The sequence below is a fragment of the Macaca mulatta genome, chromosome 6, assembly GCF_049350105.2.
Source record: "Macaca mulatta isolate MMU2019108-1 chromosome 6, T2T-MMU8v2.0, whole genome shotgun sequence".
In the NCBI taxonomy this organism is placed as follows: domain Eukaryota; kingdom Metazoa; phylum Chordata; class Mammalia; order Primates; family Cercopithecidae; genus Macaca; species Macaca mulatta.
The window spans coordinates 141,419,036-141,707,393 of record NC_133411.1 but is presented as its reverse complement, the minus strand read 5'-3'; the positions used below and the strand labels follow the sequence as shown (position 1 = coordinate 141,707,393).

At 42.4% G+C, this 288,358-nt stretch overlaps 7 protein-coding genes and 3 long non-coding RNA genes across 32 annotated transcripts; 5 read left to right on the top strand and 5 right to left on the bottom strand.

The window, feature by feature from the left end:
- Window positions 1–26,553: 26,553 nt before the first annotated feature.
- On the top strand, window positions 26,554–53,340 carry SEPTIN8 (septin 8). 15 transcript variants are annotated; one of them, XM_028849720.2, is made up of 10 exons: window positions 26,554–26,685; window positions 38,069–38,189; window positions 39,180–39,375; window positions 39,714–39,894; window positions 40,951–41,112; window positions 41,700–41,796; window positions 41,975–42,143; window positions 42,332–42,464; window positions 42,608–42,798; window positions 51,980–53,340. In XM_028849720.2, exons 1-10 carry the CDS (start codon window positions 26,656–26,658, stop codon window positions 52,140–52,142), a joined length of 1,443 nt encoding a protein of 480 aa, XP_028705553.1. In that variant the 5' UTR covers window positions 26,554–26,655; the 3' UTR covers window positions 52,143–53,340. The 15 variants fall into 15 exon arrangements, with proteins under 15 accessions (XP_028705553.1, XP_014996244.2, XP_014996243.2 ...); XM_015140758.3 differs by having other exon boundaries at window positions 51,977–53,340; XM_015140757.3 differs by having other exon boundaries at window positions 39,708–39,894.
- CCNI2 (cyclin I family member 2) lies at window positions 50,001–57,228 on the bottom strand. Its single transcript, XM_015140763.3, has 5 exons — window positions 56,245–57,228; window positions 55,697–55,828; window positions 54,739–54,813; window positions 53,167–53,307; window positions 50,001–51,295 (listed from the first exon to the last, which is right to left on the bottom strand). Exons 1-5 carry the CDS (start codon window positions 56,671–56,673, stop codon window positions 51,155–51,157), a joined length of 918 nt encoding a protein of 305 aa, XP_014996249.3. The 5' UTR covers window positions 56,674–57,228; the 3' UTR covers window positions 50,001–51,154.
- Window positions 57,229–66,810: 9,582 nt separating this feature from the next.
- KIF3A (kinesin family member 3A) lies at window positions 66,811–115,814 on the top strand. 4 transcript variants are annotated; one of them, XM_015140751.3, is made up of 19 exons: window positions 66,811–66,933; window positions 69,853–70,126; window positions 78,295–78,439; window positions 78,587–78,671; window positions 82,484–82,589; window positions 86,302–86,441; window positions 86,837–87,034; window positions 87,352–87,526; window positions 92,179–92,277; window positions 94,251–94,322; window positions 96,748–96,756; window positions 99,877–100,033; window positions 100,435–100,615; window positions 100,831–100,941; window positions 101,286–101,411; window positions 103,151–103,204; window positions 103,557–103,625; window positions 104,518–104,642; window positions 107,126–108,255. In XM_015140751.3, exons 1-19 carry the CDS (start codon window positions 66,928–66,930, stop codon window positions 107,172–107,174), a joined length of 2,181 nt encoding a protein of 726 aa, XP_014996237.1. In that variant the 5' UTR covers window positions 66,811–66,927; the 3' UTR covers window positions 107,175–108,255. The 4 variants fall into 4 exon arrangements, with proteins under 4 accessions (XP_014996237.1, XP_077861303.1, XP_014996241.1 ...); XM_078005177.1 differs by lacking the exons at window positions 94,251–94,322; window positions 96,748–96,756; window positions 107,126–108,255 and adding an exon at window positions 114,900–115,814; XM_015140755.3 differs by lacking the exons at window positions 94,251–94,322; window positions 96,748–96,756 and having other exon boundaries at window positions 107,126–111,210.
- A 4,279-nt stretch (window positions 115,815–120,093) lies between these two features.
- On the bottom strand, window positions 120,094–128,431 carry IL4 (interleukin 4). Its single transcript, NM_001032904.1, is given in 4 exon segments — window positions 120,094–120,195; window positions 122,637–122,813; window positions 127,977–128,024; window positions 128,297–128,431. Coding segments are annotated over 4 exon segments (462 nt in total).
- A 6,825-nt stretch (window positions 128,432–135,256) lies between these two features.
- LOC114678713 (uncharacterized) lies at window positions 135,257–139,857 on the bottom strand. The gene is made up of 3 exons (XR_003730177.2): window positions 139,628–139,857; window positions 136,161–136,335; window positions 135,257–135,879 (listed from the first exon to the last, which is right to left on the bottom strand). It is a non-coding gene; the product is annotated as an uncharacterized LOC114678713 (long non-coding RNA).
- A 2,713-nt stretch (window positions 139,858–142,570) lies between these two features.
- IL13 (interleukin 13) lies at window positions 142,571–144,625 on the bottom strand. Its single transcript, NM_001032929.1, is given in 4 exon segments — window positions 142,571–142,678; window positions 143,026–143,130; window positions 143,379–143,432; window positions 144,494–144,625. Coding segments are annotated over 4 exon segments (399 nt in total).
- A 2,376-nt stretch (window positions 144,626–147,001) lies between these two features.
- On the top strand, window positions 147,002–162,923 carry LOC144341533 (uncharacterized). Its single transcript, XR_013418520.1, has 4 exons — window positions 147,002–147,128; window positions 158,947–159,065; window positions 159,414–159,564; window positions 162,821–162,923. It is a non-coding gene; the product is annotated as an uncharacterized LOC144341533 (long non-coding RNA).
- Window positions 161,127–248,820, bottom strand: RAD50 (RAD50 double strand break repair protein). Of its 6 annotated transcripts, none has more exons than XM_078005161.1 (27): window positions 248,334–248,820; window positions 246,443–246,526; window positions 234,369–234,483; window positions 229,845–229,965; window positions 227,931–228,082; window positions 224,603–224,788; window positions 224,042–224,246; window positions 217,327–217,455; window positions 216,932–217,097; window positions 216,136–216,329; window positions 215,172–215,378; window positions 213,605–213,787; window positions 212,982–213,139; window positions 209,978–210,153; window positions 209,216–209,453; window positions 200,963–201,152; window positions 200,432–200,558; window positions 199,482–199,675; window positions 195,782–195,892; window positions 195,296–195,388; window positions 195,108–195,221; window positions 188,257–188,384; window positions 186,084–186,308; window positions 168,145–168,230; window positions 167,144–167,286; window positions 164,263–164,396; window positions 161,127–162,925 (listed from the first exon to the last, which is right to left on the bottom strand). In XM_078005161.1, the coding sequence occupies exons 5-27, from the start codon at window positions 227,996–227,998 to the stop codon at window positions 162,739–162,741; spliced, it is 3,642 nt and encodes a 1,213-aa protein (XP_077861287.1). In that variant the 5' UTR covers window positions 227,999–228,082; window positions 229,845–229,965; window positions 234,369–234,483; window positions 246,443–246,526; window positions 248,334–248,820; the 3' UTR covers window positions 161,127–162,738. The 6 variants fall into 6 exon arrangements, with proteins under 6 accessions (XP_077861287.1, XP_077861289.1, XP_014996222.1 ...); XM_078005163.1 differs by having other exon boundaries at window positions 227,996–228,082; XM_078005160.1 differs by lacking the exons at window positions 229,845–229,965; window positions 234,369–234,483 and having other exon boundaries at window positions 162,282–162,516; window positions 162,694–162,925.
- On the top strand, window positions 163,992–167,321 carry LOC114678902 (uncharacterized). The gene is made up of 2 exons (XR_013418524.1): window positions 163,992–164,131; window positions 167,102–167,321. It is a non-coding gene; the product is annotated as an uncharacterized LOC114678902 (long non-coding RNA).
- Window positions 248,821–262,342: 13,522 nt separating the features above from the next.
- IL5 (interleukin 5) lies at window positions 262,343–264,296 on the top strand. The gene is given in 4 exon segments (NM_001361250.1): window positions 262,343–262,485; window positions 262,694–262,726; window positions 263,677–263,805; window positions 263,911–264,296. Coding segments are annotated over 4 exon segments (399 nt in total). The 5' UTR covers window positions 262,343–262,347; the 3' UTR covers window positions 264,010–264,296.
- Window positions 264,297–288,358: the final 24,062 nt, after the last annotated feature.

Below are 288,358 nucleotides of genomic sequence, written 5' to 3'. Positions count from 1 at the left end.
TGAAACCAATGAGAACAAAGACACAATGTACCAGAATCTCTGGGACACATTTAAAGCAGTGTGTATAGGGAAATTTATAGCACTAAATGCCCACAAGAGAAAGCAGGAAAGATCTAAAATCGACACCCTAACATCACAATTGGAAGAACTAGAGAAGCAAGAGCAAACAAATTCGAAAGCTAGCAGAAGGCAAGAAATAACTAAGATCAGAGCAGAACTGAAGAAGAGACACGAAAAACCCTTCAAAAAGTCAATGAATCCAGGAGCTGGTTTTTTGAAAAAATCAACAAAATTGATAGACTGCTAGCAAGACTAATAAAGAAGAAAAGACAGAAGAATCAAATAGATGCAGTAAAAAATGATAAAAGGGATATCACCACCGATCCCACAGAAATCAAAGTGCTGTTTTAACCATTTCTTTAGTTATGAAATGGAGTCCCTGCTTGGTCAAGGTGGATGAATCAGCATCTCAGAGGTCAGACTTCTATTCCATGCAGTTTCCCATTGTATTAGTCTGTTGTCACTCTGCTGATAAATACATGCCCAAGACTGGATAATTTTAAAGAAAAAGAGGTTTAGTGGACTTACAGTTCCACATGGTTAGGGAGGCCTCACAATCCTGGTGGAAGGTAAAAGGCATGTCTCACCTGGAGGCAGGCAAGAGGAAACTTGTGCAAGGAAACACCCCTTTATAAAACTATCAGATCTCGTGAAACTAATTCAAAATCACGAAAACAGCACAGGAAAGACCCATCCCCGTGATTGAATTACCTCCCACGAGGTCCCTCCCATGATATGTGGAAATTTTGGGAGCTACAATTTAAGAAGAGATTTGGGTGGGGACACAGCCAAACCATATCACCCATGCAGATGGGCTTGGAGATTACAGCACCAAATGTCTGGGAATGTGAAATCCACCAACAACATTCCTCACTGCAACAACATTGTCCTGGCTTTAGAGATGACAGGTAGAAATAACGCAATTATCCCCTCAACTCTTGTTGTACTAGTGTACCAGGTTTGCTTGTTTTTAGAGATGGAATCTTACTATGTTGCCCAGGCTGGGTTTGGAACTCCTGGACTCAAATGATCCTCTGGCCTCAACCTCTCAAGTAGCTGGCACTACAAGCATGTGTCACTGCACCAGGCTGAGGATACCATGCTTAATTTGCCCTCTATTTAGCAACTTGGTTAAAGGTAGGAAAAAATCATTAAACATCAGCTTATCAGGTTTCCTGTTCAATGCTTCTAAGAGCTAATTCGCAGAGAGCTTAAAATAATTTGAAGTAAGCTGTAGTAAAAGACTGAATGTCAGGTGTTGATTGAGAATCTCCTTTCTAGAGAGGAGGTGTTTTGGGGAGGAGTCAAGCTAGGTCTGTGTGGTAGAGGCAGCAGGACATGAGGTGGGCAGCAGGATGGGTAGGCAGCCAGAAGGTCTAGAGATTCTCAGAAGATCTGCTTGCTTGCCACTTTGAGACCATCAGCTACGTAAATATTGGAGAGTTTTATTTACAGCCTTCAGAGGAATAATTTGTGACACTGAACAATGAGCAAGAAACAGGAAGGTGAACTCTACCTTTGAGGGTGTGTGGTCTGGGGAAGAAGTCATTGATAGTACTGATTTTACTTACCTAACTAAGCGTCAATGAAATATTGGCAATGCTAAATGAAAACAGGAATGAATACAGGTCTCTTTTCAGCTACCTATTCCCAGGTGGCCCAAGTTCCAAGGAGTAAGATTCTGTGTCCTCATCAGTTGGGGTATAGCTCTAAATATTTGATAAATATTTATAATGATTAAATGGCAACAGTTTGTCATGTAGTAGTGACTGTGGTCACTTTGAGGTTTTTTGTTTGTTTGTTTGTTTTCAGAATGGGGTCCCAGGTTACTGTCTATATACCTTATGTTCTATAACTATTGATAATGATAAAACAGTAACAATTCATCACATGGCAGATATTCTCATCATATCAGAAGGCAGCTAGGCACACCACTATAACCACTATAACCATTATGCCACCAACACCATTCTCATCACTTGGATTTTTCCTTTTCAAAATGGAACCAAAGGTTACTGTCTACATACCTGACTCTCATCCTAGGGTGACAGTGAACACCTTGGATATGTTACAGTAGGTTGAAGTGGTTTGAGTCTCATGATTTCAGGAGCTAGAAGTGGGGCCGTGGAGACAGATGTTTTTCTGGAACTTTTCAGATTGTAAACTCCTGGTTACCTGTTACCTTCCCAGATGTTGGTGAATGGAAGTGAGCATAGCACAGTTAGCAGCACAAACATTTCCACCACTAACCTTTAGGCAGGGAAGGATTCTCCCCTAGAGCGCTCAGAGGGAGTGGGACCCTGCTGACACCTTGATTGGGGACCTCTGGTCTCCGTAACTGTAACAGAGTAAGTTGCTGTTGTTTTAAGCCACTCGGTTTGCAGGAATTTATTATGGCAGCTACAGGACTTCAGTTCCAGATAAAAATGACTGGAGCAAGAGCAAGGAACAGCAACAACAGCAAAACACAGATTACGCTGGGGGCACTTAGCAGGAGGAAAGCCTCTGTTTCCCCCAGAATAAGTTTCTGTCTCTAAAACAGAAACTCGAGCATTTGTTTCTTAGTGGTAAGAGGCTAGAGGCTGAGGCTTGGTTATTTATGCATGGCACTGTGTTTCTTCCTCTTTTCTTCCTTCTCCAATCTTTGTCTTCATTAGCGATGATGATAGAATTTCCTGGGCAAAATAATCCTCTATTTTTTAACTGGAAAATTTTGGCAAAATGTCACAATGTTCTAGTGTCCTAAAAGCTCAACATGCTGGGGCTTAGGAACTTTCCAGGGGAGAGACAATAAGACCACAGTCTGCACAGAGCCTTCTGTGTGGCTGTGACAGCGAGGACAAAAACAATCACATTCATGTTGTTCATTAGGATGGGGCTTTTTTGCTGCTGCTTTTTTGTGGTAGTTTTTCACTATTCAGTCTAAATTTGTAAAGACCATTGTTTGTTTCCATTAAGGGAAACTGTTTATGTCTCAAAGTTAACCCATCTTAGGCCCTATTTGTTATTTTCCTTTCAGAAGATGTAGTGAGTTAGATGGTAGCCCCCTAAAGATATGTCTATGTCTTAGAACCAGTTAATGTGACCTTATTTGGAGAAAGGATCTTTGTAGATGTAATTAAATTAAGGATCTCGAGATAAGAACATTCTAGGTATCCAGGCAGGCCCTAAATCCAATGACAAGTGTCTTATAAGAGACAGAAGAGGAGGGCCAGGCACGGTGGCTCACACCTGTAATCCTAGCACTTTGGGAGGCTGAGGTAGGCAGATTATTTGAGGCAGACCAGTCTGGCCCACATGGTGGAACCCCATCTCTACTAAAAATACAATAATTAGCCAGGTGGTAGTGGTGCACGCCTGTAATCTCAGCTACTCAGGAGGCTGAGGCAGGAGAATCGCTTGAGCCTGGGAGGTGGAGGTTGCAGTGAGCTGAGATTGCACCACTGCACTCCAGTCTGGGTGACAGAGTGAGACCCTGTCTCAAAACAAAAACAAAAATAAAAACAAAACAAAACAAAAAAACAAAAAGAAAGAGAGGAGAAGACGCAGTGGGAGAAATGGAGAAGGCCATATGAAGATGGAGGCAGAGATGGGAGCGATGCTGCCAAGAAAGCCCAGGAACATCTGCAGCCACCTAAAGCCGGAAGAATTGAGGAAGGATTCTCCCCTAGAGCCTTCTGAGGGACCAAGACCCTGCTGATACCTTGACCTCCTGGCCCCAGAACTGTGAGAGAATAATTTTCTGTTGTATTAAGTTATCCAGTTTGCAGTATTTTGTTATGGCAGCTACAGAAAACAAATACCGAAGGTTAGAAGGAAATGGTGGGTTTACTCAAATCTTGCTGGAATGGAAGATTCTATCCTGAAATATGAGTGGCATTCCTCAGGCCTTTGAACTCAGATGACCTGAGGCTGTGAGGAGATCTGGCCCAGGCATGTCTCAACTAAAGCTATGACTTTGGCTGCATTTTGGAGAGTCTTGATGTGTGGATCACATTTTAGGAGCAAAACTTCCCTATAGCATAAAGGTATTCAGACTCCAAGGAAGGCTCCTTATTCTACATGGTGTTTTATGTGATAAGACAGGCCAGCAGTCATCTTTTTTTTTTTTTTTTTTTTTTTGAGACAGAGTTTAACTTTTGTTGCCCAGGCTGGAGTGCAATGGCATGATCTGGGTTCACTGCAACCTCCGCCTCCCGGGTTCAAGTGATTCTCCCGGCTCAGCCTCCTGAGTTGCTGGGACTACAAGTGCCCGCCACCACGCCCGGCTAACTTTTTGTGTTTTTAGTAGAGATGGGGTTTCGCCATATTGGTCAGGCTGGTCTCAAACTCCTGACCTCAGGTGATCCACCCACCTCAGCCTCCCAGAGTTCTGGGGTTACAGGCGTGAGCCATCACACCCAGCCCAGCAGTTGCTTTTTATAGCCCTTGGGAGGGGTGTTTCTTATTAGTTCCTTTGAAAAACTCCTGGTCCCTGCCTCCTCCTCCACCCATGCACTTTCTGGCACCCCACCACCACCCTGCACGGCCTGCATCTTTCTGGAATCATCTTCCATGTGGTATTCCAGGTAGCCATCACCAAGCTGATAGAGCTGACAAACTAGATGAAACACCTTAGTACTTCCAGTTCAGAACTCAAAATATAAAGGATAATAGGTGGCAGCTCTTGTCTTCTGTGAAACCATTTCCTGGTGGAGAAGATACGTATATAAACAGAGATCTGTGGGAAGATGTGCTCATGGAGAGACAGTGGGGTTGGTGGGGGTGCAGTGGCTCACTCCTGTAATCCTGGCACTTTGGGAGGCTGAGGCAGGTGGATCACTTGAGGACAAGAGTTCGAGACCAGCCTGGCCAACATGGTGAAACTTTGTCTCTATTAAAAATACAACACTTAGCTTGGCGTAGTGGTATGCACCCGTAATCCCAGCTACTTGGGAGACTGAGACAGGAGAATCGCTTGAACCTGGGAGGAGGAGGTTGCAGTGAGCCGAGATTGCACCACTGTACTCTAGCCTGGGTGAGAGAGCAAGACACTGTCTCAAAAAAAAAAAAAAAAGAAAGAAAGAAAGAAAGAAAGGATAGATTGGGGATCTTTTAGCTGTCTGGGACACCCAGAGGAGGAGCACTTTTCCTTGGGAGAGTCTGAAAGCATTTTGAGAAGACATGACCTTGAAGCTGAGACCAGGAGCTCTGCAAGCTGAGATGGGGGAGGAAATCATTTCTGGCAGAGGAGCATAAGCAAAGGCATATAGTGTGTTTGTGGAACAGCGAGAAGTACAGGGTAACAGATCAGGGATGAGGATGGGGCATGAGTGAGTGCAGAAACAGGTTGAAGAGGGTGGTTGGTGCCAGACCATTAAGGGCCTTACACATCCTTGATGACTCAAGCTGAACATGTCCCAACTGAACTGGTTATCTTCTTCCCTAACCCTCCTTCCCCTCCCCCAGGGTTCTGCAGCTCAAAAAAGGCACCATCACCCACCCAATCTGGGTCTGGCAGAGACCTGGGCATCCATTGTGATTATTCTTCCCCTTCTTTAGTACCTCCTGAATCCCTCCTGCTCTCTCCATTCTTATGCCAGACCATCATCACCTCAGCCTGGACATCTGCTGCAGTCCTCCCTCCCGTCTCCCCATTGTACCCAATCTCCTTGCTCCCAGTCTGGCTTGCCTCCACACTCTGTTTTCTACTTACAGCCGGAGCATTCCATTTAGAAAACAGATTTAACCATATCACTTGGCTGTCTGTGTAAAACTCCGTGAGCTCCGTAAACTCCAATGGCTCACAAAGCCCTCTATGATATAGCTTCTGATCAAAACAATGCATGCACAGAGGAGCTTGGAATGGAAAGTGGTAGTGTCCTGACACTGGGATCCCCACTCCCAGGCTTCCTCCCCATAGGACTTCTTTTGGCCAGTTCTGGGTTTTAGTACTCCTGGTGATGATCTCCATATCCCCTAATAGTATACTTATGTACTTATACTGATGTTTGTTGATTTATCAATCATAAAGTAGTTGATTTAGCCTACTCTAACAAATAAGGGTTTTTGTTTTGTTTTGTTTTGTTTTGTTTTTTGGGAAGGGTCTCCCTCTGTCATCCACGCTGGAGTGCAGTGGTGCAATCAAGGCTCGCTGCAACTTCAAACTCCTGAGCTCAAGTGCTTCTTCCCTGCCTCAGCCTCCCAAGTAGCTGGTACAGGCACACACAATGACGGCTGGCTAATTTTTAAATTTTTTTAAGAGATGCTGTCTTGCTATGTTGTCCAGGCTGGTCTTGTCTGGCCTCAAGTGACCTTCCCACTTTCGGCTTCCCAAAGTGTTGGGATTACAGGCATGAGCCATCGTGCTTGGCTTTGTCTCTCCAGAGGATTCCTGGTTCCTCCTCCGGTCTCTTCTCAAATTTCAAAAAATATACTTAAACCTCAATGTCTGTCTTCATCAGTCTTGAACTTTTGACTTGCCACTTAGTAAGATGGAAACTTTAGAGCTCCTACCCTCCCATCCACCTTCTGTGACCCAACCGTTCCTTGACTCTATCTTGGCATACATCATGGAGTTTGGTAACATTTACACTTTGTTTAGCTATAGTAAAATCCTCTAAGTTCTTCCGAAGAAAAAAAGTCAACTTTGCAATAACCATGAAAAATGGTGTTGGTTGGGTGTGGTGGCTCACGCCTGTGATCCCAGCACTTTGGGAGGCCGAGGCAGGTGGATCACTTGAGGTCAAGAGTTCGAGACTAGCCTGGCCACCATGGTGAAACCCCTTCTCTACTAAAAATACAAAAATTAGCAGGGTGTGGCAGTGCATGCCTGCAGTCCCAGCTACTTGGGAGGCTGAGGCAGGAGAATCACTTGGACCCAGGAGACTGAGGTTGCAGTGAGCTGAGATGGCACCACTGCACTCCAGCCTGGGCAACGGAGCGAGACTCTAATCTAAAAAAAAAAAAAAACAAAGAAAAGAAAATTGGTGTTTACTGCAGCCACCTCTGTGATGTGTTTCAGTTTGCTTCATATTTGGGTTTGGCCTTTCTTGTCTATTTTGTTTTTCTGGGTATGCAATTAATTGCCTTTCTTCTTTTTTGCATTCTATAAATTTGCCAGGCCATCAGTTGTACTATCTATTCTATTGAATGCTCTGCCCCAACTCCTCACCTCTCTCCAAGAGCTTTGGAGACAGTCTAGGCTGGCTGCTCTCTTGACTTGCTGCACAGCTCTCAGCTCTCCTCCTGGGATTTCCTATAACTGCTCTCCTGGGTTGGATGCACTGTTTCTGAATCATGTGTCTTTTTCTTTTTCTTTGGTAACTTTAAAGCATATTATCAAGTAACTTCCTAAGAAAAGGTCCTTATGGAATTTTTTTTTTAACCTTTTTGTTATAGAAAACTTCAGGCCAGGCACATCCCAGCACTTTGGGAGGCCACTTGAGCCCAGGAGTTTTTTTTAAAATTTTTAGACGGAGTTTCGCTCTTGTTGCCCAGGCTGGAATGCAATGGCGCGATCTTGGCTCACCGCAACCTCTGCCTCCCACGTTCAAGCAATTCTCCCACCTCAGCCTCCCGAGTAGCTGGGATTACAGGCATGCATCAACACATCCGACTAATTTTGTATTTTTAGTAGAGATGGGGTTTCCCCATGTTGGTCAGGCTGGTCTTCAGCTCCCGACCTCAAGTGATCTGCCCGCCTCAGCCTCCCAAAGTGCTGGGATTACAGGTGTGAGCCACTGCACCTGGCCGAGCCCAGAAGTTTGAGACCAGCCTGGGCAACATAGTGAGACCTCATCTTTACAGATAATTAAAAAATTAGCTGGGCGTGGTGGCACGTACCTGTGGTCCCAGCTACTCAGGAGGCTGAGATGGAAGGATGGCTTGAGCCTGGGGAGTGGAGGCTGCAGTGAGTTGTGATCGGCCACTGCACTCCAGCCTGAGCAACAGAGTGAGACCCTATCTTGAAAAAAAAAAAAAGAAAAAAAAAGAGAATTTCAAACATCTATAAAAGGAGATAAAATAACACCATAATGAACCCTTATATATCTATCCACTACTCCAATAATTATCAACTCTCAGCCAACCTTATTTCACCCACATTCCTAGCCACTGCTCACCTCTCCCAGATTATTTTTCCCCCAGATATCATATCACCAGAAAATATTTAAATATATGTCCCAGAAAGATACAGACTCTTATAAAAAACATAATCAATATACCATTAACATACCTAAAAATTCTCAGTGATTTCTTAATGTCATCAAATAACTGATCAGTGCTCAAATTTCCATGATATATGTAAACATTTGCTTGTGTTAATTGGAGCCAATTGCAATTGTTCGATATATCTCTTGAGTCTGTTTTAAATTTATGGTTTCTTCATCTTATTTTTTCCCTTGCAGTTTATCTGTTGAAAGAAATTGGGTTTTTTTGTTTCGTCTTGTAAAGTTTCCCAGAGTCTGGGTTTTGCTGACTGCATTCCTGCTGTGACATGTGGCATAGTCCTTTATCCCCTATATTCCTGTGAGTTAATGAAATCTAGAGTATTGATCAGATTACATTATATTATTTTAGGGGTACCTTCATAGGTAGTATTGTGTGCTCCCAAAAGGAGGCACATCATGTCTGCTTCTCTCTTTTTTATGATGTGAGCAGCCATTGATGGTCCTTTAATAGATTCATTATTTTATTAGGGATTATGACATGGTGATATTCTAGTTATATTATCACTCATTTATTAGCTGCAGGATTCCTATGTTAGAGAGAAATTTCCCCTTATTTACTATTTAGTTATCCCGAAGTCCCTATGGGAAAGGTAGGATAAATTCTTGATTCTTTCCCTTTATTTACCATTTTAAAATATAATAAGTCCCTAGCATCTTCCAAAGGTAACCTGTGAGTTTTAAATTTTTTTTCTCAATATTTATCTCTTGTTTTGCCAGTGGAAACATCTTTTAGTTGACTCCAAGCCTCCTGCCTCAACTCTTCCTTGATATGTGAAACTTTAAGATGTCCCACTTCTATTTTTTGTATTTTCCACTGTAGACCTGGAATAGTCATTGCTCTCATTTGTTTCTCATTGTTACTGGGTCGATCATTTTTCTAGGCCTTTTCAGTAGATTGAGCTAGAAATGCATTTCTTTAAAGATAAGATATATCATTAACTCCTACAAAACTTCTAAATCAAATTGAAAACTAAGGATTTTTACTTAACCTTATGGATCTTATTTTTCTTTTCTCCCACACTCAAACATGAGGTAAGCTTTATACCTTTTAAAATGTCTGAGCAGGCCGGGTGCGGTGGCTCACACCTGTAATCCCAGCACTTTGGGAGGCCGAGCTGGGCGGATCAGGTCAGGGGTTTGAGACCAGCCTGGTCAACATGGTAAAATTCCATCTCTACTAAAAACACAAAAATTAGCTGGGTGTGGTGGCAGGTGCCTATAGTCCCAGCTACTTGGGAGGCTGAGGTGGGAGAATCGCTTGAACCCAGGAGGCAGAGGTTGCAGTGAGCCAAGATCACCCCATTGCATACTCAACCTGGTAGACAGAGCGAGACCTTGTCTCAAAAAAAAAAAAAAAAAAGATAATAAAATAAAATGTCCAAACATTTCATTATTCTACCTTATGAATTGTTAGCTTGTGTTGAAAATAGTTTTCTCTGGGAACTTTTAAACCATTGCTCCATTTTCTTCTAAGTAACCAATGTTACTAATGAGAAGTCTAATGCCATTCCGAGTTTTGTTTTTCTTGTATGTGGCCTCCCTTTTTTTGTTTTGTTTGTTTCCATTTGAGGAAGCTTTTAGGATCTTCTATTTATCTTGCAGTTCTGAAATTTCACCATGGCATGTTTAGGTGTGGGTTTCTTAAAAATAACTGTGAGGCCAGTCTGGATGCAGTGGTTCATACCTATAATCCTAGCACTTTGGAGGCTGAGGTGGGAAGATTGCTTGTGCCTGGGAGCAGTGGTTGCAGTGAGCTGAGATTGCACCACTACACTCCAGCCTGGGTGACAGAGAGAGACTCTGTCTCAAAATAAATACAAATAAATAAATTAAAGAACATTAACCTGGATCTACTCTTGGTTGGGGAGATATGAGGGGGATTATTCAATATGTGGGCAGTCAATTCACCTCTTTCTGTTCAGTCCCTTTCTGCTGCTGGGTCTCCATGGCATCTGTGGTCTCTGCGTGCAGAGGGAGGGGTGTCTGAACGGGTGGATACAGACCCTCTGTGAGGGTTCTGAGCTCCATCCAATCTGCTTTAACCATGAATAGTCACCTTTCCACTTTCTGTCTCCTAGAAACCTGTTGTAATCCTTTATCTTCAGATCTCTTCTCTTCTTTTCTGCGCTATTGCAAAAAGGAATATACTTTAGAAGTTTTCCTAGCAATGTCTGTCATGGCATCTTGGAAAGACAGGAGATGATCCTGAGCTGGGAGGCCCTGGCCTGTCTCTCAGCACTCATCCTCTACCCTTAGCTCTTCTCATTTCCTGAAATGGGTCTCCTTTTCTCTTACATTGGGATCTTCTCAAATTCTGTTCCTTCATCTTGAAATAGTTCTCCTTTCCCACCTCCCATTCCATACAGACTTTGTGCCTGGTTAATGCCTGCTGCAGTCTGTGCTCCTTCTTCAAGGGGTCTCCTATGAGCCTCCACTAGATCAAGTCCCCCCTTATGTGTGCTTCCATCACATTCTTTACTTTCCACATCACTATGTCTCCAACTATTGCAGCTACTTGCTCAGTGCCTCTCTGCAGACTTTCAGCGCCTTGAAGGCAGAATCTCACCTGCCTTGTGCGGGGCTATACTCCTGATTTGAAGGAGCTCTGTGTAGTCAGCCAGAAGTCAATGTGTGGCTGACTCAGCTTCTAGGAAGCTCCTGGTGGCAATGTGGGTGACGAAAAGGAGAGATCCATGTCAGGGAGACCGATGAGGAAGTATTGCTGGAGTCCACAGGAGATGAAAAAGCCCTGGATGAGGGCAGTGCGGGGAGGGGTGGGGAGAGAAGAGAGCCTGGCTCAGGAGATGTTTCCAAGAGCACAATCAGGAGTTGGTGACCCTTCACAGATGGGTGAGGGAAAGAGTATTCAGAGATGACTGCATAGTTTTTGTCTTGTGAGAAGAGGAAAACTGTTTCTGTTTGTCAAGATAGGAAAGATAAAAGGAGAAGGTACAAGCTGAGTTTGGACGAGTTGAAGTTTCTAAGGTAAGAGGTATTTATGGATCACCTGAAAGGAAGCTGCCCATGAGGGGCTGGAGCTCAAGAGAGACATCTGGGCTTGAGCCAGGGGGAGTCCTGAGCTTTCAGTTGGTGGCCCATCTAGGGGAAAGGTGTAGCAAGGGCAAGAAGGGACAGGAAGAACCCTGAGGAATCCCGGTCCCAAAAAGGCAGGCGAAGGAATAGCCGTTAAATGGAAGAGGAAGGAATGGGCCTCTGGAGAGGCAGGAAAGCCAAGGGAGGAAAGAATTTCAAGATCTAAGGAAGGGCTAAACTATGCTATGGCCACCCCTATGGGACACATGAGGAAGAGCTGTATGTACTGACAAGGAGGAAAGTCCATGCATGAGGTTTTCTAAATAAACCCAGCAACTTCATTCATTTACCTTATGTTTACCAAGGGTCTGCTAGTGCTGGGCACTGTTCTAGGCCCTGGGGATTTATTAGTGAGCAAAACAGCAAAATCCCTGTCCTCATGGAGCTGGTAATATAGTAGAGAGGACAGAAATAAGATAAATAAATGAAATACACAGTACATTAGAAGGTGACAAGTGGTGGCTGGGCACGGTGGCTCACACCTGTAATCCCAGCACTTTGGGAGGTCAAGGCGGGCAGATCACCTGAGGTCAGGAGTTCGAGACCAGCGTGGCCAACATGGCAAAACCCCGTCTCTACTATAAATACCCAAATTAGCTGGGCATGGTGGCGCATGCCTGTAATCCCAGCTACTCAGGAGGCTGAGGCAGGAGAATCACTTGAACCTGGGAGGCGGAGGCTGCAGTGAGCCGAGATTGTACCATTGCACTCCAGAGCAAGACTCTGTTAAAAAGAAGAAGAAGAAGAAGAAGAAGAGGAAGAAGAGGAAGAAGAAGAAGAAGAAGAAGAAGAAGAAGAAGAAGAAGAAGAAGAAGAAGAAGGAGAAGAAGAAGAAGAAGAAGAAGAAGAAGAAGACGACGACAAGTGGTAAGGAGAAAAAAATAAAGCAAAGAAAAAGGCTATGAAATGCAGGGAGGGTTGAGATTTCACATAGGGTGGCAGGGAAGGCCTCACTGAGAAGGTGACTTTTGTTTTTGTTTTTGAGACAGGGTCTTGCTCTGTTGCCCAGGCTGGAGTGCGGTGGTGCAATTCTAGCTCACTGCAACCTCAGCCTCCTGGGTTCAAGCAATCCTCCCACCTCAGCCTCCGGAGTAGCTGGGACTACAGGTACGTGCCACCACGCCTGGCTAATTTTTCTGTTTTTCTTTCTTTTTTTTTTTTAGAGAGGTGGAGTCTTGCTGTGTTGCCCAGGCTGGTCTCAAACTCCTGGGCTCAAGGGATCACCCACCTTGGCCATCCAAAGTGCTAGGATTATAGATGTGAGCCACTGTGCCTGGCCTATAAAATCTTTTTAAAAATTAGCTGAATGTGGTGGCGTGCACTTGTGGTCCCAGCTACTCAAAAGGCTGAGGTAGGAGGATTGCTTGAGCCTAGGAGGTCAGGAGATTGAGGCTGAGGCTGCAGTGAGCTATGATTGCCCCACTAAACTATAGGCTGGGTGACAGAGTGAGACCCTGTCTCAAAAAAACAAAAAAAAAAGAAAAAAAGAAAAGAAAAAAGCCATGATGAAGAGGTCATTGGTGGCCTCAACAAAAACAGTTTCCTTGGAGTTGTGGAGACAAAAGACGACTGTCAACTGATAACTGACAAGCATCTTACATGAGTGAGTTGAAAGTAGGTAACTGTTTCGATTAGGACAGGAAAGGGAAGGAGACATAAGGAGGGCCTGTCAAGGGAGGAGGCCTCCAGACTTTTTTAGATGGAGGATACTTGATGGTGTTGGCCAGATAAGAGGGTAACTGAAGGAGGAGAGAGAGATATTTAAGATGTGGAAAAAAGAAAAAAAAAAATCACTGAGACTATTAAAGGGAATGCCCAGGGGCAGAGTTGGGCACTTCTTGGAGCCCAGAGGGAAAGGTTGTCCAGGCAGCGCTGCTGGCACTTGGCTGGGTGAGGGCTGGGGGAAGGGCTTCGGAGGCTGGCCAGTGCCCAGCGCCTTCAGTTACAGAGTAGCCAGCTTGCCCTGGTATCATGACCATCTGTGCTTTTCTGAATTCCCACCATACTATGAGGGCAAGAACCACACCCGATTTATCCCCCTGGTGCTAGCACACAGTAGGTCTTTATTTAATGTTTTTTGACCCAATGAATAGGTTTTCTTTGTAATAAAAGAGATCAAGGCCAGGTGCAGTGACTCATACCTCTAATCCCAGCATTTGGGGAGGCTGAGGCAGGAGGATCATTTGAGATCGGGGTTTGAGACCAGTCTGGCCAACATGGCAAAATAGCGTCTCTACTAAAAATGAGCTAGGCATGATGGCAGGTGCCTTTAATCCCAGCTACTCAGGAGGCTGAGGCAGAAAAATTGCTTCAACCCAGGAGGCAGAGGGTGCAGTGAGGTGAGATCGTGTCACTGCCCTCCAGCTTGGGCGACAGAGTGAGACCCTGTCTCAGGAAAAAAAAAAGAAAAAAGTCAAAGCTTCAGCTGAATGTGAAGGGGGCTGGAGTCAGGGAGAGTGGTTAATATTTGGGGCTACTGCCATGGAAAAGGGACAGGATGGTGGCCAGGAACAAGTGCAGGATTTCCAGGCAGCTCTAGGAGGCCTGCTGAGCAGGGAAGCATCAGGATGTAGTGCTGTTAGGCATCAGGGCTGGTGACACTTTTTTTTTCTCATGAAACTCTGTGCAGCTCAGGAGCATGCCGAGAAAGCAGATGAGTTTCGTGTAATGTGAGGTGACCTGCTGTCGTTCTCTCAGTGGTGGCCTGGAAGAGCTCATGTAGCTCCCCAGGGCCCTGGCTTCATTCCTGGAGACTGTCTTTGTCTTGGGTGGGCTCATCTTTTGTGTTTGAAACTGCTGCTGACCAGACCAAATTAGTATTTAAGCCTCAGCCCAAATGTCATCTCCAGGGAAGATCTCCCTCCTCTCATTCTCCCCTGGATCCCTGGCAGGGGGTACCAGGCCAGTGTCCTTCCTGATTTGTGATGGTCTGGGTCCCACCAAGACAGCCTGGGCTGGGGGCAAAGTATTTGCTGGGACAGCGCACACATTGGGAGGGTGAGAGCCAGGTTGAGCCATCAGGTATCCACCAGTATGCTTTCAGTAGGATTGCTGAGGCAAGGAGAGCAAGAACAAAGGGGATGGCCAGGACACAGGGTTCTGGAGGCCAGCAGAAAACGAAAGGAATGTCACTCTGGGCAGGCAAGTTGAGTTTGGTGACAACAAGGGAGAACTAGGTAAAAGTTGGCAGTGAGAAACGAGTGGGCTGCTGGTACCAGGTGGCTCAGGATTTGGGCTTTGTAACGCTGGTATTTTGCCCTTTTATCTTATTCTTAGCATATTTTGCTTGACTGAGGGCAGATTTCTTAAAGGGGTGGTAAGTTGGTCTGTGTATTTTTATAATTAACACTTTTTATGTGTGCTTGCCTGTTGAACTCTGAACTCTGGCAGGCAGCATCTATGCCTTCTTTACCTTCATGCCCATGGCACACTGTAAGTGCTCAGTAAATCTTTGTTGTGTAAATGACCCCAATGTTCAATTGTTGAGGAACTTCTATAGTCATAACCTGGGCCAGCAGGATCCTGAGAAGTGAACCAGCCCTTCCCCTCCCCTCCAAGCGGGACTTCACAGATAAGAACAAATTCTACAGGCCCCAAATCCATAATTCATCAGAAAAACAGACACTTTCCTTTATCTAAAATGAACTCAGCGTGCCTGACCTGGAGTCAGAAGGCCAGACTAAGTGAACTCTTGTGCCTTCAGGCACCTACCCAACAGCCATTCTCTCTTTTTCTTTTCTAACAGACTCCAGTTTTTTCAGATAGCAATGTGTCCAGCCCTAGAGGCAAATCTTGTTTTGTCATGTGGGAAATTATCTTTATGCAATGTAGCTTCCAAGTACCCTATCAGGCAAGCTGTCTGGAGATCATGAACAGAAAGACTCACAGACCAATTTAAGATGCTTAAGTCACCCTGCTTATTGATCCAATTTAAAGCGTACAGTGAGAAGCTAGGGGAAAGAGGTGGGGTAGGTTAACCCAGTTAGGGTATGGGGTAAGCAAAGTGAAGAGAGCACACTGCCTGAATCCTGTGTTCCAGGGTTCACATACTATCCCTTTCTATCCCCCCCCCACCCACTCTCTTTCTCTCTCTCTCTCTCTCTCTCTCCCCCCTCCCACCATGGGAGCCATGTGGCACATTATCTCTCCACACTGACTGTGTGATTATGAAAACAAGAAAATAAGAGTTAGCTGGGCGCAGTGGCTCACACCTGTTATCCCAGCACTTTGGCAGGCCAGGTGGGAGGACTGCTTGGGCCCAGGAATTAGAGACTACCCTGGGCAACATGGTGAAACTCTGTCTCTACCAAAAAGATATAAATTAGCTAGGCCTGGTCCACACACCTGTAGTCCCAGCTACTTGGGAGGCTGAGATGGGAGGATTGATTGAGCCCAGGAGGTCGAGGCTGCAGCAGTGAGCTGTGATCACATCACTGCACCCCAGCCTGGGCGACTGATAGAGACCCTGCCTGAAAAAAATAAATAAATAAGTAAAGTGAGAAAGATAAAAGAAAACAAGAGTTAAGGTTGAACAAAGGGGCTCAGCAAACAAGGTGCCTAGAGCTAACACACTTTATCAAAGAAGCCTAGGGGCAAATACATCAGGCTAGACTCATAGCATATAATTTACCTACCAAGCAGCTGGGAAAGAGTACAGGAGGGACCAGAATGGGATCCAAGTGGAGGTCTCTAAGGGGACCAGTTTGAGGATGACAGTTGTCCATCTGAAATTAGCATGATCCCTGCCTTATAACTGGGGGTTTCTGTCCCTTTCTATCTCCAGTTAATACTCTTATGTGTTCTATCCTTTTAAATCTAAGCCTGACACCCTTATGTTTCCTGTATTCTATGTCTAGCATGTCTCTCAAGTTACCAACTTACTATCTATTCTAACACAGTTTTTTGAATTTTGCCTATTTTTTTTTTTTGCCTGCTACAGTAAATTTAAATATTCTCAATAATACAGCCAACACACATTCCATTAGTCCAGGCCAACCTTTGGCAATCCTTTATCTTCTGTGTGGTCAAATGACTCGGTTCTGGTCACTGAGATCTCAGGGAGCGTTTTTAGTGGGGCATCTGGAAATATTTTCTTCCTTGATGAAAGGAAGAGCAATGCCGGGAAGAAGCCCTTTGTCCCCTTTCCTCTCTTCCTATGTCTTCCGCATCTGAACCAGTGGCTGGCACATAATAGACATTCAACAAATACTTTGTTGAGAGAGTGAATGATGGATACTGGTGCCTAGTCTTAACAGCTGTGACATTGAACTTGTGCTTCATCTTCTGATCAAGCTTCATTTCTGAATCCAGGGTTGAGAAGGTAAAAGCAGGGTGGTGGAAATAAATCTTGTGATGTTAATTTATAATAATAATAATATTAGCAGCAGTTAACATTTATTGAAAAGCTTCCTTTGTGTCAGAAATAGTTTTAAGCACTTCACATGTAATCCTCACAATAACCATATGAGGTAGAAATTATTATTATCCTAATTTTGCACATGAGGAAACTGAGCACAGAATGTAAGTTTACTTACCTGAGGTCCCTCAGCTGGCAAGTGATGGCCCTGGAATTAGAATCCAGATAGCTGTGTTCAGAGAGCACACCCTTAGACACAGTGCCATTTGTATTAGGGTTCTATTGCTGCCACAAACATTGTGGCTTAAAACAGCACAAATTCATTGTCTTACAGTTCTGGAGGTCAGCAGTCCCACAGTCTTCCTGGGCTGAGATCAGGCTATTGGCGGGACTATGCTTCTTCTAGAGGCTGTAGGGTAGAATCTGTTTCCTTGCCATTTTCAGTTCTAGAAGCTGCCCAAATTCCTTGGCTTGTGTCTGCATCACTCTGATCTCTACTTCTGTCATCACATCTCCTTCTCTGACTCTTCTGCTTCCCTCTATTATAACACAGCCCTATTCAAGGGCCCTTGGGATTTCACTGGGCCCACATGAATAATCAGGGATAATCTCTCCATTTTAAAATCCTTAATTCAACCATATTTGCAAAGTGCCCTTTGCCATGTAAGGTAAGATATTCACAGGCTGTGGGGATTAGGAAGTGGATGTCTTGTGGCGGGGGCACTATTCTGACCACCATACCATCTTGCCTGTGGGGTCCCAGAACCCATACCACACTAGGTCCTGGATCAACAAGTCCCAAGTCCTGCAGCAGAAGTTCTGCCATGAACGGAGGAGTATTCCCTTGAACATTCTTCCACTTCCCCAAAGGCTTCTGCCTGGTTACCACTCCTTCACAATCTAGCCCCACTGCTCCCCATCCCAGCAGGCGAGGAACATTTAGTAAACCGGTGATATGAACCAAGCAGATGAGGGCTGGGCCTTGGCCTCTTGTTCATGAGTTCATCTGGACTGGATTCTGTATGTTAATCAGGTCCTTAGCTTTCTCCATTTTCATTCCCCAGTCAGATGGCCTCAGCCTTGTGGTGTGTGTTTTCTTTATTGTGAATTTACCATCATTTCTACTTCTAATTCAACTTGGAGTAACTTCTCTTAGCTCCCTTGAATCCTTTCTTCCAATCTCCCTGGCCAACCGCTTGGTTCTAGGTGAAACTCTACCTCTCAGCTGTCTGAACTTGGACTCAGTGGTTTCCCTGGATTCCTCCCAGCAGCAGCCTTTTCCAGACCCATTTTGTCTGTCTGAATACATTTCCCCCAGAGAGGTGGTTTTTCAGACTTATTTTTAGCTGCAGAAAAACCCTTTGTAGAAATGAAAGCCCTATATATAAAGCAGGCAGAATGGCACTGTTTGGGGAGGTTGTAGAGCCCCACCAGATGAGTCTTTGTCCCCCGTGGCCCCTTTGGACCCTGTTTGAAAAGCATTGCTCTGCAGACCCCTCTCATTTTAAGTCTTGCCTTGCTGATTTGCCTGTCCTTAGTTAACTGTCTCCTTTCCTGATGGCTTCCTCTAGCGCCTTAAACAGCATGAACCATTCTTTCTCTCTCTCCACTTCCCTCATGCCCTTTGAAGGTCACATTTTTCCAAAAAAGCAAAACACTTTAACTTCCTCATCTCTGCCTAGTGGTGTCACCATGTGGGGCTTCCTCTCACCTGCTTGTGTCCCACCTATTCATGGCTGCAGAGATGGAGACCATGCTGATATGAGCTGGGTGGCCTCTCTGTAATGGGAGCATCTTAAAGTCCTCCACTTCTATAGACTGTAGCTGTTTGGTTACTGGACAGTTGATATATTTTTTTTCCAGAGAATTTTTTTTTTTTTTTTTTTTTTTTTTTTTTTTTAGACGGAGTCTCGCTCTGTCACCAGGCTGGAATGCAGTGGCTTGATCATAACTCACTTCCGTTTCAACCTCTCAGGCTCAAGTGATTCTCCTGCCTCAGCTTCTTGAGTAGCTGTGACTATAGGAGTGCACCACTACACCCAGCTAATTTTTAAAATTTTTAGTAGAGATGCAATCTCTTTATGTTTTCTGGGCCGGTCTAGAACTCCTGGGCTCAAGCCGTCTTTCTGCCTTGGCCTCTGAAAGTGCTAGGATTACAGGTATGAGCCACTGCACCTGGCCCAGAGAATTCTTTTTGGCCACAGCTATGTTAAAAGAGCAGAATGCTTCTACCTGGGAGAGGCCCAGGGTTCTGGGAGAGGCCCAGAGTTCTAGAAGAGGCCATGGGCAGAATCTTTGAATAAGTTTCATGGAGCTCCTTGTAAAGGTGCTGTCAATGCCTTGTCCTTAGGCCCTCCAGTCCAGGCTTGGAGTGGGGTCTGCTCCCCTGCTGGCAGCTCCGGACCATAGAATTGCTGCAGGGATCCCTGTGGACTCAGGGACCGGAGACATGTGGGTATCCATGGCCCATTCCCTGAGGGCATCCTGGACCTCATGGAACTTGAGTCTTGCATTTCCAGGTCACTCACTTGCTTGTGTCCCTTCTAAGTCCTGTTCTTTTTTCATTCTAAATAAGTAATTACTTCCATATCTAATTTTGTCTTTATAACAGTGTATTCTTTTAAATTAAACAAATTTTTTTTTGAGACAGGGTCTCACTTTGCCACCCTGGCTGGAGTGCAGTGGCGAAATCTCAGCTTGCTGCAGCCTAGACCTCCTGGGCTCAAGTGATCTTCCCACCTCAGCCTCCTAAGTAGCTGTGGCTACAGGCCTGTGCCACCACACCTGGCTAAATTTTTAATTTTTCATAGAGATGGGGGTCTCACTATGTTGCCCGGGCTGGTCTCAAACTCCTGGGCTCAAGCAATCCTCCCACCATGGCATCCCAAAGTGCTGGGATTACACATGTGAGTCACCATGCCCTGCCAGTGTATTCTTTTCCTAAAAGAAAGCTTTCCAAATCTCACAAGCTTCAGGCTCCACAAAACCCTGGCTGCATCCCTGAGAACCCTGGACCCAGGACTGTCTCAGGGAACCCAGGCACTCATGGGCTAGGCATGCCTCTTCTATGAAAAAAGGCAGAGATTCTTATCTCCAGGGCTTTCCAAGGTGTCCCTGGTGCTCCGTCCCCAGGACATCCATGCTAAATGCTTTGGTGGAAGGCAGGGAGGAATCCTGTCCCCATCTGCAGCATGAGGGTCCACCGTGGAATTCCGAGGCACATGACAGCCAGAAACCCAAGAGGCCGGGGAAGGGCTGCTTTCTGCTGGCTGTTCCTTCTGTGCCACATGGCTCCTGGTACCCAGCCTCAGTGCAAACTCGTCAATCTTTCTGGCAGGCATAAGAACATGGTTCCTTCTCTCTAGGCTAACTTTTCCATCAGGCCAGGACTCCTGATCTAGGCCTCAACCTGGCAACACTACCATGAGACTGTAATTCCTCAATCTGGCTTTTAAGAATTCTGGTTTTCAAAATGGGAGAGTTTGCCTGCCAGCTGAGACATCTCGGGACTTTGGAGTTCAGTAGACTCTTCGAGTCTGTTCTTGTTTTGTATTGTTTCGGCAGTCATTGGGACAAGTCAGACCTCAAAGCCAGAGGTAACATGTGCTGCTTTAAAAATGTGCAGAAAGCCAGGCGTGGTGGCTCACGCCTGTAATCCCAGCACTTTGGGAGGCTTAGGCAGGCAGATCACTTGAGATCAGGAGCTCGAGACCAGCCTGGCCAACGTGGTAAAACCCCATCTCTACTAAAAATACAAAAATTAGCTGGGCATGGTGGTGGGTATCAGTAATCCCAGCTACTTGGGAGGCTGAGGCAGAAGAATTGCTTGAATCTGGGAGGCGGAGGTTGCAGTGAGCCAAGCTCGAGCCACTGCACTCCAGCCTGGGCAACAGAGCAAGACTCTGTCTCAATAAATAAATACATAAGTAAATAAATTAAAAATAAAAATGTGTAGGGACACTGCTGCTTACAGATTATGGATGAATGCTTCCCCTCAGAACTTCTCTTTCTCAATGCCTAACAAAATCAAAGAAAGTAAATAAAACAAGGGACTAAAATCTATTATCAGCAACCAATACAATAAACTTCCAAACTGACATCTAAAGAAAGATGTAGAGGATTCTGGAGTGGCAAGGAATGGCACCACACGTCTCTGCTCCCTACCCTGTCCCGAGTGCCCAGAAATGGACCAAAACCTGAACATTCTTCCTATGGCTCCTGAATCTGAAAGGAAGCAGATGTGAGTCATGCCCTGTCTTCTTCCTCTTCTGAATGAGCTGTATTAAAAAGCATGCTGGGGGGACATGGGAAAGCAGGGAGCACGAGCCACTGAGCTGACTCGGCTGATGGAAATAAAGTCTCCAGAACAACACTCCCCATGGAGAAACTGACCCTGAGTTCTGCCCCTTCCTTGGAAAAGGTGTATAGCGTCCTGCTTTCCAGCCCCAATTAGGTGGTATGAGCCTGTACAGGACATTAAACAGGCTCTCAGGACAGGAGCATGCTGAGGCATTCCAACAAAGACCGCAGGCTGCTTCAGCTCAGCTCTCCCCTCCAGACTACCACAAAGTATAGAGAACCCAAATACCCAGCCTTTTGCTTAGCTCAGAGGGAAAAATAGGGTCTTAAACAGTGGGGAGACATCAGTAAATCCTTCTTCCTGCTGCTGTGTTACAGTGGCGTAAAGAAGGTCTGGACAGAGCCACCAAACCAGAAAGAAAAGAAATGGATGCAAACACATGGCAGCAAGACATTAACGATAAATAAGGGGGAAAACAGAGAGTGAAAGATGAGGGCTCCTCCCCATCCCTAAAAAAATCTTAAGGAATTTCTTGCAACTGCTTCACATTATGGAATGACTTAAGAATATGAATTTATTAAAGTGGGGGCTCAACAATAGGATGCTAGAACACAAGAATGGGATGGAAAGACCACAAGTTGAGGACAAAAAACATATTATTATAGACAAATTAGAACTAACAAGAAAGAGAATGGACCCTATTGAAACTCAAATTACTGAATTAGGGCAACTAAACTAGGCAAAGAGATTAAAGCAATTAGAATTAGTAGAAATGAAAGACAGATAAAGCTGATCTGATACAAAAATTAATTAAGATCCCTGAAAAAGAAAAACCAGAAACAGAACCAAGAGAGAATTCTTTTAATGGAGAAACAAACAAGTACATTTCAAAACTAAAGCTGTAGATTGAAAGAACACACTATATTCCAGAAAAGCTTGATTTGAAATGTTTACTACTAAGACGTCTTAGTTAAGTTATTGAACTAAAAAAAAATGATGAAGAGTGATTTCTTTAGGCATTCAAGCAGAAAAAAAAATCTCCTATAAAAGAAAATTCAGGCTGTCCTTAGGCTTCTTCCAAGAAGAAAAAGAGGCAAAACCTACCACATTCAGTGGGAAAGATGAGACTCAAGGATATTACACCCAGCCAAGATATGGTTCCAGTATCAAGGCACAGACAGATACTCTTAAACGTCAAAAATACTTCCTGGAAAAACAGCTTAACTATTAAATTTAGTACATTAAGAGATGAACAAACATAAAGAACTTGCAAATGGAAAAAAAGCCTTGGTAAAAAGACTAGCGATGACCATTGAATTCATTTTAATTAAGAATATTTATCAACTAACTATGAAGTTATGTTTATAGAACAGAATATGAGTGTTATAAACATGGATAATGTAACAATAATATGTAACTAAACTTAGGAAGCAGGTCAGAAATGGACAGAATCATGAGAGCTAATTTTTCAAAGCAATGAACACACTGAACACACACACACACACACACACTCATATGTCACTGAAATGTGCATTTTAAGAAAATAACTCTAACCTCAGTGTTTTTTACAATTTTTGTTTAGCCTCAGAGGTATCTTTTAAAAAGTAATATCTCTTGTGGTCAAGAAACATTCTTTGAAGTTCAACTCTTTCTTCAGTTTCAACTTCTTTTTCTTCTTTTAAATTCAAGTAAAATTAAATACTTTTAATTTAAATAGCATCTGTATTATGGCCCAGATTCCTATAAAGTATCTCTATTATCTTTCCTCCTATCAGTAAATATACATAGAAAGTTTTCTGGAATGATATAAATATAGTGCTCATGATGGTGATTTCTGGGTGGTGGGATTGGGATAATTTAAACTTCTCTGTATTGTTCAAATTATTTAAAATGTACATATATCACTTAAAAACATGCAATTTTTCTTTAAAAGGGGTGGAAGGCTAAGAAGTTATCTGTGGCTGATTCTGGTGGTGTATGGCTGATTATTTTCTTGCTTGTCTTTTTTTTTTTTTTTTTTTGAGATGGAGTCTTGCTCTGTAGCCCGGGCTGGAATGCAGTGGGGCAATCTCAGCTCACTGCAAGCTCCGCCTCCCGGGTTCACACCATTCTCCTGCCTCAAACTCCTGAGTAGCTGGGACTACAGGCGCCCGCCACCACTCCCGGCTGATATTTTGTATTTTTAGTAGAGACGGGGTTTCACCGTGTTAGCCAGGATGATCTCGATATCCTGACCTGGTGATCCGCCCGCCTCGGCCTCCCAAAGTGCTGGGATTACAGGCGTGAGCCACTGCACCCGGCCACTTGTCATTTTTTATATTTTAATTTTCTAATAAACAAAAAATTCAAAGTATTAGAAAAAAAGATTTTCAGGCATCTCACTGGAATGGATAGTCCAGAAACAGATTTGGCAGAGATGGCTGCAGCCTCCCAACATCTGCTCTCGTCTAACATTTTATAGACCTTTTTTTTTTTTTTTTTTTTGAGACAGAGTCTCGCTCTGTTGCCCAGGCTGGAGTGCAGTGGCACGATCCATTTTATAGACTTTTTAGCTGTGCACATGATAGCCAGAATAAAGAGCCAATTTCCCAGCTCTGGCCAATAGCATGTAAGCAGAAGTGCCACATGGCAGCTTCTGGAATCCTCTGAGAGTTGGCTCATTTGCACTGTATTACTATCATTGCCTCTTGCTGCCTGAAATGCAGATATCACCATATTGGACCATGAGAGCAAGACCACATAAGGCCAAGCAACAAGAAGAAAGTGTGTGTAGAGAGTCGCATAAGCCCTAGACTACCTACCTGGACAATGTAAGAAAGGAAGACATTTCTATCTTGTTGAAGCAGCTGAATGTCATCCTAACTGATGCACGACCTGCACACACATACAGAAATGTCGTCTGTGATACCATTTGCATTGTACATCAGAGGGGAAAGATGAAACAACTGGTTTGGCATACACATACACAAATCGCCTAGACGTGAAGGAGTTAAAAAAAAAGTTTTACAAGAAAAATTATTCTCTTCTCACAAACACTATATCTTTGTGAAGTTAGGGAAGGGTCTTTATTTTTAGAAGCCAAAGTAAAAACAATAAATAAAATAACAAATACATTTGACAACATCAAAAATTTAAACTTCTACATGACAAAAGAAAGTATAAACAAAAGTAACAAAAGTAAAAGACAAGCAAGAGGCCTGGAGGGCAGCATTTCCTGAAGCAAAGTCTTGTCATGTTCAAGTTCAGTGTGGTGCTGGGTATGTATGCAGGGTAGAGACGGGGGGCAACAAAGTGTGGGGAGAGCTGTATATTCCCCTTTCTTTTGCACAGAAAATGCATATTAGCTTATCAAAAGCTCTGAGGACTTCTACAGAACTCTGTCTGTGTGTGGAACTCAGCATTCCCCAGTTATTTGGCGTTGGGGCCAATCTTTTTGTGGTAAAAATCTATGAACTAACCTCTAGGTATATATGAAACACTCAGAAATGCTGCCATAAGAAATAACACTTTGCCATTTGAGAAACGATCATTATATTCACCTTTTGAACCCTCATAGATAATTCTCACTCTTTTATAAGTTCTGACCAGCAGCAGCAAAAAATGAGAAAGAAATTTCAGCATTGTGGAATAGGAGGAAATTCTCCTGTTTACTCCTACAGAGTACAGTGAATATATTCCAAGAGAAGGAAGTCATCTGTAGTCTGAGCTTTTCCTTCTCATAGCCACTGGCCAGGACTGTGAGAAGTACATGTTTTGAAATATTCCCAATTAGAGATAAAAGACCATTTTAAAGATAATTTAGGGCTAGTCCCAGAGTGTTGTAATGCAGAACTGCCATACAGATGGCAGTTGGTCGTGATTTCTTGTTAGTTATAGGAAAAGAAAAAGGCAACAGTAGAAACATCTAGGATGATCAATTCAGTATTGACAACACGCTCTCTGGGCTCTGACATTAAGGCCCTTATAGTCTAGAGAGGGAGATTTTATTTAACACTATATTTTAAGTACAACTTAAAGCCCTTTACTTACGTTATTTAATCCTGTAACATAGGTGCTAAACTTGTTCTCTTTTTAGGACCAGGGAAGGGAGCCATAGTTAAGTAACTTGCCTAGCTAAGGTTAAAAAGCTAGCAGGATTCCAACCAGGAAGATTTGCCATAGATCCGGCTTCCCTAACCACTGCTCTGCCCTATTCCTTGTAGATAACTTTAATACAGCGTGGAAAACAGCAGCATAGAGGGAGGAGCAAAATGAAAACATTGTCAGGAAGGTCCAGCGGGAAGCCAGTTCACGTTGGGGACAAGCTACACTTTGCCTGGGAGGGTGAGGAGGGGAAAGCCAAATCAGGGTGACAAGGTCAAACAGCAGAGCGGGGGCTCCTCTTAAGCCAGGTGTGCCAAGTCAAACGTGGTCTTTAGGCACCTCCAGCCAGCATAAGTTTCTGAGTCGGAGAAACAGGTCAGGTTGCTTCTCAGCATACTGGGGTGAGAGGTGTGTGTGGAGGGTGGACCAACCTGGGATGAGGCCAGTGGGGGGTAGGGGGTACACCTTGCCATATTCCCAGAGAGAGCAGAGAGAAAGGCAGAGGGAAGAGAAAGAAACGGGATTTCAGAAGATTTGGGAGCTGCTTTTGTATGGATTGTCAGTAAGAAGGATACAGAACCCCCTGAGGTCTCCGACCCTGGCATTAAGTGTTAATTTTCTGAACGTTTTGAGCAGTGACATTAACGGAGAGAACGTGCACCCATTGGGAGCGGTCGGCCTCTTCGCACAATGGTGGGACTCCATTAAGACGTTGGCCCAAGCCCTTGGGACAGGCAGGGTGATGGACACTTGTAATCTGATGCCTTGACCGTCGAGCTCCGCTTTTCTATTGCACGAATCCCAGCCTAAACTGCGCATCCTGCTCGTTGGTTGCACAAGCAGCCGAAGGCTAGTGCCTTGCCCGGGAAGGCCGCCTGGCCGGACGCGCGGGTCCCGCCCGGGTCCCCGCCGTAGCTCCGGCCGGAGCATCAGGTGGGGCCCAAGACACCCACAGACTAGGCTGCTGCGGCCTCTCCCGGATCCGACGGGCGGCCCGCAGCTCGTCCACACTCTGGCTGGTGGTCCCAGCACATTTGCAGGCTCCAGCGGGTGGAGACGGCTTGGTGGGGGAGACCTCTAGGGCGCACGCCGTGCCCCACTTCCCCCTCACGGGAAAAGCTTCTCAGCGCGCGGACCCAGGAGACTCCCACTCCGGCTCTGCCCCAGGCTCCCAGGGACACGCAGCGGACCGCCGGGCCCCGGCCCTGAGCCCCCCGACACTGCCGTCCCGGTTCCCCAACGCGCGGACTACAAGTCCCAGCAGTCCCCGCAGCTGGCACCTCCCGCCTCGCCGCGGAGACCCCCGGCCGTCCAAGCGGCGGGGCTCCGGCTGCGCTCGTGGCCGGGCCGGGCGGGGAGGCCGGTCCCGCGGGCGGGGGCAGGGGCGGCTCCGCGGCTTCTCCCGCCGCCGCCGCCAAGGGGAGTTTCCAGGAAGTGGCCATATTGGATCCATTCAGCCGCAGCCGCCCGGGCGGAGCGCGTCCCGCAGCCGGCTGGTCCCCGTCGCGGCCCCTGCGCTGGTCCCAGCCCGCCCGCCCGGTGCGGAGCTCGCCATGGCGGCCACCGACCTGGAGCGCTTCTCGGTGAGGGCCCCGCTGGGCCGCGGTGCGCGCGGGAGGCGCGGGGCTCAGGAGGGGCCGCCCTGCAGCTGGCGGGGGGCGCGAAGCGGGCTGTCAGCGCCGCACTGCTGGGCCTCGACGCCGGGCCAGCTCGAGGACCCTGGCGCGGGCTCTCGGTCGCGCTAGCGGGGGGTCCCGGAGCGTCGGGCGGCCTGCCTTGCCGGGCGGCTGGTCGGGGTCGCTTCCTGGGGCGCAGGCAAGGCAAACCCCTTTTGCGGGAAGGAGCAAAGACCCGCCTGGCTCCGGGCAGGTGCGAAGACAGAGTGGCGCCCGCGGGGCCCGCAGGGGAGGTCCGAGACACTCCGGACCCTGTCGCCCAGGGTGTTTCTTTCTGCACACTTGGGGAGAGTCCTAGCCGCACAGGTGCTGCGGGATAGGTACAGCCGGGGAGGATGTAGCCCCCCACAAGAGCTCAGGACAGTTGCAGACTTGAGTCCTGAAGACCCTTGGCCTGCTTTTCCTTCCTCCCTAGCTCCCCTCTGCCCCGGCTCCCCACGCCGGAACCCTGGGTGCGACTCCAGGCAGGTCAGGCCTCAGTGGTCGGGTCTGCGGCAGCCATTCGCCAGGAGCTGGAGGGATTCCAGACTCAGCCCAGTGGGCGTTTATCTGGGCCCCAGTCCAGGTCCTCAGAAGGTTGACGTCCCTGGTGGTCCCTGCAGGGGTCTCACTGGGCCCGAACCTGCCGATAGCCAACTTACTCAAGATTTCATAATTCACTCGGGGGAGGGAGGCCTTTGGGGGATTGTGTCTGGACGTCCCCTGCTGTTTAAGGCTGGATCTGGGTGTGTCTGGAAGGCTAGGCTGTGACAGTGAAGGAAGCTGTGTCCTCTTGCCAGCATGTGAGGCCCTGGTCGGCTGGAAGGGGGAGGAGGGGGAGAAGGAGGAGGAGGAGAAGGGAGGCCCAGGGCTGTTGGAGGGAGGGGGGAACTCTGAATATGTGAACGATAACGAATTGGTTCTGGGGCTAAATAAGGGAGCCAGAACTTATGTAATTAATGCTATAAATACTGTCATCCGAATTTATATATGTAAATTTTCCCTTTAATCTGAAAATACATTTCTTGGTCTACTTTGGAAATGTGCATGACTAAAGCAGGAGCTCTTGGTTTCATAATTTCTAGACTTGGGTGTTTTATTCCCATTGGGGAGGGGGGCCATATGTCAGTTAAGTAAGTTTAAATACATGAAGAACAGATTCAGAGGCTGGGCTACTCAGAGATTCACTTCGCCCCGTACTATAAATTGGAATTTATGTACCGGAGGAGGGCAGTGCCTGAATCCTAACAGACCTGCTGATTAACTGGAGGCCAAGAGACCCGTGAGTGCCTGGGCGTCTCTGCTTGTGTGTCTGTGTGCATTTTCTGTGCCCAGCTGACCAGAAAGTTATGTCTGGGTCTTGTCCGTGGCCGGAGGTTTAACAGTTGATCTTGCAGGTGGGAGAGGTATGTAGAGAAACCAGAATCAGACAGCCTGATAGGAATCCTAGACACTCCTTGTTGGCCATGTGACCTTGGGCAGGTTATTTAACCCCTTGGTGCTCTCATGTGTATAATGGGATAGAAATATTACCTCCCTCATAGGGGTACCGTGAGGATTCAACAAGAGAATCCGGGGGAGGTACTCAGAGCTGTGTCTGGCACATGATAAGGACACAATGAATAATATATGCTACCTATTGTCCACGTGGATGTGAGGACTGACGCCCTATGTAAGAAGGGAGCAGAGGATGCATCTGCCCTGTTCATGGAACTCTCTGTAGGGCTTCCATCCCTGCTCATCCAGAGATGGTCCTCAGAAGGTTAGCTGAGAGGCCAGGCTGTGGGCTGGACAAGCCTTCCCCTGGGGTCCTGTGTTTGCTCTCGGACCATTCCTGTGAGGAGTTTGGGTATTAGCTGCGGGGTGGCCAGGGCACAGAGAGGGTACTGACTCAGGCACAGGCGTAGAGCCTGAGCGCAGGGCCTTGGTTGCTATGCTAGCTTCAGCTGGAGGGATGGACTCCTTCCACACCCTCTGCACTTTGGGCTGTCAGCCTGCTGGGAGGACTTGGATAGGGTTGGATTTGGGTGGAGACCTTGGGTGGAGTTTGGCCTGAATTTTAAGTCCGGACTCCATTCACCCCTCCTGGCTTGTCATCTTGGGAAAATCATTTCTGCCTTTATCTTGCTGTAAAATGGGCAGAGCCACACTGGTTCCTCAAAGAGTTTATGGAGGGTTAATTGCAGTCCGTGGCATGTTTGGAAATATGCTGAGGTGTCTTGCAAGCCCCAGGATGTGATGGAGCCGTGACAGGTCTACACTATCCCTCTGGCCAGCTCCGTGGTCAGACTAGCCCTGCAGTCCTGAGAATTGTCCTGACCTGGAGCTTAGACAGCATACAGAGTTGTACTTTGAGATGGATGTGTGCTGGGTTCCTATGTCCTCACATAGCATGGTGTACACACCACAGGCTAACAGCCTTGGCATCCTGACTGGGCTCTGCTCCACCCTAGATCAGTATTGGGGTGAGGGTGGGCATCCCCTGTGTGTGGGTGTGTGGAGCAGCCCTCTGGGGAGGGTGTGTTGCCCCTTGCCCTCCTTGGGCAGCCAGACTCCTGTCTACTCTTGCTGTGCCCCTCCTCCTAACTGGAATCTTGACTCTGGGGCTCAGCCCTTCCTTCCCCGAGGGCCAGCTCCGGTATTTTCTCCTGCCAGAATCTCATAGGTTCAGACCCCGTGGTGAGTAACCCTTTAGGGCTTGGGGAAAGTGAAGCTGAGTGGGAGAGGAAGAAACGTGCAGCACGCAGCCTCACATTGGCGTTCTTCCCAGCCAGTCACTTACCCCCATCTCTGCTTTATCCCCAGCACCATCTGTCACTTCCGTTGTCACCCCCTCAATCTTGATACTTCCCCAAGAAGCGGGCTCTCCAGGGAGTACCTAGTCCCTCCTGAAGCAGGAATTGAGAGCCCTCACCCAAGTGGGGCTCAAGGTCTCTGTCAGAGTGGTATCTCCCCGTCTTGTAAAAACGGCCAGTAGCCTCCTTGCTGAGCCATGCCGAAGAGAAACGGGAGCTGAGCAAGAGATGCCCGTGCAGCTCTCAGGGCACATGTGAGCACCACCTGCAGAGCCGCAGCTCTGCCCTCTCCCCCAGGAGGTGAGTCTGCCTGCCCGCCCTCCATCTTGGGCATCAGACCATGCTATGTGTGCCCACCTTGGGAAGGTCTGCTGGGGTCTTGACTGCAATGGGTCACAACTGCAGGGCTGATGGGAAGCATTGGCAGCCCAGGGAGCACATGCTAAAAGACTGACCATGATAGGAACAGAGAGGATGGCAATCAGGAGATGAGCTCAGGGCCAAGGAGGAGGGAGACTGGATGGAGCCTGGGAACCCAGGGTCTGACTTGTGTCAAAAACCTTGGATGGCAGGGAGGGCAGTGGGTGCTTTGAGCGCATTATCTTGTTGATGCTAACAGCCCAAGGTTGGGTGAGGATGCAGACTTTGGTCATTGGCCAGTAAAGGTAGGGGGAACAAGATCCAAATTCCAACACCAGTGATGACAGAGAGGGTGAATATCTTTGCGTTTTGAGCCCTCGGATGGGCTAGGTGGAAGCGTATATTATATTTGGGGCAGTAACTACCACGAATGTCTCTGTGGCTCAAGTCCAGCTACCAGAGGCACGCAGCTGCAGGATGATAGAGCAAAGGGCCTGAGGGCCAGCTGGCCTCTGTGTGTCCCTTGCAGCCTCCCCAGTCTTCCTGCCTCTGTGCTGCCAGCTTGAGTGTCAGGATCCCCAGGCATGGCCCCCAAGGCAAAAGCTTTGCCAGACAACCAGATGCGAAGCTATGCAGGCAGGAGGGAGACACATCTGACTGGGGAAGAGACACCCTCCCAGGGTCTCCATGCCCTCATGGTAGAGCTGGGGCACTCTGTTGGCTTCTTTTGGAGCCATTTGAACCTTCAGAGCTCCTATAAGAACTGGGCCTGGGAAGAGGCAGTGGAGGACAGGGCAGGGGGCATCTTGGCTCTGCGTGCAGTTGCCCTACATGTTCTTGGGGCAAATTAGATATTCTCCTCAGGACACATGGCTTTCAGGTGTTCCCTATCCTAGAGGTCAAATTAGAGGGACAGAACCAGCAGAGGAAGGTACAGGGGCCCATGTCTACTGGCAGGTGGCTGGCTGTTTTCTGAGGGGGCTCCAGGGCTTGGGCTGCCTGATGCCTGGGGTTCAGGAGGGGCTGTGGGTTTGGACCCAAGCCCACTTGTCAGACCTGGCTCTTGGGCCTGGGTACAAACCTGACATTCTGCCTGGTGTTGGAATGAATGGACAAGCAGCAGAGAAGTATAGCAGTGCCACCCCCATACCTCCGCCAACCCATGTTGGTGCCCATGCATTCCTCTGTCCCTTTCCAGCACTGGTATCCATCCTGGGGTTGGACGGAAGGCGGGGCACCTTTGCTGCCCACTTCCTCCCTCCAAGGGGTTTCATTTGCTGTGAAACAGAGACTGCCTTCTCCTGCCATTGATATCCAGACCACTCGTGGCTTTCCCTGTTACAAGGCAGTGGTGGCTGCTGCTGGAGTCCCTGAGCTAAGTAAGAAAATATGAATGCCTGGAGTTCTAGTACATTCAGCAGCCCAGAGCGCCTTCCCCATCTCTGTGGTGGGATAGACCATTCCCTCTCAGGCAGCACAATGAAGGCCAAGAATGTGTCTGTCCTAGGCCTGGGGGTTGGGGTGGCGAGTACTGGCCCAGCTACCAGTAACTGTGCTCTTAGTTTCCTGGAAATCTGATTTTGATGGCAAAAGTGTGAAACATACTATCCCAAATTAATAAGCTGCAGCCTGGCTGGCTGTATGCAGAAAGGGAAGACAGTGCCTCTTAGTGAGAGAGAAAAGCAGAGAGAATGGAGTATTAGGGTCAGGGGATGGTTTTGCTCCCAAAGTTCCTTCTCTTCCCAGGATGGGTGCAGTAGGACTGGCCTTGTGAGGATGATTGGCAGCCCAGCTGCCATCTCCCTGTTACCTTGACTGCCATCATGTTGGGACCATGGAGGGTGATCCTTGCTTGAATCTTCTCTCAAGTTTTCGGTTGCCACTGTAGGAGAAAGATGCTTTGGCTCCCAGGTGTCCTCTTGATTTGGGACAGGTATATCCTGCCTCTATTCTTCCTTCCTGGCCCGGGGTAGCAGCATCCCACCCCTACCCTCCCACATATGTCTCCTTGGTTATTTCCCGTAACCTCTGACCTGGGCTTAGAGGCTTGCTGTGGAATCCTGGGACCAGAGCCGAAGCCTTTCCTGGGAAAATTCCTAGGATTCCTCTCAGGCTCAAGGACAGTTGTGCTTATGACCGCGACCATGGGTTCTGGCTAGAGGCCTCTGCTCTGGCTATTTAAGGCCCAGGCTGCTGGGAGGAGCTGGAGCTGGGGCTAGCATAGTTTGTGCCAGGAACATGGGTGGAGAAGGCTCCCAGTGGTCCATTGACTCCTGGGGCCATTGCTCAGTTACTTAATAGGGCCATCCTCAGGGCTGGAGCTCCCCTGGGGAGTGGGCTTCCTGACTGCCTGACTGGGTACACTGGTGAGTGGGTGCTAGGCATGGGAACCCAGAGGAAGAAAAGCATCCAAAGTCCAAAGCACTGGAGAACTCTGGAAAGCCTGGGGTCTAGGGGCTGCTCTTTGTTCATTATTCAGTAGCTAATCCACCTATGGTGGGGTATTCTTTCTACTCCCACTGCAACAATCAGCCTAGTTTGGGGGTTGGGATCACAGGCGTCTCTATTCACCCACAGCTTCCCTGGCTCTGTTGGTTTAGACATTCAATAGATTTCTAGTTCCTTCTGGATAAAAAACCTGTTTTTGTGTGTGGGCAACCATGAGATGCAGTTTCTTCCCAGATCCCACCTTGTTTCTTGGTAAAAGGGGCAGTTCCTCTTGGCTGGTGATGAGGGCTGCTCTAGGAGGCTCAGACAGAGCATTTCCTGATCAGGAAAAGGGCGTCCTAGTTATCCACTGGGCTGCATAACAAAATGCTGTTCTCCACTTTGTCTTGGACGGCTGGGCATGGAGGCACGCAGCCGGCCTGAGAAGTTATTATTTTGGTTGTCGTCTTTGATGTGCCAAAGAAATGATGACACAGAAGCCTGGGGCCTGGCTTAGGAGCCAAAAGCTTGTTAGTGATTAGAGAGGGGATAATGGCCCCATGGAGTTTCTCATTGCATATGTAGAGCTCAGAGCTCTACAGAGAGCCAACTCTCTCTATCCTGGGACTTTGAAGACGTGTAGAACGCTCACCCGTGTGAGCACCTCAGGGAGCTAGGTGTGTGGAATGAGCCAGAGGCTTTGGGTCCCCTTCTCTCTGGGGTCCAAGTTAAGTTGTCCTGCCTGAAGACTCCTCCCCACAGAGCAGTCTGCCATGGGGCTTCCTGACCTGAGAATGGAGCCCGGCTGCAGGGTCCTTCCAGCTCACTCCCACCAGAGCCGGCTTACAGACCGGCAGGCCTTTGGCCCACACTAGCCCACTGACGTGTTGTATTGGACCCTCATGGTATTCTCAGTTTGTATTGGTTGTCAATCTTTAAAAATTACAGAATTTCACATAAAAATATAGATTTCTGGGCCAGGCATAGTGGCTCACACCTGTAATCCCAGCACTTTGGGAAGCCAAGGTGGGTGGATCACCTGAGGTCAGGAGTTCAAGACCGACCTGGCCAACATAGTGAAACCCCGTCTCTGCTAAAAATACAAAAATCAGCCGGGCGTGGTGGCTGCGTGCCTATAATCCCAGCTACTGGGGAGTCTGAGGCATGAGAATTGCTTGCACCTGGGAGGCGGAGGTTACAGTGAGCTGAGATCACACCACTCCAGCCTGGGTGACAGAGCCAGACTCTGTCTCAAAAAATACATATATATATATATATATATATATATATATATATGTATATATATAGAGAGATTTTTGGGTTCCCTTTAAAAATGGGAAGATTTGGCAACACTAGACCTGCTTTCCCACAGTTGGCTCGAGTTGTGGAACTGCGGCCACCATGGATTGAGCATAAGCACAGGCTCTCCAGTTCTCCGTCATTCTCACCTCTCCTCGGGAGCCCCCACACTTGGCTGAATTAGCTGCTGTCTTTCATCCAGCAGGCAGAGAGTGATGTGACTAGAAGCATGGGTTTCACAGTCATGTTGTCTCCATTCAGATCCTGGCTTTGCTCTCCTGAGCAGTGTGGTCTTGGGCAAATTACACAATCTCTTGATGCCTCTATTGTCTCATCTGGACAATGGGGAGGCTTCTGTGGCCTATGTCATAGGGCCGAAGTGTGGACTAAATGAGATTAAATTAGGGTTGCGCATAGCAAGCATGCAATACATGTTAGTTATGTCTGTTGTTGTTGCCATTGTTATTAGGGTGGTGCTGCCCTTCACCTATATATGTTACCTGCCTGGCTTCTAAAGGCATTTGAGCTTAGGCTTAGCCCTCTGAGGTCAAGGATCTGATGTCCTCATCTTTTCATTGGCAGCCATCCCAGTTCCTGGCACACAGCAGACATGTCCAGTGAGTGTGTGTTGAGTGACTGAATGAATGAATTAGGAGCCTGCTAAGAACAGGGGAGGCAATGTAGCAGAGTGGTTTGGGACAAGAGCTTGGTCTACTATTAGGTCCCTGCTCTGCCCTGGTTAGTTCCCTAGCTTCTGTGTGCTTCAGTTTCCTCCCCTGTAACATGGGGGTAATTGTGGAGTCTGTCATCCACAGTGAGGAAGGACTAAATGAGAGCCTGGGTGTAAATCACTCGGCTTAGTTCACATAAGGTGGTCCTCAGTGAGGTGTTGGTATCATCTCAGACATCCATTCCTTCCTTTGGTTGTGAACACTGAGCTGTTTTACCTTCCACACTGTCCCTCCTTTCTTGGCTCTCCTTGCTTTCTCCCTGTTCCTCTGCATCCAAAGAGTTTTACTTTGGATCCTATGGCACTGAAGATGTTTCAGTTGCAAGTAATAGATAATACCAGTCAACTAGCCTCAGTGATAAAGAGGATATGGCCAGGGGTAAGGAGAAAAGCCCAGAGATAGGGCAGACACTGGCTTCCTCTCTTCTTTGTGATTTTCTTGGCTCTGCCATCCTGTGAGTGGACTGAAGCCTTAGGCTAGCTCCCCTAATGGTTTCAAGATGGTCATAAAGGCTCAACCTGTGTCACTTGCCTGTACCTGCACCAATCATGGGATCATGCTGATGGGCTCCCACCCCAGGAGTTGGAGCTGTGGTCTTACCCACCAAATTGCAGTTCTGGTAGCCACTGGGAGACCTGACTATTTCTGAGTCATGGTAGCTGAGATGTGCAGGAGGTCCTTCAGAGGCTGCTGGTTCCTCCTAGGTTGTAACCCCACTCAGGTTGGTAGAGATGCCTGGGGCAGGCACCCTGGAGCAAGTAATGCAACTTAGATCACGTGTTGATGCCAAATCTATGATCAGGGAGTTGGCATTAGTGAGAGTTACCCCTTGGTAAAGCCTGGAGGTCAGATCAGTCTCCTGGGACAAGGTAACAACACTGTCTCCATCAGGGTCAGTGGCCATTCTGTGTGTGTACGTGTGTGTACATGCATGCTCCATAGACTCATACCCCTGACTGTTCCCTGGGGCTCCTAAACAGATATTGCCCCAGATGTGTGGCCCTTGCAATAACAGAGTGTAGTCTGGGCAGCAACTTAGGGATGATGACCTCCTTGTACCCCACACTTCCACAGAAAGAGTCGAGCTGTGTGAGGGGAGGCCGCTCTGCAGTTGCTGTGCGTGGACAGGTGGTTTATGTGAGACCCGCCCCAACAATCCCCAGTGCTACACTTAGCCTCTGGAGCCTAGACCTGTAAGAAAGTGGGGGAAAACAGGAATGGAATGGCCTCTGCTTCTCAGTAAGTGCTCTGCATCCGTGTGTGTGTGTGTGTGTGTGTGTGTGTGTGTGGTTTCCAGACACAGCTGACTTGGTGGGGTTTGGCGGCAGACTACAGGATGTTGGATTGCATCCTGATTGTGTCACCCCTTGGAAGAAGAGGATGAATAAACACATAGCCTTCTCTGCAAGCACAGCACGCCTTAAATTTTGGAGATTTTCAGTCTTGCCTGAAAAGAAAAAAGCTCTAGACTAACTGTTGTGTCCTCCATTTGATCCTCAAGCTGCCATAAGGAGGTGGAACAGAGACTAAATAATGAAGCCCTGTGTAAGGTGGGCAGGTGCCCCGATGCCGTAGCAGTTGGAGGCCGTGTTCAGTAACTTGTAAATGGTAGCATTGTCCAGCATGTTGGGCATAATAATGGGAGGGAGGGAAGAAAAGAAAACCTGACCTCCCCAACCAGCAGCCAACATCGAGAAGCTTATAGAATAGGTAGAGAATCAAGATGCATTAAAAAAGGATAACCAGTAGTACTAGGAAACAGGATAACTGGCAAGTGAGGGGTCTGGAGTGTAAGTGCTTGGGGGCCAGGTGAGAGTGGGTGCCAAGGAAAAGGTAGAGTAAGCTGTAGAGCCCAGGGGAGGGGTAGAGTTTGAAAGGGGAGCTCAGAGTTACCAGCTAGGCTGGAAGTGAGGAAGGCCTGGAACGCCATGCTAAGGGGTTTGGACCTGACCCAGCACCTCCTAGGCTTCATTAACTACTTTTATGTGGGCACCAATGAGAAGAAGCTACCTTTGGGACCTCCTTGTCCAATTATGTTTGCAGCCCTAAGGAGACCTGGGCTTGAGTGGGGAGATTGGGACATGATGCTTTGGGGCTAGGTGATGGGGAGAAAGGGTCAGCTATAAGAAAAGAGGCTCCGTTGAATGGGAGAGAGCAGGTTTAGGGTTAGCCCTGACTTGTTTGAGGGGATGGTACAACTGCCCAGAGGAGCCATGTGGGGTCTAGGTTGCCAGCACCCACACTTGGGAGTCACTGATGCAAGGCTGCTGTGGGGAGGTAGACATCAATTGTGGAGAAGTTTGGCTTTGAGTGCCAAGGTTCTATGGTTGGGAGGGAAGGATGGCCAGAGGGGTTCAGGCCAAGGCAGTGGGCTGCAGCGAAGGTCAGCTGCTCGGGTGCTGAAGAGATGCCTTTGCAGGGCAGGAGCCAGGGCCACCCATCCATTCCTGACCCTGAGCCTGTATCCACATCTGCCACCGGCCCTATCTCCTGGGCTGTCCTCAGCTGGACCTGCTCCCCGCCCCGTGGCTATGGGCAGGAGAAACTCTGAATCCGCTGCCCTTTCCTCTCCTTCTCTCCTTCCTTTCCTCTCCTTCCTCTTTCTAGCTGTCTCAGGGCAGTGGGGCTCAGGAATGGAGGAGGCAGGATTCTGCACAACATGGAGCTACCTAAGGTCTGCCCTCCAGAGGGGCTGAGCCTGGGAACCTTCCCTCGGGCAGCATTTTACCCCATTCCAGGGAGTCAGAGAAACCAGCCACACAAGATGGAGTGTGACCATGACCCTCTGCTTCAGGTCCTTGTGGTTTCCTTTTATAGAGCGCTGGGCCGGCTCCAGTGGCCCCAGCTCACTCAGGGCCTGCCGCCCAGCTCTCTGCTAAGGCCAGGCCTCCACATTCTCACCTGGAACCTTCTGTCTAGACAACCAGGACTGAGATAGGGGTGGGACGGTGGCAGGAGTCAGGAGCCAGGAGCTGGGGATCTCTAGAGAACACCACTGAGGCAGAAGGGAGGAGGTCTCAGAGTCTCGATCCCTTTGGAACCCACCCCTGAGCCCCAGTGGGGGGTTGTCTGAGTGAGGGCCGGCTCCTTTAGCAGGGTCCATGCATGAGTCCCACACGTGGGTGTGTGAGGAGCAGTGGTGAGCATGGAGGGCCATGAGCCCAGCTGATACAGGAGGCCCCTCTGAGGGAGCACGCGTGTGAGGGGGTCAGACCAGACCTGCCCCTGCTTGAGTCCTGCCTCAGTGGGAGGGCCTAGGAGGACTAGGCAGGGGCAGCATCCCCCGTCTCCTCAGAGCGGGCTGCAGGAACAGATGCACTTTGTAATCTGGGCCTCTGGGAGCATCTGGGGCCTCCTGCTGAGTAGGAAAACAGGTGGGCCCTTATGGGTAGCAGCCACAGCCCCAGGAGAGATGGAGCCCTCAGGCCAGGCATCCCTGGCCATCCCAGGGGAAGCAAAGTCACAGAGTGGAAGGGCCTTTCCCCCTGGGGGCATCGGGCTCCCTCTGGGGAAACTTGGCCTGGAGTTGGCTTGGGAAACTTGGCTTGGGTGTACTCAGGGTGTGACTGAGATTTGTTGAGAATTCAGACATCGGGCGGGGCTGCTTCGCTGTTTTAACTCAGAATTAGCGCCCGCCCCCGCAGCCTTGACCTTTCTTCTCCAGTGGCCTTATGTCTTGTTTTATTTCTCTCTTGGCAGAATGCAGAGCCAGAGCCCCGGAGCCTCTCCCTGGGCGGCCATGTGGGTTTTGACAGCCTCCCCGACCAGCTGGTCAGCAAGTCGGTCACTCAGGGCTTCAGCTTCAACATCCTCTGTGTGGGTGAGTGTCAGGGCCTGGCCTTAGACAGAGGGTGGGTGAGAACCTCCTGGGAGAGGGGGTGCTTCTGGCCCCCTGTTGGGCTACGAGGGGGCTTCCCAGGCAGAGTGAAACTTTGGGGGTGTCAGGATGAGGATTTGGTTGGTGTCTCTGCCAAGGTCAAGGATGGAGTTAGAGCCAGGGCCTGGCACAGCGTTGTCAGGAAGAGTAAACTGGATCGGGCACATGAAAGTGGTTTGTAAACTGTGGGTGTTTATCACAGAGATTTAGGTTCATTTATTCATTTGTTTGTTCATTTAAAAAACATGTATTCATTTACTGCTTCCTACCCTGTGTCAAGGACGTTATGGTAAACAGCTCTGCCCCTCATCACCATATCCTGTGGTAAGTGCTCCGGCACGCATATGAACAAATACAGCCCCAAGCAGAGAGGCTCTCAGAGGTTCCCTGGGAGTCCCAGAAGGGCACAAAGTGCTCTGCTGGTCCCTCTGCAGGTGCCCTTCGGGAAGCAGCCCATCCTGGGTTCCCCCAGCTAAAGCCATGTGGAGCTAGGGCTGTCCAGGGCGCATGGGTTGAGCCACTGGTGGCTTTAGACCCTGGCCCTCCTGGTCCCGTGACCACCCTGGTCCTGGGAAGGGTGTTGTGTACAGCAGGTTATGTGTGAGGTGACTGGGTCTGCAGTGGTGTCTACCCAGCCGCACGGCTCTGCCTCTTCCCTGCTCCTTGAGGGAACACATCACACATCACACACAGCTATGTCTTCTGTCCAAGTCCACCTTTTGGCTCTTCCTTCCACAGGTTATTTCTGAGGCCACAGGGAAAGATAGTTCCTGGGGAATGGGGGTGATGAGGGATGGGGGTGGGCGGCCTGCCCCTTTCTCTTGTCCAGGGGCCATGGATGCCTGAGCCCTGCCTGGCCTGGCCACCAGCCAAAGACAGCCCCAGTTCCAGCCTGTGACACCCACTTGTTCCCCTCCTGTGCTCACTGCCCAGGGGAGACTGGCATTGGCAAATCCACACTGATGAACACGCTCTTCAACACGACCTTCGAGACTGAGGAAGCCAGTCACCATGAGGCATGCGTGCGCCTGCGGCCCCAGACCTACGACCTCCAGGAGAGCAACGTGCAGCTCAAGCTGACCATTGTGGATGCCGTGGGCTTTGGGGATCAGATCAATAAGGATGAGAGGCAAGAGGCGGGAAGGGCGGCCCCACCCAGCCTCTTCCCACCCCACCGACATTGGTCCCCATACCAGTAGCCCAGCCCTCACACTGCAGGGGACCAGGGAGTGCCTCTTGGGGAGTATCTGAGGCTCTGTGGTCACCAACAGACCAGTTACTCCTTTAGGTGTCTGGAGAAGGGGTCAGCTGCCTGTATCCAGTCAGGGATCCTCGGGCAGAAGCTGTTCCCAGAAAGAAAAGGCCAGGGGGCAGCCTGGCTTGGCCCCGAGCCCTGAGTCCCCCAAGCCCCAAGCCCCTGATCTCAGCTGGCAGCCTCCTGGGTGATGGAGCTGTCTGTAGTTACAGGCCCATAGTTGACTACATCGATGCGCAGTTTGAAAATTATCTGCAGGAGGAGCTGAAGATCCGCCGCTCGCTCTTCGACTACCATGACACAAGGATCCACGTTTGCCTCTACTTCATCACGCCCACGGGGCACTCCCTGAAGTCCCTGGATCTGGTGACCATGAAGAAACTAGATAGCAAGGTATCCCTGTCCCCACCCGCTGTCACAGGCTCCACAGTCTTCTGCTGCGATACGATGTGGTGGCTGCCTCATGCCTGTCCACCATGGTCCTCAGGGATCTAGTCGGTGGCTTGTGGATGGCCCCCTATTGGCTTGGTCCTCTCTCTGTCTTGCGTCTGTCCCTCCTGCTCCAGTGGCCCCCATTGCTCTGGGCTCTTTCTCCGGAGTCCTGTGCCCTGGGTCTGACCCTGAGCCCCTTGCTTGCAGCTGAATTATTGTCATTCTCAGCCCTGCTGCCTCTCCCGCTCCCAATAATGTTTGTTGCCCTTCACCCCAGGGAACCTCCCTTCCCATCTCAGCCTCTTCTCTGCTCATTTTCTGTCTCTCAATTCCTAATTTCTAGCTCCTCCCTTCACTTCCCCCTTCCTCCCTGATATAAGTGTCCTTTAGTTCCTTCTGAGCCCATCAGGGAGAGGAGAGTTAAGGCCCAGAATTGCGATGTGAACGAGGGCTGGGTATTGTAGGGGTAGAGAAGAGAGGCAGCTTTATGGGAAGGGCTAGAAGAGCTGTGCATTTTGAAGGGCATGTGGCCCCACATCCCTTGTCAGCTCTCACGTGACTGCCTTCCCGTCTCAGGAGTTCATTTTTATTGTGAAAAACGGGATAGCCTGGGTGTGGGAGATTTGGGGATCTTCTTATGGCTACTGCTGATGGGTCCTTTTACCTGCTTAGTGGGGAGCACAGCCCCCAACCACTCCTTCTGTCAGGCCCCAGGCCAATTAGGACCTTCAGAGGATTCTGGATCAAAGCTGGGTATGCCTAGGGAGACCAGTTTTGGGGCTGGATGGTGATTTGGGGGAACCAGGGCTGTAAGAAGCACTGCAGACAATTGTTGAAACCCATCAGAATGGCCACAGGTGGCTGGGTTTGCACCATGGCTGCCTGTGGGAGTGGCTCCATCTCTCTGGCCTCCTTCCCCCTGCCCAGGGATATGGCCTGGGCATGGCTAGCCATGGCATGGGAACCATTGCTCAAAAGAGCCAACCAGCCTGCTGTCCTCTCCCCTGATCCTGGCAGGTGAACATTATTCCCATCATCGCCAAGGCTGATACCATCTCCAAGAGCGAGCTCCACAAGTTCAAGATCAAGATCATGGGCGAGCTGGTCAGCAACGGGGTCCAGATCTACCAGTTTCCCACGGATGACGAGGCTGTTGCAGAGATTAACGCAGTCATGAATGTGAGCGTTGGGCGAGGGCCTCAGGGCCCTGGGGCCAGAGGGCGAGGAGCCGGCACAGATCTGACACAGCCCCAGGAGACTCTTGTTCCCCAGGATTCCAGCCTTAGCTTCTCCAGGACAGAAGGGTGGGCATCTGGAGCTGGCCAGTCCTACATCTGTGGGCAGGGGACAGGAGGAATCTGATAGTGGGCCTACACTGAGGACCCCAGGTTTGGGTGTCATAAGATCTGGACTCATGGAGGAGCCTGGAAACGGAAGGAGTTGAGCAGGCTTAAGGGTTTGGGAACTTGGAAGAGAGCCAGGCTCACAGGTCCTTTCAGGGAGCTCTAATGGTCCCTGGGAGGCCTGAGGGCTGAAAGAACAGCCTGGAGAATCAGGAGCACCAGGGAGGGGGTTGAGGGTTCAGCCCACTCCCCTGTTTGGAGTTCTGGGACATTTCTCAAGAAGAGAGCCAGGAAGCAAGCATCTGGCCCTGGAGCCTTTGTTCAGGTCTGGCTGCCCCTCCCTAGGACCCAAGGGCAGGGAGGGAGAGTCTGCCATTAGCCTGTGTCAACTCCGGGCTTACGCATACCTGGGCCCCTTTCCAGGCACATCTGCCCTTCGCCGTAGTGGGCAGCACCGAGGAGGTGAAGGTGGGGAACAAGCTGGTCCGAGCACGGCAGTACCCCTGGGGAGTGGTGCAGGGTGAGTGTGGATGGGAAGTACATCCCCAGCTGGGGGTAGAACTGTGTCCCCTGGCCTGCCCTGCTGCCTGTAGTACCCTGTGCTGTTTCCTCCTCATGCGCACCTGTGTGCCCACCCTGACTCTGGAGTCTGCCCGCCTGCATGCCTGCCTAATACCCCACTGGCCCTCTGCTTTCAGTGGAGAATGAGAATCACTGCGACTTCGTGAAGCTGCGGGAAATGTTGATCCGGGTGAACATGGAAGACCTCCGCGAGCAGACCCACAGCCGGCACTACGAGCTCTACCGGCGCTGCAAGTTGGAGGAGATGGGCTTCCAGGACAGTGATGGTGACAGCCAGCCCTTCAGGTGACAGCCTGAGCCAGAGTGAGCCTGTCTTCACAGCTGTGGCCAGACACACTATCCTGGCATCTGTTCCCTGGGGGACCCCACCATCCTCTTACCCCTTGTGCCCATGTGATTCTATTTCTCTGGCTCTGCCCTACCCCATTCCTCCATAATCCCATCCTTGGCCTCTTTTCTGTGGGTCTCCACAGCCTACAAGAGACATATGAGGCCAAGAGGAAGGAATTCCTGAGTGAGCTGCAGAGGAAGGAGGAAGAGATGAGGCAGATGTTTGTCAACAAAGTGAAGGAGACAGAGCTGGAGCTGAAGGAGAAGGAAAGGGAGGTATGTGCCAGGCTGGGGGCTGGGGTGGGGATGCTGAGGGAGGGAAGGCCTGGCTGAGGGTAGAGGTGGGGGTGCCTTCCTGGCCCGGGCTCAAGCCCTCCTCTTCTTGCTCCGCCCATCTTCTGTCCCCTTTCTGCTGCCAGCTCCATGAGAAGTTTGAGCACCTGAAGCGGGTCCACCAGGAGGAGAAGCGCAAGGTGGAGGAAAAACGCCGGGAACTGGAGGAGGAGACCAACGCCTTCAATCGCCGGAAGGCTGCGGTGGAGGCCCTGCAGTCGCAGGCCTTGCACGCCACCTCGCAGCAGCCCCTGAGGAAGGACAAGGACAAGAAGAAGTAGGTGGCAGGCCACGGCTCTTCCTTTCGTTCTTGTCCCTCACCTCCCTTCTCGCTCTTCTCCCGCCCTCTCTTGCCCCTTTCCTGTTTCGTTTTCCCTCATCTTCAGTGGCTCTCTCCCCAGCTTTCTTGGTTGCCTTTCTTTTTCCTTCACTAGTGATCCAGTGTCTCGCGGTCTGGATCGCTCTCATAGTCATGCACTCTTGCTTGCACAGGCAATCTTGTGCTACCCCTCCCTCTCCCTTTTTCTCTCCTCCTCTTCCCCCTTCCTCCTCTTCCCCCCCACCCCGCCACCATTTCTTGCTCACCCATTCGCTCTCCTGTAGCCCCCTTGGCAGCTGTGGCCCTGCCGCTGCGTGGTGAAGGTGGGGCTGCACGGGCGAGGAGCAGCCTGGAAAGGGCAGAGCTGCAGGGCTCTGGGAATGCTGGGAATGGTCTTTCAGGCCAGAGGAGGGACAGGACCTGGCAATGTCAGCATCTCCAGCTGACCAGATTCCAAAAGCCGCAGTGGTTTCTGCTTGGACAGCTGTGGCGCATCCCTCCTCAGTCTGTGGGGCAGTGGTGTGGGGCCCGTATTGGCTGGCAGGTGGTGACGGAGAACCGTGGGCACTCGCGCCAGCCAACACCAGGCTCCTGGACACTGTGGTCACCACACTGCTGTTCTGAAGGGTCCGCAGCGCTAAAGGGAGGAAAGCAGCTTCCCACAGGGCCTCTGTGGTTTCTTCTGGGGGGAGGAGCTGCCCCTCAAGTAGAGGCTGGAGTTGTTCCTGCAGAGGGCAGAGAGGAGAGAAAGACTGGATGGCAGGGAGGCCTTTCTCAGCACCAGGAGTGCAGTCAACGGAGTGGCCAGGTGGGGACAACTCTGAGTCACTTCTCCCTGGCAATCCATAACCTGTTTCCACACACTTAGCTGGAGTCCAGATGTTCTGGCTTCTGGGGCTCTCCCTCGCCCACCCATCTCATTCACAGCCATGCCACATCACACTATGGGGATTTCATACATCCCTCCTTCTCCCTGCCCTGGCCTATCTTGGGTGCCATCTTTCTCTTGCCAACCTAGGAACTAAGCAGGTGAACCCATTCTGGCCCTCATTCTTGGGATCCATTTCCTCCTGGGATATTTGGGGATGTATATGCGCAGGCCCTTCCTTCCTTGGTGGCAATGAAGCCTAGCCATTAGGGCCATGAAGTGCATAGTTAGCTGTGGCCCTGGGCTGTTGCTTTTGGTGTTAGCCCTGCCCCTGCACCACCCCCGCCCCACCCCCAATATGGCATTTCCTAACCACATGTGCATACACATGTGCACACACACTGTCTTTCTCTCCTGTCCCATCTCACATACACAGTCTCAGGCACATATCTACCAGCACACAGTACACACATGCACAGAGGCACACAAACACATACCAAGGAAAAAAAACTCAAAGGACTTCTTGCTGGAGGAAATGGGGACAGAACCAGGCATTTCAGAACTGGTTGCCAATTCTCACTCCTAAGGTCTGTCCTCTGCTTCAGGACAGACCCTCTTCCTTTTTGTAGTCTCCCTCATCCCGATGCCTGGTGGCCCTACCCCAGCTGACAGTGCTGGGACAGATGTGCCCCTACCTGTCCCCAGGGAGGACCCCAGCCCCACACTCCCCTCAGCCGTGAATTTCCCCTCTGCTCTGCATTTGCTTCCAGCCCCACTCCCACGCCCATCTTTCGGCTTGGTGAGCGTTGGGGCTCTGCGAGTTGGAACCTGTGTAGATTTCAAGCTGGCAGCTTAGAAATCAGGATTTTCCTGGGAGGGGGTGGAAGTCTATGACCCAGATGCTGGCACCCAAAGTGACTTTGCTCTGCTTCCTGCCATCTTGTTAAAGAAAAGATAGCCAGGATTCCCTAGGAAAAAAGCTGTGGAGAAACCACTCAGAAACTGCAGACAAGGGTCTGTGGCCAGCTCAGGGTGTGAGGGCCAGTGAAGGTGGGTGCAGGCAGGCTGAAAGGACACCAGCACAGCCCTCGGGGTGGGGGCTTGTCACTAGTGTCTGGTCTCCCTGCTTTTCCTATGTGGCCAGGGCTCCATGATATGTTCTCTAGGCCTGGGCCTGGAAAACAGGTCTTTCCTGTTTTCTGGACCTGCTAGAAAGCTTCAGTCAGTTTGGTCCCTGGGAGAGAAAACTCTCTTCCCATGACGGCCCTGTGGAGGCCAGGAGTGGGGTAGGTGGGGTGACTGGGAATACTCCTTCCTGCCGCCCTGGTCAAGGGACTAGTGTGAGTCGGGAGTGCATTTTTGGAATGGGGGCAGGGGTGTTTTTCATGACCATTTATTTGAGTGGTTTTGATTGGTTATACTTACTCTTTAAATTTGAATCCAATTTTTTTGCAAAATTACTTCCGAATCAGATCTTGACCCTCAGCCTGGGACGCCACAAACGGAAGTGAATTCTCTGCTTTGCTCGTCACAAATGCCAAACTGACTGCCCTTTCGCAGTGTCCATCTTGCTGTCTTTTGCTTCTGTTTGATTTGGTCTGCATATCTTTTAATGTGTCTATTTTTGTTTTGTTTGTTTTATTTTTATTTTTCAGTTAATGCACGCACAGACTTACATGTCAAGAGTGGACTTTAGACTTTCATGTGTTAAGTTGCTTGAGTTACACCTTGTGACCCTTCTCCCATAACATGGTGTGAGGACGGACTGGGAGCTGGTACAGACTCCAGTGTTTACAGCCTTGCTTTCCCCTACCCGACCCTGGCCCCAGGCTGCCCCAGGCCTGGCGGGCCACCCCTCTCTATGCAAACACGTAAAAGCCAGGAATGCTGGAATCCAAAACTGACGAGGTTTATTTTTTTCAGAGCCAGTGGCTGGTCTTCCATTTACAGTGTCACTATTCCCTGATGGAGCTGTTATGTGCCGCTCCAGTGAAGGCCCCAGCCGGGATGCTAGGCCTAATAGTTCAGCGTGGAGATGGCAACTCACGTGGTGCCCTAGGTGCAGCTGCGTGGTCTGGTATACATGCTGCAAAATTCACCCAGTTCCCCTCATTTTAATTTTTCTAACCTAGAGCTTAATTTTAATAACTTTAAAACACTTCTAAATATTTATTTTGGCACCAGCATCAAGACAAATAATATCCTCTCCCATTATTTTCATAAGTAACACAGATTTCCTGATTTTTAAAAACTAAAAAATACCGCTAAACCTTTCTTATGTATAAAGTATGCCTATCATATACAGGGAGAGGTGGGTAATAAACTTCCTGTAATGACAGTGTTTGGCATTTCTTTGTGGATGGAATTGGAACATGAACAAGACCATGTCCAGCGTTTTTACTGTGAATGTAAATGGAACAGCAGCCTAAAGCAGTTGTCTGTGCCCCAGAGGTGCTACCTGTAAACAGGGACCAACTCCGTGTGTGTGTTAAGTGTTTGACTCCAATTAAGACTCCCAAGCAAATCCTGCATATTCCAAATGCAAAAAGTACTCAGTGGGAAAAGGTTGTTACCTCAAAGTCATTGCTTCTTTCCTGGCTGGGTGAAGAGATGAAGGTGTCTGATATATACAGACAATGAGGGAAAAATGAGCAGCAAAGGAGCTTTCCCCTTCAACTGCACTCTAAAGGGGAACATTTTAAGGAAGTACTAGCAGCTTTGATTCTTCTATGCTCCTGTTGGTTTACAAGCCACCGAGAATGTCAGTGTTGAGAATATGGCCTGGTAAAATGGGAGATGGAAAATGACTAGACGAAAGGAAGGGTAGTTTTAATGTTGAAGCACTGTGCTGGGCACTGGAGCTACCCAGAGGAATGCACAACGCTCCCCTCAAGGAGCTCACAGTCTAGCACACTCCCTGGCTGGAAGCCTCAGGAAGCCGTGCTAATTTATTATGGAGTTGGTAGTTTGCTTTTCATGCCCCCGTCTTCTTTCTCATGACCATTTCCCACTTTCTGCCTGGCTTGCATTGGTGATATCCAGAACCAAGTCGTGGCTTCCTCCTGCCTTCCTGAGATGATGTTCTGCTCAGGGGGAGGCGGAGGGGCGAGCTGTGTGCGTCCACTGAGGCACGGCCAGGAAGAGGCAGCGTTTACCTGTGAGGGGCTCCATGCTCCAGCAGCGGAGCAGGTTCTAGTGACAATTCTCCAAGTTTTTATGCTATGACCGGGGTGGATCTAAATTTTGTGGGGCTGAAAGCTTGAATTATTTAGACAGACTTCTTTAAGAAAAACAATGTTAATATAAAATTAGGTACAGGGTCTTAGAAGGGGCCCTGAAGATTAAGGTTCATTAGCTTCACAATAAGTCCACATCTGGTTGCAACTGAAAACTGATGCTTCAGTGAGGGTATCTAAAAAGGTAAACTGGCATATATCCATGGCAAGTGTGGGCTGCCAGTGGCTCATCTCTAGGGTAATTTTATGTCTGAAAGTGTATGCAGTTGGGTCAGAGCATGACCTTTAAGATAGCCTCTTTCAGCTAACATATTTCTGAAGATGAGGCCTGGTGACCCAGCAGGTTCATTGGATACATAAGAAATGAGAATTCCTGGTTCATGGGCCAACCTGGGACTCTGGAGTGTGCAGATTTGGCCATTCGTCCATTGTGGCCTGCGGGTTGCACCCCGGGTATACTGAAAGGCCATACTCGTGGCTGGCTGCCTGCCTGTGGGCCTAAGCCTTCCCAGTATCTTCAGGGACACTTGACAGACGCGTTTTCTCAAGTCTGAGCTGCCTCCACAGGTCCCTCTAGCAAGCCTCACTGCACCTCTCCCCCTGCTGTTTGTGTTTGGAATTTTGTCATTTTTAGCTGAGACCAAATTAAACCTTGGTGCATAAAGTGAGCTTAAAACTTGCCACTGTTTAATAAGTTAGCTCTCATAGAATGTGACCCTGTCTGCAGGGTCTCATTTACCCTTCTTTTTCTCATTGTCATTTGTTGGTGTTAATAGGGCTGTCTTACAGGATCATGTTGGCATTTACTATCATGTCTTTCATAAACCATGTTTGTTTGGGGTAGAAGAATCACCGTATAATTTGTTGTCCAAACTGGGACTATTAAGAAAGAAAGGGGATGCTATTACACCAGATCAACAGGCATAAACCAGACCTGTCCCAGGCCAATGGGGATATATGGTCTTTCTAGTTGTGGGTAACCTGATCTAGGTGGTTTGTAATTGTGCATACTGACTGCATATATGTTTGTGTATGTCTAAATGTGGGCTCCCTGTTAAGTGGGGCTCATGGATACGAGGCCCGCGTGTGGCTTGCTAGTCTGTTAACATGCTTTTCTAAAATTGCTTCACGTGTTAATTCATTTACTCCTGCATTCATTGACTGTTTTTGTTCTTTTCCATTCACTTTGTACTCATTTTTTTCCATTAAATTTTGCATTTATTTTGAGTTTTTGTGGTGTCTTTTTTGGGCAGTAGCTTTTCTGATTTAACAAGTTTCCTAAGCCCATTAATCTGCTACAACTGTGGTAAAATACAGCTTGTCTGTTCTTTGAATTTTGTGGAGGTTGATCTACTTCCGCAGGAATCGTTTTAATAGGAAACCCTGCTACAGGCATCTGTGAAAAGCTCTTGGATAGGTGGGGGATGGAGGGAAGAGTCACAGGAAAGTCACAGAAAGGTAAAGGTGCAGTCTGTGGTCCACGAATCTTTATTGGACAACTGGGGGCAGGACATGAGAAAAGGGGCTCCTGCCCTCAAGGAGCATTCCTCCTTAGCAAAAAGGCTTCCCATGGGACTGCTAATATTTGAGTGTCAGAACTGCTTGGAACCACATTACATGCATTAACTCCTCTAATCCTCATCCTAATCCTATGATTAGGGACCATTCATCCCCATTTTATAGCTGAAACACAGAGGTTTAAGTAATTACCCAAGGTTACACGGCAAGTAACTGGAGAAGTTGAGATTTGAACGCTGGTAATCTGTACCCTTAATTCCTGAGCCTACAGCTGCTCCTTGGCATCTCAATGGAATGATGGAAGAGTAGTGGAAGTGTGGCCAGGTTAAAGTACACAGCCTGATGATGTGGGCTGGTGGACCTGAGACTGTTTTTTAGAGGTAGATAGCCCTAGAGGACAGGCAAAAGTTTGGCTGAGGAAGAGCAGACTGGTGGTTGAAAGGTGGTAAAAAGTACGTGGGTTTCTTTTTAAAGGAGCTTTCTCCATTGAGCACCAGGTAGATTTGGGAAGACCAAAATGAGAAAATGGGGATCCCTGCAGGAAGAGTGGTATGAACACATCCCTAATGCAGGCATAGCTCAGCTCTACTTGTGGGAAGGCAGGCAGCAAAGAGGCAAAGTATTCACCAACTTTTGAAGGACAGAGACTTTCCAGGAAGCCAGGGGGAGGAGGGTCTCCTAGGTGGTGGAAACATCATCAAATGACTTGGCTCCTTCCTTTCAGGGACGTACTGTTTGGACAAGTTTAAGACAGGTCTATGATGCTCCCTCCCTGCCCTGTTCCTCCCTGAGCCCACCTACCTTTCTTTCTGCCATAGCATCTGCCTCTGAGCTTTTTCCATCTCCATTTTCTTCACCAATCCCTGCCTTTCTATAGGTGGGGTCAAAAGGAAAATGGATTGTATCCATACTTCTCCCTGAGAAGTATTTCCCAATCTCTGAGTTGAGGTGGGATAGGAGTTCCTAATGTCAGAAAAGAATATTAGAGGGAAATAGGATGGGATCTGGGGCCTCAAGGCAAGCTTGAAAAGCACATAACACTTTTTAAAATCCACAAGTGGGACTTTGGCAATACAAAAGTGAGCTTCCCTATAGAAGAGTTCTATCATTTACAGAAAGCCAGAGCAGAAGGTTGTCTCTTATCCCAGTCCTGGGACTCACAGGTCTACCCTCTGCTTTCTCCAAGAGGTTGAGTTGGATCAGCTTTTGGAATCTAGCTCACATCCAGAGCCACCTGGTTAAGCAGCAGATGTCTTCTAGCAGTTCCCCAAAGCCTGGGACACCCAAGCTGGTATGGGCCCTCGGGATGTCCTCCTGCCTTATGCACTGTGGTCCCACTTACACTGGAAGGAAGGAGGCAGAGGGCACTCACGGCCACCACTGGAAGCTGTGAGCAGCATGGCCTCAGCATCTCCATCTGTAAAATGGGTTCTGGAGTAGAGGAGAGTTCTTGATATGACCTAGGAGATAGTGTTCCAAATATATCTGACTCTCGCAAGCCTAAATGCATGGTAGCTCAAAATAAGATTCATACAGGATTGGAAGCAATTAAAGTTTAATTTTAACAAAAGCTCCAGCAAGCAAAAGTGTGTCAAGAAAAAATAGAGATGTATACTAACTCTATAATATAGACAATTATGGTATATCTAGCCCTTGACCACTTTGCACCTAGTAAATCATTCCCTTCCCACACCATGGCTTAGCACATTTACACACACACACACACACACACACACACAAAGCCACCATAGTTCAGAGTGGAAGACTTCATAAACCACCTCTGAATGTGTAGCTCAGTCATTCATGTCCCCAACACAACTTACACAGCCCAGCTGGCATCTGTGTCAGCTGCACTCCCCTGCTCAGAGAATGGCTCTGTAGTAGCACAGCTTGAAAGAAGCAGCTGGCTCCTCCTCCTGGCAGCACTGTGGTTGGAGCAGGCTTGGCCTCAGAACCTGCTCATCCCAACAAAGCACTCAGAGCTGTGCCTTCCATCACAGGTGTTAGCCTATAATACCCATTCATTAGCACAAAATCCCTCTAGTTAAACTAATAACTGAAAACACTTTGCTTAAGAGTAACAAAGGAAAGATATGCTTAAAGCTTGCTCAAGTTACATTAAACAAAGCATACTTTATAATCCAGTCCTTGTAAAAAGAAGACATAAGTCATGGCCATGGTCGGGTAAATGTGTCTGCAGAGACTGTCCCATGTTAGGAGTTGCAGGCAGGGTAGTTGGGACTGGAAGCACCACATATATGTTTGGGATAAGCCTGGGAAGTTGGAAGGACTTGGCCAGCTCTGGCAGGTAGAGCAGCAAGAACTGGTCAGAACTAGCCCCAACCCTTCAGCCCTGAGCCAGGCCTGCCTCTTGGTCTCATATTCCAGCGCTCTCAGGGGCCCATGCCAACCCTTGCTGTAGAAGGAAGGAAAAACAAGCTGCCATTTGAACGTTCATTCATACTCCCTGGCTTCAGGCCCAGAGGAGAAAAAGGGAAGGCAGGGTCATGGTCTATCAGACCACCCTGATCTCTACTGACCCCAGCCTGCCTTTCCCCTCCCCACTTTATTTTTTTTCCAAGGGCTTAGTTGGGAACTTTTTCTCAGTTGCTCTTCCAGAGCCACCTTCCCTTTTTACAGGATTAATAACAAGCCAAAGAACTCATGGTAGTCCAAGCAAGGAGGTTTCACATTAGGCTCTGAAGGCCCCAGGGTGGAGGCAGAGCGGCTGGTTGGCAGGTGACATAAAGTTGTCTGTACAGGATGATGACTGAAAACTTCTCAGTTGCTGCATTACAAGTTCCTTGCAGCAGCTGTACTGCATATCACCAACCTGTATTAGAATAGAGTGGCCATCTTCAAGCAGAACCATCATACATTCTAAGAAATTGGCAATTGAGTGCCAAAATGTTAGCATGAAGCAAGTTCAGGAAGGTCCAACCACCCAACTAAGGACCACTAATCCTACCATCTCAGGGACATCCATTTCCAACCTCAGTAAAGTTGTCATTAGTTTAACCATGCATTCCATCCTAACCTATCTGTTCTGAGGGATTCCGACACACCCCCCTCCTCCTCGTGCCCCGACAATGCTTGCCTTATGGTACCCTGTACCTGGTACCACACACTTGTACAAAGGAGAGGTGAAGGAGTTTAAAATGTATGCTCCCCAGTATTAAGCTCAGGGTTGCTTCCTCCTAAGCCAGACATCCCCCTGACCCCCCAGTCCTCTTGACTACAAGGGCTCCCATTGAGATAAAGATTCTCGCACTCTCAGAGACAACCCCCATTGGTCCAGTGAAGAGAACACATGTCCCATCTCAAGTGCATAGGGCATGGCCAAGTGTGGAAAGCCTAGCCTTTGGGCAGACTCTTTCCAGGGTTATGGCCAGAACATTTTCCAGAGGCCACAAGGGGAAAGGGTACCCCTTTGGGGTCAGAGTGCATCAGCTAAAGGGGCAAAACACAGAGCCTGGTCTGGGGCAAAGTTGATGTCTACCTGTGCTTTCTTTAGCAGATCAGATATAGGAGCACACCAACCGGGCATGAGCCTCTCCAGCTCTAAGGTGATGATGACCAAGGCCAGTGTGGAGCCCTTGAACTGCAGCAGCTGGTGGCCCGCCATACAGTGCTGCAGCTGCCTGGTCAGGGATGCGACGTGGAGGGAAGGATTCCTCTGAGGCAGCAGCTCCAACACATGGGGCCAGCTCAGGACCACCAGGGCATGGAACTGGAGACCATGGTTTTTAATGTTAGAACAGAAAACCCCATACTTTTCATATATCAATGACCAGAAGCGCAAACAATTTGAATTTCCATCAGGGAACATCAAATGTTGCCCAACCCTTTTCATTCCTATCCATGGCTCCATAAGGGGCTTGAGGCTTAATGCCCACTCTGTGGCCAAGCTGAGCTTCCACCCCAGAGACCAAAAAAAAAAAAAAAAAAAAAGAGTCTGCTTTGTGACATCATCGTTATGAGTGGAAAGTACCTAGATGACAATGTTTCCATTCTGAAAAATAGAAACATACTATTCAAGACCAAGGTAGCAGAAAAGTTACTTGTATCTGCTTATCATAAGAAACTCTGCAACTTGGCAACAGTGGCCAGTTTTCATAATGAAACAGCCCTTAGTAATTTAATCTTCATGCCTCATAACAAACCAAAACCCCATGAGATTTCCACATTGCATAATTTGCCTTACTAACAGAATCATATCCTTAAGGATGACCATCATTCCCCCAACTAAAACAAATACAAACTAATGTATGATATTTTTTTAAGTGCCAGATCAATATGGTCTAAAGCCTCAATAAGGATTGTGTGTAGGTGAATAAAGACAGCTAAGTGAATGTGTGTAAAGTGTAGCAAAAGCAGACAGATATTTATGTACAGTATTCATAGAATGGAAAGTTAAATATTTTTGCAGTGTGTATTTAAAAGAGAAACTCACCATAATAGTGCCGTCTAAAAATCTTTGTAAAGTTAATTTAATGTCCTTTAGAAGTGGGAGTCTGGTGGAACTGTGTTGGATTTAAGATACCTTTTCACTCTCCCGTACGTCGTGAGCCTTGTGGGTCACCTCACTGTGGTGCATGTGCAAGGGCGTGTGCACGCCTGTGCTTTGCCGTCCTATGTTGTAAACAGCTGTTCCAAAGGCACAAATGAGTTTAGGGTAGACTCTGTAAACGCCTCCTTACTCACTATAGTCAAGAAGTCCAGCGGCGTCCCAATATAGAGGTCCCAGTGCAGTCTGTCCAGAATAGCCAGCTCCATCCTTAGCAGCTCATTCGGGGAATAGTCAGAGCCATAGTGCTTTATGAAGTCTTTTACTTGTGGAATAAACTGTAAAAAGAAAATAAAGAGGCCAAAGCCCTACATCATGTCATAGTAGCTTTTGTTTTCTTATCCATGGGGACTGGGCATTCATGACCTTAGTGGAGTTGTCTTCCTGTGGCCTGCCACAGAAAATGCTTCTGAAAGAAATACTAAACCAGATCTTGGCTATCTGTCAAATCCTCAGGTAGTTATGTAGTGAACATTACATGGTCCCCCTCTGAAACCAGGTCTTGATCCCCCAACTGCATACTAGCTCATACCCAACGGTGCTTTGGAGGCTGGGGCTGTGCCATCTCCCCTGTTCAGCTGCAAGAACTCACCCAAAGCTTTCCAGGAGCCATGGGTTCTGGTTCTGCCTATCCCTATTCCTGATCCCTACCATGGGTACTGGGCATACAGAAAAAACTATGCTTTTGAGCTTCCTAGTCTGTACCAGACAGACACATTGATAAAACCTCCTATGGGTTTTTCAGCATCACAACTGCAAACTTCCTTCAACCTTGATTGAAGGTGGTTCAGTTCTGGAAAATCTATGGCTTTTCCCACAGAGGGACTAATGAGACTTGTCTATGAGTAAACATTCAAGTACTAAGTATATTAAAGGCTTGATCCTATGTTTTTAGATAGACAGAAGTATTACTATAACATCCAGAAAAAGGGTCACTTGATTTTTAAAAGCAACTTGGGCATTAATTCTATTCTAATAAATAGGAGTTTAAAACATTTTTCTTGAAGGTTTGGAACTGGACACACAACTTCTTCCCTGCCTCATCAGACCCAGAGATCAGCTAAGGGTGACCCCTGTGGCAATGGCAGTGATTTCACCATCCCCAAAATGAGAAAAGTTGGAGGGAGGTAGGAAAGTTTGGAAAGGGTATTAGGAGATGATCTCCTCCTGAACATATGGCACAGTGAAATTCAGCCATTCAGGCATGCCTGAAGCACTCATGGGCCCTTGTACTTTACCCCCAGCACATGGCCCTCCTGTCCCTCTCAGGGGTCCCAGAGTTCCCAAAGACCAGCTTCATTGACACAGCCAAGTCCTCAAGTCTCAGGCAGCTTTCTTAGACATAATTGCTTGGGGTGGATGTTAAGTCACATGGTTTGGGAGGCCTTTTTCCTTGCTCAACAGCAGATGCCCCTGTTGAGAGAGAGGTAGCATCTGGCATCAACCAGTGAGGCCATATGTATCTGTCAAGAGTTCAGGTCTCTAGGTTTGGTGGGCCAGGACAGTTCAGCTGTTCTACTTGTTCATTTGTGGGGTCTCAAAGTCTGACAAGCCAATGGAAGGGACAGCAGAGATGCTGGCAAGTTGGTGACTTTTCCAGAACATCCACCATACGTGAAGGGCACAGACCTATCATGAAACTGGAGTCCTCCAATGTTACACCCCTATACCTGAAGTGCAGCCCAGTGTGGACTTCCAAGAATGCATACCTCCTGTTCTTCATTAACTTTTGCAGCAAGCCTCAAGGAAGTAATTGTGGCGCAATGTAGGTATTTCTCTTTTACCTGCGGTATGGAACAAACACATTTGAGCAGAATATGAATGCCAGAAACAAACTGAAAAGCATCTGTGTTTGTTTTTTTTTTTAATATACTTTTTTGAGACGGAGTCTCACTCTGTTGCTCAGACTGGAGTGCAGTAGCATGATCTTGGCTCACTGCAAACTCCACCTCCTGATTTTGAGTGATTCTCCTGCCACAGCCTCCTGAGTAGCTAGGACTACAGGCACGGGCCACCACGCCTGGCTAATTTTTGTATTTTTAGTAGAGACAGGGTTTCACCATATTGGCCAGGCTGGTCTCGAACTCCTGACTTCAGGTGATCCACCCCCCCACCCCACCCTTTGACCTCCCAAAGTGCTGGAATTACAGGCATGAGCCATTGCCCCCAGCTATTTGTTTTAATAAGCTTTTTTCCATTTTTAAAAGGCTCCATTTCTCCACAAGACAGAATGTTAGTGCCATTTTTAGATCTGACCAATGAGGATGCTCCTGATTTCAGAACTGCAGATGACTGGGCAGTATTCCTTCATTTCGGGACTGACTGGAGGTGGGAAATACGGCACCTTCTCAGGGAACTCAGTCTCATCCTAGCCTCAAGCTGCCCTCGACAGGTCGAGACAAGCACATCCTACCTCATTACACAGGAAGCCCTTTCCCAGCTACTTCCTCTCACGCTCCCCGAGCCCTGACCCTGATGACCACATGACCCTGAGACAGCCAGTGTAGGATGTGGAGAGGTTCCAAAACCAGTTCTACCACTCGAAGCAAGTTAGTTTATACACCTTGGTTTGAGCCTCTGGAACCCCTCACCTCTCAAGCAGGAATGGGTAACAAAGGTTAGTTTCTTCTTTCACCATCTGCCACCGTCCCTCAGAGGCCTCCCTACCTTCACTGATATCAGGAGGCGGCTGAAGATGGTGAGGGCCAGGTTAAAAGTGGATTGGGAGAAGTAAAAGATGTTCTGAAGCCGCAGGAGCCACAGCACGACTCCCTCGAAGGCATTGCAGATTTCATCCCGCTAGGAAGAAGAGCAGGTGGGGCGAGGAAGGTCGTTAGCGGCCACTCCTGGTCCCCCAGGAGCAGGAGCCTCCTACTTAAGGTGCCGGGGGGCAGTGAGAAGTCCCTTCCCCTGCAGGCCCGCTGGGAGTAAGCGCCCAGCTGGCGCAGCGGCTCACCCATCACCCCCACCCCGTGCGCCCGCTTTTCGTCGTAGGCCGAGTTCCTTGATTCAAACAGGCCCTCTTCCGAAGGCCCTGCTATCAAGACGCCCTCTTAGAGAGAAGCTGGTGGGTCCAGCCTCGTGCCTCTCGTGAGGGGCCACACCTGGGGAAGCGCCTGGCCTCCAGGTGCAGAACATCGGACCGCTGGTGCAGGTGGAGGCCACATCCACCTGCCGTGTGCGCGCAAGGAGGGCCACGCTGCGGGGACGGGTACCTGGGGTTTGCCGCCCCGCCACAGGCGCGCCTCGCGGTCCTGGGCCAGCTGCAAGTGGCAGAGCAGCCGGCGCTCGTCGAGGACGCCTTCCAGGTTGCGCGGCTTGGGGGACTGTGGAGCGGGCCGCGGAGCTTGCTCTGGGGCGGCTGCGGGCACCGGGTCTGTGGTTCTCCCGGCCGGGGCCGTATTACGCCGGGGCCGCAGGCGGACTGTCGCGGACGCAGCGTGGAGGGAAGCCGCTCCGGGCTGGCTGGTCCCAGGGCACCTGCTCCGGGTGCTCGGGGGCAGAGGGGCCTCCCCCGGAGACCGCGGGAGAGGAACGCCCAGGGCTGCTTCCTCCAGATGGGCGCCTGGACGCCCGCCTGGGCTCTGGACTGCGCTGACTTCTGAGCTCGACGGTTGCGGCGGGAACCGATCGCCCGAGGCCATGTCGTGAGCGGGATCCTAAGTCTGAGTCGCTGCTTAACCCGGCATTTTATAACCCAGCGCCCACAACACTGCAGCCTGGGGCGCCGCCGGGGGAGGCGGGGAGGCGGGCTCGGCGAGCCCCACCCACAACGCTCCCGGGGGAGCTACCCCTCGCGCACCCGGCCGCGCTTCCTGGGCACTCGCCCCGCAGGTGCGCGGCGCGCACCCAGGACACGGTAGGACTGGGCGCGCACAGGCGGGTGGCGAACCCCGACCCTTCCCTCCATCCCGGCTGCTGCCTACCGCACGCCTCTTCCCCCCTGCCGGCCGTGCTCCCTGCGCAGAGCCCCCAGCCGCGGGTGGGGCGGCTGGAGACTGCGCTCGCCTTAGGCCGGGACTCCCGGCCGCAGACCCTGGGTCTTACCTCATATTACACACCTGGGGACATAAGACCAGGCAAAGGAACAGCGAGAGCGCCCTCCTCAGACAGGCTTGAAATGGAATTCCAGACACGCTGTGTGACCTCATGCGTGTGTCGTGACCTCTCAGAGCCTTGGCTACCTCTTCTCCAAAAAAAAAAAAGTGATAATACTTCTCTCACAAGGTGATTAATTCATTCATATATATATATATATATATATATTTGTTTATGTATCTATACATACATATATAGCTATAAACGTATAATAAGGAAAATCATACAAATCATATATATGTATATATACACACACATAAATTTTAGGGGTGGGTCTTGCTCTGTTGCCCAGGCTGGAGTGCCGTGGCTATTCTCAGGTGTCATCACAGCACACTACAACCTCAAACTCCTGGGCTCAAGCTACCCTCAACTTCAGCCTCCCAAGTAGCTGAGACAGGTGCACACCACCATGCCTGGGTCCTAAGTTATATTTTGTTTAAAAAAATTCATTACATTAAATGCATATTAAAAATATATGGGAATACCAGAAGGACAAGAAAGAGAGGAACAGAAGAAATATGTGGAACAATAACGACTGAGAATGAATATTCCCAAATTAATGCCAAACACCAAACCACAATCTAGGAAGCTCTGAGAACATTAAGAAAGATAAATGCCAAGAACTACACCTAGACATTCCTATTTAAACTGTAGAAAATCAAAAGAAACTATCAACAGAGTCAGCAGACAACCTACAAAATGGGAGAAAAGTATTAGCAAATTACGCATTTGACAAAGGTCATAATATCCAGAATCTGTAAGGAACTTAATTAAACAAGCAAAAAACAACCCCATCAAAAAACAGGCAAAAAGATATGAACAGACTTCTCAAAGGAAGATATACAAGCGGTCAACAAACATGAAAAAATGCTCCACATCACTAATAATCAGAGTAATGCATCTCACACCAATCAGAATGGCTACTATTAAAAAGTTAAAAAACAACAGATGCTGGTGAGGCTGCAGAGAAGAAAAGGGAATGCTCATACACTGCTGGTGGTAATGCAAATTAATTCAGTCACTGTGGAAAGCAGTTTAGAGATTTCTCAAACAACTTAAAACAGTACTATTCAACCCAGCAGTCCCTTTACTGGGTATATACCCAAAAGGAAAATAAATTGTTCTACCATAAAGACACATATATTTGCATGTTCATCACAGTACTTGTCACAGTAGCAAAGACACGGAGTCAACCTAGGTGCCCTTCAGTGGTGGACTGGATAAAGAAAAGGTGGTACACATACAACATGGAATACTATGTAGCCATCAAAAAGAATGAAATCATGTCCTTTGCAGCAAACATGGATGTAGTTGGAAGCTATTATCCCAAGCAAATTAACACAGGAACAGAAAATCATATACTACATGTTCTTACTTATAAGTGAGCATTGAGTACACATGAATGTAAAGATGGCAATAGTAGACACTGGAGGCTACCAGAGCAGGGAGGGAGGGAGGGGACAAGGGTTGAATAACTATGGGGTACCGTGCTCAGTACCTGGGTAACAGGATCATTCATACCTCGTCTCAGCATCACGCAATATGCCAGAATCTAAAATAAAATTTGAAAAAAACCTGCAGAAAATCAAGATTAAAAAAAAAATCTCAAAAGAAGCTGGCCTGTAATCTCAGCACTTTGGGAGGCTGAGGTGGGAGGATCACTTGAGGTCAGGAGTTCAAGACCAGCCTGGCCAACATGGTGAAACCCCGTCTCTACTAAAAGTACAAAATTAGCCAGGTGTGGCATAGTCCCAGCTATTCAGGAGGCTGAGGCACAAGAATCACTTGAATCCAAGAGGTGGAGATTGCAGTAAACTGAGATCATGCCACTGCACTCCAGCCTGGGTGACAGAGGGAGACTCCATCTCAAAAAAAAGAAAAGGAAGGAAAGAAAGAAAGAGCGAGCAAAGCCAGGAGCAGGAGCAGGGTAGGGTGAGGTGGGAATAAGATAAGGTGGGATAAGGATAAGAATCACATTGGACTTGTCTTCGGAAATCATACAAGCAAGAAGAGTGGAGTGAAGTATTTAAAGTTTTGAGAGAAAACCCCACCAGCCTAGAATTCTGTATTCAACAAAATTATCCTTCAGAAGTGAAAGAGAAATAGTTTCACAAACAAAACTGAAGGAATTTCTCACCAGTAGACCTGCTTTGCAAGAAATGTTAAAAGAAATTTTTCAGAGAGAAGGAAAATGATGTAGGTCATAAATTTCGAGCTACATGAAGAACGAATGTTAAGGAATAATTGAAAGTAAAATAAAACTTTTGTTTTTCTTATTCCTAATTGGTCTAATAATCATTTATTCAAAATCAATAATGTATTTGATGATTATAGGTTATGGATAAGTTAAATGAATGACAACAATGATACCAGGCATGGGAGGGAAGAATTAAGAATACTTTGTTGTAAGGTACCTGTGCTGCCTGGAAAACAGTATAATGTTACTTGAAAGTGGACTTGAATTAGTTATAAATGTATATTGCAAACTGTAGGACAACCAGCAAAAAAAGTTTTAAAAAAAGTATGATTCATATGCACTAAGAAAGGAGAGAAAACGGAATCATATAAAATGCTAGTAACACCAATGGTAGCTTGAATCCACAGGAAACAAGGAAGAACAAGAAATAGTCAATAAGAAGATTAATATTACAAACTCTATAAATACAAACTTGGCTCTATTTTCTTCTCTCGGCTACTTTAGAAGATTTAAAATACTTAAAATTTTATAACAAAGTTATAACAAAGTATTGTTTGGTTTATAACATATGTAAGTATAATCTGTATAATAATAGCACAAAAAGAGGAGGAGGGAACAGAAGTAAATGGGAGTTACCTTTTTTTTTCTTTTCTTTTTTTTTCTTTTTTTTTTTGAGATGGAGTTTCACTCTTGTTGCCTAGGCTGGAGTGCAATGGCGCGATCTCGGCTCACCGCAACCTCCGCCTCCCAGGTTCAAGCGATTCTCCTGCCTCAGTCTCCCTAGTAGCTGGGATTACAGGCATGTGCCACCACGCCCAGCTAATTTTGTATTTTTTAATAGAGATGGGGTTTCTCCACGTTGGTCAGGCTGGTCTCGAACTCCCGACCTCAGGTGATCTGCCCGCCTTGGCCTCCTAAAGTGCTAGGATTACAGGTGTGAGCCACTGGGCCTGGCCAGGAGTTACATTTATATATGTCACTGGAATTCAATTATTATAAATCAGAAGTATTATAGATTCTGATAAGATCTATATCGGAAGCCTTAGAGGTTTTTGTTGTTTTTTTTTTTTTTTTTTTTTTGAGACGGAGTCTCGCTCTGTCACCCAGGCTGGAGTGCAGTCATTGCAACCTCTGCCTCCCGGGTTCAAGCAATTCTCCTGCCTCAGCCTCCCAAGTAGCTGGGACTACAGGTGCCTGTCACCATGCCCAGCTAATATTTGTATTTTTGATAGGGACAGGGTTTCACCATATTGGCCAAGCTCGTCTCAGACTCCTGACTTTGTGATACGCCTGCCTTGGCCTCCCAAAGTGTTGGGATTACAGGTGTGATCCACCGTGCCCAGCCTTTTTTGTTTGTTTGTTTATTTGAGACAAAGTCTTGCTCTGTTGCCCAGGCTGGAGTTCTATGGTGCGATCTTGGATCACTGCAACCTCTGCCTCCTGGGTTCAAGCGATTCTCCTGCTGCAGCCTCCTGAGTAGCTGGGATTACAGGTGTACGCCACTGTGTCCAGCTAATTTTTCTATTATTCATAGAAACGGGGTTTTCCCATGTTGGTCAGGCTGGTCTCGAACTCCTGACCTCAAGTGATTCGCCTGCGTCAGCCTCCCAAAGTGCTGGGATTACAGGCATGAGCCACTGGGCCCACCAAGGAAATAACTTTAAAAAATAGTAAACCAGGCCGGGCGCGGTGGCTGAAGCCTGTAATCCCAGCACTTTGGGAGGCCGAGACGGGCGGATCATGAGGTCAGGAGATCGAGACGATCCTGGCTAACACGGTGAAACCCCGTCTCTACTAAAAAATACAAAAAACTAGCCGGGCGAGGTGGCGGGCGCCTGTAGTCCCAGCTACTCGGGAGGCTGAGGCAGGAGAATGGCGTAAACCCGGAAGGCGGAGCTTGCAGTGAGCTGAGATCACGCCACTGCACTCCAGCCTGGGCGACGGAGCGAGACTCTGTCTCAGAAAAAAAAAAAAAAAAAGTAAACCAATAATTAAAGAAATTCAAATGTTAAACTATAAAAGATTCACGTAACGAAAAACCAGTGAAGGAGGAACAGAAGAACAGAAAGACAATACGACATATCAAAAAACAAAAAGCAGGCTGGGCATGGTGGCTCACGCCTGCAATCCTAGCACTTTGGGAGGCTGAGGAGGGAGAACTGCTTGAGCCCAGGTGTTTGATACCAGCCTGGGCAGCATAGAGAGATCCTGTCTCTATCAAAAAAAAAAAAAAAAAAAAAAAGCCGGGCATGATGGTGCATGCCTGTGGGCCCAGCCACTCAGGAGGCTGAGGCAGGAGGATGGCTTGAGCCCATGAAGTTGAGGCTGCAGTGAGCCACGTTTGTATCATTGCATTCCAGCCTGGGTGACAGAGTGAGACCCCATCTCAAAAAAGGAAGGAAGAAAGGAGGGAAGGAGGGAGGGAGGGAGGGAGGCAGGGAGGGAAGGAAGGAAGGAGGGGAGGAAAGAAGGGAGGGAGGGAGGGAGGGAAAGGGGCAGGGAGGAAGGAAGGGAAAACAAAAAGAAAAATGGGATACTTACATCTAATATTATCAATAATAACGTTAAATGTGAATGGGCTAAACAATTGTATTAAGTCTGCTAGGGCTGCGTAATGGACTGAATGTTTATGTCCCTCCCAAATTCGTATTTTTTTTTCTTGTTTGTTTTTTGTTTTTGAGATGGAGTCTCGTTCTGTCGTCCAAGCTGGAGTACAGTGATGCCATCTCGGCTCACTGAAAGCTCTGCTTCTTGGCTTCAAGAGAGTCTCCTGCCTCAGCCTCTCGAGTAGTTGGGTCTACAGGCACGTGCCGCCACGACTGGCTAATTTTTGTATTTTTAGTAGAGACAGGGTTTAGCCATGTTGGCCAGGCTGGTCTTGAACTCCTAACCTCAAGTGTTCCTCCTGTCTTAGCCTCCCAAAGTGCTGGGATTACAGTACTGAACTATCACACCCTGTTGCAAATTCATATTTTGAAACCCTAACCTGCAATGTGATGGTATTTGGAGATGAGACCTTTGGGAGGAAGTTGGGGCTCTCAGACGTCATGAAGGTGGGACCTTTGTGATGAAATTAGTGCCCTTCTAAGAAGAACTTGCTCCCTATCCTCAGCTTATTCTGTGAGGCAAGTATCACCCTGATGCTCTAACCGAGAGAGAGAGAGAGAGAGAGAAACAGAAAAGAAAACAAGGTTGGTTTTAACATCTAAAAATCAATATGTATCTGATAAAGGACATAAACACATTTTATCAGAAAAAGCATTTGACAAAATCACACACTTTTTCATAATAAAAAACACTCCACAAACTAGAAAATTTTCCAGTGTAAAGCGCATTTATGAAAAACCTGCAGATAACATCAGACTTAATAGTAAATGATCAAATGCTTTCCACCTGAAATCATCAATAAGACAAGAATGTCTGTGTTCACCAGTTCTGTTCAACAATGTACAGGAGAGTCTAGCCAGGGCAATTAGGCGAGAAAAAGAAAGAAAAAGCATCCAGGTTGGAAAGAAATCATATCGTCTTTATTTGCAGATGATATGATTTTGTATATAGAAAATCTTTAGGAATCCACTAAAAAAAAAGTTTAGGAAAGTTGCAGAGTACAAGATCACTGTACTATAAAAGTCAATTTTATTTCTGTACACTATAATGAATAATCTGAAAATGAAATTTAAAAAACAGTTTCATTTACAACAGCATAAAAATAATAAAATATTTGTTACAAAAATTAGCCGGATATGGTGGCACGTGCCTGTAATCCCAGCTACTCGGGAGGATGAGGCAGGAGAATCCCTTGAACTCGGCGGGGAGGTGGAGGTTACAGTGAGCCGAGACTGTGCCATTGCACTCCAGCCTGGGCCACAGATTGAGACTCCATCTCAAAAAACAAACAAAAAATAAAATATTTGGGAAAAATATTAATATAATAAAAAAATGTAAAATGTATACATTGAAACTACAAAACATCACTAAAAGAAATTAAAGAAAACCTAAATAAATGGAAAGACATTCTGTGTTCATGGGTAGGAAGACTTAAATTGTTAAAATGGCAATACTCTCCAATTTAATCTATATATTTTGCATAATCCCTGTTAAAATTCCAGCTGTCTTTTTGCAGATATTGACAAAGTGTTCCTGAAATTCTTAAAGAAATTCAAGGGATTCAAAATGGCCAAAACAATCTTGAAAAAGAAGAAAGTTGGAGGCCCCACCCTATCTAATTTCAAAACTTACTACTAACATAAAGTAGTCAAGACAGTGTGGTATTGGTATTAGGATGGACTATACATCAGTGGACTAGAATCGAGGGTCTATCTTGTTAAAATGATCAGTTTAACAAAGGTGCCAGTTCAATGGGGTAAAGAATAGTTTTTTCAGACAAGATCAGGCTCATTCAGGGTGGTATGGCTATAGACAAGAATAGTCTTTTCAGCAAATGGTTCTGGGACAGCTGGATATTCACATACAGAAGAATGAATTTGAATCCCTCCATCACACTGTATACAAAAAGTAACTCAAAATAGGGCCAGGCACGGTGGCTCATGCCTGTAATCCCAGCACTTTGGGAGGCTGAGGTGGGTGGATCACCTGTGGTCGGGAGTTTGAGACCAGACTGACCAACATGGAGAAACCACCTCTACAAAAATACAAAATTAGCCTGCTGTGGTGGCTCATGCCTGTAATCCCAGCTACTCAGGAGGCTGAGGCAGGAGAATCGCTTGACCCCAGGAGGCAGAGGTTGCCGTGAGCTGAGATCGCGCCACTGCTCTCCAGCTTGGGTGACAGAACGAGACTCTGTCTCATAAACAAAAAACAAACAAACAACAACAAAAAAACCCCCACAAAATAGATTATATACCTGAATGTGACAGCTAAAACTATAAAACTCTAGGTAAATCTTCATGATCTTGGGTTAGGAAATGGTTTCTTACATATGTACCAAAAGCATAGTGACAAAAGAAAAAATACGTAAATTGGACTTGATCAAAATTTAAAACTCTTGTGCTTCAAAGGACGATACCAATAAAGTAAAAAGAAAACCCACAGAATGAGGGAAAATATTTGCATGTCATATACTTGAAAAGGGCTTTGCATTCAGAATATATAGAGAACTCTTACAACTTAATAATGAAAAGACAAATAAAATGGTCAAAGGATTTGAATGAACATTTCTCCAAAGAAGTTATACAAATTGCAAAAGCACATGAAAAAAATGCTCAACATCATTATGATCAGGGAAATGAAAATAAAAACTCCAGCAAGATACTACTTTACACAAAAGTGAGTGTTGGCAAGGATGTGGAGAAATTGTAAACCTTACATGTTACTGGTGGGAATTTAAAATGGTGCACTACTGTGGAAAACAACTTGGCAGTTCCTCGAAATGTTAAACATTAGCATTACCAAACGATCCAGCAATCCTACTTCTAGATGTGTAACCAAGAGGAAGGAAAACAGGTTCATACAAAAACTTGTAGCAGCATTATTCATGATAGGCAAAAGGTAGAAACAAACCAAATATCCTTCAATGACAAATAGGTAAAAAACATGTGATAGCCATACAATGGAATATTATTCGGCCATAAAAAGTAACAAATTGCTGATATATGCTACTATAGGGATAAAGTTTGAAAACATTGTAAGTGAAAGAAGTTACTCACAAAAGGTTGCATATTGTGTAATTTCATTTATATGAAATGTCCAGAATAGGCAAATCCATAGAGATAGAAAGTAGATTGGTGGTTGTCTAGGTCTGGGATGTTGGCAGTGGGGTGGGAGGAGGGTTGCAGAGAGCAAGGGGGAGTGGCTTATGAGTGTAGAGTGTCTTTTTGAAATGATAAAAATGTTCTAGGTTATGGATGCACAACTCCATATATAGTAGGAACTATTGACTTGTACAATTTAAATTGGTGAATTGTATGTTATGGTGTGTAAATTATATCTCAGTAAAGCTTGTATGTGTGTACATATATAAAATATTGAATGGTGATAGGTACTATGGAGAAATATAAAGTAGGCAGGGAAAAAAAGAAGAGTTGGGGCTGAAGGTTGGAGTTTTAAATAAGGAAATCATATTTGGATTCACTGGGATTATGTGAACAAAGACTTTCTGGAGGAGGTGAGTGGGTCAGGTGGTTATTTAGGGAAAGAACTTTCTAGGCTGCCTGGGTTTGGACCTGGGCTCTGTCATTGTTTGAATGTATGACCTTGGAAAAGTTATTTAATGGTCCTGTGCCGCCATTACTTTATCTGTAAAATAATAATAAATAGTATCTATTTCAAAAGGTTATTGTGTGGATTAAATGAATTTAAAAAAGAAAGCATGTAGAACAGTACACTGGCACTATGTAAAATGCCTTATCATTATTTTCCTCAGTTCCTACTGCAAGCTCACAGCCCTTGCATGCTAAGATGGAAGCACGACGGGAATGTTGGATGATACAAGGAGGCCAGGTGGGGCTGGTGCAGAAGAAGCAAGAGGGAGGATTGTAGGGCTTGTGGCTTTAGCTTTGTAAGATGGGAAATCAATGGAGGGTTTTGAGCAGAGAAAAGAGAAGATCTGATTCATGTTTTAGCACCAGCACTCTGGCTCTTGTCCAGCACACTGAAAGGGGACAAGGACACAATCAAGGAAACCAGTTCTAAGCGACTGTAGTAATGCATGTGAGAGACGATGGTGGTGGGAGAAGTGGCCAAATGGTTCCACTACGAAGACAGATACAACAGGCTGTATTTAAAGATACACTATTCATACACATGAAAGAGCTTGCAGTTTTGACCTGAGCAGTTGTCGGAATTAAGCTCCCACATATTGAGACGAAGGAAGTCTGGGAAGAATGAGAGGGAGCCCTTTTTAATTTTTTAATGGGGGTGGAGTGGGGTAGTGGGGCGACTGATGGGGGATCAAGATTTCAATTCTGGACATGAATAACTTGAAATACCCATTACACATTCAAGTGGACTGGAAAGAGGATGGACGGATCATTGGTTCTTTGACCAACACGTATAAAAATCCCACTCTGTGCCAGGCTCTGTGTAGGCTCTGGAGATACGTGTGAAAATACTAAACCACCTCCTTAAGAGCTCACTTTCTAATGGTAAGACCGGTCTTGAGGAAGTTAGCAATCAAGCGAGGTCAGGTAGGTGAGGTCTTTAACTCTTCGGATGAGAGAAAATGTGCAATTGCTATTACTGATTTTAACATTCCGGGTATTGCAAGGACCAGCAGACGGGCCTAAGAGCTGCTACTCCTCCCAACCCGGGGCTGCCAGGTTATCTCCGCCTCAGTGCGGGCCACATTTCTAGCGCAGCAGAATGGCAGCATTGCGCACGCGCGGCCTCTGTCTGGAGTCCTAGGAGATGGACTCGGAAAGCCTCCGCGCAGGCGTAATTCAAGGGCCATGAGAGTCTGAGACTGGGCTTGGGGCGGGGCGAGCTCGGAATGCGGCTGCGCACTGGGCGCTCTCGCCCGGGAAGCCGCAGTCTCGAGAGCGCTAACGAGGTGCTTCGATAGTCTCTGGCCAGCCTTTCTGCGCACCCGGTGTCGTTTCGCTGGACCCCGGGCGGGGACGTCCGCCGGGCACGGGAGGGAGCCAAGATGCCGGTGAGGAGAGTCGCTTCGCCTCTGGGGTTTCTTCTCATCCTCGCGGCCTGGCCCGGGGGCGCGGCCGTTGCCATGGAGGCGCGGAGCAGGCTGACTGCCTGGGTGGGGCGGGGCAGGCTCGGTCGTGCGGCGGAGGTGGTTGGAGAGCCTGGCTAGTCAGCCCCGGGGCCGCGGACGTCCGGCCGGCCTCGAGAGGGGCCTGGGGGCAGGCCCTGCTGCCCTCGTCGCTGCTGCGTCCCGTGGGGCCTGCGCCGCTTATCAAAAAGGCGCTGGGCTGGAGGTTGCTCTCTGGCTCGCAGCCCTGCCTGCTGAGCGGGGCGTCTGGGGGTGGCCACGGAGGGTCTCTTTGGATGCTCCACACCTCGTTAGGCCTTTGCGCCTCGGAGCAAGCTCAGGGAGGCAGCGGAGCGAAGGCTGCCTGCCCCTATTCCGAGCCCCAGACTCCGACTCTCCTAGCCTGGAGCTGTCATTTCTCTTGTGGCGCTTTAGCTTATGATGCAGAATGAAACCTGTAGGTGTCTTTGTGTGTGTGGCGGTGTTATGTTTATCTTCCAGGATTTCACAGATTGTTATCGTGAACTTAATAATGGGGCCTTGTAAGACCCCTTGTTAGGGGTCATGGAGGAAAATTGAGCCATGGCCGCTTATTTAGTGGTTGTGAAGCCTGGCATAATTATTTAATCTGTCTGGGTCCTTAGTGCCCAAGTAAACTTTACCTCATGGGGTTGTTATCCGCGTGAAATAATGCACAGGAGACTAGAAGGACAGTGCTTGACATTTAAGATTAAACGCTCTATATTTGTACCTGTTCACTGCTTTCAAGTTTTTAATTCAATAAATATTGGGCGCCAACCACGTGCTAGGCCTTGAAGATACAACATTGAGCAAAACCAGTCAGGTTCTTGAACCTGGAAAGAGAGAGGCTTGCCTTCTTGGGCAGAGGTGAAAATCATACGTATTTGCAGAAATAAGACACAAAACCTTAATGAATGAAGTGAGTGGGTGTCCTACAATAGAGAGAAGTGGATTCTGGTGAATTGGAAAGTATTGCCATGTAAGATTGATGGTCTGCAGATGATAACAGGTCATTTTTTTTTCCTCCCAAGAAGAGACTTTAGAAATCATTTTTGTGAAATTTCTTAATTTTAGCAACTAATTCAGAAGCTCTTTAAATACTATGAACCAAACAAAAGAAATTTGTGGGCTGAATTCAGCCTCTTGACTACCTGTTTGCAACCTCCAGTGTAGACAGAAAGACGTTAATCAAATAAGGAACAAGCAAAAGTAAAATTCGTGTCCAGGAAGGGGAGAGCAGGTGCTTTCTGAGCCTATAAGAGTATTTGACCTAGTCAGGAAGTCTTCCCAGGTGAAGTGGCTGTTGAGTTCTGAAGGATAAGTAGATGTTAGCTAAATGAAGAGGCCACTGAAGATGGTTCTAGGTAGAAGAAACAGCACCTGGAAAGGCCAGTGGTGAGGAGCCTGGTGACAAGAAAAGGCCAAGAAGCTCAGTGTGGCTGTGGCATGGATGAGTCAGGCAGAATATCTTGTGAAATAAGCCCAGAGAAGCAGACATGGGTGGAAGCCAGACCTTACAGTCCACCTTAAGGATTCTGGTTTTTGTCCTGAGATCTATGGGAAACCACTGAAGAATTTTTAAGTAGGAGAGTGACATGATTAGATTTGTGTTGACACTGACTGCTATTTGGAGAATAGGCAGTAGGGCAATCTAATTAGATTCAGGAATATAGTTAGGAGGCAGTAATCCAGGGCCAAGATGATGGTAATTTAGACTAGTGTGATGAAGGCAGAGATAGATAGAAGTGTATTGTACTGATATAATCTGTTACTTGTCAGTGACAATGTCAAAGTCAATGACAATGGCTTATATTTGTTTCTCTTTAATGCTTAGAAGAGAATCTGAAACAGTAGGAATTTAACAAGTATCTGTTCAACTAAACTGTCCTTTTCACTTCAATAATAGGATTGTGTTTCATTATATTTTCTTAATCATAAAATTTCAGAAATAGCTGGGTGCGGTGGGTCACGCCTGTAATCTCAGCACTTTGGGAGGCCGAGATGGGTGGATCACTTGAGGTCAGGAGTTTGAGACCAGCCTGGCCAACAAAATGAAACCTCATCTCTACTAACTAAAAATACAAAAATTAGCTGGGCATGGTGATGGACGCCTGTAATCCCAGCTACTGGGAAGGCTGAGGCAGCAGAATCGCTTGAGCCTGGGAGGCAGAGGTTGCAGTGAGCCGAGATCATGCCACTGCACTCCAGCCTGGGTGACAGAGTGAGACTCTGTCTCAAAAATAAGAAAAAAACATTCAGAAATGGAAACTTTACATGCACTAATGCTCATAAGGTTAGGTAATATAAGGCATTTTTCTTTGCCATTAGACTTTCATTTCTGTCTTTATCTTATTGTTGTCTTCTGTAGAGAAGGCATATATGGATATATTACATAATAAAAACCATTTTACAGATGCATGATAGGGGATAAAACTAAAGTCTCAGGGGGAAACAGAGGTCCTACTATATTCTTGAGTTAAAGTTGTTAACCATAGTCACATGTGTTTTTCTATAGGCAGGAAACGCTGGGTCAGAGACTTTTGTGCAGAAAGACAATCTAGAATATATTGGTTCAGTTTCTGCTTGTACAGCCTTTGCCACAAATGTAAACTAGATTTTCTCTCCCTTTTATGTTTTAAAAGAAACTATTTTCCTTTTTATATCTTTTAATAAACTTTTCACTTATATGTAAGATCTTTAATTGCATTTAACAAATACTTACGAAGTGTTTAATGTGTGCGAGGCACTGAGGTGGCAAAGTAGCCTTTTAAAATTTATACATTTAATCTGTTGAGGGTAAAAATAAATGTTCTTTTCGTTATTTGTAAATATTATCTCCAACAGATCAATAAATCAGAGAAGCCAGAAAGCTGCGATAATGTGAAGGTTGTTGTTAGGTGCCGGCCCCTCAATGAGAGAGAGAAATCAATGTGCTACAAGCAGGCTGTCAGTGTGGATGAGATGAGGGGAACTATCACTGTACATAAGACTGATTCTTCCAATGAACCTCCGAAGACATTTACTTTTGATACTGTTTTTGGACCAGAGAGTAAACAACTTGATGTTTATAACTTAACTGCAAGACCTATTATTGATTCTGTACTTGAAGGCTACAATGGTAAGTGAATATTTACTTTTTAAAAAAACACCCTTATTGAGACATAATTAACGTGCCGTAAATTCACCTATTGCAACTGTACAGTTTGATGAGTGTAGTAAATGTATACAGTTATGAAACCATCATCACAATCCAGCTTTAGAACACCATTGTCATCCCCAAAAGTTCCTTTATGTCCGTTTGCAGACCCACCCCCAAGCAACCATTGATCTGCTTTCTGTCACTGTAATTTTGCCTTTTCTTGAAATGTCATATAATATGTCACCTTGTTTATCTGTTTTCTTTCACATCAAATAATGTTTTTGAAGTTTATCCTACTAGGATTTTCATAGGGATTGTGTTGAATTGTCATTCTGACAATATTGAGTCTTCCAGTCCATGAACATGATACTTCTCTCCATTTAAAACGTTGAAACATTAATTAATTATGGACAGGGTCTTGCTCTGTTGCCCAGGCTGGAGTGCAGTGGTGCGGTCATAGCTTACTGCAGCCTTGAACTCCTGGGCTGAAGCTATCTTCTCCCTTCTGCCTCCTAAGTAACGAGAACTACAGCTGTGCACCACCACACCTGGCTAATTTTTTTGTTTTTGTAAAAACTAAGTCTTGCTGTGTTGCTCACTCAGGTCTCGAACTCCTAGGCTCAAGGAATCTCCTGCTGAGGACTTTCAAAGCACTGTGATTTCCCATGTCAGCTAACATGTCCAGCTTCTCTCCATTTATTTATGTCTTAATTTCTCTAATCTGTATTTTGTAGCTTTTAGTGTATAAGTCTTGTACTTGTTTTGATTAATTTATTCCTAAGTATTTTTTTGATGTTATTGTGAATAGGATTGCTTTCATAATTTCAATTTTGGATTGTACGTTACTAATATATAGAGATGAACTTGATTTCTTTAGGTAGCTTTTGTGATAAAATTCAAATATCAAATTTATGATTTTACGGTTCATAGTTTTTAGTTCATTTACAATGTTGTGCAGCTGTCACCACTGTCTGTTTCCAGAACATTTCTATCACTCCAAAAAGAAACCCTGTATCCATTAGCAGTCACTCCCAATCCATTACCACCTCCCTTCCCCCAACCCAGCAACTACTAATTTGCTGTCTATATCTATTCTATGAGTTTGCCTGTTCTAGACATTTTCTGTAAATGGAGTTATATGCTATGTGGCCTTTTGTGAATAACTTATTTCACTTACAGTGTTTTCAAGCTTCATCTGTATTGTAACATATAAACGTATATCAGCAATTCCTTCTTTTTTTTTTTTTTGAAACAAGTCTCACTCTGTCGAAAGGCTGGAGTACAGTGGCGCAATCTCCGCCTCCTGGGCTCACGCCATTCTCCTGCGTCAGCCTCCCAAGTAGCTGGGACTACAGGCGCCCGCCAATACACCCGGCTAATTTTTTGTGTTTTTAGTAGAGACGGGGTTTCACAGTGTTAGCCAGAATGGTCTTGATCTCCTGACCTCGTGATCTGCCCACCTTGGCCTCCCAAAGTGCTGGGATTATAGGCGTGAGCCACCGCACCTGGTCTTTTTTTTTTTTTTTTTCTTGCGACGGAGTCTTGCTCTGTCACCCAAGCTGGATTGCAGTGGTGTGATCTTGGCTCACTGCAACCTCTGCCTCCTGGGTTCAAGTGATTCTCCTGCCTCAGCCTCCCGAGTAGCTGGGGCTACAGGTGCCCGCCACCATGCCCAGCTAATTTTTTTATTTTAGTAGAGATGGGGGTTTCACTATATTGGCCAGGCTGGTCTCGAACTCCTGACCTTGTGATCCACCCGCCTCGGCCTCCCAAAGTGCTGGAATTACAGGTGTGAGCCACTGCACATGGCCAGCAATTCATTACTTTTTATGTCTGAATAATATTGTATAGATATATCATATTTTGTTTATCCATTTATTAGTTGATGAACATTTGTTGTTTCTGCTTTTTAGCTATTACAGATAACGTTACTTTGAACATTCTTTTACAGATTTTTGTGTGAAAATATGTTTAGTTTCTCTTGGTATATACCTAAGAGTGGAATTACTGGGTCACATGGTAACTCTTTAACGTTTTGAGGAGCTGCCAAACTTTTCTACAGTAGCTACACCATTTTCTCTTCCCATCAGCAATGTGTGAGGTTTCTGATTTCTTCACATCTTTGCCAGCACTTGTTATTATCTTTTTGATAACTGCCCTCTTAGTACCCACAATTGATTTTTGTATATTGACCTTGTATCCTGCAACTTTGCTAAACTTGCTTATTAATTCTAGTACTTTTTTTATGTTTTGGATTTTTTGTAAATTTTGTAGGATTTTCTCCATGTAAGAATATGTTGGCCAGGCACAGTGGCTCACGCCTGTAATCCCAGCACATTGGAGGCCAAGTCAGGTGGATCACGAGGTCAGGAGTTCAAGACCAGCCTGACCAACATGGTGAAACCCTGTCTCTACTAAAAATAAAAAAAATTAGCCAGGCATGGTGGCACATGCCTGTAATCCCAGCTACTTGGGAGGCTGGGACAGGAAAATCACTTGAACCCTGGAGGCGGAGGTTGCAGTAAGCCAAGATCACGCTACTGCACTCCAGCCTGGGTGACAGGGTGAGACTCTCTCAAAACAAACAAACAAAAATGGGCCGGGTGCGGTGGCTCACGCCTGTAATCCCAGCACTTTGGGAGGCCGAGGCAGGAGGATCACGAGGTCAGGAGATCGAGACCATCCTGGCTAACACGGTAAAACCCCATCTCTACTAAACAAAATACAAAAAATTAGCCGGGTGTGGTGGCGGGCGCCTGTAGTCCCAGCTACTCGGGAGGCTGAGGCAGGAGAATGGTGTGAGCCCAGGAGGCGGAGCTTGCAGTGAGCCGAGATCGCGCCACTGCACTCCAGCCTGGGCAACAGAGCAAACCTGTCTCAAAAAAAAAAAAAAAATGTCGTTTGCAAGTAAAGACAGTTTTTACTTTGTCCTTTCCAGTTTCCTTAAATTTATTTTTGTTACCTGATAGCACCTGGAGACTAGAACCTCCAGTAAATGTTGACTAGAAATGGTGAGAGTGGACATTTTGGTCTTGTTCCTGACCTTAGGGAAACTGCATTCATTCTTTCACCAGTATGATGATGTCTGTAGATTTTAACAGATATCCTTTGTAAGTTTGAGGAAGTTCCCTTCTGTTCTTAGTTTGCTGAGAGTTTTTGGATTGTATATTGGATTTTGTCAAATATCATTTTTTTCTGCACCTATTGAAATAATCTTTTTTTTAAAGGTTTGTTAATATGGTAAATGACATTGATTGATTTTTGAATGTGAAACTAGCTTTGCTACTTGGTCATGATGCATTGTTCTGTTCATATATTGTTAGATTTATTTGCTAAATTAAAAAAAATTTGGCATCCATGTTCATGAGGGATGCAAGTATGTAGTTTCCTTCTAATGCCTTTTTCTGGTTTGGGTATTGTGATAATGCTAGTTTCATAGAATGAGTTAGAAAGTATCCCCTTCTTTTCAGTTTTCTAGAAGAATTTGTTTAGAAGTGGTATTATTTCTTAAATGTTTGGTAGAATTCATCAGTAAAGCCATCTGGGCTTGAAGTTTTCTTTGTGGGAAGGTTTTCGACTATTGATTCAATTTCTTTAATAGACATAAGACTATTCAGATTATGTATTTTTTCTTTTCCTTTTTTAGTCAGGGTCTCACTCTGTTACCCAGGCTGGAGTACAGTGGCACAATCACAGCTCCCTGCAACCTCCACTTCCTGGGCTTAAGCAATCCTCCCACCTCAGCCTCCCCAATAACTGAGACTACAGGTGTGTGCTACCATGCCTGGCTAATTTTTTTCTATTATTATTATTTTTTTCTTGAAACAGGGTCTCTATCGCCCAGGCTGGAGTGCAGTGGTGTGATTGTGGCTCCCTGTAGCCTCTACCTCCCGGGCTCAAGCAATTCTCCCACTTCAGCCCCCTGAGTAGGTGGGACTATATGTGTGTGCCACCACACCATGCCCAGCTAATTTTATTTTTATTTTTTATTTTTTTGGTAGAGATAAGAAACTATGTTTCCTAAGCTGGTCTTGAACTCCTGGACTCAACCAGTCCTCCCATCTCAGTCTTGCAAGTCACTGGGATTACAGGCGTGAGCTACCATGCCTGGCCAGGTTATCTATTTTTTCTTTTTCTTTTTTTTTTTTTTTTGAGACGGAGTCTTGCTCTGTTGCCCAGGCTGGAGTGCAGTGGCGCAGTCTCGCCTCACTGCAGCCTCTCCTTCCCCGGGTTCCAGCGATTCTCCTGCCTCAGCCACCTGGGTAGCTGGGATTACAGGCACACGCCACCATGCCTGGCTAATTTTTGTATTTTTAGTAGGGACAGGTTTCACCATATTGGTCAGGCTGGTCTCAAACTACTGACCTCAGGTGATCCGCCTGCCTTGGCCTCCCAGAGTGCTGGGATTATAGGCGTGAGCCACTGTGCCTGGTCAGTTTTTTCTTAAGTGAGGTTTGGTAGCTTGTCTTTCACAGAATTAGTCTGTTTCATCTAAGTTGTCAAATTCATTGGCAAAAAGTTGTTTATACTATTCCCTTATTATTCTTTTAGTATGTTGAACGTACTGGTATAACTTTTCTCATTCTTGATATTGGTAACTTAGTATTTTCTTTTTTTCCTGATTAGTCTGACTAGAGGTTTATCAATCTTATCAGTCTTCTCAGAGAACCAGCCTTTGGTTTTATTAATTTTCTTTCTGTTTTTATGTTTCCTATTTCATCTATTTCTGCTCTGATCTTTTTTTTTTTTTTTTCTCTTACTTTGGGCTTACTTTCCTCTTTTCTTTCTACTTAAAGTGGAAGCTGAGGCCATTGTTTTGAGACCTTTTTTCCTAATATGGGAGTTTAATGCTATAGATTGCCACTGAGTGCTGTTTTAGTGTCATCCTACAGATTTTGACATACTGTGTTTTCATTTTCATGTAGTTCAAAATATTATTTTACCTCCTGATTTCTTCTTTGATCCTAGGTTATTTAGAAATGTGTTAGTTTCCAAATATTTTTAGATTCTCTAGAGATTTTCGGTTATTGATTTCTAACTTAATCTCAGTTTAGTTAGAGAACAACTTTATGTGCCTTGAACCTTTTTAAATTTATTAGGACTTGTTTTATGACCCAGAATATAGTTTTTCTTTTAGTTGTTGTTTTTTGTTTGTTTTTGTTTTTTTCAAGACAAGGTCTCACCCTGTCACCCAGGCTGGAGTGCAGTGGCACTGTCACGGCTCATTGCAGCCTCAACCTCCTGGGCTCAAGTGATTCTCTGGCTTCAGCCTTCCCAGTAGCTGAGACTATAGGTGCATCCTACCTTGCCTGGCTAATTTTTTTTTTTAAATTTAGTTTTAATTTCAATTAAGTTTTTGGGAACAGGGGGTGTTTAGTTACATGAATAAGTTCTTTAGTGGTTGTTTCTGAGATTTTGGTGCACCCATCACCCAAGCAGTGTACACTGTACCCAGTGTGTAGTCTTTTATCTCTCACCCCCCTCCCACTCTTTCCCCTGAGTTCCTAAAGTCCATTGTATCATTCTTACGCCTTTGCATCCTCCTAGCTTAGCTCCCACTTGTAAGTGAGAATATACGATGTCTGGTTTTCCATTCCTGAGTTACTTCACTTAGAATAATAGTTTCTAGTCCCAGCTGGGTTGCTGCCAGTGCCATTATTTCGTTCCTTTTTATGCACACCTGGCTAATTTTTAAAATTTTTTGTAGAGATGGGGTCTCACTGGGTTGCCTAGGCTGGGCTCAGGTAATTCTCTTACCTCAGCCTCTCAAAGTGCTGGGACTGTAGCATGAGCCACGGCACCCAGCCCAGAATATAGTTTATTGTTTTTATTTATTTATTTACTGTATTTTTTGAGACAGAGTCTCACTCTGTCGCCCTGACTAGAGTGCAGTGGTACTGGCTAGAGTGCAATGGTGCAATCTTGGCTCACTGCAGCCTTTGCCTCCCAGGTTCAAGCAATTCTTGTGTTTCACCTTCCCAAGTAGCTGGGACTACAGGCGTGCGCCACCACACCCGGCTAATTTTTGTATTTTTAGTAGAGGTGGGGATTCACCGTGTTGGCCAGGCTGGTCTCAAACTCCTGACCTCAAGTGATCCGCCCTCCTTGGCCTCCCAAAATTCTGGGATTATAGGCATGAGCCACCCCGCCTGGCCATTGTTTATTATTTTTAAATAATATTAATAATAATAAATAGTGCCTATCTCTTAGGATTGGGATGGAAGTTAAATAAGAATGCAAACATAACTGGGAGGTACAGCTGTAATCCCAGCTACTCAGGAGGCTGAGGCAGGAGGATTCTCTTGAGCCCAGGAGTTTGAGGTTGCAGTGAGCTATGATCATGCCACTGCACTCTAGTCTGAGTGACAGGGCAAGACCTCATCTCTTAAAAAAAAAAAAAAAGTAAAGTACATGGCCTAGCACATAGCAAATTATCAGTAAGTGACAGCTGTTGTCCTTACTCAATAGACACATTAAATTATTAAATAAAAAATAAGCTTTATTTTTTATTTAATAATTTAATGTGTCTATTCTGAAATGCAGTCTATGAGTTCATATTTTCCACTTCTTTGAGTGTAGTGTTATATTCCTAATAGCAGAGTTTGAAATATTTAGTCAGTTTGAAAAAATTGAGACTTTTTTATTCCCGTGTGTAAAAAATGGCTTCTGGTATGATTCATTTATTTTCACAGAAAAGTCTGAAAAGTATGTTATGATTATTTCCACAAAAAAAAGTCTGAGAAAAGTTGAGGTTAACTGAATAGAGTAGTAATAGTTGAGGAACCATTTTCATATATGCCATCACATCCAAGGCTATCTTCTCTTACTATACTGTGTCCTGGCCAACTACTCCAGCCCTCTGTTTCCCCACATCTACCCTTGCTTTTCTCCAATTCTTCATCCACAATATAGCCATAGTGATCATGATGTCACTCCTTTGATTGAAAAATCATTCTATGGCTTCATGTTGCTTTTAGGATAAGGTCTAAAAAGTTTAATATGGTCCTTATTACACTGTGTGATTATGGCATTGTCAGTTTCTCTAGCTCTGCCTGTATCCACCTTCCCTTTCTATCTCTGTTTCTTCCATTCTTGTCTCATTTCAGTCCTCAAAATTTCCATTCTTTTTCTTGCCTCTTACTGTCCACACTGTTCCTATCTGATTCTTACTTGTATTTCAGATCTAAACCTTACCTCTTCTGGAAAGTCTTCCCTGACCCTCTCTCCCTTTTTCCCACTACAATTCCTCTGCCCAGTTGATGTCCCTGACTCCCATCTTGAACTCCGTGTTTCTCATTCTGAATACTCATTATCATGATAAACCCAAGAGTATACACATCATAAGATTAAGGATTGCATTTGTCTTGTCATTCTGTCTCTAGTGCCTAGCACAATGCCAAACTCAGGTATGGTAAATATTTGTTGAATGAATGAATTTAGGTATTTAGAAAGTTGAGATTTTATCTGTAATTACCTGTAATAATTGTATTGTCATCTTTTTGTTAACTCTGTTTCTTACAGTTGTTACTTTAAAACAATTGTTTAAAAATACACTTATTTTAGGACTAAGAAAAAAAGCTATCATTTTACTGATACTTTCTATGAGATGTTGTGTTGGTTACTTGAAGGAAATTGTCTCATTTGGTTCTTACTATCAGTGGCGAGTTTTCTTATCCCCATTTTACCGTTGAGGAGACAGTCTCTGGGTAGATAACTTGTCCAAGGTCAGTGGCTAAAAAGTGGCAGATGTGATTTGAGACAGGTCTTTCCACTCTAGAGCCTGTATTCTTTTGCTGTGCTTATAATACCTTCTCCAGTTTAATGTCCACAATAAGTACTTTATATACACATGATAAGAAATGTCTCATAACTAGATATATTGGAAGATTTTTGCATTTAGGACTTGGGATGCTTTTTATTAATTATTAGGGATATCTCTCATTGACTCTGGTGCTGTAACAGTGCTTTGTGCATGTGGTACAGACTACACAGTGTAATTGTTGATAATAAAGGTGAAACTTGTGTGAGAATAAATTTTGAATCCAGGGAAGAAATTACATCACAGTGTCAAAGGAATTAATTTTAAGAGCTATTGTTCTGTAGCATTAGACTTTTAAGAAGTAACTGATTCTCTTCATCATTTTCAGGGACTATTTTTGCATATGGACAAACTGGAACAGGCAAAACTTTTACCATGGAAGGTGTTCGAGCTGTTCCTGAACTTAGAGGAATAATTCCCAATTCATTTGCTCACATATTTGGTCATATTGCAAAAGCAGAGGGTGATACAAGGTAAAAGGAAATTCTTTTATTTTCTAGTATTGAGAAGTACAAACACAGAAAAGGCACATAGGTATAAATTTTATAAACATGTTTTAAAACGGCTCTTACAAATATTCCACTCTCCTCGACTTTTTAAAAATGATGTTTTATTTATAGATTTTTGGTTCGAGTGTCTTATTTGGAAATATATAATGAAGAAGTTCGTGACCTTTTGGGCAAGGATCAGACACAAAGGTTAGAGGTAAGGATAATTGAAATTGGTGGAGTACTTTTTCCAAAGCAGTAGAATGTTTACTAAATTAAGGTCCCCCTTCTTTTTTTACACAGAAGTTGCTTTTTATATTTTAAATAACCTAGTACATATATAATGTCGTACATCTGCAGACATATCTGGGGATAAATTACTGAAGCAGGATTGCTGAGTCAGGTGGTAAATGATTGGTAAATTTGATATTGCTGCATACTTTAGTATTTTAAGATGTGAGACATACAGCAAGGAAAAGGTTAATCCTGGAATTTTAGTTGGATTGCATCACCAGTAAAATAGAGGAGAATAACGTATGTAGAGTAACATGTAGAACAGCAGTAGCTGCCATTGTAGGATAGTATAGAGCATGTGTAGAACAGCAGCCAGCGTTGCTGAGCTCTTGTAATATGATATAGGCATCCAGTGCAGTAATTGATAGTTGTTGGTAGTAGTAAATAATTAATTTCATTTAATCTTCCCAGCAGTTCGATTTTAGTGATGTGGAAACTGAAATTTAGAGGGGTTTCTTGACTTGCTCAAGGTCACATAGCAAGTGAATGGCAGTATCATCTAGGATTAAGAAGGTGATTCTAGCAGTCTACCATCTTAGCTTGAATTCTGGCTCTGATCTTGAGCAAGTTACTTAATATCTGTGAGCCTTGGTTTGGCCATAAAAATGGAAATAATAATGGTATCTACTTCATAGGATTATTACCAACATTAACAGATCAAAGTGTTTAAATCAATGCCTGACATAAAATAATAAATATTAGCTTTTTTTTTCTTTTTGAGTTTACTGCATAAACGGAGTTTTTGGAGCAATGTAATTAAGGATTGTTTGTGCTTGTTGGACCTTCATGAAGCCTTATTCTCTGATACCATTTATATAGCAAATATAGAAACAAATTTCTTTGTTGCTAGTTTTCAACTTTAGTTCTGATTAATTCTGTGCTTTCATGTCCTAAAAAATTTGTTGTCTTATGCAAATTCTAGGAAAAAATCATTTGGAAAGAACATTTCCATTTTTGTACCAGTAATTATAGATCAGATTTATTCTCAGGAAGATTCTTGTCAATGGTTCTCAACTCTGTTAGACCCAGTGCTCCTTTCTAAATAACGTACATTTTGTAATGCTCTTTTGACTGTCCTGAAATAAAATTCATAAGTGACATTAATAAAATCTACCTATACACATACTTTAAAAAAATTCATATACTACCCTACCGTAATATAAAGGAGAATACAAGTAATTAAAAATAAATTTAGGTATGTAAATGCTTAGATGTGACCACACTTGATGACATAATAAAATAGAGGCATATAGAATCAAAATTGTAACAGCTTCAAATGCAGTGTCAACAGGTATGTTGTATTGTTGATCTAAACCCCTTGATTGGTGTTATTGTCAATGACATGGTCTTTTAAAATAGTGACTAGCTCTTGGTAGAGTTTGGAGCAAAATAAAGTACAATTCCTTTTTTTTTTTTTTTTTTTTTTTTTTGAGACGGAGTCTCGCTTTGTCGCCCAGGCTGGAGTGCAGTGGCCGGATCTCAGCTCACTGCAAGCTCCGCCTCCCGGGTTTACGCCATTCTCCTGCCTCAGCCTCCCGAGTAGCTGGGACTACAGGCGCCCACCACCTCGCCCGGCTAGTTTTTTGTATTTTTAGTAGAGACGGGGTTTCACCATATTAGCCAGGATGGTCTCGATCTCCTGACCTCGTGATCCGCCCGTCTCGGCCTCCCAAAGTGCTGGGATTACAGGCTTGAGCCACCGCGCCCGGCCTAAAGTACAATTCTTTCCTCAGTTTTTCTGTGTTCTCCTATTATTGCTATATGGAAAAGCACTTTGTCTTTATATGTGAAATAAAGTTACATATGACAGACTCAGATATAATTATCTGGGTCTAGACTCAAATAATTATAAGTAGTTTTTTTTTACCATGTGAATATCTGGTAGGACATTCAAAATTGTGTGGGACAGTTCTTCATTGGGTGAGACTGTCCCACTTATTTCAGGATATTTAGTATCCCTGATCCCTGCCTGTCAATACTACAGTGTCCTCAAGTGAACCAGAAACTCTTGTGCAAATTCCTAAAACATTCTAGGACAAGAGGGTAACTGTTTCCATTGAGATCCATTGTTATAAACTGTGTTTGTCATAGATATTGAATTCCTATGTTTTTTATGATAAAAATTCTTTGGTAGCATTTCTATCCAGTTTTTTAACTTTCACAGATTTGGAATTATATTTTCTTTCTTCATCTTTCATATTTAATCAGTTATTAGTTGAATATACTTATTAATCGAATTTTGAATTAGTATCATATAGTGACTGGAAAAGACCACGAGTCTGCAGACAGATATCAGTTTGAAGAATGTCCGTTTTCAGTCTGCAGTGAGAATGAATACAAAAACTGAGAGTAGTTGCTTAAAAGCTTTCATAGCAATTTGACATTGGCCATGGCATCCAAGTGCATGATTTTTGTATTTTACAAAATTATCGTATTACAAATATATACATCCCTTACCACAGATTTTTTGAGAAGTATTGATATAGACCAATAGTTTTCAAACCTTTTAAAAGGTGTAAAGCATTTAAACACTTTCATCAAACTAGACCTTATGTGGAAGCTCAATGTGTAAAATTCATGAAAGCGCCCTTCTCTTTAGAACTTCTCTGGGCCTGAAGACCCCTGAACTCCTACAGTGGCCCCTTCAGTGCCACCATGGACCCTCTAGGGCTTTTCAGAGCAAGGTCTAAAATCCACTGGTTTATAGAGATCATCACACTTTTTTTTTTTACTACTAATAAAATTAGGGCTTAATTTATATCCCATGACAGATAAAGGATTTTTCCTAATTTCTAAATTTATCTTATCAATTGTTATAAAAGGTGCGCTTACACACACACACAACATTGAAAATCAACAACTGGAATGTTGAGTGTCTGCGCTTATAACTTTTTCTCCTGGAATTGTTTATCACATTTTCGTTTGTCTTTGATGTCTATGAGGTTTTCCTACCCGTGGAATGATTTTTCCCACTGGCAGCCACAGACTTCTGCCCCAGTTTCACTTTTCATTCTGTTGGTTTGTAGAGGTGACTCTGAACCTTCAAAGTGAATTTTGTTTATACAGCGCTACTTGTAATTTAGGTAAATCCATCCTAAATACCTTTTTCAAATTTGGTTAAAAATTCTCGTAAGGTAATTCACAGAAAGATCATATTTTAACATTGATACCATAGATCTGATTATTTCCCTCAGTTGCTTGAAATTCTCCAAATTATTCTTACCATAAAGACCAAAAACTATTCTAAACTTGTCTCTGCCTTCCTATATAACCAGATGTCTCACCTGTTTTTCCCTGTTTCCTGCTCTCTCCAACCACATTGTCTTTTTCGGTTTGTTGTTAAGTGCCTAGTTTTTTCTTATTTCAGGGTTCTTGCACATTTTCTTCTTCTCCTACCTCAATTGACTGTCTACCTCCTTTTTATTTAAAGAAATTTTAGCTTAAACATCATCTTGGGGAATTTTATCCTATCTCCTTAACTAGCTTAGTGTTCTGTACTTTTTCTGTATTTTTCTTCATGTCATCACAATTGAAATAAAATAATTTTTGTGTATACTTCTTCATTTGTATGTTCTTCCTATAGACTGACATCTCCATGCATGTAGGAACAGTGTCTGTCTTACTCATCACTATATCCCCCCTGTCTAGTAGAGTGTCCAACACATAGGAGATCCTCAATAAATAACTGTGGGAGAGTTATTGATATAGTATGAAGTCTTAATTTTTTTTTTTTAGGTTAAAGAAAGACCTGATGTGGGAGTTTATATCAAAGATTTATCAGCTTATGTGGTAAATAATGCTGATGATATGGATAGAATTATGACACTAGGCCACAAAAATCGTAAGTATAGTATACGTGTAATTGTGATTAAGCCTCTGTGTGTTGAGTATGCTGGTTTAGAAGCAAATTTGGTATGGCACTTTGCCCTGTAGAGACTGAAATTTTTAGGTTTCTTGAAAACCATTCCACTTTGATTATTTACCGTGTAGGGAGCATATATGAATGAAAGATAGCACAAATAATTTTCCATGCCAAGCAAAATTTTGTTTCTTTTTAGTAGTGCCAATCTATGCAACTCTTATACAGCTGTCTCTTGGTAGCTATAATACTAAAATTGGTAATGTTTATTGAGCTCTTAGTGGAGAGTGTTGTGCTAAGTGCTTTATAAGAATGCTCTCTCAGTCCTCACAGGAGACTATGAAGATATTAAATTCTTACTTTATGAATGAAGAAAGTGAGACTTAGTTTAAGTAACTTGTCTAAGTACTATAACTACTAAGTGATAGAGTGAGTGATCACACCTAAGCTATAGCCATGCACGGTGGCTCATGCCTGTAATTCCAGCAACTCGGGAGGCTGAACTGGGAGGATCATTTGAGGTCAGGAGTTTGAGACCAGCCTGGGCAATAGGGAGCCTCTGTCCTAAAGAAACACACCTGGAAGAAACCCAAAAAACCTAGGCCAGTAGTCTGCATTAAGTGGGCACTATAATGCTTCCCTTTTGTTGACAAGAAAAACAAAATTTAAATTAAAAAATTACGTTCTTTTTAGTAATTGTGTCAAGTTTTTAGTCTAAAGAGTAAGAAGCTTCAGCGATGTTATACAGATGCCTCAAACCTAGTACTGGTGATGCAGCTAATAGCAATTAGAAATTAGAGGTGAAAAGGCCGGGCGCGGTGGCTTACGCCTGTAATCCCAGCACTTTGGGAGGCTGACGTGGGTGGATCACTTGTTTAAGACCAGCCTGGCCAACATGGTGAAACGTCTCTACCAAAAATACAAAAATTAGCTGGGAGTGGTGGTGGGTGCCTGTAATCCCACTTACTCAGGAGGCTGTGGCAGGAGAATCGTTTTAACCAGGGAGGCAGAGGTTGCAGTGAGCCAAGATCGCGCCACTGCACTCCAACTTGGGCAACACAGCAACCAAAAGAAAAAAGAAAAAAAAAGATTAGAGGTAAAAGATGAGAAATAGGAAATGAAAAAATGAAAAATTTTTATAAGTTTCTACGACTTGACCATAGATCTATCAAACCCAAGGAAATCAAACAAAAAAACTTCAAAAATTGATTATATTCTTGTGAACCAATTAATAGAAAAAGACCAAATCTTAATAGAAAAATTAGCGAAAAATATGTATTTTATTTGTAGAAGAACTAAACACAGCAATAAGTATGTGAAAGGCTCTTTAACTTCACAAGTAATCAGGAAAATGCTAAAATGAGAGAGAGAGAGATGTTTCACCCATCAGATTGGATGAAGGATATGTAGGTTGGTGAGACTTTGAAGAAATGGGCACTGAGGATGGAATATAAATTGGCGCAGCCTGTTTGAAGGGCAATGTAAACAGTATCTGTTGACATTTTAAAATACATTCCTTTTGACTCTGTGTTTCTAATTTTAGACATATTCTGGAAGATATTTTCAGATGTAACAATCTAAATAACCGTCAACAAAACACTGATTATGTAAATGATGGCACAAAAATACCATAGACTGTAATAAAGCTGTTAAAAACAATGAGTTAGGCTGAGTGAGGTGGCTCATGCCTGTAATCCCAGCACTCTGGGAGGCCAAGGTGGGCAGATTTCCTGAGCTCAGGAGTTTGAGACCAGCCTGGGCAACATGGAGAAACCCCGTCTCTACTAAAAATACAAAAAAATCAGCCAGACGTGGTGGCTTATGCCTGTAATCCAAGCTACTTGGGATGCTGAGGCAGGAGAATCACTTGAACCTGGGAGGCAGAGGTTGCAGTGAGCCAAGATAGCACCACTGAACTCCAGCCTGGGCAACAGAGGAAGACTCTGCCTCAAAAAAAAACAAGAAAAAAAACAGGCTGGGCATGGTGGCTCATGCCTATAATCCTAGCACTGTGCGTGGCCGAGGTGGGTGGATCACTTGAGGCCAGGAGTTTGAGACCAGACTGGCCAACCTGGTGAAACCCTGTCCTACTAAAAATACAAAAATTAACTGGGCGTGGTGGTGTGTGCCTGAAATCTCAGCTACTCAGGAGATTGAGGCTGGAGGATCACTTGAACCTGAGAGGTGGAGGTTGCAGTGAGCCGAGATCGCGCCACTGCACTCCAACCTAGGCGACAGAGTGAAACCCTGTCTCAAACAAAACAACAAAAAAAACCCAATCAGTTAAATGTGCCTGTACAGACCTGGAAGAATTTCAAAGTAGTTTGTCAGTGGGGGAAAAAAGCAAATTGTAGAACAGTGTGTATGTACTGCCTTACCCCATTTATTTATATGTGAAAAATTGTTAAACCGTATATTTATTTGGGCACTGTGTGTGCGTTTGTGTCTACATGTGTGTATATAAAATACAAAATGAAAGGACAGATAGTAGTGGTTACCCTTAGGGAAGGAGAAATAAAATTGGGGAAAAGGAATGTCAGGAGTTTTCACTTTATACTTTCTGTATGCTTTTATTAAAAAAAATTTAAATACCAGAAATATGTTAATTATTGGTTATTTAATTAAAAATTGTTAACACAATATTTCATTCATAGAATGAAATTAATTTAATTCTCAGGTAGTTAGTGGGAACTTTTGGTCTCTTCATTAAAGACTACCGCTTTAATGTTTCAATTCTAAAATCAAAGCTTGCGTAGAAAAGTTCTGCATGAATGTATAGTAGGAAGATAATTTTGGCACTGAGTAAAATTAACAATGCTTTTAAAATACTTTGGAATTTAAGAAAAAAGCTAATACAGGTCTATTGTAAAAAAACGTTTTTTGTTTACACAATGTGTTCATATATTTACACATATGCAAATACTTTGCATATTTTGAATGGATTTTTTTTTTTTTTTTACAGAAGTAGGATTATGTATTCTTTTCTAACTTGCTTTTATTTTTAATTTATATGTTATGGACATTTTTCCATGTCTTTAGATCTACCTTTTTTTTAATGCTGCACTGAATATTGTTGTATTATCTAACATATACACGCAAGTGTTCCTGTGGTTTATATGCCCAGAACATAATTCTTTTTTTTTTTTTTTTTTTTTTTGAGACAAAGTCTTACTCTATCACCCAAGCTGGAGTGCAGTGGCGCAATCTCAGCTTACTGCAACCTCCACCTCTTGGATTCAAGTGATTCTTGTGCCTCAGCCTCCCAAGTAGCTAAAATTCTCGCCCAGCTATTATTTATTTATTATTATTATTATTATTTTTTACTTCCTACAGTACACCAGCTTGCATAATTCTCTTTAGACAGCTAAATCAGCAATACTTTTTCCAATTACTTAATGTGTTTTTTTTGGGTGTAAGTTAGTTACTTTTTAGGCAGTATTACTTGGGATTGAAATTATTTTTTGCTAAAGTTACGTCTTTAGTATGAGAAACCTTACAAATTCATTTGTTATCAACAAAGTATAAGATAAATTTCATGTAATGGCTAAGTACACACTCATGCCTTTATGGTTTAGCCATGCTCTCTGGCTTTTGATTGTGATAAAATTAAGTATTTTAAACTGTTCGGGGTGTTTAATTAATTTTAAAGGTACTCTCTGTCACACTTTTTAAGGATTTCCTTTATTTATTAAAGGTTCTGTTGGTGCAACTAATATGAATGAACATAGTTCCCGTTCCCATGCCATCTTTACAATTACTATAGAATGCAGTGAAAAAGGCATTGATGGTAACATGCATGTCAGGATGGGGAAGCTCCATCTTGTAGATCTTGCTGTAAGTAACAGGACGCTGCTTAAGGAATAACTCTTTCTTGTGATCCATTTATTTTATAAATGAATGAAAATTGAGGTGAAAAGGTATAATTTACATATGATTTTTAAGTTGTTACTTGTGTATGTTTATTATTTATTATGGAACATTTTAAATGTAAATGAAAGTAGATAGAATAGTATAGTGATCCCCCATACACTCCCAACTCCAACAATTAGTTCATGGCTAATCTTGTTTCATGTACTCTCACCCACTTCTTCCCTTCCTATATTATTTTGAAGTGAATTCAGGCATCATATCAGGTTTTTTACTGTTACATTACTTTTTAACAAAACCTTGGGAAGAATATTCTATTTTTTCAAACATTTTAGCTTTACTTTCATCTCTGTTTTTGCTAGGGTTCAGAAAGGCAGGCAAAAACTGGAGCTACTGGACAGCGCCTAAAGGAAGCTACAAAAATCAATCTTTCACTTTCCACCCTTGGTAATGTAATTTCTGCCTTGGTTGATGGAAAAAGCACTCATGTGCCTTATCGTAACTCCAAATTGACTCGTCTTCTTCAGGATTCCTTAGGAGGAAATTCAAAAACCATGATGGTAAGACTTAATTGGTGATATAGTTAACATCAGGCAAATTTAAGATTCTAATTTATGCCAATAATTGATATGTATCACATTTTTAAAACTTGATTATTTTCCCTTTTTTTGACTTGTGGTTGTCCTTTCTGTGGTACACGCATGTGTATTAGCCCATAATAGTGTCGTTTGGAAACCTATGTGGTTGACACTCTCATTTTCAAGAAGGCCAAGGGTGCATATGTGCTTTAAACAGTTTTTGACGTATTTGTAATGGTAGTGTTAATTTTAACTGTGTCAAGTGTAAAATGATTTGTTTGATATTTCTAATTCAATAGTGTGCAAATATTGGGCCAGCAGATTACAATTATGATGAAACGATCAGTACATTACGGTATGCCAATCGTGCTAAGAATATTAAAAATAAAGCTAGAATTAATGAAGATCCAAAGGATGCTTTGCTGCGTCAGTTCCAGAAAGAAATAGAAGAACTGAAAAAGAAACTTGAAGAAGGTAACTTTTTCTCAAAATATTAATCTTTATATTGGCTAAAAATATGTTGTTGAACCACTAAGTGTTGTAACAAAAGCCCCCTCTATTAAACCTTTTTTGAGCCTCTAACATTGGTAGTTAAATGAATATTTCTGGAAAGTGACTTGGTACTTATATACTTTTGCATTTTCATATTAAGCTTAAGTAAAATTACATAATATTTGTGTATGTGGTTTTTAAACATTCCCATGATGTTTTATAGATTTCATATGACCACTTGTTAAAGAATGAATGTTTATTTGTCTCTGTATAAGAGCAAATTCTGCCATGTATGTATTTAGGTGAAAATGACCAGAATTCTGGCATTGCAGTCAATATGAGCTCACTATTGTTTGAGGTAAAGAAAGATGTTAGTTGTGAGTAAACCAAGTTTGCTATAAGGAAAAATGCGTTGCATGAGGTCACCTTTACAATATCCTTTCATACCTAAATTTGAACATGAGATTCTATTTTGGAAATTCTTTTCTAACATCATGATGCTAGAAAGTTGGAAAATTTGAAGATCTTATTTATGAGAGTGAGATGCTTCCCAGGCATTAAGTGCTCAGTGATTCCTTGCACCTTAATGCAAGAAACAGATCCTTTCTAATAGGTACAGAGCTCCTTTGCGAACCAGGTAAACAGAGGGCTTTGGTTTCAAAGCACCTTTGTAGTCTGTGAGGAGACTGACTAGATCAGAGGTGAAATTCAGAGACGCCAGCATCACAAATGTTTAGAGAAGGTACTTATTTAGTAAACAAGTACAGTTATTGAGGAAAAGCAGTAAGAGAACTGTTAGATAATGAAATTTGGTATTTTAAATGTGACCACTAGGTGGTATTTATAGCCAGTATGTTTTAAAGATTTTTAATTTCTTAGCGATGTTAATGGTGAGTGCATACTTTTATTTTGCTGACTTTATGTTTTACATTTTTTTTGTTGTGGTAAAATATACACAACATAAAATTTATCATTTTAACCATTGTTAGTTAAGCGTACAGTTAGTGGCATCAAGTATATTCACATTGTTGTGCAACTGTCACCACTCTTCATTTCTAGAACTTTTTCATCATCCCAAACAGAAACGCTGTGCCCATTAAGTAGTAACTTCCTATTCTCTTCTCCCCCTAGTCTCTAGTAACCACTATTCTACTTTCTGTCTCTATAAATTTGACTATTCTAGGTACCTCATAAGTAAAATCATAGAGTGTCTTCTTGTGACTGGCTTATTTCACTTAACCGAACGTTGAAGGTTCATCCATATTATAGCAAGTGCCTGAATTTTTTCCTTTTTAAAAAATTGTGGCAAAACTTGCACAACATAAAGTTTACCATTTTAACCACATTGAAGTCTACGTTTCTGTGGTGTTATGTTCACATCGTTCTGCAGTTATCCGTCTCCAGTTTTCTTCTTGCAAAATTGAAACTTTATACTCGTTAAACAGTATCTACCCATTCCTCCCTTCCCCTAGGTCCTAGCCAACAACCATTCTGCTTTGTCTGTGAATTTGACTGCTCTGGGTATCTTATGAAAGTGGAATCAGCAGCGCGCAGTGGCTCACGCCTATAATCCCAGCACTTTGGGAGGCCGGGGCGGGTGGATCACTTGAGGTCAGGAGTTTGAGACCAGACTGGCCAACATGGTGAAACCTCATCTGTACTGAAGATACAAAAATTAGCTGGGCATGGTGGCTCTCGCCTGTAATCTCAGCTACTTGGGAGGCTGAAGCAGGAGGATCACTTGAACCTGGAAGGTGGAGGTGGCCATGAGCCGAGATCATGCCACTGCATTCCAACCTGGGTGGCAGAGTGAGACTCCCATCTCAAAAAAAAAAAAAAAAAAAAGAAAGTGGAATCACACAGCATTTGTCTTTTTGTGACTGGCTTATTTCATTTAGTATAATGCCTTCAAGGGTCATCTGTGTTGTAGCATGTATTAGGACTTCTTTTTAATTCTGAATAATATTCCATTGTGTATATACTACATTTTGTTATCCATTCACCCACCAATGGACAGTTGGTTCCTTCCACCTTTTGGCTATTGTGAATAATGCTGCTATGAATGTGGGTATACAAATACCTGTTCAAATTCTTGTTTTACCATTTTTTGGGTATGTACCCAGCAATGGAATTGCTGGATTCTATGATAATACTGTTTTTAATACATTGCACTTTATTTTTGCTCTTATGACATTTCTTTTTATAATCCGGTTAATGGAGCTGATAATAACAACAAGAAAAAAGCATAGCATTAAAAGAATAATTTTTAAACTTAAAAATTATTTTAGGCTTAAATACAACTTGCAAACATGATATGGAGAGTTCCTATCTACCCTTTAGCCAGCTTCACCTCATGTTAACATCTTATATAAGCATACAACAGTTATTGAAACCAGGAAATTTACATCGATACAGTCTTATTAACTAATCTGTGGACTTTATTCAAATTTGGCCAGTTTTCCTTCCAATGCCTTTCTTTTCCTGGTCCAGGATACAATCCAGGATCACACATTGCATTTATTTGACATGCTTTCTTTCTTTCTTTTTTTTTTTTATTTTTTTTTTGAGACAGAGTCTTGTCTGTCGCCAGGCTGGAATGCAATCTCAGCTCACTGCAACCTCTGCCTCCCTGTTCAAGTGATTCTCCTGCCTCAGCCTCCCGAGTAGCTGGGAGTACAGGCACGTGCCACCATGCCCAGCTAATTTTTGTATTTTTAGTACAGACAGGGTTTCACCATGTTTGCCAGGATGTTCTTTATCCTCTGACCTCATGATCTGCCCGCCTCGGCCTCTCAAAGTGCTGGGACCACAGGCATGAGCCACCACGCCCGGCCCTGTCATGCCTTCTTAATGATGATGTCTAGCACACTTGTTCTTCAGTCTTTTATAATTCCCCAGTCTTTCTTGATCTTGACATTTTTGAAGAGTACTGGTCATATATTTGTTGAATGTTCATTAATTTGGGCTTGTCTACTTTTCTTTTATAATGACCCTGCAAATCTATTGTTTTATTTTTCCATTTGTAATTAATAATATCTCATTGGGGATACTTTGAGACTGCAAAGGTCCTGTTTCTCGTCATACTTTCTCCTACTATTTTTAGTATTCATCAGTAGTTCTTACCTGCAACAATAATCCTGTGGCATTTGCTCAATGTTATTTTCTATTCTCATCATTTCTTCTTGGTTAGTGTTTAGGATTCTATTGTGAGGAAGAGCAGCCCCTTCATTCCCATTTATTTATTTATTCAAGTATTTATCTTATTTAGATCATGGATTATAATCCAGTATTATCATTATTTATTTTGTTTCTTGAATTGTCCCAGCTTTGGCTCTTAGGAAATCCTTCAGAGTAGTTCCTGTATTCTTTCAGCATGTGCTCTTCAGTGTTTTTGAGCATTTGGTTACTTTTTGGCACTACAAAAGGTTTATCTTGTGTCTTCCTTGCCCAGCCTTAAAATCATTCACTTCTCTCTGGTCCCTTTGGTAGGAGAGTGGTATTTAGAAACCCAGTTTTGGGCATTAGCTATGCTCATTACTATCAAGATATCATTGTTTCTAAGCCCAGAGAACAAAATATTTTTCAGTGATTCTTCCTCCCAATACTCTGTGTTCCTTTCCATCTTGTACTTACAGGTACAAGTATTACCTGGTTGTGATTAGGGTATATTTTACTTTTTTCTCCTCTTTTATTTTGTTAGACATTTCATATGTAAACAGTGGCATTTAAAAATAGCTAATGTGAAGATGATACAGTGCTGATCTGTTCTCTTGGCTTAATCATTCCTTTTTTATTGTTTTTTATCTTTAATGTGTAGTTAGCACTATCTTTGTGCAAATAAGCATTTCTTTTTTTGAAAATATCTTGTGATACAGTCCTAATAGTGGGATCACTGCTACGTGACAGTTCTGTGTCTCTTAAAAATACAGATTAAGTGATTTTCTTGAAATCTTAAGCAGGAAGCTGTTTTAGAAGAAATTGTTCCTCAAAAGTGATCACATTTTTAAAGACTGAATTAGTAATTCTATCACATAATTTATGTATATGTTTAAAATTATACATAACTAAATGATTTGAATATTTTTATGTATTTTTTTTTTTGAGGCAGAGTCTCACTATGTTGTCGAGGCTGGAGTGCAGTGGCGCCATCTTGGCTCACTGAAACCTCTGCCTCCCAGGTTCAAGTGATTCTCCTGCCTCAGCCTCCTAAGTAGCTGGGATTACAGGTGCGCACCACCACGCCCAGCTAATTTTTGTATTTTTAGTAGAAATGAGGTTTTGCCATGTTGACTAGGCTGGTCTCAAACTCTTGGCCTCAAGTGATCTGCCTGCCTCAGCTTCCTAAAGTGCTGGGATTACAGGCGTGTGCCACCTTGCCTAGCCAGAATGATTTGAAATTTTAATTGGGTCAGAATTTAATTTCTCTTTAGAGACTTTAAAAATAAAGTCTTTTTGTACATCTTATCTATGTCTGAGATTGGCATATCTGTTATACTCTCTAGAGCATTTAAATAGTATTTAAATTTGTTGTTTGCAGTAACAAAAACCTAAGGAAGAAAGTTGATATAGGTATTGCCTAAATAGCTAATGACTTGGTACAGGATAAAAAACATCCTATTAAATTTCTGTCCAAGGAGAAGAAATATCAGGCTCTGATATCAGTGGGTCAGAGGAAGATGATGATGAAGAAGGTGAGGTTGGAGAAGATGGAGAGAAAAGGAAAAAAAGAAGGGGTAAGTTCTGATTAGTATTCTAATTTGTAGAAGTTAGGTGGTTTCACAAGGTGGTAGAGTGCATGACTTTTATTTTGCCATTATCTGTTTAATATATTAGATAACAATTATCTAGTTGTTGTTATAACAATTAGAAGGTGTATGCCATTTACCTGGTTAACTTTGCATTTATTCTCCTGTATTGATCCGTTTATAGCTGACTTTGAATATATCTTCTGTTTTTTAGAATTTAGAATTGTAAGACTCTATAATAGTGGGTATGCTGTTTTAAAATTTCCTGTGGGTTTTAATTTTATGTAGGGACTTATATCTGTGTTAGGAACCTAAGTTTTTTTGTTTGTTTTGAGACAGAGTCTCATTCTGTCGCCCAGGCTGGAGTGCAGTGGCATGATCTCGGCTCACTGCAACCTCCACCTCCTGGGTTCAAGTGATTCTCCTGCCTCAGCCTCCCGAGTAGCTGGGACTACAGTGCCACCACGCCTGGCTAATTTTTTGTATTTTTAGTAAAGACAGGGTTTCACCGTGTTAGCCAGGCTGGTCTTGATCTCCTGACCTCATGATCTGTCTGCCTCGGCCTCCCAAAGTGCTGGGATTACAGGCATGAGCCACCATGCCTGGCTGGAACCTAAGTTTTTTAAGGAAATTAGGATAATGTGGAGTTTTTCCGCAAACAAGATTAGTCTTTAAAAGTCATTGAATTTTTAAATAGTAAATTTATATGAAGAATTCCATTTTTAAATTTAGTTCTTTTTCTTTATAAAATGTATTCTCATTCTCACCTTGTTGGGGGATTTGTTGCCAAGTGTGAATTAAGACTGTTTATTATGATAAGAATATAGATAGTATGCAAATGAAATGGACATATTATAATGGCCTACATTTCAAACCTTTTTACCATAAATATTTATTTCAGAACTCTCTTCCATTAATGTGGTCATTGTTTTCAAGCTGGTGCATATTTTGTTTGTCTTATTAAAATGATCGTGCTGAAAATAAACCCATCACTGCTTGATTAGAAGTCCCAAATTTAAAAACTATGTAAAGATTTTGTAACTTCAAAAGACAGAAAAATAATGTTTTATAGCAAAAATTGGCAAAATATCTGCTGGCTAAATCCAGCTGACCACCTGTTTTTGTAAATAAAATTTTATTGAAACAGCCATGCTCATTTATTTACCTATGCTCTATGGCTGCTTTCACATGAAGCTGTATGGCCTGTAAAGTCTCAAACGCTTATCTGTCCTTTTGCAGAAAATGTTTGCCTGACTTAGAGAAATTTTTTTTTTGTTCACACCTAGTTTTTCACAGAGTAGATTATTACTTTCACAGCAGAAGCTGATAACAGATTTGTTAAAAATAAAATTAAATAGAAAAATGCCACTGTTTAATATGTTAAAATATTTAACAGTAATATATCTTCCTTCCAGGCTTAGAAATTTAAAAATTTTCAATGAGCCTTTTGAAAGTTTTGCTATCCAATCTTAAACATATTTGATAGTTTGATATTTTGGTGGGGAGAGACTGAAAGTGGAGACAGACTAACCTATTATGAAGGGTAATATATCACTCCTATAATATTACATATGGCTTTAAGTTTTAAAACTCCATTCCTTTAGCTTATCAACCTAAATCGTTTCAATAGACTAAAATCTCACCAAATGACTTCTTTATTTTTTATTCTTCTCATTTCAACCCTTTGAATGATTAGGCTTTAGGTGACCAGTAGAATTTGCCCACAGTAGTTGCTTAAAGCAGTACACTTTCTAATTCCTCTGTATGGCTTTGTAAAGTAGAGAATATTGGATAAACTACCAAGACTGGTTTTTTAGGAAAGTAAATTTTGGTTCTTTAATACAGAGCTTGATTGTCCTTTAAAATTTTTTTCTCAAAACTGAATTTTTCTCTGTGTATGTGTTCATTTTCTTGTTTCCTCTTTCTTTGGTTCCCGTTGGGCTCATTTCTTTGTTTTCCAGGCAGTAGCAGCAGCAGTAGTTCAGACTCCACATGTTCTGTCATAGAGAAACCTCTGGATAAGTTCTTGCCTAGTGAGTGGTAGCTCTTACATTCTCTAACAGAGCTTTGGCTTTTCCATAACCCATGGGCTTCATTTGAGCAATGCTGCTGCACCACTCCCTGTCATTACCTAAAGAATACATGTTGGATTCCTCAGTAGAACAAAGCATGTGATGATTCCTCCTCCCCCTTTCATTGCTTCCAGTTAATCATAATTGTTAAAACATATGCTTTAGCTTATGTTTGAGACAATGGAAGAGAGATTCATGCTTTTGCAATTGAGATAATGTAAAGAGAGCTAGTAAGCTGTATAAAAGAATAATTCTTATGGTTCTTTTTTAGGTTTCATGACACATTTGTAATCCTGCTCAGAATAATGGACACGTAACATCAAATCTTATATATCTAAAAGTACAAATTATATTTGAAGTACACCAATGCCCATTATAACATGTCGTAAAGTTGCAAGTTTTTACACTTTGGTGTCCTATTCTTATTGGTAGCTTAAGATTAAAGGCTCCCAAATAAAGAAAAACGTAAAGCTTGAAGCAAGTAAAAATGAATTGAATAGCATTTTGTTTCAAACGGACATTTATCCATATTTCTAAATTACCTGATAGATTTTAAGAAAATTGTTTTTTTTTTTTGAGACAGAGTCTCCCTCTGTTGCCCAGGCTGGAGTGCAGTGGCGCAGTCTTTGCTCACAGCAAGCTCTGCCTCCCGGGTTCACACCATTCTCCTGCCTCAGCCTCCCGAGTAGCTAGGACCACAGGCACCTGCCACCACACCCGGCTCCTTTTTGTATTTTTAGTAGAGACGGGGTTTCACCGTGTTAGCCAGGATGGTCTCGACCTCCTGACCTCGTGATTTGCCCGCCTCGGCCTCCCAAAGTACTGGGATTACAGGCGTGAGCCACCGCGCCCAGCTGATTTTAAGAAATTTTCTAAGGTATGATTTGCGAATGCAGAATCACGAGAAGTTTGTGCAGGATCCATCTAGACTTATTTCAAACTTAAAGGCTTTTGTTAAAACCTAGTTTAATTAAATTGAAAAGTGTTACTTAATTTATTTATATTTTATTTTCAGAAGAAAGGGGAGTAGTGTTGCTTTCTTGTACCACCCTGCAGCTTACTGTCTTTTAAAGCATTATCTATATACTTACCCTTTCAAAACGAATGACAAAAATAATTGCTTGTTGTTCTTATGCTTTTAGCTTTCTAGAAGAATTCCAAGAACATTAGAAATTTCTTTCTCTATTGACAATTCGTAGGCAAGTTACCAAAACAATTCATTTCAAAGGATAATTTGTAAAATACTTGGAATTGCATTAGAAACCACATAGAGGTATTACTTTGTATAATAAACTGTGAAATATGAGAAAATATTTGAGTGGGAGGCATTGCAATTTAGTTTTCTGTTTTAAAACTTAATTATTAAAGAGTAGTTATATGAAAGTATGTTATGAAATGAGTTGCACTTTGTTCAAGAAGTTTTAATTCCTATTTGCATATCTAGCACAGAATTTTTTTGTTGTAATGTGGGCGTGTTGGTAAAGTGGAGAGATGGTTGTCCTAGCATGTGGTTGCTGTGTGTAAATTGTGTGTACCCTCCCTTTTAAATATCTGAATGGCCTTTGTAAAAGGTGTTTCTTGCTTGAATCATTGACACCGACTCCTATAGAATCATTGTTTATAATTACCCTTAACAGTCTACTAATAGAAGGAATGTAAGTGTGTTACTGTACAGGTATACTTCATTTTACGTAATAATTTTATTTTCTGGGAAAAAAAAAGCCCTTAATCCGGTTGGGAAATCGGATATATTGGGAGAACTTGCTGTCTTTAAAAATTCTTCATTAGACCTTTCTGTTGATCAAATAATCGGGAAATTACTGTAATCTAATTTATCTGTTTGGTTCAGGTTTTTGTGTTAGATTTTCTTAAAGTGAAGCATGCCTGTAATAGATCCATATACAAAAAGAAATATTGAATTGGGACATTTTTGATATGGACAGTGTGAATTTTGTCACTTTAAACATACTAGTTGTTAAAATTGGCTTAATTTTCTGTTTTGCTCTTTTAGATTACTTCCCAGATCTTAGCAGGTTCCTAATTTCCTGTCTACTGTTAGCATAACCACATGGTGTTGAACTGTGACCTTTGCAGGACTTGGGGAATCAGTGTGAGCTCTTGAGATTGGCTTGAGTTATAATCTAAGACTAAGTTAACTTTAATATTCTTCCTTAAATGACATCTCTCATTGTGTTGAATATGCTTTCTTTTTACATGGGCTCTATTTCAGTTTTGATAACGATTTGATTTTTACTTCTACACTTAAATGAATGCTATTATGTATTTTTCTTTGTTTTACAAGAGAAATAATGTTTTCCTTTTTTTCCTCCTCATCTCTGTGCATATGCTTCCTGTCTGCGATTTGCTTACTTCTTCTTATTGCAAGATCAAGCAGGTTGGTGTGATTGATTTGCACTCCACATGGTACAATTATTTATCCTATAAAGAACTATGTTATTTAAATACATTAAATTTTTAAAATTTAATACTTTTTTTTTTTTTGGCCAGGTAAGTATCTATCTTTTGTATTTTTAACACTCTTTCAACTTTAGCTTTTAAAAAGAACTTCATTTTTTTTCCTAAATTCTTAAACACCCATTAAGCCAAATTTTGGAAATACAAGTGTAAATTATTTCACATTCAAACATTTTTCTCCTTTTTTTAAAAAGCCAAGAATCAGATGCCTGGTTATGCCGTGGGTGCTTATGTAATAAAAATGATTCAGTTAGGACTGCCCTGAAGTTCTTCCCCTTTAACTTACCCTGGCCAGTTTACCTTCACAATATTAGAGCACATGGCAAAGGGCAATAAAAAATGTTGCTACTTATGTCTGGTTTAATTAAATACTGTTTATGGCATTAACTCTTTTTTTTTTTTTTTTTTTTTTTTTTTTTTTGAGACGGAGTCTCGCTCTGTCGCCCAGGCTGGAGTGCAGTGGCCGGATCTCAGCTCACTGCAAGCTCCGCCTCCCAGGTTTACGCCATTCTCCTACGTCAGCCTCCCGAGTAGCTGGGACTACAGGCGCCCGCCACCTCGCCTGGCTAGTTTTTTGTATTTTTTTAGTAGAGACGGGGTTTCACCGTGTTAGCCAGGATGGTCTCAATCTCCTGACCTCGTGATCCGCCCGTCTCGACCTCCCAAGGCATTAACTTTTAAAAATATTTATTTGCCTGAATTTTGTGCTGAATTTTATCATGCATTGTTAGAAATAGATTTCTTTTTTGTTTGGTTTGTTTAATAAGGTTTTTTTTTTAAAAAAAAGTCTTAAAAAATACATGTAAAAGTGACTTTTAGTGATGTCACATTTTTAAATACCTGGTTAGGAGAGTTAGTACATATTCACATTTAGCTTAAAATATTATTTGTGAAGAAATATAATGATTTATCAGAGTGATTTTGGCTAGAGTAATATGTTACTTAAATATTAGGCTTTTGAAACTAACCCTGGCTATATCTCTTTGATTGTCTTCATGAAAGTGTTACAAGACCACAATAAGACTTTTGCTGCTAAAGTATCAGTTTGGAAACATACCTGAAAAGTTTTAAATTACTAATGTAATGTATTAATTCATGAACAGTTATGTGTCTTTGTATTTCTACATATAAAATCTTTTTATTAAAAAAATCTTTTTATTTTACTGCTTCTTAATAGGTTTTGAAACTGTTTTTAACTATTAAAACAATTAGAACCCTTGAAGCCTGTACATACTACTGTTCATATGTTGATTAGATCATTTCCTCTATACTGTTAGCATCACTGTCTTCATGCATTTATTATTTTTATCTTAACATATGTCCCATTTTGTCTTTAAATACTTATAATTCTGAGGTGGAAAGCAAGTTACACTTTTTTGAATGTGTATATTTACTATATACCTGAACTGATACTTTGTAGCTTCAAATTTCTAAGACATAGTATAACTAATGGGAAGTACTATGGGAATAGTAGTTAAATTATTTTAAAGTTATTTTTTAATAGCTAATTCGTAAGATTCAATACAGATGACTGTGCCAAACAAGCCAGTAAATAGAATCAGTCTACATCCTGACTTTTGGAATGCAATTAATCACACCACACCAAAGCATGAATTTGGATCAGTGCTTTTATTTACTCTTTTGTTTCATTTGTCTCGTGCCTTAGGTTTGCTTTGGACTTACAGTTCTATAGAAGTAATGTATTTTAAACCCTTGAGTTTTTTACGTAATTTTGTCCTGAAGAGTTAAAGCCTATTAATGATTCTTCATTTCATAGTTCCTGAAAGAATATACTCAGTTATGTATCTCCATCATAATTGTTTTTCAGTTCTTTTACCTTGTTAGGTGGTGGGGGGTTAGCTTTTGGGTGGAGACATTAACAATTTATAAACTCTTATGATTTACACTCTTCTTCTATAGTTCTTTGGGAAGGAAGTTAAGAATGACAGAAAGGTTCTAGGAGAGCCTCAGACCAATTCTATGAAAAATTTTATTGGTTTTCTGAAGGAATGTATGTTTCTAAGAAACTGTATGACCAGAAATGAATTGTCTTTGATTCAGTTTCATAACCAGTTTAATAAGCTAGTTTTATTTTCTCGTTTTATTTGGATTTTATGATTTTGAAATTCATTAATAAACTTTCCTTGAGCACCTGTTACATGTATGTAAAATACTTTATTAGACATTATTAGCAAAAATAATCAATTGGAAACCGTATTCCAGCTTTATTATTTGGTAGCATTTCTACTTATATTTGACACTTGGCATGGTTACTCTGACTTAGGGAGCCTTCGAGTCCTGAGTTTGACATAATAGCAAGCTATTTTAGTTGTTCCTTTAGTGTATGATGATATATCTTGACAGCTCAGCTGAGGAGCGAAATGCTTGGTTAATTACTGTGTATGTAACTGTTACATAATTACATAGCATAGAATTTTTTCCTTTGAAAGTATGCTGTGAAATTAAATACTTTAATGTTATTTAACAAACATTTTAGAAAAACTCTGAAAAATATATTAAAACTACTTGATACAAATTCTGCTTGATATTTTTATCTGTGCGTTTTATACCTATATGTGACTTTTATTCACTTGTTTTATGTGAAATTGGGAAATATATTTTAAGGAGTCACTTGATTTTGTACTTGGTTATCAAGAAAAAGTAACTGAAGAATCATGTTGCTTTTTTTTAAACCTGTATTTGTTATCTGGGGACATAATTGTTTTTTTTAATTTGGCTTTCCTGTTAATCTTTCTTTTCCTATTACTTAGCTCATCTATTTTGCTTCTCTTTCACTTTTGTTCTTAGTTATCATTGTAAAATTGGACAACAGTTTGAATTTAGCAATGAGTTATAAAGTTCTTCTAGGAACATAATAAATGGAAATGCATGGTATTATTGGTTTGATTTCCTTAAAATATTGATAATTGGTTTTGTATTATTGAGGAGTGTAGGCATTTCTACATTGAAGGAGGTAATTTATATAAGTCTGGAACATTGACTCATTTTAGTGATTATTTCAATTAAATGATTCAAATAGGAAAAAAGAAAGTATCCCCAGACAAGATGATTGAAATGCAAGCAAAAATTGATGAGGAGAGAAAAGCACTTGAAACAAAGCTCGACATGGAAGAAGAAGAAAGAAACAAGGCTAGAGCTGAATTAGAGAAACGAGAAAAAGATCTTCTTAAAGCCCAGTGAGTATTATTGAATTGAGATGAATTCATGATTTAAATTTCTGTTTTTTCATAGGATATATAAAATAGGAAAATTGAATAGTAATTAAAAGCTTGATTTTTGTCTCCAGTGTAACTATTTTTGGATAGAAGGGTCTATTGTATATAGTATATTTCTAAAAACTAGATCTGTTTTGATTATTTTATTTCCGCATGATAGGAGAACATATCAATGAATTAGAATGAGTTATAGATTAAATGAGAAATCGATACTACACAGTGGTATAATTTGGTAGAGATGTTACATAATTATATTTGTATTTTGAAATTGTATATCCAAATTTTTGTTAAATTTTGGGAAATGTTATTAGTAGAATAATAGATGATCAGTGAATATAGAGTATCCTCATTCTAATCAACAGACAAGAGCATCAGTCTTTGCTGGAAAAATTATCTGCCCTGGAAAAGAAGGTAATTGTTGGTGGGGTTGATTTGTTGGCCAAAGCTGAGGAACAAGAGAAACTTCTTGAAGAATCTAACATGGAACTGGAAGAAAGGAGGAAAAGAGCAGAGCAACTTCGCAGAGAACTTGAGGAAAAAGAGGTAATGTGACTTTCTGTTTTTAGTTTGGTATTTTGCCGGCGAGATTTAACTTTTCTAGTGGAAAGCTAAATATCTATAATCGTATTGAAATTTTAAAGCATGTTTATGGATTGCTTTGAAGATCAGAGTTGCTAAGATCATTTATGTCATTTGTTAAAGAATTAGATATTTGATTTTACAAAGAAAATTCTGAAGTTTACTAATTTTTGTCATAGCAAGAACGCTTGGATATTGAAGAAAAATATACCAGCTTGCAAGAGGAAGCACAGGGAAAGACCAAGAAGTTAAAGAAAGTTTGGACTATGCTGATGGCTGCAAAATCAGAGGTTGGTTCTCTTAGAAATTACCTACTAATGCAGTTCTGAATTTTTGAAAAAGGAGTTGTTTGATTAAGAATTTATAAGTAATCATAATGTGAGCTTATAATTTAAAAGAAATAAAATATTTATCCTTTATGCGCAATTTTTAATTTTATCTATTAGGCTAAGTTGTTTCTTTTCAACCTTAACGAATAGTGTAGAATAGATGCTGATAGTGTCACGCTGTTTATCATTTTTATAAAAGAACTAGGTAAGCTCTCACAAGGTCTCTTAGACAAGCGTCCTATGTGAGATGGTGCTGTTTGGTAGTTAAAGTCTTGTTCATAATATTTTTATGGATTTTCTGGTAGATGGCTGATCTTCAGCAGGAACATCAGAGGGAAATTGAAGGTCTACTGGAGAATATTCGGCAACTTAGCCGGGAGCTTCGACTTCAGATGCTTATTATTGATAATTTTATACCTCGGGATTATCAGGTAAAAAGGAAGTTCTCTGACCCAGATAGTCACTTGACTGGGGTTAAAGAACAAGGATTTCTAATTTAATTGATGGTAAATACTTAATACTTCAGTTATTGAATGTACAATATTTTGAACAAATGCCATCACTTTTCACTTTAGTTGTTAACTTTTCTTAATACATAATCTGTGTTTGAGTATCTAAGGATCTCAATGAGAATTTTTTTTTTTTTTTTTTTTTTTTTTTTGAGACGGAGTCTTGCTCTGTCGCCCAGGCTGGAGTGCAGTGGCCGGATCTCAGCTCACTGCACGCTTCGCCTCCCGGGTTTACGCCATTCTCCTGCCTCAGCCTCCCGAGTAGCTGGGACTACAGGCGCCCGCCACCTCGCCCAGCTAGTTTTTTGTATTTTTTAGTAGAGACGGGGTTTCACCGTCTTAGCCAGGATGGTCTCGATCTCCTGACCTTGTGATCCGCCCGTCTCGGCCTCCCAAAGTGCTGGGATTACAGGCTTGAGCCACCGCGCCCGGCCTCAATGAGAATTTTTTAACCTTTTAGATGAACTCAGATTCATGTACATGCAATCAGAATCAAGGTGTGGGTCCCATTCCTACATTCAGTGCCCAGTATCGTACAAGTAGAATAAATGGAACCCCTATGCTACCTTTTTCTCCCTGCTGTGGATGCTGATTCTTTTGTGTGTGTGTGTATGTGGTAAAATGTAGATAGCATGAAATTTACCATCTTAGCTATTTTAAGTGTGCAGTTCAGTGGCATTTAGGACATTCATATTGTTGTGCAGCCTGCACCATCATTCATCTCCAGATGGATGCTAATTCTTAGTACTAGTATAATTTTAAAATCTCAGCCTCTATTTTTTTTTAATCCAAAATTTGTCTTTCCAGTACATTTTGGTAAACTTTAACATTATGATTTTTTTTTTTTTTGTAAGGGAGGGAGAGACACCCTGTTGCCTAGGCTGGAGTACAGTGGTGTGATCTTGGCTCACTGCAACCTTCGCCCTCAGGGTTCAAGCGATTCTCATGCCTCAGCCTCCTGAGTAGCTGGGATTACAGGTGTGCACCACCACACCCAGCTAATTTTTGTATATTTAGTAGAGCCAGGGTTTAGCCATGTTGGCCAGGCTGGTTTTGAATTCCTGAGCTCAGGTGATCTGCTCGTTTTGGCTTCCCAAAGTCCTGGGATTACTAGGTGTGAACCACCATGCCTGGCCAATTTTTTAAAAAATCTGTTTTAACTCTCAATACAACTTTAAGAAATTTGTCTGAAAATAAGTCTTAGTCTTTTTTTTTTTTTTTTTTGGACCACAGGTACATGGAATTAATCCTGGGTTCATGGTACATTCTCCTTATTGGTCCTAGGATGGCCTGCTTTTATTTAGTTATTTTTGTAATGAACTCATCACCCAAAACAAAAGCTAGGACCCTGGTAATAACCTACTTCTAACCAAACAGTTTCCCCTTCCCTTATTTCATTCCTTTGCCTCTTCCAACCCAAGGTAATCATTATCTTGATTCCCGAGTTTCTCATTCTGTTGTTTTTTCATTTTTATTTAGTTTTATTGCATCTACATCCATTCCTAAGAAATATATATTTTAGAATTTATAAAAAGGTTATATCAGTATATAATGTTTTGAGACTTTTATTACTCAATGTTATTAAGATTTTAGTTGTATGACTTCAATATTTTAAATGTTATTAAATATTAAAAATAGACTCTCTTTCATCCTTTTAAAAGGAAATGATTGAAAACTATGTCCATTGGAATGAAGACATAGGAGAATGGCAGCTAGTGAGTATTACCTTAATTCTTTCATGAGAGTACTTCCTATGGTCTAGATATTGTGCTGGCTACAACGGGGAGGAACGTGGTCCAGTGGATGAATCAGATGAGAATCCAGTAGGGCAGATAAAATATTTTTCTAATTCTGTGTAATTAATTGTAACATACAGATCATGGTCTGGGTGGAAATGGGCAGGGTCAGGGGCTATGTGGGACTAAGTGACCTCTGGGGCCCTTTCTGCTCCAGCATTCAAATCATGTTTTACTAGTGTAATATTAGGATTTCTCAGTTAGTTGCCTCACTCACAGTATTGATTACTAATTAAGACATTTCTCTCTCTCCCCCGTTTCTTTTTTTGAGAAATGTGTTGCCTATACAGGAAATAACATGAGGAAGCAAACCCCAGTACCTGATAAAAAGGAGAAAGATGTAAGAGTACTTCTTTAAAAAACACAAAACTACAGTTGTTTCTTTATAGGAATATGAGTCATTAAATTGTATTATCAACCTGATATCTGTTAATCAGCTGTGCTGAGAAACGGGCTGATCTTTTGGGAATAAAGGCTCTAGGATGGGGTGATGAGGAGGACCGTTCTGCTTACCATCAGTCTTGATGTCAGGCTTATTCCCACCATAAGACGGCATGGAGTCACTCTTTGGAGTCCTCTTTTCACTACCACTCTGGGTCATAGGGTTATGGGTAGAGACTAGAATGTGTCTGTCTTTCTCTTCAAAGCTAGTTCTAGTCATAGGTCAAGAAGAGGAGGGAGCAGGCTGGGCGCGGTGGCTCACGCCTGTAATCCCAGCACTTTGGGAGACGGAGGCGGGTGGATCACGAGGTCAGGAGATCGACACCATCCTGGCTAACACGGTGAAACCCCATCTCTACTAAAAAAATACAAAAAAAATTAGCCGAGCGCGGTGGCGGGCGCCTGTAGTCCCAGCTACTCTGGAGGCTGAGGAAGGAGAATGGCGTGAACCCGAAGTCGGAGCTTGCAGTGAGCTGAGATTGCGCCACTGCACTCCAGCCTGGGCGACAGAGCGAGACTCCGTCTCAAAAAAAAGAAGAGGGAGCAGCTTTAAGAAAAACAGCAGCAGTTTTTCTTTGTGTGGAAGGAAATTTATAGTGTGTCAGGGCTTCTTACTCACCAACCTTGGTGAGTACGTTTTAGATACTGGGATTAGAAGATGATGTCGTTAGACGTTTCTTTGGTTTTAGTTTCTGCAGGTTTTTTTGAGGAGTTTATTCAGTATTTTAAATCTTCCCCCAAATCTGGCTTAACTCTTTCCCTTAAGAGTGCTTTGTGTTTGTTTCTTTTAGCCCTTTGAAGTGGACCTTTCTCATGTGTATCTTGCCTATACTGAGGAGAGTCTGCGTCAGTCTTTGATGAAACTAGAAAGACCACGAACTTCAAAGGGGAAAGCCAGGCCAAAGACAGGGAGAAGGTAAGGACTGTCCTTGAATCTGATGTAATGAAGGCATTGAGGTATTCTAATTAGATACATGTACAGGAAGTTAACATTTATTTAGTTAAAATATAATACATATTTTAGCTGATTTATTAAAAATCAAATTCCTGGCCAGGTGCGGTAGCTCACGCCTGTAATCCCAGCACTTTGGGAGGCCGAGGCAGGCAGATCATTTGAGATCAGGAGTTTGAGACTAGCCTGGCTAACATGGTGAAACCCCCGTCTCTACTAAAAATACAAAAATTAGCCAGGCATGGTGGCTGGTGCCTGTAATCCCAGCTACTCGGAAGGCTGAGGCAGGAGAATCACTTGAACCTAGGTTGTAGTTAGCCAAGATCATGCCACTGAATTTCAGCCTGGGTGGCAGAGCAAGACTTGGTCTCAAAAAAAAAAAAAAAAAATCAAATTCCTTGTGTATTAGAATTTGAGTAAATAAAATCTGGCCAAAGAATTAAGGTCTTCCAACTTCTTAGGCTCCTGAGTAATAGAATTTATTTTTAATTCACTCTGTTATTTCCGAAATGTATAATGGGTTTAATTCCTTAATTCTTAGACTAATTCTTCTTATGAAATGCTAATTAATTTGCCTGTTTGGTCTCCCAAGGTATTGTATTCAGCTGGTTAGTTTTTCTGTCACAGTACCCCAAGAACCTTGATTTCCTCAGTCACCAGCTAAGGAGAACTTCCTTGGACATTTTCCCCTCTCCTTTGGGCACTGGTTTTGACTGTTGGGTAGTCTGCATGTATCATCACATAAGCTCAGGGAAATCGGGATATGGGAGTCCTGGGCTGGAGCTTATTTTTTCCTTTCCCTTTCCTACATCAAGGACTCTTCAGTTTATTTAAGCTGATTTTAAGACTCTGGGGCTCCTGAAATGTAGAAAATAATAAGCTGCTTTGTTCCCTACTTTGAGTGCATGGACTTTCAAGTTACATGTGGGATGAAGTTGTATGGTTTTGATATTTTTGTGTTACATAATCTCACAGACATGACTTAACACTTAAAAATTTGGGAAGGTTGAACTCAGGGTTGGGCAAACAGTTGAATATTAAAAATGTACAAATTTTTACATTCTGTAGCATTTAGGTGAGGGGTTAAAAACTTTCCTATACCAACACATGCCGTGCATATTATGAGTGAAGCAAATCATTTCTAAGAAACACGAGTCCCTTTAGATGTATCTTTTACTTTTCCATTTTTAATAAAATGACAATGCAAGTGTGATGATAATCGGTAAGACATTTGTCCTCAGCGTAGGAGGAAAATTGGCAGTGGTGAGCAGTCCTGTCTAAAGTGAGTGGCTGCTATTCTCTTCCTAGTTATCTATGGAAATAGAGGGCTCATTGTTTCTGGATCTTCTCTTTTCTTTTTTTTTTTTGAGATGGAGTCTCACTCTGTTGCCCAGGCTGGAGTGCCCTGAGTAGCTGGGATTACTGGCACCTGCCACTGCACCCGGCTAATTTCAGTATTTTTACTAGAGATGGGGTTTTGCCATGTTGGCCAGGCTGGTCTCGAACCCCTGACTTCGGGTGATCTGCCCACCTCAGCCTCCCAAAGTGTTAGGATTACAGGCGTGAGCCACCGTGCCTGGCCTGGATCTTCTCTTTTCTAAGGAAGAGCCAGAAATTGGAATTATTTACTTGAGATCTCTCGGTTTTAGTTACTGTTTTTTTTTTTTTTAAACTGTATGGACCCTAAAGCAAACGAATAAATAATATGATATTTGAATACATTTTCCAGAACACCCATTTTAAGATATGTCATTTTTTTAGTTTAACATTAAAAAAAATCGTGTGGCCCAATATTATATGAGCCACTCACCATCTCTGTTTACTAGAATTGGCCTGCTATAACCATGGAAACCCTAAGAAAATGATAGCCATAAACATGGATGAATACATGCATTAAATGGCTTATTGATGTTATATTACATTATATGATATGTTCAATGTGGTGTTCCTCATTAGAAACACATAGTTAGATGGGTTGGTCAAAATTGCAATAAATATAATACATTAATATAGCATTTCCGTAAATCCCTACATACGCATCTGTGAGATGTTGCCTGAGATGATTTGTTTCTGATTTCCTCTGAATGCACTTGTACCTTTTCGAGTACCTCAGAAGAGATAATCAGGGGGTTCAAATCTGGCAAGCATGCAGCTCACTTTGCCTGGCCACATGACCTAGTCCAGTCTTGGAAATTATCACCTGTCCTGTCCCTCACTATCTGGCATAATGGGGTGGGCTGCCATCCTCTTGCATTTACTCTAAGTCAACTTCCTGTAGCCTGAAAAGGTGAGCATTAATTGAACACTTACCATGATCAAACGTGTCAAATTTTGGCTTGTTTCCAGACTCTATACAGGCCACCCCATATTTTCTATATAATGTAAAATGTTTGCATTTCAGTCTTTTAAGAAAGCATTCATGCTTGCTTTTTTTCTTCTCCAAACAGAAAGCGTTCTGCAAAGCCTGAAACTGTAATTGACTCTTTACTACAGTAAATGTTACAGACTTAAAGTCACAATAAAAATTAGTGATATTCTCATGCCTGTACAAAATCTTTAATTAAAACAGTGAAGACTTCTCTATAATTTCAGTTGATGGAAGCTGTAGATCAATGAATAAGACTGGAAATAATAATTTGCTTAATAACTTTTAGTCTACATATATTAATATAACATTAAAATTGTACAACTGGTGATTGTTCAAATTGTCGTACTACTACTCTTCAATTGTACTGTGCAGGGAAGTTGGGGGAGCAGTTCATACTATAGAGAGTTACATTTTAGATGTATGTGTAAATTGATTAGCTATTTATCCAACTACTGTATATTTAGGTAACTAGAATTTCAAAATAGAAAAAAAAACTGTGTCCTGTTTTGCACATAGAAAGAAGCAGATCAGATTGTCCTATGTTACACTGTTATATATGAATGTTTGGACTGTACATCTAAGAAATGATTCCGTCCTAACACTAACCCACCCAGCCTGTTTAAACACATTCTAATTGTCTAACATTTGTTGCATTTTAAGTATGAGATGACTGATCTTATTGATGTTCTGTAGAAAATTTTATAATTTAACAATCTTTGCGAGTATACATGTTTTTTAAAAAGTTGAAAATGTTTCATCTGAACCTTTCCTAACTTTTTTTTTTGCCAGTTTGAGTTCAAATCAAATACATCTTATGTTCTGGTTTCATGTTCTCTTGAAATATTGAATTGTACGTAAATATAAAGGATCTACTGTTGCAGAAAATTAAGAAGCTAAGTACTGCTCAGTTATCTTTGCCTGCATGTGTATTTTTAAAAATTCACTCTGAAGTGTAACTTACGGATGCTTTTCTTTGAGTTCTAAATTTTGGTGGGAATTACTTTATATCTCCCAGTTGAGAAGGTCTCCATTTTCCAGAAAATACAGCTAAGCAAGAAAAATATCTTTTAAATACTTTGCCTTTAAAACACTTTTTATTTTGTTTTTCTGTTTTAAAAATAAAATATTATTTTCTGAATTTCTTCTATTGAGTAATCCAGTTAGACCATATTCCTCTACAAATAAAAACTATGTTGATTTCATAGTAAAGTAAGCTGTAATAGAATTATTTTTTTCTGTTGTTGGCTGCTTATGAAATTTTTATTTTATTTTATTTTTAAAGTTATGCTACTCCTGGCGGGGCACAGGGGCTCACGCCTGTAATCCCAGCACTTTGGGAGGCCAAGGCAGGTGGATCACTTGAGGTCAGGAGTTCAAGACCAGCCTGGCCAACATGGTGAAACCCTGTCTTTAGTACAGATACAATAATTAGCTGGGTGTGGTGGCACACGCCTGTAATCCCACCTACTTGGGAGACTGAGGCAGGAGAATCACTTGAACCTGGGAGGCAGAGGTTGCAGTGAGCCAAGATGGCATCACTACACTCCAGCCTGGGTGATAGGGCAAGACTCCACCTCAAAAAATAAAAATAAAAGTAAAGTTATGCTACTCCTAAACCACTTAATATATGTTTTGTGGTTTTCAAAATTATGTAATCAGCCCTGAAACACATTGGTTGAAAATATTTTGAGACTTTATAAGTTAGTATTTATTAAATTAATATTATTTTAATAAGTTTTGTTAAATCTTAGTTTAATGACAAAGCTGTGTATAGAGTAGGGGTGAGTGAAGGTGGAGTACTGGTGAGGTGGTAATAAAAATGTATCCATAAATTTCAAGTCCATTCCATAATTGGAACACTGAATGTCCTGTGTGTGGTGAACATTTTCTAGGTGATTAGAATTGCATTTCACTGGCAGCATTTATTTGTGGTATGTAAGATAGCTAGAAGTTTATTACTTAACTCTGTGGGGCATTGTTTAAATACTGTGAAGAGTTGAGGTAAATATGTGTCTTGTAAAAGCTTTGTGTGATCAGAATATTTTGGTAATTATAAAATGTTTTTGATGATACACATTTAACTCTGTTAGTAATTACTGTAAAGATATCTTAATTTTACCAGTTGAAAAAAAAAATGCTTCTTTTTAAAAGTTCATGTTTCTAACCTTTACAATTCAGTTAATAGGAAAGGAGTAACTTTTAAATCAAGCTTTAAAACATGGAAATTTAAGCCAGTATGTTAGATGTTTTTTCTATCCCACCCTACCATGATAATAAAAAGAAATCTATAAAAAGTCAAAATAAAAAGCCGATCTATAGAAAGTCAATTGAGAATTTCTTAAAGCAGGCTACTATAGCAGGGGTGTTTGCTTGTTTGGAGACAGAGTCTTGCTCTATTACCTAGGCTGGAGTGCAGTGGGATGATCTCGGCTCACTGCAACCTCTGTCTCTTCAGCCTCCTGAGTTGCTGGAACTACACCTGTATGCCTCCATGCTTGGCTAATTTTTGTGTTTTTTTGTAGAGAGGGGGTTTTGCCACATTGCCCAGGCTGGTGTCTAACTCCTAGAGCTTAAGTGATCTACCTGCCTCAGCCTCCCAAAGTGCTGGGATTACAGGCGTGATTATAGGCCTTGAGCCACCACACCCCACCTACTATAGCAGTTTTTTTAAAAAAGCATTATGTTAAAACTGATTATACCAGATGGACATTAAATATCCATCTCAGAAATACCAAAAATTTGATATTTAAGCCTGGCCTGAATTTTTTTTTTTTTTTTTTTTTTTTTTTTGAGACAGAGTCTCACTCTGTCGCCCAGGCTGGAGTGCAGTAGCGCGATCTTGGCTCATTGCAACCTCCGCCTCCTGGGTTCAAGCAATTCTCCTGCCTTAGCCTCCTGAGTAGCTGGGATTATAGGCAGGCGCCACCACGCCCTGCTAATTTTTGTATTTTTTTTAGTAGAGACCAGGTTTCACCATGTTGGCCAGGCTGGTCTCAAACTCCTGACCTTGTGATCTACCCGCCTCGGCCTCCCAAAGTGCTAGGATTACAGGTGTGAGCCACCACACCTGGCCTCAAGCCTGGTCTGAATATCTATGTGCAAATATGGGACACTGACTTCAGAGCTATTCATTTAGCTCCAGTCATAGCAATTCTGTAGTTTCCTCACATTTACTGTGTCTTTGTCCATAAATGAAATATTTTGTATGGTCAGTGTTAATTTCCTGAGACAATATAGATGAACATACTTGCTCATTTTTTGAAATAAATATGCAGATTTAAAATGAGTGGCACATACATATAAATAGGTTATTGAATGGGTATTCTCTTTTCCCTTTAATTTAAAAAGTAATATTTATTTATTAAAAGAAGCATTGGTAGAATTATTGGTTTATAGTATCTTCTTTAATAATCCTTACAATTACATATACTAATAGGATGTTAAAATTATCATAGTGTTTCCTATTTGTGTTTAGATTCTTATAAAGCATGAGATGAGTAATCAAGGGGAGGGTTACATCTCCATGTTTGCCCCATGAATAGAATCCATTTGACAAGCCATTTCATTTCCTTTCTGGAGAAAGGGAGTTTTTTTTTTTTTGTTGTTGTTGTTGTTGTTTTCTTTTTGCAGCAAAAATTTAAGGTTGTTTTGGGGGAGGGGGTGGTGCTACTTCCTCTGTAACATGTTTTTAAAACTATGATTATGGTTTTTGGTTGTTTTTTGTTTTGTTTGTTTCTTTTTAGTCTGTTTTTAATATCCTTCCCCTTCACTCTTAAGGAAAGTCTTCTTCTTTCCTACAGGCTGTGAATTAAGGAATGGGTAATGTTTACATTTAAGTACACCAATGTCTGCCCAATTTCTTAGTGTATACATTTGTTTGTTTTTAATTATTTTTTGTTCTTAAAAATACTAGAAGAAAACATAGATGTTTCTAGTGCCTTTGAACTTACACTGTAGTCTGACTAAATAATGAATAACTTCAGTAGCATTACTATAATACTGTATACTGGCCAGAATTACAAATTGTACAGTTTGTTGCATTAATTTCAGAAGCCACGCTTTCATTGTATTTTATGTATAAATTGTATTTGTTCAAGTTGTATATATTGATATTGTATGTATACATGCAGCATGGTTAAATAAGAATAAAAATCTTTTACCTAATGCCTGTAGTAGTGATCTGCTGCTTTTCTCAACTATCTTTGTGTTTACTTCCACCCTGATATTAATGAGCATGTTCTTTGTGCTTGGCATCTCAATTTGTGGTTAAGAGAGGCCTGTGTAATTTCACACCCAGAAACGCTTAATGTTGTGGGTCTTTTAAGCAGAAATCATGAAGCAAATCTGGGAGAGATGCTATTTACTTCTTTAAACTTTTAGGTTTGGCAGTACATGTGAAGGTTTGTTACATAGGTAAACATGTCATGGGGTTTGTTGTACAGATTGTTTCATCACCCAGGTATTAAGCCCACTACCCAATAGTTACCTTTTCTGCTCTTCTCCCTCCTCTCATCCTCTCCCCTCAAGTAGACCCCAGTGTCTGTTGTTTCCTTCTTTGTGTTCATAAGATCTTATCGTTTAGCTCCCACTTATAAGTGACAACATGCGGTATTTGGTTTTCTGTTCCTGTGTTTGCTAAGGATAATAGCCTCCAGCTCTATCCATGTTCCCACAAAAGACATGATCTCATTCTTTTTTATGGCTGCATAATATTCCATGGTGTGTATGTACCACATTTTCTTCATCCAGTGTGTCATTGATGGACATTTAGGTCGATTCCTTAGAGAAATATGTTTTTTAAATTTAATTTAATTTAATTTAATTTAATTTTAGTTTAGTTTAGTTTTTGAGACAGAGTTCCACTCTTGTTGCCCAGGCTGGAGTGCAATGGCAGTCTTAGCTCATTGCAACCTCCACCTCCCGGATTCAAGCGATTCTTCTGCCTCAACCTCCTGAGTAGCTGGGTTTACAGGCATGCACCACTACGCCCAGCTAATTTTGTATTTTTAGTAGAGACGGAATTTCACCATGTTGTTAAGGCTGTTCTCGAACTCCTGACCTCAGGTGATCCACCCGCCTCAGCCTCTCAAAGTGCTGGGATTACAGGCCTGAGCCACTGTGCCCAGCTGGACAAACGTTTTTAAATATGCTTCTTCTCATTGATAAAATGTATTTTTCACCAAAAACACTTTTTTTTTTTTTTTTTGAGACGGAGTTTTGCTCTTGTTGCCCAGGCTGGAGTGCAATGGCACGATCTCCGCTCACTGCAACCTCTGCCCCCCAGGTTCAAGTGATTCTCCTGCCTCAGCCTTCAGAGTACTTGGGACTATAGGCATGCGCCATCATGCCTGGCTAATTTTCTATTTTTAGTGGAGACAGTGTTTCTCCATGTTGGTCAGGCTGGTCTCGAACTCCCAACCTCAGGTGATCCACCCACCTCGGCCTCCCAAAGTGCTGGGATTACAGGTGTGAGCCACCACGCCTGGCCCCAAAAATACTTCTGAGTTTTGTTATCCTTTTCATTAGGTGTTTGAGAACAGAAACCAATTCTCAGGTCACAACTTAAGGAAGTGTGTATGTAGAATGTATTCTATGAAAGGTACCATTACTTAGTGGTAACAGTGCCATGATCTCATTCAGAAGCTTAAAGTATCTCCAACCCAGTAACAATTGGGTTTTTGTTAATCATGTTCTTTTGACAAACATTGTTTACCAGGCACTGTGATTGGCACGCTTAAGAAATGCAAAGTAGAAAACAAGAAATTTTGATTTGTCCACAAGTTTCAAAGGACTTAAATTTTTTTTTTTTTTTTTTTTTTTTTAAGAGAGTCTTGCTCTGTCACCCAGGCTAGAGTGCAGTGGTGCGATCTCAGCTCACTGCAAGCTCCGCCTCCTGGATTCATGCCATTCTTCTGCCTCAGCCTCCCGAGTAACTGGGACCATAGGCACCTGCCACCATGCCCGGCTAATTTTTTGTATTTTTAGTTGAGACAGGGTTTCACCATGTTAGCCAAGATGGTCTCGATCTCCTGACCTCGTGATCTGCCTGCCTCGGCCTCCCAAAGTGCTGGGATTACAGGCATAAGCCACCTCGCCCGGCCTAAAATTTTTATTTTTTAATTGACACATAATTATATTATGAGGTACATTGTGATGTTTTGATACAATATATGATGATCAGATCAGGATAGTTAGCATGTACATCTTCTCAGACATTATTTCCTTGTGTTGTGAACACTCAGTATTTTCTAGCTATTCGAATAGTCATTCTACAGTGCTGTAAAAACACTAGACCTTCTATCTAGCTGTAATTTTGTGTCTCAAATGACTTTGTTTTTAAAGACAGGGTTTTGCCCTATTCCCCAGGCTTGAGTGCAGTGGTGCGTTCATAGCTCACTGCCCCCTTGAACTCCTGGGCTCAAGCAATCCTTCTGCCAGCCCCCTGAGTAACTAGGTGCATGCCCCCACACCTGGCTAATTTTTTATTTTTACTTTTTATTTTTTGAGATGGAGTCTCACTCTGTCACCCGGGCTGGAGTGCAGTGGCACAATCTCAGCTCACTGCAACCTCCGCCTCCCGAGTTCAAGTGATTCTCCTGCCTCAGCCTCCCAAGTAGCTGGTACTACAGACGCACCACCACACCCAGCTTACTTTGTATTTTCAGTAGAGATGGGGTTTCACCATACTGGCCAGGCTGGTTTCGGACTCCTGACCTCGTGATCTGTCCGCCTCAGCTTCCCAAAGCGCTGGGATAACAGGCGTGAGCCGCTGCACCTGCCGTCAAGTGACTTTTTTAAAATGTGGTTTTTGTAGGAGCGGAAACTCCTCTGGCCATTCCAGGGGTCTTCCTCTCCCCCACTTCCAGCTTATGTAAAACTCTTACCTATGTGTAGAACATGAAGACAGAATTAAAGGCCTGCCCTGGCATGTACAAGATAATAAATTGTGCTGCCTTTGCCCCCTTTGCCGCTCTTCTCCAGTTGAGTTCTGGAGCTATGGTATCCAGTTTCATCAAGCAATACCATTGAGCCACTGCCTTACAAAACCTGTTACTGCCTGTGTTGTCGGGATGCTGCTGAAGACATTGTCCATCCTATGATCTTGTGAAGACGTTCAAGAAAAATTTCTTTTTTTTTTTTGAGACGGAGTCTTGCTCTGTCGCCCAGGCTGGAGTACAGTGGCTGGATCTCAGCTCACTGCAAGCTCCGCCTCCCGGGTTTATGCCATTCTCCTGCCTCAGCCTCCGAAGTAGCTGGGACTACAGGCGCCCGCCACCTCGCCCGGCTAGTTTTTTGTATTTTTTAGTAGAGACGGGTTTCACTGGGTTAGCCAGGATGGTCTCAATCTCCTGACCTCGTGATCCGCCCGTCTCGGCCTCCCAAAGTGCTGGGATTACAGGCTTGAGCCACCGCGCCCGGCCAAGAAAAATTTCTTTTAAAGCTAAGTACCGGATTATTATATCAGACTATTTTCTCCCTGCATGTATAAAAAGAGTGAGGTAAAATATGCATTTTCCACTGTGCTTTCACTGATAGGACTATAATATCTGATGACCTGCTTATAGTCTTATTTTTCTCTGGATCATCATTTCCTCCTACTCCCTTTCTTCTTTCGTCCTAATAATGTTATTTTCTGTCTTAATCTTTTCCAATAAATCACTTTGAATCCATTTTTAAAACAAGGTAGAGTAAAAATCACTGAAGACCACCGTTAGCCTGTGTCTTTACAGGAGAAGTTAACACAGTTCTGAAGCCACAGCCTGAACTTAAAGCAAGCTGGAGGAGCCTTCCAAACACATTTATTAATTATTATCTCAATTTCTCTTTCTTAAACTGTTTCATTTGCAAAGCAGATCAGGTATTCAGTCCTTTTTCGGAAGTTGAACGAATGTGTGGGAAAATGATTACGAAGAGGCTACTTCAAAAAGAACCTGTTTCCTCTCAGCATTTATCTTGGGCTTCCTGTGACCCAATCTTCAAGTGACTTTTATCAACGTTATCAGAACATCAGATTGTCTTACCCAAACACGTTTATGGCTCTGACTAAAGAATATGACAGATCAGACATTCCTCTCCACCTGCTCCCCTCCCCCATCCCTTTTTAGAGGGCTGGGGAAATTTTAGTTTTTAATCAAAGGTTTTATTTCTCCAGTTGTGCAAAGGAATTTAACTGGGACTTTACAACTGAATAAAGTATTTCTCAGAGTCGATACTAATCTTAGCAAGAGGATATTGCCTAACCCAACCTAAAAGCAGCAGAGTCATTACAGAAATACTATGTTGGCCTTGATTTCTACCCCACCATGAGTTATGCTACTCACCAGGTAGCCTGTTTTGTTTTTTATTTTTAGAGACAGGGTCTCACTCTGTCACCCAGGTTGAAGTGTAGTGTCACAATCATAGGTTACTCAAACTATGCACCTGGCCTATTTGTGTTTTAGAAAAACAACTGCTGGACCAGGCACGGTGGCTCACGCCTGTAATCCTGGCACTTTAGGAGACTGAGGCTGGCGGATCATGAGGTCAAGAGATCAAGACCATCCTGGCCAACATGGTGAAACCCCGTCTCTACTAAAAATACGGAAAAAGTAGCTGGGCGTGGTGGCATGCACTTGTAGTCCCAGCTACTCAGGAGGCTACTCAGGAGGAGAATCACTTAAACCTGGGAGACAGAGGTTGCAGGGAGCCGAGATCATGCCACTGCACTCCAGCCTGGTGACAGAGTGAGATTCCATCTCAAAAAAAAAAAAAGAAAAGAAAAGAAAAGAGAGAAACAACTGCTGGGGAGATTGTGAAGGATTAGAGGGAGCAAGTCACGGATGATGGTTGGGAGAACAGATGTTATACACACCTATGTCCCAGAGGTGGAAAGGGTCATCAGCCAGAGGAGTAACCGCCCTCTCTTCTCAGCTGTTGTGCTTGCACTCGTGATTGGTATAAACTGAGGGAGCAAATGTGTCCCCTTATTCACGTTGCCTGGGTGTGCGGTGAGCAGACAAAACATCAAAACATATTTTTGTTTGGCTTAACTCTGGCTAATCAGGAACTAGAAGGAGTAGACAGCTTAGAGACTGAAAGTTGGAGTAGGAAGAAGTTGACAGGTTGGATTAGAAGATAGCCACTTTAGGCTGGGTGCGGTGGCTCATGCCTGTAATCCCAGCACTTTGGGAGGCTGAGGTAGGTAGATCACCTGAGCTCAGGAGTTTAAGACCAGCCTGGTCAACACAGTGAAACCCCATCTCTACTAATAATACAAAAAAATGAGCCAGGCGTGGTGGCAGGCACCTGTAATCCCAGCTACTCAGGAGGCTGAGGCAGAAGAATTGCTTGAAGCTGGGAGGTGGAGATTGCCGTGAGCCAAGATCTCCCCACTGCACTCCAGCCTGGGTGACAAAGCGAGACTCTATCTCATTTAAAAAAAAAAAAAAAAAAAAAAAGAGGCACTTTAGAGAGCCAAGGAGAGGGTGTCTGGGTACTTAGGGCAAAAGCCCAGTTGAGGAAATGCTGGGCGTGACAGCTAACTGGGGATTTTAGTACTCCACCTGGGAATGGAACTTCAACTTGAGCTAATAAATTAAATCTAGAAATCAGCTCCAAGACTAGAGAAAGTGCCTGCTTTGCTCCTAGTGGAAGCTGCTAGGAACTGAGAAGTCAGCCCTGTGTGTCATAGGCCAGTCTGTGCCTAGCTCCATAAGAAAGCTCTGTGTTGTACTTAGCCTTGAGATTCTCATCCTTAGATGATGTGGGCACCCTGAGATTATGTGGAGGAGGGCAGAGAAAAACCAAGAGCAGGGTCAATGACATGGAGAGCAACAAGCAGAGCCCCTGTGGCATTTGTAACAGAGGTGACCCTTTGTAACTGTAGCCCAACAATGTTTCAATAAAAGCCATAGATTTGAGCCAAATCATTTTTTGATTCATTTATCCAATAAATAATTATTACCCCCTAGATGCCAGTTACAGATAGTTTATTCATTGGCAAAAGGTGGAGGTAGCTGATTGACAGGAGGGAAAGGTTCAGTCTTGCTGTGGATGTCATATTCCACACGCAGACAAAAGGCGTGTCCCATGAAGCCGGCACGGGCTGTGGCTGAGTTTGCTGCATAAATGTGCTCAGATGACAAGCATCTTAACTTAATCTGAAGTTTTCTCACCCACTGTTTTTATAAGTATCCACCTCAATTTGTGTTCTCATTCTCTTCGGAAATTCAAAGGATTGTTGTTGCGTGTTTGCATCCAGAGTCCAGGACTGCCTGACTGGGAGTAAATGGGAATGTGAGTTACATCTTGCCTAATGAAGCTTACGTGGCGACAGACCTGCCTAGAGTCAGCATGTGTCCTTTCCATGGCCTGCTCTAAATCTTCCTACTTTCCTTTACCATCTGTCCTCACATACAAACTGTAACCCACTACCCATATCCTGTGGCAGACTACAGCTCACATTAGCCATTGAATGCAAATGAGCCTCAATCAAAGAAGAAAGGAAATTAAAATTTACAGTATGTGTCTTCTCCGATTGGCCTGAGAAGCCTCCATGACTCTCATAGCTACTTATTGCCCTTGGCATGCTGGTATTTTATGTGGGCAGGGTGAAACTGGCTGTGGTCAGGGTGAGACTTGAAGCTTTTGATTTGTTCCCTTATTTTGAAAGGGTTAAAAAGATGTTACATGTTTTGGTGTAATTTTAGTACTCGTATTAATTCTGTCACATCTCTGTAAGCGAGGATGAAAAGAGAGTGCTCAATCACTGTTACTAGATCCATATTCTTGCAGAGAACAAGTCTTCAAAAGGCAAGTTTTGATGACGCTTGGGTTTTTTCCCCCTTTTAATTTCTTTTAAATAACAGCTTTATTGAGTGAGAATTCACCTACTACCAAATTTATCCTTTTAAAGTGTACGATTCCGTGGTTTTTAGTATATTCATAGAATTGTGCAACCATCACCATTATCTAATATCAGAACATTTTCATCACCCCTGAAAGAAACCCCACCCCCATTATCAGTCACTCCCCTTGCCTCCACACCCGCCCCCCACCCACAGCCTGTAGCAATCAATATTGTATTTTTGCCTCCGTGGATTCATTCTCCTGTTCTGAATAATTCATATTAGTAGAATCATACCATACCATGGTCTTCCGCATTCGGTTTCTTTCCCATCACATACTGTTTCCAAGGTTCATCCGGGTTGTGGCCTGTGTCAGTACTTCATTTCTTTTTATTGACAAATAATATTCCATCGTATGGATATGCCACATTTTGTTTATCCATCAGTTGATTGACATTTTGGTTGCTTCTACTTTTTTTTTTTTCTTTCTTTGAGACAGAGTCTTCTTCTGTTGCCCAGGCTGGAGTATAGTGGCGCAGTCATAGCTCATTGTAGCCTCAACCTCCCAGGCATGAGCCATCCTCCCGCTTCAGCCTCTCCAGCAGCTGGGACTACAGGCATGTGCCACTATGCTAAGCTAGTTTTTTGTAGAGACAGGGTTTTTCCACGTTGCCCAGGCTGGTCTTGAACTCCTGGCCTCAGGTGATCCTCCCGCCTTGGCCTCCCAAAGTGCTGGGATTACAGGCATGAGCCACTGTGCCCAGCCACTTCTACTTTTTTGCTATTATGAATAATGTTGCTATGAACATTTGTGGAGAGGTTTTTGTGTGGATATGTGTTCCTAGTTCCCTTGGGTATATACCTAGGATTGGAATTGCTGGGTCATAAACTATTTTATCCTTTTGAGGAACTGCCAATTGTTTTCCAAAGTGACTACACCATTTTTCAATCACTCCAGCAATGTAGGAGGGTTCCAATTTTTCTACGTCTTCAGCAACACTTATTGTCTTTTAAATGTTATTTCTTCTTTAATGAAAAAACTTCATTTATGCACGTGGTAACACACACACACACTTACAATGGAAAGCCAAAAGTCTCCAGCCCTGTTTCACCCCTCCTTAGTCCAAGTCCCATTCCCAGCAAACCATCTTCCTTTTTGTTTTTAGTTTTTCCATGACTATCATTATAATTCCAAAGATTTCTTGATTCATTCATTATTGTTTTTTCTTTTTATTATGAAAACTTTCAATTATGTATAAAAGCAGAATAGTATAATCAACCCCCTGTACACATCCCCAGCTGCAACAACTGTCAATCTATGACCACTTTTACCAACTGTTTTTTGCTTTATCAATGTTAGATATCGTATATTTATTTCCCTATTGAAGAAAGAAAATTTACCTAATTTATTCTACCTCTTCCAAATTTTTATAGTAAATTATTTTTCATTCTTCTATTACCTTTGTAATTTTGATAAATCCCTAAACCTTGTGTTCTTGTTCCATCCACCGTAGACAGTGTTATTTAACTCCCCCTTCTCCATGCAAGCTGGAGATAGCAGTGCCCACCTCTCTTTCTTTTCTTCTGCTTTCCCCTCCCAGCTTTTTCCAGCTATAGCTCTTATATTGTTCCATGGATAGCAATTTGTAGTCTGTTCTCTAATCATCATCAAGTCTTCTGTGCTTTGTCTATTGGTTGGTTCTAAGACTTGAGAGTCAAGATAATTTACATTATTACGACTTTAAATATCATTCACTGTAGAGCCATGTGGTGTACTAAGGATTACTTCTTTTTTTCTGTAGACTCAGTATAACAATCCTTGTGCCAATGGGGGAAGAACATTTTAGACATCCAGTTGATACCTTTTCTGTTGAGAAATATATGGTAATCCGTAGCACTCATGGACCCACAGTGTCTTATTTACATCTTGTGTGGCCTTGTATTCTTTAATTATCTTGTGCATTATATCCCTAACTCGAGAGGGAGCTCCTTGAGGGGGAAGTAGTCTTTCCTGTTTTGCTCCCACAGCATTTATAGTCTCTTGGTAAATTAAATTGATTTCCCTAAAAGTTGCAAGCCATGATTTCATTTGTCAAGTAAACATAGCCAATACTTCAAATGCCATTGCTGTTAGATTCTATATATACTTTATTTTATGATGAGTTATAAATATATAAATATTTTTAAAATAAAGCTATTAAAAACTCATAAATTAAAATATTCAGCTCCGACACTTTGAATATTTCTCTTTCATGATCGTCTTTAGCCTTTCCAAGAAGTCTTCCAACGTACTCTGGCTGGCTTCCTTCACAGGACAGGAGTTCTACAAAAGAAGCATTTAATTAGCTTGCATTGGTAAGCATTTGTCTTGCCTGCCTGTCTACTTGATCAAGCCTACTCTGGTACTTGCCACCTGAACACTTACCAAACCAAGGCCTCCAGTCTAGCCTGACTGGGAGTCGTCTCTATCACTAGGCCAGCAGGTGTTGCCTGTTTTGGGTGCATACTACTTACACTTCTAGAAATGGTTACTGTATACCATTACCTATCTGCTTTTGCGGTGGGCAGGGCGGCGGGGAGTGCAGTCTCTGGAGAGGTGTGTCACAGCTAGGTGCTTGCTCAGAGGGTAGAACTTGAAGGTGCTGGCTCAGACCTGCCCGTGCTCTACTGGGCCTTCTGCATGGCTGCCTGGACTGCTGAGAGAGATTCAGTCATGTGGCCCTCCTGTCATTAAACAGCAGCACTGCAGCACAGCAGCCCTAAAGGTGGGAAGGGTTCCAGATGCTACCCCAGGCCACTGCTTCAGTTTGAATCTCAGCTCTACCATTTATTAATTGTATTGCTGAGAACATACTACTTAATTTATAAAAGCTTCAGTTTATTTTTAAAGTCGGGACAATTGTTTGCCTACTTGCCTGCTTCATAAGATAATGGAGAGAATTAAAAGAGAACATGTGTTGTGCCAAGTTCCTATCCCATGACCTATCCCATTGTCTACAAGGTGATAGGCCCAAAGAAGGGATACATGTCCTTGTTCTCTTCTAAAGCCAATTAATTCCTCCACTCGATATTAGATAACACCCACTCTGGGCCACAAGGACTTCTGCCCTCTAATGATTCCTCCTCCTTCTCCTCTCTTCAGTTCTCCCTACTCCACCAGACCGTTCCCCCAGGTGCATTAGCATGCTGGGTATACACCCCACCTTAAAAGAGCTTCCCTCACTCCATAACCGCCCTGCAGCCATGGTTCAGTTTCTCTGCAGCCTTATAGCTAAACACCTTCAAAGAGTGTTCTGCCCTCACTGTTCCTTCTTTGGCTTCTCTCACCGCCCCATCCTCGGTGAGCCCACTCCAGCTGGACTTTCCTTCCTGCTTCTCCATTTACATCAGCCTCACCCATGACCTCCATCAGTCAAACCCAGGGGCCTTTCTCAGTCCTTACCTGACCTGACCTTTCAGTACATTTGAAACAGTCGACCCTCCCTCCGTGAGTGTCCTCACCGGCCTCCTGGGATACCGCCCACTCTCCAGTGTTCTCCTGCCTCACTGGTCTGAGGAGTCTCAGGCGCCTTTACTGGATCCTCCTCTCCTGACCTCCATGTGTTGATCTCAGGCTCAGTCCTTTCATCTCTCCCTTTCTGTCATTCAGACTTTCAATAGCATCTATCTAAGGACTCTCCTTTTTGTACTGCAAGTTCTGACCTCTCCCATAAGTTCCAGACTTTTCTAACCATCTTCTCAACATCTTCACTTGGCTGTCCAACAGCCACCTTACATGTACAATGTACAAAATTGAACTCTTGATCTTCTGCTTAACCTCCAGCCCTGCCTTGCCCCCAGTCTTCCATCGCTCTATAAACGGTACCAACCATCGCCAGAGGGGTTTAGGCAGGAACGAAGAGGTCATCTTTTCCTCCCCTGTATCTTACCCCTTACAACTGATCTGTCAGCAAATCTTTCTGGTTTTATTTTTAGTCATATCCCAAATCTATCCACTGTTCCCATCCTGTCCATGCCACCATCATCTCTAGCCTGGTTTACTGCCTCCCAACAGGCCATCTTGCTTCTATGCCTCCCCCTTTCAGCCTATTTACCACACAGTAGCCAGACTGACCCTTTTAAATCACGTAAATCAGATCGTACAGTCTTTGCCCTGCCCAAAGCTCTGCAGGTGTTCCCTGCCATACTCGTGGTGGAATCTCAAGGCCTTGTGTGATCTGCTGTCCTAGAAACTCCCCCTCACTCACTGTGATCCAGCCACACTGGCCTTCCTACTGGTCTTCAAATACAGGAAGTTCATTTCCATCCTAAGGCCTTTGCATAGCTCCTCCTTCTGCCTGGAATGGTCTCTCCCCAGTTAGTCATGTGGCCTGCTCCCTCACTTAATTCAAATATCTGCTCAGATAATGTCACCAGCTCCTAAGTCAGCCCCCTCCCCCATGACCCTTATGTTCTTTATTCCTATGTTTTTCTTTGTAGCACGTATCACTACTGGGCATCATTTTACATGTTTGTTTTTCTAACTCTCCCACTAGAACATCCCACGAGAACAGGGACTTGGCCTGCGTGTCTTTAGTGACACGTCCTCAGCACCTAAAACCGCACCCAGCACTTATGGAACTTCAACAAATACTTAGTGAATGAGTGAATGAATGAATGGGTTGACCAAGGGTGCTGCAGCTCCTAAGGAGGAGTGTTTAGAAGTGAGGCTGCTGTCCACCAGGAGCCATGCTGCCAGCTTGCTAGGAATACAGTGCAGCTTACCAAGCCCGCCAGGCCCCAGAGGTTCCTGTCGAGCCGTTTCAGGAATCGGATCAGCTGCTTGTGCCTGTGGAACTGCTGTGCAGTCGCACCCAGGCAGCGAGTGTCCTTCTCATGGTGGCTGTAGAACTGCCGGAGCACAGTCGCAGCCCTGCAGAAGGTTTCCTTCTCAGTTGTGTTCTGGAAAGACAAATGCCACAGATAGCCATGTGCCAGCTCCATTTGGAGGATGGGAAAGAGATTTTTTCCTCTTGATTTCTTCTTTCCAGAGGGACAAATGGAGGTGAGTTTGCTCAACTACAGACCTGTCTTCAAGTATTCCACTGAAGGAAGGCTGCTTGCCACAGACACAAACCTCTGTCAACAACCTCTCCCAATTGCAAACACAGCAGCCTTCTCCCCAGAACCCCCCAGTTTCTTTTCTCTTGGAGGATTTTGCTGACAGGGTACCTGAATAAAGCCACCCCGCAAGGAAAGGGCACAGTGGGGACTAGAATGCAGGACTATCTATCGCTACAGCCCACGTTCCGCGTCCGTATCTCTATACCCCATGAGCTATTCTGCTATGGACAGTGCCCACATGAGCTCTCAGTCAGGTTCTGCTCTCGTTCCCAAAGGTTTTAAAATCCAGCTTTCCCTGGAAATCCTGCATGCCTGTTGAATAAATGAGGGCACATCCTTTGGCCTGGACTCTGCTGCTTTGGGCAGCACTATCCGTTTGGTCCTCCCCATGGGAGATGAGAGCAGCACATGGTCCAAGTGAGGAGCTAAGACATTACCCCAGGCAGCAAGAGATAAGTGTACAGATTGGGGAAAGGTGTCCTGGGAGATCAGGGGAGGCTCTGGGAGCAGGTGCCATTGAGCTGAGCGTTGGGCAGAGTTTCTGTAAGGGGCCTTTTGGCCCCAAATGGTGCAGAGTGAGAATCTCCCTGAAATGCTGGCAACTGTGAGGGTCTGGCCACATGGCTCTTCCTGGGGCCCTTAACCTTAGAGAAGGGAATGGACACACAGGGAGACAAGTCATTGGGAACCCAGGAGAGGGATTTTGTCTCGGTCTGAACTAGTCTGTCCTCTCATTTTTCACTGAAGAACAAAGATGCAGAACTTGGAGAGGGTTCTTAGCTTGAGCCTAGTTCCTTTATCCAGTTGAGATAAAGCTATCCCCAGCCTCTCCCCCGACATGCTCTGGTCCCTTGCTACTCAAAAGTGTGGTCCATGACCAGAATCATGGACATCACTGGGAGCTTCTTAGAATACAGAATCTCAGACCACCCCTGCCCCACCCAGACCCTCTGAATCAGAACAGTGACAAGATCCTCAGGGATTTCTATCAGCAGCACTGTCCAAGCAGCTTTCAAGTTCTTACGGTTACATTTTTTTTTTCTGATGATCAAGGTAACGTGTATTTACTATAAAGGTAATTATATATTCAACAAAAGTACATTCACTCATCCCATCAGCCAGAGGTAACTACTGCTGTTAATATTTTGGTAAATATCATCACACTTTAAAAAACACTTTTTAAAATAGGGATCAACTATTGATACTGTTTTGTAACTTTTTTACCCTTTGCACATACTATAAGCATTTCCTAAGCCCTTCGGTGGTATTTGAGAACATGGGTTTGAGAGCTGCATAGAAACGTATTGCATAGTGGTGCTGTCATTTGTCAGGCCCCTTTACAATTGTAATTTGCCTTATTTACAGCAGCTTTCTCTTTCTGTAAATAAGTGGCAGTGAGTAAACTATATAAATCTTTGTGTTCATCTCTTATTTATATAGGCTACATTCTAGGAATGCAGTTCATATTTTAACGTTTTTTTTCAGGAAGATCTAGACCCAGATTGAGGCACCAGAATCCCAGGCTACAGAAGCTTCCCCTTTCCTCTGTGGGGCGTGACGTCCCATGGGCAGAGCGGTTGGAAAGACATTTACTTAATGAACTGACTGAGAGTCACTCCTGGTTCCTGATTCTAGTTGGAAATATAAGAGTGTGTCAGTATTTTTGGGCTCTTGGAGCCAAGAAACAGACCTCTCTGTGCTTTGTGGGCGAGTCGAGGTGGAGGGGACACAGGGGCTGGTGGGGGGCGGCACATGCTACCTGAGTGTCTGGAGGTGGGCAGACATGCATGCTGCTGCAGAGGGAACAGTGAGCTTCAAGAAGGCCAAAAAGCCTTTGCTTCTTTTCCCACAAACCTTGGTGAGATTTTTCTGAAATGCTGGCTTGGAGCCTGGAAATTAAACTTAATTTTGACCCATATATGGCCACATAGTATAGGAAAAAATCCTCTAAAGATATTTTTCAAAGGACTTTCTAAAGGAAACAAGGATAAAATAAGAATTGAAAAGAGTCTGCATTAAATGGAAAAACTTTAAAAGAATACATCCTAAGGGCAGCTTTAGTGCAAGGCCTTTACGTTTTAGTTGCTCTGGTATCGCAGCGAGGGGGCGACACTCCATCCCTGCTGTGACCCTGGACTCCTTCTACCTGCCTGTCTAGCTCCGGCTGCTGAGTGTGTCTGCCAGTGGCTCAGGGAGTGCACTTTGACAGCCTGGCTGACCTCACCGTTCAGAACTGCTTAGGGAGTGACTGAGAAGGAGGTCTGTCCCTCCCGGGAATGTCAGGAAACAGCCACTTAGGAGATTTCTTCTGTGGCAGTGACTCTGTGAGAGTTCTGACTTGGTTCTTGACCAGCCTCACTGAGGACCATACAAATCCAGCCCGACTGGCACTGCATTCATTATCTCCCATCCTGCCCAGGGTAGTCAGCTAGTGCTCTATATGAGAAACTCCTTCAAAAAACAGAGATATTTGAGGTTCATTATGGAACTCTCTGTAGAATTATGAACTTTAGCTCTCTTTGGTAAGTAGGAAATAGCTCCATCTACTTGTCCACCCAAGAAACCCTTCATCGACCAGCCAGCTTGCTTCTTCCCACTTTGCTGTTCCTCAGACAGCCTTGACTTCATAGACACCCCAAAAGGTGTTACCTATGAAGCCCAGGACCTAGATCAGTGCCTTCTTTCCAGCAACTGCCAAGAGTAGAATGCTACCCAACTTAGAGATACTAAAATTCTTGTTCCCCCCGAAGAAATAAAATCAATAGGCTGGATTTTGGAAAGATGTTTTCTTTGGGAACACAAAGAAGTACCTTTTCCTCTGTATACCACCTTTGTAGGTTTTTGAAAATAGCAACATTTCACTGTTCTGAAATATCTTAACATGTAAGTAAGCAGTGCTGAATCTTCGAGGGGAAGAAAAGAGTAGAAGAGTGAGATTGAGAACTCCAGGAGGATGAAGTTCGGGGAAGGCGAATGAGACAGGTAAGAGTAAAGGCAGGCAGTGGGGATTGTTCTAGGAGATGTCTGTGTGTGTGAGAGGGAGGTGAGTGAGGACTGAGTGAAGAGGGGAGTTAAGGACGGGAGGGCAGTGGTGTCCTCGCCTGCGCCTGGAGGTCTTCCAGAAACAGCCCAGATGGATAGCCCCAGGCTCAGCATCCTGGAGGGTTTGATCCTTTCCAACCTGGGCACCTCCTTCTTAGAATCATCGCTTCTCTGCAACGTGTCCTTGCTTTTAATCAGGGTTATATCATCTCACAATAACCCTTTCCACTAACTCAAGAACTGGATTCCAATCAACCTTGCAATCACCTTCAGAATCACTTTCGTATCTTCACACGTGGAAACTGAGGTGCAGAGAGGTGTGAAGATGTGCCGAAGGCCAGCCACACAGCTGTCAGTGGCAGAGCGGGGTCTAAAACCATAGGCAGTCTCACCTCCAGGCCCTCAACCCTCACCCTTCCTCCAGGCCTGACTTCTAGTGAGGTGGCCCTTCCCTTGGCTTTGTTAGAGCCTTCTCAGCAGTGCCACAGGCCTCCAGAGACCCAGTGCTCAACCCGGTGGACTCTTGGCTTCTAGTAGGAGCCATCTCGGTTGGAAGGACTTAGAAATTTTGTGTATACACACACACACACACACACACACACACACAAACTGTTGTCCAGGTGCAGTGGCTAATCCCAGCACTTTGGGAGGCCGAGGTGGATGGATTGCCTGAGCTCAGAAGTTCAAGACAAGCCTGGGCAAAATGAAATGGCAAGACCCCATCTTTACAACAAAAATACAAAAGTTAGCCAGGCGTGGTGGCGCAGACCTGTCATCCCAGTTACTTGGGAGGCTGAGGTGGGAGGTTAGCTTGAGCCTGGGAGGTGGAGGCTGCTGTGAGCTGAAATCGCACCACTGCACTCTAGCCTGGGTGACAGAGCAAGACCCTATCTCAAAAGAAAAAAAAAAACAAAGTGTGGATTTACCCTTCAGGAATCTCATCCTGTATTGAACTCCTGGGATAACGTTTAATGAATGAGATAGTCCAGATAAAGGCCCGAAGAGCAGTTTCCCTCAGGAAGCAGGATGGGCCCTGTTCTATGGCCTGGGTGCCAGGGCGTGACCCTGCCCAACACACAGGGCTTCACTGCTGGCCAAATCATCCCCCTAGTTCGCATGGAAAGCAGTAGTTAGGAGACCACTGTGAAATTGAGGCTTTGGGGCTTTCATTCTCAGCTGTGTGTTTCCATGAAAACAGGAACTGAAATGCACAAAACTATTGATACGGCTGTAGTCATGTGTTTGTCAGAGAAAATGCACTATCAGCTGTCAAATCTATCTCCTCCCACTACAGATAGAGGGGTGGGGGTGAGGCAGCACAGGAGGCAGAGAGGCGAGGTGCCCAGGCAACCGGAAGCAGGGATGTGCTGGACGCTGCCCAGCAGGATGGTTCCGGACCGAGCTGGACGGGAATTCGGCCCGCCAGAGCAAGCTGAGGAGCCCTGGACCGCCAGCCCTGGAACCCAGAGGGCTGTTAGGTGGCCAGGCTGTGGAAGAGGAGGGGCTCTGGTGATACCTTTTCTGTTGCCATAGGAAGTCTCTTAGACAAAATGAAAGCTCCCTCAACCTGTCATCTCAATATCTGTTTCTGTGAGAGTATTTGGTTTTTCAGAAATGTATGGGCCAGAAAAATTCTCCCATTCAACAGGCATTTATTGAGTGCCTCCTACGTTCCAGGCACTATGCCAAAGCTAAGTAAAACCCAAGAGGGCTTTTCTTTGACCAGGATCTGAGTCAGGACTATAGCATGTAAGCTTTCTATTACACATCTAAATCAAGTGAAACCAGAAAGACCAAAACACACTTAAGAGTAAAAATCAGACTTCTCGTTCTTTGAAAACATCTAACACCTTAGAGTTAATTTGGGCCCGTTTGTTTTCCATTAGACAAGTTTCTTATTCAGACACTTGGGGATGGATCTCCCCATTTGCTAAAACAGACCGTGGGACGGCTTCTTACCTTGGAGGCAGCAAGGATGTCCGTTATGGTCAACTTGGTGCACAGAGTCTTGGTCCAGGCAGAAATGAGAGAGCAAGAGACAGAGTTAACCTCCAACTGGACAGAGCAGTCCTTGATGAGCATCTCTCACTCCCTCCAACTGAGGAAACTTCCTACAAACCCTCAGAAAAAAGAGTGACAGGGGAAGCCTGGCTGTGTGCCCCGGGCTGCCACCAACCACCAGTTCCAACTTCTCTAGCAACTGTTAACGTTTTCATGGCCTAGAAATACTGACAGCATCACCAGAACATCTGGAGAGATGGTGCCAGATAGGTACTCACCTTCTGCTCTGTGAGGCTGTTCAGAGTTTCGATGATCTCCCGTAAGGCGATATGGCAGTTGTGTCCGTGGGCAAAGTTGCCGGCACATGCTAGCAGGAAGAACAGAGGGGGAAGCAGTTGGGAGGTGAGACCCATTAATAGGTGTCAATTTGCAATGACAATGTGAGACAATTAGTTTATCAGGAGAAGCTAACGATGCAATGCTGACAAAGATATCTCTATATATAGATTTAAAATTGCTGAAACCGAGGGAAAATGAGTTTACATTGGAAATTTTCGTTACACCAGATTGTCAGTCACTTGGGGCCAATCAGCACCTCTCTTCCAGGAGAAAAAATGCCTCACAAACAGGTAAAATGTTCCTGTGAAATCAGACCAATAGGAAAATGAAACCTTTTTAAAAAAAATTAACTACAAAGTTTCAGCATAGGAAATTACACCATAATTTGCTCTTTAGATTAATCTTATCAGCTTGGGGCTGCTGCTGGCTTTTTGCTTTGCATAGAAGGGAGAGGCCACAGGTGTCCGAATTTGTTGTAATGCAGTCCTCCTGGGGAAAGATAGAGTAATATCAAGAAAGTTTGACTTGAAAAGTATTTTAACCTGGCTTCTTCCAAGTACAGGTGGTATCTTGGAAACTGTCCTGTCGTGGAAAAGCTGATCTGGGGCTCTTTCTCTGCGTAGAGGGAGAATAACAGGCAGACTCTCCTGCCCCAGCACTGGGGGACAATGTTCTCCCAAGTTTAGGTGTTTGGAGAAGGACAGGCCACATCAGGTGAGGCCTAGTTTGGGTCCCAGCAGGTCCATAAGGTTCTTACCCATAAGGAAGCCCTTGGCAAGGTAAGTCTATTCTGAGGTTTCAGGAATAACTTTTTTTTTTTTTTTTTTCTGAGACAGGGTCTCACTCCGTCACCCAGGCTGGAATGCAGTGTTGTGATCAGGGCTCACTGCAGCCTCGACCTCCCAGGCTCAAGTGATCCTCCTACTTCAGCCCCCCCGAGTAGCAGGTGCGTGCCACCACACCATGCCTGGCTAATTTTTATTTTTATTTTTTTGGTAGAGATAAGAGTCTCACTATGTTGCCTAGGCTCATCTCAAATTCCTGGGCTCAAGTGATCCTCCTACCTCGGTCTCCCAAAGCTCCGAGATTACAGGTGTGAGCCACCATGCCTGGCCAGGAATGCCCACTTTTTGAATGGAACCTAAACATATCCTCAGCTAATTAGGAAAAAGAGCTACAGTCTTATCAACTTACAAATCAGCTCTCCTTGTCAGTGCCCCACCACCCGCCCTGCTTGTTTTTTATTGAATTCATGTGGACACAATAAGGTGCTCATTGCCTCACCCCAGCCGTGAACGTAAGGATCCCGCCATTCACTCAGGTGCCTGGGCCCTGTGCATAGCCCACCCAGCCTCCCAGTAAGGGCTCATGGGCAGCAGGATTATTGGGCCCTGCCTGTCCCCTGCTTTTCTCCCGGAACCTTCCCTTCCCTTCGTCTCTGACCTTCTTTTCACTATGAATTTCCTTTTTTTTTTTTTTTTTTTTTTTTTTTGAGACAGTCTCGCTCTGTCACCCAGGCTGGAGTGCAGTGGCGCAATCTCAGCTCACTCCAAGCTCTGCCTCCTGGGTTCACACCGTTCTCCTGCCTCAGCCTCTCGAGTTGCTGGGACTACAGGCACCCGCCACCACGTCTGGCTAATTTTTTGTATTTTTAGTAGAGATGGGGTTTCACCGTGTTAGCCAGGGTGGTCTTGATCTCCTGACCTCGTGATCCGCCCGCCTCGGTCTCCCAAAGTGTTGGGATTACAGGCATGAGCCACCGTGCCTGGGCCTCCCTATGAATTTCTTCTGGAAGATCATCTAAAAATGTGTGTTGCTAAAGTGTTGCCTCTCTTCCACCCCCCCCGACCCCCTCCCCCACTCCCCCGGCCGCCACACTCTGTCACCCAGGCTGGAGTGCAGTGGTGATCATAGCTTACTGCAGCCTTGAACTCCTGGGCTCAAGGCATCCTCCAGCCTCAGCTTCCCGAGTAGCTGGGATTACAGGCATATGCCACCACGCCTGCCTAATATCTGTATTTATTTATTTATTTATTTTTTAAGTAGAGACCGGGTTTCACCATGTTGGGCAGGCTGGTGTCAAAGTCCTGGCCTCAAAATGATCCACCCACCTCAGCCTCCCAAAGTGCTGGGATTATAGGCATGAACCACCATGCCTGGCCAAGGTTTTGCCTCTGTTTTGGATCTTTTCTTCCCTCATTATTATTATTAAATTGACAAATAAATATTGCCTATATATTTAAGCTGTATGATATAATGTTTTAAAATGTGCATATGTTATGAAATTGCTACATCAAGCTAATTATACAGTACTTCACATATTTATTGTTGGTAAGAACATTTAAAACCTACTGTCTTTGTGATTTATGTGTTTACTTATTTTGAGGTGGAGTTTCACTCTGTTGCCCAGACTGGAGTGTGATGGCGCGATCTCGGCTCACTGCAACCTCCGCCTCCTGGGTTCAAGCGATTCTCCTGCCTCAGCCTCCTGAGTAGCTGGGATTACAGGTGCCTGCCACCACGCCCAGCTAATTTTTGTATTTTTAATAGAGACAGGGTTTCACCATGTTGGCCAGGCTGGTCTCGAACTCCTGACCTCAGGTGATCTACCCGCCTTGGCCTCCCGAAGTGCTGGGATTACAGGGGTGAGCCACTGCACCTGGCCTCTCTTCATGATTTTTAAGTATACAAAACATTGTTATCAACTGTTGTCACCATGTTGTACAGTGGCTCTCTTGAACTTATTCCTCCCAACTGAAATTTTATATCCTTTGACCAACATCTTCCTGATCACCACCCTCCCAGCCCCTGGTGACCATCATCCTACTCTCTGCCTCCCTGAGTGTGACTTTTTTTGATTTCACATATGTGTGAGATCATGTGGTATTTGTCTATCTGTGTCTGACTTTTTTCACTTAGCATAATGTCCTACAGGTTCATCCATGTTGTGGTGAATGACAGGGTTTCCTTCTTTTTTAAGGCTGTGTAGTATTCCACTGTGTATATATAGTTTTGGATCTTATCGCAGTGCCTCAAGTTCTGTGAAGGAGAGAATCTGGATAATTTTATCAGGAAGGTCCTTAGACCATATTTAGGATCCTTCCATTGGGACTGGGCAGCAGAGTTACCAAACTAAATGCAGTGGCTTCAGATGCCAAAGCACCTGCGATGAGCCACACCTCACAGGTGAGGGGTATGGTCCCCCACAAAACTGCCCTCACTTCGGTTGCCAGCTGCACATTCAGGGGTCCCCAGCCCACCCTCACTGCTGACTGACTGGCTGCAAATCTGGGAGTTTCCACTATCCCTCAGGTTCCAGAATTCACTAGGATAACTGACAGAACTCAGGAGAGTGCTATACATAAGGCCACAGTTTTATCATAACAAAAGCATTCAAATCAGAACCAGCCAAAAGAGGAGACACAGGGGCGAGATGGAGGAGGGGCCCAAACACAAAACTCTCATTGTCTTCCCCCTGTGGCATCAGAGGCATCACCTGCTCAGCACTTTGACGTGTGACAAAATGCTGAGTATTTCCAAGCATGTAGGCTCACTTGAGCTTTGGGGTCCAGAGTTTTTGAGTCTCATCATGTAGGTGTGGTTGATGGAATCACTGGCCACTGGGTTGAACTCATCTTCCAGATTTCCTTCCAGGAGGCCAGGCTGATATCACAAAACCTCAGTGGCGTGGCCAGCCCCTCGATGGTCATATTGTCAGCAAAAACTACCTAGGGCCCACCATGAGTCACTTCACTGGCATAAACTCTCAGGGTCCACCATGAATAATAAGATACTCCTATCACTTGGGAAATCCCTAGGAATTTGGGGCTACCTCCTGGGAACTGGTGACAAGGACTAGCCACATTCTTTACTCCAAGGGTTTGTAGCTGGTGGGACCTCCCAAGAGCTAGGACAAAGGCCAGACTTCTTGGGTAAAGTTGGTTCTTCGCTGCACACACTGGGGGAGAGTTATGAGAAGGGCAGGTGGTTGCTTCCAAGGCAGGTGGGGACTTTGAATCCGATGAACTATTATGTGGAATGAAGTAGAGCAGCGGTTCCAGTTAACACAGGAGGGAGCTCGTCAAGCTGCAGACTTGCTGGAGGGCTTCTGCCAAACAGGTTCTCAAGGAGAGTCGGGGGTGCAGAAGGGGAGCTGGTGGGGAGGGCAGGATTCTGGAGTGTCTGGCGGGCAGTGGAACAGCCATTTATGTGTCCAGCTGGTGTTTTTCTAAGCACCCACTAATGGGCAGAACCTGGGCTTGAGGCTCTGAGGGCAGAGCTGGTGAGTGAAAAGGGAATATTAGGTGGGCAGCTTTAGCTCAGAAGCAGAATCCAGCTTGTTTTGTTTGTGTCAGTGGTGGAGTGGGGCCAAAGGTGAAAGGATAAACTGTCCAGAACATTCGAGAGTGACCAGGAGTCTCCCCAGAGGGCAGAAGTGGGGGATGGGCCATCCTCACCTGCAGGGACAGCACCATGGCAGGTGCGGCACGTGGGTAGAGATGGGGAAGGTGGGTGCCTGCATTGTCAGGGCAATGACAGAGGAGGGCAGTGATCTCCACCACAACCACTGCGAAGGAGTCTCCGAGCCTGCAGGGCCATGGGCAGTGTCTTGGTAGGGTGTGGTGGGACGGGCACCAAAGTTCAGGAGGGAGGTTGAAGACTGTGCTGTCTCTGGGTGTGTGGGTCACAGGCCCCGTCCCCTTCTCTGTGTGAGAGCTGAGAACCGGCGCTGGCTCCTCTGTGGATGCAGAGTTTTCCCTTCAGGCCCTGGAACGTAGCAGTTATGAGCACTGGCTTAGGAGTCCAGCAAACGAGCCCTTGTCAACTCTGTGACCATGGATAGATCATTAACTCTCTCTGGGTCTCGGTTTTCTCACCTGTGAAATGGGAATAATGTGACTCTTCCTTGTGAGGAGCAAGTGAGCGGTTCCATGGAAAGTACTTGGCATGGGTCATCCAGAAAGGGCGTCTGTTAACAGAGGCTGCTGTAGCACACGGTGGCTAAGAGAGTGGACGCTGGGCCCAGGTGGTCTGTCAGGCCTGGCTGCTGTGCCTCCTGGCTGTGTGACGTTGGGCGCGCTACTCAGCCTCATCTGTGAAATGGAGGTCATAGCTGTCCCTGTCTCATGAAGTTGCTCTGAGGAATGAATACACTGAAGTTTTCAAGTATTTAGAATAGTGCCTGGCACACAGTGAGTGCTGTGATGATGATGACAGCTCATATCTTGAGTTGCTGGAATGACTGATGATGCTTCATCTATTAGGCAAGCCCAAGTCTGGACAGGGCAGTGGAGATCTGGCCAGACGGGCCCTCCGCACAGGTTCCTCCTGGATGTGCTCCTTCTCCGTCTTTGAGTTGCCGTCCTTGTTTCTGGTGGGTTGCCATCCTCACACTGCAGCCCGCCTGCTTTAGTATCTGGATTCATTACAGGGAACAGACACGGCTGTGGGTGCTTTAGTCAGGAAAGGATTTCATGCAGGAAAGTAGGTGCTTATAAGAATGTCAGGAGGGCTGGAGGGGCAGGCTCCAGGCTGGGCCCGGAACCCTAAAGACCTGACCCACTCGGTGAGCCACCCCTGAGGCTGTAGTGCCGGGATCCCAAAGTTGCTGCCTCTGCCGACCCCCTACACCGTGAGTCTGCTCCAGGACACCCCCACCTGACCCCCACACCGTGAGTCTGCTCCAGGACACCCCCACCTGACCCCCACACCGTGAGTCTGCTCCAGGACACCCCCACCTGACCCCCACACCGTGAGTCTGCTCCAGGACACCCCCAGTCTGAATGACCAAGTACATGGTGTCTGCTGCCCTCCCCTTCACAGCTTGTCAGCCTTCATCTAATTGGAGACGCCAGATGCTCGCCTCAAAGGAGTCAGAAACGCGGCACTCAACTCCGAGAAAGGAATGCAGGTCGCGCAATGCAGCCCAGTCTCCATGGGCCTCGTCCATTGATGCTTGCTGTCCCAGCCATTCCTGTGGTCCTTGAGTCAGGTGAATCTCACCTCTCTCCTCTTCTGTCAGTCCTGCAGGTCAGCACCCAGGAGAGTGCTTTCCAACCCCCACAGGCTTTGTCATGGGAAAACATGAGACTTCTCTGAGGGAGGGGCACTTAAGCAGAGTTAGGGATGAGCCGGCTTTAGCCAGGAGCAGGGGCTGCAGGGTGGGGTGAGTGCAGGCAGGGGACAGCCAGTGGAAGGCCCCGGGGGCACTGAAGAGAGGGCTCCCAGGAGGGGAGCATGGGCTGAGGGGACCCAGCCAGAGCACTGCAGGCACCCGTGACAGAGGCAGCTGGCCTGAATCAGGTGGGACGGTGGCAGGGAGAGCTGTGGGCTCTTGAGTCATTTGTCCCAGCACAGTGTCCAGGTTAAGACCTGGTGTCCTGGTGCCCATGGGACCTGGCTGGTTCTGAATCCCAGCTCTGGGTTACCTTGGAAAAGTTCCTCTGTCCAGGCTTCTCTGTAAAACTGGGCTGATTACAGGGGCAAGGGAATACTATAGAAGGTGACAAATATGAAGTGTTTGGTGTGGTGACTGACATGTCGCAAGCCCTCAGAAAATGCCATCTATCACCATCACCACGACCATCATCATTAATAGCACTTGGAAGTGACTGAATGTGGGGATGAGGGAGAGCAGGAGGTCGCAGGTGGCCCCAGGTCTCTGGCTTGGGGAGGAGGCAGGGGAGGAGGGCAGGCGGCAGGTGGGAGCCACCAGCTAAGGGGCTGCTGCGGGCCATGCTCTGAGCACCGGGGAGGGTCCAGCCTGCAGGCAGTAGACATGGAGGTTGACTAAGCTGCGGGAAAGAACACAGTGTTGCTGGAAAAAGGGGTCCTGGTTCAGACCCCAAGAGAGGGTTCTTGGATCTCACACAGGAAGGAATTCAAGGCGAGGCGTGGAGTGCAGTAAAGAAGGGATGGTTTATTGAAAGCAACTCAGAGTAGGTTATTCTCAGAAAGCACGAGCAGGAATGCTTCATCTGCTAAAGGTTTTTCTTATATAGGGGTCTTGTCTATACAAAAGCCAAGCTAAGTTATGTCTGTGTGTGGGTGGGCTGACAGTGTCACAAAATGTAGTACTTTGTTGATTTAAAGAACGTTTTATCCTTGGCCTTTTAGTGAGTAAGTACATCAAAGCATTACTGTAACTATCTTGAAAGCATATACTGTTATGAGACATCAGGACACCCGGACATTCTGCTGTTGTGGGAGTTTGTCCTTGCGGGCATGACTAAACTGCTTCCTTGGCATAAACATCTCATGACCATGGGTGGTGACTGGCAAGGAATATACCTAGCTAGTTTTAAGATGGAGTCGATTTTAAAATGGTGTCACCCTGGCTCTCCTCTGTTCCTGTTGACCTAACAATATGGCCAGGGGGTGAGAGGAGACAGGGGACAAGAAATGAGCCAGGGGACTCCCATGACGCTGGAAGGTGATGATGCAGGGCGCAGAGTCCTGGCGTGAGAGAGGCCCAGAGAGGAGGAGCAGTGGTCAGTGGCAGCGATGTTCCTCGTAGGTGAGGCTAGATAAGGAAAGACACACGTTGCTGCACAGAGTGATGAGTTGATAATCAGTGACCTCATGAAATGTCTGAGTGCAGTGGGGGCACAGGAAGGGGCCAGATGAGGTGGAACTCGGTATGGGCATCTGGGAGGGCAGCTGTGTTGGGCTGCAGGCTGCATCGGTGGTTGACAGCTGTGTTCTGAATGGGACACAATCAGCACAGGCTGCCCTAACTCAGTGAGTGGCAGCTCCATCCTTGCAGTTGTTCACACACAACACAGGAACACCTCACACACTCACCTCCAGGCCATCCCAAAGCCTCTCCCTTCACTGATGTGACATCTCGGATTGGTGTTGGTGGGGAAGGGACAGGGGTAGAGATGGAACAAAATTGACAAAATTGGCCATGAGTTGCTCATTGTTGACGCTGGGCAATGGATGCTTGGGAGTGACTTTTGTGTATATTTGAAATTTTCTGTAATAGAAGATTTTCAAAATGTAATTGCATAGCAGATATAAATAATATTAACATATATGCACATTTATATATTATATATCTATACTTTATGCATTATATAATATACTGTTTAAGTAAATAATATATACAGTAGTAGTATAATGTATACATGTATCTTACACACACGCCCCTCTCCAGTCCTCCACTACCACACGCACCATCGCTCCCCACCAGCATCTCTGCGGGAGCCTTGGTGCTCATCTCTCTGTTTCGCACTCGCCCCCACATTGCGTTCTCCACACAGCAGCCACGGTGACTTTGTTAAAATGTGAGTCAGACTGGCAGGGCGCGGTGGCTCATGCCTGTAATCCCAGCACTTTGGGAGGCCGAGGCGGGCGGATCACGAGGTCAGGAGATCGAGACCATCCTGGCTAACACGGTGAAACCCCATCTCTACTAAAAATACAAAAAATTAGCCGGGTGTGGCGGCAGGCGCCTGTAGTCCCAGCTACTCGGGAGGCTGAGGCAGGAGAATGGCGTGAACCCAGGAGGTGGAGCTTGCAGTGAGCCAAGATTGTATCACTGCACTCCAGCCTGGGTGACAGAGCGAGACTCCGTCTCAAAACAAAACAAAAAAAAACAAATGCATGTCAGACCACATCACTCCATCCCACTTAAAGTGAAGCCTAGTCCTGGCCTCTGAGGTCCTGCTGGGCTCCTGCTGCCCTCGCCACAGGTTCTACTCCAGCCCGAGGGTCACCCGTGAGTGCTGGGAAGGGCATCCCCAGCTTGCTCTTGCTCAAGACCTTAGCAACTGCAGTTCCCTTTCCCTTTATGACTTTGCTCCCATCTGTGCACGGCTGTCCCCTCCCCTTGTTTCATCCCGATCTCTGTTCTCATTTTATCGCATGGGGAGGATTTCTCCAACCTTCCCGTGTAACACGGCGCCCTCCCTGCCGTGCAGCCCCGGTCTGTTCTGTCTCCCTCAGGAGTGGTTACCACCGCCCAACACACTGAGTGCTCTCTTGTTGGCTTAGTCTGTCTCCCTGCTAGAAGCAACCTTGTTTTATTTAGTGGACCCACAGCACCTAGAACAGGGTCTGACACCCAGGCCAGGCCTCAATCCATACTTGTCGAATGAATGAGTGGAGCTCCATTTCCACGGAGGCACTGAGATGTGGCTGAAGTAACAACACTAGAAGTCAGGGATACAGCTGGGGCTGGTTTCACCCTGAGCTGTATGTTCTGCCTGTGTCCCTGAGAGGGGAAGGGATGGGACCCAGAGCACAGTCACATGGAGGGCCTCATCCAAGGGCACAGGGACCGAGGGGAGGAGGGAGCTGAGGCAGGCAGGCAGTGGTGTAGACTGCTTTGCAGAGCTGTGGGGAAGTAGCTCTGCAGGCCACTGGCTTCTCTTGCCTTTCAGAAGCAGGTGGAAGGTCCTTTTCCCAAGAGAGGCAGAGCTGCTGAGGAGGCTGCAGGAATGCGCCATCTGTCCCTGTAGTGTTAATGTCACTTCAGCCTCAGAGCTAGATGGGCGGCCCACCCTTTCCCTTCCCACTCCCACTGGCTCCTGTGCCCTGGCAGGCCAGGGCCTGGCGAAGACCCCCAAGAAGGCAGCACCTTCCTCTGTCTTTGACAATGCAAGATCTGATGGGTCCAAGAGTGCCAGCCCGTGGGAGTTGCAGTGCCAGGCCTGCCTGGCTGAGCGGCTGCCTTGCAGGCCCCTGCAGACCCCCCCTCCTCTCCTGAGGGGGCCGGCTCCTGAGGGAGGACTTAGGCTGGTCTGAGGGGTGCTGGTGCTGGTCCAGCGGGGGGATGCTGCAGCCAGGTCTCCTCACCAGCCTGTCTCAGTACATTCCCTCCATGATGCAGACATCACGTTCATGTTCTTTTTGCTTTTTTAAAATGAAATTTATCTTTGTCTCCCATTGGAAAATGAATGCATGCTCATTATAGAAAATGTGGGAACAGATCAGAAGAAAGAAGAGTAAATAAAAATTGCTTTTTCTAATGTGGCATCACCACAGCTCCTCTGGCACAGGGTCCTGGGCTGGGCAGGGAGTCATGGACCATGTGGCCAACAGGCCATCGGGCTGTGGGTCTACAGGGGATGCCATGGGTGGCTCAGGCCTTCCTCCCTTGAGGGTTTGGGGAAGTGGTGCCGGCCCCCGCACGCTTGTCCGTAGTGATGCAGAGAGCGGAGCTGACAAGAGTTGCTATATTTAATTTTGGTGCCTGCGTCACCTCTGACCACACAGCAGCGTCTACCGGGGCAGGCAGCACATGGCTGGGGGTGTTTCTGAACGACACTGTGAGAGAATCACTTTCCACAAGAAAAGGTATAGTGGAGGGGAAGGGAGAGACAGCAACAGAAAGTGAGGTCGTAAGTAGAAAATTACTTCTGGGATTTCAAATGGCTTTGTCATGGGGCCCGCCCTTGCTGCTGAGAAATCAGTTGATCTGGGAAAGTTTGTTGCAAACCCTTGCCCTCTTGCTTTTGGGTGGAGCTGAGAAATGAATGAAGATAATGGGGCTTTATGAGTGTGGGGGAGGGCAGCTGAGGAGACAGCACCAGTCCTGACCCCAGCTTGGACCCCTAGAAAGGCCAGATAGGAGCTGACCAGCGTGTCCCTGGCCAGGCAGTCCTGTCTGGAACATAGTCAGCCTGGCCCCAGCCGGGCCTCCTTAGAAGGGAGGCAGGCGAAGCGGGGAACAGGTTTGCAATGTGTTACCATGGACCAGCTAGATGAAGGTCATAAGCAGAAGACGTTTCTCTTTGACCATAATGAAAAAGTGATAAGCCGCTGGGCCAGATGAAGTCCAGACTTCAAGCTGCTGCCTCTGTCACAAGGAAATAAGAGATGGGCCTGGTCCCCCTGGGGCCTGCTCCTTCTCGTCCTGCGCGGGACAGGGGGCCAGCCTCGGAGAAACCCGCCAAGTGACTGGGAGTGTTTTCTGACACCTCATCTGAGCAGCAAACTGAGGTGTTTGGTTCACCGGAAACTCGCGTGTATCTCACTTCTCACTTAAGCCCAGCCCCTCTTCCAGTGAAACCTCCTGGGCTGGGGTTCCCGAGGTGCCAAGGGGCTCCCCGACCTGGGCTCCATGGTCAGCTTCTTCCTCCCACTCACCAAGCACTCTTCTCCCTTTTCAACCCCCCTCTCTCTGAGCCCTGCTGAGGGCTTGCCTTGTTTATGAAAGAACTTAGGCCACGTGGTTAGAGAAAACTCCCAGCAAACACCGCCAGGGGTCAGTCCCCAGGGAGGGAGGTTCCCAGCCACAGTTGCAGCCACTGACACTTACCTACCTTGTTCTGTCTTCCTTTCTCATTCCTGACAGGGCCCTCTCCCTGTCGCCACCAGCTGCAGCTCGGTTCTGTGGCTCCGTAAGGCATCCCTCATCGCTGGAGAGCCCCATGCCCTCTCCAGCACAGGGTGCACTGCCAGTGACCACAGGCCCCCTTCCTGGGGGGCAGCCTGGAAGGTGTGAGAGACAGGAGCTCCACAGTGGCTGAGGAAGTGGCAAGCTGCAGACCCCTAGTGGTGGGGCCCGGGACGGCCGTTGGCCGTCCGCACTGTGCACCTGCCTCACAGGCCGTCCTGAATGTGTGGCTCAGAGCAGGGCCTTGGAGGATCCTGAGGAACTCTGCCCCACATCAGTCTCAATTCCAGTCTTTGTTCTTGAAGGAGTCACGTGGAATTTCACTGGAAGGGTTTCCATCTTCTTTCTGGATAGGCAGGGCAATACTTTGGCTGGCAGAGAGGACATGGGTCAAAGATGGGAGATGGATTGCTAGGTCCTGTTTACAAAGTCATTGCCCTCCATAAATATCCTTCCAGCCTTAAACCCTAGACTCAGAATGCCGAGACCCTGAATCCCACCCACCTCCTCTGGCTTCCGAGACTCTCCCACCCTCCGCGGAAGCAGCCGCTGCTCACCTCCAGAGGGGAGGCCCTCCCGAGGGAGGACATACAGCTCCCCGCAGCAGACCCTGGTTGTGTCTACAGAGTTCTTTCTGGGGCTCAACCTGGAGTGCATGTGGTGTCTTGGTTGTCACTAGCCCAGATGTCTGCTGTGGTGGTCCCCTGCAGGTATTCCCTCAGCAAATGTGACAGGACTTAATAGGCTTGGCACCAGAGAGCTGGTCCTGTCCCCTGCCCGGGACAGCCTGCTGGAGACCCAGCTCTTGCACCACCACCCTCTTCACCCCCACAGTCTTCTCTCCTCTGGGCCAAGTGTCCCCTGCCCCTGCACTGTCGGGTTTGCCTTCTTCCCTTGCCTCTCCGTGGGGAAAGTGAGTGGTTCTGGAGTAGCTGACTGCCATCATCAGCCCCCTGGTCAACTCCCTGCCATGTCCTCTGCTGTTGCGTGAATGACACAGCCGTGAGCAGCAGAGGGCGGCTGCCTTCAGGGACTTCTGAGCATCACTGTGGTGTCCCCGTGGGGCTCTGGGCTCCCCAGGGAGGGCACCTGCCTGCCACTACAAGTTTGAGACTGGTCCTTGATGACTATCACCCACTGCAAAGGCATCCCATCCTGGAGTCACCCTCTGCCCTGGGCACCTCCCAGAGAGTCACAATGAAAAACGTTGCTGACGGGCATGGCCTGGAGCTGTGGCTTGGTAAGGCCTGCTGGTCTCTGCACTCCAGCTGCTGGCCAGGGCCAAGGGAGAAGCAACAAGAGCTGCTGAGGAGTGGCCTAGCCAGAGCCCTGTTCACAGAGGCGGTGCGTGTGTGCACCTTAATGGTGAGAGCTGTCCAGAAAGGCAATGGGCTGCCTCTCAAAAATAGTAGGGAACTCGCTGTCAGTGAGATGGCCCAAACAGGTTGATGACAATCTTACAGAGGGAAAAACTCCATTCAGGACAGGTGACATTTGGACAGAAATAGGCAGGGTGGTTAAGTGTGTGGGCTTTGGAGTTAAAGTGAGTTTTGGGCCCCAATCCCAGCTTTGCTTCTTTACCTCAGATGAGCTCTGAGGCCCCAGGACCCCAGTGAGGAAGTAGCTATGTGACCTTAGGCAAACCACCCACGCTCTCTGAGCCTCACAGTTCTCATCGGCCTCCTGGGTTGTGAGGGAGACATGAATGTGTGGGTGGTGCCAGACACAGCTGGCCAGTCCTCAGGAGATGTGATCGTGAGACTTCCTGGGTCTCCGTCTGCTCCTCATGCCCTCCTTGAACCCTGACAGCCTGGCCCAAGTCTCTCCGTCCTCGCTGGCACGGCAGACAGAAGGTGGGGCTTCCTTCAGGCCACGTCCCCACCCCCGGGAGCTAGCTTGCTTTCAGCCAGGTCACTGCACCCCATCCTCACTGTAATCCATCCCAGTCCCCTCCTCCAACCCGCCAGCCTCCCAAAGAGCTCCTCAGAGTCTTCAGACCACCCACCAGTGTCCCCAAAGGCCAAAATGAAAGACAAATACAATCAGGCCTATTCGTCACCAACTTTATTTCTGGCTTCAGTTTGACAGTCAATGAAACAACTTGTTCAATGTCCCCTCCCCCAGTGTTCAAGGTACCCTTCTATATATTATTAACTCTTTGCTAACATATTTAATATTTAAATACAAGGAAAAACAATAAATTACTCGTTGGCTGAGAGCTGGCTGCTGGCTGGCAGAGTTCTGCTCCTCTCCTGACGCTGCCTCGGATGAGGCTTCGAGGCCCCAGGACCCCAGTGAGGTAGCAGAATTCTGTATACAGTACTTATTACCAGGGACTCCTGGTGTCCACTGCTTTAGTGCTGGGGCCCTGAGTCTCTGAACCCTTGACTCCAAGTGCCAGCAGCCAAGTCTTTCCCAGTCCCCAACGCTGACAAACACACTCATTTAAATAACACACAAAAATAAATAAGGCCAAGAAGAAATGTGCCTGAGCTGCTCTCTGCCTCAGTTGCCTGTGTGTGAAGTGGGTACCTCTCCCACCACATGTCTGGCAAGGGGGGCACCCACTGTAATGCTACAGTGTGCTCTAGGGCAGGGGAGGGGTGTAGGGACGCGTCATCCCCGGATCCACTGAGCTCAGGGCCCTGGACAGAGGAGGCCCACCAGGCTGAGCCCTGGGCAAGGGGAAGGCTGGGGTCGGCTAGGCTGAAGACAGGCAGCACAGGCTGAGGTCTAAGCTAAGGAATTTTACCCCCTCCCTAACCCTCTTCCCCACCTCCCCAAGACACTTTTGACAACAGAAAGAAAAATGAATCTGCAACTTCAATAGTCAGGTCCTGTCTCTGCAAATAATGATGCTTTCGATGTTTCAGTTGAACTGTCCCTCGCGAAAAAGTTTCTTTAAATGTACGAGCAGGTCCTTTACAAACTGGGCCACCTCGATTTTGGTGTCTCGGACACGCAAGCTGGAAAACTGCTGCAGGACAAAGAGGCCAGCGCGTGAGTGGGACGCCAGAGGGCAGAACGGCCCGCACAAACCAGGGGCTTTCCAGGGACTGTCTCGTTCAGTCCTCACGGAAGTCCCCAGGAGGTGAGTGCTGTTAGTACCTCTACTGTACAGATGTGGACATTGAGGCCCAGGTAGGAGTCAGGAGCCCTTGAGCCCAGGTCCTGTAAATCCCGAAGGCCATGTCCCTGCTGCCACAATGTCCCCCCCCCCCGGGTGGACACACACCTTGGGTATTCAGCCAGCTTCCCTTCAGTGAGCCCGGGGTTGGCAGGAGGGGGTGCAGGGTGGGGGTGAGAGGTTGGGGAGCACCTTACCCCAGCTGAGACCTTGTGCGGGCAGAATCCGTTCAGCATCCTCTGGGTCTTCTCGATGGCACTGCAGCCTGACACGTTGATCAGGGATTCCAGGGCTGCACAGTACTGTGGAGAGGGGACACTGAGGGGTCAGGCCCTGCTGGGGTGGCTGCCTTTTGTGAGTCTGCAGGAAGATGGGGCTGAGATGCCTGGTGCAGATGAGTCTGGGTGGTGGGAAGGGCCCAGATTATTGGGGGAGGGAGGAGAGCGCTTGAAGCTTGCTTGGAACCCCAGCCATGGAAGGGAGTCTCAGAGAAGACAGGCCCAAGGCCTGGAGCCTCTGCCCCATCCTCCCCGCACCTGAAGGTCCTTACCACGCCAGCTGTCAGGTTGATGCTCCACACCATGCTGCCATTGCAGAGTGGGGCCTGCGGGAGCAAAGTGACAGTGAGCAGAGTGCTGGCAGGGGTCGTGGGCCTGCCCTGCCAGCCCAGGCCAGGTCTGCACCAGCACAGGCCCCACACGCATCCCTCGTGTGGCGCAGAGGCAGGCCTGGCAGCCCCTCAGCGTTCCTGAGCTTCGTTTTCTGCTTTGAACAGCGAGCATGGGGGTGAGGACCCATGTATAGGGTCTTGGAATTAAAAAAAAAAATTGAGTGACACCACTAGAAAGGGACAAGCTGCATGCGAGGCTTGCCATAGTCAGGGCAAGAGGACAGGGGCCTGTGGAAAGGGCCAGGGTGGGGATGAGTGAAGTAGTGGTGGCCTGGGCCACTGTTGACCAAGACAAATCAGATGGGAGGCAGTGGGGGTCTGGTGTATTAAATGCCCTGCCTTCTGATTGTCAGGGAACATTGCAGTTAGGAGCATGGGCACTCTGGTGTTGGCCAGGCCCGGCTTGAATCCAGCCTCTGTCACTTAACCTCACTGAACCTTAGCAGAATGGGTTCATTGTACCTGCCTCTTGAGGTGGCTGGCAGTGATGAAATGACACATAAAGCACGTGTACCAGGCCTGGTGTAAGCAGCGCTCAAGACATGTGAGCTGTTACTAGTGAGGCAAGGAGTGGACTCTACTCACAAATCCTCCTGTAAGGGCAGGCCTATTATGGTGCTGGGGAGAATGGCTGCATTATTATGGTCAAAATCCAGCTGGCAAATGCCACATGGTTCTGGGAGGGTGCTGGCCCTTCTCTGCTGTCCTGTGTTCAGGAATGGCTGAGTAGGAGCTGGCAGTGGCAGACAAGGCCAGGCCAGGAGAGCAGGTAGTCCCTGGGGACTCTGCCAGACCCCTTCATAGGTCCATCCACACTGCTGAGCCCCCCAGCCCAGCTCCTCTCTCTCTCATGGCTGGGCCAGGCCTTGGTCCATGGGGATTCTTCCTGACCCATAGGCATCTTAGGATCCAAGCCCAGCCTGCTCATTACCTCATCCTGGGAATCACCCGCCCTGGAGCCCTCATAGCTAGGACCCTGGCTAGCCGACACTCACCTTCTGGTTCTGGGTGATGTTGACCAGCTCCTCAATGAGCTCCTTGAGGGCTGTAGAGGGAGGCACAGGGCTTGGGGAGGCAAAGCCGCCGAGGCAAGTGAGAGCAATGACCATGGTCAACAAGAGCGCCATGAGGCCCAGTGCCAACAGGAGAGGATTGAGGAGCGGACGCATAGGCTGGGTGGCTTGTGGCCTTGGCGTCTTGTGGCAGCTTTTATAGGCCCAAGTGGTGACGCCTGACACCATGGTCTCTGCTTTTTCAGGCACTATCTAGAAACCACATCTTTACTCATCTTGATTTTACTTTGTGGAAAATCCAGTGTCGCATAAAGGAAAGAGTTTGATTTCTCGTGGACTTATTGAGAAGGGTCCAGGGCAGAGTTTCCAAGATCTGGGTGGGTTTAATTCCAGCGGCAGGCAAGGGGCCCTGAGAGCGGCATGGCATCTGCAATGCTGCCCTGAGTTCCAGCAGTTTTGCCTGTGACAACCCTGAGTACCTAGACAGCTGACCCAACTCTGAGCTCCTGTCCTCAGACCCTTTTGGGTCACCGGAAGTGCTGGGCAGATAGTGCACTGTGGCTGTGGCCACAGTCTACCAGCTATGGGAATTCGGGGAGTTTTACTTTTTTAATAAACCAGTCTCTTAAATTACTTAAGTAATACTTGCTTGGATACAAAATTCAAACAGGCAATAGAAGAGTAAAGTTCACTTCTTTTGGCTTGCCTAATTCCTCCTTGGCCCCACTGTGGGAGGGATTGTCAAAAGTCAGATTTCCAGGTCTCCACTGAGCGATCCAGACAGGTTCAGAGGTCTTCCTGGAACCTTTTTTGGTGTTTTTTGTTTTTTTGGAGATGGGATCTCACTATGTTACCTGCCTAGGTTGGCCTCCAACTCCTGGACTTAAGCGATCCCCCCACCTCAGCTTCCAGAGTGGCTGGGAGTAGTGTGCACCAGTGTCTGGCCCCTTTAATTTAAAGTGCACGGGCCATCCTGCTGGGAAACTCTTAACCGGGCCAGGCTGGCAGCCTTAGTTCAGGTCAGAGATTATAAGTGTTCCTAGTGCCACTGGGACTTGGGGTGATCCCGTTTGCTCACCAGTCTCTGCAGGATCAACCCCTGGCATCTGGGGGCCTCAAGTTTCCCTTCTGCAGAATGAGTGATGTGGAGGGGCAGCTCCTGGGCCTGGCCCCTGCAGCCATGTCGCCTTTTCCTGCTCTTCCCTCATTTTCTTAGAAGTCCTCCAGAAACCCCCACAACAGAGGCCACGGCATTTGCCTGTTGGGTGTTGATGTCAAGATTTCTCCTTTACCCACTTCCTCCCCGAGCCAGCGCCTCCCCAGCCCCCCTCTCTGCCTGCTCAGGCTCCCTCCATCCTGTCCTCAATGGGGCTCAACCTCTTCACAAGGGTGTGCTTGTGACCTGTGCCACAAGGGATGCTGGATTCCCGCCCAGAGGCATCCCAAGCTTGCTCACCCTCTCTTCCCACAGGGAACATCATTCCCACCCTCTCTGTCCACACTCGAAGCTTCCCAGCCCAGCTGCTGGCCCTGACTCCCAAAAGTCTGCCCCTTCCCCTTGAGGGCCCCCAGTGCCTGGAGTGCCGCTACTTGGCTGTGTGACCCCTCTACGGGCCTGTTTCCTAACCTGCAGTAGAGAGTCCATGGCATCTCCCATAGGGTCTCCATCATGGGGGAAGCAGCGGGGAACTACCCTGGGCTGTGCAACTCCCGGTGCCCCGCCCGGATGAGTCAACGCCCCCGTAACCCCCACGGCTACCAAAAGCCCAGCCGGGAGCGGTGGGCAGGCGCGCCCCCGCGCGTGGGAGAAGGCGCTGGCGCGGCGGTTGCGGCGGCGATGACCCGCGGAGATAGGGGAGTGGCCTTATGTAACAGGAGATAGGCCCGATAAGCGGGATCTGCGCGGCCGGGCCCTCCTCCACGGCCTCCGGCGGTGGCCGGTGCGGGAAGCATGGGTGGGCGCACAGACCGGCCTGTCTGGAAGCTACGGAGGCTGGCGAGGGGACGGCAAAAGTGGAAGTGGTGGTCCGAGCGCCAGGCAGGGCAGGGGCCAGCTGGACACCTGGGCCCGCGGCGCCCCGTGCGCCAGTGCGCACCGGCGAGGGCGGGAGCGGCGGAGGGGCCGAGGCGCGCACGTGCCCCTCCAGCACCGGCCGTATCAGGCCGAGGGATCCTGCGGGCTCGGCCGAGCGGCAGCACCTGCCCTCGAGGGTGGTCTCCGCGGACCGAGGCGTGCCGGGCCGTGCGGAGAGGCGCGGCCCAGATGGCTACATCAGAGGGTCTGTTGTTTGTTTCTAGATTGTCAGTGGAGCTCCACTCCTGTGCGGGCAATTTTAATTAACACTAACTACTAAAGGGCCGCTCCAGGCACTTGGCGCATGTGGCTCGCACCTGCCTGCAACGCGCCGCGCGGGCCGCCCGCTGATGGCCATGGGGAGCCTCCCCGCTTTGCTCTGGCGCCGAAGCGCTGGGATTGGGACCGCCCTTCCTCCGGACCAGCTCACCCTGGAAAAGCTGGGAAAGCTGGGGTTGCTTTTTCGGGTTTCCTCGGACTCTGGGTCTCCGTTGGCAAAGACATGCCCAGTCGGGAGGAGTAAGGCCTGAGAGAGTTGTTTTAGTAAGTGAAACGATTTAATTTTTTAGATTTTTATTTTTAGGAAAGTTACGAATGCCGATAATTGTAAAAATCAAGAAGGTTCATTATGTAAAGCGGCAGCGCTGGGAATCCGTGCTCTACGGGCCTCTGGCATTGCTGCTCCTCCTGTGAGTGAGGCACTCACTGCCCTGCTGTTTCCCTTACTGTCTTTTAAAGGTTGTTTATATTGCAGACAACCTTGGAAGAGAGCTAAAGGCAGGCGCACTTCCCATTCTAAAACTTCAGGCTCCCTAAGCTCATGACTTCCTCTCCTGTAAAGCAACCCATTTGTGCAGGTGCCAGCTGGCGCTCTCTGCGTCTCCCTGGGAGAACTGGAATTCAGGGGACAAAAATGTTCATGCTCTGCTACTACTTCTGTGCATAATAAACATGTTTGCCGTTGATGCAAGAATCCTGTGTCTTCTACCAGCATCCACGAAACTGTGAAGTGTGGCATGCTGACTTGTTAGCTTGTAAGTAGAAGAAAAACTCAGATCTCTCCATTTTTGACAAGCAGCCTTCCCCCACCCCAGCCTCTTATCCAGGGAAACCTCTTTATCTCCCTTCATGGTTCTAAATTAAGCCTAGGTTGCTGTTTCTTGATTTTTTAGACATAGGCGCTGTTGTCTACAATGAATATTTCGTTCTTTCTTTCTTGCTGTCCTTCCTCCACCTGCATCCTTCCTTTTTTCTCATCAATACAGATAGATCATAATTTGGGTCAGTCAAAAGCCTTGTATGCTGTTTGCCTAATGATACTAATATATTCACAGGTGAAACATGGTTGGCTATGATTACTTTTATTTTCTTTCAAACCTTTTTACCTCTGGAGTTAATAATTATCTTGTTTTTCCATATTCTTAGTTTTCTGTGTTCTCTCAGTGACTGAACCCTAAACTCTCGACCAAATACATAAAACTACTCTCAAGAAATTTGATGAGTTTTTCTCATAATTCATCTTCCTAAGAAAGCCGGGAGGTCAGGCCGTCTGGCCTGCTCTGATCTAGCACTGCCCCCGACCCTGCCACACAGCCGTCGTCCTGAGGCCTGTCGCCACTGCTCTGGGAACTCCCTTCGCCACTATGTGTGCTTCTCTTGAGTTTTTGATCTTTCTTTTTTCTTGGGTAAACATATCCCCTGATAGCTTTCTAATAAAGGGTGTGGAAAAGGTAAACTTTTTGAGAACTTGCATGTCTAAATAGATGTTTTATCCTCAAGTTGAATTTGACAGTTTAGTTAGGTATAGAATTTTAGGCAGGAAATACTTTTCTTTCAGAATTATAAAGGCCTGTGCTGTTGCCTCCTATCTTCCAGAAGTGCAGAAGTCTAGAACCACTTTGAATCCAGATCTTTCCTCACTCCTTTTGTAGAAATTGTCTTGGTCCCCACACTCCACATTTTACAACAATGTGCCTTGGTATAGTTCTGTTCTCAACAACTGTACCAGATACGTAGTGGGCCCTTTCAAACTGAAGACATGCCATTAAGTTCTGGTAAATTTTATTTCTTTAAAAAACCTCTCTGTTGTTTTTACTTCTTTGATTGTTGTTGTTGAGACAGAGTCTTGCTCTGTTGTCCAGACTGGAGTGCAATGGCGTGATCTCAGCTCACTGCAACCTCCGCGTCTCAGGTTCAAGGGATTCTCCTGCCTCAGGTCCCGAGTGGCTGGGAGTATACGCACCCGCCATCACGCCTGGCTAATTTTTTGTATTTTTAGTAGATGCGGTTTTGCCATGTTGGACAGGCTGGTCTCCAACTCCTGATCTCAGGTGATCTGCCCGCCTTGGCCTCCCAACATGCTGAGATTACAGGTGTGAGCCATTGCGCCCGGCCCTATTTTTACTTCTTATCTTTGAATAAATATTCCATTCACATGGCACAAAAATAAAAACTATATACATTATTTCTCCTTTCTCCCTTCTTTGGGTTGTACATGGTATCGTTTCTTGTTTGGTTGTTCAACACAGAGGTTAGGGACACCCATCTTCACCCTGTTTTTTCAACCCCCAGCCATGCAGTTGAAAATCCACATATAACTTTTGACTTCCTCAGAACTTAACTCCTAATAGCCTATTGTTGAGTGGGAGCCTTATTGATAACATAAAATGCATTAACACATATTTTGTATATGTATTATATACTGTATTCTTACCATGAAGTAAGCTAAAGAAAATGGTGGCTAGGTGCAGTGGCTCATGCCTGTGATCCCAGCACTTTGGAAGGCCAAGGCAGGCAGATCATTTGAAGTCAGGAGTTTGAGACCAACCTGGCCTACATGGCAAAACCCTGTCTCTACTACAAATACAAAAATTAGCCAGATGCACTGGTGGCACATTCCTGTAATCCCAGCTACTCAGGAGGCTGAGGCTGTAGAATCACTTGAACCCGGGAGGCAGAGGTTGCAGTGAGCCAAGATCACGCCACTGCACTCCAGCCTGGGTGACAGAATGAGACTCCATCTCAAAAAAAAAGAAAAAAAAAAGGTTGTTAAGAAAATCACAAGGAAGGAGGAAAAAATATATTTCCTCTTCATCATTAAGTAGAGGTGGAACATCACAAAGGTCTTCAGTGTCACTGTCTTCACGTTGAGCAGGCCAAGGAGGAGGAAGAAGAAGAGGGGTCAGTCTTGTCATCTCGGGTGGCGGAGGCGGGAGAAAATCCATGGGTAAGTGGATCTGTGCAGTTCAGAACCTGCTATTCAAGGGTCAACTGTGTACGTAAAAAATTTAGTGGAATCTCCACCTTCCCTCACAAATAACAATTTTTCTTAGGTGTTTTTTTTTTTTGGGGGGGGGGTTATCCTATTTGTTTATGTAAATACAAGCAACTGTGGATATATGGTCTTATTTTCCCTTGTCCCTACATGTGAAGTGGCATCATATACACCTTTTGCACCCTGTTTTTTCTCACTTATAAAAATAATATATTTTTGTATTCACACTTAAATTGGGATATTTTATGACTTTTCTTCTCTGTTCTCTTTCTTCTCTCTTATTGGAACTGCCATTTTTTTATTATACCTCTTGGACTTGTCCTTGAATTTTCTTTTTATTCTAAAAATTTCTCTCCTCTGGGATATTCTCATAGCTTCATCTTTCTTCCTGAGGGCATTTGATTCTTTGAAAGTGTGTGTGCACACGCGCACATGCACGCTAATGGTACTGTGTTCTTGTTTCATTGATGAGATAGCTTCTAAGTTTCCTTTCTCATACATAATCTTTATTTTCTCCAAGTTTTCTTTAAAAAATTGTTTTGAACTGGGCATGGTGGCTCACGCCTGTAATTCCAGCACTTTGGGAGGCCGATCGCTTGAGCCCAGGAGTTTGACACCAGCCTGGGCAACATAGGGAGGCTTCATTTCTGCAAAACACAAAAAAAACTTAGCCAGGCATGTGGTGCATACCTGTGGTCCCAGCTACTTGGGAGGCTGTGGTGGGAGCATCACTTGAGCTCAGGAGTCGAAGCTGCAGTGAGTTGTGATCACACTACTTCACTCCAGCCTGGGTGACAGAGCCAGACTCTGCCTCAAAAAAAAAATATTTTTTCCATGTGATTGGCTTTCCTTGCATGTTAGGGGATCCTGGATTGCCTGCACATGTTAAAACAGATAGGGAGCTCTGAGGGTAAATGTGTGGGAGGGGGCTGTTTCCTGTAGGGCGGGTGGCTGACTGTTTTCACTTGGGGAACCTCCTGTGCCAGTTTCTTTGTCGTTTTTCGGCAGGCAGGTCAGCTAGCGCAGAAAAGATTCTCCCTGTCTCCAGCATTCTGGCAGCAAGGGTGGAGAGAGGGCTGGGGTGGGGGCCTTGGCATCTGTTGACTGTGTCTGATTTCAGCATATTTCTTTTTTTTTTTTTTGAGACGGAGTCTCGCTCTGTCGCCCAGGCTGGAGTGCAGTGGCCGGATCTCAGCTCACTGCAAGCTCCACCTCCCAGGTTTATGCCATTCTCCTGCCTCATCCTCTCGAGTAGCTGGGACTACAGGCGCCCGCCACCTCGCCCGGCTAGTTTTTTGTATTTTTTAGTAGAGACGGGGTTTCACCGTGTTAGCCAAGATGGTCTCGATCTCCTGACGTCGTGATCCGCCCGTCTCGGCCTCCCAGAGTGCTGGGATTACAGGCTTGAGCCACCGCACCCGGCCGATTTCAGCATATTTCGACTGCCCTCCACTGTGTCTGGTGTTTCTCGGTCCAGATATCCTGTCTGGAGAAAACCCTGCTGCAGGAGGGTCACCCAACTTTGAGGAACAAAAATGGATATCTAACTGTTTCTTAAACTGAGTTTCAACAACTTTCCTTATTTTCACTGACCCTTGCCCTTCCGATGTTCTTGGTCTTTGCCCAGTTCCTGAGCATTCTTGGGACTCTGTAAATCACCATGGGTCTCAGCTGGCCTGCGATGCCGTTTCCTTGGGTCAGCCAAGTAGTCTGCCCACCGTCCATCCACTTTCCACCTTTCCAACGCTGGTGCTGCCATCCCTTTCTCCCATTTTGGGGCTTTTAAAACTTTAGAAAATTCAGTTATTGTCATTTTGGTTGGTTATAAAGTGGGAGTTTGTGTTTATTCCATTGTTTTTACTTGGAATTTAAGTTTTTAATGTGGAGAATTTATAAACAAGACAAGCAATAAGAGGCAAGCACTAATCTTGCACCCCTTGTCCCTGGCGCTATTAACACCTCTGTATCTTTGCTGTGCACATTTACATTTTGTTAGAAAAATGAGATAATACACTATATGGTTTTTACTCTTTTTTCACTTAAATTATATGAAGAGCATTCTCCAATGTCAGTATTCTGCATTAAAAAAAAAAAGATTCACTTTGGGAGGCCGAGACGGGCGGATCACGAGGTCAGGAGATCGAGACCATCCTGGCTAACACAGTGAAACCCCGTCTCTACTAAAAATACAAAAAACTTAGCCGGGCGAGGTGGCGGGCGCCTGTAGTCCCAGCTACTCGGGAGGCTGAGGCAGGAGAATGGCGTGAACACGGGAGGCGGAGCTTGCAGTGAGCTGAGATCCGGCCACTGCACTCCAGCCTGGGTGACAGAGCGAGACTCCGTCTCAAAAAAAAAAAAAAAAAATTACACAAAAATGTTATTGTGTAAAGTACAGATATGCAAAGAAAAAGCCCCATAGTCCCAGCATCCAGAGATAATAATCATTGTAATATTTTGGTATCTGTCATGCTAGTATGTGGTTATGTACAGGGCAAGTACCTTATTCCTAAAATAAAAGGAAAATAACTTTTTTTTTTTTTTTTTTTTTAAGACAGAGTCTTGCTCTGTCATCTACGTTAGAGTGCAGTGGCACCATCTTGGCTTACTGCAACCTCTGCCTCTCAGGCACAAGCAATCCTCCCACCTCAGCCTCCTGAGTAGCTGAGACTACAGGTGAGCCAGTACACCTGGCTAATTTTTGTATTTGTTGTAGAGACCAGGTTTCACCGTGTTGTCCAGGCTGGTCTCAAACTCTTGGGCTCAAGCAATCTGCCTGCCTTGGCCTCCTGAAGTGCTGAGATTACAGGTGTGAGCCACTGTGCCTGGCTGACATATTTTACTTATTTATTAGTATTTTTTTGAGACGGAGTCTCACTCTGATACCCAGGCTGAAGAGCAATGGTGCAAACACGGCTCACTGCAGTCTCGACCCCCTGGGTTCAAGTGAGCCTCCCCTCAGCTTCCTGCATAGCTGGGACTACAGGGCACCATCACACCCCCACGCTGATTTTTAATTTTTTTTGTAGAGATAGGGTTAAACCTTTAGATACCAAGGTTTTACTAATACCAGGTCAAAGGGGTGCAAGATAAATGTTTGCCTTTTATTGCTTGTCTCTTTTATAAATTCTCTACATTAAAAATATAAATTCCAAGTAAAAACAATGGAATGAACATAAACTCCCACTTCATAACCACTCAAACCATAGTAGCACCAATCTTATCCTGTTGCCCAGGTTGGTCTTGAACTCCTGTGCTCAAGTGATCCTCTTATCTTGGCCTCCCAGTGTGCTGGAATTACAGGCATCAGCCACTGCGCCGGCCTATTACTTAATCTAATACATTTCTGTGCCAAGCCCTTGGGAGACAAATAATTACAAATAATTCCCATAACAATGATAAGTTCATACATTCATTAAGGAAATGTTTATTGAGTGCTCACTATGTAGGTGCTAAACAAAACAGCACAGTCCCTGTCCTCTAAGAGATACATTCTAGTGGGTGGAGATAATGAACAAATACATGATATATAGTATGTTAGACAGTGAAAAGTACAGTGGAGAGGGAAAAAAAGAGGGCAGGTAGAATGGAGTGAGTGCACTATTATGTATCGGATGGTGACGTAAGACATCACTGAGAAGGTGTTATTTGGGCAGAGGCCTGAAGGATGAGAGGAAGTGGCCATGCAGATATTTGGGGGAAGAAATTTCCAAGCTGAAGGTACAAGCAAGTGCAAAGGCCCTTTTCTTATTTTGTGTGTGCTGCTGTAGTAGAGTACCCAAGACTGAGTAATTTATAAATCATAAACATTTATTGCTTACAGTTCTGGAGGCTGGGAAATCCAAGATCAAGGCTCCAGCAGAATTAATGTTATATTTACAGAAAAGATACAAAAATAGTACAGAGAGTTTCTATATCCCCTCCCCTTACCCAGCTTCTCCCAATGGTAACACATTACATAATCATAGTGCAATGATCAAAAACAGAAAAATGAGCATGGATTTATTAAGGAAACTATGGATCCTATTCTAATCTCACCAGTGTTTCCATTCACATCCTTTTTCAGTTTCAAGATCAACCCAGGATCTCACAGTGCATTGAGTTAATTCTCTTTGGTCTCCTGCAGTCTGAATGGTTCCTCAGTCTTGTCTTGTCTTTCATAACCCTTACATTTTCCAGGAATACTGATGAGTTATGCTGTCAAAAGTTCCTCCGTTTGGTCCCCCTGGTGTTTTCTCCTAATTGCACTGAGGTTCTACGTTTTCACAGAGATGAAGTTGGGGCCCTCTCACCACATCAGGTCACAGGGTTCATGAGGTCCATGCCTTCTTATTGGTGATGTTGACCCTGACCATTTGGTTAAGATGGTTTCTGTCAGGTTCTTCCATGATACAGTTACTATCTTTCCCTTTTTAGTTAATATATTGGGAAAGATAGTTTGAGATTATAGAATTTTTTTCTCAGATTCGTGCCTACTAATAATAGCTTCATCAGTGACTCGTCTCTGAAATGATTTTTATTGTGGTATTTGCCTAGTGATGATTTTTCTTTTTCCCTCTTTCCTTCTACATTTTATTACTTGTAATTCTACTATAAAGAAGTGCTGTCCTTGTCCCTCATTAATTTTTTTTAAAGTAAGTACTTGTGTATAGCCATGTAAGTTCATGAATATTTATTTTACTCTATGGGTTATACTCCAATACTGTCTTTATTTTGTTTCTCAAATTGTTCTACCTTTGATCATTGGGAGTTACTTCAGGTTGGGTTCTGTGTTCTTCGAACAAACTCTACTTTTTTTTTTTTTTTAATATTTTCTTAATTTCTGGCACCACAAAAAATTCTAGGGTCATTTTGTATTTTCCTTACTTCAGCCCTGAAATCAACCACTTCTCCAAGGAGCCAGAGTTATTTTTATTGAAGAGGGTGTTTTATTTTATTTATTTATTTATTTATTTTTGAGAGGGAGTCTGGCACTGTCGCCCAGGCTGGAGTGCAGTGGCCGGATCTCAGCTCACTGCAAGCTCCGCCTCCCGGGTTTACGCCATTCTCCTGCCTCAGCCTCCCGAGTAGCTGGGACTACAGGCGCCCGCCACCTCGCCCGGCTAGTTTTTTGTATTTTTTAGTAGAGACGGGGTTTCACCGGGTTAGCCAGGATGGTCTCCATCTCCTGACGTCGTGATCCGCCCGTTTCGGCCTCCCAAAGTGCTGGGATTACAGGCTTGAGCCACCGCACCCAGCCGAAGAGGGTGTTTTAAAATCAAGATCTTGGAACTAGGTGTCCTCATTATTACTGGGGTATCATCACATTGGGCCCTCTTTAAATAACTTTGTTACTTTCACTATAAGCTTTTCGTTATTTTCTTAGTGGTTGCCCTGGGGATTACAAATGAACACCTTAATTTAGATGAATGTCAACTTAATTTCCATTTCAAAAGTTCCTTTATAGTTCTGTTGCCTCTCTCTTTTGTAGTATTATTGTCATATAAATTATATTTTTATACATTATAAGCCCATCAACAGTGTTAAAATTCTTAATGCAGTTGCCTTTAAATCATATAGGAAAAGAGCTGCAACCGAAAATACTTTTTTTTTTGAGATGGAGTTTTGCTCTTGTCACCCAGGCTGGAGTGCAGTGGTGTGATCTCAGCTCACTGCAACCTTTGCCTCCCGGGTTCAAGAGATTCTCCTGCCTCAGCTTCCTGAGTAACTGGGATTACAGGCGCCCACCACAACGCCTGGTTAATTTTTTTGTATTTTTAGTAGAGACAGGGTTTCACCATGTTGGGCAGGCTGGTCTCGAACTCCTCACCTCAGGTGATCCGCCCACCTTGGCCTCTCAAAGGATTGGGATTACAGGCATGAGCCACTGCTCCCAGCCCCCAAAATACATTTATGCTTTTATATTACCTATATATTTACCTTTACCAGTACTCTCTGAGTATTCATGTGCATTGGAGTCTAGTTTCATTTTATCCTAAACGATTCATTCTCCTTTCATATTTCTTGTACGGCAAGTCTGGTGAAGACAGGTTATCACAATGTTTATTTGGGAGTGTCTTCATTTCTTGTTTTTGAAGGACAGTTTTTCTGGATATAGAATTCTTGGTTGAGGCTGGGCACAGTAACCCACACCTTAATCCCAGCACTTTTGGAGGCCAAGGTGGGAGGATTGCTTAAGACTAGGAGTTTAAGACCAGCCTGGGCAAGATAGGAAGACCTCTGTCTCTTAAATATTTTTTTTTTTATTTTATTTTGGTGGCACATGGTGGTAGTCTTATTTGAGAGGCTGAAGAGAATTGCTTGAGCCCAGGAGTTCGAAGCTACAGTGAGCTATGATTGCACCACTGCAAAAATAATTCTTGGTTGATAGTCTTTTTCATTCAGCACCTCAATATGTCATTTCACTGCTTTCAGGCCTGCACTGTTTCTTATGAGAAGTCAGTTCTTAGCTTTACTTCTTTGAGATCTCTTTTTCAACAATTTGATCATGATGCATCTAAATGTGAATCCCTTTGAGTTTACCCTACTTAGAGTTTGTTCAATTTCTTGGATACAAAGATTAATGTTTTCATAAAATTTGGGGCGTTTTGGGCTACTATTTCTTCAATAGTCTTTCTGCTCCTTTCTCTCTCTTCTGGGATTCTCATTATGATTGGCATACTTGGTATTCTGGTACACTTGATAGTGTCTCAAAGGTCTCTGAAGCTCTCTTCATTTTTCTTCATTCTTTCTTTCTATTCCTCAGACTGTATAATCTCAATTGACCTGTCTTTGCACTCACTTGATTCTTTCTTCTGCCAGTTCAAATTTACTATTGACCCCCATCTAGTGAATTTTTATTTCCATTATTGTATTTCTCAATTCCAGAATTTCTATTTTTTTGTCTCCTTACTGATAGTCCTGATAATTTGGTGAAACATTATTCTCATAATTTCCTTTAATTCTTTAGACTTTGTTTCATATTTACAATAGCTGATACCTAAAGTCTTTGCCTAGTAAGTCTAACATCTGGGCTTCCTCATAGATTGTTTCTATTGACTGCTTTTTAAATTGCTGTGTATGGCATGGGTCGTATGTTCCTGTCCTTTGTGTCTTGTTTTAAATACTACATCAATTATTGAAGTCAGATTACCTCCTCTCCAGGGTTTGCACCTGTTACTATTCCTTATTGTTGCTGCTTTTGGTTGGTTCTGTGTCTTTCCTGGACTAATTCTGTAAATTCTGTATTCTTTGTTATGTTTGGTTCCTGAAGTCTCTACTCAGCCTAGTGGGTAAGCTAATGATTGGACAGATTTTCTTTTTAATGCCTTGAACCAATAAATTTTCTAGCTTTTATCAAGTGCATGCGTGTATATTTGTCCAGTCATGTCACTGATGTATCAGCGGGCAGTTTACAACTGCCTTTACCTTCATTTCTGGCATGAATTGGGTTTCAAGGTCGGCCAGAGATGAGAGCTTAGGACCCTCTCAGGACATGCATACATCCCTGCACATGCACATGGACTTCTAGATTCCCAGGATTATGCTTGAGCTTGTCAAAGCTCCCATGGACATCTTCCCAGATTTCTCCTTTTAAGTTTCTTGGTCAGCCTTTTGTTAGCCTCACCTGATAACGCTGCCTGAGGCAGCCACAGGGTTACCCAGTTGCCACTGATTATTCTGCAGGAAGGGCTGTTTTCAGAGTGAGCTGAGTTAAATAAAGACAGGTCCTGAAAATGGAGCTTTTCAGTGAGTTGCCAGACAAGTCAAATAGAGGCAGTTCTCTAGTAGTGGAGATCTGGGGGACCTCCAAATTCATTCTGCCTCCTCCAGTGGTTACTAGGTTGCTGGTTTTCACAGACACTAAGAGGGCTGTTGGTTTTCAAGGCTACCATGGAATAAGGAAGAGGGGCATGGGATTAGGGCAACTTAAAATGCCACTTTCTGCTCTGAGATTCAGCTGTTTTCCTTTAATAAACACGCCTCAGTTTGTTGCTAACCATTAGTTGCTTTCCAAAGTTCTGAAAAAGTTGATTTTGACATTTTTGCCAGTCTTGTTGCTTTCATGAAGGAGCAGATTTTGGGTGGCTTTTACTCCATCCTCATTGAAGTAGAAATCCTTTAGATATTAAAATTATAAATTTATACAGATCCTTTGGATTCAATCAACACCACAGGGTTCTTTTTATGGCCTCCCTTCCTGATATGCAAACACCTTTTTCCAACAGTAAAAAACTAAATTTGTATTATCTACAACACAGGTATGTATTTGTCTGACTTTAGTATATACATAAAAATTTCAGAATTGCTAACCCACACCCCTGTGAGAAACACATTTTCTTGAGTTACTTTTTAAAAAGATTGCTGGCTGCTGTGTTGAGAACCATGGGGAACAGGCCCTAAATCAGTGGGAGCAGTTAGGTGGTTACTCAGATTATTCAGGTTAGAGATGGCAGTGGCTTGGACCAGAGCAATGATGTGCAAACTCTATTGTGAATTTGAACTTGAGGGATGTAGGTTGTGTGCTGCTTATGCGAATCTAATGCCTGATGATCTGAGATGGAACAGTTTCATCCTAAAACCATCCCCCTCACCCCACCCGTCCATGAAAAAATTGTCTTCAACGAAATCAGTCCCTGGTGCCAAAATGGTTGGGGACTGTTGGTTTAAATGGTGAGGCATGGTCAGATTCCGGATGTGTTTTGAAAATTGAACCCATAGTATTAAACTGATGAATTAGACAGGAGATGTAAGATAAAGAATCAAAGATAATGCCAATTTTTGCCTGAGCAATTGGAATAATGGAGTTGCCATTAACTGAAAGCCTGTGGAAGAGATTCAAGTTCTGGGAGAAAGATTGGTTTTGCTCATTTTAAGTCTTAGACATTTATTATTCAAGTGCAGATAGATGCCCAGTTATCCACAGGCAGCTGAATATATCAGTCAAGCATTTAGGAGAGATGTGGACTGGAGACAAACATTTATGAGTTATCAGTGTATAGATGGTGGTTGTAGGAGTGGTCAGTGCCCTGCATATATCCTATGATCCTAGGAACTGCCAATGTGTTCCTGCCAACTTTCAGCTGCTATCTGGTTTTTCTTTCTTTTTAGACAGGGTCTCACTCTGCCACCCAGGCTGGAGTGCAGTGGCACAAATCACAGCTCACTGCAGTCTTATATCCTCAGACTCCAGGGATCCTCCTATCTCAGCCGAGAAGCTGAGACTACAGGTGTGTACCACCATGCCTTGCTAATTTTTAAAAAATTCTGTGTAAAGATGGGGTGTCATCATGTTGCTCAGATATTTTTTTTTTTTCTTTTTAAACTGTGGAAAGCAGTTCTGCTGGTACACATGGCAAGCCAGAAACTAACACGTGCTAGAATAGCTCTCACTCAGTTACCCTGGGAAGTTGTTATATAAATACTCCAGGTCTCTTGCCCCTTAGGTGGGATAATTCTGAGGTATATATTTTGCCAAACTCCCCAAAGTCTCCCTGTGGCACCAAACTCTAATTGCCTACTACCATAGCTGGCTTAACAGTAAACTTTTCATTGGCTGCTTTCTCTTTCATACACAGTTTCCCCAATTTCCTACCGATTACTTTCACGTGAAGCATTGTTTTACGTTCTGCTTCCGGGAGAACCCAAACTAAGATGGTTTAAAGCTATGACATTGGACGGGATCACCAAATAAGTGAGCACAGAGAAGAAAAGAGGTGCAGACTCCGTGTGAGTACTGAAACCCTGTGACACTGAGGGGCCAGGGAAATGAGGAGGAAACAGCGAAGGAAACGGGATGTGCAGGTGTTGCAAGGAGGTTGCAGGGAGGAAGGCAGAGCTGGATTCCAGTAGGGCTGGGGATTGTCAGGACAGTTTGAGGACAGTGCAGTGGAGGGTGACATAATGATGGGCCATGGAATTTACGTTGAATAAGGAGAGAAGTACAGGCATGAGGGAAATGACCTGTGAAAAAGCCATAGAATCAACGGATTGAAATCTCAGTGGGGTCAAAGAATTGTGGGGATTGAGGACCACAGGAGAATTGTATACACCATGGGGTTATTGGAGAGTGAGATACTTAAAACTGAGATTTTGGAGGGGTGCAGTTATTGTTATTAAAAGGACTGGGCTCTAGAATAAGACTATAGAACTGAGTGTCTTCTCACTGGAGGAAAGAAAAAGAGGCTGAGGGAGGCTGAGGTGGGCGGATCACTTGAGGCCAGACGTTCAAGACCAGCTTGGCCAACATGACGAAACTCTGTCTCTACTAAAAATACAAAAATTAGCTTGGTACGGTGGTGCATGCTTGTAATCCTAGCTATTCGGGAGGTTGAGGCAGGAGGATTGCTTGTATCAGGGAGGCAGAGGTTGCAGTGGGCTGAGATGGTGCCATTACACTCCAGCCTGGGTGACAGAGAAAGACTCCATCTCAAAAAATAAAAATAAAAAAGGTTGAGAGGCCAGGGAGTGTATTAGACCATCACTTGGATATTGAAATCAGCAATGATTAGTAGTAATGGGGTGACACTGAACCGGGAGCTAAACTCTTCAACAAATAAGAGGGAGTAACCAGGCTGGGAATAAAAGATAACTGCAACAAGAGTGAAATGAAGACAGGTTTTTCTTGAACACTCACACAGTATTTAGTAGGTGGCAAGCAGTTCTAAGCAGTTTATAAATAATGTCATTCAATCTTCGTAACAACCCTATAAAACATGTACCATTTTACTCACTTTTACATATAAGGAAACAGAAACAAAGAGGACAAATAACTTGCTCAAGGTCCCCAGCTAATGAGTGGTGTGCTAGGATTTGAGCCCAGGCAGTCTGGCTCATTCTAACCTCCATCCATACTGTGATGGCTATTCATTCCAATGTGGGGAAGGGGGGATATTTGGAGAATGATCTAGAAGCAGCAATGAGAAGCCAGAAAGGCACCTATCTGAACGAAAGCAGCCACTCTCAAAAGTGCTGCCAAGGATGCCACATACTCAGGGGGAAACCAGATTTAAAACTGGGAAGTCTGTTTTAACTTGCAAATGATAATTTTGTTTCACTGCCTGTATTGGTCTTGTGTTGCCTTTGTTATTCCTTGCTGCAACAACTAGCACTTTCAGAAACATGTTGATAGAAGGTAACTGGCTTTAATATTTACTGAGAAATGTTTTATTTTGCAATTAAGATGACTGTTTAATTTTGATTTAGCAACAGATAACATTAAGAAAATATTCTTTGCAAAACTGAGTTTGCTAAAGCTAGATGTTGAATTTTATCAAATATAGCTGCTAGAATTTTTCAGAATTTTTTCCCCTTCGGTTTTATTATAGTGATGATTTATCAACAGATTTTTATTACAGTGATGATTTATCAACAGATTTTTATTATAGTGATGATTTATCAACAGATTTTTATTATAGTGATGATTTATCAACAGATTTTTCATTTTCTGAAATCTCGCATTCTTGGGATAAAAATATCTTGGCTATTGTGGATGTTTACTATATGACTAGAATTGATGTGCTCTTCATCTTACTTGTGATTACATTTAGGAACCACCCCCCTCCACCCCCGCCCCACCCCCAGGACACTCTGTCTTAAGGTCCTTAGCTTTAATCACATCTGCAAAGTTTCCTTTGCCATATAAAGTAACAGTCACGGGTTCTAGAAATCAGGACCTGGCTATCTTTGGGGGCCAACTATTTAACCTAGCACAGACGCTTTAGGACTTTAGGGCTTAATTCTCTTCTGGACCCAGCTGAGAAAAGCTGTCTAGGCAATATGCTCGTTATATCTACAGATGGCACAAAACCATGCCACGTGACTGAATCAAGACCCGGCTGACTCTGAAAAACAGAACTCCACAAAGCGTAATTCAAAAGCGTGTGACGTGCTTGCATTCTGTGTGGAATGGAAGGATTCAAGATGTCAGCTGGCAATTCCAGGAAAAACTGTGATTAGGCTTTTCTTAGAAATGGCATCTGAAGAGCATATGGCGAGGCCTGCTCTTCTAGGTCTGGCTGGACCCTACAGGGAGCAGGCCTTGACTTTGTGAGTGAGCCTGGCTTGCCTTCCACACGGCAATGCCCCCTTGGAGAGGAATCAGGATTGATGGTGAAGCCAGGATGCTACACAGGATAGATGCAGAGGAGTGTTACAGGCTTCACGATGGGCAGATCGGGCCTCAAGTGGTCAGAGCTTTCCAAAGGTGGGTGTGCACAGTGGAGAATTTCCTCTCTGTAGAGAGAGCCCTGAGTCTGGATGACCATCTGGCAGGGATATGTAGGGGAAGAAGGTGGTGGGTACTGACTTAGATGATTACTTAAGGTTCACTGTCAAACTTTGGGACCCCACTCAACCACTTCAAATTTTAGTTGGGGAAACCAAGTCCCAGAGAGAGAGGTCACTTGGATTTATAAAGTTAAAAGCAGAGTCAAACATACATCTCACCACTTCTAGTCATCCTCAGATATTAATACTCAGTTTTTCAAACAACATGCAAGGAAATAAATTCAGAGGTAACATTTAACTATGATTAAAAAAAAAATACCAAAACCATAAATTTTCAAGGCAGTAATTATCTCAACAGTGCTTTGAGAAGGAGCATGCATTTGCATTGGGGAGGAAGGCACAGAGTCGAGTCTCGGCTGTGCTGCTGAACCCTGAAGGCCTGTCAGAGGCTGCCTGGAATGGGATGAAGAGCAGGGAATCAGAAACAGGCAATCTGTCCAATTTTCAGTGAAACAAGTTTCATAATTTTAGAACCTCCCAACATCCAAAATCCTAGACACAATGTTCCTTTGAAAGAATATATTTTCTTACTAAGTTGATATCAGAAATAAGCAGTTTGTTCTTACACACTTTCTGAGGACCTACATTTCTATGGCATTTAAATCTTGGATATTTTTAATGAACATTAAATCCCAGGGAACTAACACTGCATTTCACAATCTCTGAGCACTGATCGATGTTCTTTTTAATCCTGTAGAATTTCTCCACATATTCAGAACGTCCTAAAAGCTCCACAAAATCTTCATCATGAGTGATTACCAGAAGCTGGAAGTTACGCTGCTGCGAGCGACTTTTTATTATCCTGAAACAATATATTTAGAACATATTATTAGTAAAGAGCATAACCCCTTCTTTGATTTGAAAAGTCACTGCAAACCTTGCCAGACACATGAACTTGTGCTGTGTGTGTCAGGGCCCCAGCTACCCTGCAGGAAGTGGAGGAGCGACCCTGGACCTTCAGGCCAGCCAGGCAGGAGTCTCATCTCCTCTCCAGACAGTAGGGACACATGGGCTGACTCCTCACTTAGGTCTGGTTTAGGGACTCATAGGAATACAAGAACTAGTTTCTTCCAGAAGTTCTCACTAAAGCAGGTATAATTATTTTATTGAGTTTTCCTTAATACCCAAACTGTTCAACTATAGAAGGCTTATTCCTTCGCCTGGGATTTTCCTGACCTGTTACTACTTTTCTCTGGAAGAAAAATTTTAAAGTAATAAAGACAAACTGCAGGTAAGGGGAATAACACTGCTTTCTTAAGAGCTGGGTCTACTTAGAATTCTGCCACCACCAGTCACTAGATGCATCATTACTATGACACACAGGGATGTGAGTGGGTGTTCTGGGAACATTTTGCTGAGGTAACCAGCAATGTGACTGAAACCTGAAAGACTTTTTCTTTTAGCTAGCCACTTATCCCCTTCCTGGAGCTGGATGTACTTGAGGTTTCAAAAGCACTTGCCCTTACTTGCGATGGCTGCAGAAAGGTGGCCCTGTGCTGCTCAGCTCTCCTTCTGGCCCTCTCTGCCAGTAAGGGTCTGTCTGGAGCCAGGAGTGCCTGAAACACCTCCTTTGACCTCAGGGAAAGTGCCTTTTTCTCTGCCAGCATAGTCCTTACGCAAGAGCTGCTTGACAACCTTGGCGTCTGTACCCACCCCAGGTGAATGTGGTAAAAGGTATGTGCAATTTTACCCTCACTGGATTTTACCTAATCTCGAATAAGCTTTTTGAGTAAGAGCTCTGTCATTCTTCACAGTTGTCTGACACATGTGGAAAGCTGGGGAGACAGTCCTAAATCCACTACCACTACCTACAGATGTCTTAGCAGGGCATGCTAATTGCTGTGCATGACATGTGGGTTCCTCTGGTAGGTTTACAGGAAAACCAGACCAGGAACCCCTCCAGTGACCCTCTCCCTGTGAACACACTTGGGGAGCGGCAGGATGTGTCTGGGACTGCTATTCACCATCTAGTTCCTTTAGGAGGGATCTGAAGAATTACTATCAAAAGGTAAAGGCCAGGGCCTAGCACCAACTGGCTTCCCCAAGAAGTGGGGAACACAGCTAGAGAACGTTTCCACCACAGAACTCTCTTGATCTTGAAAAACTATCACAACCTGTCCCCAAATGTGAGATACTTACTCAACCAGAGCATGTGCAAGAGATTCAATGTTTTCTCGGTCAAGATTTGTTGTTGGCTCATCCAAGGCAATGATGCCACAGTTGAGGCAGAACGTTTCAGCCAGGGCCAGGCGAATGATAAGTGAGGCTAATACCTGGAAAAAAGCCCCTATGTGAGAAGCCCAGCACAGACCTTCTCATCTCATGGCAGGCAAGCAGTCCTGACATGATCTTTTCAGAGGGAAAAGTGGGAAACATCACAGGTTCACTGTTAGGTAAAGCACTGCCCTCTGGGAGAGCCCAGCACTGGGACCAGATTCTTATGTCCTCCAGAAGGAGAACCTGCATGATCTCAGCCCATCATTCACCACAAAACAAAATGCTCAGAGCAATACTGATGCCTTCACATAAAAAAATTACATCAGCTACAACCAACTTGAGACCAAAGGCTAGAAACAGAGACAATGCCATTTATCTGTAATTTTAATAAACCTGTAGGATTAGCAACCTTAAAAATTCTTGACCTGGCTATTTTCCTGATAATGGGATCTGTCAGAAAACTTTGACACATTTTCTAGAGCCTCTCACTTTTTCTCAGCTACCTTTAAATTTCCATATTCTTGTGTATAATTCTGAGAGTGAGAGAATAAAAAAGAAAATCCTAGGTCAAAGTATCAGGAGTATAGAAGTGTGGTTTCAGTTAAGCTTACCTGTAGAAAATCCAAGTAACTGGAACTGTTAGGCATTTTCACGGTTACTAGAAACCTAATACTAAAACCCTCAGACTTAACTGAAGCCATCTGAAGATACAAGACACACAGAATTGACAGAGTAGGGCTATTCTGGGAAGTATAAACTACTCTGTTGTGAGCTGTAAGTCCCCTTTCCCCCTCAATTTGTGGGTGGGTGTGCACGAATCAGTGAGTTGGTAATTTTAGAATAGTTTACGTCTTGTCTTTGATGCCTAGGCAAGCCAGAAGACAGAGCCACAGGTTGGCCCTGTGAGGGACAGGCATTTCCTGTCTTTGAATCCAAACTGCTGTCAACTCTACCACCACCCACTCACATGCAGAGTCCCTGGCTGGCTTCGAGAGCCTCAACAAAAGCCAGTGTTAGGTAGGATGGACGCCCACCTCCATTATTTGTTCTCTCCCCTCACACCAAGGGGGCAATTATTGCTAATTAATTTTCATAACTCAGAATAGCTAGAGAAAATCTTTTTCCTCAAGATATTTTTGTAAGTATTTTTAATCCAAAGAGACCATGTTTCACACTCTGTATTTTCTCATTTATAATTATCACTAAAAATCACCAAAGTAGGTAGGAATACTGATTACAGATCACAAGGTTGGTCATTTTTGTAGACTGATTTAGATAGTAATCTGCAGATGCTTTAAATTGGTATCAGCGGCCGGGCGCGGTGGCTCAAGCCTGTAATCCCAGCACTTTGGGAGGCCGAGACGGGCGGATCACCAGGTCAGGAGTTTGAGACCAGCCTGGCTAACATGGTGAAACCCCGTCTCTACTAAAAAATACAAAAAACTAGCCGGGCGAGGTGGCGGGCGCCTGTAGTCCCAGCTACTCGGGAGGCTGAGGCAGGAGAATGGTGTGAACCCGGGAGGCGGAGCTTGCAGTGAGCTGAGATCCAGCCACTGCACTCCAGCCTGGGTGACAGAGCGAGACTCCGTCTCAAAAAAAAAAAAAAAAAAAAAATGGTATCAGCTGTCTAGGCTGACAACATAATACATATATGCATGGCATGTTCTTTCTTTCTTTTTTTTTGAGATGGAGTTTCACTCTTGTTGCCAGGCTGGAGTGATCTCGGCTCACTGCAACCTCTGCCTCCCGGGTTCAAGCGATTCTCCTGCCTCAGCCTCCCGAGTAGCTGGGATTACAGGCACACGCTACCATGCCCAGCTAATTTTTGTATTTTTAATAGAGATGGAGTTTCACCATGTTAGTCAGGCTGGTCTCGAACTCCTGACCTCAGATGATCTGCCCTCTTCGGCCTTCCAAAGTGCTGGGATTACAGGCGTGAGCCACCATGCCCCCAGCTGCATGGCATGTTCTTTAAGCAAAAATTGCAAACTATGAAAATGGGTTAGATAATATGAGCATCCATTTCTATGATTTTAGAATTTTATTTAAAAAAAATCAAGGGCTTAGAGGTGTTCTCAAGTGTAATCTTCTGCCTTAATCTGAAAGCAGAAAGCTCAAGAATCTGTGACATCTTTGTTACAAATCTGTGCACAGTGAAGGACCCAGCCTTGTTCCCCAAGGATGCCATATTCCTGACTCTTTAAAACTTCATTCCTCTTCCTGATTTCCAACGCAGGCTGTCCTCACAGAGCCTCAACTGATGAAAGGGGCCTGACCCAGCAGCTAAGTCTTTGAGTATGTGGTGGTGGGGACTTAGTCCTATGAGGAGCTACTTCCTTAGTGAGACTCCCTCCTATGTTCATTCTGGCTTAAGCTAGAATCTGGTTTGCAATACTATGATGTCACTGATTCTGAAACATCTTATGGTCATAATTGCATTTTTTCATTCCTGCTGGCACATAAAATAGTGGTACATCTTATAACTGATGAGACAGTAACCTTATTCTGATAAGGAGTGCCATGAAAACTCTAACAGGTCTTCAGCTTCTTATTCTACATTTAGCCTATGCTGCAAGAATGCTTCAGGCCCTTCTTTTAAAAGTCTACTTTACATAATGTTGCAGGAAATGATGGTTAGCTTCAGGAGAGTGTAATAATAGTAGCTGAGCCTGATTCGTATTATGTGGCAGCAAAGAGCTTCCCACCATTCAGGTGTAGCCTTGGTGCTTTCACTGCACTGATGTGTGTTTCTCTCTTTCAGTTACTTGGGTGAGTTGGCTCCCCAGGCTTTTGAGATACCTGCCTTTTGTCCAGCACTGCATCGTCCTCGCATATCCAAGGCCGTGTCTCCCTTCAGCATCACCACTCGGTAGTTATAATTCCGCCTTTTATCTGAAGCTGATACATTTTCATCGGCATCAGACCGTATTTCTATGTATTCAATATCTGACACAGAAAAAAGAATATTTTAAAGGAACCTATGCTCTGTAGCCTTTTGTCATTTACAAACGTTATCAAGTAAGCCTAGGAACAACACACGAGGCTGACATTACCAGGGGAAAAAAATGGCTGGTGTGGAACCTCTTTCTCTGGCTGGGAGGATTCAGGAGCCTGGTGGTTTGGCCAGAAGCAACCCAGATACTCCAGTTCCTCAGCCTCAACTCTGCCTTTCTTAGTTTCTGTTAAGAGCGTCCTCCGGGCTAGGCATGGTGGCTCATGCCTGTAAACCCAACACTTTGGGATGCCAAGGCGGGTGGATCACCTGAGGGCAGGAGTTTGAGACCAGCCTGGCCAATGTGGTGAAACCCCATCTCTACTAAAAACATGAAAATTAGCCAGGCGTGGCAGTGCACACCTGTAATTCCAGCTACTACTCGGGAGGCTGAGGTGGGAGAATCACCTGAAGCTGGGAGGTGGAGGTTGCAGTGAGCCAAGATTGCGTCACTGCACTCCAGCCTGGGTGACAAAGAAGAGCGAGACCATCTGAAAAAAAGTTTCCTCCGGATGGTTTTTTCTTATCGCATTTTGGTTTATCCCTATCTACACTATGACAAAACCTATTATGTCATCAGCTAAATATAATGCCTACTGCAGTCAAATATGTAAGTCCTGTTAGGCTCTAGAACAGAAAACTTTACATTTTCTTGCTACAAGATATTGCCAAGATAAGAATTTTTAGAAAATCTCAAAGACATGCTTAGAAAGGGGTCCAGGGAGGTAATGCTGGCATGATGAGAGGTCATAAGGGGAAGAGCTGTGGAGAGGGCTTTGGAAAGAGCATTTGTGATACACCATGGTACTCACCTTGTCCACGATAGGTACTTCGCCACAGATCACGAATAATTTTATTGATTTCTTCCATTTTCATACTGTGAAATTTCATTATTGCTCTGGAAAAAGAAGCCATTGGTACTTTATATATATAAAAGATATATAATTATGTGTAATAGTAATACTAAAATACATAAAATATATAATGTATATAAAATATAAATAACTTCCTCAATATTTTCAATGGTAAAAGTGGAATATAGTAAGAGCTAGAAAAAATAAACAGCAGCAAAACTTTGCTGCTTGGCTAATACTGAAAATTGGTAGGCTTATTTCTAGTGCTCCAGGGTTACCCTTCTCCATATTCACTCTATAGGATACAACAAATACTCCTTTAAGTAAATACTTAAATACTGTGAAAACTTCAGGAAACATAATTTTGTAGACTTTTTTCTTAGGCCGTGGTAACTTATTGGAGGCACTGCTTCCACTGATACTCACGGGTCACAGGAAGGCCTGCTGAATGAACGAGAGGGAGTTAAAGGGGAGGAGGTTTATGGCTGGCCAAGCAGCCGGCAGTCTATGGGGAAAATATGAGAACAGTCTATGGGGAAAATATGAGAATCGCTGGAACTGCCGCCTTGTCCCTCTTCTATCACTGTTAGGGCTTACCAAAAGTCAGCTTCTTACGCTGCTTTTATTCCTCAGACCTTACATTTTTACCAATGGGAAGCTCTGGTTCAGCGAGAATGATTTAGAAGCTTAAGCTGAACTGACATCAAAATTTTATTTTACCTTCCTATTCATAGATTCAGAAATCCTAATTCTAAATATTAACTTCCATCTTTATATTCCAAATCCTAACTCTAAGCACTAACTTCCACTTAGTCCAGACATGTCCCTGTCCCCAACTCTCTTTTAAGGTAGTAGTTTCTAAACACTAAAAAGAAAGAACAGAAATATTTGTAAAAACAAAAGTAGCCTGTCAAAACCTAACATTGTTCCCACCACAGTCACCTTTCATCAAAAAGCCCTTAAGTTCTCTGGAAGCGGGTTTATGAACTAATAAATGTTGCACCAGTGGTAAAAAGGCAAACATTACTGCGATCACCATACAAAGGATGTGAGGCGACTTACTTCCATTTGCAGGCCTCTTATCTGATGCATACAAAAAAAGAAACTGAACATAATGCTACTGCCTCTGTAGAATCATTTCATGATCTTCTGGTTCACCAGCAAGAGAGAAAGAAATGACTCAACATAAATACATTTTAAATATCAGATGAAGGACTGTGAAGTAGTAGAAGACTGGAAAAAACCATATTCTGCTTGTTGATGAGAATGCAACAAGTCTCCATTTTCTACCTTATACATTTATCCCAGCCTAACATTTTATGCTCCTTTCAAAAGGAGACAAAACATCTAAGTATTTCCTAAAAACAAAACAAACCTGATGGAATGTTAGACCAATCATGTAAAGACTGCCTTTCCATAGTTTATATATTATGATCCTGATTTTTCAAATGACATTAAAAAAAAGTTATCTTTCCATTCAAGTTAAAAATCTTCAAAAACTAACATAAGCATTCTAATGTGAAGAACAAGCTCCAGATAGGGCAGGGGTGGCCAAGGTGCACACATGCAGTCTGCCTTGGCTCCCTTATACAACACAGGTGGTGCATCCTGTCCCATGGCCAGGTCTGCTGAGACACAGCACTGTGGGAAAAAGCTCTAGTTCAGGGAGAGGTCTCAACCCACCAAAGAGTGTGTCGGATGGAGCTGATGACTACCACTGTGGGATGGACCATTAATTCATCTTCATATCCTGTCTACTGTGGAATTTACAGCTGTACTGTGTAAGAGATGTGGATGATGAAGGTTGCTACAGTAATCTACATAAGGGAATAACAATGATAATAATGATTATTATTGATGACCATGTACCATATGCGAGACAAAACTATGCTAAATAATCAATGCCATTTAATCCTTACAATACTGGGAATTAGATACTGTTATCTCCATTTACTGTTAACAAAACTAAGATTCAATGAAATCAGTAACTTGTTCAAGATCAGAGAAAAGTGGCTAGAATATTAATAGCCCTTGAATATGATAGTTAAAATTGAAAAGGCAGTCAAAATTCCATCTTTTAAAGCCACCAGACTCAGTTTTATGAGGAAATGTTATCAAATCTTCAAGATACACCTAGTTCACAACTATATAAAGTGTGACACAGCAAGGAGAAACATAAGGGGAAAAAAGTACAAGGCTATTTTGCTTATGAATATAAACATTCTAAATAAAATTTAGTGTAAGGGTAGTAAAAAGAATACATCATGACCAAGTAGTGTTTACAACAAGAAACAGTAAAATTGGGGAAAATAATTCAATTATTGTAGTAACAGATGTCAAAAATAACATTTGATACACTGTAACACTGAATTTTGATAAAATATCCTAAGTGAAAAATCGAAGAACGTTTTCTTAACTGGACAAAATGACTCCCTCAGATATCCACAGAAAGCATCAAATTTAATTTAAAATATATAGAAGTGTTCCTCCTAAAACTAAGAAGAAGAGAAAGATGCCTCCTATTATGGCTGCTCTAAAATAACGTCCTGGAAATCCCTAACAACTTAAGGATTTCACAATTCAAATTCCTAACTAAAAAGAAATGAAAAATGAAAAAAAGAGAGAAAAGCCTGTTATTGCTTTTGCAGGTGACAGAACTGTATGCTTAGAAAATCCAAGAAAATCAACTGAAAACTTATTCAGACTAATGAGGTAGCCAGAGGTAAATATATAAAAATGAAGTTTTATTATCTAGAGCAAACACCAGTAGGAAAGGCAATAGAAAAAAAAGGATCCTATTCACAGTGGTGATAAAAACCATAAAATGCCTAGGAATAAGTCTAACAAAAGGGTATAGGAGCTGGAGGAAAAAGCTGTAAAACTTTACCAGAGGAGAAAAGAACATGATTGAGTAGGAGATGCATACTAAGGAGTCCAGAATGGTAGATTTGATATTACAAAGATGTCCGTTCTCCTCAAATAATCCATAAATTAAATACAATCCAAACAGAAATCCCAATATGATTAAAAAATGCTTAATAGAATCCATAAGCTGACTCTAAAGTTCACATAGAAGAGATAATACAAAAGAAAAAAAATAAATTTTAAAAGTTGGTGTACAAAGGAAAATCCAGAAACAAACCCAAATGCATATAGAACGTTAGTTTATAACTGCAACAGTTCAAATCAACTGGAAAGGTTTCAATAGTGTTACAAAGGATAAAAAAATAACATTACCTGTTATCTAACCTCAAAATAAAATCCAAATGAATGAAAGGATTAAAAGCTAAAGTATTTGGGCAGCTGAGGTGGGAGGATCGCTTGAGCCTGGAGTTTGAGCCTAGGCAACATAGTGAGACCCCATCTCTACAAAAAAATTTAAAAATTAGCTGGGTGTGGTGGTGAGTGCCTGTAGTCCCAGCTACTTGGGAGGCTGAGGTGAGAGGATCACCTGAGCCTGGGAAGTTGAAGCTATAGTAAGCTGTGATCATGCCACTGCACTCCAGCTTCGGTGACAGAGTAAGACCCTGTCTGAAAAAAAAAAAACAAAAGCTAAGGTAAAATAAAACCATCAGAAGAAAACATTTTGATAATTTTAGGATTGGGAAGCCTTTCTAAACAAGGAACAACATAAATCAAAAGACTAAAGATCTGACTACCTAAAAATGAAAAGTTACAAAAGATACCATAAAGAAAGCTGAGGTAGTTGGGCACAGTGGCTCATGCCTGTAATCCCAACACTTTAGGAGGCCGAGGCAGGCAGATCACTTGAGGTCAGGAGTTTGAGACCAGCCTGACCAACATGGTGAAACCCTGTCTCTACTAAAAATACAAAAATTAGCCAGGTGTGGTGGTGCATGCCTGTAGTCCCGAGGCAGTTGACGGAGGCCGAGGTACTTGCGAGGCCGAGGCAGGAGATGGCCGAGGCAGGAGACGGAGGTTGAAGTAAGCTGAGATTGTGCCACTGCACTCTAGCCTGGGTGACAGAGCTAGACTCTGTCTCAAAAAAAAAAAAAAAAAAAAAAAAAGTTGATGGACAAATGATAAACTGGGAATAGGCACCTGCAATGTATGTGAAAATAATTAACATCTAGAATCTATTAAAATGTGACAAATCAAGAAAAAGACAACCTAGTAGAAAAACGGGCAAAGAGATATGAATAGGTAATTTCTGGAAAAGAAATACAAATAGACAACATATAAAAGGACATTTAACTTCACTAGTAAAAAGAGGGAAATGTAAATTAAAGTGCAAGCATTCTTTTGTGCAGCCAGTAAAATGTCAGTAACAAAATCCAGACATGGAAACGGGTACTTTCATATATTACCGGTGGAAATTTTATAAGTGTTTTTAGAAGGCAATTTGGCACTAATTAAAAAATATACATAACCTCTGGGCCAGTAACTCCATTTCTAGGAAGCTGTCTTTTTATCTGCTCTAGTGTGCAAAGACGCACTCTGCAGCATTATCTGTAGTAGCACATATTCAAAAGCTTTCTAATATGTTCAATAATGGTTAAATAAAGTAGATATCATGCATTTTACAGAATATGCAGTCATTAAAAATACAAAGTACTTGAATATATGAATGTAAAAGATTACCGCTATGTTAAATGGAAAAAAAAAAAAACTCAGAAAAATACCTACCTTGTGATAATGCTCACAAAGAACAGAAAATATTTATTTGGGTGTACTACGTGCAAAGCCATTGTGAGGGAAATGAAAATATGTCACCAACGTAATAATTCTTAAGGGCTGAATCAAAGTTAGACATTGTCATGGAAATGAACCTAAGTCTACCTTGAAGTGTGTTCTGTGGTTTGCAGTTATGGAGTATGGGGAAGCCCAAATATCTGTAATACAAGGCTGAATGGCTTTAGTTGCATAAGTGGTACAAAATATTACGAAGTACAAAGATAGGAAAAAAATCACATATATTTGGGAAGGACTTCATCAACGTAACATTCCAAGGATGGGAAATAGCACAGGAAAATATGGGACTTATTAAGGGAACAAAATTGTTTGGTTAGAACACACTTGGTAGTAAGAATTGAAATGGGAAAGCCCAGGTATGGAAGTCTTTGCTAAAATTAGAAGGGAATAGGGACCACCAGCTTTAGGAAAATTAAGCTGACAGAAGTATAATGGGTGGAGATGGGGGTGGGAAGGATGGTAAGAGATAAGACGTGGGAAAGCTACCACGGTAATAGGTGCGAGTTACTTAGGCTGAAGCCATGGAAAGAAAGCAGCTCAGGGCTGGATTGCTCACACCTGCAATCCCAGCGTTTGGAAGGCTAAGGTGGGAGGACTGCTTGAGCCCAGGAAGTCGAGGCTGCAGTGAGCTGTGATCACAGCACTGCACTCCAGCCTGGGTGACAGAGTGAGATCCTGTACAAGAACCCTCTAGGAGCTATTGAGTGACATATAGTGGCCCAATTAACTTAACACTCTTTTGTCACTTGGACTTTACAGGCATTTAACATCAAATAACTTACAGAATGGCCTTGAAAGTCCATGACCGTGTGCTGAGGCAAAGATTTGAATTTCATGGGCTGCAAACTGTTATGGTCAAGTAGTCATCTGGCTAGTGTATCAGCTCCACCACCTGCCTGGAGTATGCACATCTCTCAGTTAAATGTATATACTAACTCATGTGAAGTAGTATGATTTCCTTGTGAAAACTGGTTCTCAAAAGAAAGTGAGAGGCCGGGTGAGGTGGCTCACACCTGTAATCCCAGCACTTTGGGAGGCCAGGGTGGGTAAATCACTTGAGGTCAGAAGTTAGAGACCACCCTGGCCAACATAGTAAAACTCCATCTCTACTAAAAATACAAAAATTAGCCAGGTGTGGCGGTGGGCACCTCTAATCCCAGCTATTTGGGAGGCTGAGGCAGGAGGATTGCTTGAACTTGGGAGGTGGAGGTTACAGTGAGCCAAGATTGCATGACTGCACTCCAGCCTGGGTGACAGAGCGAGACTGTCTCAAGAAAAAAAAAAAAAAAAAAAAAGAGAGAGAAGCTCTAAGATCTCAGAAAATAATGATTTATAAATTACTTTAGTCTGATATTTAAATACTCGTTAAGAGTCTGAAAGATTTCATTAAAAATTTCAGTAATAATCGATTGCATTTTATGAGGAAAAATGATGGCTTTAATGGCGTTGATATTTCTGGTAATCCATGAAAGTCTTAACAAGCTTGCCCAGCCTGCCTTATTTTGTTGTTGTTCTGTTTTGTTCTAGGCTTTTAGCAGACTGAAGCCATGGTTTTTAGTTTTGTCTCTAGTGATAAGCAGAAAAGAGGGATGAGGAAGAGGCTTTACTGGCCCAACCAGAAACAGAAGCTAAGAACCCATGACTGGATTTTCTCCCTTGGACACCCCATAGACCAATATCTCACCTTCCGGGAGGGTACCCTTCCAGTTCTTGCTTCTTTAAACTCATTAACTTAATTTTCTTTAGCTAGACTCCCAAACATCAGCTTTTACAATTCAGCCTATGGTTCAACCACTATGGCAAGATAAACATTTGTTTAGGTGTGAAAAACCAGTGGCTATCTTTGGGTTTTGTAATCTATCCTCTTGAGGTTGCACGAGCTACTGTGAAACCTTACTGCATCCATGGTCATGATGGAGATGGTGACTATAAGGTTAGCCCTGAATAAAGCCCTCATCTGAAGCTCCCCTTGAATGCAGGGACCCAGGCTCTGAAGAGCCTCACAGAAAGCTGGCCACCTTGGATGCAAAATGGTAAAGGTTACGTGTTTACAACGAGTCTTAAAAGAAGTATGAACTAATATGCAACCTTCCACATCTGGGGAAAAATGAGAGTAGAACATTTTGGGCATAGGGTAGAACACCATATCTTGAGTGATATATTCTAAAATCATTTAAATTGGTATATTGTATTAGTATGGGGTAATACATTCCAAATGATGGATAATTTCCCCCTTTTCATCTATGTGTCTCTCTGACCATTGCCAATGCTTATACTTACTGATGTTTTTAGATGATTACTAATAACAGATGGTAATCAGCTTTTCTTGAAAATGCACTGCTGATTTCCTGTGTTACCTTAAATAGACAGCTGAACGCAACAATTACACTGACTGCATGCTTCATTCTAAGACGTGAAAGAATGAGGGAAATTTTGTACCTTACTTTCTTCTGGGTTAGAAGGCAAATTTAGGGCTCACTGTATAAACCTTGAGAAGGCCACTGTTTGCAAGCATAAGCCCACAAAGACTCAATTTTGGGGAAATTTGTATCATTTCTTTTCTTTTTATTTAGAAGAATCCATCTGAGTACCATGTAACAGAACTCAGTAAACAGCCTGGTTTTGTTCCTTAAGCAAGCCTAAATTGCTGGAAAGCACTCCTGTACCTCTCCACCCCTGCCTGGCTCCACTAAGCTCCCTCATAGGTCCTCACTCTCCTCAGCATGATGCCTCTGTGACTGAGGCACTTTTCTCTGCTGAAAAGCCCTTCCTCCTTATCCCAGGCCCAGGTCAAAAACAGACTACGGAGCACCTACCAAGGTCTCCATCAGAAAGACTGTCAGCAGTTTGGAGGAGGGACAGGGTATGATATTCCTGTTTTCCCAGAGCCTGACAAAGTGGCAGAGCAGGGGTTGTTGAATTTTTTTTTAGTTTTTCTCCTATAGCCTAATCTTGGAAGTGAAGGGAATTCTTATTCCTGCTGTCACTGATTCCCAGGGTATGCAGGGATAGCTGGAGGGCTCCTATGTATGGTTTTCTATTCAGTGAATACATATGAAACCCCAGGTCTGCAGGTCAATGGGCTGTAAGTAAGAGAAGAGCTGACTTTGTAGCAAAATACTTACAAGTAAAATTGAAAACAAAACCAACCTGCCTATTTAACTTGGTCCCTGGTCCACTCTAACCATTGCTCCATTTTTCTTGCTCCCCATCACAGGAGAAGTTGTTATAAGAATTATCTATATTCGTTGTCTCCATTTTCTTTTTTCTTTTCCAAGACAGAGTTTTGCTCTCATTGCCCAGGCTGGAGTACAATGACACGATCTTGGCTCACTGCAACCTCCACCTCCCAGGTTCAGGCAATTCTCCTGCCTCAGCCTCCCGAGTAGCTGGGATTACAGGTATGCCCCACCACGCCCAGCTAATCTTTGCATTTTTAGTAGAGAGGGGGTTTCACCATGTTGGTCAGGCTGGTCTCGAACTCCTGACCTCAGGTGATCCTGCCCTGGCCTCCCAAAGTGCTGGGATTACAGGTGTGAGTCACCATGCCTGGCTGCTGTCTCCATTTCTTACTACCCATTCTCTCCCCACCCAACTCGACCAGGCTTCAGTTCCAACTGTGCCACTGACTGCTCCTCAGTCATTAACAACTTCCATTTTGTCAAATTTAAGGGTCACTTCTTAGTCCTTATTTGACCCCAAATAGCATTAGATTCTTGATATATTTTCTTCCCTTGGTTTTCAAGATACCATACCTTTTAAAATTTTTTCCCACCTCACCAGCTGCTTATTTAAGGGATTTGCAAACATAACTAGTGGTGGGACCTTTCCCTTCTCTCTCTATGCTCATTCCACATGTGATCTCATCTCATGAGTTAAATGCCATGGATATGCTGATGACTCCCCAATGTACACCTTTCCCTTGAACTCTAGGCTCGAGGTTATATATCCAACTGCCTGCTTCACATCTCTGCTTAGATGTCTACAAGCACTTCAAACTTAAAACTGTACAAAATGGAACTACTGATTTTCTCTCCCCAGTCCCGCCCATTTTAAGGAATGGCAACCTGTTCCCCCAATGTCCTGTTGTTCAAGTAAAAATATGTAGGAGCAACCTTTGGTTATTTTACTTTCCCTCCCTTACACTCAATTCAGAAGCAAGGCCTGTCAACTCTCTCTCCAGAATAAATTCCAAGTCTATCTTCTATCACTTCCCTCTATTTTCACTGCTACCACCTGATCTAGCCCACCACCATCTCTTGGTTACTACAAGTCTCCTCATCGGTCTCTGCTTTTACTCTTGCCCTTTACAATCCATTCTCCACACACAGCAGTCAGTGCAATTTCTTCTAACTAGAAATCAGATTATATTATTTCCTTCCTTTAAACCCTCCAGTGACTGCCCAATGCAGTTAGAATGAAATAAAACTGTTTACCACAGCTACAAGGCATGACATACTCTGGGAATGGCCTATCTCTGACTATATTCCAGCCATGCTTGCCTTCTTCCTGGTCCTTAGAAAATACTTTCTGTTCGTCCTGATCTTGGCTGCTGCATTAACTATTCTCTCTACCTGGAATGCCTGCACCCCAGTTTTTTGCATATCTTGCTCCCTTCTCCTCAATCAGGTCCCAGCTTAAGGGCCCATCAGTTATGCTCACATTGTTCATTTTTCACTGTAATAACCTACCATTACTAGCCATTTTGTTATGAATTTATTTCTTAATTTTGTTTCTTCATCCTTATATACTTAGTATCTAGAACAGTATCAAGCATATATGTACTCACATTTTTACTGAACAAAATCCTAATATACAACTATATATTATGTATACACGCATCTCACTGAAGAGTTACAATATAGAAGTAAGTTATGGTTCTAAACCAGGAAGTATAAGTAACAGTTAAAATGTTTTTATATAAATACTAGCTTTTTTAACGGTTACAAAAAAAGGTCATGTCCATAATTCCAGCAGTTTGGGAGGCTGAGGAGGGTGGATCACTTGAGGCCAGGAGTTCAAAACCAGCCTGGTCATCATGACGAAACCTCTTCTCTACTAAAAATACAAAAAATTGGCCCGGGGTGGTAGCACATGCCTGTAATCCCAGATGCTTAGAAGACTGAGGCACGAGAACTGCTTGAACCCAGAAGGCAGAGGTTACAGTGAGCAGAGATCACACCACTGCACTCCAGCTTGAGAGAGCTGAGAGAACCAGTGAGACTCTGTCTCCAAAAAAAAAAAAAAAAAAAAAAAAAAAGCAGGGGGGCCACTATGGTAGCAACATGTCACAGGGGTTCTGAGATTTAATTTTATCTCTACCATTTACCTGGGTAATCTTGGGTAGGCTGCTTAATCTCTCTGATAAATACTTGCTCTGTAATACAGAGTTAGATACAATAATTAAATTGATTATGGCTATCATGTAGTATTCAATTGCTATTAGTGTTTTCTATGCATAGCCCTCAACCTCAAAGAATGTTGAAATAGGAAGAGAAACCTACATTTTCTTAATGAATTTAGTTCTTTAGTGCTATTTAAGAATAGAGAATTTAACAACTTACATTAAAGAATGGAACATGACAAAGAAAGCTGGACTAAATCGCCTCTGAGCTTTTCTGACTCTATACTGAATAACAGTATAGATTTTTAAAAATTCAATTTTATAGATGAGGAAACGGAAACTCAGAGTGTCTAAAGAATTTGCTAAATATCTTCAGTCAGGACTCAAAATCATCACTATGGAGAATAGCATGGAGGTTCCTAAAAAAACTAAAGACAGAACTACCATATGATTCTGCAATCCCACTTACTGGATATTTACACAAAGGAAATGAAATCATTAGGTTGAAGAGATATCTGCACTCCTATATTTATTACAGCACTATTCATAATACTCAAGATTTGGAAGCAACCTGAGTGTCCATCAACAGATAAATGGATAAAGAAAATGTGGTTCTTGCTGGGTACGGTGGCTCATGTCTAATCCCAGCACTTTGGGAGGCTGAGGCGGGTGGATCATTTGAGGTCAGGAGTTCAAGATTAACATGGCAAAACCCTGTTTCTACTAAAAATACAAAAATTATCCAGATGTGGTGGCAGGAACCTGTAATTCCAGCTACTCAGAGGCTGAGGCGGGAGAACTGCATGAACCCCGGAGGCAGAGGTTGCAGTGAGCTGAAATCAGTGGCTGAATAGCCATATGTGTATATGAATGACTTTTTTTTTTTTTTTTTTTTGAGACGGAGTATCTGTCTCCCAGTCTACAGTGCAGTCCAGTCTGGGAGACAGAGACTGTCTCAAAAAAAAAAAAAAAAAAAAAAAGTCATTCATATACACATATGGCTATTCAGCCATAAAATAAAATGAGATCCTGTCATCTGGAATAACATGGATGGAACTGGAGGACACTATGTTAAATGAAATAAGCCAGGCACAGAAAGACAAACTTTGCATGTTCTCATTCATTTGTGGGAGTGAAAAATTAAAACAATTGAACTCATGGAGACAGAGATGATAGGTAGCAGAGGCTAGAAAGGGCAGTGGAGATGGTTAATGAGTACAAAAATATAGAAAGAATAGGATGTAGTATTTAATAGCACAACAGAGTGACTACAGTCAACAACAATTTATTGTACATTTAAAAATAACTAAAATAGTATAATTAGAATGTCTGTAACAAAAGGAGGGATAAATGTTTGAGGTGATGGAAACCCCATTTATCCTGATGTGATTATTATGCATTGTATGCTTGCATCAAAATATCTCATGTGTCACATAAATATACCTACTATATAGTCATAAAAAAATAGAGTCGGCCGGGCGCGGTGGCTCACGCCTGTAATCCCAGCACTTTGGAAGGCCGAGACGGGCGGATCACAAGGTCAGGAGATCGAGACCATCCTGGCTAACACGGTGAAACCCCGTCTCTACCAAAAAGTACAAAAAACTAGCCAGGCGAGGTGGCGGGCGCCTGTAGTCCCAGCTACTTGGGAGGCTGAGACAGGAGAATGGCGTGAACCCGGGAGGTGGAGCTTGCAGTGAGCTGAGATGGCGCCACTGCACTGTAGACTGGGCGACAGAGCGAGACTCTGTCGCAAAAAAAAAAAAAAAAAAAAAAGAGTAAGACTTTTTTTTAAAAAAAGAATTCAAAATCTGGAGACAGCACTTTTAACCATGTATTATGGACTTCTGAGGTTTTTTTAAAAACGTAAAACTTATGTTGGACTTTTACACAAAGTCCAATGTCTTGCTTTATAATACCCATTTTTATTTTTTCATCACAACCAACTTATCTTATTCCAAATAGAAGTTTTGGTGTTTTGTTTTTTGCTTTTTTTTTTTTTTTTTTGAGACAGGGTCTCTTTCTGTCACCCAGGCTGGAATGCACTGGCACAATCTTGGCTCATTGCAACCCACCACGGCCTTCTGAGTAGCTCGGATTATAGGTGTATGCTACCACACCCAGATAATTTTTGTATTTTTTTGTAGAGATGGGGTTTTGCCATGTTGCCTAGGTTAGTCTCAAACTCCTGGACTTAAGCAATCCACCCGCTTTGGACTCCCAAAGTGCTAGGATTACAGGTGTGAGCCACTGTGCCTGGCCAAATAGGTTTTTACTGACAAAAATCTGTTTTGATTTGTGTCTCTTCAAATAAACCTATAATATCCTTGCTAGAAGTTACTGGATCTGCTATTCCTTAATGCTCAATGAATGTTTGGTAAGTCTATCGGATACACAGCATCTGTTGCTAAACAACTAAAAAAAACTAAGAAGTCCCCTAAAGGCATAAATGAAGTAGCTGAGAAGACTAAAAAGAATTATTAAAGGCAAAAAAATAAAAAACAAATATATGTATGTGTAGTCTACTGGGCAAGAATTCCTTAAGTTTTGCTTATGTTCTTGTTTCAACACCTTAACTTCCAAGACTAACCACTTTAAACTGTTGGATCTAGTATCTAGGAGAGATGGCAACATTCAAAGAGGTTAAAAAACAAAAGTTCTCATTTGGTGCAGGCATACACCTTTTTGGACCCAGGGAGCATTATAACGTTAACCTACCCACTCACAATGAAATGGGACAAAAGATGTATCTATGGAATACTCTCAAAAAAATAGTTTTAAAAGTTAAACTTAATCTAACAAAAATCTTAGTATAATTTATTTTTTAAAAATAACATGTTAAGATAATTGGCTCACTCCCAATATTTCACAGTAAATGGATCTAATCTGTCTTACATGATTATGTACTTCCTAAAACTTGTATATGCCAAAAATATGCCTAGGCAATTCTGGGACCACCTTTGTTATCATCACTAACTAAAAAAGTCCTCATACTGAAACCAGAGTTCTCCTGTCTTCCTGAGACCTGTGGTCTGAATGCCACTGCTCAGGTTGGTCTGTTGACTATGCTGTATCTGACCAGAAGTCTTAGAAGAGAAAAGAAGCTCTCTGTGTAACTCTCTTAGTGCTAAGGAAGATACTTGCCATTCCGGAAAAAACAACCACCACCAAAATCTAAAGTTAGTAATAATTCTCCTGCCACAAATGAACAGAACTGCTAGATAGATTTATAACAAAACTTATTTTAAATTCATAGTTGAGCTCACAAGAAAGAAAGGGAAATCCCTATATAACAGAAACGAAGATAGAAGTGAAAACCAGACCAGTCAGTATGTAACCTGACAGACAAACTAAACTTGGGGTTATTATTATTATGTTACTGTTATTTTTGAGACAAAGTCTCATTCTGTTGCCCAGGTTGGAGTGTAGTGGTGCAATCTTGGCTCACTGCAATCTCTGCTTCCCAGTTCAAATGATTCTCCTGCCTCAGCCTCCTGAGTAGCTGAGATTACAGGTGTGCACCACCACACCCAGCTAATTTTTTTATTCTTTTAGTAGAGATGGGGTTTCACCATGTTGGCCAGGCTGGTCTCAAACTCCTGATTTCAAGTGATCCACCTACCTCGGTCTCCCAAAGTGCTGGGCTTACAGGTGTGAGCCACTGTACCCAGCCATGAACTTGGGGTTATTATTTTTATAACCTAGGGATTGGTTCTTATCATCCAGGACAGAAGATAGTCTAGGAACCTACCAACTGAGAAATCAACAAAAACCCCTACATGCAGGCCAATGTTTTCTCTGGAGTTCCTAGTTAATATAAAACCAAAATTTCTGTGTAGATGGACATCTACAAGGAAAGGTCACAAGGCAGTCTCACAGAAAAAACAATGCTAGTAAAGATAAGTGCAAAATTAAATGTTAATAAAACACAGAAACTTCACTAGGGGATAGAATCAGAATACAAAACAGCAGAAGCAGCCTCCTCAAAATGTGAAATTAAAAAATAATAATCTGAAAGAGAATATAAAATGTGTATAGTTAAAATGAGTAAAGACACATTCAAGAAGGAATCAAAATACTAAGGAAGAAAATACATCAAAAGCCTGGCGCAGCGGCTTGCATCTGTAATCCTAGCATTTTGGGAGGCCTAGGTGGGAGGATCGCTTGAGGCCAGGAGTTCAAGACCAGCCTGGGCAACATGACAAAACCCCATATGTACTAAAAATACAAAAACTAGCTGAGTGGTGGCATGCATCTGTAATTCCAGCTATTCGGGGAGCTGAGGAATGAGAACTGCTTGAACTCAGGAGGTGGAGGCTGTAGTGAGCCGAGATCACGCCACTGCACTCCAGCCTGGGCGACAGAGCCAGACTCTGTTTAAAAAAAAAAAAAAATTATAAAAAAAACCATGTGAGTTTCTGAAAAAGAACAAAATAGAACTTATAGAAAAAAAATGAAGGGGAAAAAAAACAATGACAACAACTCAATAGGTAGTATTAAGTAGCAGCTAAATAATTTATGAACTACAAGATATTTACCCAGAGCCCACTATATGCAAGAGGGGTTAAGCAATGTAGAGGAAAGAGGAGGTTATGTCTAATAAAAAGTGAAGAAGGGGAAAATAGTGAGAAATGGAGAAAGAATAATATTTGAAGAGATAATGTATGAAAAATCCCCAAAATTGATGAAAGATATCAACCCTCAGATCAAAAAGCACAATTCATGAGCAGAAAAACTAAAGCTGAGTCTAGATACACTATTATAAAAATACAGAACACTGAAGACAAAGGGGAAAATCCTAAAAGAACCAGAGGAAAAAGGCAGATTACTTTTAAAGGAATAATTAAAATGATTTCTCAACTGTAACCACAGAGGCCAACAAAAAATTGAATATTTTTAAAGTGCCAAGAGAACAAAACTGTCAATCTAGAACTCTATGCTCAGCTAAACTATCAAATTAAGGGGAAAAACTTCTTAAAGACTGACAGTTTACCACTAATAGTCATTCACTGAAAAAAGCTATTGAAGAATATACTCTAAAAAAAAGAAAACTGAACCTAAAGAAGGGAGGAGTGGGATTTAACGAGCAAGAATGAACAAAAAAATTGGTAAACATGTGGGCTTATGAAGCCACCATAATAATTATTACTCATTTGTGATGATTTAAAAACAAGGTAAAACTAAAATATTAGACAAAAGAAATAATGCAGATGGGAGAAAATAATTAGTATTCAGGAAAAAGGTAAAACAATTCACATTAAAGTTATGGTTTTTAAACTCTGATGTGCATCAGAATCACCCAAAATGCTTGTCAAAAATAGACTGCTGGGGCCTACCCCTCAAATTTTTGATCCAGGTCTCGGGTAGAGGCTGAGAGGCATTCCTAACATGTTCCAAGGTGATAATGATAATGGTGCTCCAGGACCACTTTGAAAACTAATGCATATGATTTTAAGTCAAATAAGTACGTTAAAAATTAAAAGGTAAACCCTCAAATAACTAAAGTAGAATACAACTGATCCTTGAACACAGGTTTGAACTGTGTGGGTCTACGTTTATGCAGATTTTCTTCCACCTCTGCCATCCGAGACAGCAAGACTGACCCCTCCTTTTCTTCCTCCTCCTCTTCAATATGAAGAGGACAAGGATGAAGACCTTTATGATGATTCATTTCCACTTAACAGAAAACATATTTTTCCCGTATAATTTCTTTTCTTTTCTCTGGTTTACTGTAAAAGAACACAGCATATAATACATATAACATACAAAATATGTGTTAATCAACTGTTTCTGTTATCAGTAAGGCTTCCAGTCAACAGTAGGCTATAAGTTCTGGGAGAATCAAAAGTTACATGTGGATTTCTGACTGCGTGGGGGCCTAGTGTCCCTAATCCGCATGTTATATGGTCAACTGTATAACCCAAAGAAGGGAAAAAGGAGGAGTCAAGAAAAATAAATCCATCTCAAAAAGGCAGAAAAGGAAAAAAAGATGGCAGAAATAAATCCAACTCAATTGAGTAATCACAATGAATATGAAAGGACTAAATTCACTGGTTAAAAGACAGACATACGCTGGATAAAGAAAATTCTGCTATACGTAATTAAGATGGTGTGCGAAATGGCACAGAGATAGATAAAATGACCAATTAAGTAGAATAGAGAACCCAGGCCAACCCAGGCACATAGGGAATTCTGATATATGACAGAAATGACACTGAAGGTCACTGAGAGAAGGATAGTCTATCAATAAATAAAGCCAAGACAACCGGTTATTCATAAAGGAAAAAGTTCAACTTAGAATACTTAAATGTACTTGTATGTGAAAAGCAAAATTTAAAACTTTTAGACAAAAATATAGGAGTAGGGAAGGATTTCTTAACAAGACACACAAGGAGCTAACCAGAAAAGGTTGCTAAATTCAACTAACTCAAAATCAAATCCAGTGTCATCAAAAGATGCTAAGTAAAAAAGATAAGCATAATGTTTGAAAAGACTTTTGTAATACATATAACTGAAAAGGAATTGAAATGCAGAAGAGATAAAGAACACATTTAAATCAATAAGACCAATAGGGCCAGGAACAATGCCTCACACCTGTGATCCCAGCACTTTGGGAGGCTGAAGCGGGAGGACTGCTTGAGCCCAGGAGTTCGAGGTTACACTGAACTATGATTGCACCACTGCACTCTAGCCTAGGTGACAAAAAGAGACTGTCCCAAAACACACAGAAAGACAAGACTAATAATGAATAAATAATGATTCATCATTTTAAACCCATGAGGTTGGAAAACATTAAGAAATTTATAAAACCAATGTCACAGGATCCATCAAAGAAACCCTTATAATACCTGCTAGTGGTATAAATCAGTAAAGTCATTTCTGGAAAACAACATTATTTTGTAAAATTGAGCATACTCCGCAATGCACTCCCACAAATATAACCTTACACCTTTCCTCCAGAAGACATGACAAGACCTGAGAAAAAACCCCAAATGTCCCTCTATAGGAGAATGGGTCCACTGTGGTCTATTCCCATAGTAGATTCTGTACGTCAGTGAAAATGAATGAACTATGGCCACAAACAACACGGATAAACAAAAGCAAATCCAAATAAAAGAGCAAATCCTAGAATATCGTATCATTTTTAAAAAGTTTAAAATACGACATATATATGATAAAACTGTTTTTTAAAAAAGCAGAGAAAGTAAAAATCTTTGTCACTGGTTACAGGGAATGGGGATGACAGAAGGTTGAGATAAGAAGGGAGCATCTAAGTGGATGCCAATAATGGTAGATTGGTTAAAGGGAGGTAGTATCATGAATACTCCTAGATATTAATATGCTTTATATCTTAACTTCATAACTTAAGCTAGTGTGTGTTTACATATGTACATATATTTTTCCATTGCATGGTATACATAAAATATCATATTTAAAAAGAGAAAATGAGAGGCCGGGCATGGTGGCTCACGCCTATAATCCCAGCACTTTGGGAGGCTGAGGTGGGCGGATCACCTCAGGTCAGGAGTTCGAGGCCAGCCTGACATGGAGAAACCCCGTCTCTACTGAAAATACAAGATCAGTCCGGCATGGTGGCATGCACCTATAATCTCAGCTACTTGGGAGGCTGAGGCAAGAGAATCTCTTGAACCTGGGAGGCAGAGGTTACAGTGAGCTGAGATCGTGCCATTGCACTCCAGCCTGGGAAACAAGAGTGAAACTCCGTCTCAAAAAAAAAAAAAAAAAAAAAAAGAAAAAGAAAAAGAAAAAAATGAGAGAAAAGATTACTAAAATATGTTAATATTCATTGCAATAAGAAAATCCCCAGTCTAATACTTACTGGTCAAGAGTCTTATAATAAATATCCAGATCCTTGTTCACAAGTTCTGTTGTCCTCATAACAATCATCATTTCTCTATACTTTTCCTCAGCATCCCGAAATTGTGGTTCTCGAAGTTCTTTCTTAAAATGAATAATTTCTTCCTCATAACCTTTCTGTCGCCCTAATGCCAAACTGTGATTTCTTTTTATATTGTCTATGTTCTCTTCCAACTTCTGATGTTCACTGTAAAAAATGAAAATGACAAATAAGGACCATTTTTTAGCTTTTAACAATCTGAAGTGGAAAAGTCATAGATTTCTTTAGACAGGTTAAGTATCATTCTCCTTAGGAATCGTGTAACAGAGTCTCTCCTTGCTTATTATTTAGGGCTTTGGTACTAAAAAAAAAACAAAAACAAAACCCTCTCTTCCTTCCATATCTCTGCCCCACATAGGTTGCTAAACAGCTAATTTTTGTGTGTTGAACAGAGAACCCTCATAGCATGTTATCACTGATAAAGTTCCCGGCCTTTAGACGCTAAGCATTCTGGTGATTAATATTACAAATTCACAAACTTCTGATTGTGAGCTGAGAATGCACAATTATCAACACTAAGAAGTTATGGATAACAGGCTTCATCATTTTGCTCATGTCAAAGGCATAACACGAATTAAATCATATATTAATTATCTGCAGTAATACCTATTAAAAATCTAGATTCCTCCATGAAAACAAAATTTCTCTTGCCCAAGTATAAAACCCATAGTAATGACCAAAAGAAGTAAAATATTCAAACTTTTCTGATAATTTGGCAGACTGTACAAGTTTCAACGTTTGCTTTAAAAATCTTCATTTGTTTAACAATCACTTATTAAGCATCCTCATGTGTCAGGCACTGCTCTCAAGTTTATGGGCATCCTTACAGAGTTGACTGGATTACATGTCTTGTTGGCATTTCTGTTATGTCCTGGTTGAAGAAAGGTTTGAAAAATAGTTGTACTTAGTAATGTGAATGAATGTAAAAAGTACTGTTATATACCAATCACAGAAGAAATTTTTAAAATATCTGGTTTTGGTCTTTAGTAGCCACGAATATATTATTTCATTTCAAAATTTCTTCTAGAAGCATTACTTTTCCAACTTGCCATGGAGAGCATAGTGTAAAAGAACTGAGGCTTGGAAACTAGCATATTAAGGTCATATTCTTGGCTTTCATCATAATTTCCTCTGTGATTTTTCTGGGTCTAAGTGTGTATAATGCATAAAAAAAAGAAGATTCTGAAGATGATGAGCTCTTCTAATTATAAAATCTGATTTCCCTGATATAGGAAAGAGATTTTAAATAGCTAAACTAAGAGTACTTAAACATAACACAGGATTAACCATTTGTTAGGCTTTATAAATAAAGTTAAAATTCACTTTACTATATCCTTTAGAAAAACCTGAGCATTTTTTTCATTCATATTTCCATATAAATTCAAGAAGACATGAAAACTCTACAAGGAAAGGTTTAATAAATGAGAAGCCTGGATTTAACCAGGTGAGATGGTTCGCAATCTACGTATTTGCCTAGTACAACCTTTTATACCAGTCTAGTGCCTTAGCATCAACAAGGTTCTTACAGAATTCCTAAGGCAACTCTAAGGCAGTCAAGGCAGGAATAAAATCTTTTCTGGTCTACCAGGAAGGCAGCAACTACAATAAGTAACCATAAGACCAGATAAAGGAAGAATGAGACTCATCTTTCAAAAGAAATGCTCTGGTGGACACATAATTACAAATGAGAAAATCTAGACTGAATCTCTGTGGATAAATCACTGGCAACAACTCCACTGACAATATTATAGACTGTACAATCTCTGACCCAGGCAAGGTCCACAGCTCCATATTCTTTATGCTTAGTACCACTATTTTGTGCAGCAGGCTAGCAGATGTATGGGGACTAAGCATGTTCAATACTGAATAACTAAGGCTCATCACTACAATGTGATTACCAATTCTGTATCACTTCTGCAGTAATAAAGTTCTTAAGGCCATGAAATATAATTGTATCAAAACACTGTTCACCTTCTAGTAATTCTCAAAGGATACTAGGCTGAGGCTAAAATTCATTTAAAACAGGTATTTAACATTCTTCACATTCCAATAATAAAGACTTTTATTTAAACCGAAGATTATTTTAAAAGCATACTTTTTCATTTGCAAAACCTGCATTTGACCCATTTCCTTCAAATGTTGTTTTCTTTCTTCTTCAACTTCTTTTAGTTCCTCATTTCTTTTTCTTAAAGTAAGGTTATCCTGTAGCCACCTTTCTTGTATCTAAAGGTAAACATTAAATTAGTTAACAAAAATAACCAAGTTACTAACGTGAAATCTGTAACAGGCAACTGCTGATAGGAAGTGCCATGTCTGTCTTAGAATCATGTGAAGTTCAACAGAGGGAGAACAAGCCAGTGTGAAGGAATCTCCAGGTCTGGGGCAATCTGGATGGCCCATCCCCACCCATAGTCACAAGTGTAATACCTCCTGTAGTGCAGCTTTTACTGCTCTTTCATGACCATAATCTAAAAACCAGGTCTACTGTTTGATGGGGAGTCTCACAATGATGTGAGCATATATCTATGTACTTATTTACTTATACAGTATTAAAATATTTAGAAAACAATGCTATGAAATGGTGTTCACTTAAAAACATACAAAACAGAAATTTTAAATGGTAAAATTAAAAATATAACTAGATATTTTAATACCTATATCCCCAGTGGATCATTCTGCATAGGAACTCCATGATAAAGCCTACTGACCTAAAAGATCATAAGAGATCAATACTACTATTGAAGTCTTCCCCAACTTTTTCTTCCTAGTTCTGTCTCCCAACATGTACCAAGACTATTAGAACCTGTGAGGTATATGTTACCTACAGCTTCTACCTTTAGGCTGACAAATAATCATCACTCAAGGCAAGAAGAAGTGCCACAATAGTACTATATATCTATGAACTTGATACTTTCTTAGCCACTGAAATGAAATTTCAAAAAATTGGCTGTTCTTGTTGAGTAGTTTTGTCCTTCAGAAAAGACTCAATCACACTTAGCAGCAGCAGCAACAAAAAAATTATTTCAGTGGTTTTCCTGGTGATCAAAACGAACTATGGTGTCAAGAGACAATCATTAGAAAACAGTTTGTAAGTTGATTCTTTGGAATTTAAGAAAAAAAAAAAAATTCCTGCAGAAAGAAATTGGTCCACAAATCCTGTGTGTAGAAAACTTATCCTGAGTTTGGAGTAAGGATTTCTCAAAGAGGGAGGTGGGACCCTCCTGCAATAGCCCTTGCAGCTAAGCTAAACTCAGTGATGCGGGAAGTGAGAGAGATAGACAGACCTGTGGCAGTATCTTGCACCAACAGTAAAGGCCAGGGACTGGTAGATGGGAGAGGGAAATCAAGGATTTCTCTCACATGCTTAATGTTCATATCCAATTCTGCCCATCTGTGTGTGATTATTTTTAGAGTTTTTTTTTTTTTTTTCTTTTTTAACAGAAAGTAAGGCTACCTTCATTTTTCCTGGAAATAATATAAACATACAGTTTATCCACAGGGTCCACATCTATGGATTCAACTAACCATGGATCAAAAATACTGGGGAAAAAAATACAATAAAAAGTAACAGTACAATAAAAAAACACAAATTTAAAATAATACAATATAAAAACTACATATCATTTACATATTAATATCAAAAGCAATATAGAAATTAAAGTATATCACAGGATATGGATAGGCTATATGCAAACACTAGATATGCCATTTTATATAAAGGACTTGAGCATCCTAGATTTCGGTATCTGTTGTATTGGGGGGTCCTGGAACCAATCCCCCCCGAGAGATACTGAAACAACTGAATACATATCTACTAAAGGCATTATTATAGGCAGTTAAAGGTGACTAAAATGGCATGGTTATAAATGTCCTTTGTTGCTAAGGCAACCTAATGTGCCACTGTAGCTGCTGTGACTTACCAAGGTTCTACTATGGGGGACTATACTTGTTGTTCCTTGTTAGGAACAAGGGAATGTGCTACTACTTACTTTCATCTAATACCATAGAACATTTGAATTTGCTTTCACGATTGCATGAAAGGACTCTTTAAAGTGCTATCACATTTCTAGATGAGATTGATTTTTGGCACAAAATATTGTTGCTGGTCTGTCTACCTGCATTGTTACCAGAAAGCTAGGCATTTCTTTCTTTTAAGTCAGCTTCCATTATTCTTCTAGTTTTCAAAGACAGTATATACCACAACAAGAGTACAATGCTTCGAAGTCAGATACATCTAGGCTCAAATCAGTGTTATTACTTTTAAACTGGATAACTTTGGGCAAATTAGTTTAAATTCTCTGAACCTCAGTTTGCTTGTAACATGGTCAATAATACTACCTATCATAAAGAACTACTGTGTGGCCGGGTGCGGTGGCTCACACCTGTAATCCCAGCACTTTGGGAGGTCAAGGCGGGTGGATTACTTGAGGTCAGGAGTTTGAGATCAGCCTGGTCAACATAGTGAAACCCCACCTCTACTAAAATTACAAAAATTAGCCAGGCCTGGTGGCACTCGCCTGTAGCCCCAGGTACTTGGCAGGTTGAGGCAGGAGAATTACTTGAACCCGGGAGGTGAAGGTTGCAGTGAGCCGAGATTGTGCCACTGCACTCCAGTCTGGGTGAGAGAGCAAGACTCCATCTCAAAAAAATAAATAAATAAATAAATAAAGAAGTATTGTGAAGATTAAAGGTATGAGTGTATGTAATCAATATAGTGCCTGACTCAGTAATCGCTAATAAAATGCCTTTTGGGTCAAATTTGTCCTTTGTACTTTAAGCAGTGAGAATTCCAATTATAGTCTACAAAATATAAAATATTAGAGAAATGAAGGGGAAAAAAAATCAGATGCAGTTATAGTGTATCACAACTATTTTTTCCATTCTACTAGAAATCTGATAGTGTAGGCACCAGTTCTACCTGTTACTACTTTTTGGGACCTTGAGCAAGTCAGGTCACCTCCAGTTCTCTTCATATATTCCTTCATCTGAAAACTGAGAAAGGCGGTTTATTAAGTTTCCAAATTATTTTATTCTGTGGACTAAATTTAGCAGGGCTTAGATCAGTAGGTAAACAAGTGACTGTTAGGCTCCTCAGCTCTTAAATATTAACCCCAACTATCCAACTCAGACGACAGTTAATGCATGCAGCTGGTCACCTATGGAAACATAAAAATTAGCTGCATTCGAGACACCTGTGAGAGAGTGGCATGCTGAACAGATTACAGTCCAATGTCCACCAAAAGTATGGCTGGGAATAACGCCACTTCTAGAAGACTGCCTGAAAGCTATGCAGTCCATCCAGTGCTGGCTCAGTTACTGACAGCTAAGGGTATACATCAGAAGCTCTAAGGAATTTCAACAAAACACACATATCTCTGCCGAAACCCCCAAGATTCTGATTTACTGTTGTGGATTGGAGACATAGACTTTTTTTTTAGACAGGGTCTTGCTCTGTTGCCCAGGCTGGAGTACAGTGGAACAATAAGAGTTCACTGCAGCCTTGAACTCCCCAGCTCAAGCAATCCCCCGACTTCAGCCTCCGGAGTAGTTGGGACTACAGGTGCGCACCATCACACCTGGCTGATTTTTTGTAGAGATGGGGTTTCGCCATATTGCCAGGATAGTCTGGAACTCCCAGGCTCAAGCAATCTGCCTGCCTCGGCCTCCCAAAGTGCTGGGATTACAGGCATGAGCCACTGCACCTGGCCAACACATGTATTTTTAATAACCTAAGTGATTTAAAAAAAACTGAGATGTAATTAATATTCCACAAAATTCACTATTTAAATGTGTACAATTTAGCAGTTTTAGTTTATTTAAATAACCACCACTATCCAATTCCAGAGCATTTGATCACCCCAAAAGGAAATCTCATATTCAATAGCAGTCACTCTATTCCTTCCTCACCTCTAGCCCCTGAAAACATTAATCTGCTGTCTGTCACTGGATTTACCTAATCTGTACATTTATTATAAGTGGAATCATACATTATGCAGCCTTTTGTGACTAGCTTCTTTTGCTTAGCATGTCTTAAGGGTTCATGCATGTTGTAGCATGTATCCTTTTTATGGCTGAATAATATTCCATTATATGGATATACCATATTTTGTTTATCTGCTCATTAGTTGATGATCATTTGGGTGTGTCCATATTTTGACTATTACAAATAATGCTGCTACGAGCATTCTTGTACAAGTTGTTGTGGGAACATATGTCTTCAATTTTCTTAGTTCTATACCTAGAAGTGGAAAAACTCAGACGATTTACAGGTGCCCCTAGCTAAGAACCTTTGCTTTCTAAACACTAACATTTATTTCAGGCTTCAATCATACCACCTTCTACAGAACCTCATATCAAGGAATAATGATGCTGAAATACACTGTATTTTTTTCTTTTTTATAAGCCCTATGAAGTCTGTTGAAGACTATACATGTCTTCCTTTCTATGAATAGTCGGTAGTCAGTACAGGAAACTGGTCTCCTTTTAGCACTGACACAATGTGAATCTTGACTAATTGTGACTTCCTCTCTTCTTTTTTTTTTAAATACGGAGTCTGGTTCTGTCACCCAGGCTGGAGTGCAGTGGCACAATCTTGGCTCACTGCAAGCTCTGCCTCCCAGGTTCACGCTTCTCCTGACTCAGGCTCCTGAGTAGCTGGGACTACAGGCGCCCACCACCATGCCTGGCTAATTTTTTGTATTTTTTAGTAGAGACGGGGTTTCACTGTGTTAGCCAGGATGGTCTCGATCTCCTGACCTCGTGATCCGCCTGCCTCGGCCTCCCAAAGTGCTGGGATTACAGGCGTGAGCCACCGTGCGCCTGGCCTTTTTTTTTTTTTTTTTTCTTTTGAGACAGAGTTTCACTCTTGTCACCCAGGCTGAAGTGCAATGGCGTGATCTTGGCTCACTTGCAACCTCTGCTTCTGAGGTTCAAGTGATTCTCCTGCCTCAGCCTCCTGAGTAGCTGGGATTACAGGTGCGTGTCGCCACACCTGGTTAATTTTTGTATTTTCAGTAGAGATGGGGCTTTACCATGTTGGCCAGGCTGGTCTTGAATTCCTGACCTCAGGTGATCCACCCACCCTGGCCTCCCAAAGTGTTGGGATTACAGGCGTGAGTCACTGCGCCCGGCCTCCTCTCTTCATTTGACTACTAGAATCTTTAGCAAGCACATCAGACTTCATGCAAACGTTTTATACACTTCTCTCCTGGTTTCATTACTTTCTTGCCCTAATTTCTACACTGCCTTGTTTTCCCATTAATCTGAAATACACTTATCTTTGCTCTATTGTATATAACTAAGTAAACAATTTCTGGAACAAGGAAGGTTACAAAATAAACTAATACCATCAGATCCACTAAATTTAGACTATCACCTTAAAAGGTTCATAGATTATTAATCTTAACAATTTCGTATATGTATACAGAGAGCTGCTGCGAATTTATAGACTGTGATTTTTATATAGGCAACTACATAAAAGCTAGAGATATTTTGTTATATATGCATCATAAATGTACACATTATTCAATATGTATTAGGCCAGGCAGAGATTTGATTTCCCTTTGACTGATATTTCATATATTTGAAATTCTTGGTGCTACAGAAAGAGACCCAGCAGAAAACTAATGTAACTAATCTTCCAAATGATTTTTAGCAATGACTTATAACCGAGTGGTTAAGGCATTCAAATAGTAAATTTTGTTTAAAACAGTAAGAACAGAGAAATGGTATAGTTTTTAAAGGCATTAACTACCATGCTTGCATAAAGCATGTGATGATGGCTTTTTGAAATGATTTTGATTATACGATAGAAATTAATTTCATTAATAGAGAAAATAAATGATAAAGGGATCAACTGGAAAATGACCTAATATATATTTTCCTTACAGATAACGTTCAAGATTATTAAACCTTAATCCCACTTTTGTGAATTTATGCTACATAAAGATATGTTAGAATAAGAAAAGATACAGATATATGTTAAAGATATTCACTGTCACACAGTTTATGATAAGGAAATGAAATCAATCTGAGTAAGTTCTGGTATATGCACAAAATGGACTATAATCATTAAATCATTAAACATAAAACACATTTGATTGTGTTTTTATTTATTGTGCTTAAAGAATTTTCTTTTTTGTAGCAAAAAGAAACTGATCATTAAAATCATTAAATGATCATTCAAAAGAATGTGATATATCTGTGAGTTGATATGTAAAATCAAATTAAGTGAAAAAAGGTACAGAATAATATGACATGACCCCATCCATAAAGGTAAATTTAAGTATATATATATATACACACACACACACACACCCCTAAATGTATCTACCTATCTATCTGCTGGTATATGAATAAAACTTCTTTAAAAACAAATAAGTGTAACAGTTAATGACATGTAGAAGTGAGATTGAGAATCAGAAGAAGGGGAGGAACACTTTTAGTTTTAAGCCTTTATATTCAAACTTTAACTACGAGTCTTTTACTGAAAATAAAAATAACAAATAAATGAAATAAGAATGTTATTGGAATTATTTTTCTTTACTTTTTGTATTTCTTTTTTGAGACAGAGTCTCACTCTGTCGCTCAGGCTAGAGTGCAGCGGCGTGATCACAGCTCACTGCAGCCTCCGCCTCCCAGGTTCAGGTGATTCTCATACCTCAGCTTCCCAAGTAGCTGGGACTACAGGTGTGCGCCACCACGGCCGGCTAATTTTTGTATTTTTAGTAGAGACAGAGTTTCACTGTGTTGGCCAGTGAACTTCCAGCCTCAAGTGATCCACCCACCTTGGCCTCCCAAAGTGCTGGGATTACAGGTGTGAGCCACCAAGCTTAAGCTTGGCCTCTTTACTTTTTGCATTTCTATTCAATGGATCTTCTATTGAAAATAAAACTATAGCAAAGAATGTCATAGGTGTAAGTGACACCATAAGCAAAACAGACCTACCTTCTGTGTATCAATATCTTGTCTCATGATTCTCATATCTTCATTTATCTTTTCTTTGTGTTTCTCGCATTCACTTAGTTGAGCTATTACTTTATTAAGTTCAGTTTCTTTTTGCTACAAAAAAGAAAATTCTTTAAGCACATGAAATAAAAACACAATCAAATAAATAATTTTAAGTTTTAAATTACCTTCTTATAGTCGTCTTTCCCATCTTGAATATAATTCTCAATGTCTTTCATATAACCATGAATATTTTTAACCTTCTCTTTAATATCATTCAGCTGTAGAAAAATATTCATTAAATTTACACTGGTTGTACTTAAGGGCACATAACAGGAGAACACAGTAAAACACTGGCTGAGAAGTTATGAACCTTGGGTTCCAGTTTCCACCACTGCTGAATTTTATGATCTCAGACAAGTCCCTTTCTCACCTATAGGAATGGATTAATTAATCTTAATCCTTAACTTCTATTTTAGATCAAGCAGCAAAATAATTTACCTCTAATCCTTGTTCTAACAAGAATTTCTAATGTCAAAATTATACCATGAATCTGAAAATACTATTTATCTTATGCTATTTAATTTCATGTGGAATAACAGTGTCCAACATGGTGCTATGAACGTAAGTTTAATACAGGTATTTGATAAGTAAATATATAAATGAAATCTTACTTTATCCTGTGCTATTTTGTTGCTTGTATTTTTTTTGTTGATTATTTCTTCTTTTTCTTGCTGGAACTTTTCCAACGTTGTTTCCAAAGGGCTTACCTGCTCTTTAGCATCCTAAAAATATAAAAAAGATAAAGTATTATATAATATTCCATTATCTTACTTTAGGTGTCAGACTTCACAGCCTTAATAAAAGCACTTTCTATGTGCCAGGCTCTAAATGTCAACGCATTTGCTCCTTTCAATGACCCTATGAGGACAGTACCATCATTTTCAGTCCTATATTTCACATGAGCAAACAGACACAGAGAATGACTTGTCCAGGGTCACAACAGCCAATAAATGAATCAGCCAAGATTTTAACCCAGTCCAGCTCCAGAGATCACTCTCTTAACCACTATGCATACTATACTGCATCAACCACTAATTTGATTCTTAATCTAGGCCATGTGCTCCCAATTATATTAGCGTGTGGCTTCAAGCATGAGTTTTCATGATTTTATAGGTACCCCTGTCACTGCTGCATGATCAAAGAATAGGAAAGCTCATTCAGTCCAGACTTTTCTTTTACAGATGAAAATACCATGGTAAAAACACTTCTGTTCTTAAGCTTAGCCTGCTAAGGCTATGCAGATATTTTATGGTAATAAAAGCATACTGTTAAACTAATGTTGGTGTGTCCACATCTATTCTGGAAGGAACGGGGCTTTCAAATAATAAACTATTTTACTAAATAGAAGTCCCCATTATTTAGCCTTGTAACACTAAATCTGCAACATAGTTATATGATAACCACAGTTCAAAACAATGGTCCCCAAGCTCTTTAAGATTCTGAAGTATTGAGTGAATCTATAGAGGTAGATACAATTATTTAGTAATTACTTCAATATATGTCTATTTTATCATACTGGGAAGTGGTATGGTGTGTTAGGAAGTCAAATGCCTTCAGTGTCAGAAAATCAACTCTGCTTCCTATCAGCTGCATAAACTTAGGCACTCGTGAGACATTTGTAAATCTCAATTCCTTTTTCTATAAAGAGATTTCGTCATCTAAATAGGGTTGCTGAGGCACTGAATGGTTCAATGTCAAAGTGCTTTATAAACAGTAAAAAATTATACAAATGCAAGTAGTATTATTTTAATATCATATTCTGAACCTGATATTTTGTAATCCAAAATTATTTAAGAAATAAAAATTTACAGTAATTATTCAGTAATATACTTAGTGCTTATTGAATGAGTACCCATAATTATATAAACCTAGGTAAGACTGTTTCTAAAACTGTTTATAACTGGTTGAGTCTTAGATGTGATTAATCTATATAAGGGATGTCAAAAGGATTCCAGTGGCAACTGAGTGCCTGCTCACTGTACTGGTAAGGATTCTGAAACCACATCTGGAATCAAATGGAAAGAGTGCTATGACTGAGAGTGTCTGCTATAGATAAAGGATCTGCAGATAAGACAAACCTCCTGTACAAGCAGGAATCCTTATACAGAGTTAACCAACCACCACCTGACCACCTCCAATAACATTTGCTGCTTAACCAGGCAGCCAGTTCTTCCTTATTATGGCAAACTCCTTCTTCCAGAAATCTTTACTTACTAGTACAAGTTCTATCACTTAGGAACCACACAAAGAATGATTATACCATTTTCATTTGATCCTCATAACAGCTGGTTTTCAAAGGGAATGCTTCCAGTTTTTGCCCATTCAGTATGATATTGGCTGTGGGTTTGATATAAATAGCTTATTATTTTGAAATATGTTCCATCGATACATAGTTTATTGAGAGCTTTTAGCATGAAGGGGTGTTGAATTTTATCGAAGGTCTTTTCTCCATCTATTGAGATAATCATGTGGTTTTTGTCTTTGGTTCTGTTCATGTGATGGATTACATTTACTGATTTGCATATGTTGAACCAGCCTTGCATCCCAGGAATGAAGCCGACTTGATCCTGGTGGATAAGCTTTTTGACATGCTGCTGGATTCAGTTTGCCAGTATTTTATTGAGGATTTTTGCATTGATGCACATCAGGGATACTGGCCTGAAATTTTCTTCTTTTGTTGTGTGTCTGCCAGGGTTTGGTATCAGGATGATGCTGGCCTTATAAAATGAGTTAGGGAGGATTTCCTCTTTTTCTATTGTTTGGAATAGTTTCAGAAAGAATGGTACTGGCTCCTCTTTGTACCTCTGGTAGAATTCGGCTGTGAATCTCTCTGGTCCTGGACTTTTTTGGTTGGCAGGCTATTAGTGCCTCAATTTCAGAACTTGTTATTGGTCCATTCAGGGATTTGACTTCTTCCTGGGTTAGACTCGGGAGGGTGGATATATCCAGGAATTTATCCATTTCTTCTAGATTTTCTAGTTTATTTGCGTGGAGGTGTTTATAGTATTCTCTGACGGTAGTCTGTATTTTCTGTGGGATTGGTGGTGATATCCCCTTTATCATTTCTTACTGCATCTATTTGATTCTTCTCTCTTTTCTTCTTTATTAGTCTGGCTAGTGGTCTATTTTGTTGATCTTTTTAAAAACCCAGTTCCTGGATTGATTTTTTTGAAGGGTTTTTTGTGTCTCTATCTCCTTCGGTTCTGCTCTGATCTTAGTTATTTCTTGTCTTCTGCTAGCTTTTGAATTTGTTTGTTGTTTCTCTAGTACTTTTAATTGTGATGTTAGGGTGTCGAATTTAGCTCTTTCCTGCTTTCTCTTGTGGGCATTTAGTGCTATGAATTTCCCTCTACATACTGCTTTCAATGTGTCTCAGAGATTCTGGTATGTTGTATCTTTGTTTTCATTGGTTTCAAACAACATCTTTATTTCTGCCTTCATTTCGTTATTTTAACTGGCAGTCATTCGGGAGCAGGTTGTTCAGTTTCCATGTAGTTGTACGGTTTTGAGTGAGTTTCTTAATCCTGAGTTCTAATTTGATTGCACTGAGAGACTGTTATGACTTCTGTTCTTTTGCATTTGCTGAGAGTGTTTTACTTCCAATTATGTGGTCAATTTTAGAATAAGTGCAATGAGGTGCTGAGAGTTCTGGCCATTACACTAATAAGGAGCATTTCATATTAAAGAAACGTGGACTGAGGTGATGTATGCCTGTAATTTTGGGAGGCCAAAGCTGCATTGCTTGAGGCAGAGTTTGAGACCAGCCTGAACAACATAGTGAGACCCTGTCTCTACAAAAATTTTAAAAATTAGCCAGGCGTGGTGGGTTGTGCCTGTAGTCCCATCTACTTGAGAGGCTGAGGCAAGACGATTGCCTGAGCTCAGGAGGTCAAGGCTGCAGTGAGTGAGCTGTGACTGCACCACTGCATTCCAGCTTGGGAGACAGATGAAGACTCTGTCTCTAAAAAAGAAGAATAGGGTGGGGCATAGTGGCTCACGCCTGTAATCCCAACACTTCGGGAGGCCAAGGTAGGCAGATCAACTGAGTTCAGGAGTTTGAGACCAGACTGTCCAATGGCACAACCCCGTCTCTACTAAATACAAAAATTAGCTGGGCGTGGTGGTGCACGCCTGTAATTCCAGCTACTCGGGAGGCTGAGGCAGGAGAATCGCTTGAACCCAGGAGATGGAGCTTGCAGTGAGCCGAGATTGCACTACTGCACTCCAGCCTGGGCAACAGGGTGAGACTGTCTCAAAAAATAAAAATAAAATTAAAATAATTTCACAAAAAACATGTATGGATATTCTTACCTTTATCTCTCTGTACAAAGACTGAACTTCAGTGGATAATTCCACAGTCTGCTCCTCCAGTTGCTGACGACGTTGCAAATTAGTGGATATCTGAAGTTTCTCAGATTTTAGCTCATTTGTTATACTTTTTAGATGTTGAATCTGTTCCTGCTGGTCCTGTATAAGCTTACGATTCAATTCAATCTTACTAGAAACTACACAAGAACATATTAACACAGTAATTAATGTAAGGGTATAGAAAATACTATTTGTATAATTCTTCCCATTTTTATTAGTCTATGGAATCCACAAATGCTGAGTTTCTGTGGGCCCCACCCACTGCAACAAACATATAACGAGAACCCTGCTAGCTCCCAAATCAGCTTGATGTCCCCTGCTGACCACTCACAGGGAAAGCTCACAGGGCAGGTATGACTGAGAAAGAATATAGCTCATGGCCAGGCGCACTGGCTCATGCTTGTAATCCCAGCACTTTGGGAGGCCGAGGCGGGTGAATCCCGAGGTCAGGAGTTTGAGACCAGCCTGACAAACACAGTGAAACCCCGCCTCTACTAAAAAATACAAAAATTAGCTGGGCATGGTGACGAGTGCCTGTAATCCCAGCTACTCAGGAGGGTGAGGCAGGAGAATCACTTGAACCTGGGAGGCGGAGGTTGCAGTGAGCTGAGATTGCACCACTGCACTCCAGCCTAGGCAACAAGAGCAAAATTCCATCTTAAAAAAAAAAAAGAAAAAGAATACAGCTTATTTGACACTCTCCTACTATTCAAAATCTGTTGTGCAAAGTAAGAGAACAAAGAGAAGTGATGCTTTTCAGAAAAAAAGAGCGAATATACTGTGGACTGGAAGGAACTTCCTTGTCTATGTAACAGGTATAAAATTGAGTATAAAAGGCATGTGCTGGCAATGTTGAAGTCTCTATGGGTACAGAAGGACACAGACTGTATTACCTGTGTCTAACTTGTGCTGTTTCTCTTGTTTCTCCTGGTTGACTTGTTGGACAGTTCGATCTAAGTCTATTCCTTGTAGCTTAGCTGCTTGTTGTGCAATTTTTCTTTCAACATCTTTAAGTTCCATCTTAAGAATATAACAAAATTATTTCCTTTAATAAACTTACTGCATTATTCAAAATCTTTAAAAATTAATTGCTATTATCATTTTTTAAATCTAAACTTATAAACCATTTCCAGATACAATTTTAGCAAAGTGTAACAGTATAAAAGTGAAATGATGTAAACAAAAGGAAGCTGACTAAAAATGAAAAACAAACAACTGTCTTAATTTTTAAATTTATGAATTAAAAAATTTAAACCCAGGGATGTAAACTAAGCAGTTGCTCCCTGAGGGCATCTGAAATTCAGGATGGGGAATTCTAAACACAACCTGTACCTGAATACTAGCTACTATTTTTAACTCTCACACTTCAAATTCAAGCTACCATGGAGCAAGTTTTATTCTGCCTTAAACTACAATAAACTTACCTGGAACCTCTCCATAATTGTAACATCTGTCAGGCACACTTTAGCACTTTCTTCTTCAGGCATTATTGTACCCAAGAGTGTTTCTTGTTCTTCTATGTCATTCTTTAGGCGCTGTATGTCTCTATTGACATTCTGCAATTTGTTTCTTAATTCTGGTATTTCCTTCTCCTTCAAATCAATTATGCTTTGCCTAAATAGAAAACACAATTAAAAATAAAGTATCTGATGTTTCTCACAGTTAGACTGAGGTTTTGTGTATTTTTAGGAAGAATACCACAGAAGTGACATTGGGGTATCCTATCAGTGGGTAGAGAATCATGATATCAATATGTCTTATTACTGATGATGTTAATCTTTATTCACTTGGCTTAGGTGGTGTCGGCCAGGTTTCTCCACTGTAAAGTTACTGTTTTGGTCTTTGTAATTAATAAGTATCTTAGGAGAGAAATGTTGAGACTACGTAAATATCTTGCTTCTCCTCAACTTTCTGCCTACTGATTTTAGTATCCACTGACAGATCTTCCTTGCAATAATTATTACTGTGGTGTTTGTCAAACTGAGAAATAGTCTACTAATGAACTGGTCATATTCACCAAAAGTGTTAAGGTCATGAAAGATAAAGACAGACTGTTACAGACTGCAGGAGCCTAAGGAGAAATAACAACTAGATGCTATGTGGGATCCTGCACGGAACCCTGAAACACAAAAGGCATTGATGGAAAAACTGCTAAATTCGATGTAGTCTGTAATTTAGTTAGTAGCATTATACCAATGTTAATCCTGGTTTTGATAACTGTATTATAACAGAGTACATAAATAGTTAATATCAGGAGAAGCTGGGTGAGGGATATATGTGAATAATTTGTATTATTTTTATAATTTTTCTGTAAACCTAAAATTATTTCAAAATAACTTTTTAAATTACAGGAATAAAAGGAAGGAAACCAGCCATTAAGTCAAATGCTACATGGGTTTAAGGTACAAAATGTCAACCGATTTTACTGGTACTCATTACTCTAGCTAATGAACTACTGCCTCCATGGCAGGTACTGACAACTATTTTTGCTGATGCCTCTGAAACAATAACACAAATTTAATCTTTTAAAAAAATTTACTTCAGAAATATTCCAAATTCTTATTTAAAATTATATGGAATTAGTATGACAAAGCAGTATGATAAATTAAACTGGTCTCTAATGGGAGTCTTATTATAAACTAAAAGAATAACCAGAAACTCAAGTGGCTACTACTTAATGATTTTTTAAAAATGCAAACTATGATCAAGAAATGCCAACCTGACCTGTGGCAACAGACATAGTTTTTTTTTAATTTTTTAATTTTTAATTTATTTACTTTTTATGCTTTAAGTTCTGGGGTACAGGTTTGTTACATAGGTATACACGTGCTACGGTGGTTTGCTGCACCTATCAACCCATCATCTACATTAGGTATTTCTCCTAATGCTATCCTTCCCCTAGTCCCCCACCAGCTGACAGGCCCCAGTGTGTGATGTTCCCCTCCCTGTGTCCATGTGCTCTCATTGTTCAGCTCCCACTTATGAGTAAGAATATGTGGTGTTTGGTTTTCTGCTCTCCTGTGTTAGTTTGCTGAGAATGATGGTTTCCAGCTTCATCCATGTCCCTGCAAAGGACATGAACTCATCCTTTTATATGGCTGCATAGTTACTCCATGGTGTATATGTGCCACATTTTCTTTATCCAGTCTATCACTGATGGGCATTTGCGTTGGTTCCAAGTCTTTGCTATTGTGAGTAGTGCCGCAGTAAACACATGTGCATGTCAGACCTATAGTTTTTTATACCACAGAAATAGGAGGTATTATTATTCCATATGAGTATAACAAATATGAAGGCATGGAGATTATGAATAATTCCATGCCAATGTTACCTCTTGAACACTGTTGTCACAGATCAGTAGTTGGCCTTAAATTATGTGCCCAATATCTAAAAAGTAACATAGCTATGATAGCCTAATAATGATTGCCAAGCATTTATTAAACTGGGGACATCTCTGTGAAGAACTATAGGTATACATACAGTTTTAACCCTATTTTTACATTTTCATACACACACACAAAATCTTTCATCAGTATGGTCCAGGTTTTGGTGCACTCTTTTTTGATGATTACCTAAGATGTTAAAAGAAGTGTTCTGGCTGGGTGTGGTGGCTCATGCCTGTAATACCAGCACTTTGGGAGGCTGAGGCTGGTGGGATCACCTGAGGTCAGGAGTTCAAGACCAGCCTGGCCAACATGGTGAAACCTCATCTCTACTAAAAATACAAAAAATTAGCAGGGTGTGGTGAAGGGTGCCTATAATCCCAGCTACTCGGGAAGCTGAGGCTAAAGAACTGCTTAAACCCAGGAGGCGGAGTTCAAGTGAGCCGAGATTTGTGCCACTGCACTCCAGCCTGGGCAATAAGAGTGAAACTCTGTCTCAAAAGAAGTGTTCTAAGAAAAAGCAGAGAAGCTTCCCTGAAGAATGCACTAGAGAGATCTATTAGGGTTCTCTGGGTTTGTTTTTCATTTTTATGACATTTTATTTTTTATATTCAAGAGTTAATTTTTCTCATGGTTCACAAGGTTTTAAAAAATATTTTCGATAAATCTTAATTGTAAACATTTATGGGGTACAATGTGATGTTCTATGTACACAATGTACAATGATTAAAGGTAATTTCGCATATCCATTACCTTGCCTATCATTTTTTATAGACAGATATTTGAAATTTACTCTTTGGATTTTTGTTTTCTCAGAAACTCAATTCACCTATTTTTGGACAGCATTCCTTTTCTAAGGGGATTGTGTGTAAAAAGGCCCACAGAGATATGGTACTGAAAAACACCTGTGGGAGAAATGGGGGGGAAATACCAATTGAGTTTGTATTCAAATGAGGTGCTATAATAAATGAATCTGAGTCAGTACTATACAAAATGATAAACAGGTATATTTTCAGCTGAGTTCTCAGTCATGATGTTAGTTTTACATTAGGTACTGGTGAATCTGAGGCTTTAAATGAAGTATTTCCCGCAAAGAAGCAAGATATAGCTCCCTACTACTACTCTGAGCTCATCTTCCACAACTCTTCCCTTTGGCCTTCCGGTCAAATATGTCTCAGAGATTTTGTACTGCCTGGAATATTATTCTGGACAACTGCATGGCTGGCTCCCTCACTTCTCTCAAGTTTCCACTCCAATGCCACCTTCATCAAGTCCCCCCCACCACCCTTCAGCTACTCCCTATTCCCTTATCTTGCTGTATTTTTCTCGATGCCCCTGATCATCCCCCGGTGTATTATATATTCACTTATTTGTCATCCATCTCCTCCCCACTGGAATATAAACTCCATGAGGGCAGGGACTTTGTGCATTTTGTTTACTGCTGTATTACCTGCACTCCAGTAGACTGCCTATCTTGGCTGCACGAATAAACAGTTCTCATGATAGTGTTGGCATCAAGGGCATATTCTAAAGGTGAAAAGGCAAATGGCACACAGATAAATTTAATCTTGTTACTTTACTCCTCTTCACCAATAACCTTCCACCTAAGTGACTATCATAAATAGACCTCCACAATGTCTCTGAAAGTGACCCCAGGGGATATCTGAAAGTAGTGTCATAACCAGAGGTGGTAGGAAGCTTAATGACCATGTAAGTCAATCTCCTCACTTTATGTGGGGGATACTAAGGCCCAAATGAGTTAAGTAACATCCTTAAGGTCACCCAGCAGAGTTGGAATTTGAAATCAACCTGACTGTACCCTTAGGCAATTGCTTTCCTATATTTCAAAAAACAAAACAAAACAAAACAAAAAGTCCTCTTGGTTGAGCATGGTGGCTCATGCCTGTAATCCTAGCACTTTGGGAGGCTGAGGTAGGAGGATTGCTTGAGCCTAGGAGTTCCAGGCTTCAGTGAGCTATAATCAGTTACACCACTACCCTCCAGCCTGGGCGACAGGAACAAGACCCTATCAATCAATCAAGTCCTCTTAATTCATTATTGACCTTCCATTTGTGGATTTATTTAAACTTTAAAAAAACGTGTTTTCCATCCTGGCTAACATGGTGAAACCTCGTCTCTACTAAAAAATACAAAAAACTAGCCGGGCGAGGTGGCGGGCGCCTGTAGTCCCAGCTACTCAGGAGGCCGAGACAGGAGAATGGCGTAAACCCAGGAGGCGGAGCTTGCAGTGAGCTGAGTTCCGGCCACTGCACTCCAGCCTGGGCTACAGAGCGAGACTCCGTCTCAAAAAAAAAAACAAAACAAAAACAAAAAACAAACAAACAAAAAAAAAAACGTGTTTTATAATGTTATTTCCTACTATTGGGAAGAAGACTTCCTCTCTCATTTGTCCCAAACTCATCCTTCTCCAGTTTTCCAGAATGGCCCACTGACATTCTGTTAAGAGCTTGCTAAACAAACGGGGGTTCATCATTTCCCTGCTCTTCAGGTTTTCAAGTTTTGGTTCCTTTATGAAAATGGTTTCCCCACACACGTGTCCTCACTTAGCAGCCCTGCCAGCATCTTGGTCCATTTTTAGTGCTTCCTCTAGGCTTTTTCTAGCTTCAGGTTCTCTTAAAATGTGTGGTAACCAGACATTTAACTGGCTAAACTAGCCAGGTAGATAACCTAGCTGAGCCCAGTCATCCCATGAAACCATGAAAAACTAATCACTGTGAGACAGTTCTTTTTTTTTTTTTTGAGACGGAGTCTCGCTCTGTCACCCAGGCTGGAGTGCACTGGCTAGATCTCAGCTCACTGCACGCTCCGCCTCCCGGGTTTACGCCATTCTCCTGCCTCAGCCTCCAGAGTAGCTGGGACTACAGGCGCCCGCCACCTCACCCGGCTAGTTTTTTGTATTTTTTAGTAGACACGGGTTTCACCGTGTTAGCCAGGATGGTCTCGATCTCCTGACCTCGTGATCCGCCCGTCTCAGCCTCCCAAAGTGCTGGGATTACAGGCTTGAGCCACCGCGCCCGGCCTTGTGAGACAGTTTTGAGGGGTGTTGTTACACAGCAATAAATAACGGGAATAGACACTACAGTTCTCATTCATTCAACAAATAGTTATCAAAGTTACAATATAGAATATACAAATGTGTGGTTGCCTAGTCTCTAGGTAACCAGAATGGCACATAGATGCTACTGCAGATATAGGGTTATGCAGATTGAAGTCAGTCACAAGTACTTTGATACTCTTTCCATCAAGAGACACAGTATCCTCCCTCACTGAATCTTGGGAGTCTCTGTGACCACTCTGACCAATAGAAAATGAAGTGTCACTGTGCCAGTTTCTCAGTCTAGGCCTTAAAGGACTTGCAGCTTCCACTTCCTGTTCATGGAATACTTATTCTTGGGATAGTCTGTTTAGGAACCCGGTCACTATGCTTCCAAAAGTCCAAGACACATGCAGAGGCCATGTGAAGACATTCTGTTTTGAGAGCCCCAGCTGAGCTGCCAAACAACAGTCAGCATCACTGTCAGTCACGTGAGCCATCAAGAACATCCAGCTCGGTTACACTTTGAGATGACTGCAGCCAACATCTGACTACAACCATAAGACCTCAAGTGAGAGCCACCTAGCTGAGCCCAGTCATACCACAGAACCATGAGAAATTAATTATTGTGAGATAGATTTGAGGTTTGTTACACAGCAATAAATAATTGGAACAGACATTACAGTTCTCATTCATTCAGCAAACAGTTATCAAAGCTGCAATATACACGGAACTGTGGAGATACAACAATAAGTAAGACATGCACTTTACTCTTAGAGGGGAAACTGTGGCCCAGCACGGTGGCTCACTCCTGTAATCCCAGCACTTTGGGAGGCTGAGACAGGTGATTGCCTGAGGTCAGGAGTTTGAGACCAGTCTGGCCAACATGGTGAAACCCTGTCTCTACTAAAAATACAAAAAAATTAGCAGAGTGTGGTGACATGCGCCTGTAATCCCAGCTACTTGGGAGGCTGAGGCAGGGGAATTGCTTGAACCAGGGAGGTGGAGGTTGCAGTGAGCCAAGATTACATCACTGCACTCCAGCCTGGGCGATGACAGCTATAATACGATGTTAATTTCTGCCATTTATTGTATAACTGTCTAACACAGAACTAAGCTCACATTTTTCCTACATGTACTTTCTACCAATTTCAAATTTTATCCATTTGATCTTTTTCTTTTCAATATACTATCTTATTCCTCTCCTTCCTTTTTATTCTCAAACTACTGCTTCTGTCTCCTCATCTCTGTGGCCCCAATAATCTCGTTTTCACCCTTGATGCTTGTATTTGTTATCTCTTGTTGCATAACAAAGTATCCCAAAACTTAGCAGCTTAAAATAACAGCACTTATTATTTCTCAGAGATACCAGGATCAGGAGATAACGCTTCTCACTCAGGGTCTCGCATGAAGTTGCAATCAAGCTGTAAGCCAGGACTGCAGTCATCTTAAGGCTTGACTGCTACAAAGTCTATTTCCAAACTCACTTGCTCAAAGGCCTCAGGTCCTTACCACAAGGGCCTCTCCAGAGGGCTGCTTGCAACATGGCAGCTAGCTTCCCTCAGACAAGAGACAGAAGGGGACAAAGTGGGTGAGAGAGGGGAAGAAGAGGGGGAGAGTGAGCAAGTTCACACGAGTGAGGGTACGTGCACATGCGAGCACAGAAGAAGCCATAGTACCTTAAATAACCTAATGTTGGAAAGGCCGTACTATCACTTCTGACTGTTTTATCAGTTACACAGACCAATCCTGCAACAGCATGAGAGGGGACTATACAAGGGTATGAATACTAAGAGGCCGAGATTACTAGGGACCATCTTAGAAGTTGGCTGCTGCGAACCACATCTTCTTAGGCCTTTCTTTCTCCTTTTCCTGAAACTCCTCCTTGGTTTTCCAGGGCAATCACTTTCACTCTCCTGGATTTTCTGCTTCCTAAGTTTTTCTGAGCCTGTTTCAGTCAATATACTGATATTAGATTAATTTTCCTAAAATACATCTTTCATTAAATCCCTTAGGTTGGCTCCTCCTCATCACCTATCAGAAAGAGTTATAACTAGGCCTGAATATAATGTAGCCCTATCTCCCCAGTGTACAAGATTCAATCCCTATAAATAATTGCCCAAACTCCAGATAACATTTCTACTGCAGCATAGGTCATACTCCTCTTCCCTTTGCACCATGTTCTGGCTTCCATCTCCTCTCGGTTGAGCTGAATGAACTTCTCCAGGCCTTATATTTCTCTCCCTGCCTCATTCTCAAAATATTTTTCTCATTTTGTATCCACTGACTCCTCCCTTCTTAACTAACACATTTGTTTGAATCATTTTGTTAAGCACTTTATAAGCCTAGTTTTCTAAACGCTGAATTCTGAGAGCCTGTCTTCTTAATCAGACCATTAGCTCCTGGAGGGTCATGTCTTAGGTCTCTGGGACCAGCCTTGTTCTCTATGTTCTGAGAGACACTAAGGCAATCATCACATATTTCCTAACTTGATTTTTATTTGTAAACAGAACATAACATGAATTTCTTGTACAAGTGAGGGAAAATATAAACAACTGAAAATCTTTTTGAAAGTGGAAAAGACATTAAAAACATAGTTTAAAATCTGTCTTCTGGGAGAACTTTTCAGTACTTAAATTCTTTTGCTGGGTTCATAAAGTGGCAAGTCGACAGTCCTAAATCTGTGAAAATCTATGCCCACAAGCTAAGTCTTGGGAATTAAACACACATACAAAAGAACGTAGACTATGTCTACCTCACATTTTAAGAAATAAGCTTACCGGCCATGCACGGTGCTCACACCTGTGATCCCAGGGAGGCTGAGGTGGGCCAATCCCTTGAGGTCAGGAGTTCGAGATCAGCCTGGCCAACATGGTGAAACTCCATCTTTACTAAAAATTACAAAAATTAGCTGGGCATGGTGGTGCATGCCTGTAATCCCAGCTACTGAGGAAGCTGAGGCATGGGAATCGCTTCTGGGAGGTGGAGGTTGCAATGAGCCAAGATCGTGCCCTCCAGCTTAGGTGACAGAGAGAGACTCTGTCTCAGGAAAAATAAAAGAAAGGAAATAAGCTTACCTTTAAACAAAATAATTGACTCTTCTTATCACAGAAGTGACCTAAGACAGGGCATACTAGCTCAGAGTTCTTACTGAGTAACTACCATCTGCCCAGGCATGAGACAGGTACCTTTTACAATGTGCCGCTACATGTACAGTTAAGGTAAATCCCTATTCTTACCTCATGGGCACAAGTCCCAGCATTTCATCACGCCGCTTTTCCTTTTTTTTTAGCTCTGATTCTGTTGATTTGAGTTTATCTGGAGCAAGTCGCAGTTTAGACTGCAAATCACTGATGACTTCTTGTAATTCAGCCTCTGTCTGAAAAACTCTCTGACAAACGGGGCAACATGACTGGTTTTCATCTGTTAGCTGAGTAATGAACTGGGAGTAAACTGCTGTGGCTCCAGCCAGCATGGCTATTTTAAGAAAATAAGTTATATCACCAATGAGAAAAAACATAAAATACAGTATTGTCAATATGGTTTCATCTTTTTCTATAAATATATTATTCTTACTTTATAAATATATTATAAAAGAAATAAAATTCTGATACTTAAAATTCCAATATTCTCTTCCAAAGAGCATGATACATTCAGATTTGTATAAATATTTTTTGGTAACACATTATAAGTATAACAAAATGTCTACTGAGAGCTTTCTCTGTGCCAGGCACTGTTCTAAGGGTTTTACAACTATAATCTCATTCACTCCTCAGTACCCCAGGTGGTAGTTGTGTCCTCATTTTACAGACGATGAAACACAGGAAGGTTTCAGTAACTTGCCTAAAGTCACACAGTGAGTAAGTTGTAGAGCCAGGACTGAAATCCAAGCCATTAGGCTCCATAACCAGGTTTTTAAATTCCCCATCCTTAACAGTTACCTGTGAATGAAAATTCAAAGGTGTCAGAGTATCCTGATAACATAAAGTAGGTAAACTTACCTCGCTGTTTTGATGATTTTTCAATTTCCTCTTTAAGCCTGTCTAAATCACTTTCAAAATCCTGGCTACCACAAACATCAAACAGCTTGTCTTCGTAACTGGACAACTGCTCTTCCTTTCTTTTTAGTTCATTATTTATATGATTTTTATTCTGCTCAGCTGAAGCTAGTTCTTTGCTAAAATAAGAACAAATATGGATTTTCATTTTAAAATAGGAGAAATGAGTTTGAAAGTTTGAGTAGGCAAAAACAAGATAAATTTCTGCCAACAAATCATGACCAAATACTTTTTTTTAGAAGTTGAGGGACAAGTCCACTTCTGTCTTAACTCTCCCCCTATGACACTGACTCACCTGCCAGTCCTGCTCATGGGCCTGCTCCCAGAAAAACGTACACAGATTCTGCCTGGTTTCTGGGAATTCATGGCCTTTGATCCCAGGTTAAGCCCCAGCAAGATGCTTGCTGGGACTACTGGACAGAAAGAAGACAGGAGAACACCCCCGTAATTCTCTTTAGTCCTTTCACAAATACTACTTCCTTACTCTCCTGTAAATAGTTTCTTTATATCCTCTCCCTCCTTGTTGCTGTCACCCACTTGCCTCCAGAACAGTCATTCCCTCTCGTTAATCAAATATTTTACTTACTAGCACAATTTATCTCCACTTTTAGCTCTTAAATATCATCCTAGCCAACCTCAATACTTACATATAACATGGTTTTTCAATTTGCAGGTTTTGATGCACTAGCTACCATGTAGTCAATTTAATGTATTGTATTCAGCATATTTTTAAAAAATGAAATAGAAGAGATGGTAATATATTGGAGTAGGCTGTATGTATATATACTACTTTGAGAAATTGGTTTCAGATAAATGTGTGTTACTGCACACATGCTTCTTCATCATGACTACCCATCGTGAGTCACAGTAAAATTTTGGAAAAAAGTAACTAATACAGATGATATTTTCATTATCCTAGACTCCATTGAGCACTTCTCATCAAGATCACCAGTGACCTAAGTGCCAAGTACAGTCTTCATCTTACTCTACCTCTAGGTAGCACCAAACACTGTTGACTTTCTCCTTGAAGACTGTTTTCTCAAGGCACCCAGACACCACGGCTATCTGGCTCTCACTCTGGTTCCTTGGGCACATCCCAGTTTCCTTCACTTGATCCTTTTCCTTGGCCTGCTAACATTTTAAATGTTTGTGCTTCCCGGGAATCTAATTGTAACCCCTTCTCTTTGCGTAACTCTCTCAAGGTGACATACTAATGACTTCAAGTATCCCTTGCATAGCAACAACTCCCAGTCTCCTGAATTTCAAACTCCAATACTGTATTCCCTCACAGACACTTCCACAAGACACAGAGATTAAACATCACCAAAACCAAGTCCTCTACTTTCCTCAAAAATCTGTGTGGAATTTTTGACCCGCTTATCCAACCACCATCCAAGGTAACATCTGAGAAATATGATCACTTTTTATAATGGATTTCTCACAGAAATGAAAATAGAATTTTTAAATTTTAATCTTCACAGATCTACAAATTTTCAAAGGACAAGACGTCTAAATTACTACCCATTACAATTTTACTTAATTTGTAAAATATGAGGGGTCTTCAAAATGTTCATGGAAAATGTGTATTATAAAAAAACTATGCATGAAGTTCAAAATGTTTTGCACTGAAATAAACTCACACTAACTTGTTATAACATGTCTGAATAGGATCTAGTTTAAGGCACTAACACGGTTAAGACATCAGTTTGAAAAGAGCCCCAATTAGAGCTAAAACTGAAGCAAGAACAAACATCAAATTTATGGTGAAGTGTGGGTGGAAGAATGGTGAATCACTGATACTTTACAATAAGTTTATGAGGTCAATGCCCCAAATAAATCAGCAGTTTACAAATGGATAACTCAGTTTAAGAAGGGATGAGCCATTATTAAAGATGAAGCCCACAGTGGCAGACTGTTCACATCAATTTGTGAGGAAAAAATTCATCTTCTTCATGCCCTAATTGAAGATCAATGATTAACAGCAGAAACAATAGCCAACACCACAGACACCTCAATTGATTCAGGTTACAAAATTCTGACTGAAAAATTAAAGTTGAGTAAATGTTCTACTTGATGGATGCCCAACCACTGCTTCCAGATAAGCTGCAGAGAACAGCAGAGCTTTCAATGGAGAGTCTCAACAAGTAGGATCAAGTTCCTAAAGCATTCTTCAAAGAATTGTAACAGGAGGTGATGGAATGTGGCTTTACCAGTACAATCCTGAAGACAAAGCACAGTGAAAGCAACGGCTACCAAGTAATGGAAGTGGTCCAGTCAAAGCAAAAGCAGACCAGATAAGAGCAAAGGTCATGGCAACAGTTGTTTGGGATGCTCAAGGCATTTTGCTTGCTGACTTTCTGGAGGGCTAAAGAATGGTAACAACTGCTTATTATGAGAGTGTTCTGAGAGAGCTAGCCAAAGCATTAGCAGAAAAATGCCCAGGAAACCTTCACCAGAGTCCTTTTCCAACACAACAAATGTTCCTGCTCATCCCTCTCATCAAACAAGGGCCATTTGCAAGAGTTTCTATGGGAAATCATTAGGCATCCACCTTACAGTCCTGATTTGGCTCCTCCTATCTTCTAGTTTCTTAATCTTAAAAAATCTGTAAAGGGCACGCATTTTTACGCTAATAATGTAAAAAAGACTACATTAACATGGTTAAATTCCCAGGACCCTCAGTTTTTTAGGACTGAACTAAATTGCTGGTATCATTGCTCAGAAGAGTCTTCAACTTGATGGAGCTTATGTTGAGAAATACAGTTTATTTTAAATTTTTATCTTTTAATTCCATTTTTCCATGAACTTTCTGAAGTCTTCTTGTATGCAAGAACTAAAATTGATCAATACAACATACCATTTCAAGACAATAAATTATTTTAAAACAATTAAACAAGTAAGCATGAAATAAGAGATTTCTATTACATCTCCAAATGTTGCAACTTACTTCAATTTGGCAAGTCTGTCCCTGGTCTGATTAATTTCTTTTGATTTACTATGTAGCCAGTCTTCAAGCTGTTTTTTGTTGGGAAAATATCCCAACAGTGACGTTAATTCATCACTGTGCCTAGATTTTATTTTTCTGATTTGTTCATCTTTGTCAGCCTATAGGTAAAAAAAAAAAAAAATCTTTTAAAAATAAAGTCTGTATCTCTACATTATATCAAGAACAAAAATAAATTCTAGATTGACTAAAGTTCTAAGCTTAAAACTATAAAAATATGAAAATAAAATATAAAATTTCTTAAAGTCTTCAAGTGGGAATGGTCTTTCTAAGCCCTAAGAGTGGAGTACCAAGTCAAACAATATAGAATTTTAAAACTTCTGTTATGTTAAAAGCTAACAGTAATGTTCATGTGTGTGTGTGTATATATATTTCTGTATTAACTTTTTGTAATTAAACAATAACTTTTAAGCTTGAAAGTCTATTATACAGAGTACTAAGCTCACTTAGCCTCTAAAATATAAAGTCAATACCAACTTAATACCTTATAGTCTATGACTTACGAATGCAAGGTAGGCTATTTTAAGTACCAGACAGTAAAATTAGAACAAGAAGAGAAATCATACTTTGTCTTTGGTCAGCATCTCCATCTGGGTACGTGTTGTTGTATGATGGTTTAACTGCTCCATCTCCTGGTCAAGTTTACGCAGGGTCCTGTCTAAGTCTGCTTTTTCATTTTGAAGACTTATTACTTCCATTTTTAAGGTTTCTACATTGCTGTTTTTCTCAGCCTTGCTTAACTCACGTTCCTGGTCAATAATTCATACAAATGCAAAGGTGTTAGATATTTTGTGCAAGAATTAAAATAATGATAAGGTGTATTAGAAATTAACTACTCCTCACAATGTTCCAAATAATATTGTTTGTATCCAACAAGAGAAAAAAACAAGGCACTATATATGCTTTAAGGTAAATCTTATTAAAGTGACCGTACTATGTTATAATGGTAGAGAATTAGTAAATAAACCTAGAAGGGTCAAACAGGAAAGAAAAGTGAGAATTAGTGTACAATTAGGAGACATGTGTCTAAGTATACAGATTAGTGAGTCCTCAGTCAACAATTAAGTATTTATTAAGTCCCCATGTAATTCACTACATTGCCTGGAATGTAGGAACTATAAAAATAGTGTGACGTGGTCCCTGACCAGTATCTCCCCACCCCAACAAGATAACACTGTGAAAAAGTGCTAAATTGACAAAAATGTATGCTACAATGGTAAGTTACGAAGCAAAAATAAATGTTTACATAAATTATCAAGATGGGCTTTAAGAAGTTTGCCATGCTTTAGAATGCTTACTTTGGTGATGGAGATGTGAAGAAAGACGACAGACTAGAAGCAAGAAAGAAAATTTGGAAATACCTGAAAAGACTGGCTAAGAAAGTTGTTACCACAGAAAAAGTAGTAATACAGCAAAAATCATCTAGAATTACAATGTGTGTGACCTACAGGAAAAATACTTGTTTTTTATAAACTTTGGTAAGTGTTCTTTTTTTTTTTTGAGATGGAGACTCACCCTGTCACCCAGGCTGGAGTGCAGTGGCATGATCTTGGCTCACTGCAACCTCCGCTTCCCAGGTTCAAGCAATTCTCTTGTCCCGGCCTCCCAAGTAGCTGGGACTACAGGTGCACGCCACCACGCCCAGCTAATTTTTGTACTTTTAGTAGAGATGGGGTTTTGCCATGTTGACCAGCCTGGTCTTGAACTCCTGACCTCAGGTGATCTGCCTGCCTTGGCCTCCCAAAGTGCTGGGATTACAGGTGTGAGCCACCGCACTCAGCCTGGTAAGTGTTCTTAACCAAGGTGCTCATAAGAATCACCCAGTTTTGTTGTGTTTTTGAATGTACATTTCTATGCCCCATTCTCAGAGATTTTGATTTGGAAGGTCTGAAGCTTTAAGGTCTGAGTACAGTATCTTTAAAAAGCTCCCTATGTGATTCTAATTTTCAACCTACCAGGTTGTAGAACCAAAGACTCAGAAGATCAAGATACTCAGATGAATTCATTTTACATGAGAATAAGACAAAGTTGATGTTTTTATTAAAATGCCATAATCTCAGGATTAAAAATAGACAAAATACTTCTAAAAGTCTTATATCTTAAAATTATTAGATTATTCAAACAATATCTTACAGCTTTTATGAGCTCCTGGTCCAGTTCAAGAATCCTGTCTGAAGATCCTTCCAACTGCTGTAATTCATACTTCACGTTTTTCAGCTCATTCTGCTTCTTATTTAGAATTTCTGATTTTAACTCAATTATTCTTCCCAGTCCAGTTTTCTTATCTCTTATCTCATCTATCTGTTTTTGTTTCAGAGTCTCTTTTTCTGCAAAGTCATTCTAAATGCGTATATAAAGAATGAGCATTAATAATTTACCAAACAATTTAAGAAACAGTTTTTTAATTGCAAAAGGAATATATGTACACTGAAGAAAATACAAAAAAGTACAGTCATGTGTTGTTCAGCAGGGATATATTCTGAGAAATGCATCATTAGGCAATTTTATCGTTGTGTGAACATCAGAATGTATTTACATAAGCCTACATGGTATAGCTTACTACACACATAGACTATATGGTATAGCCTATTGTTTCTAGGCTACAAACTTATACGGCATATATCTGTACTGAATACTTTGGCAACTGTAACATAATGATAAGTATTTATGTATCTAAACATATCTAAACACAGAAAACATACAGTAAAATACAGTAATACGATTTTATGGGACTACTGTCAAATATGTGGTCCATCACTGACCAAAACATGTGGTTCAAGACTTTATTTTAAAAACTATCAAAACCATTACCCAGAAATAATCATTAACTATGAGCAAATGTTTTCTCTGCAATTAGCTTTTAAAAATTTTTTACTTAAAACCAAATAAAAAATGTAGGTTTACATTTTCTTCATATTTTTATCCTTATACACTTTAGAACATTTGCTTCAATAAAGGTTTCTCTGCCTTGTAGCAGATTTTATGCTAACACTAATAGAAAAATATGCCAAAATAGAGTCCAACCAAAAATTAAAACAATTCAAGTAGAGAATATGACGCAAACAAAATAAGAAACACTATATTTCAAAATACTTGCCATCAGTTGGTTGGCAGTTTTTGCTTCCCCTTCTTGTCTCTCTTTCACAAGTTTGTGAAAATTTTTAATCTGTCTTTCACTGAATGGTCCACGCTCAAAGCCATCCAATTCTAGCTGTGTTGCCAAAGACTGAATTAATGAATCTCTAGCTCGGATATGTTCTTGATGGCGATCTGCTTGTAGCTGTAGACGACCTTTAAAAAAAAAAAAGCCTCATAATTTTTATTTTTAAACTGGTGCTTAAAAAGTTGAGATAGTTGTAGATTCACGAGTTATAAAAAATAATGCAGTGTGTTCTCTTGTACATTTTGCCCAGTTTCCCCCAATGATAACATTTTGCAGAACTGCACTATAATATCACAACCAGAATACTGACATTGATATAATTCATCAATCTTATTCAAAAGTCCCCAATTTTATTTGTACCCCTGTGCATGTGTATGTGTGTTTATTAAGTTCTAAATAATTTTATCACCTGAGTAGGTTCATATATCCACTATGGCAGTCAAGGTACTGAACAGTTCCAACACTACCAGAACCCTCTTTTTGTTCTAATCATAACCATACTTATCTCCCTCCTGTCCCTTCTCTTACCTAGGATCCCTGGCAACTACTAATTTCTCCACCATTTCTAAAATTTTGACATTACAAAAATGTTATATAAATGGAAACATACTGTGTATAGCCTTTTAAGATTGGCTTTTCATTCAGCATAAGTCCTTGGAGATTCTTCATTCATACAGAAAATGTGTAATATCATAGTAGGAAAAACAACCAAATGAACATTTTGTCCTACCCTGTTCAACAAGCAGTTCTGATTTTTCTTGATTGAGAAGCCTAGATTCTTTATTTAATTTTTCCAGTTCACGATGACAGTCTACCAATTTCCTTTCTTTCTCCCTTACTGTTCTCTGGTGATTGTGATATAAATCATTTAGTTGCTCATCAGTCCCTTGAAAAACCTGTGTAACACCAAAATAAAAAGCTTTAATGTACAAACATAAGAAAATATGATCACTTTGAGATGCCAAACAGAAACCAAACTTTATTCAATATCCTTCATTTCAACATATACATAGAAGTAACCAGATCTGTATTTTTTTCCAATGTGGATGGCAAAATGGATTCAAATAAAGTTCATTACAATAATCCTAAAATTTTGAAGCAGAACAAAATTCTACCACCACAAACCTTTTCCATTTTCTCTTCGAGTTCACTATTATCTTTCTCCATTTGCTTCTTTCGGCTATCCAAGGCTTTAATTTCATTGTCAAGTTTCATTATTTTAGAGAGATTATGTTCAATTTCTTTTAGACGATTCTGAAAATAAAGAAACACCACATAAATAAAACTCACTATAGCTTACATGGCTGATAGATGAAGACAAATAAGATAATCCAGGTCCAGGCATTTAGTAAAAGTGATCTAATTTAATGCTAACAATAACATTGTAGAGCGGGCCTAGAGAAACTGAAGTTCAGAGACATTAAGTAACTTAGCCCAAGTCCTTATAGCTAGTAGAGAGAAGTAGGAATTCAATTCCACTTCTAACTCCGAACACCATGCCCTGTCCTCAACCTCCCACAAAAGTCATTCATTCACTGGGCAGTTAGAGTTACAATAAATAAAGCAGCACATTTTAAGAACTTAATCCTTAAAAGGCTAATTATTTAATGTATTTTTGTTTTTAAGTCAGGACTACTGAGAGGGCTAGAAATTCATGGTGAGTTACCAATGCATTCTGAGCCTGTAGGCAAATTTACATGAAGAGTATACTTTAATCCAAAGCTTGCTCAACCACTGGGGACTCTGAGCAAGTAAAGTACAACAAACGAGCTCAGTGGCCTGCTCTGAGGCTCGCTTCCAGAGACAGCTGGCTGTCCCATCTTCTAGGAATGAATACTGGGATCTGGTTCGGGGCATTCTCTTATTGGATGATGCTGGGGATATTCTTCTAGCGTTTGCCTCTATGATTCCAAAACTGACCAACTCTTCTTCTAACACATTTTTAGAACCTACTTGTATTATTATTATTATTTTAAATGCAGAGACAAGGTCTTGCTATGTGGCCCTGGCTGGGGTGGCTATTCACAGGTGCAATAACAGTGCAATACAATTTGAACTCCTGGGCTCAAGTGTTCCTCCCACCTCAGCCTCCAAGTAACTGGGACTATAAGTATGCACCACCATGCCCACCAGGACCTAATTTTAAACTAACATATTAAGTTACTGGAATGTTTAGACAGCAGTTGCAAACCTTCATAATTGTACCAAAATGCATCCTTAACTTTAACATAATTAAAATTATACTAATAGCATACCTTGTGATTTGCATATGAATGCAAACAGCCTAAAATCAGAAACTTTGTTTACTTTGTTCCCTAATGTATCCCCAGAACATGCAATAGGTGTTCAATGTTAGCTAAATGAAAGAGAGATTTGAAAAAAATAACTTTACCAAGAACAACAGTCACAGGTATCACTGATTGAATGTCTACTATGTTCCAGGCATTGTACTAGGTGCTGCTATAAATTCTCTCTAATCCTCACAAAAGCATATACTAAGCAGGAGACTAAAAGGACTTAACTGACTTGTACAAAAATGTATTATAAACTATAAAACATTGAAGAACATTTTTGTGGCACTGGGTCAAAGACTTCCCCTAAATATGAAACAAAAAGCATAAACCATAAGTGAAAACAGTTGACAAACTGTGCCTCATCAAAATTTAAAACTCCTGTCCTCTGAAAAGCAGTTAAGAAATATCTGCAAAACCAATATCTGATAAAGGGCTGGTATCCAGAACATATTTAGAACTCTCTGCCCAGCACTGTAGCTCACACCTGTAATCTCAGCACTTTGGGAGACTGAGGCAGGCCGATCGCTTGAGCCCAGAAGTTTGAGACCAGTCTGGGTAACCTGGTGAGATCCTGCCTCTACAAAAAATTAAAAAACATTAGCTGGATGTGGTGGTGTGTGCCTGTAGTCCCAGCTACTCAGGAGGCTGAGGTGGAAGGATCACTTGAGCCTGGGAGTCAGAGGTTGCAGTGAGCCAAGATCACACCACTGCACTCTGGCCTGGGTGAGAGAGAGAGACCTTGTCTCAAAAAAAAAAAAAAAAAAAAAAAAGAACTCTCACAGCTCAATAATAAAATGACCAATAAATAAATAAAATTGAAAAATAGGCAAAAGATTTTTACATTTTACTAACAAAGATACTTAGATGGCAAATAAATATATGAAAAGATGCTCAAAATCAATAATCAACTGACTAACTGATCAACTAGGAAAACACAAATTAAAAAATATAAAGAAATACAACCTCACAATGAGATACTACCACACACCTACTATTATGGCTAAAATGAAAAAGATTGACAGTACTAAGTGTGGATGAGAATGCAGAGCAATTACATTCTCAAAGATTATTGGTAAATTGTTGGTAGGACTACAAAGTGGTACCAGATGGTACAGCTAAAGTGTACATTAAACATACACTTACCATACAACCAAGCAACCCCATTCCTAAAGTTATCCAAAGATCTGTATACAAAAGTTTATAGCAGTTTTATCTGTAACAGCCCAAAGCTGAAAACAACTTAATGTCCATCAGCCATGGAATGGATGAGGAAAAAAATTATAATATATGCATACAATGGAAGGAATGCTCCTCAGCAATAAAAAGGAATGAACTGCCGGGGCGCAGTGGCTCACGCCTGTAATCCCAGAACTTTGGGAGGCTGAAGTGGGCAGATCACCTGAGGTTGGGAGTTCGAGACCAGCCTGACCAACATAGAGAAACTCTGTCTCTACTAAAAATACAAAAAAAAATTAGCTGGGTGTGGTGGCGCATGCCTGTAATCCCAGCTACTCGAGAGGCTGAGGTAGGTGAATTGCCTGAACCTGGGAGGCGGAGGTTGTGGTGAGCCAAGATCACACCATTGCACTGTAGCCTGGGCAACAAGAGTGAAACTCCATCTCAAAAAAAGAATGAATTACTCACACATGCAGCAACAAAGATAAATCCCAGACACAAAAGTCTGCATACTCTATGATTCTATGTATGTGCCACTCTTTGGAAAAGGCAAAACTATGACAGAAAACAAATTAGTGGCTATTAAGGATGGGAGCAGGGGGAGAAGACTGACTGCAAGGACTTTGAGAGAACTTTTTGGGGAGACTGAAATATTCCACATCTTCATTGTAGTGCTGGTTATGCTACCATATGCATATGTCTTAACTCAAAGAATTTATATTCTAAAAAGTGTGGGTTTTACCATATATATATTACACCTTAATAAACTTGACTTAAAAAGAAAAAACAAGTATAAACTTAGGAATCAAAGGACTCAAATCCTACCTTTAACCCTTATTTCCACCGTGAACACCTCAGTTTTCTTGCCAATACAACCTCATAGAGTTACTATGGGGTTTACATCATACATTGTAAAGCACTTGGATTAGTGTTAGGCATTAAACAGTGAATGAGACCATTTGCACTACTTGTGAAAAAACTTCTGTACTCAGAAAATACCTTTTGAGTAGAGTCTGACAAAGATAACTGGATGGACACTTAAAAGCAATGAATATTAACAGCTCCGTTATGATAATCTACAAAGTGCTCAGTTTCTTTCCATCAGTGTTTTCACCGCCTCTTGATAGCACAAACATTATGACAATCATCTGGGCTTGGATCTTTCATGACATCTCTACCTGCTTCATTCCTTAAATCCAGCCAGTCACCAGATCCCCTGAATTCCTTCTTTGACATCTGTGTTTTGGTTCTAATCTCAGAGCACAAAACATAGGTTCCATCCCCAGAGTACACACCTAGTAAAAGGAGCTAGGACAAGCAGGCAGACGACAACAACAAAAACAGCCAAGTGTTTAAAGCTTAGGTGCCAGTGTGAAATGAGTTTAAAAAAATAGAGCAGCTGGGCTATCAAGTATAGAAGGACCATGAACTTGTGTATGGAAAAAAAAACAATTAGAAACGTATTCCTCTAGCAATTCCCATTTAAGGCAAGAAAGGAAAACAGATCTAAGTAGGGCAAAAAAAGAGGACAGGATATGGTGGGATGGTAATAAAGTAGTTTATAAGAGAGTGAGAGTTCCTGAAGATGAAGGGAATCAGTAAAAATGGGAAAGGATGCATTCTAGTGCATGGTTGAAAAGAAGTAGTCTTTTCTGGGAAGGTGATTTGACCCAAACTTTAATTGGGTTCTATGAAGGGAAGAACCTTCACATGTCAGAGCTAAAAAAGGACTCTGGAAGTCATTTACTTAATAAACATTTACTGAACCACCTGCTACGTGCCAGGCACTAGGCTAGGCTCTGAAGGAAACAGAGAAGAGTATGAAACCCTTGGAGAATTACTCACAATTAAACACAAACAAGTACATAAATACCTCAACCTCTACTACGGCCTTGGTTAGAATCTTGGCACCACTCACTAAATCCTAGGTATTATCATTTAGCCCTACCTTGACATCATCTCCAATAAAAATGCTTCATTTCCTTGACAGTGTTCAAAGACAGCTTGGATTTTACTGTCTCTAGGTCTGATCAAAAAAGTCATGGCCAAATTTAGTCCCATGAAATCCTCTCTGGCTACCTCAGACAGAAATTCTCTTTCTTTATCCTCAGAGCTCCTACAGGTCTTGTTTTTTTTCTGCTTTACCGTTACACACGCTTGTCATCTCTCCAACCAAGATGCTCCTCAAGAAAATAAAATGTGGAGTGGGGCAAGGGGGAAGGAAGAAAAAAAAAGGAAATCTTTTCCAGTATCTTGGTAATTACCACGGTGCTCACAGAGAGTTACCAGGACAACTCATCCTAAAATATAACATAATCTTCCACTCTTCTGTCTATTGAACTAAGTCTGAAATCCATTAGCTTTCTATAATCTGATCCCGATTCATATTGATCATTTACTCCTTTTATATTGATTTACTTAACCCAGACTTTTCCTCTCACAATTCTGTTCTGATTAAGCTTGTACAGGTAAATATACACATACATACAAGTGAATGTTTGTATACACATATGTATAGTATACATGCAGTTAAAAAAAGCTACAGGTAGAATATACTCTGGAAGTTCAGAGATGAGGAATGGAAGACTATCTTTTACTTTTCTTTTTTTTTTTTTTTTTTGAGGCGGAGTCTCGCTCTGTCGCCCAGGCTGGAGTGCAGTGGCGCAATCTCGGCTCACTGCAAGCTCCGCCTCCCAGGTTCCCGCCATTCTCCTGCCTCAGCCTCCCGAGTAGCTGGGACTACAGGCGCCGCCACCACGCCCGGCTAATTTTTTTGTATTTTTAGTGGAGACGGGGTTTCATTGTGTTAGCCAGGATGGTCTCGATCTCCTGACCTCGTGATCCGCCCGTCTCGGCCTCCCAAAGTGCTGGGATTACAGGCTTGAGCCACCGCGCCCGGCCTATCTTTTACTTTTCACCTAATATCCTTTTATAACTTTTTCACTGAGGGCACATACTACTTTTAAAAGAAAAGTCAAAATAAATACGAACATTTCCGGGCACAGTGGCTCATGCCTGTAATTCCAGCACTTTGGGAGGCTGAGGCGGGCAGATCACTTGAGGTCGGGAGTTCAAGACCAGCCTGACCAAAAATGGAGAAACCCCGTCTCTACTAAAAATACGAAAAGTTAGCTGGGCATGGTGGCGCATGCCTGTAATCCCAGCTACCCCGGAGGCTGAGGCAGGAGAATTGCTTGAACCCAGGAGGCAGAGGTTGCGGTGAGCCAAGATCGCACCACTGCACTCCAGCCTGGGCAACAAGAGCAAAACTCCATCTCAAAAAGAAAAAAAAAAAAAAAAAGATAAATACATAAATACAAACATACATACATAAAATGTCTTCTAGTTTGCTGACTTGATTTCTTCCCAGTCTTCAAGACCCACCTCAGCCCTACCTCCTCCCAGAAGCCCTTGCAATATATTTCTATGCATGGCCATCATTAAAAATATATATATTTTCTACTTCATGATTCAAAGATCTATACCGGTATTTACAAGTGAGTTTTTAAAAATCAAATCAATACCTTCTTAAATGACTTAAAAAAATCTACTATCTAAAATGTAGAAAATAGCCATTTTTAAGAATGCTCTTACTTAGACTAGGAATGCCTTAAGGACAGGGGGGTGCTGTTGTAGTCCTTTTTGTACTCAAGCACAGTATACCTTGACACAAAGAAGACACCCAATAAATGCTTATTAAATGAATGAATGGAATTTCCTGTAGGCCTTTCTTATAAATCACGGGGTTTAGACAGGTATACTCATTTGCAAATGTATCAACATGTTATGGATCAATTCCAAATTCTGTACAATTTTTGAATGTTTCAAAAACATTCTGCAAATTTAAAAAATTCTCTAGAAAGATCTGTCAATTTAAAAAAAATCTTAATACAGAACTGTAGGGCTGGGTAATGATATTGCTATTTAACACCTAGTGATCTACACTACTAATTTAGTGTGATACAACAAATTTGTTTTCTTTCAAATCCAAGCTCTTTGAGCAATTTAAAGACTAATATAGACCTAAAACATTAGCTAACTGATAATTTGAGAAATATACAAGCCATTCAGTTTCATATACAAATAAGGGGAGAATGCTACCATAGTTAAAACAAAACAAAAAAAAAGGACTACCTCTTTAGTATACAAGAAATTAACTACTGTATATCACTGTGACTTTAGTTAATAACAATATATAATTGCTAAGAGAGTAGATTTTAAGTGTTCTCATCATTAAAAAAAAATGAAGTAATTTTATGCACGTTAATAGCTTGATTTAGCCATTCCACAACGTATACTTTTATCAAAACATCATGCTGTATGCCACAAAGATATACAATTTTTGTCAATTAAAAATAAAATCAAGTTACCTTCAACGGATCAAGTTCATTCTCATAGGATTTGACAATTTCCTTTGAAGATGTTAACTGGGCTTCCTTACTTGTAATCTGATCACGAATCTCACAAGCTTTTTCCTTATATTGCTTCAGATATTTTAGTTCCATTTGATATTCTTTTACTTTCTGACCTTGTGTCTGACGTACCTGCCGAAGTGTTTCCAAGGCTTTAATGTATCTTTGAAGACACAAAACAAAAATCAAATTTCTGGCAAAGTAAATTATGGTGTATATTCATACAGTGGGATATTATGCTGTCACTAAGGTTACAGTTACAATGAGTTTCTAATAACTTGGAAAATGCCTATGACATAGTAAGTGAAAAAAATTACATTTATACTGTCAATCAGGTATATAAATATATGCACAGAAAGACAAGTGAAATAAAATATGCCCAATGGTTGCTGCTGGGTGAGAGGTAGTAACTGATGACCTTTCTGCTTTTTAAATTCTTTCTGTTAAAAAGAAGCATCCAAATTGCAAACACAGTTCAATAACTTAATGGACTACAAAGTTTATTTAAGGGTTACAAACCTTGTTGCTGAAAAAATTTCATCAAACTTTTGCTTCAAAGCCTTTCCTTCACTTAAAGGCCAATTAGAATCTTCTTGATGACAGAAAATGACGTTATTTAGCACAGCCTTGGAAACCCCAAGAGAACTGATCATTTCTCGGTCAATTTCTGCACACTTAGAGCTTAGACTGACCTTTTCACCATGCCTACAGAAAATGAAAATCAAGAACATATGTAAAATAACCTTCAGTGTATCTACTCTATTGCTTAATCAGTTCATACTGTAATTCTAAAAAAAAAAAAAGGCCCTTCACCTATCCCGTTAGAAATGGCTTCATCATGCTAAAAAGTGTAACTCTGAAACTATTTAGCACTTCACAGATGAAAAGATATGTAAAACAAAGTAGCTCAGGAAAGGAAGCCAGAATTTATTTTTTACATATTACAGACTGCTTTGGTGAACAGAGGCAGTATCTGTCTTTACTATTTTTTATACATTTCATTTTGTATTTTGAAAATATTACACTGGGCCAGGCACAGTAGCGCATGTCTATAACCCCAGCAATTTGGGAGGCCGAGGTGGGCGGACTACCTGAGGTCAGGAGTTCCAGACCAGCTGGACTAATACAGTGAAACCTTGTCTCTATTAAAAATACAAAAAAAATTAGCCAGGTGTGGTGGTGGGCACCAGCTCCTCAGGAGGCTGAGGTAAGAGAATCACTTGAACCTGGGGGAGGTGGAGGTCGTAGTGAGCTGACATCGTACCATTGCACTCCAGCCTGGGAAACAACAGTGAAACTCTGTCTCAAAAAAAAAAAAAATTACACTGAATATATTAAGAATGCTTTGTAGAGGGCTAGAATGGACACAGATAGATCAACAGGTTATCACATTAGGTCATGGAAAAACAATGGTAGCTTGGACTAGGACTAGAATGGTTGTTGTCGAGGTGGAAACAGATTCAAGAGACATTTAGATTCAATTTAGGTCTTAGTAATAGACTGGATATGGAAGGCAACGACAGTATCAAGACTTAGGTTCTTGGTTTTTGTCACTGGATGGATAGTGGTGTCATTCACCAAGCTGAGGTATACCATAAGACCAAGTTGTTGGAGGTTTTTTAAGCGGGGAGGTCAAAGAGAAAGGACTGTGAGTTTGGTTTTGGAAACACTGAATCTAAGTTGTCTCTGAAACAACTGGTAAAAAATCAGAGATGGGGCTCACGCCTGTAATCCCAGCACTTTGGGAGTCCGAGGCAGGTGGATCACGTGGTCAAGAGATCAAGACCACTCTGGCTAACATGGTGAAACCCCGTCTCTAATAAAAGTACAAAAATTAGCTGGGCGTGGTGGCGGGCACCTGTAGTCCTAGCTACTCGGGAGGCTGAGGCATGAGAATTGCTTGAACCTGGGAGGCGGAGGTTGCAGTGAGCTGAGATTTCACCACTGCACTCCAGCCTGGGTGACAGAGCAAGATTCCATCTCAAAAAAAAAAAAAATCAGAGATGGGTAAATAGGTCTGGGTAAATGGGTCTGGAAACAGAGGTCTGGTTTGGAGATATAAATCTGTGAGTCATCTATGAACACAGAGTAGTTCGAACAATGGATAAGAATGTGATTACCTAGGAAGAAAATACAGAGCAAAAAAAAGGAGAAGATATAGGACTGAGCCTAATGAGACTTCCAACCTTTATTGATGGGGTGAATGAAGTAGTATGTGGCTGTGATAGAGAGAACAGTATTGTATCATGGAGGTCTAGAAAAAGAACTTTTCAAATAAGTGATAAACTAGCATTTACTCAGCTATGGTATATGGAACAATGGTTCTCCAAGATGTCCACATTTTAATTCCTTCAATTTGTGAATGTTACATTGCACAGCAAAAGAGAATTAAGATTACAGATGGAATTAGGGTGTTAATCATTTGACCTTAAAATAGATTATCCTGGATTATTTAGATGGGGCAAATGTAATCATATGGGTTCTTTAACGTGAGAGAGGAAGGCAGAAGAAGAGAGAAGAGGTCACAGTGATTTGAGACGAGAAGAACTATGCCCACTATTGCTTGCTTTGAAGACAGAGTAAGAGGGCATGAGCTAAAAAATATAGGTGGCCTCTAAAAGATGGAAAGAACAAGGAAACATATTCTCCCTCAGAGCCTCCAGAAAGGAACGTAACCTGCTAAAATTTTGATTTTAGCCCAGTGAGACCTAATTCAGACTACTAAACTACATAAGTAGTGTAAGATAATAAATTTGTATTGTTTATGCCATTAAGTTTGTGGTTTGTTATAGCAGTCATAGAAGATTAATACATGAACTCTTACTACATATTAAGCATTTCATATGCATTAGCTCAACCTTGACAACATCTTTCTAAGCTACGTACAGTGATAATGAATGCCTATTTTACAAATGAAATAAACAGAAGCTCACTCTTAGGTCTACTTTGTATAGCAGTAGCATTACCCTAATTAAAAACAGAGTTATTAGTAACTTTAGTCAGAGGTGTTTCAAAGGACGAATGTGACTACAATTAGAGTGAAGAGGAAGTGAAGAAATGGAGACAGTATCAACAACTCTTTTGAGAAGACTGGCTATAAAGGGGAAGAAGGAGACAGGTAGTAATTGGAGTGGAATGAAATCCCAGGGTATAAGAGATACTTGAGTGTGTTAAAATGGCAATGATGAAAACCTGCTTGAGAAGCCAGTATAGTGCCTCTAGCACATAGTAGATGTGCATTATTGGTAAAATAAAGGAATTACTTAATTAGTTAAAAGGGAGGAGAAGTAGCTAAACAGTCAAGTAATTTGCTCAACAAAGTCAGAGACTCGAATCTAAGGCAGTCTAATCCCCAAATCCATTAGAAAATGATACCTGCCTCTAACAGAATGATAATGGTTGAAAGGAACAATTTATCATTCTTTCCTACTTGTTTGCTTCTCATCTCAACCATTCTTAAGCACGACACTAGAATTTTTTACTCATTCAACCTGTATTTGAGTGATTATGTGTTTTCAATTCAGCAACTGTTCAGAAATTACTCAAGAGAATGGAACATAACCCTAAGTCTGTAATGGGACCATTCTATTTAATTGACAAATAGCATACACAAAAAATCAAATGTTGATAGTGGAGGAGGGTGTGTTTGTGTGTTGGGGTAGGGAGAAAATGGAAGCTCAGTACTTTCTGCCCAATTTTGCTATAAGCCCAAAACTGCTCTAAAAAAACAAAGTCTAAAGTCTATTGAAAAAAATTTAATATGCTCCCCTAAACTTAAAGTAGTAAACAACCATCAACTTACAAACCTGAAAATAAACAGAAATTCAAATATCACATAAACACCTACTTTGTTCTAGTAATGACTCCTTCCAAAGTTTTAAATTCTGTCTTTTTGCTTTTCTGAGTACACACCATAGATCTTTGTACAGCTATAAGTTCTCCATTGACATCACGAAATTGCAGACGAATTTGGGCTCTCACATCTGTTTCTTGAGCAACCTTTGAAGGAAAACAGAGAAAAAACTTATGTTACTTTAATAAGCACCACTGTTGGTTCTGAGAGAACACGCATAAGCAATCTTACCCAGAATGAGGGAACAAAAAGAAAAACATCCAAAAGGAGTGACATTTTTACATGCTATCCAAAATATAGAAGAATACTGTTTAATTAACTTATAAAAATGATATATTATCTACCTCCTTTATTCAGCATCATTAGGAGATAAGGTATGCAGATTTTTCAAATAAAGGCATTTTATCTCTGTAAGCATCAAAAATGTTTTTTATCATTAAAAATCACAAATTTATAGAAAGGTAGAATGATTCGGTTTGGCTTTGTCTCCACTCAAATCTCATCTTGAATTCCCATATGTTGCAGGAAGGATCTGGTGGAAGGTAACTGAATCACGGGGACAGGTCTTTCCCATGCTGTTCTTGTGACAGTGAGTAAGTCTCACAAGACCTGATGGTTTTATAAGAAGGAGTTTCCCTGTACAAGCTCTCTTTGCCTGCTGCTGTCCATGTAAGATGTGACTTCCACCTCCTTGCCTTCCACCACGATTGTGTGGCCTCCCAAGCCACATGAAACTGTAAGTCCATTAAACCTCTTTATTTTGTAAATTGTCCAGTCTCAGGCATATCTTTATTAGCAGTGTGAAAACGGACTCATACAGTAAATTGGTACCAGGAGTGGAGCGCTGCTGAAAAGTTACCCAAAAATGTGGAAGCAACCTTGGAACTGGGTAACAGGCAGATGATGGAACAGTTTGGAGGGCTCAGAAGACAGGAAAATGTGGGAAAGTTTGGAACTCCCAAGAGACTTGAATGGCTTTGACCAAAATGCTGACAAGGATATGGACAATGAAATCCAGGCTGAAGTGGTCTCAGATGGAGATGAGGAACTTGTTGGGAACTGGAGCAAAGGTGACTTTTGTTATGCTTTAGCAAAGGAACTGGCAGCATTTTGCCCCTGCCCTAGAAATGTGTGGAACTTGGAACCAGAGAGATGATTTAGGGTATCTGGTGAAAGAAATTTCTAAGCAGTAAAGCATTCAAGAGGTGACTTGGGTGCTGTTAAAGGGATTCAGTATTAAAAGGGAAACAGCATAAAAGTTTGGAAAGTTTGCAGCCTGACAATGCGATTAAAAAAAAAAATCCCATTTTCTGAGGACAAATTCAAGCCAGTGGCAGAAATTTGCATAAGTAACGAGGAAACAAATGTTAATTACCAACACAATAAGGAAAATGTCTCCAGGGGCATGTCAGAGACCTTTGCGACAGCCCCCCTCTTCACAGGCCCAGAGGTTTAAGAGGAAAAAATAGTTTTGTAGGTCAGGCCCAGGGTCCCTCTGCTGTGTGCAGTCTAGGGACTTGGTGCCCTGTGTCCCAGCCATGACCAAAAGAAGCCAAAGTACAGCTTGGGCTGTTGCTTCAAAGGGTGGAAGCCCCAAGCCTTGGCAGCTTCCATGTGGTGTTGAGCCTGCAGGTGCACAGAAGTCAAGAACTGAGGTTTGGGAACCTCCAACTAGATTTCAGAGGATGTATGGAAACACCTGGATGCCCAGGCAGAAATTTGCAGCAGGGGCAGGGCCCTCATGGAAAACCTCTGCTAGGGCAGCATGGAAGGGAAATGTGGGGTTGGAGCCCCCACAGAGTTCCTATGGAGGGGACTGCCTAGTGGAGCTGTAAGAAAACAGCCACTGTCCTCCAGACTGGTAGATCCCCCAGAATAATAGATCCACTGACAGCTTGCACTGTGTACCTGGAAAAGCCGCACTCAACACCAGCCCGTGAAAACAGCCAGGAAGGAGGCTATACCCTGCAAAGCCACAGGAGCGGAGCTGCCCAAGGCCGTGGGAGCCCACCTCTTGCATCAGAGTGACCTGGATGTGAGACATGGAGTCAAAGGAGATCATTTTGGAGCTTTAAGATATTCCTGCCCCACTGAATTTCGGACTTGCATGGGGCCTGTAGCCCCTTTGTTTTGGCCAATTTCTCCCATTTGAAATGGCTGTATTTACCCAATGCCTGTACCCCCATTGTATCTAAGAAGTAACTAACTTGCTTTTGAGTTTACAGACTTATAGGCAGAAGGGATGTGCTTTGTCTTGGATAAGACTCTGGACTGTGGACTTCTGAGTTAACGCTGGAATAAGACTTTGGGGGACCATTGGGAAGGCATGATTGGTTTTGAAATGCGAGGACATGAGTTTGGGAGGGACCAGGGATGGAATGATATGCTTTGGCTGTCTCCCCACTCAAATCTCATCTTGAATTCCCATGTGTTGTGGGAGAATCCAGGTGGGAGATAATTGAATCACGGGGGCAGGTCCTTCCCTACGCTGTTCTCGTGATAGTAAGTCTCATGAGATCTGATGGTTATTATAAGGGGGAATTTTCCTGCACAAGCTCTCTTCTCGTTTGCCACCATGTAAGACATGTCTTTCACCTTCCACCATGACTGTGAGGCCTCCCCAGCCTCATGGAACTGTAAGTCCATTAAACCTCTTTCTTTTGTAAATTGCCCAGTCTTGGGTATGTCTTTACTAGCAGCGTGAAAATGGACTAATACATAGAACAACAGTATACACAGCTTTCCTGCTCCCCAAACCACATGAGAGTAAGTTGCTGATCTGACGTCCCAACACCAGTATTTCCTACAAAACAAGGACATTTTTCAACCACAAAAATCAGGAAACTGATACTGATATATTACTACCACATGGTCCACAAATCCCATTCAAGTTTTGCCAGTTGTTCCAATATGTGATAAGTTACCTTTAACTCAGCTGTGGCATATAAAATGATAGTTCTCCAAAGACATCCACATTCTAATCCCTTGAATTTGTGAATGTTACATTACACGGCAAAAGAGAATTAACATTACAGATGGAACTGGGGTGTCAATCACTTGACTTTAAAATAGAAAGATTATCTTGGATTATTTGAATGAGGCAAAGTATCCACAAAAAATTAGATGCTGACAGTAGAGGAGGCTGTGTGTGTACGTGCAAGGAATATACAGAAACTGTACTTTCTGCTCAATTTTGCTATAAACCCAAAGCTGATCTACAAAACAAAGTTTAAAGTCTATTGAAAAAAATTTAATATGCTCCCTTAAACTGAAAGTAGTAGAAAATGATCATCATCTTTTAAGTCCTAAAAGACCAACAATGAACAGACATTCAAACATCATATAAACACCTATTTTTTCTGATGTTTTCTGTCTTATATTAATATGGTGACTTCAGCATTCTTTTCATTAGTTGGCACAGTATATTTTTTCCATCCTTTTGTCTTTAACCCATCTGTACTATTATATATAAAAACACTGTTATTCCTTTTACTCTAGGGTTTTTTGGTTATTGCCCTCCATCTTTCTCACGTTATGTTTTTATTTTTATGTTTTTATATCTATGAAGATAGTTGTAAGATTTATAATAAGATTTTAAGGTTCTTATCTACTAATTCTATCATCTATTCGTCTCTAGGGTAGTTTTGTGGGTGCCTTCCTCACTCAGTCCTACCTAATGGCTTTTGGACTGAATTAATCAGGAATGAATAACTATTCCTCTGTTAGTTATGCTGAGAGTTTTTGTCATGAATGAGTATTACATTGAAATGCTTTTTCTGTATCTGTTGATGCTCATATAATTTTTCTTCTTTATTATGTTAATGTGGCAAATTACACTGATTGGCTTTTTCTTTTTCTACTGCCTAATTCATTTGTCCCAGTATGTGCTTTACAGCAAAAGGATCCAGTTCAGAATTACACTTTGTATTTGGTGGTTATGTCTCTTTACTTTCTTTCAGCCTGAAACAGTTGCTCAGATTTTCCTTGACTTCCATGACTGATAATTTTGAAAAGTACAGACCATTATTTTGTAGAACACCTCCCAAAATTTGTGTAATATTTCCTCATGACTAGAATCAGGTTATGTATCTTTGGCAGGAATATTATACAAGTGATGATGAGTTCCTTTTTCTGCATCTCATCAGATAGGGTATCATTTCCATTTATCTCATTACTGAGGGTATTAACTTCAATCCATTTATTTATTTATTTATTTTGAGACAGGGTCTCACTTTGTCACTCAGGCTGGAGTGCAGTCACCTCACTGCATCCACGAACTCCGAGTCCTAAGCGATCCTTCTGCCTCAGTCCCCGAAGTAGCTGGGACTATAGGTGCATGCCACCACATCCCGCCAATTTTTGTAGTTTTTGTAGAGATGTGGTTTCACCATGTTGCCTAGACTAACTTCAATCTCTTGATAAAGGTGTATCTCTTAGCTTCTCCACCAAAAAATTTTTCTTACTTTACAATTACTTAATAATATGAGGGAGAGATGCAGAGACCATATAACTATCCCATACTTCATCGAACTTTCTTCCATTAGTTTTAGCATCTACTGTTTCTTACCTGAATAAATTATTATGATAGCTATCAAATACAGGCATACCCCATCTTATTGTGCTCTTCAGAGGTGTGTGGCAACTCTGCATCTAACAAGTCTATTGGTGCCATTTTTCCAACAGCATGTGCTCACTTTGTGTCTCTGTGTCACATTTTGGTAATTCTCACAACATTTCAAACATTTTCATTATTATTGTATCTGTTATAGTGATTTGTGATCAGTGATCTTTGATATTACTACTGTAATTGTTTTAGTGTGCCACAAACCATCCACATATAAGAGGTGAACTAAATCCATAAATGTGTGTATTCTGACTGCTTTACTGACCTGCCATCCCCCGTCTCTCTCCCTCTCCTTGGAACCTGATTGACTGAGACACAATAATACAGAAATTAGGACAATTAGTAACCCTACAATAGCCCCTAAGTGTTTAAGTGAAAGAAGAGTCAAAAGTCTCTTGTTTTAAATCAAAAGCTAGAAATGATTAAGCTTAGTTGAGAAAAGCATGTCAACATCCAAAACAGGTTGAAAATTAGGCCTCTTTTATCAGTTAGCTGAGTTGTCAGGGCAAAGGAAAAGTTCTTGAATAAAATTAAAAGTGCTACTTTAGTGAACACATAAATGATAAGAAAGTGAAACAGCCTTACTGCTGATATGGAGAAAGTTTTAGTGGTTGGGATAGATTAAACCAGCCACAACATTCTCTCAGGCCAAAGCCTAATCCAGAGCAAGGCCCTAACTCTCTGCAATTCTATGAAGGCTGAGAGAAGTAAAGAAGCTGCAAAGAAAAGTTGGAAGCTAGTAATGGTTGGTTCAAAAGAAGCTGTCTCCATAACATAAAAGTGCAAGGTGAAGCAGCAAGTGCTGATGCAGAAGCTGCAGCAAGTTATCCAGAAGACCTAGCTAAGATAATTGATGAAGGTAGCTACACCAAACAACAGATTTTCAATGTAGACAAAACAGCCATCCATTAAAACTTAACCTAAAATATCTAAGGTATGCCTACAGTAATTTTCTAATTCCATTATTCCTTTTATATTAGTTAAGGTTCTAGTATAAGGGGCTTTGCTCTTTCTCCATTTTTTCCCCCCATTTTCTTGTATCAGTATGGATTCATAGATCCCTTACTTGGGCTCCAATTCCCCACCAGGCTGTCACAGCTTGTTTTTGTGGATGCCTTCCTCACTCAGCCACACCTAATGGATTTTGGACTGAATTATTCAGGAATTAATATTCCTCCATTAGTTATGCTGAGAGTTTTTATCATGAATGAGTATTAAATTGAAATGCTTTTTCTGTATCTATTGGTGCTCACATGATATTTTTTTTATTCTGTTAATGTGGCAAATTATACTGATTGTTTTTCTTTTTCTACAATCTCTCTAAGCATGATCTAGCTGCATCCCACACATTTTTACATGCTATACTTTTGATTCATTTAAAGTATTTTTTCTAATTTCCCTTGTGATTTCGTTTTTGATCCATGTAATATTTAAAAGTGTGCTGCTTAATTTTCTAATATTTGGGGATTTTCTGGTTATTTTTCTGCTACTGATTTCTGGCTTAATTCTGGTGTAGTCACAGAATACATTATCTATGACTTTACCAATAGATACAGAAAAAGCATTTCAATTTAATACTCATTCATGATAAAAACTCAGCATAACTAATGGAAGAATATTAATTCCTGAATACTTCAGTCCAATTTATTGACACTTGTTTTATGGTCCAGAATGTTGGACTATCTTGGAGAATGTTCCACATGCACTTAAAAATAACGTGTATTCTGCTGTTGTTCAATTGAATGTCCTATAAATGTCAATCAGGTTGATTTGGTTAACAGTGTCGTTAAAATTTTCCATATACTTACTGACATTTCATCTGCTTCTTCTGTTTCTCTATTGAGAGGGGTATTGAGATCTCCAGCTAAACTTGCAGAGTTGTGTATTTCTTCATTCTGTTTCATAGGTTTCTGCCTCATTTATCTGGAAGTTTAACATTTAGAATTTTTGTGTCCTTGCAGTAAATTGACATCTTATCATCATAAAATGTCTCATTTTCCCTAGTTCTGATGTATTCTGTCTGGTATTAATATGGTCACTTCAGCTCTCTTTTCATTAGTCGGCACAGTATTTTTTTTTCCATCCTTTTGCTTTTAACCTATGTGTACCATTATATACAAAAGCAGTTATTCCATTTACATAATTTGGGTTTTTAAAATTATTTTCTATTTTTCTCATTATGCTTATGTTTTTCCTTTATATCTATGAGCATATTTATAAGATTTATAATACGGTTTTAGGGTTCTTATCTACTAATTCTATTATTTATTTTATTTTGGACCTGTTCATATGATTGATTTTTCTCTGGTTATGGGTCCTATTTCCCCGCTTCTCTGCTTGTTAACTTTTGATTGTGAATTTTGCATTGTTGGGTGAAAGATTTTGTTTTATTCCTTTAATGAGTATTGAACTTTGTTCTGGCATGCAGCTAAGTTTTTTGAGCAACAAACAGTTGGATTCTTTTGAACTTTTGTTTTTAAGGTCTGTAAAGGGGGGCCTAGAGCAGCTTTTACTCTAGGACTAATTTACAATCACTTTTCTTCAGCCTCAAAAACTTCCTTTAACAATTACTATAATGCAAGCCTGTCTGTAACAAATTACCTCTACCATTTTTTTTAAATCTGAAAATTTTCTCCATTTCACCTTCAATTTTCAAAGAATATTTTTGCTGGATATAGTTTAACTTTTATTCCCCAACACCTTAAAGGTGCTGTCCCACTGTTTTCAGGTTTAGATTGCTTTTCCTAAGAAGTAATCATACTCATTATTCTTTCCCTCTGCATAATGTGTTACTTTTTTCTCCACCTGTTTTTAAGATTTTATCTTTAGTTTTGAGCAATTTGAATGTAATGTACAACATAGGTATGTTTATGCTGCTTGTGATGCATTCCACTTCTTGGGTCTTTTTTTTTTTTTTTAACAGTTTTTATTATTCTGTTTAGATGTCTTCCCACACATTATGTCCATCTTTTCCTTTAAGTCCTTGAGCTTATCTATCATAGCTTTAAAAAAATCTAGCCAGGTGTGGTGGCTCACGCCTGTAATCCCAGCACTTTGTGAGGCCAAGGCAGGTGGATTACAAGACCAGGCTAGCTGATACAGTGAAACCCCATCTCTACCAAAAAAAAAAAAAAAAATTAGCCGCACATGGTGGCGGGCACCTGTAGTCCCAGCTACTTGGGAGGCTCAGGAAGAAGAATTGCTTGAACCTGGGAGGCAGAGGCTGCAGTGAGCTGAGATCGCGCCACTGCACTCCAGCCTGAGAAACAGAGTGAGACTCCATTAAAAAAAAAAAAAAAAAAAAAAAAAATTCCTTGTCTGCTAATTCCAAAATCTGTCATCTCTGGATCTGTTTCTACTCACTTTTCCCTTCTCGGGTGTAGACCACATTTTCTTTTGCATATTCCCACTAATTTCTAAAATTATATTCTGCACATTATAGATGCCACATTGAGAGCTTGGATTGAGCAGACTTCCTTTAAAAAGTCTTGAGTTTTGTTCTAGCAGCCAGTTGATTTACTGGCAACTCAGCTTGATTCTATCAAAACTTGGTTTCAGTATTTGTTAGGTGGGCCTTTCTGAGGTCTCAAGTGAACACTGGAGAGTTCCACAAGGTCACTCCATTCTGGCATATCAGGACTCAAATGTCTTGCAGCACTGTGTGACCCTTAGAATACACCACTCACAGCCCCACTTCCCACCTTGATAGTTGTTCTCTGCTAGCCCTCATTACATCTCATCCTATACATGGACAGCTTAGTATTTGGCCAAAGACTCAAAAGATCCTTATGCAGACTTCTGGTACACCATCTCTGCACAGCAACCCTACTTCAGTACTCTAATCTACAATTTCCAGTCACTTTAGCAAATCTAAAATCCTATCTTTGCTTCATCTGCCTAGTGATGCCCAATTCTGCCCAGCTCTCTATTGGATTCCAATTCCATGTGCCAAAGTTTACAAAATGTTTCTAGGTAGAAAGCTGGAATGAATGCAGAATCACCTTTTATGTTTTTTCTTTCTCAAATAATATAGCCCTGCATTATTTGTTGTCCAATGCCTGCAAATAGTTGTTTCACATACTTTTCCAGTGTTACAGTTATTCATCTTGAGAGTATAAGTGTGACACTCATTATTTTGTTGCAACCCAAATCAGAAGTACTGGATTCTGCTTTGAAAAAAAAAAAAAAAATCAGGAAATATTCTTTGTTGACTTTTTAATGACTTCTTGGCATGAATTTAACTTTGACATTAATTCAATTAATCACTCAAAAAAGATTTACAGGCACTTTGTAGGTTTCATGTGTTGTTTTGGTTCAAAATGATAGACTTTTTTCCTCTGGAGCATGGAAGATAGGTTAAATGTAGAGAAGGTATGCTAAACACCATCATAAGTGAAGTACAGAATAATCTGGGAGTACAAGGCAGGGGCATCTAACCTATCTAGGAGAGCTCAGGGAAGGTATTCTAAAGGAAGTGCATGTTTAAATGAAACCTGACAGATGAGTAGGAGTTAACCAGATGAAAAGATCTGAGTCACTACGTGACTACAGAAATTTCAGAATGTTTGGCATAGAAAGTAGGGAAAAGAGGAGTACCATCACAAAATGTTTCAGAAATTAACAGCCTTCTAAACATGGTAAGGCTTCTGGACTTAAGATGATGGCACTAAATGGTTTGAACCAGGGGAACTGCATGAAGTAGATATGCATTTTAGAAGAATTATTTTGTCTTTAGGGTGAACAGAGTGAACTGAGTCAAGACATGAAGCAGGGAGTAATCGAGGAGAGTTAGGAAGGCAGCCTGGACAAGGGTTTTAGCATTGAGGATGGAGGTAAAGTGACTACTCAGAAACAGCCTCTTAGGATACAGATATTTCAATGAGGAGGTGGCCAAAGGTCAGTATAAAGTTTTGAAAGCCCAGAGACTGGACTCTGTCATTTCATTATAAGGAGAGTGTTCTGCTGAGGGTTTAATCCACAGCAGTTAAACCAAGGAACTATGTATTTATACAGCAAAAAAATAATTTGTTTACACTGTTCCTGACTAGCAAGCCAAATACACATATATTCGTTCTCCATGGTATCTACCTTTCGAGGACCTAGCTACCTGGCAAACATCAAATTAGTAAACAGAATTCAAGCAAGGGCTATCTTGTAGCATTTCTATCACCATATTGTTGTTGACACTCTTATTGAAGAAGAGTCACTTCAAAAAGTGTAATTTAGATTGAATTATTAAAACAAAGAAATGTGTATTATACTTCAGAACAATTTCTATCAAAAATAAAATAAAATAAAAAATAAGAAAAACCCTTCTTTCTCCAAACAATCTAGCTGTAAAACCATTAGGTGGAGCAGAAGAAGCTGTGCGCTCATGCCAGCTGAAGGTTAAGGCACCTAAAACTCAGTCTAAGTGGAATAAATGAGCTTGAGTAGGCTGAGAAGGGTACCCTCATGGGAAAGAGCTTAGCACAGAGTTTCAAGAGTCCAATGGTATCAGAGTTCCAGCAGGATGAAAGAGGAATCCACGAACAGGGAGGATCCAGCTCAGAAGCAGTGTCCACGCCAGGGAATAGCATGTGGATTCAGAGCCTGATAATGATGAGAAGGGGGCCCATGTGAGGGGTAAGTCGGCTAGGGGGAAGTCAGATCATAGAGTAGAGAGGGCATTCTTGCAAGAAGCCGCCTGGTATAAAGTATCAGACTGGGAAGAGTGACCCTCTCAGTGACACAGATCTGGGGAGATTCAGCTCACAGAGTACAGCTGGCATCCCTGTAAGAGGTCACCTGGTATCAGAGAAGGGTGGGGAATGAGGACGTGATCCAGCACCGGAAGTCAAAGTCTATACAGAACAGGAAAGCATCCTGTGAGGGAGTCAGAATGAAGAGTCAGAGCCTACACAGGGTAAGGAAGACTGGCATACAGGGATGGAGTCAGCCCATATCGGGTGCTAGAGCCCTGATGCAATGATGAGATATTGATTACATACAGGAGGATTAAGTCAATATATTAAGATTATAGTTGTATTAGTACATTCTTGCACTGCTATAGAAAAAAACCTGAAACTGGGTAACTTATAAAGAAAAGAGGTAGCTGGGCGTGGTGGCTCACGCCTGTAATCTCAGCACTTTGGGAGGCCGAGGCGGGCGGATCATGAGGTCAGGAGATCGAGACAATCCTGGCTAACACGGTGAAACCCAGTCTCTACAAAAAATACAAAAAATTAGCTGGGCACAGTGGTGGGCGCCTGTAATCCCAGCTACTTGGGAGCTGAGGCAGGAGAATGGCGTGAACCCGGGAGGTGGAACTTGCAGTGAGCCGAGAGCGCGCCACTGCACTCCAGCCTGGGCGACAGAGCAAAACCTCCAGCCTGGGCGACAGAGCAAAACTTCATTTTAGAAAAAAAAAAAAAAAGAGGTTTAATTGGCTCACGGTTCCACATGCTGTACAGGAAGCAAGACTGGGGAGGCCTCGGGAAACTTACAATCATGGCAGAAGGCAAAGGGGAAGCTGGCACATCTTACATGGCTGGAGCAGGAAAAAAAGAGTAAAGGGGGAATTGTGACAGATTTTTAAACAACCAGATCTCATGAGAACTTACTATCATGAGAACAGCAAGGGGGAAATCCACCCCCATGATCCAATCATCCCAACCACGTCCCTCCTCCAACATTGGGGATTACAATTTGAGATGAGATTTGGAAGGACAGAAATCCAAACCATATCATTCCACCCCTGGCTCCTCCCAAATCTCATGTCCTTCTCACACTGCAAAATACAATCATCCCTTCTCAACAGTCCCCCAAGTCTTAACTCATTTCAGCATTAACTCAAAAGTCCACAGCCCAAAGTCTCATCTGAGACAAGGTAAGTCCCTTTGGTCTATGAATCTATAAAATCAAAACAAGTTATTACATCCAAGATACAATGGGGGTACAGGCATTGGGTAAATATGCATGTTCTAAAAGGGAGAAATCAGCCAAAACAAAGGGCTACAGGCCCCATGCAAGTCCAAAACCCAGCTGGGCAGTCATTAAATTTTTATTTATTATTATTATTATTTTTTTGAGACAGAGTCTCTCTCTGTCGCCCAGGCTGGAGTGCAGTAGCACGATCCTGGCTCACTGCAAGCTCCACCTCCCAGGTTCAGGCTATTCTCCTGCCTCAGCCTCGCAAGTAGCTGGGACTACAGGCACCTGCCACCACACCGAGCTAATTTTTTGTATTTTTAGTAGAGATGGGGTTTCACTGTGCTAGCCAGGATGGTCTCGATCTCCTGACGTTGTGATCTGCCTGCCTCAGCCTCCCAAAGTGCTGGAATTACTGGCATGAACCACTGCGCCCAGCCAAATCTTTTTTTTTTTTTTTCTTGAGACGAAGTCTCGCTCTGTCACCAGGCTGGAATGCAGTGGCATAGTCTTGGCTCACTGTAACCTCCGCTTCCTGGGTTCAAGTGATTCCCCTGTCTCAGCCTCCCGAGTAGCTGGGACTACAGGTGCATGCTAGCACGCCCAGCTAATTTTTTGTATTTTAGTAGAGGCGGGGCTTCACCATGTTGGCCAGGATGGTCTTGATCTCCTGACCTCTTGATCTGAAAATTTAAAGCTCCAAAATACTATCCTCTGACTCCATGTCTCACATCCAGGCCACAGTGGTGCAAGAGGTGGGATCCCAAGGCCTTGGGCAGCTCTGCCCCTGTGGCTCTGCAGGGCTCAGCTCCCATAGCTGCTCTCAATGGCTGGTGTTGAATGTGTGTAGCTTTTCCAGGCACACAGTGCAAGCTGTTGGTGGTTCTATCATTCTGGGGTCTGGAGGATAGTGGCCCTCTTCTCACAGCTCCACTGGGCAGTGCCTCATTGGGAACACCATGTGGGGGATCAACCCCACATTTCCTCTCTGCACTGCCCTAGTAGAGCTTCTCCATGAGGGCTCTGTCCCTGTAGCAGACTTCTGCCTGGACATCCAGGCATTTCCATACATCCTCTGAAATCGAGGTGGAGGCTCCCCAGCCTCAACTCTTGTCCTCTGTGCAACCACAGGCTTAACATCATGTGGAAGCCGCCAAGGCTTACAGCTTGCAGCCTCTGGAGCAGCAGCCTGAGATGTATCTGGGGTCCTTTTAGCCATGGCTCGAGCTAGAGTGGCTGAAACACAGGGAGCAGTGTACTTTAATGGGAGAGGCTGCTGTGAAGGTCTCTGAAATGCCTTCTAGCCATTTTCCCCATTGTCTTGGCTATTAAACATTCTGCTCCTTTTTACTTACGCAAATTTCTGCAGCCAGCTTGAATTCCTCCCCAGAAAATGGGTTTTACTTTTCTACTACATGGTCAGGCAGAACGTTTTCCAAACTTTTATGCTCTGCTTCCCTTTTAAATATAAGTTCCAGTTTCAGATCTCTTTGCTCACACATATGAGCTACACTGTTAGAAGCAGCCAAGCCATGTCTTGCATGTTTTGCTGCCTGGAAGTTTCTTCCACCAAATACTCTAAATCATCTCTTTCAAGTGCAAAGTTCCACAGATTCCTAGAGCAGGGGCACAATGCTGCCAGTCTCTTTGCTAAAGCATCGCAAGAGTGACCTTTACTCCAGTTCTCAGTAAGCTCCTTATCTCCATCTGAGACCTCCTCAGCCTAGACTTCATTATTCATATCACTGTTAGCATTTTGGTCAAAATAATTTAACAAGTCTCTAGGAAGTTCCAGACTTTTCCTCATCTTCCTGTCTTCTTTGGAGCCCTCCAAACTGTTCCAACCTCTGCCCATTACCCAGTTCCAAAGTCACTTCCACATTTTCAGCTATCTTTATAGCAATACCCTCCTCTCAGTACCAACTTTCTGTATTAGTCTGTTTTCTCACTGCTACAAAGAAATACCTGAAACTGGGTAATTTATAAAGAAAAGAGGTTTAATTGGCTCATGGTTCTGCAGGCTGTACAGTAGGCATGACTGGCTTTTATAGGCTTCAAGAAACTTACAATCATGGCAGAAGGTGAAGGTGAAGATGGCACATCTTACATGACCAGAGCAGGAGGAAGAGAGTGAAGGTGAAGGTGCTACACACTTTTAAACAACCAGATCTCATAAGAACTCACTATCACAAGAACTGCAAGAAGGAAATCCACCCCCAATGATTCAATCACCTCCCACCAGGCCCCTCCTCCAACAATGGGGGTTACAATTCAACATGAGATTTGGAAGGACACAAATCCAAACCATATCAGTACTCAATTCCTTGCTTCTCATTACCTTCATTATATTTACCAAATCCCCAACCGTGGATAAACGCAACTTTCCAACTTACTCAGTGGTTGGGCTGAACAAGACTGAAAAAACATACATAATCATGACTGGCTGGTCTCTCTTTAAATTTTCACAAAACCCCTGACACTGTCATGTAATCCTAGAACACCTCCCTTAATCGATTTACTCACTGAGGTTAAAAACTACTCTATGTTTTCTAGGCTCAATCAACCCCTTCTGCCAATCTCAACCAGTAACTTCATTTCTTTTTTCATTGAGAATATAGAAGCAATCAAAAGAGAACTTATTCTTTCAGCACTAAAGTTTCCAATCATATACTCTGCCTAACATCCCTGTTACAATGCATAACAGTGATGTTCCTGGTATCCTCTCCGGTTGGGCAATGGATCTTATCTCTTTTTGCCTACTGAAGAATTGTACTCTGTAATTATCCCCTCTCCTGCATCTATGTTTCCGTCCAGAGTCACTCCCAACAGTCTATAAATACTCTAGTATATCCCGCTTTTAAAAACATAACAAAACAACAACAACAAAACTTTCCTTTATCCTGTAAACCTCTTCAGCTACTGTCCTATCTCTGTGTCCACTTACAACAAAATTTGTAAAATAATTGTTTCACTTCCTTATCTATTCTCTGATTACTGGAACTGGTTTTGACAAGAGCAACAAAGGACTCCACATATCCAAACACTCCTCTTCTTTCTTGAGCTATCAATATATTTTACACAGTTGATGATTTCCTCCTTATAACACTTTATTCTCTTGTCTTCCAAGACACCACCCTCTCAGTTTTCCTTACTTAACTAATTGCTCTTTTACTATCTTTTGCTAGCTTCTCCTCCTCTTCCCAATTTCTAAAGGCTTTGTCGGCTCTAGTGCTCTAGGTTCAGGTCTTGAATATCTTTTCCATATTCACTCTCTATTTGATCTCATCAGGCTTTAAAAGTTAACTATATAGAACTACCTGTATACATTAACGATTCCTAATTTTCTTTCTCCAGTCTTAATCTCTTTCCTGAACGATTTCTGTTTGCCAACTGGACATCTCCTTCGGATATTTAACACATATCCCTAATTCACATGTTTAAACCAGATCCACCCAAATCTTTTTTCCACAGTGCCCCTATTACAGTAAATGACAAAACTATTTTATCCAGTTGTTCAAATCAAAAACTTTGGAGTTAATGCTCGATGCTTTTACTTCTTTCAGACACCATTATTCAAACCATTAGCTAATTTGTTGGTTCTACTTTCAAAATACATACTAAATCCAAACAATTCTCACCATTCTACCACTACCTTAATCAAGCCACCTATATTTCTCACCTGTATCATCACAAAATCCTCTTAAAGATTTGTCTCTGCCCTCCTACCTTTGCTACCTACAGATAGTCTTCTCTCAGCAACCAGACTGAGCACTTTAAGACATAAATCAGATCATGTTCTTTCCCTGCTCAAAATCTCCTAATAGACAGATTCCTATTTAAATAAGACTAGAATCCAAGGACCTACAGGATCTAGTCCCTTCTATCCTTCTAACTTCACTTTCTACCATTTTCCCTTGTTCTTCCTTGTGATTCCTTGAACACATCAACCATGCTCAGTAACTCCGCACCTAGACTGAATAGAATGTCTTCCTCCCAGATTTTGAACAACTCATTCCTTCTTCAATGAATATTTAAAAAGACAACTCTGATTACTCTGTGAAAAAGAGAGAGATTCAAGAATGAGGGCAGGAAAACAAGTTAGGAGACGATTCTAATAGTTGAAAGGGAATATGATGGCGGCTTGGAACAGGAACACAGTGGCCAACGGAATGAAGTAGACAAATTCTGACATATTTTAGAAAGGTAAGTAAGAATTGCTTATGTATGGATGATGACATCATTTACAAACCTGGTGGGGGTCGGGTACTGAGGTAGTAACAGAGCTGAGAATGTAGGCAGGAAGTGCGTACAAGGAATCGAGAGTTCTGTTTTGAACATATTAAATTTGAGATGCCCATTAAATATCCAAACGAACAGCTAGACATATATGTCTAGATCTAAGGAAAGAAGTCAGGGTTAAATATATAAATGTGAGAGTTACCAGCACATAACCAGTACTTAAGGCCGTTAGACTGAATAAGCTCATTCAAGAGAGATAGGGAAGAGGGTTAATGCAAAGATGGCCAACTCTTGTGTCACATTGGCTTTTAGAAAATCAAGCAGGTTGGGTGTGGTGGCTCAAGCCTATAATCCCAGCACTTTGGGAGACTAAGGCAGGCAGATCACCTGAGGTGAGGAGGTCGGGACCAGTCTGGCCAACATGATGAAACCCCGTCTCTGCTAAAAATACAAAAATTAGCCCGGTGTGGTGGCACCACCTGTAATCCCAGCTACTCGAGAGGCTAAGGCACAAGAATAGCTTGAACCCGGGCGACAGAGGTTGCGGTGAGCCAAGATCATGCCACACTGCGCTGTACTCCAGCCTGGGTGACAGAGCAAGACTCCGTCTCAAAAAAAAAAAAATATATATATCAAGCAAAGGTAGATCCAACAAAGACTAAAGTATAATACGCCAGTGAGAAAGAAGAATACTATGAGATTATAGTGTCACAAAAGCCAAGAAGGAAATTTTTTTTTTTTTTTGAGACAGAGTCTCGCTCTGTCGCTCAGGCTGGAGTGCAGTGGCCGGATCTCAGCTCACTGCAAGCTCCGCCTCCCAGGTTTACGCCATTCTCCTGCCTCAGCCTCCCGAGTAGCTGGGACTACAGGCGCCCGCCACCTGCCCTGGCTAGTTTTTTGTAGTTTTTAGTAGAGACGGGGTTTCACCGGCTTAGCCAGGATGGTCTCGATATCCTGACCTCGTGATCCGCCCGTCTCGGCCTCCCAAAGTGCTGGGATTACAGGCCTGAGCCACCGCGCCCGGCCAAGAAGGAAATATTTTTTAAAAAAGAAATAGCCAACTGTGTCAAATCTGACGAGATGTTAATGAGAATTAGAAATTGACCACTCTATCTGGCTCATAGAAATTATCGGTAACCTTACAAGAGCACTTTTAGTGGAGGAAAAAAAGAAAACCTGAATGGAGTAGACTGAGGGAAAAATGGGAGTCAACGAAGTAAAGGCAATGAGTACATACAAATTTATGAATTTTGCTATATTGGAACAGAGAAAAGGTAATGGCTAGAGGGTGAATTGGAGTAAAGGGAGAGTTGTTTGTTTGAAGACTAGAGCTACCAGAGCATGTTTACATGCTGATGTGAATGATCCATCAAGAGAAACTGCTGATCCAGGAGAGAGAAGGAAAAACTGAAGGGGAAAATCCTTGGGTGGATAAGATGGATCAATGAGATCTACCCTCCAACGAGCCTCCAAGATGTTTAGATAAAACAACAACAAATTTATCCTTAACAGACAAGAAAAAACAGTATGTACACTAGTTTTGCAGATTTGATTGGAAAATAAGAGAATTTTCATTTGATTCTTCCTATTTCTCAATAAAGTACAAAGCAAGATCATCAATTAAGGAAAGTAGATTGTAAATTTAAGGAGAAAGAAGGTGGGAAATAGTCATTATAGAGAGGACTCAGTAAATGTACTAAATACTATTACATTTCTAAGAGGAAAATTCATACTTTCATAATTATAGAGTTTAATCACACAAAAGTGGAAACAAATAATAACAGGGAGTCAGTTAATAAACTATAAGATATAAACTCAATGGAATACAATTTAGTAACTAAAAACAATAAAATAGAAGTATAAAATTATATTAATGTGCTAAAGTATGTATGTGTAAATGCATTTATATGCTCACATAGGCATGGTTTCATAAGCAGAAAAAAGCTTGGAAGAATACATAACAAAAACATAGCGGAACTGGGGTCAGGGAGCAGCGAGAGAGGCACATGATCCCACTAAAAACAAATAAACTATATATATACACATACATATATGCATTGTTTCATTTCTATATGTGCAAAAACAAACCTATAGACCAAATTCTATGTCCTTACATACACTAATAGTATAAACACCATAATTCAAACAATGATTCATACACAAAGATTTTATCATGGTACTTTTTTTTCTAGACAGTGGGTCTCACTATATTGCCCAGGCTAGCCTTGAACTCCTGGGCTGAAGCAATCCTCCCATCTCAGTCTCTAGAGCTATCTGGGAGTACCCGCACACACCCACATGCCTGGCTTATCATGGTACATTTTAATGAAAAACTGAAAGCACTTTAATGTAAGAAAATTATAGAACTATTAAAGTGTTCATGAACTTTTAGAAAATATCTCAGACATACAAAACAGTATAAAGATTAAAAGAAGCACTCACATACCAGACACCCAGATGATAGTTTTTTAATGACATGGGACTTCATGATAAGGTTAAGCGGGGAAAAAAAAACCCAGCATACAAAATTAAGAGTATGACATCAGCTATATAAAACAGTATATAAAGGAGGAGGAAAATACATGAAAATGTCAACAATGATTATTACTGGGTGCTAAAACTGTGTGTGGCTGACTTTCATCTCTCTTTATACTTCTTCAATGCCAAGTTTTCTATAATAAGCTACTATCATTTTTATAATTATAAAAATACAACATTGTACTAGCACCATTACCTTGGGATCATGTACAAATGTATTTCCTTTGGTTCCAGGAGGGAAATCTCCAGTACAGATATATTTTAGACATTCAATGATGGTCTGAAGAAATAGAAAATTACATCACTTCGTTATAAGAGAATCACAGAAGTTTATAAAATATGAATTCATTACGAAAATATTATTTATCATGGAAACTATAAAAGATGGATAAAATCTGACATTATAAAACCTGTAATAAAGATTTGATTAAGTGTTTAAAGAATCATTGCTGTAAGTTCACAGAAATGCTATATATAACTAAGAAGTTATCCTAACACAAAGAATTGTTACTTGAGAAAAAAATAATTATTTTCAACTGAAACCCTTTAAACTAATTTAAGTTAATAATAAGAATAGCTAACAGTTAAGTACTGAATTGTACTAAGCGCTCTTATATATATTTATTTAATTCTCACATTAACTCTAGGCTGTAAAAACTTTTTGTCTGTTTGAGACAGGGTCTCACTCTGCTGCTCAGGATGGAGTGCAGCTGCATGATCATGACTTACTGCAGCCTTGACCTCCTGTGCTCAAGCAATCCTCTAGCCTCAGCCTCCCAAAGGGCTGGGATTACAGTCGTCAGGCACCGAGCCCAGCCTGTAGAAACTTTTTTTTCTGAGACAGAGTCTTGCTCTGTCACCCAGGCTGGTGGAGTGCAATGGCATGATCTCGGCTCACTGCAACCTCCGCCTCCTGGGTTCAAGCGATTCTCCCCCCTCAGCCTCCCCAGTAGCTGGGATTACAGGCGTGCGCCACCATGCCTGGCTAATTTTTGTATTTTTATTAGAGATGGGGTTTCGTCATGTTGGCCAGGCTGGTCTCGAACTCCTGACCTCAGGTGATCCACCCGCCTCGGCCTCCCAAAGTGCTGGGATTACAGGCGTGCGTTACCGTGCCCAGCTGTAGAAACTATTTTTAATCTCCATTTTATGAATGAGAAAACTAAGGCACAGAGCAGTGAGGTCACTCGCCAACAGTCAACTAACAAACGAAGCAAAAAATTTGTATTGAGGCAGCCAGTCCTCATATACACTACACAGTACTACGCTCCCTTCTGCTAGTATTTAGTACAATGCTAAGTACATAACAAGCATTCAACAAATAACATTTTTACAAAAACAGAAGTAAACAAGTTTGACATTCAATTCTCAACCTCTCTTTCTACACTCTTCGCAAATCCTTCCTTTAGACTCTTCTCCCTGCTATAGTGACATTGTCTTGCTTTTTCTTAAGCCACTCTTCCTCACCAAAATGCCTGTTATTCTTTCCATTCAAATTTCTAAATATTCCCAGGGCTGTAAAAGAAGTCAGTCAGTCGTGCACCAACTTTAAATTGTTGACTGGGTTTTAAGAACAAAAGTTTTCCAAGTTAAGTGCCACTATAAGTTACATTTTTAAATTAAGTCATTTATTTTCCATGTATCATGCTTGGACAGTTGGCATACCTGGAAACTCTTTAGTCATATATATATCACTTTATAACTTTTAAAAGAATTCTTGTGTGGGACAACTAGTGGGTAGTGAATGCTATGCTTTGAAAGCAAAAGGACAGCATTAAAAAACATCAATACAGACCAAAGGGCATCCAGTGGGAACTGAACTCTGAGTGAGCTGCGACAGCTCCCTGTCTCGTGGGATTCTTAAGTAAACCTTGTCCCCAGGACAGGCACCGACAGCCTTCAGGGACTGCCTCAGGCTAACTCCTAAGGTCGCGGTAGCCTACAGGCCACGCCCCGAGGCACTTTAAGGGCCTACACCTGTGGAGCCCTACGGACGCTTCTCTTCCTAAGGAGAGTTCTGAACTCCCCATTTTATTCTCCGAAAGATGTAGAGACCTGTAAACTGAAGGCGGCTACTGAAGACTTACCGTCTTTCCCGCCCCATTGGGTCCAACCAAAATTGTAAGGGGGCTGAAGAAAGTGATAATTTGCTTATCTTTGTCCTCTATTCCAAAACTCCGCACGCCCAGAATGCTCATCTTTTCGATCCGGGACATGTTTGCAAACGTTTCTAATCTCACCGGGGACCTGGAGCCCACAAAGGCTTAACTGAGGCCGAAGCAGGGCGTGCACCGGACGTGAGACCCACGAATCTCAGGGTCAGGAGGATCCGGGCGGGAAGCGAGGCCACAGGACAGGCAAAAGATCCGGCCGGCCAAGAGCGGGAGAGATGGGGCGGGAGATGGCGCCTTTCCTCCCACACTAGCTGCTTTTCCCGCCGGTGGCGAGAGCGGAGGCGGGAACCAGCCAGGGGCTGCCCGCCGGGGACGCAAAGCAGTAGCCGCAACGCGACCCCGCAACCGCGCTCACTCACAGCTTCCCGCCTAGGCCGCCCTGTGGGTCACGTGGGTCTCTAAGCCCGCGCGCGTCCACGCCGCACTCCTAGGGCACGCCGGGAGATCGGAAGCCCGCCGTGCGTGCGCAGCTCCGACTTCCGGGTGTCGAGTGCAGGGTGCTGTTGCCAGGGGCAGCGGACGTCCAGATACTTGCTGGGGATGGGCAACCTGGAGAGGTACTGACTTTTGGAAGGGAAGACCAAAACCTGTGACGGATGGCGCTTCTCAAAGCTTGACACTGGGACTTCTGGAATGGGGGGAAGGGGTGGTGTGGATTGGAGACCCAGGAAGGTGGTCCGTTCATGTCCAAACTATTTTCCTTTTCATTCCCATTCTCTAATGTTCGTATAGTAATTTCCAGTGATCACATAACATGTGATGACGCCATTGCAGTAGTGTTTAATGGAATGTGCGCATGTGTATTCCTTGTGCTTAGAAATATCAATTTTAATTTATAATTGAGTAAATGTTGATAATTATAACTCACGTACACGCTCTTTGAGGTCCCCGGTAATTTTTTAGTGTAAAGGCGTGTTTGAGACCAAAAGTCTGGGAACTAAAACTAAAAGCAGGCTGCAAATACGAAGAATGTAGACGTAATCCATTCCAATCAGTGCTCCCAGCAATAGATATCTTTACAAATAAGGGAAAGAGAGGTTACCTGTCTCAGAAGTAACTGAGAATATTGCTTTCTTGGAAACAAACTTAATGGAGGGATATCACATGCAAGGGCCTAGAGGAACATATATAAAAATTACTGAAACAATAGTGGAGGACATTTAAATGAAACAAAAATTTGGAATTACTGTAGTGGTACAATTGGCCTCTGCCTGCCTTGGAAAAATGTAGGAAATGTTTCTCCAGTCACACAATCCCAAGCAAATAATTTACAGAACCTAGTACATAAATTTATGTGCCAAAGGATGCAAGTGGGGAAGACGAGTGAGAAATAGTCTCTTGCTGTACCAGGTTTAAAAAACCTGAAAGTGTCAGTTATTACAACATACTTAACTAATGGAAGAAAACATTAAAATTATATAGGAATGTCTTACTTGGCAAAGCAAATGTAATAAAACAATGGGAAAAGACTAAAGCCCCTTTTTTACATTTTAAAAATTGTAAAATACACATAAAATTTACAGTCTTGGCCGGACACAGTGGCTCACGCCTGTAATCCCAGCACTTTGGGAGGCCGAGATGGGTGGATCACGAGGTCAGGAGATCGAGACCATACTGGCTAACATGGTGAAACCTGTCTCTACTAAAAATACAAAATATTAGCTGGGTCTGGTGGCAGGCACCTGTAGTCCCAGCTACTTGGGAGGCTGAGGCAGGAGAATGGCGTGAACCCAGGAGGCAGAGCTTGCAGTGAGTCAAGATCACGCCACTGCATTCCAGCCTGGCCAACAGAGCAAGACTCTGTCTCAAAAAAAAAAAAAAATTTTTACTATCTTAACCATTTTTAAGTGTACGTTTCAGTGGTGTTAAGTATACTCACGTACAACCGTCACCACCTTTCAACCTCTACAAATCTTCTCATTTTGCAAAACAAACTACCCATTAAATAATAACCTTCTCCTCCCAACATCCTCCAACCCCTGACAACCAACATTCTACTTTCTGTCTCTGTAATTTTTTACTAAGTACCTCATATAAGTGGAATCATACAGCTTTTATCTATTTGTGACTTGGCTCATTTCACTTATAATGTCCTCAAGGTTCATCCATGTTGCAGCCCAGGGGTCCCCAACCCCCAGACCACTGACTAGTATGCATACCTGGCCTGTTAAGAACCTGGTGGCACAGTAGGAGGTGAGCAACAGAGGAGTGAACATTACCACCCGAGCTGGGCCTCAGATCAGTAGGGGCATTAGATTCTCATAGGAGCACAAACCCTATTTTGAACTGCCCATGAGAAGGATCTAGGTTGCCCATTCCTTATGAGAATCTAATGCCTGATGATCTGAGGTCGAACAGTTCCATCCCAGAACCATCACCCCACTCCTGTCTGTGAAAAAACTGTCTTTCATGAAACTGGTGCCTGGTGCCAAAAAGGTTGGGGACCACTGTAGCATATATCAGAATTCTGGTAGTTTTTAAGGTTGAATAAGATTCATTACAGTACACATCACATTTTGCTTATCCATCTATTGATGGACATTTGGGTTGCTTTCACATTTTAGCTACTGTGAATAATGTGGCCATATATAAATGGTGTACAAATGTCACTTCTGGACCCTACTTTCAGTTCTTTTGGGTATATACCCAGAAGTGGGATTATTAGATCATACAGTAATTCAACTTTTAATTTTTTGAGGAACTGCCATACTGTTTTGCACAGTGGTTGTACCATTTGACATTCCCACCAATAGTGCACAAGGGTTTCAATTTCTACATATGCTTGCCAACACTTGTTATTTTATGTTTTTTTGATAGTAGCCATCCTGATGAGTGTGAAGTGACACCTCATTGTAGTTTTGATTTGCATTTCAATAATGATTAGTAGCATCTTTCCATGTGTTTATTGGCCATTTGTGTATCTTCTTTGAATAATTGACTACTCAAGTGGAGACTTTTTTTTTTTTTTTTTTTTTTTTGAGATGGAGTCTGGCTCTGTCACCCAGACTGGAGTAGAATGGTGCGATCTTAGCTCACTGTAACCTCTACCTCCTGGGTTCAAGCGATTCTCCTGCCTCAGCCTCCTGAGTAGCTGGAATTACAGGTGTGCACCACCACGCCTGGCTAACTTTGTGTATTTTTATTTTTTATTTTTTTTAATTTTTCTTTTTTTGAGACAGAGTCTTGCTCTGTCGCCCAGGCTGTGGTGCAGTGGCTGGATCTTGGCTCACTGCAAGCTCCGCCTTCCAGGTTTACGCCATTCTCCTGCCTCAGCCTCCCGAGTAGCTGGGACTACAGGCCACGCCCGGCCAGTTTCTTGTATTTTTTAGTAGAGACAGGGTTTCACCATATTAGCCAGGATGGTCTCGATCTCCTGACCTCATGATCCGCCCGTCTCGGCCTCCCAAAGTGCTGGGATTATAGGCTTGAGCCACCGCGCCTGGCCACTTTTTGTAGTTTTAATAGAGATGGGGTTTCACCACGTTGGTCAAGCTGGTCTTGAACTCCTGACCTCGTGATCTACCCACCTCGGCCTCCCAGAGTGCTGGGATTACAGGCATGAGCCACTGCGCCCGGCTGAGACCATTTTTTAAAAGTCAGATTTATTGAAGCATAATTGACATACAGTAAAATTCACCCTTTTCCAGGGTATAATTCCATGAGTTTTGACAAATATAAACATTTGTGTAAACCACCAAGACCATTTAAGTGAATACTGTGGATACTTGGATATCAGTAGGAAGAAAAAAGCAAATTTACACTTTATTTTACTTACCGCTGTAAGTTCTGGCAGATAAAATTTCAGAAAGATATTTCTGGAAGCAATAAAAGAAGAAGTGATAAATGTAATTACCTCTACTTTTAACGGGGGATTTTATGACCCCAAGTAGCATAAGAAATTAGCAATCACTGAGATCACTGAGATAAGATATTGCTTGTCTCTGGTCTCAGCATGAAGTACCCAACATCATCTCTTATGCAGTTACCCTTTCTTAAAAAGGGAAAAAAGTTGAACTTGAATCTAATCATACCTTTAGATGTAACTTTCAGTTCACAGGAATTACAAGGATTAAGCTAAGAGCAACACAGGGTTGGAAAAGGCAAATCCAGAAGGTGGAAACTGTTACAAGACACTGGCACAGGCTCTCAGGAGATCATTATCATTAAAACAAAGACTGTTGTAGATTTTAAAAGACTTATTAAAAAAACATATTGTTGCAAATTAAAAGATTTGAGATACATACCTCCCCAATGGAATGCATGGTCCTAGTTTGGAAACTGGTTTAGCCATAGATGTGTGGAGGAAATTGGGAGATACGTGGGGAAATTTCAATGTAGACTGGAAATTAGATAATAAAAAAATTCTCTGGGGCAGGCGGATCACGAGGCCAGGAGATTGAGACCACCATCCTGGCTAACACAGTGAAACCCCATCTCTACTAGAAATACAAAAAATTAGCTGGGCCTGGTGGCGGGTGCCTGTCGTCCCAGCTACTCAGGAGGCTGAGGCAGGAAAATTGCTTGAACCTGAGAGGTGGAGGTTGCAGTGAGCCAAGATCACGCCACTGCACTCCAGCCTGGGTGACACAGCAGGACTCTGTCTCAAAAATAATAATAATAATAGTTCTTGTTAATTTTATTGTATTAGGTATGATAATATTTTGCTATGTAAGAAAATGATCTTTTTTGAGATGCATATGGAAGTATTAGTGATAGTGTGTCATGCTGTCTATAATTTAAAATACTTTAGAAAAAAATAGTGAGTTGAAGGAAAAAAATGGATATGACAAGGTAACCAGGTTCCATTACAAAAAAATTTCAAATTTGTAACAATGGAAACTATAAAACTAAGATAAAAGCTCTAGGATTGGGGTGGAAAAGATTTGTAATAAAAATGATTAATCCTTAAAATTAAAGGGCAAATCAGTCAAGTCTCCACTTCTTAGTAAACTACTACTTCCAAAAAATATTTGGTTTCACTGGTACTAAAATTAATGAAATGAAAAATAAAACTACCATGAAATACTGTTTTATACCTAATAGCAAACCTCTTTATTCTTTGTTTTTTGTTTGTTTATTTGTTTTGTTTTGTTTTTGAGATGGAGTCTCGCTGTGTTGCCAGGCTGGAGCACAGTGGCGTGATCTTGGCTCACTGCAACCTCTGCCTCCCGGGTTCAAGCAATTCTTCTGCCTCAGCCTCCCGAGTAGCTGGGACTACAGGCATGCACCGCCACGCCCAGCTAATTTTTGTATTTTTAGTAGAGACGGGGTTTCACTATGTTGGCCAGGATGATCTCAATCTCTTGACCTCGTGATCCACCCGCCTCGGCCTCCCAAAGTGCTAGGATTACAGGCTTGAGCCACCGCACCCGGCCTGAGAACCTCTTTATTCTTACAATACTTTCTAACATATTTCTGCTTTTTTTCTGATATTAATACTGGTACATGAACTTTCTTTAGACTTGCATTTGTCTAGTACAGTAGCAAGTCCTTGCTTAATAGTATAGATTTGTTCTTAGAAATTGCAACTTAAGGGAAGTGAAACCAATTTTATCATAGGCTAGTTGATATAAACACAAGACAAGTTCGTAGGACATATTTTTGGTCATAAAAACATCATCAAAATTCTAAATAAAGATGAAAACACTTCTATTCAATATTAAACATTGAAACAAATGTGAGCAATAGATACATTTAAGAAAGATTCATAAAAGCAAGTAAAATAAGTATTTACCCAACTATTCCAGTTCAAGTTTGCAGGTGGCTAGAGCTTATCCCATCAGCTCAGGGTGCAAGGTAGGCACCAGCCCTGAACAGGATGCCATTCCATCACAGAACACACACACATGCACACACAAACACGCAGCCTGGGACCATGTAGACATGCCAATTCACCTCACATGCACATCTCTAGGATGTCGGAGGAAACTGGAGTACCCAGAGAAACCCCACACAGACATTATGTACACACTCCACACAGACAGTGGCCTGGCCAAGAATCAACTATTATTTTCTCATGAATGTTATAACAGATTTATTCTAGGACCTGCTATATATCTTTGCATTCAACCTTCCTATGTCATTTTGCATTGTGTATCTCTTGAAAATAGCTGATAGATGATTTCTAATGCAATTTTGTAGTATTTGCCTTTTAATAAATGACTTTCGTCTGTTTTCAATTACTGTGATTGATGATAAATGTAGGCTTATGTCTTATTCCTGTGCTTTTTCTTTGCTTCTTCGTCTCCTTTCCTGCTTTGTAGACTATCTGAGCTTTCTTTATTCCTTGTTTTACTCTACTGATTTGGAAGATACACATTCTATTTTTATTCTTTTAGTGGGCACTCTTAAATTTTTCACATTCCTATTTTGAAGTCCAGAGTTAATATCATTAGGATCCTTCTGAACAATACAAAGACTGCAAAATGTGTCAGCTGATCACCCCCCACCTTCCACATTATCACTGTTTAGTATTTTTGTTCCTCATTGTCTTCAAATAAGAAACAAAGTAAGTGAAATCAGTTATTTTTAAACCAGCATTATTCATTTAGGTTTACCAGCATATTTATCAAACTCTTTGATTCCCACTGCTTCTGCATCACTTCTTCCTTCTGGGTTCATTCGCTCTCCATTAGCAAAACCTTTAAAGCCTGGTGCTAACGGACCTTCAGGGAAAGAAATCTGTCTCCCAGTGCTGACATTAAGATTAAACAAACTACTTTTGTGAAAGTGCTTATACATTGTAAAACCCTGTGAAAATATAAGAGATTTCTTTTTTCTGGCCAGGTGCAGTGGCTCCCGCCTGTAATCCCAGCGCTTTGGGAGGCTGATGCGGGCGGATCACAAGGTCAACAGATCGAGACCATCCTGGCCAACAAAAATTAGCTCGGCATGGTGGCGCGTGCCTGTAGTCCCAGCTACTCAGGAGGCTGAGGCCGGAGAATCGCTTGAACCTGGGAGGCAGAGCTTGCCTGAGATCTGAGCCAGGATCGCGCCACTGCACTCCAGCCTGGCGACAGAGCGAGACTTGGTCTCAAAAAACAAAAAAAAAAAAAGAAAAAAAAAGATTTCTTTTTTCTGCATTGAATATTTTCAGAGAGTGATCTGGTAAAATGTAACAAAAGCTATAAAAATGATCATACAAGTTCCTTAGCATAAGGAAAATTTTTTAAATTTTACACAGGTGTTTATAGTAGCATTGTTTAAAATTGTGGACAGCTAGAAACAACCCTAGTGCCTACAAGTTGGGAAATGGTGATGGAAACTGTGGTACATCAGTTTCATCTAATAGGTAATCACTAAAATAATAAGTAGGAAAACTGTGTAGATATGTGAAAAAGAAATACTAATAAAAAAGATAAATACAGACTGCATATATTCACTGATTAAAACTCTGTAAAACTGTCTATGTGTTAGTAAGGATTAGAAGATGTTTTTAAAAAACTGATAAATGCTATACCAAGAAATTCTGTGTTTATTTTCCTATAATGTTATTTATTCAATTAAAAAATCATATTAAAGGGAGATTGAAAGGATAGAAGTTCGAATAGAGTCAAGAAGAAAAAGATGTTATCAATTTACATTTAGTCACCATGAAAATTTTGGGGTATCATTCTCAATTGATTAGAATCAGTTCATGGAAAAGTCATTTGACCTAAGAACTACACAGTAAAAACCACAGTTATCAGTTTTAAAGACATGTTGCCAATGTGTTACCCACTAATAGAGATAAAAGTTTTAGGGCAAAAGGATGGATGTTACCCACCAGTGTAACTTTTCAATATTATTCAAAGTCCTTTTTCTAAATTATAAAATTACCAACCAGTAATTATTTAAAAATCAAAGCACTAATTCCTTATTTCTTTCTATTTCCCTAAAATAATGTGGATTTTTAAAAATCTAAATGGTAGTTCACATTGCCGCAGTCTCTGTAGCTGAACTTTAAAGCTTTGCTCTCTTTTGCCCAGGAGTTCTGCCAAAGATGTTTTTGTTACTTCAGGCTCCCAGCTGCAGGCAAAAGACTCCTTGAGGCTGGGCACGGTGGCTCATGCTTGTAATCCCAGCACTTTGGGAGGCCGAGGTGGGTAGATCACGAGATCAGGAGTTTGAGACCAGCTGGTCAAGATGGTGAAACCCCGTCTCTACTAAAAATACAAAAGTTAGCCAGGCGCGGTGGCAGGTGCCTGTAATCCCAGCTACTCAGGAAGCTGAGGCAGGAGAATCGCTTGAACCTGGGAGGCGGAGGTTGCAGTGAGCCGAGATCGCACCACTGTATTCTAGTAGCCTGGGTGACAGAGCAAGACTCTGTCTCAAAAAAGAAAAAAGAAAAAAAGAAAGACTTCTTGAGTTTCCACAGTATAGTAATCTTCACTTAATGTCATCAGTAGGTTCTTGGAAACAGACTTTAAGGGAAAGGATGTACAACGAAACCAATTTTACCATAGGTAATTTGATAGGAACAAAGGTTACGTTCCTATGGCATATTTCTGGTCACAAAAACGTCATCAAACTTCTAAATGAAGACCAAACACTTCTAATATTAAACATTGAAACAATTATGGGCTATACATACATTTAGGAAAGATTCATAAAAACAAGTAAGATAATTATTTACCCAACTATTCCAGTTGAAGTTTGAAGGTGGCAGGAGTCTATCCCGGTAGCTCAAGGTACAAGGTGAGCACCAGTCCTGGAGAGGATGTCATTCCATTGCAGAGCATACAGATGCACACACATAAACACACACTCACAGACTGGGACTGTGTAGACATGCCAGTTCACTTTGTGCGCACATCTTTGGGATGTGGGAGGTTGTGCAAACTCCACATAGACAATGGCTTTGGCTGGGAGGCGATTGTTTTTCTTATCAACAATATAATAACGTGGAACTAAGAAAAGTTATTCAAGGACCTGCTGTATTCACATTAATTCAACGAGTACAACAAAAGATAAATAAAGTTGTTGGGCCAGGCGCGGTGGTTCAAGCCTGTAATCCCAGCACTTTGGGAGGCTGAGACGGGCGGATCACGAGGTCAGGAGATCGAGACCATCCTGGCTAACACGGTGAAACCCCGTCTCTACTAAAAAATACAAAAAATTAGCCGGGCGAGGTGGCGAGCGCCTGTAGTCCCAGCTACTCAGGAGGCTGAGGCAGGAGAATGGCGTGAACCCGGGAGGCGGAGCTTGCAGTGAGCTGAGATCCGGCCACGGCACTCCAGCCTGGGCGACAGAGCAAGACTCCGTCTCAAAAATAAATAAATAAATAGATAAATAAAAAATAAAGTTGTTGTAAGTGCCTGCTTGTTCATTTGGTTATTTATTCAACATATTTTTATTTCATTGTCTACAATAGGCTAGTCCTCAAGGATAAAGAGATCAATAAAAACCTTATTCTCAAGGAGCTCATAGTCTACTGGTGAAATAAAAAGGTGCCAACTGCATTACACTCATGGAATTCAAAGTCTTTTTTTTTTTTTTTTGAGACAGGGTCTCACTATGTTTCCCAGGCTAGTCTTAAACTCTTGGACCCGATCGATCCTCGGGCCTTAGCCTCCTGAGCAAAGCCTTTTAAATAATAATGGTAAAAACAATCATTAAGTTTTTCGATGTGCAGTATTGTCATTTATTATTATTTTTTTTTGAAATGGAATCTCGCTCTGTCACCCAGGCTAGAGTGCAGTGGCACGATCTTGGCTCACTGCAACTTCTGCCTCCTGGGTTCAAGCAATTCTCCTGCCTCAGCCTCCCGAGTAGCTGTGCTTACAGGTGCCTGCCACCAAGCCCAGCTTATTTTTGTATTTTAGTAGAAACAGGGTTTCACCATGTTGGCCAGGCTGGTCTTGAACCCCTGACCTTAACCAATCCACCCTCCTTGGCCTCCCAAAGTGCCAGGGTTACAGACCTGAGCCATCACGCCCGGCCACAGTATTCTTTTTAATACACTTTTTATTTTAAGTAGTTTTAGATTTATAGAGACGTTTCAAGACTGTTAGAGTTCCAGTGTGCCCCGCACCCAGTTTCCCCTGTTGTTAACATTACTATGGTACAGTTGTCACAACTAAGAAACTAATACTGGTAATTGCTAAACTCCAGGCTTTTTCCAATTCCCTTAGTTGTGCCCATTGTCCTTTTTCTGTTCCTGAGTGTCATCCATGATACCACATTGTATGTAGTCATCATGTCTCTTAGAGGCCTCTGGCTGTGTCAGTTTCTCAGACCGTGCTTGTTTTTGATGACCTTAACAGTTTTAAGGAGTACTGGTCAGGCATTTTGTCTCCATTTGGGTATGTGTAGTGTTTGTCTCATGGTTATGCAGAGGTTACTGGTTTTGGGGAGGAAGATGACAGAGATAAAGTTCCATTCTTATCACATCAAATCAAAGGTACATGCTGTTAACGTGATGTTTCACGGGCACCATTGACTGTCATCGCCTAGCTGAGGTAGTGTTGATCAGGTTTCTCCACTGTGAAGTTACTCCTTTTATTCTCCCCTTTCCATACAGTTCTCTTTTTAAAAAAGTCACTCTGTGTATCCCACTCTTAAGGAAGGGGGGTTATGTTCCGTCTCCTTGAGGGTGGAGTAGCTACATACATTATTTTGAATTCTTGGGCACAGGAAATTAAAATCATTAACTTTTATTTGGAGTTTTGCATTAATAAAGCTCTTTCAAATACATTATTTTACAGGTCCAACTCCGAGACAGTTTACAGTCAGGTAGGGGAGATCAGACTTACAGAGGAAAAGTTAATGACATGAAAACTTTATAAGAAATTTAATTTTGTACACCCATGTTCATAGCAGCATTATTCACAATAGCCAAAGGATGGAAGCAACATTAGTGTCCATTGACAGACCATGGATAAATAAAACATGGTATAGACATCCAATGAAATATTACTCAGCCTTAAAAAGGAAGGAAATTGACACATGCTACAACATGGATGATCTTGAGAACAGACATTATGCTAAATGATATAAACCAGTCACAAAAAGCCAAGTACTGTATATGAGGTACCTAAAGTCATCAAATTCATAAAGACAGAAAGTAGAAGAGTGGTTGCAAGGTGCTGGGAGAAGGGGGACGGGGGTTGGGAGCTGTTGTTAATGGGCACAGAGTTTCAGTTTTGCAAGATGAAAAGAGTCCTGGAGATTTGTCACACAACATTATGAATGTACTTAAGGCTACTGAGCTGTACACTTAAAAAATGGTTAAGATAGTAAATTTATGTGTATTTTGCCACACTTAAACATTTCTAAAAGAAATACAATTTTGAATAAGAAATATTTTTTATAACTAGCCTTCCAATAAGAACCCACAGTTTTGCTGTAAAACAGAGGATGCAAAATGGTGCATTATGTAGTTGCCAACATTTGAAAAATCCAGAGATTATATATAATAAGCAGGATTTCAGGCTTCTTTTTGTCACTGTTGTTGTGTTTTTTTGTTTGTTTTCTGTTTTTGATTTTTGTTGTTTTTGTTTTGTTTGAGACAGAGTCTCACTCTGCTGCCCACGCTGGAGTGCAGTGGTGCAATCTCAGCTCACTGCAACTTCTGCCTCCTGAGTTCAAGCAATTCTCCTGCCTCAGCCTCCCGAGTAGCTGGGATTACAGGCACACACCACCACGCCTGGCTAATTTTTGTAAAGCCTTCTTTGAAAAACGGAATGATCTGGTAATGGGAGCCCAGGTGTGTCACCTGGCAACCATCAGCTGGAGCTGAGCAGCACCTGCCACCTTTAGACAGATCATGCGTGCTGTAGTTTCATGTGACCCCCACCAGCTTTGATGTGTTACACCCTGCCCATTTCACTCACTGGTCTTGAACTCCTGGGCTCAAGAGATCCACTGCCTGGGCTTACCAAAGTGCTGGGATTACAGGCATGAGCCACTGTGCTCAGCCTAATCTTTTATTTTTTGTAGAGATGGAGTCTCACTATGTTGCCCGGGATGGTCTCAAACTTCCTGGGCTCAAGCAATCCTTCTGCTTCAGCCTCCCAAAGTGCGGGGATTACAGGCATGAGCCACCTTGCCCAGCCTCCTATGATAGAATTTAAGTACTCAGAACTTTGTGTGTTTAAGGTACTAAAATAACAAGTTATTTGGCAATTCCTCTGAAACTTTCACCTAAGCCCTAACTTCCTCAGTGTAACACAAAAGCGTCAGGGGGAATCAGAGAGAACTCTCTCGTATTCTCTGGGAAGAGAAAGCTCCTGCCAGAACTCAGCTTCTTTTCTGAGAACACCATTTTAAGAGCACTTTGACCAAGCCTATTGTGATTCCTACCTCACTCCTGATAGATTTTCTGAAGTGAGCCAAACTTCTGCAGTCTGAAGGAAACATTTCTCAATGAAAACATTTCTCAAGTGTGCAAATCAGACACGTCTAACCAAGAGTCCAAAACTTCAGCACAAACAAAACCAAACGTGGTACAAGAAGGCCGCCACTGAAATCCAAGACTATCTTTATCTTTCCAGTGCAGAGCTGGGATTGCATATGTATGAAAGGTGTGTCTACCTCCCAGCTGCCTCTACTTCTCATACACAGCTACACCTAGCTTTGGAAAAGTGTTCTGGGCAACAGTTTTTGTTTGGTACCATCTGTTCTCGATGCTCAAGACAGGCCTGAAGTCAGGCTTCTAGGCTGCAACATAGAGCCACTCTGGGATGCTCACTGAAGCACTCTATTAAAAACAATGGGCCACATACACCTCCATCATGTGTGCTCAGGCCAGGGAAATAGGAAGTGTGTGGTCTAGGAGGGGGCCTCATTTGCGCCTTTCTGGGATTACAGGTCTGAGCCTAAGGAACAAAGGCTGATTCCCCTAATTTCATGGCTCACCCAAGGTGTGAAAGGACACCTCCACCCTTATGGGACATAAAGGAGAGGACACATCCATGTATTATGTGTCTGTGACAGATATTTATTGGTTGCCATCCCAGAATCTATGTCCCTCTTACTACTGGGACCCCACATTTCTCAGCTATGCAATTGAGGTGAGGTTAGGGTCACTGGTAGCTCCAGGGAGAGCCAATCAGTCTATTCCACACCCTGGTCACAGTTCAAGGACGAACATGGGACCCTTGTCAGAAAGAGACTGAAATTGAAAGCTTTTGATTAAACAATCAGAAAAGCACCGCTTGCTTTTTCCTGCTGCTCATGAACAGAATACGTACAGATCCAGGAGTCTGGACATCATCTTGAGACCTCAACAGGAAAGCTGCCCAAGGATGGAGTCAAGGAAGAGTCACTGAAACCATCAAAATGTGAAAGAGCCTCCATTCCTGGACTGTTTGGTTCTATGAGCCAATACCTTCCCTCTTTATATTCAACCACTTTGGGTTAGGTTTTTAGTCACTGGCAACAGAAAGGATGCTCATCAAGACCCCAGTGAACAGAACTTAAACCTGCTAAGGCTTGGCAGTCTCCGTTTTAATCACTGTCTTCCCACCAGTGTTTTCAATTTCAATTAAGACAGATTAATCTCACCACAGTCATGGTAGAACATAGTCTATCTGAAAAACATTCCCAATATTTATGTATTTTAGCATAAAATTATGTTTAGTGGTCTATCTTATACTTCTCCTTTTTGCACACATCTTTTAAGAGGAACTCAATCTTCTGATTTTTAAGAAATGCAAATGTGGGGCAATGACGTATCAACCCAAAGATTTTCTTTGTAATAGAAAATGTTTTTAAAGGGGGGAAATAGGGATTTTTATTATTAAAAGATAAAACTAAATTTATTTTTTAAGATATAAGGCATTGGAAACACTTAGTTTCACAATATGCCATTATTAGGCATTCTCTATCTGATTGTTAGAAATTATTCATTTCCTCAAAGACAGAGAATAAATTGATTGGGGATGCAGTCTTGTACTGTGCACTTTCTTTGCCAAAGGCAAAAGGAGAACATTTCAGAACCGTGAGGATGCTTCTACATTTGAGTTTGCTAGCTCTTGGAGCTGCTTACATGTATGCCATCCCCACAGAAATTCCCACAAGTGCATTGGTGAAAGAGACCTTGGCACTGCTTTCTACTCATCGAACTCTGCTGATAGGCAATGAGGTAATTTTCTTTATGGTTCCTACAGTCTTTAAAGTGCATAGGTAATCATTTGTGATGGTTGCTTTACTATATATAGAGATCTGTTATAAATAATAAGATTCTGAGCATGTTAGTACATGAGTGATAACTACATCACCAGCAAACATTCCATTAAAAGTTGTGAATGCTGATGTGCTGTAAAAATGATTGTATTTCCTTTCCTTTCCAGACTCTGAGGATTCCTGTTCCTGTACATAAACATGTAAGTTAAATTATGATTTAATAAAATGATGGCATGAATAAGGAAATTTCCTATTTTAAGCTGTAAATCATTAGTTATCATTGGAACTCTTTAATTTTCTATACTATGTTTTCATATGGGTGGTTGTGAATGTCTGTACTTATAAATATGAGGAATGACTTTTTATCAAGTAGAATCCTTTAAACAAGTGGATTAGGCTCTTTGGTGATGTTATTAGTTTGCCTCCCAAAGAGCATCGTGTCAGGGATTCTTTCCAGAAGGATTCCGCACTGAGTGAGAGGTGCCTGCTAGTCTCCGTGCGGTTCTGACTAGGGTCTTTCTCACTCTAATGTCTTTCTGAAAGTATTAGCAACTCAGAATTATATTTTTAGAACCATGATCAGTAGACATTAAAATATATAACAAATGCCCTATATTAATTTCTGCATACTTAAATAATTATGACTATATGATGGTATTGTATGTATTTGAACATGTCCTGGTCATATTAAAATGCAAAATATATCATTTTATTAGTCTAAATAGAATGAAACTACCAACTAGAACTGTAGAAACACATTGATGTGAGTTTAATGTATAATGTATTACACTTCCAAAACATTTTTTCAAGTTACATAATTAAGTTATATCCTTTATAAAACTCCTCAGTAATCTTATAAGCTTCATCTACTTTTTGAAAATTTTATCTCAATATGTGGTGGTTTGTTGCCTAGAAAACAAACAAAAAACTCTTTGGAGAAGGGAACTCATGTAAATACCACAAAACAAAGCCTAACTTTGTGGACCAAAATTGTTTTAATAATTATTTTTAATTGATGAATTAAAATTTATATATATTTATGGTGTACCATATGATGTTTTGAAATATGTATACATTGCAGAATGGACAATGGACCAAATTTTTATACATTGTTTTGATTATTTGTGTTTTAAAAATTTTCCTCATTTAGCACCAACTGTGCACTGAAGAAATCTTTCAGGGAATAGGCACACTGGAGAGTCAAACTGTGCAAGGGGGTACTGTGGAAAGACTATTCAAAAACTTGTCTTTAATAAAGAAATACATTGACGGCCAAAAAGTAAGTTACACACATTCAATGGAAACCGTGTTTGTCTGGCTGTGCCTATTTCTATGGAATTGACAGTTTCCTATAATATCCATTGTCATTTTTCTTTTTTCGCAGAAGAAATGTGGAGAAGAAAGACGGAGAGTAAACCAATTCCTAGACTACCTGCAAGAGTTTCTTGGTGTAATGAACACCGAGTGGATAATAGAAAGTTGAGACTAAACTGGTTTGTTGCAGCCAAAGATTTTGGAGGAGGACATTTTACTGCAATGAGAATGAGGGCCAACAAAGGGTCAGGCCGTAATTTTCAATGTAATTAAACTTCAGAGGAAAAGCAAATATTTCAGGCATACTGACACTTTGCCAGAAAGCATAAAATATTTAAAATATATTTCAGATATCAGAATCATTGAAGTATTTTCCTCCAGGCAAAATTGATATACTTTTTTCTTATTTAACTTAACATTCTGTAAAATGTCTGTTAACTTAATAATATTTATGAAATGGTTATGAATTTGGTAAATTAATATTTATTTCATGTTATGTTGTGTTCCAATAAAACAAAAATAGACAACTGTTCAATTTGCTACTGGCCTCTGTCTTAGCAGTGGAAGTTAGCCCAGTTCGTTGAGTACATGCCCAGTTTGGAGGGAGGGTCTGAGCATGTGTGGCTGGGCATCCCCATTTCCCTGGAGAAGTCTCAGGGTTGCAAGGCACACCAGAGGTGGAAGTGATCTAGCAGGACTTAGTGGAGATGTGGAGAGGAGGGACACAGGCAGGAGATGAACCTGGTTTTCTCTCTACAGTATCCCCAGAACCTGGGATGGTGCAGGGTAAATGGTGGGGAATAAATGAATGAATGTGCTTTCCAAGACTGATTGTAGAATTAAAATGAGTTGTAAGGCTTCCCCTGGAAGAAGGGCAGTGTGGGAACCTGTAACTAGTTTCCTGCCCAGCCTGTGAGAAGAATTTGGCAGATCAACCTCATTGCCAGTATAAAGAGGAAGCCAGAAACCCTCTCTGCCAAGACCTGCAGGGGTTCTTACCCCCACCTGACCCTGCACCATAACAAAAGGAACAGAGAGACACTGGTAGGGCAGTGCCATTAGAAAGACTGAGTTCCGTATTCCCGGGGGCAGGGCAGCACCAGGCCGCACGACACTCCAATCTGCCTGCTTACGACTATCAGTAGCATCACTAGAGATTCTTCTGTTTGAGAAAACTTCTCAAGGATCCAGAAATTATGCTCTTTAAAACATTTTAAAACTGATATAGACCCAAAGGAGAGACCCAGTAACAATATTCAGCTGTATCATCCATTTGCCCTTTCTTTCATTCAACAAATCTGTGTTGATCACGGGCTCTCTGCTGGGTGTGGTGGGATGCAGCTGTGGGCCTGTGCTGGAGGTCCTTAGAGGCCAGTACTCCTAGCCTGGGCTTTATCTGCATGGATTGCAGCAGTGTTGGGCTCCAGTGCTGTGTGAAGCAATTGCTCTTGCTCTTTCTGGGCATGGGAGAAGGGCCAGAGCAGTCAGACACAGATTCCCACGCAGGAGAATGGAACTCCTTCCGAGGAAGAAGACGGTTTTCCTTCCAGCACACACCCAGGCATAGTGGTCAAGACCATGGACCAGGTCCCCAACTTGTGCATGCACCAAGCCCCAGGATCAGGAGCACAGCCAGTGAGGGAGGAAGATGGATGAGCACAGCACGGTGCTGACAGCTCTAGAAAAAGACAGGAAACAGGAAACTCAACTTGCAAAAAGACTGAATCTCAACTTGATTCAATTAGGCAGATACTGAGTTCCAGTATGCTCCAGGACTATTCTAGGGGCTAGGATTCAACAATGAATAAAACAGATTAAATCCTTTCCCTTGTACACTTATATTCTCTCAAAAAAGCTCCTTTCCCTTCTTCCTTATCAGGAATGAGTTGTAAGGCTTAACTACTGTAAGGACCCTTATCAGGGTCCAATATAGTTAATAAGGACTTAAGACTGGACTATCACATCTAAATCTCCAATAATGAGCCCTCACCAATCTGCCAGGTCCCAGAGAAGTTAAAAGCAATCAGGGCTGTTTACAACTAACTGAAATAAAACTTGATTCGAACTTGTCACGTCAAGCCTGTTGACAACATACACACATGTCCACGTGTCACTGCTGTGCATAAAAACCTCTGACTCACTACCGTCTGAAGTCCAGGCTCCTTCACAGGTCATTCGAGGTCGACCTATGCCCCCTCTAACCCCTGACATACAGAAATACAGGCATTGTCCGTGTAACATCCTTGGCAAGAAAACATTAACCAGGTGCCTCATTCCCATTATTTTAAGTGGGAAAAATGTTAATGCATTATGTCTCAACCCAAAATTTTCAACCAACTTCTTAAAACATAAAACATAGTAAAATGCCTGTATATAAGAAAAAAACATGTTAGGGTGTAAAAATTTAAACAAAATATTTTGTATTTATTTATTTAATTGTAAATAAGATATTTAAAACAGAACTTCCTGATCATTCAGCAGTTAATATAATGTTGTTTTGTCTGTATAACATGCTGCACGTCTCCTTAGTTAATATTCAGAGGCTTTCTGACTGTCTTCTGTGAACTCTGATTTGCTACCAATTGTATGTGGAATAAACCTAAAGACTTTGTCCATTGACTCCCCTCATCACTTTGTTAAGGAATTTATTATGTTTAGGGGACATAAATATTTTTCCAATATAAATATTGGTGGGAAAGCATTGTATTGAGAGACATATTCTATGACGAAGTGCTCTACGTGGAAAACATTACTTGTGGAGATGTTCAGGCCAGGTGTGGTGGTTTATGCCTGTAATCCCAGCACCTTAGGAAGCTGAGGCAGGAGGATCACTTGAGTCCAGGAGTTCAAGACTAACCTGGGCAATATAGCAAGACCATGTCTCTATAAAAAGAAAGAAAAGTAGCCAGGCGTGGTGGTGCACATCTGTAGTCCCAACTAGTCAGGTGGCTGAGGTGGGAGGATCACCTGAACCCAGGAGGTGAGGCTGCAATGAGCCTGATTGTGCCACTCTGGGCAACAGTGTGAGGCTGTTTCAAAAAAAAAAAAAAAAGAGATGAACTGTAAAGAATGCTAGCTCTTATTCTTCACAGAATACCCATGAGTTTTCATACCTCTGTGCCTTGGTCCACACTATACCCTCTGTCTCAGTATCTTTGTTCTTTCCCACCTAACAAACTTGTAATTGCCCCTTTAGATGTTTTCATTCACCATCTCCTTCTTTTTTTTTTTTTTTTTTTTTTTTTTTTTTTAGAGACAGGGTCTTGCTCTGTCACCCAGGCTGGAGTGCAGTGGCGTGATCATTGCTTACTGCAGCCCTGAACTCCTGGGCTCCAGTGATGCTCCTGTCTCAGCCTCCCCAGTAGCTGGGACTACAGGCACTTACCACCATGCCTAGTTAATAGCTTTTAAAATTATTTTGTAGGGATGGGGTTTGTAGGGATGGAGTTTCACTGTGTGACCTGGATTGGTCTCAAACTTCTGGCCTCAAGTGATCCTCTCACTTTGGCCTCTCAAAGTGCTGGGATTACAAGTATGAGCCACCACACTGGCCTCTTTTTATTTTTATTTATTTATTTATTTATTTATTTATTTATTTATTTATTTGAGATGGAGTCTCACTTTGTCACCCAGCCTGGAGTGCAGTGGCGTGATCTCAGCTCACTGTAACTTGCACCTCCTGGGTTCCAGCGATTCTCTTGCCTCAGCCTCCCAAGTAACTGGGACTACATGCGCCTACCACCATGCCCAGCTAATTTTTTTGTATTTTTAGTAGAGACGGGGTTTCACCATGTTAGCCAGGATAGTCTCGATCTCCTGACCTTGTGATCCGCCTGTCTCAGCCTCCCAAAGTGCTGGGATTACCGGCGTGAGCAACCATGCCTGGCCTATTTTTATTTTTTTAAGAGATAGAGTCTTGCTATGTTGTCCAGGCTGGACTCAAACTATTGGGTTCAAGTGATCCTCCCATCTCAGCCTCCTAGCTGGAACTATAGGCAAGTGCCACCATGCCCAGCAGTTTTTTTTTTTTATCTCAATGTACCTGCCTGTGGCCAGCTGACTTACTGCTTTCATGGTCTCACATCACTGTATACATTTACCATCAGGATCATGACAGAGAGAGAGTAAAATGCACAGGCCTATAAATGTAATGAGCTGTTACAAAAGTTTCAAAGCCACAGGAAGGTTCTGCCAGGTGCTTAGAATGTTTATTCCATTTATACAATAAAGAACTTGAAAAACAGTCCCAGAGTATAAAAGACTTAAGCCTAAGAGTCTCCATTTATCACTTGTCTGATAGAAGTCCCATTCTAACCAAAGAATTATGGCAGATTTAGGTTTTCCTGGTGTATTAGCTCAGACCTCATATCTAACGTTTGAAAAGTTTGGATATGTCCTATACTAGTGTGTACTTATCCTGACGAATGGCTCTAGGTCTCTTTGGTAAAGGACTAAAGAAAGTTTACTGCATGTATCTGTAATGGGATTGTAGAGTCCTCCTGTTCAATCAATGGACACTGGGTTTATGAATGCCTTAGATCTGTGAACTGGATGAAGAGCCTGCTTTTCCATTGTGGTTGCTGATGTCAGCCTTTACCACCTGATTACATACACATGCTAATTGATAATTAATGTCTCTTGTCTCTAGGAACACTTTAATTTCTTAGCCACCACAATAGATCTCTGAAGGTTAAGAGTCAAGGCACCCTGGTTGTCACCATGGCCTTGCTGTTTGTGGTAGTAATTATGTCCCCCTTGCCTCTAATGTTTAAGTGCTTCCAACCTGAGTTCTGCCATTCTAGGGATCTCATGTTGCCTATTGATATTAGGGAGTCCATGTCATTGGCAGCATCTTTCATCTTCAACCCAGCTTACAGGGGATGTCCACTACCAATGTGTGCAATGATGCCTGCTTCTCTTCACTAGTGCATCTCTTGCTGTGTTAGTAAAAGGAGTATATTCTGTGTCCTCCCATAACATACTCAGATAGTGGGTTCTCAGGCCAGATATCATAAATCCATTTTAGTATTCTTGCTTCTCTGAGCTACCTTTTCTTCAATACTGTGGGAGGAAGTTCCGGTGTCTCCACTTCATATTCTGTACACCATCATCAGGATCAGGCTTCAAGGAGCCACTCCAGCAAACTATTAGGACTACCTCCAGTTGTTTTTGTGAAAACTTAAATTCTGAGTCATAAGTATACCCATGCCAATGAATCAAATCCCATTCAACTCTATATTCTTCTGGACAAACAGTTGCAGTATGCACTCGATTCTGGATTCTGACAGTACATATTAGTAAACTCCTGCACACCCTACACTTGCCTGTCAAGACTGTATGTCAGCTGTGAAGCATTGCCTCTCAGCTTCAAGCCCACTATACTATACTCTGCTGCAGCTGGGATTCTGCAAACCAATTTCTCCTTTGCCAGCTGAAACGCTGCCAGTATCTGTCAATGAATGGTGTCGACTAGGAGGCTGGAGGAAGAAAAGGGGACTTGTTTCTTTCTATTGCTTCCTATCCTTTGTTTTTGTTTCCTGTTCCTGTCCTCTTATATTCCTATTCCTAATCCTAATCCTAACATTAACCCTGGCAGCAGTAGTTGACTCTAGTAGCAACATTTGATTATAGTTTGCAGTTTTTCCACCATTCATAGAACCAACCTTAGCACACTTCATTCCCCTCTGAGACCCCAGCACCAGCCAATGAGTGTTCACTCAGAGGTCTGGATCCCATTCCCATAGGACCCCTTTTCTGAGCTCAGGAACTGCACTGCATGCAGAGCAGCATCCCCTCCACAGACATCTGAGTTTCAGGTCCACAAAGCCCCTCCTCCAAATTTATAAGTTTTAATAATTTTCACCTGTTCCCTTTGCTTCCCTGACATAGAAGTGCTAGCTGCTTCCCACAATTGCCACCTCCTTGATTCCCTTTTTACCTGCCTTGTTTTCCCTTTTTGCCTGCCTCCTTTACTAGTACCTGGCTAACAGTTCTTTATATTTAATTCTGTTTATTAAAATAACTGGTATAGTTTTTGTTTCCTGGTTGGCGCCTAGTTAACACAAGATGCTCTTACATCTGACTTTAATTATTGGCCTTGAGGCAATAAGGGGTGTTGAGGGAGGGTTGTGGGCAGAACAAATGTCATCTTGTGAAGTGTATGTTTCAAGTGAAACAGTTACTCTGTTTCCAGGCAGGGAGAAGTTAGTCTACTCTGGCAAGGGGGAAAGGTCTGCTTCTACCAATTAAGGAGGACTCAGAGTATGTGGAGGTTCACAAGTTTTAGGTTTATCCACCCAAATGTTTCTATCCCAGGTCTCACGGTCCCACCCTTTTCTCATAGGAGCCCTGACTTTGACACAGAATGTCCAAAATCCACTCTTCTCCTATGAAGCTCTTCAAAGGCCTGTAAATAATCAGATCCTGAGCCTAATTTTCAGATGGGTCTGCCCCACAGTTCCTGGAAATAAGAGACTCCTTTAAAGTTGCCATGGGAGTTGTCAACCATTCGGAGAATTTGTTAAGTTAGAATTAGATTGCCATGAGCCTATCATTTTCTTTTAGTAAGATCTTCAGTGCTGTCAGAAGAGTCATTGTACTCTGCAATCTTTATAATTAACATTGTTCTCATATAACCCTGCCACTTTATCTTTCATTGTCTTGCTGTCCACCTGCCCCTCATCTAAATTAACCAGAGCTAAAAGCTTAAGAAATTGCAAAGCCACTGCCTGCCAGAAGTTATTATCAACCTACTTATTTTCAGCAATAGGTTCATATTATTTTAGAAGAGTGAAAAATCCATTGTCAGTGTTCCATTTCCAAGTGTTTGTTACCTAAAACTACATCTGATACTAATTGTCATAGCCAGGTCTCTTCAGAAAGCAGACCTGAGGTCAGGCCCTGCTTGTCTTCTGTGCCTGTAAGTTAAGGGTGGTGTGTTGCTGTTGGTGCAAAGAGACAGATAGGAGGCAGTGAGGGCAATCTGAGAAGGCACACAAATATGTATCCAATACAAATATAAATTTCCACAACTGATGCAAGAAGACATAGAAAAATCTAACAGATCTAGAACCACTAAAGAAATTAAACCAGTCATTTAAAATCTTTCCTGAAGGAATAAACCAAGTCCAGATAGTTTTCTAGGTGAGTCCTTCTAAACTTTCAGGTCACATATAATTCCAAACATATATAAACTCTTATAGAAAATAAACAAAATGAGATATTTCCAAGCTCATTTTGGGAAGCTAATATACAGCATACCAAAATCAGCGGAGGAAAATATGTGAAAGAAAAATTATGATCCCATACTCACTCATGAACGTGGTCATAAACATTCTTATCAAAGTTTTATAAATCCAAATCCAGCATGTATAAAAAGACATTACATAACAACTAATGTAATGTCTTTCAGGAATATAAAATTAAATGTCAGGAATATGAAATATTCCTTTCAGGAATATAAAATTAAATGTCAGAAAATCTATCAATGTAATTTACCACATTAATCATTTTTTAAAGAGAAGAATCAGGCTGGGCACAGTGGCTCACACCTGTAATCCCAGCACTTTGGGAGGCCGAGGTAGGTGGATCACCTGAGGTCAGGAGTTTGAGACCAGCCTGGCCAACATGGTGAAACCCTGCCTCTACTAAAATTCCATAATTAGCTGGGCATGGTGGCGTGCACCTATAATCTCGGCTTTGAGGCTGAGGCAGGAGAATCGCTTGAACCTGGGAGGCGGAGGTTGCAGTGAGCCGAGATCACACCATTGCGCTCCAACCTGGCTGACAAGAGCAAAACTCAGTCTCAAAAAACAAAACAAAAAAAAGAGAGAGAGAAGAATCACATGATGATATCAATGCACAAAAAGCATTACTGAAATTTTACATTCATTTATGATAATTACTTTTTAACAAAGTCAAAATAGACAGGAAATTTTTAACCTGATAAACTTACAGAAAATACTGTGCTCAATGGTAAATATGTTCAAATCATCTCTTTAAAAAAAGAATAATGCAAGAATACCTGCAGGACCACTCTGTGTGCACTACACAATCCCAGGAAGCACCGTTTACATCAGAGACATTATATATTTGAAATATGTATGACAATTTCATACCAGATAGAAGTATCTTTTTCCAATTTGCACAGAGGCTTTATGTGATGTAGTAGTGGCCCTGGAGACTAACTTTGTTTCAATTAAAAACTGACCAAAGGTCCCGGTCTTTGCAAAAAGATCATTAATATTAATAGAACTAATAAATATGAGGATTGTAAAGGAAGAAACAAAAATCATATATATTTTTGCAGGTGATACATGATGATAAAAATGAAACTCAAAAACACACAGAGTCAGTCAAATGATTATAAGGAATAAGAGAGCTCAGCAAGCTGTTGGATAAATATGCAAAATCAATTACAAGTTAATAATGATTGTAATTGACAAAAAAATAGATAATGTAATTTTAAGGAAGACATCATTACAAGTAAGTATAAGCATTATTATGATACTTATAAGACTATAAAGTGCCAAAGAGCAGGGTATGGGGGCATGTGCTTGTAGTCACCACTACTTGGGAAAGGCTAAGGCAGGAGGATCATTTGAGGCCAGAAGTTTGAAGCTGCACTCCAGCCTAGGCAACAGAGTAAGACCCCATCTCTCTCTCTCTCTAAATGAAAACAAAAAAAAAAGGAATATAAAGTGCCAAAGAATAAATCTAACAAAATATGGAAAACATTTAAAAACTTTACTGAATGATAGTAACAACAGCAAATGCAGAGACTTATTATGTCCATGGATCAAGACTTGACATTATAATTTGGAAACTGATTTATACATTTAATGTGACTCCTATCAAAATCCCAACAATTTTTTTCATGATACATACTATGCTGATTCTAAAATGTACATGGAAAAATGAGAGTCCAAGAATAGCCCCTACAATTCTAAAGAAGGAGCTTAAAATGGGAGAACCTAGCCGGGTGTGGTGGCTCACACCTGTAATCCTAGCACTTTGGGAGGCCAAGGTAGGCGATCGTCTGAGCTCAGGAGTTTGAGACCACAATGGGCAACACTGCGAAACCCCATCTCTAGTAAAAGTCCAAAAAAATTAGCTGGGCATGGTGGCATACACCTTTAGTCCCAGCTACTTGGGAGGCTGAGGCACCAGAATTGCTTGGGCCTGGGAGGCAGAGGTTGCAGTGAGCTGAGGTTGCACCACTGCACTCCAGCCTGGGCAATAGAGTGAGACACTGTCTCAAAAACAAACAAACAAAAAAAACCAAAAACCAAAAAACCCAAATGGGAGAACTTGCCTTGCTGGATATTAAGCTTTAATAATTAAGTGTGGTTTTGACAAGGGGTTATAACAGTAGTTCTCAAGAGAACTACTACATCCCCCCACCCCAAGGGAACATTTGGCAATTTGGGGTTGTCAGAATTGGAGCGGAAGGAGGGGATGCTACTGGGATCTATTGGGTAGAGGTCAGGGATGCTGCTAAATATCCTACAGTACACAGAACAGCCCTCCACAACAGAATTCTCCCATCCAAAATGTCAGTAGTGGCAAGGTTGAGAAATCCTAGGGGTAGAGCAATAGACCAGTGAAAAACTAATTTAAAAACAGAAAATATGACCTGGGAGTGGGCTTATCCAGCAGGAAACAGATGGGATACTCATACTGAGTATTAAGGACAGTTTATTCAATAAACGGACCACTATAAAAGTGAGAACAGAGTGTAGGGAAAACAAAGCCCTTGGGGGCTGGTAACAGGAACCGCAACAGGAGAGGGACTATTTACTGAAACTCAGAGATACAGAGCACTACATGCAGATGGCCAGTTGGCAAGAGCTGGGCCCTTAAGTCAAGGGATACAACCAGCTTGCAGCAACCTTGCAAGAAGAGAGCTAAGGGCATACATACCTTGCTTCACTCATCTTCTACCTTTTGATCACCTGTCAATGCTCCCATGGTCAAACCCAATGGGAACCTGTGGGCAAATAAGCTATTAATGTAGTTCATACTGGTTAGCCTCCCAGGACACAGAGGCTAAAGAGGGGTGGAGAGCAGATCTGGAGAGGCAAATAGGAGCTTTCCAGTCGGAATGGAAGGATTTCATACATAAAACCCCTAAAGAGCAGATCACCAAGGAAAAGATTGATACATTCAATATTCATCAAATTTACCATAAGGAGAGTGAAAAGATGAACCGCAAGCTGGTTTCACATATAATATTTGTTTCACATATAAATGACTAAGGATTAGTTTCAAGAATGTCTAACAAAATCCTCTCAATCAGTAAGAAAAAGATAAATAACCCACTAGAAAAGAAAAAAAAAGGTAAATGACATGAATAAGCATTTCTTAGAACAGGAAACACAAATGGCCAATAAACATATAAAGAGATGTTCAACCTTGTTAGTAGTTAGGAAAATGCAAAATTAAACCACAATGAGATAACATTTCACACCCACCAGACTGGCAGAAATTAAAAAGTCAGACATTACAATTCTTGCCTAGGATGTAAAGTAAAAGGAATTCTTACACATTGTCCACAAGAGTAAAATGGTACTTTTGAAATGCAGTTCCTAGTAAAAAATTGAACGTGTACGTACCCTATGACCCCGAATTTCAACCTAGTGCATATTCTAGAGAAATTCTTGCCCATGAACATCATCAGAGATAAACAACCACAATCATAGCAGAACTGTTTTCTTAAACTTATTTTAGAAAGATTTTTAGGTTTACAGAAAAATGGTGAAGATAGTACAGAAAGTTCCCAAGTACTCCATATCCAATTTTCCCTATTCTTAACTTTTTTTTTTTTTAGATGGAGTCTCCCTCTGTCACCCAGGCTAGAGTGCAGTGGCACGATCTCAGCTCACTGCAACCTCTGCCTCCTGGGTTCAGGCAATTCTCTTGCCTCAGCCTAGCTGGGATTACAGGCACCCGCCACCGCGCCCTGCTAATTTTTGTATTTTCATTTTTTACTAGAGATGGGGTTTCACCATCTTGGCCAGGCTGGTCTCGAACTCCTGACCTCGTGATCCACCCGCCTCGGCCTCCCAAAGTGCTAGGATTACAGGCGTGAGCCACAGCACCCGGCCCTTAACATCTTGCATTAGTTTGCTATACATGTCACATTAATGAATCAATATGGATACATTATTATTAACTAAAGTCCGTATCTTACTCAGATTTCTTTAGTTTTACTTACTGTCTTTTTGCAGCATGTTCTTAACAACTAAAACTTTTAAAATCCACAAAATGGGCCAGGAGCGTTGGTTCACGCCTGTAATTCCAGAACTCTAGGAGGCCGAAGTGGGCAGATTACCTGAGATCAGGAGTTCAGCCAGCCTGGCCAACATGGTGAAACCCCATCTCTACTAAAAAAAAAAAAAAATTAGCCAGGCATGGTGGCACATGCCTGTAATTCCAGTTACTGGGGAGGCTGAGGCAGGAGAATCATTTGAATACAGGAGGCAGAGGTTGCAGTGAGCCGAGACGATGCCATTGCACTCCAGCCTGGGCAACAAGAATGAAACTCTGTCTCATTAAAAAAAAAAAAAAAAAAATCCCCAAAATGTCCATCAGTAATAAAATAGATAAATTATGGCTTACTCATTTAAAGAATTATAGTAAAGTAAATACAGTAAATAAATAACCTACAGTTATGTATATCAACATGGATGAGTCTGAAAACATTTTGTTGAGCAGTAAAAGCAAATCTTAAATAAATACATCCAGCATGATTCCCTTTATAAAAAGGACAAAAATAGGAAAAATGAAATCATATATAATTAGAGGATATTTACATATATAATAAAACAAGAATAGCAAATAAATGATTAACAACAACAAAAAATTAAGGATAATGGTTCCCTTTGGTGGGGAGGGACATGGATGCTCTGGGAGGGAATGTTCTCTTCAGTTGGGTGGTGGGCACATGGGTTTTTGTTATGTTTCAAACTATACATTATAATAATTTTTTTGTGTGTATTATACGTACAAGATTATATGTGAGATTATAATTTTTTTGTATGTACGATGTTTCATAATATTAATTTTAAAGGCTCTGATCCCTGCTCTTTTCTTTCCCCTTGAAAGCATATTGCCTAATTAGTCCTCATCCTCCAACATTCTGGCTTAAGGGAAAAGGTGACACTTTAGAGTCAGAGCAAACAGGAACCCCAGCCCTCTGTGCCCCAACCAAAGAAATGTGATTATGTCTCTTATCATCTTCTTCAACCCCCACTACACATCATGATGCTTCCTGTTTCTCAGAAGCTGAAAAAGGTGCTGACATAATGTAATGAGTAGAATCGAGGCTGTATACACGGATCCACCCAGAGCCATGGGTGTCACCCGAGGGGCAGGCTGGACTCTCAGCTGTGGTTGGGAACATAGGTCAAATCTCTGCCTCTAGGTGGGAAATGACTCCAAGTTTGAAGATTCATGGAGCAGCGTGACTCTTGCTGTTAAGAGTGAGAGGTCCACCATCATAAGCCCCAAGAGATGCCTTCTGCAACAGCGAAAGGCCACCTCTTGGCAGATCCCTTTATGCGGGTACAGCTGGACTGGGCGCTGGGCTCCAGCTGGGGCCTGGGAAACTGCCATACTGGCACCCCCTATTCCTCCACAGTCATCCCTCACTTGTCTGTTCATTTGGTTGTTTATTCATTCACGCAGCAAACACTCACACAGCAGCAATGTGCCAGGCACTGTTCTAAGTATTGGCAACGCAGCAGGGAGCAGGACGTAGCCCTGCTCTAGCAGCATCGTACCCAGTAGGAGGGTCAGATAACAAACAAATAAAACAACTATAAATTGTGGTAAGTGCTTTCAGTGAAAGTAGAGGTAAAATAACCCAGTGTTAAGATGCTAAAGTCAGGCTACCTGGGCTTAAGGTCTGCCTCTACTGCTACCTGCCATTGGGCAAGTTAATTAACCTTTCTAGGAGTCAGTTTTCCTTTCTATAGATTGAAAGTGATCATCAAACCTACTGAATAGAATTGATTGAAGATTTATTCTTTCCAAAAAAATTTATGGAGCATCACAATGTGCCAGGCACTAAGGATTAATAATGAAGGTGACAGACAAGGTCCTGCCCTCCAGGAATACACATGATCGTGGAGGAAGAGTCACTGGACAAGCAAAGGCCATTTCCGATGTGATAAGGGCTAGGGACTAACATGATCAAGGGAGATTCAGGAAGTGGTAGGGGTAGAGGGCCACTTTATATGCCTGACAAGGTGACATTTGAGAGCTAAATGATGAAAAGGAGCCAACTATGTGAAAGCCTGGGGGCTGGGGACAGCTAAACAGAGGGACAGCAAGTGTGAAAGCGTAGTAGCAGGAATGAAGTTGGTGTGGTTGAAGAACAGCAGGACGACAGATGGCAGGAGCATATTAGCAGGGAGGTAGGAGATGAGGCCAGGGAGGGAAGAGACAGCACATGCAGACTCATGCAGGCCAGAGAAAGGACTTTGCATTTTATTCTAGTAATGGGAAGTCCCTGAGGGTTTAAAGCAGAGGAGGGTCATTATCTGACTTATGTATTTTTTTTTTTTTTTTTTTTTTGGAGACAGACTCTCACTCTGTCATCCAGGCTGGAGTGCAGTGGCACCATCACAGCTCACTGCGGCGTCAACCTCCTGGGCTTAGGCGATCCTCCCATCTCAGTCTCCTGCATAGCTGGCACTATAGGCACGTGCCACCATGCCAGGCTAATTTTTGTATTTTTTTTTTGTAGAGATTGGATTTCTCCATGTTTCCTAGGCTGGCCTCAAACTTCTGGCTCAAGCTATATGTCTACCTTGGCCTCCCAAAGTGCTGGGATTACAGGTGTGTGCCACCGCACCAGGCAACTTACATTCTTAAAAGATCTCTAGCTTTTGTGTGGGCACAGATGAGGTTGTCATGTTCGATCAGGGAAACAAGTTAGGATGCTATTGCTCCCTGGTGAGTGGCATGGTTATACAGGGTGAATGGTGCAGAATGGGCTGGAGGAGAAGGCAGAATCCTACAGTGCAGGGCATTGTAGTGGGCATCTGATCGCTCTCTTCTGCCACCTCCATGCAGCTGCTTCTCTCTCCTCAGAATCCAGACCCAAATTCTACCTTCTGCTGGGAAAGTCTTCCTTCCCCATTTTTTGTTTGCAGGTGGCAGGGGCTCCCTGGACCTGGGATTCCTGCCTTCTTCCTCCTAACTTGCTGTCTCATGGCCCTAGACCCCTCTCGTGTAACACAGACATCAGTCAGGCTCTCGTGGGCTCCTAAGACCTGGACGACAGGCTCGAGCTCCCATTTGCTCACATGCAAGTGGAAAGCTTTTGCCAGGGTGTTTGCAAGTTCCCAAGGGCTTGTGCATGACTAGCACTGACTCTCTCCTGATATAGCATGGTTAGCTCTGTGTGTGGCTCATCAGGACATTCAACAAGTAATGCCCCTGTTCTGCACCCCCAGAAGGCAGCCCTTTCCACTGAATCCCAGTCACACAGCCAAGCTGACCACTCACCCGGATCTGCCTGTGGCAGGAGCAACTTCAAAGTGAGCGCTAGTGCTCCTATTCTTTGAAGTCCTGTAGTCACCCTGCAGTGGTAGAACTTCCTCTTCTTCACCCCGTTTCCATTCTCTCTGCAGCCTTGTGCCATCTTGCCAGTTTCCCCTCTCTCTTCACCCAATTGCAGTTTATTTCTAATACGCAGAGCAATTTCTGTAGCCCTTTTGTAACAGTTCATTGCTCACCCACGGACCCAAGATCTCAGCTTCCTACCTCCCTCTAGTGGCTGATGCAGGTATTCCCAAAAAAAAGTCCTAGAGCAGGATCCTGGCTGGCCACACGGCTGTCCAGTGCCGCCCCTGCCCACAAGGTTCTAAGAGGTTAAGGTGCTCCACACATCAGAAAAGGAAAGGAAACCTGTCTGACACAGAAGCCTGGGCTGAAGGACGTTACGCTCTGTGTACTGTCCCCGGGCAGAGGCGGTTTTCTGGGTCGTCTGCATGTCCCAACACCGGCCTCTGGTGGCCAGCAGATGTTAATTCCAAAACCTTTCTGTCCCCACCTCAAAGGTGAAGCGCCCGCGCTCTAGCCTTCCCATCTGGGTCCTCCAAGACCCCACACTGGGCGCACAGGGCACAGGGACGAGCCAAGCCCTCTGCTTCAGTTCTGCCTTCTGCGCAGGAGCCCTTCGACTTCTGGGAGTTGACTCCAGCTCACCCAACAAGGAGAGAGGGCAGGTGGGAGGCACTCTGAGCTCAGAAGGCCTACAGGAGCTGGAGAACACCCATCCTCCACTTCTACTCCTTCTCCAGACCACTCCACACCTCGCAGCTTCTTGCTCCTCACCCTCGCATTTGGCCCAGTGGGCAGCAAAAACAAGCCAGGGTGACTGGCTAAGCTGGGGCCAAGCTCACTGACAGAATTGGAATTGTGTCAAAACACCACTTTTATGTCCTCTTCCTTCAGGCCTGCATCAGTGTGAGCTCTGCAGAGAAAGGGGCCTGTCTTACTCAACCCTCAGATCCCAGCACGCTGCTGTCCTATGGAGGCATCCATGCATCTCAGCGGCAGAATGAATGAATGGAGGGAGGAATGAATGTAATGAATGCTGCTCCCGCAGGGCAGAATGCTATGGCCCTTTCCCTCCCTTCCTCCCTCCCTCCCTCCCTTTCTCCTTCCTTCCTTCCTTCCTTCCTTCCTTCCTTCCTTCCTTCCTTCCTTCCTTCCTTCCTTCCTTCTTTCTTTCTTTCTTTCTTTCTTTCTTTCTTTCTTTCTTTCTTTCTTTCTTTCTTTCTTTCTTTCTTTCTCCTTCCTTCCTTCCTTCCTTCCCTCCCTCCCTCCTTTCTTTCTTTCTTTTTTCCCTTCCTTCCTTTCTTTCCCTCCCTCCCTCCCTCCCTCCCTCCCTCCCTCCCTCCCTCCCTCCCTCCCTCTCTCTCTCTCTCTCTCTCTTTCTTTCTTTCTTTCTTTCTTTCTTTCTTTCTTTCTTTCTTTCTCTCTTTCTTTCTCTTTCTTTCCTTCTTTCTTTCTTTCTTTCAAGGGTCTTGTTCTGTTGCCCAGGCTGGTGTGCAGTGGCACAATATTGGCTCACTGCAACCTCTGCCTCCCAGGTTGAAGCGATTCTCCTGCCTCAGCCTCCCGAGTAGCTAGGATTACAGGTGCGTGCCACCATGCCTGGCTAATTTTTGTATTTTTAGTAGAGACGGGGTTTCGCCATGTTGGCTAGGCTGGTCTCAAACCCCTGATTAGCCTGCCTCGGCCTCCCAAAGTGCTGGGATTACAGGTGTCAGCCGCCACGCCTGGCCAGTCTGCCTTCATTGACCTGGAATAATTATTTTGAGACGCATCCATGTTGTTGCATATAACAAAACTTTATTCCTTATTTGGTTTATTATATTTTTAACATACAGTAAAAATAACATCCTTTGGTGAACAGTTCTACAAATGTTAACTCATGTATAGATTTGTGTAACCACCACAATCAGGATGCCAGACAGTTGCATTAACCCAAAAAACTCTCTCATTCTATCCCTTTGTAGTCCTAGCTCCCTCTACCCAGTACCCCGACAACCACTGAACTGTTTTCCACAAATATAGTTTTGTTTTCTCAGCAATATCATATTAATGAGACTGACTTTTTTACTCATCATGACTTGGGAAGTCTTCCAAATTGTGTGTTTGCTCCTTTTTTGCTGAGTAGTATTCCATTGCATGGATGTATTACAAATTGTTTTTCCATTGGTTGAATGATACTTGGGTTGCTTCCAGTATTTGACGATTAGGAATAGAGCTGCTATAAACATTCGTATATAGGTATTTGTGTGATCATATATTTTTATTTCTCTAAAATAAATACCTGGAGTAGAATTGCTGGATCACATAGTAAGTGTATTTTTATAAAAAACTGCCAAATTTTTTTCCAACGTAACTGCCAGCCTGGTGCGGTGGCTCACACCTGTAATCCCAGCACTTTGGGTGGCCAAGGCAGGCAGGTGGATCACCACTTTAAGCTCAAGAGTACAAGACGAGCCTGGGCAACATGGCGAAACCCCGTCTCTACAAAAAAATACAAAAATTAGCCAGGCATGGTGGTTCATGACTGTGGTCCCAGCTACTCAGGATGCTAAGGCTGGAGGATCCTTTGAGCCTGGGAAGTGGCGGTTGCAGTGAGCCAAGATCAGCCTGGGTGAGTTAGACTCTATCTCAAAAAAAAAGTGACTGCCATTTTGCATTTCCATCTGTAACGCATGAGAGTTCCAGTTGCTCCATAGCCTTGGCCTTGCCAGTATTTTTTATTTTAACCATTCTAATAGATGTGTAGTGGTATCTCATCATAGTTTTAATTTGCATTTGCCTAACAGCTAATAATGTTGAAACATTTGCATTTAATGTAATGGTTGATATATTATGGCTTAAGTCTGCCAGTTTATTTTTTGTTTTCTTTTGTTTTCTCATTTCTAATTGCTTTTTCCTGCCTTCCTATGAATTACTTAAACATTGGTCATTCATATATCTTCTTTGGTAAAATGATGAGTCAAACATTTTGCCCATTTAAAATGGGTTTATTTTTCTTATTATTGACTTGTAAGTGGACTGGGTGCAGTGGTTTATGCCTGTAATCCCAGCACTTTGGGAGGCCACGGTGGGCAGATCACCTGAGGTCAGGAGTTTGAGACCAGCCTAACTATCACGGTGAAACCCCATCTCTACTAAAAATACAAAAATTAGCCTGGAGTGATGGCATGCGACTATAGTCCCAGCTACTCCTGGAGGCTGAGGCAGGAATCTGGGAGGTGGCGGTTGCAGTGAGCCAATATTGTGTCACTGCACTCCACCCTGGGTGACAGAGTGAGACTCCATCTGAAAGAAGGAAGAAGGAAGGAAGGAAGGAAGGAAGGAAGGAAGGAAGGAAGGAAGGAAGGAAGGAAGGAGAAAGAAAGAAAGAAAGAAAGAAAGAAAGAAAGAAAGAAAGAGAGAAAGAGAAAAGGAAAGAAGTAAGGAAGAGAAAGGAAGAAAAGGAAGAAAAGAAAGAAAGAAAGAAAGAAAGAGCATTTTTTATGTGAGTCCTTTATCCATTATAGGATTTGCAAATATTTTTTCCCAATCTGTGGCTTGACTTCTCATTTTCTTGATGTTGTGTTTTGATAAGAAAACACTTTAAATCTTGAACTCCAATTTGTCAATTGTTCACATATGAATTTTGATTTTGGTGCTGCAGCTAAAAAATCTGTGCTTAACCCAAGGTCACAAAAATATTCTTCTAGTGTTTTCTTCTAAATATCTTATAGCATTTGCTTTTGCATTTTTTATTCATTTGGAATTAATTTTTTTGTATGATGTGAGGTAAGTGTATACATTCTTTTTATATTTAGATATTCATTGTCCCAGCACAATTTGTTGAGAATACAATTGAATTGCCTCAGCATCTTTATTGAAAATGAACTGACTATAAATGTGAAGGTTTATGTTGGTACTGTCAGTTCTGTTCCATATAAATATATCTTTATATCACTGCCACACTGTTTTGATTATGATAGCTTTATAGTAGGTTTTCAAATAGGTGAGTGTGAATCCTCCAACTTTGTTCCTTTTAAATATTGTTTTTGCTATTTTGGATCTCTTTCACAGGAATTTTATGATCAGCTTGTTGATTTCCATAAAAAGCCTACTGGGATTTTTCACAGGGATTGTGTTGAACATAGATTAATTTAGGAAGAATTGCCAACTTAATAATATTGAGATTTTCAATTTTTAAAATGAAATGTCTCTTTACTTATTTATGTCTTCTTTAATTTCTCTCATCAACATTTTGTAGTTGAATGTATAAATATGGTATCTTTTTGTTGTATTATTCCTAAGTAGTCTCTTTGATACTATTACGAATGGAATCACTGTCTTAATTTCATTTTTGATTTGCTAGCATATATATAAATATAATTGATTTTATATATTGATTTACTATTCCGAAAACTCAATGAACTTGTTTATGGTTGCAGTAAATTTTTCTCGTATGTGAATGCCTTAGGATTTTCTACATACAGGATCCTATTGTCTGCAACAGTTTTACCTCTTCCCTTCCAATCTATGAGCTTTTTATTTCTTTTTCTTGTCTTGATGCACTGGCTAGAACCCCCTGTACAATGTTGAATAAAAGTAGTGAGACATGACTTCCTTGCATTGTTCTCAAACATCCGGCAAATATAATGTTAACTATAGGCTTTTCATAAATGCCTTTTATCAGGTTAAGGAAATCCCCTTCTATTTCTGGCTTGTTGAAAAAATTTTTTTGTTTCAATTTTGTTTTTGCTAAATCATGAATGGGTATTAGATTTGGTCAGATGCTTTTTCTGTACCTAGTAAGATGATTTTTTTTTTAGACGGAGTTTCTCTCTTGTTGCCTAGGTTGGAGTGCAATGGCGTGATCTTGGCTCACTGCAACCTCTGCCTCCTGGCTTCAAGAGATTTTCCTTCCTCAGCCTCCCGAGTAGCTGGGATTATAGGCATGCGCCACCATGCCCAGCTAATTTTGTATTTTTAGTAGAAATGAGGTTTCACCATGTTGGTCAGACTGGTCTTGAACTCCTGACCTCAGGTTATCTGCCCACCTCAGCCTCCCAAAGTGCTGGGATTACAAGCTTGAACCACTGTGCCCAGCCCAATCATATGGTTTTTGTCCTTTATTCTGTTCTATTAGTGTGGGGTATTAAATTTCCTTAAATTCCTGGGATAATCCCATTTGGTCATGGGGTATGCTCCTTTGTATATGTTCCTGGATTTAATTTACTAATGTCTTTTTGAGGATTTTGCATTTCCATTCAATAAGGAATATATCTTGGTCTGTTTTGTGCTGCTATAACAGCATACTTGAGACTGGGTAATTTATAGTGAATGGAAATTTATTTTCCCATAGTTCTGGAGGCTGGAAAGTCCAAGATCAAGGTACCAGTAAGACACCTCTTACATCATCATGTCGCAGAAGGTGGAAGGGCAAAGAGGCAAAAGGAGCCCAAACTTGCCTTTTTTTTTTTTTTTTTGAGACGGAGTCTCGCTCTGTCCCCCAGGCTGGAGTGCAGTGGTGCCATCTCAGCTCACTGCAAGCTCCGCCTCCTGGGTTCATGCCATTCTCCTGCCTCAGCCTCCCGAGTAGCTGGGACTACAGGTGCTCGGCAACATGCCTGGCTAATTTTTTGTATTTTTAGTAGAGATGGGGTTTCATCGTGTTAGCCAGAATGGTCTAGATCTCCTGACCTTGTGATCCACCCGTCTCGGCCTCCATGCCTGGCCCCAAACTTCCTCTTTTATAATGATATAAATCTTATATTTGATCAGGTTGAAGAGTTCCCCTTTATTTGTAGTTTATTATTTTAAAAAATTATACGCAAGAATTGGATTCTGTCAAATGTGTTTTTTGCATTGATATCTGCATCAGTCAAAGGTAAAGAGATTTTTCCTTTTCACACATTTAGCATGGTGGATTACACAGATTAATTTTTGTATGTTTAATAACTCTCACGATCCTGGGAGAAATCTCACTTTGTCATGGAATATAATCCTTTTAACATGCTGCTGTATTTGGTTTGCTAGTATTTTATTAAGGATTTTTTCATCTGTGTTCATAAAGTATATTGGTCTGTAGTTTTCTATTTTCTCTTGAGTCAGTTTTGGTAGTTTATGTGTTTCTAGGAATTTGTCAATGTTATCTAAGTTATCTAATTTTTTGGCATACATTGTTCGTAGTATTCTCTTATAATCTTTTGTTGGTAAGGTCTGTAGTAATGTCCCCACTTTCATTTTTGATTTTAGTAATTTGAGTCTTCTCTCTCTCTCTCTCGGTCAAACTATAGGCTTGTCAGTTTTTAACTTTTCTATTGTTCTATTCTCTATTTTGTTTATCTCTGCTCTAATTTTTATTATTTCCTTTCTTCTTCTTGCTTTAGGTTTAGTTTGCTCTTCTTTTTCTAGCACCTTAAAATGGAAGGTTAGGTTATTAATTTGAGATCTTTCTGTCTTTAAAATGTAGCTGTAAATATGTAAGTTTTCCTCTGAACACTGCTTTTGCTGTATTCTTTCAATTTGGGTACATTGTATTTTCATTTTCATTCATCTTAAAATATTTTGTAATTTCCTTTTTGATTTCTTCTTCGCCTTATGGGTTGCTAAAAGTACATTGTTTAATTTCCACATATTTGTGTATTTGCCAGATTTCTTTTTGTTGTTGCTTTCTAATTTCTTTCCTTTTCAGTAGGAGAATGTATTTTATTTGATTTCTTTTTTTTTTTCTTTTTTTTTTTTTTTGAGATAGAGTTTTGCTCTTGTTGCCCAGGCTGGAGTGCAACAGCATGATCTTGGCTCACTGCAACCTCCACCTCCTGGGTTCAAGCAATTCTCCTGCCTCAGCCTCCCGAGTAGCTGGGATTACAGGCATGTGCCACCATGCCCGGCTAATTTTGTATTTTTAGTAGAGATGGGGTTTCACCATGTTGGTCAGGCTGGTCTTGTTGGCAGGCTGGTCTTGAACTGCTGACCTCAGGCGATCTGCCCATTTTGGCCTCCCAAAGTGCTGGGATTACAGGCGTGAGGCACTGCACCTGGCCCTGTATAATTTCAATCTTGTCTAATTTATTGAGACTTGTTTTGTGGCCTAACACAATGTCTCTTCTATAGACTATTTCCATGTGCAGAGAAGAATATGTATCCTGCTGTCATTGAGTGAAGTGTTCTGTAGATGTCTGTTAGGTTTGGTGGTTTTTATTGTTGTTCAAGTCTTCTATTTCTTTGTTTACCTTTTGTCTAGTCATTCTAGCCATTATTGAACATGAGTATTAAGTCTCCAACTTTTTTTTTTTTTTTTGAGATAGAATCTCATTCCATCATGCAGGCTGGAGTGCAGTGACATGACCTTGGCTCACTGCAACCTCTGCCTCCTGGGTTCAAGTGATTATCATGCCTCAGCTTCCTGAGTAGCTGGAAGTACAGGTGTGCACTACCATGCCTGGCTAATTTTTGTATTTTTAGTAGAGACGAGGTTTTGCCATGTTGACCAGGCAGGTCTCGAACTCCTGACTTCAAGGGATCTGCTCGCCTTGGCCTCTCAAAGTGCTGGGATTATAGGCGTGAGCCACTGCACCTTGCCTCCAACTATTTTTTAACTTTTCATTCAATTCTGTCAGTCTTTTGTCGTAGGTTTTTGGCCCCTGTTGTTCAGTGTATATTTGTTTATAATTGCAGTATATTCTTAATGCATTGAGCATTTTATCATACTAATGTCCTTCTTTGTCTTTTGTAACATTTTTGTGTTGATGCCCATTTTGTCTGATATTAGCATAGCCACTTCAGCTCATTTTTGGTTACTGTTTGCATGGTATGCTTTCCAGCTTTACACTTGGAACTTATTTGTGTCTTTGAATCTAAAATAAGTCTCTTATAGACAGCATATAGTTGGATCATGGTTCTTTTTAAAATCCATTCTGCCAATCTCTGCCTTTTCATTGAAGATCTTAATTCATTTACATTTAATATAATTACTGATAAGAGAGGATTTAATTCTGTCATTTTGCTATTTGTCTTCCATTATGTCTTTTTTTTTTTTTTTTTTTTTTTTTTTTTTGAGACGGAGTCTTGCTCTGTCGCCCAGGCTGGAGTGCAGTGGCCGGATCTCAGCTCACTGCAAGCTCCGCCTCCTGGGTTTACGCCATTCTCCTGCCTCAGCCTCCCGAGTAGCTGGGACTACAGGTGCCCGCCACCTCGCCCGGCTAGTTTTTTGTATTTTTTAGTAGAGACGGGGTTTCACCAGGTTAGCCAGGATGGTCTCAATCTCCTGACCTCGAGATCCGCCCATCTCGGCCTCCCAAAGTGCTGGGATTACAGGCTTGAGCCACTGCGCCTGGCCCTTCCATTATGTCTTTTATCTTTTATGTTCCTCAGTTCCTCCATTATTGTCTTCTTTTGTGTAAGATAGATGTTTTTAGTATACTCTTTTGATTCCTTTCTCATTTATTTTACTACATATTATATTCTTAGCATTTGTTCTGGGGATTACAATGAGCATCTTAATTTATAACACTCTAAATTAATAACAACTTAGTTTCAATGGTATACAAAAAACTTTACTGCTGTATAGTTCCATCCCTAACTTTTGCTGTTAATGTCACAGATTACATCTTTATGTAATATGGCTGGGGCAGTAGCTCATGCCTGTAATCCCAGCACTTTAGGAGGCTGAGGCAGGCAGATCACTTGAGCGCAGGAGTTCAAGATCAGCCTGGCCAACATGATGAAACCACATGTCTACTAAAAGTACAAAAAATTAGCTGAGCATGGTGGTATGTGCCTGTAATCCCAGCTGCTCGGGAAGCTGAAGCACAAGAATTGCTTGAACCTGGGAGGTGGAGGTTGCAGTGAGCCAAGATTGTGCCCCTACACTCCAGCCTGTGTGACAGAGTAAGACTCTGTCTACAAAAAAACAAAAACAAAAACAAAAACAAAAAACCCAAGAAACAAAAAACAAAAACAAAAGCACCAAACCATCTTTATGCAACCTATGCCCATCAACATAGTTTTAGGATCATTGTTTTATGATTGTATTTTAAATCATATAGAAAATAAAGAGTTTAAAACAAAAAATATATCATTAATACTAATGTTTATATTTACCTACATAGTTATCATAACTGGTGTTCTTTATTTTTTCATGTGGATTTAAGTTATTGCATAATGTTGTATTAGTTGTATTAGTGAGGGTTCTCCAAAGAAACTGAACCGATAAGCTATATATATATATATATATATACACACACACACACACATATAAAATATGTATATACACACGATTACGGAGGGTAATCTCCTTTACTCAGTGTTCCAATTTAAATGTTAATTTCACCTGTAAACATCCTCACAGAAACATCCAGAATAATGTTTGACCAAACATTCAGGCACCCTGTGGCTCTGTCAAGTTGACATATAAAATTAATCATCATAAGTGTTCTTTCATTTCAGCCTGAAAGACTCCCTGTAGCAACTTTTGTTCAACAGGCATACTAGCAAAGAACTCTGTTAGTTTTTGTTTACCTGGGAATGTCTTAACTTCTCCTTCATATCTGAAGCATAGTTTTGCCACATACGGAATTCTTGGTTGACAGTTTTTCTTTCAGCTCTTTGAATATGTCATCATATTGCCTTCTGGCCTCTGTGGTTTCTGATGGGAAACTAGCCATTAATCATGTTAGGTATCCTTGTATATGACTCATCACTTCTCTCTGGCTGCTTTCAGGATTCTCTCTTTGTATTTATCTTTTGACCATTTGATTATCATGTATCACAATATGAATATCTGAGTTTATCTTACTTGGGGTTTGTTGAGCTTCTTGCATATGTAAATTCATGTCCTTTACCTTTACCAAATTTGAGAAGCTTTGAGCCATTATTTCTTCAAATATTCTTTCGTCCCCTTTCTTTCTTTCCTCTCCCCCTGGATCTCCTGGTATGCATATGTTAGTACCGGTATCCCACAAGCCACTTAC

What these genes read in the sequence shown, in the direction of transcription:
- RAD50 (XM_015140736.3), bottom strand. Translation starts at nt 248,462, where the DNA reads ATGTCCCGGATCGAAAAGATGAGCATTCTGGGCGTGCGGAGTTTTGGA. An exon ending in CCAATGGGGCGGGAAAGACG is followed by an intron (nt 246,527 to 248,333) that starts GTAAGTCTTCAG and finishes CTATTTCTTCAG; the next exon opens with ACCATCATTGAATGTCTAAA. An exon ending in AGATGCTGACCAAAGACAAA is followed by an intron (nt 213,140 to 213,604) that starts GTATGATTTCTC and finishes TTTTACCTATAG; the next exon opens with GCTGACAAAGATGAACAAAT.
- KIF3A (XM_015140751.3), top strand. An exon ending in AAAGCAGAGGGTGATACAAG is followed by an intron (nt 78,440 to 78,586) that starts GTAAAAGGAAAT and finishes TTTTATTTATAG; the next exon opens with ATTTTTGGTTCGAGTGTCTT. An exon ending in ACATAGGAGAATGGCAGCTA is followed by an intron (nt 103,205 to 103,556) that starts GTGAGTATTACC and finishes TCTTTTTTTGAG; the next exon opens with AAATGTGTTGCCTATACAGG.
- CCNI2 (XM_015140763.3), bottom strand. Translation starts at nt 56,673, where the DNA reads ATGGCCTCGGGCGATCGGTTCCCGCCGCAACCGTCGAGCTCAGAAGTC. An exon ending in GGCGGGGCGGCAAACCCCAG is followed by an intron (nt 55,829 to 56,244) that starts GTACCCGTCCCC and finishes TCTTCTTCCTAG; the next exon opens with CGGGATGAAATCTGCAATGC. An exon ending in AAGTTAATGAAGAACAGGAG is followed by an intron (nt 53,308 to 54,738) that starts GTATGCATTCTT and finishes TTCTTTTTACAG; the next exon opens with TTTATTCCACAAGTAAAAGA.
- SEPTIN8 (XM_001104688.5), top strand. Translation starts at nt 26,656, where the DNA reads ATGGCGGCCACCGACCTGGAGCGCTTCTCG. An exon ending in TGAAGAAACTAGATAGCAAG is followed by an intron (nt 39,895 to 40,950) that starts GTATCCCTGTCC and finishes TGATCCTGGCAG; the next exon opens with GTGAACATTATTCCCATCAT. An exon ending in AAGGACAAGGACAAGAAGAA is followed by an intron (nt 42,799 to 51,976) that starts GTAGGTGGCAGG and finishes TGCTTTCTTTAG; the next exon opens with CAGATCAGATATAGGAGCAC.